General features: G+C 40.9%; 11 protein-coding genes and 1 long non-coding RNA gene across 15 annotated transcripts; 6 read left to right on the top strand and 6 right to left on the bottom strand.

Annotated features, from left to right (window-relative positions):
• Positions 1-457: 457 nt before the first annotated feature.
• Positions 458-4,987, bottom strand: si:ch1073-224n8.1 (zinc finger protein 16-like). The gene is given in 3 exon segments (XM_063895978.1): positions 458-3,469; positions 3,835-4,300; positions 4,302-4,987. Coding segments are annotated over 3 exon segments (1,608 nt in total). The 5' UTR covers positions 4,524-4,987; the 3' UTR covers positions 458-2,549.
• A 4,760-nt stretch (positions 4,988-9,747) lies between these two features.
• On the top strand, positions 9,748-12,782 carry LOC134872787 (leucine-rich repeat neuronal protein 4). Its single transcript, XM_063896220.1, has 2 exons — positions 9,748-9,887; positions 10,668-12,782. The coding sequence occupies exon 2, from the start codon at positions 10,672-10,674 to the stop codon at positions 11,395-11,397; it is 726 nt and encodes a 241-aa protein (XP_063752290.1). The 5' UTR covers positions 9,748-9,887; positions 10,668-10,671; the 3' UTR covers positions 11,398-12,782.
• Positions 12,783-20,871: 8,089 nt separating this feature from the next.
• klhl13 (kelch-like family member 13) lies at positions 20,872-55,729 on the bottom strand. 3 transcript variants are annotated; one of them, XM_063896034.1, is made up of 9 exons: positions 55,642-55,729; positions 53,997-54,068; positions 39,175-39,246; positions 34,857-34,998; positions 33,774-33,906; positions 32,272-32,468; positions 30,895-31,690; positions 28,102-28,215; positions 20,872-21,947 (listed from the first exon to the last, which is right to left on the bottom strand). In XM_063896034.1, exons 2-9 carry the CDS (start codon positions 54,047-54,049, stop codon positions 21,460-21,462), a joined length of 1,995 nt encoding a protein of 664 aa, XP_063752104.1. In that variant the 5' UTR covers positions 54,050-54,068; positions 55,642-55,729; the 3' UTR covers positions 20,872-21,459. The 3 variants fall into 3 exon arrangements, with proteins under 3 accessions (XP_063752104.1, XP_063752106.1, XP_063752105.1); XM_063896036.1 differs by lacking the exons at positions 53,997-54,068; positions 55,642-55,729 and adding an exon at positions 49,452-49,753; XM_063896035.1 differs by lacking the exons at positions 39,175-39,246; positions 53,997-54,068; positions 55,642-55,729 and adding an exon at positions 49,452-49,758.
• A 641-nt stretch (positions 55,730-56,370) lies between these two features.
• On the bottom strand, positions 56,371-60,822 carry LOC134871825 (uncharacterized). The gene is made up of 3 exons (XR_010166738.1): positions 60,753-60,822; positions 58,154-58,252; positions 56,371-57,931 (listed from the first exon to the last, which is right to left on the bottom strand). It is a non-coding gene; the product is annotated as an uncharacterized LOC134871825 (long non-coding RNA).
• Positions 58,854-71,297, top strand: wdr44 (WD repeat domain 44). Of its 2 annotated transcripts, none has more exons than XM_063894752.1 (20): positions 58,854-59,364; positions 60,236-60,269; positions 61,227-61,301; positions 61,463-62,069; positions 62,602-62,741; positions 62,826-62,921; positions 63,029-63,165; positions 63,464-63,547; positions 63,669-63,775; positions 64,433-64,584; positions 64,666-64,804; positions 64,892-64,953; positions 65,329-65,445; positions 65,544-65,666; positions 65,763-65,954; positions 67,548-67,649; positions 67,755-67,870; positions 68,211-68,338; positions 68,424-68,558; positions 68,632-71,297. In XM_063894752.1, the coding sequence occupies exons 1-20, from the start codon at positions 59,288-59,290 to the stop codon at positions 68,718-68,720; spliced, it is 2,712 nt and encodes a 903-aa protein (XP_063750822.1). In that variant the 5' UTR covers positions 58,854-59,287; the 3' UTR covers positions 68,721-71,297. The 2 variants fall into 2 exon arrangements, with proteins under 2 accessions (XP_063750822.1, XP_063750821.1); XM_063894751.1 differs by having other exon boundaries at positions 63,669-63,793.
• Positions 69,552-79,635, bottom strand: zgc:163098 (uncharacterized protein LOC100037380 homolog). The gene is made up of 24 exons (XM_063894753.1): positions 79,510-79,635; positions 78,442-78,526; positions 77,802-77,913; positions 77,229-77,338; positions 77,028-77,095; positions 76,836-76,951; positions 76,690-76,754; positions 76,446-76,611; positions 76,159-76,358; positions 75,568-75,611; positions 74,241-74,345; positions 74,093-74,159; positions 73,710-73,879; positions 73,456-73,618; positions 73,283-73,362; positions 73,103-73,190; positions 72,886-73,017; positions 72,564-72,750; positions 72,234-72,314; positions 72,088-72,151; positions 71,834-71,984; positions 71,407-71,517; positions 70,094-70,272; positions 69,552-70,013 (listed from the first exon to the last, which is right to left on the bottom strand). Exons 2-24 carry the CDS (start codon positions 78,517-78,519, stop codon positions 69,893-69,895), a joined length of 2,658 nt encoding a protein of 885 aa, XP_063750823.1. The 5' UTR covers positions 78,520-78,526; positions 79,510-79,635; the 3' UTR covers positions 69,552-69,892.
• A 2,770-nt stretch (positions 79,636-82,405) lies between these two features.
• Positions 82,406-116,714, top strand: lrch2 (leucine-rich repeats and calponin homology (CH) domain containing 2). The gene is made up of 21 exons (XM_063894909.1): positions 82,406-82,709; positions 91,971-92,115; positions 92,358-92,484; positions 92,578-92,683; positions 95,739-95,875; positions 96,062-96,192; positions 96,672-96,759; positions 97,479-97,572; positions 97,702-97,799; positions 97,932-97,999; positions 98,904-99,008; positions 99,344-99,412; positions 99,761-99,820; positions 100,941-100,989; positions 101,138-101,278; positions 101,532-101,582; positions 101,681-101,744; positions 103,533-103,645; positions 110,882-111,019; positions 111,685-111,762; positions 112,106-116,714. The coding sequence occupies exons 1-21, from the start codon at positions 82,406-82,408 to the stop codon at positions 112,223-112,225; spliced, it is 2,286 nt and encodes a 761-aa protein (XP_063750979.1). The 3' UTR covers positions 112,226-116,714.
• Positions 116,715-120,133: 3,419 nt separating this feature from the next.
• il13ra2 (interleukin 13 receptor, alpha 2) lies at positions 120,134-128,368 on the top strand. Its single transcript, XM_063894911.1, has 10 exons — positions 120,134-120,406; positions 120,579-120,684; positions 120,964-121,115; positions 121,872-122,028; positions 122,124-122,241; positions 122,670-122,854; positions 123,033-123,187; positions 124,054-124,201; positions 127,165-127,288; positions 127,484-128,368. Exons 2-10 carry the CDS (start codon positions 120,606-120,608, stop codon positions 127,569-127,571), a joined length of 1,206 nt encoding a protein of 401 aa, XP_063750981.1. The 5' UTR covers positions 120,134-120,406; positions 120,579-120,605; the 3' UTR covers positions 127,572-128,368.
• Positions 128,369-132,200: 3,832 nt separating this feature from the next.
• LOC134871685 (transmembrane protein 47-like) lies at positions 132,201-139,428 on the bottom strand. The gene is made up of 3 exons (XM_063894499.1): positions 139,106-139,428; positions 136,217-136,357; positions 132,201-133,086 (listed from the first exon to the last, which is right to left on the bottom strand). The coding sequence occupies exons 1-3, from the start codon at positions 139,320-139,322 to the stop codon at positions 132,905-132,907; spliced, it is 540 nt and encodes a 179-aa protein (XP_063750569.1). The 5' UTR covers positions 139,323-139,428; the 3' UTR covers positions 132,201-132,904.
• Positions 139,429-148,859: 9,431 nt separating this feature from the next.
• On the top strand, positions 148,860-173,699 carry LOC134872635 (neuronal migration protein doublecortin-like). Its single transcript, XM_063896015.1, has 7 exons — positions 148,860-148,997; positions 152,777-153,202; positions 155,205-155,539; positions 164,256-164,358; positions 167,050-167,139; positions 170,104-170,204; positions 170,888-173,699. Exons 2-7 carry the CDS (start codon positions 152,839-152,841, stop codon positions 170,942-170,944), a joined length of 1,050 nt encoding a protein of 349 aa, XP_063752085.1. The 5' UTR covers positions 148,860-148,997; positions 152,777-152,838; the 3' UTR covers positions 170,945-173,699.
• A 4,475-nt stretch (positions 173,700-178,174) lies between these two features.
• On the top strand, positions 178,175-187,592 carry LOC134872465 (calpain-5-like). Its single transcript, XM_063895784.1, is given in 14 exon segments — positions 178,175-178,425; positions 179,891-180,079; positions 180,200-180,331; positions 181,529-181,737; positions 182,220-182,412; positions 182,492-182,682; positions 183,073-183,150; positions 183,235-183,430; positions 183,540-183,662; positions 185,187-185,389; positions 185,897-185,931; positions 185,934-186,017; positions 186,119-186,255; positions 186,762-187,592. Coding segments are annotated over 13 exon segments (1,929 nt in total). The 5' UTR covers positions 178,175-178,425; positions 179,891-179,914; the 3' UTR covers positions 186,945-187,592.
• Positions 187,593-187,620: 28 nt separating this feature from the next.
• Positions 187,621-215,606, bottom strand: LOC134872466 (serine/threonine-protein kinase PAK 3-like). Its single transcript, XM_063895785.1, is given in 17 exon segments — positions 187,621-191,012; positions 191,305-191,442; positions 191,593-191,693; positions 191,696-191,788; positions 192,376-192,475; positions 192,643-192,760; positions 193,778-193,890; positions 194,012-194,060; positions 195,149-195,212; positions 195,791-195,962; positions 196,053-196,208; positions 197,437-197,499; positions 200,114-200,151; positions 200,250-200,403; positions 202,379-202,479; positions 202,599-202,789; positions 215,421-215,606. Coding segments are annotated over 16 exon segments (1,719 nt in total). The 5' UTR covers positions 202,768-202,789; positions 215,421-215,606; the 3' UTR covers positions 187,621-190,922.
• Between the last annotated feature and the right edge of the window lie 5,114 nt (positions 215,607-220,720).

Genomic DNA, 220,720 nt, shown 5'->3' with positions numbered 1-220,720 from the left:
AATAGTTGTGTCTCATATTACATTACTTGATTACACAAGCATTATTACAATCACATGAGCTGTTTTAAAACAACACTGGGAAGACTGCATTAGCAAAAAGATTTAACTACAGTTTCCTGTGAGCATACCAAAAGTCACCTTAAATAGCATAATAGTATAAACACAGCTGCCATTACTCAGCATCTGGAGAAGGCAAGGGTATTATTTGAGACTGGCCTTTGGGCGTGTCAACAGCACCTACACAATCTGTTTGGCAAAGCTTCAGTCTGTGTGAAAACTCTCCTCCGGGGTAAATGTGGTTTTCCTGTCTCGATACAAAGTGAGTGAGATTGAAGTCATAACGCTAGGATAAACACAAATTAGAAAGTACTCCGGGCTTTATCGTTCAGCAAGTTGCTGCATCGTCAATGACATCGATAACTTAACTTTGAATAAACAGCCACAGAAAGAGAAGAGGTAGAAACAAGGCCCTTTAATATAATAACATTTACAGCAGGTAACGGGATGAATGTGACGAGGGGGAATACATGTTCAACACAGATGCATTAAAAAATGTTTTTCACATTTAATACTGACTTAAGGAAGAATGTCATTTCAGTTTAAACCTACATGCAAAAGGCCCCGTCTTGTTTGCAATACAAAAAACAATAAATATGATTATCTGGGGTCAAGACTACCTTGGCAAATCCTTTTCTGGCTATGCAGTAATATATTTAACATTTTGAGTGCCTTCAAAAATCCCCTACACTTGTAAATGTACATAGAATAGTTACATGGAGATTGTTATAGTAGTATACAAGGGAAAAGACACCAGACGTCGAAAGGCTGAGAAGATTAATGCTCTGCTGTAAACCCTGATGCATCGGTCGTGTCACAACAGGAAGAACATCAGGAAGAATTTGAATAAGATTATAAGTTATTAAACAGCGTGTCAGCATCCTTTAACGCACATACACACCGCTTCCTTTTTTTCCTCTTGCACATAAACTTTTCAACAAATGCTAACCCTCATTAATCCAGATAAAATGGCTAAAACTACATTCTTATGTACAGAAACAGCCGGAAGGCATTAGACGCTAGCGGAAGAACAGATATGCACATGCAAGCACCTAAATCTGTCCGCTAGTAATCGCTAGTGACTGGCCGGTTACAGTAATACAAGTCCAGAAAAGGTTAAGGCTTTCAGGACAAACAGTAGCAGCTTGAAAAAACAAAGGGGGAATGCTAACGTATGGTCCATAAAAGAGAAACGAGTCAAAACTGGAGAAATTAGATAAAGTCTAAGCTGTTTATCTGACTGCATAAATGTCAGATGGTGTTGAAACACAGTTGCACTTACCACATGATGAGTGTGTTACCGATAGAAGCTCTGCAGAGGTAAGAACAGTTCAGATTAGGACTGGTTCAGGCTTCATCATGACACAAGAGAGAAAAGGAAGCGGAATTTATATTATAGCTTTTTAGCTAACGGGTGGTTTCATTTAGGTAGAGCGAGAGAAGAAACGCAACGTTTTGAATTGAAAGAATCCACTACTAATGCTATTTTTGTAGCCATTAAATATTTTTCTCATCACAATAAATTCACAAATGTGCTGTGTTCTCTCAGCCATATTATGCACTTTTATAAAAGACAGTGTTGGAATACCTACACACAGGAAAAGCAGGGGGAAAAAGACCAGCAGTGCAACAAAGATAAAGACAGAGGTAGTAAAACATTGCTGTTTGGGTTAAAATTGCCACCATTTAAAGTATTTCTCCTGCTCTTTAAGGATGCAAAGTGAAAAATATTGACTTTTTTTTTTGTACGGCTCTTCTGTTGTGTAATAGCACAAGCAACCCTATTTAAATATGATACAGGCTTAAATAGTTGACCAAAAAAAACTGTAAAGGTTGGTTTAATCAACGATGAACAGCGACATGATGCAAACAGCCTGAACTCCTGCATGCTTGTCCACACATGAAACATGAACCAGTCCAATGGATCCATTTCAACCTTTGTGGGGAGCTCAGTGTGCCTGATCACTAACTGAGGGACAATTCAACAGATACCCAATCTCTAATGTTTGAAACTATAAAAAAACTCATGACCAGAGTCGTAACTTAGCTCTTGCCCTGACTCAAATCTTGAACAGCAGTTGATGGTTGACTGAGTGTTCAAGGCACTTTTATTTTAATGAGAAAAACAGCTCTTGTACACATCTGCTATCAATTACCACAGGAGAAGTTAGACAACCTGCAACTCCCTGTGCCAAGAACAACCTGTGCTGCTGCTTGATGTATGTGCGGACAAATATAGTAGTTGTTGTTGTTGAAGAATGTACCGCGGATATTTTTAAACGTTATATATTTACATCTAAGAGCATGGAAACACCAGATATAAACGAGGCTCCAAAGCTTGGGTTATATGTAGCCTCACACTTTGACAGCATGTAACAGAGATACCTTATAGTGTTTACAAACCACACGAACACCTTGTTCCGTGTTTTCCACCCGGAGAAGGATTCATAGGTAAAATGCCAGCAGACAGTTATTCCTATATTTAAAAGCTCCTACACACAATCCACCACTGAGCTGTCATCCTCGTCAGCTCCCCAGTCCCCGAATCTCATCTGGGGGGACGGCGCTGCTGGGTGGAGGTTGTTAATGTCGTCCATGGCGTCTGGGTCCGTGTCCTCACCGGGAACAATCCCCATGTGACCGCCTTCCTCCCGGTGCGTGCGGATGTGTTTCCGCAGCGCTGCGGGCTCCTTGAAGCTGCGGTTGCAGAAGGGGCAGCAGCATGGCCGCTCCCCGGTGTGGATGAGCTGGTGGTGTTTGAGGTGCTGCAGGCGGCTCAGGCGCTTCCCACAGATGGCACAAACGTAGGGTTTCTCTCCGGTGTGTGTGCGCCTGTGTTTGCGCAAACCGTCCAAGTGGCGGAAGCAGTTCCCACACTCTGAACAAGAGTATGGTTTCTCACCCGTGTGAATACGCAGGTGGGTTTTGAGCGCCCCTGACTCACGAAAGCGACGGCCACACACTCCACACGGGTAAGGCTTCTCGCCAGTGTGGATGCGGATGTGCTTCTTCAGGCTGGAGATCAGACGGAAAGTCTTTCCACACTCCAGACAGTGGTGAGGTCTATCTAAAGAGGGCTCCCCTGTGGTGTCAGAGGCCGAAGGTCCAGCAGAGTCATCTGCTCTGCCCGGTGAGACCCCGTCTACTCTTCCGGCTCCAGAAGTTCTAGGCAACTGTTTCTGTCCATCAAGTCCGCCCTGCTGCAAGTCACTGCCAGGTCGTTGGTGACGCAGTGGATGAGTAAAGGAACGCTGGGAACCCTCGTCGCCAACTTGAACGTAGCCAAGATCACTGTTGTCATTACGCATCCCGGGCTCCTTCCTGCCGGGCTGACCAGAGCCTGAAACGGGCAACTGCTCCTCTTTAATCTCAAAACTGGAAGCTCCACCTTGTCCCTGAGTCTGCCTCTCATCTAAACACAAATTCAAAAATGCGGAGATGGTTAATGAGAAGGGACTACAATATTAAAATACAAAAACGAATCCATATGTACATTTCAAATAACTCCTTGCTTTACTTCCTCTGACTCATATAGTCAAAGGACACCGTGAAAAGTAAAACGGAATGGAGTTTAAGTGATTATTTGATTAATCAATGAGTCAAACAGAAAAAATGTACCTTCATTATTGATTATTGTTATTTTCAATGCAAAATACCAAACCTGCTGACTCTGCCTTTCAAATGTGGAGATTTACAGCTCTGGTTTATTTCATATTAAACTTATATAATAGCTAGTTTTAGCCCTTTCATACCCTACAGTTCAAATAGCATATTTACCTGGTCTATCGGAGCACATGTGCGATGTGTTGGAAGTAAAGGTGTCGAGCGCATGGTTAGTCACAGAGCCGTCGGGCTGGATGGAGAGCTGGCACATCTTGTAGTCATCTCTTGTCTCAAACCCGTGAAGGGAGTCATCCACTGACCCACCGAGACCTAAGTCAACCCCGGCTCCGTTCACATTTCGGCCGCCCTGGTGGTCTCGATCCAAGCCTGAGGCCATTGAAGCCATGGAAGACAGCGACGGGGAGAACACGGACTGACCGATGGACGGAGAGCCGGTGTAGGAGATCTGCAGCTGGTCTATGAGCTTCTGTGCGCTGCAAAGACACTCCTGTAGGGTCTTCAGCTCCCTCTCAGACACCTCCAGACGCACTTTGAGTCTCTCATTCTCCTGTTCCTTGTGCAGTAGCTCTTGTTGGGTCTCGTTGAGCACCACCACCACTTCGCCCAGCAGAGTGTCCACCTGCAGCGGACATGGCGGTCTGGATGGTCGGGGCGAGCCGGGACTTCAGCGACGTTACGGTCACGCTACCCTGCGCTGCCCCCCCTCCTTTCCGATCATAACAGGACTCTACCCCTGTCCTGTCGGTGACGTTTATTATGCTCTGTTTACGATTTCCACTTCCGCTATTAGAAGGAGTGGAGTCCATGCCAGCAGCGGAATAGCCTGTCCTCCGGGCAGTCATGGCTTTAAAGTTAGCTTAAATGCAGTTTGCTAGCGTTTAGAGGATATGCTAATGTCTCAAGTGCCAATAAAACAGTCTAAAATACGACAACCTGGAATAAACCTGCAAGTGGTGTCAACGAGCAAACAAACAAACAAACAACGAGCCGCTAGTACATCTGCTCAAATTGTGTTTATCTGGTGTCGCTGACAAAAACAATGAACTCTTTGCAGGCCCTGGCACCGCTACCTCACATTAGCCTGCTAGCTTCAAAGCTAAAAACGCCAGTCGGTAAAAACGTCCTCTTGCAAACACCGTGACTCTGCAGGAGGAAAGCGCTGACGGATCTTTACCGGCGTTATTCAAGTCCGTAAATGATGGTTCAGTGATATCATGGTCCGCAGCAGCAACTCACCCATCTCCTGCTTTGAGCCAGCGGAACTGCACGGTGCATCAGGCCCGTCGCACAGGGATGGCGTCAGCGCAGCCTGTGTTCACTGTGCCCTGAGTGTGAACTTGAAGGGAGTTTTTAATCCTTTCAGCAGAGCATTGCAAATAAACTAGAGTGGTCCTTTCTTAATTTAATTTAATTTGTGTTTCTATAAAATCTTGCAAAAATATGTATATATAATTGTTGCATTGAAAATGTCTTTATAAACAATAACATTTGTAAACCTAAAATCACACACTACTTTTCTGTCTTTCATCTAAAAGGTCAAATATGCTTCTGTTTACACATTGGTAAACATACTCTACATTATACAATAATACCATAGCTTAAGCTACCCTGCAGTAAAGTGATGAAAATACCTTCCACCCTCAACAGTTGCATAATTAAAGTGAGGTACAGATGCATCAATAATTATTACCCATTAATATATTTCCAAACTACACAAATAGCCAAATGAGTTCTTATTTTTTTGGATGGATGGATGGATGGATGGATGGATGGATGGATGGATGGATGGAGTTTTCCAAGTTTATCAAAGGGGTGACAAAATGACATCTAGATAAAGATCAATTGAAACATTGAATGACCTCAGAATAAGAAACAAACTTTGTTTCGCTTTCCCCTTAATTATCGTCCACATTGTTCACATCCTACGAAAGACAATATGTGTCAATAAATGCTTTGCAGAATAGGCTTTTCCGTATAATTGTTGTTATTGTTTAATTTGCAGCTCATTGGCATTTGCAATCACACAACTTAATATTGCACCTCTAAATAACGTGCTAATTAGCACATGGCTTGGCAATTTTTTGAGCAGTCATGATAATCCGTATTTGTTTTTATTCATGCCATATTCATGTCCCCGTGGCTTCTGGCTGTATTTTTTAATTTTTTTAGGAGAAAGCTTCTCTAAGCCGCCCTCATGTCCCGTGTACAAGTCGTATTCGGTTCTATTTACACGCCTGCGAGTTAGAACTCGGGGTAAAATGCTGTCCAATCTTCGCGGCGGTGCAGCAGCCATTTGCGGAGAAAAACTCAAGTTTTCCTCTTTTCAATCTTAAATGAGACTTCTAGGGTTCAACATCCAAAGCACACGCAGGTCATTGACGCTCAGGTGATTATATATACTGAGAAACCGGCTAAAGACATAGCACTTCATCCCATATCAAAAGTGTGCTGCAGGATGCTGTCAAAGTGGCCAAACGTATCATGAACTTCTTGATGCTTCGCAGATGAACCGGCTCAATGTAAAAATGCAATCCATCATAACAAAATTAATTAATGCAACCACCAAGTTGAGTAACTGAGAAACCACAGACCTCGGCTTGCCTGGCTCCGAATTAAATTCACCCTTTTTCCCCCAGGGCTGCCTCTTATTATTTTAGGCTGTAGGGGGCACTGTAGACGCTTTAATAATACTGAAGTCAGGTATAAAACCCTACATTAATCATCTATGTAATTGAAATGACTCTTCCAAACAGGAAGGAATGAACACTTAAACCTTTGCTTATTTATCAGCACTTGGATCCTTTAAAGAGGACGGAATTTACCAAGGAAGAGTCATATCTATTCTAGTTTTATTGATATAATTATAAATAAATATATATTCACATGTAACCATTTGTAATGAGGAAAGCAGACTCCTACCAGCCACAGTGGTTGGGGAAAAAGTGACGTGTTGCATTGCAAAGAGGGGCAGTGCATGGTGGGTCATGTTACAACACTTCTAACCCTTACCATCTGCCTGGCGTTTTTTTGTCACAACAGAAATATGTATTGCTCATATTGCCAGTAACACCATCTATTTAATAAGACTGACACTATTTCTCCCAATCTGATAAACAATGTACAGACATACAACTGACTCATTTCACCCCTGGACGTATGTCTCTGTGATACAGACTAAACTTTACCATAACTTGGAATACTCTTTTATTATTCTTGTAGCTGGATAAGGGCAACTGAACAACAACCTTATTTCCCCCCTGGGATAAAAAAAGTCTTCAAAATAAGAACATAAATTATTGTGAAATAAAGCAAAAAAAGATGCATGTTTTTCAGTATTGAAATCAGATACACGTGTTACACAATGCACACCCATATCCCTGCATACAAATATACGTACACACCCACACTTTCCAGTAAGACCCAAACACATTGACTCCCCCACTGACAAAGGCTCACACAAGATGGATAGAAAATATACAATACAAATATAAGAAACATAATAAGAAGGTATGGTGTTATAAAGAAGCAACTGAAAACACACATAGATAAGAATTCACACAAGGATAATAACAATGATAAAAGATAACAAATAAACAGTATACATAAAAATAACATAAGATAAAACAGTGATCAGTTGAATATAAATATACAAACATGTCTATATGCAGGTGTTAGATCTAGTATATTGGGGTAAAATAGTAATTCATGTTGTTAAATGAGTAAGTAAATGAGTAATTTGATATACAGTGGGGCAAAAAAGTATTTAGTCAGCCACCAATTGTGCAAGTTCTCCCATTTAAAAAGATGAGAGAGGCCTGTAATTTTTATCATAGGTATACCTCAACTATGAGAGACAGAATGAGAAAAAGAAATCCAGGAAATCACATTGTAGGACTTTTAAAGAATTTTTTTCAAATGATTGTGGAAAATAAGTATTTGGTCAATAACAAAAGTTCATCTCAGTACTTTGATATATACCCTTTGTTGGCAATGACAGAGGTCAAACGTTTTCTGTAAGTCTTCACAAGGTTTTCACACACTGTTGCTGGTATTCTGGCCCATTCCTCCATGCAGACCTCCTCTAAAGCACTGATGTTTTGGGGCTGTCGCTGGGAAACACGGACTTTCAACTCCCTCCAAAGATTTTCTATGGGGTTGAGATCTGGAGACTGGCTAGGCCACTCCAGGACCTTGAAATGCTTCTTACGAAGCCACTCCTTCGTTGCCCTGGCAGGTGTGTTTGGGATCATTGTCATACTGAAAGACCCAGCCACGCTTCATCTTCAGTGCCCTTGCTGATGGAAGGAGGTTTTCACTCAAAATCTCACGATACATGGCCCCATTCATTCTTTCCTTTACACGGATCAGTCGTCCTGGTCCCTTTGCAGAAAAACAGCCCCAAAGCATGATGTTTCCACCCCCATGCTTCACAGTAGGTATGGTGTTCTTTGGATGCAACTCTGCATTCTTTCTCCTCCAAACACGATGAGTTGAGTTTTTACCCAAAAGTTCTATTTTGGTTTCATCTGACCATATGACATTCTCCCAATCCTCTTCTGGATCATCCAAATGCCCTCTAGCAAACTTCAGACGGGCCTGGACATGTACTGGCTTAAGCAGGGGGACACGTCTGGAACTGCAGGATTTAAGTCCCTGGCGGCGTAGTGTGTTACTGATGGTAGCCTCTGTTACTTTGGTCCCAGCTCTCTGCAGGTCATTCACTAGGTCCCCCCGTGTGGTTCTGGGATTTTTGCTCACCGTTCTTGTGATCATTTTGACCCCACGGGGTGAGATCTTGCGTGGAGCCCCAGATCGAGGGAGATTAGCAGTGGTCTTGTATGTCTTCCATTTTCTAATAATTGCTCCCACAGTTGATTTCTTCACACCAAGCTGCTTACCTATTGCAGATTCAGTTTTCCCAGCCTGGTGCAGGTCTACAATTTTGTCTCTGGTCTCCTTTGACAGCTTGGCCATAGTGGAGTTTGGAGTATGACTGTTTGAGGTTGTGGACAGGTGTCTTTTATACTGATAACGAGTTCAAAAAGGTGCCATTAATACAGGTAACGAGTGGAGGACAGAGGAGCCTCTTAAAGAAGAAGTTACAGGTCTGTGAGAGCCAGAAATCTTGCTTGTTTGTAGGTGACCAAATACTTATTTTACAGAGGAATTTACCAATGAATTCATTAAAAATCCTACAATGTGATTTCCTGGATTTTTCTCATTCTGTCTCTCATAGTTGAGGTATACCTATGATAAAAATTACAGGCCTCTCTCATCTTTTTAAATGGGAGAACTTGCACAATTGGTGGCTGACTAAATACTTTTTTGCCCCACTGTAATTGTTTTCTCAGTCAGAGCTGACTGAACACTTCTGGCACAGGACAATGCGAGCTAATAATGCTCATATTTTCTGCAGACTAAGCTGAGAGGTGAGGCCGGCCACAGCTGGTAAAGTTGCTTACCCACATGTCACATAAACATAATGTTCAGTTATTCTCTTTCCTGGAAGCGCTGGCTGGAGTTGTGATCTAAAACAAGACAACACAAGTTTTATTTCTTATTCTGACGTTTTTTAGTCTTCTTAGGAATAGTACCAGCATAGTTATTAAAGACATGTTTTCCAGAGCAAGTTCAATCAGGTTGATTTCCGGCCTTTTTGGTAAACAGCTGCACACCAGACTCACTCCTTTCCGTTTATTTGGAATAAAGTCATACATTTCTTTTAGGTGAGAGGTTATGTGGTTGAGATGATGGGATAGGCTGCCTGAAATGAATGGCATACGTCAGGGATGATGAAGCCTAATGAATAAAAGCCCTGACGCGGACATTACCCAATCCTACTCAATTTCCCTCAACCCTAAAAGGAAAACAAGAGATCATTAGCAAGAAGGACATGCTCTAGAAAAATCTGCACTCCACAAAGGAATGGTACAGGAATCCACATGGTTCACCTCATCAGAAAAGGATGTATTGTTGTAGATTAAGCCATTACAAGCAAGCACATAGCACTCAGCAAAGAGGGAGGTGGAGCCGGTGCAGCAGAGTATAAGGGGGGATTGTGGGAGGAGGGCAGAAAGAAGGAGGTGATTGTTTGGGAGAAGGGAAGATATAAAGGAGGTGAAAGCAACAGAAGGAACAAGTGGACGGGAAGAAGTGGAGAAAGGAGCTCATTCTCACTCAGATTTGAAAAGCTTTGCAATCAACAGGTAGGTTTATAACTTTTGAATATGTTTTCACTCTTAACACGAGAGATTGAAGCTACGCTGTGGCTCAACCAAAAGCACAGAGTAGTGTTCAATAGTAGCTCCGGTTCTGTGAAGTTAACCAGACTTATATTTTCAAGGACATTTGTAAATGGGATCCATTGTTGATACTCTATGTATGTCCAGCACAGCGCATATTTCAGGTATGTTTGTGTGGATTCTTGTGGAAATGGCATGTACAGCTGTCCTGTAATTGGATCCAGCTTAGAGGGCTGCGCTAAGTCTTGGGTGTGTAGGCATTTGGACCTGTTGTGCAAGACGCCTGGAATGCTGAATTAGTATGAAATACCGACAAATCTTAACAAATGAGGATCAATCATAGCAGCTATGTTAACAAGGCTATAAATCATTAACAAACATGCCACAGAACAAAAGCTGAAACTAATGTAGTGCCCCCAGTTTGGTCATTTGCTTACTTCAGAGTTATAGCAGCGTGTGCTGCTTTTCAGACAGTTAATGCTATGAAGTTAGAGGGTTTTTTGTTCAATTTCCCAGCAGGCACTAGGCTCAGATTTAAGCTATATGTTTCATTCCCTGTGCAGTTATATACCCTCTAAAAGACAGAGCATCAGTGAAGAAATGACTGCATGTCCTCATTCAGCGCCTCTCATGTGGGGAAAAGAAGAGACTCAGGATGTACACATGGCTGGAAGCCCAAGAGGCTGTTGCTTTTGATCCCTATGCAAAAACAGATTTTCCAATTTTACTTTCTTTCATCTCCAGAAATATGATGGCTGCCATCAGGGACCTTCCTTTCCCCCTGGCTATCATTTGCCTGGTTCTCATCAGAGGTTACCGTCCCCTTCCTACAACATCACAAGTGCCAGGCACGTATCCCATGAGTCCTGAAACACCACATATGATTTCAACCTTTCCGTCACATGATTACCCCGACGAGGAAGTCACAGACACCCCTTTAACAGACAGCAGAGGGACTCCACATGGAAAGATTGCTGAGCAATGCAACTACAAACCCTGCCTGGAGGATCAGACCCCCTGCGCTGAACTGGCAGCCTCCACCGGCTGCTTGTGTCCAGGGTTACCTTTATATAATGAGGCTCCGGAGTCCCCCACCCTGATATCGGTCACCTGGAATGGGTCAGAGGTGGTAGTTCAGTGGTGTGCACCACATTCACACATCACAGCTTTTAATGTGACAGTCGGTGGGGAACAGAGGCAGACGTTTGGGAAGAATCGAAGGAAAGGTGGAGTGGGCGACATCGAGCACATGTCAGAGGTTTGTGTGGTTGCGGTGAACGATGCTGGAACCAGTCAGGGGTCCTGTTTGATGTACCAACCCAGGGACAGAAGTCTGACTCTGTTGGTGGGCCTCATCGGGGGGGCTCTGGGCTTCCTGCTGCTCCTCTTGCTGGCCGTGCTGCTCTGGAGGCACAGGAGGCAAAGGAAACAGGAGGCCAACATCTCTATGCACAACACAACTGAGACACAGTGAACACAAAACCGAGCTAAGAGAAGACTCTGTCCCATGAGACTCCTCAGCGTCACTGCAGTTAATTAACTGTGTGGACTTCAGAATATCTGCACCAAACAGGATATCTTACATTTAAAGAAAAGAGCATCTTGTCACCTCACATGGATAAACGTGACATTTGGAAAACCCTCTCATTGGTGTGATTTGAAAACCAGATTAAAAGAGTATTTATTAAATATACGTTTTCTGAAAGATGAATCCAGAAAAAACCCTTTGGGGACAGGTTTAAAATATCCCTTTTTGTTTGACAGTTTGTGTTAATGCATTTAAGTGAATATTTGAGTAATGTTTGTTAGCAGTTGCCGACATGGTTAAACATACTGTATACAGTAAAGAGAAAATGTGTTACGCTTTCTATGTAACCCTCTGTGAGAGTTCTTTAAAGAGTGACTGAACGCTTTATGTTTTATGAGTTGAAATTGAATGATGTGTTGTATTATGTGCTTTGTAGACCTTAAATATGTAAAGAGTTTGATTTGATAGATTTCCTAAAACTAATACAAGTTTTGAGAAACATCACATTTAAACTGAAACTACTGTATGTGTATGTTAAATGTCTGGCTTTTCAGTTCAGTTAAACATGTCCTGAGTTGCTAAAATGGGTAGTTATTTAACAGCTTTTGGATGGGTGTTTTCTCCATCTGTGTGTCATTGTCGGAAGTGGTGTTGGCATTCTGGATGAGCTCAAGTGTTGCTGCTGTTTTTCCAGCTGTCACACAATGGCCTTTTCATCGGATATGGATTTGTGAGGCTCGTATCACTCCAGCTAAGACTTCCAGTCATCCAGCACTGAACTGGAGGGTGGTGAAAAAGAGAAGAAAGTCCAACATTTAAACCCCCTCGAGTTTATCTCATGTTTAAGCCTCCATCTGCATGTCTCGCAGCCATGTTATAATTCCTTTTTGCTCTGGCTGCTGCCATGGAGTTGTTCCACTGCTCCTGGCATCTCTCTTTTTCTAACTGCACTGCACAATTTACATCCCGCAGAGCTGCACGGAAGTCAGCTAACAGTTGTACTTTGGAGACACGACAGATTGTTCATTTCAGCCGCTGAAATGGGCTCAAGATGCTGCTTTTATGACACATATTCGGCCTAAGAGTGCAGTCGCTGTCATACTGGGAGGGAAATCTGGACACAAACGGGCCAATTTCAGAGGAAATGCAGACACATGGGTGGAGAATTTCACGTGGTAGCAGCCTGTTTTGAACAAAATGTAATGAACTTAAACCTCAGCAGAATAGGTGTTTCTGCTGGTACGAGAACAGCACAACATGTACTTGTGTATTTAGTTTGAAAGTGGTTTGTCTTTTTCTTTTTTAAATAAATTATTTTTTAAGAAACTTAAGATGTTTTTGAATATTTACAGACCAATGAAAGTCTACCTTACCCAGAGACATCAAGTTCTCAATAAGCAGATCTGCTCATTTGTTGCCCTAAATCGCATTGATTATAAGAACCTAAAGCTTAACTTAAAGACTAAACTCATATCACTAAATACATATGTTATATCTTATTTGAATACAACTGATATGTTTAGTGTAAGATTATGTTTATTCTGTGAAGATTGGGACCTAAAATGTTCTATTTCAATTCATGAAGACTACAACAAACAAATCCATCAAGGTTTTGAGTTTGCACAACCTGAAGTCATCTTTTTCCAAGGCAATAAATTCAGTGTGATTTCAAAGTGTTTAAAGGTGATTTAGTGTCACACTCTGCCTTCCTACTTAATTATCACTTTAATGAAAGACTATATATATGACGTCAATTCAATAAAAAGAACAATATTGGATATATGGCACATAATAACCATATTGCATGATCTGCCAGTCGTTTGCTGATTGTTGTCTGCATGCGTTTCTAATGAATGATCCTCCTGAGGTTTTCAATGCAAAAATCTGGCAACCATCGGTGCAGGCAAGGGCTTGCGCAGACAGCTTTCCATTTCCGTTGGAATAAAGTTGATCTGTGCGGAATATGCGTAGGAGAAACGTCTCTGAAACGCCCCGGCTCCTCTGAACTGCTGATCATTTTCCCCCATCTCCAGCAAAAGACGGAGCAGAGACACAGCAATGATGAATCTCAGAGATGACACAGCTTTTTTGTAACTGCAGGCCGCTTTTGAAACAAGGTCAGCAGCAGTAAGGATTGTGTACTGGGCAGAGTCATGTTGAATCACTCCTATCTCATTCAGTAAACCCTGACGCATGTTGAGGTCACATTAAACAGTAAATCAGTTGAATTTCTGAATGTGGGGTTTCACAACTAAATACTTTGTGACAGCCTCTCCCTGTCATTCTGTTACTGCGTGGTTACCAGGGACCATGGAGTGAGGAAATTTTGAATTAAACAGACAGAATGGAGAAATGACTCACCTCGATGTCACGTAGGCAGACTAAATATTTTAGGGCTATTTAGTAACCCAGGACTTTTATCAGTGTCTTTCAGCATTCAAGATTATTTTCACAACCGATACAAAGGTACCTTTCAGAGGCCTCTGCCCCTTAGGCTTGGAGAAGTAATGTCACATTGATGCCCTCTGCTGGTCCTTTTCAATCCTGAGAGAAGACTGCTCTGCACTAAAGGCAGTAAAGGAGATCAACACACATCATTAAAGCTGCAAGGGATGAACATGTCCTTTGCATTTGAGAGCACAGTGTAGATGGATGGACAATCAATGGATAGAAAAACAGACAGAAGACTTTTTACCGACCGTCTACACTAGTGTAAAGGAGGTTGAAACATAATTACCAACCTAACCTCTTTTGTAGTTTGCTAAATGCTATTATGTTTAATTGATTTGCATAACCTGTTAATGTTTGAAATTAAATTAAATACGGAGTAATTGTTTTATTTCTGGATAAAAACAAACCCTGAATGTGTTTTCATGGCGTTGGCTTTTAGCTGAGGCTTTAAGCAATGACAGTAATTGCAGGTTGTAACATAATACCCATCCCATAACATTACAAGGGCACATATTCCAAACAGTTATTTAATTTCATGCAATTATTAATTATTCATGAAAAATGAATTAACATTTAACTGCCGGGAATATAAGTTCTTATTATTAGTTATCCACCAGCATGGGCACTAATGGCTGCTTTCTCTGCCCGCCGGGGTCAGCTGTTACAGGGCATAACATCCTCAAAGTGGGTCAGGCATCCATCAGGCCCATTATTGGATCTAGGCAGCCATGAATGCATGCTGGTTTTGTATTCAAATGCAGAGCGGTTTCATCTTATCTGGCCTTTTCCGAAGACAGTATAATGAATAAAAGGACAGGAAATGAAAGGATATCAATTAAAGAAGTCTTTGATAACACGTGTAATTTAGAGTTAAAAACAGGGGACTATAGGGGACATAATGTGGCCTTCATCAGAGGAAACTCTGGGTCTACGTGGGAGGTTGTTCAAACTGATCCCCCTGCAGGCGACTCCTGTTTATGTCTTAAGACTGTCTGTCTGTCTTGGCTCACACCGAGACTCTGTAAATAAAAAGATTAACTTCTGTCTCAAAGTGTCACACGAAGGATGATGGGGAATTTATGCAAAAGCAACAAGGCATGTACAAGATTAAGTTACATTTTTTTGGCACCGTCGACGACGTCTACAGAAATGAAAAAAACAAAACAAGTGTGGCATCTTTCATCATTTAGTCATCTTTCAGGAACGGCTTCAGTGTGAGACACTTTCATTTGTTTCCACAGGAACCACTAGAGGTCATTATCGCAAAGAGCAGAGCAGAAATCAAAGCCGCTGGCATCCACTCAGTGATAATGTAGTGAGAATGGAAATTAGTTGCTTTAATGAAAGGATGAAAATGTGTTTGCAGCGGCAATCAGCTCAGCCACTTCTCAACATCGCAGAGGAGAGTAGCTTTGGGTTTGGTGTGTTTGAGGAAGCGGCGGAATGTTTGCTCCGTGTCCCAAAATTTAAAAAAAATAAATCATCATCCTCTGCTCGACAGGCGCTCTCCTCTTAAACCCCCAGGATGGCTCAGCGAGAGCCTTCATATAGAGGAGAAGAGGAGAAAATCTTTCCTGTTTTTCCCATCCACATTTCCTTGTATGAAGAGCAAGGGTAACCATGGCAACCTGGCATTATACAGGATAGAGTTGAGGAGGTTGAAAACGAGCTCCGGCTCCGAGAGGAGAGTTATCAATCACTCTGGCATCAGGACTGTCACACACACACAAACAAATACACACACACACACACACACGCGTTTTCAACCGTCACATACCATCACAGGCCAGGAATCATGATGACATTTTGCTTTTCATCAGAGAACAACGGCCAGCGTCCAGAGGACAGATCTGGACGTGTAAAACACTCGTGCTGAAAGATGCCAGATTATAGTACAGCATGTTTTTTGGTCAAACTATAAAACTCCTCTTCAACCATAAAAAAACAATTCAATACTTTTAGGTACATTTAAATGTTACTTACATTATTTGAGTTTGTTTTGTAAGTATTAGGGTCAGGCGTAAGTCAGAGTCAAAGTCAACTGTATTGTCGATCTTCTGTGTGTGAGATACAGACTGGGAGATGGAAATGCTGTTTTTCTCACAATCCTGTGAACCAAAACGAAAAGAAGAGGTCAAAGGTCAAAGTCACAGTCACCTGGTGTCTGTGTCTTTCTGATGGATTTGATACCACAGAAACATATTAAGGGAATTTCCTTAAAAATGGCACCATTCCACACAAAGTGGTGACATATGGACAGACAATCTTGCTCCTCCGAGGCCTTCTTATTACTCTTCCACAGTTTTGTAAAAGATATTTACACGGTCATTACTAATATAAAATAAAATCATTTGTTACTCCAAACTTTTCAAACCAATAACTTTAGCGGGTTGAGAAGTGTCGTTAGAGGAGAGCATCATATAACTGGTACATTTGGAAAGATGTATCACATGTAACGGACAGACACTCTTCCCCACTTCTCTGGGCTTATTTTGCGCAGTGTCATATCTGTGAGCTGTCTGCACATGAGTGAAAGGTATTAAATCACTTTCAGAAACGACACGACTGCTTTTTATTCTTTAAATAGCCGGGTGTTGATTTGTTCTCACAAGGTATTATAAAAGGCATTCAGTTTCTGCTCAGGAGCCGGCAGCTGAATCTTTAGGTGTTGGAAACCTGGAGGGACATGAGCCCAGCGCTGTATTTAAACCTGTGAGGTTAAGTAGTTTCCCCAGAGAGGACGCACTGTTCCAGCTGGAGGAACTTTCGGTGCACTTTGTAAAATAACATGTTTTTTGTTGCCTCTAAGGACAACCTCACACTTAAAAGCTCTCAGTGTGCGAACTGCATTGTTCTGTCTGAACCTCCTCCTTCCATTTATATTCTTTACCTGCTTTTCCCTTTTCATTGTCAAGAGGGCAACAGAGCATATCCCAGCATGCATCTGGGTGAAGGTAAGGAGACACTTTGGACAAGGCTGCCAGTCAATCACAGAGTCTCCAATATGATTTGATCGACGGGAGAAAAGTGGGAGAACATGCACAATGAAACACAGTTAAGTCCAAGAACTCGACAGCAGTGTTTGTTCTTCGACAATTGAGCTTGGAGTTGAAAAAACTAAATTTAAATATGTATTTTTGCACATCCTGTCGTGTATTTAGGCCATAACAGAATTCAACTAAGGGTGGAAAATTTGTTTTACGCACACAGAGATACGACTGAGGCATAAACTAGAATCTGAGGCAGCCAGATGTTGAACAAAACAAATCCCAATTACCCCTCCCATCTCTGGTATGAAAAAAAAAAAACCCCACTACAGCTGGGGCGGAACGAGAGATGAATCAAGGGCAGATTATTCAGGACACCGCCACGGGAGGATACAGAGCTCCATAGGAGAGCAATGACTTGACCTTTTCTAAATATTCATTAACGGAGACAGAGAGAGAATGGAGATGTAAACTTTTTCTCAGACCTGAAACCTTTAGGGAGTCTAATAATGGAAGACAGCTTGTGATTCAGTGCAAAAATAAACATATCTAGTCAGAGTGATATCAGGGTATCTTGGCGGTCTGCCAGCCAGAGGATCAATAGCCATTAACACCATCATGCATGCAGTCAAGAGGACAGCAGGGATCTGTAGCTCCGCAGAGTATTTACATCATGATAGGAGGCAGATTGGTGCTTTAGTTAATGTAAGCATATCGCTCTCCTCACTGCCGCCTGACTGACAATCTCATCAATGTGCTGTGTATGTAAACACACCCAGCAGCCTGCAGAATCTAGGTCATTTTCTGGCTAGGATTGGATGAGAGGAGGAGCAGTCTGGAGACATAAACGTGCTGTGCTGCATTCATGTCAGGAGCCAGGCCGTAGTCCACACACACACACACACACACACACACACACACACACACACACACACACACACACACACACACACACACACACACACACACACACACACACACACACACACACACACACACACACACACACACACACACACACACACACACACACACACACACACACACACACACACACACACACACACACACACACACACACACCTTTTATCTGCTTCATGAATCCAGAGAGCGTGCCTCCTGCGGTGCTGAAATCTGCTGAGAAACACAGGTAGTGAAGCAGAGGGGAGGAGAAAGGGGGAGGGGGGAAGTGGTGAACGGGTGTAATTTCTTGCTCCAGTTCACTTTGCTTCAGCACCGAGGACACACTGTTCATTAAAAATCCAAGCCTTCAGTCTTCAGGACGCACAAAGCTCTGCGTCATGTAATGTTGACATTGGCTCACATGAAACACCAAGCAACAATGCAATGCTGAGGCAGGGATTACACACCGGCTCTGGAACATCATGTGCTGCATTGCAACAGAGATTGTGGATATGATGATGTACGTTTTTTGAGCCATTTAAAGTGCTCTGCACAGTAAAGGAATGCTCTCTCTTAATTACATTTAAAAATCAATTCATGTTTCAAAAATATGTAGGAGAACAGGTTGGTGCTTTTTTTTATTAAATCACTCAAATCGGTCTGGTTTGATCACTGGAACAAAGCCTACACTGAAGCTGATGGTAGCATCTATTTAAAAAATCCTCCATCCTGGTATGAGCTAATATATTAGTTTTATTATTGATTTGTTTAAGGAAGTCAGTTGAGAGAGTGAGTTAAAACCTGGCAAATCAAGGTTATTTAACACATTGACAAGGGTTTACAGCTAGGCTAAAATATTAGCACTTTGAGCTAAATGCTAATATCAGCAGGCTCAAGTGTAGCCTATAGTGATCACGCTAGCATGTTGATGTTTGGTATTTTCCATGTGTACTATCCCCAGCTCAGCATTTTAGCATGCTAACGTGTGTTATCGCTAAGCACAAAGTGGAGTTGAGGCTGATGGGAATGTTATAAATCAGAAGACATTTAGCCATATATCAAATCACAGACACATTTGACAGCACTAAATCTTGCAAGTCATCCTCTGGGGACCAGGAATGCCTTTACCGGAATGTATGACCATCCAGTAGCCAGTACCAATATGTTCTTTTTTTTAAAGTCAGTCTCACAGTGTTTCTTTAGAGGGCGAAGTCAGGGGATCACCAAATTCAGAGTCATCCTCCTGAGACGATGAATGTTTTGTACAAAATGTCAGAACGTTTTCATCCATATTTCAGACTTCATTAAAGATGTGACCCAGTGTGAAGAGAGACTGGAAGCCTACATGCACAACTATAAACAGCATGGAAAAACCTCTGACAGCTGGTCAATTTGCATAATCTCACGGTTTATATCATCATACTGTATCTCTGAGCTTTAATGAGGCGTTTCATTGAGCAATGCATTTTGGAAACAAAGGCCGTTTGAAACCATTTATTTTGTCATGTGAAATCTGTACATTACCGAACATCTTAATAAAATAATTGATGCAGTCATAGTGAAGATGTATTTGTAGTCCTTTGCTAGCCTAGGGAGCTGTTCTATATTTCATCCTCATGTTCCAGGAAGCATTGCTGTGCTCTTTTGACTTTTTTACTGCATCCCTACATCTTCCCTTCAGGTCCAGGTGATACAGAAGCTACATGGTTAACCGCGCATGATTTGATTTTCAGGGAAATGTCCATGGTTAGATGGCACTAAATTCAACCGCTTAAGTTCCACCACCTTTTGTCATGTGTAGCTTTTGCCAGCAGCTGAGCTCTTCTGTTCCATCAGTGACCTTCCATTAAAGGATTACAAAATGGCCTATTTTTTAAAAATGGTGCAAAACTGTTTCATCAAAGAGACTTAACAATAATCCGCCTCGAAAAAATTGAGTTTTTGAAATCTCACAAAAGGTTTTCATATAGTCCTTTTCAAAACAAAGGGACAAAGCTTCGCAAAGATTATGACAACTGTGCATAAAACAACATGCAAAGAAAAAAACTGAACTCTAACAGGAGATTCAAAAGCTGAAAGTGAGTCGTTAAAAGACACAAAAGCAAGAAGTCCGTCACTGAAGACGTGTAAAAATAACCTGTTATGAGTGGAGACTTAGTTGCTGGACAACACAGGAACAGTGGCTAAAATGTGAAATCAGAGGGACCGCTGCAGCGCCTCATTAATGGGATATAATGAGAGTATAATGAGGATTTCAGACTCCAGAGCAAACTCACCTGGTGATTACACAAATCCTTGTTCCTGGTCACAGCGTGAAGCAGACGTCTCCGACACCATATGCTGCCATTAAGGCTTTAATCGGGCAGGAGCATGTGGGCAGATTGTGGGCGACACCACCGTCTGTCTGCATGCCAGGAGGAGAGGCGACAGCGGTGGTCGTGCCAGTTTCCAGTTAACACTGGTCAGCGGCATAATTCATCACTGGCAGGCAGCTCAGTGGTTATACAGCTTCCTAAAGTTCACTCCAGCGTATGGACCAAGCTACAGTTAGGGCTGCATGATCGCTGGGCAGATTTTTTCTAACTTGTAAACCAATTGAGGCCTATGTACGCAGATTGCAGAGAACATCATGTCTGTGCTGTAGTGAAGGAAACGTATCATTATGACTTCTGTTATTGTGAGGGCCCACTGGCAGATGCAGGCACAATAAAAACTACTCCATCAACTTCGGTCACATGTTAAAAATGACATTTATTTTTCTGTAAGATAAACCGATTGTTCCTGATTCCAATTCCTTCTAGGCTTAGGGGAAGTCCGGAGGAAAACACAAATACATTTCACAAGTTTCAAAACAATGTGGTTTTCCCTTTCCTGTAGCGCGTTATGTAGGTTTTTGTGCATATAATGGTCTGCAAAGGCTAAAATGCCAAAGTTCCCTCCAGACGGAGTTCCTCTCCCACACACTGTATAAGGTTAGCGTTATGCAGCATGTGTTTATGTGCACGGTGGGAATGTTGCGTCACCACATACAAACAACCTCTCAGCCTGACTGCTGTAGTCAGTAATGACAACATTTAAATTACTTTCAAAATCATGTTTATTAAATTTAGAAAACACCATTTTGTTAACAGTTTCATAGCAATAGCAGGAAAGAAGTGAAACTGTACTGGAGCATCGTAGATGGGGCCTGGGCCAACCCCTGAGTTAAAAACCGGCTGTGTTTGGGAGCTCGTCCGTCCCTATGCTTCTGCCTTCAGGAGTCACCTGCTGCACCTAACCTGGCATAGACTAGAAGAGAGTGTCAGTGCGGTAGTCAACATCTCAAGGTAGAACGCCTAAGGAAACGAGACATAAGAAAACTGCAGACATCAGGTAGAAAAGTTGATTTGCAAAGTCACTTTTCAAGTCAAGGTACTTCCTGCCAAAAATATACTGAGTATGCAACTTTAACATGTAATTAGGTTGCCAAACTGTCGGTACGTGGGTTTAATCACTCAGGGAGGGGTTTCTGCACAGCTTCTGGGGGGTGGACTGGGGGATACTTAGGGATGCAGTACAGATGTAGTCCGAAGAGGAAGTGCAAACAATGTCTATAAGGAGTGTTTGTTGAGGGGGTCGGGTGGGCAAGGGGTTACGAGCGAAACACAGCTCCGCCCCCCTTTACTCATCAAGGTGCTGAGAGGGGTGACTCTCTGGAGGGCGAGCCCGAGAGATCCTCGGGGGGGAAAACTGTGAGTGTGCAGGCTCGGATCCCGCCCAGCGACTCGGGTAAGTCAAACACTTTGTGCCATTCGTCTTTCTCGGGGTCGTACTTCTGTACTATTTCCACCATGCAGCGATTGTTCCACGAGTATCCGCCCACCACATAGATTTTATTCTCAAACACGGCCACGCCCACATCGCTCTGGCCTCGCAACATGGCAGCGATAGGAGTCCACAGGTCGAGAGCGGGGGAGTAATATTCGCAGCTCAGCACGTCGTCGTAGTCGCTGGTGCCCCGGAAGTGATTGCCCCCGATGACGTAGAGCCGGTCGCCCACTGTGCACATGCAGTGGAGGCCGCGCACCGTTGTCATGGGCGCTTTCTGAGTCCATTTATCCGCATCTGGGTCAAAGCACATCAGCTCCTTCTGAAAAGTGTCATGAGTGATTCCCCCTGCAGCAAAGAGGAGAAAAAGAGGTGAAATTAGCCTCTGATCTGATCACTTGGAGGAGTAAGAGCAGTTTTGTCGACCCGTCAATCAGGCCGACCTGTGACTCATTCCCACATGTCAACCCACATTTATTTATGCAGGCCATGTGGAGCAACAGACATCACATGGGAACATTTGCTTCCGTGGAATTATGAAGAACAAGAATCAGGACAAAGCGTACATTTTTAGATGTCACCTCTCCTCGAGCCGTAGTTCTCAAACAACAAATTAGGAATAACACCGGAGTGACATCTTTCTACAGTATGATATAATGCTGATGATGAGTACAAAGGGGAACGCAGTTACAAAACGCTCAAGCACATCCGCACCAACAGACGGTATACGGCGGGACACAAAAAGCTGAGGGAAAGTGGGGAGGAAAGAAAAAAAACAGGACATGTCTACAGGGAAGGCTTAAAATAAAGAGGAACACAATCCCAGCATGCATTTGGGTGGAAGCCAGCCCACCCCTCCCCCTTAGGCAGAGTGACTAGGACCGAATGCAGAGAAGATTTGCAGAGCGTGCCGGATGGAGGCAGAATCCCTCTTCTGCTGCGGCCCAGTGACGGTGCACAGTTTATTGTCGAGGCCTAAGCCGTCTATTCAGCTGCCATGACTCAGATCTGTGACGCTGCTCCTCCTTCACCGATCAAACCCAAAGATACAATCCATTTTCTTTATCAAAGTACTCGACGGGGCATGTCTGCTATAAAAATCCTGACAAGTGGAACAGTGCTGGAGCAGACGTAAGGTCCTTATGACTCCTCTCAAGAGGCCCTGCTGCTCTTCTCATTCAGTTAAAGGGCTTCAGCCTTTTCCCGGATACAGTGCCGTGTGATCAGCGTCCCGGTATCCTAATGTGTCATCAGTGCCATTAGTGAGACACTGGACACGTTTCTATCTCAGAGAGACCCTACAAAGACAGCGCACTGGGGTATTGTTTGTGTCGTCTCTTACTTTGCCCGAAATAAAAACATTTCACTGTTCAGCCACCAAAACATACATTAGCCTTTGGGACCTTCTGTAAAAAGCGGTGACATGCTTGGACGGTCGAATCACTGTCGGCACACACACAGCGTAGAGTAGACAGAGGTGAAGCCGGAAACGAGGGCTCAGCGTTTTCCAAAAATACCCCGTGATGATAAAGAGCGTCTAGACTTTGAGCGTCAGTATAAATCTCAACTATCACTATCTGTGCCTGACTCTGGAATAAAGTACAGTTAAATAAAGAACTGCACTGATAAATCGACTCATCGATGGACAAAAACATAAATAAAACATCAGCAATTATTTTGATAACGGACTCATTGTTAAAGTTTTTTGAACAACTGTCAGCACGTGTTTTTTAGCTTCTCAAATATCCAGTCCTGCTTTTCTATGTTTTATGCGTCAAATCTGAATAAAACATCTCCATGGACTTTTGAGACTAGGTTTCTTAGGTTTTATAGACGTAACAATTAATTGAGATAATAATCGTTATGCATAATGAGAATATCCGTTAGTAGCAACCCTAATCAATTCTCTAGAGGATGCACGTTGCTTTAGAAAATCAGACTAGAGCGTTTCAGTAATGGTTGCCCGTTATGGTAAGTTATCTTAAGTAACCTCAGAGTACCATTACCACGTTGTACAAGTCCAACCGTCCTGTTTTCCTTTTGACATTTCAGCCGTGTTATAACTCCCGGTAGAAATATGAGATCTCACTATCAAACAGATCTCAGCAGTGTCTAAAGTCACTCATTTACTTCCCCCTTTTGTAACATCAGTATGCTCGCTACAGCGCGCAGCCAATTGAAATTTCAGACATACAGCCATGAATCATCGTTATTTTTGAGTCATCCCTGACAGTTCGGTCTCATAACAATCATTTTCCACTTTTCAAAAACACATTGCATTGTGGCATTGTTGAGGAGAGCGTGCATGTCACAGACACTTCAACAATAGAGGGAAGACAGACTACACATTAAATAAGGTCTTCACCAATCCCTACAACATTTGCAGAACTGCCTTTATGTCAGTGCTGGCAATATTTCAAAAAGTGAGCGAAAGGCATTCAGATATTACAGATCACTGCCCTTATGCATAAATAAAACTAATTAAGAACCAGTTTTATTCAGAGAAATGCAGAGAACAGCCATAAATAAACCAGCTTTCATACAAATACATTAAAATGACTAATGAGCTTCGTTTCCTTACCAAGACACAGAGTCCCCATCGGAGACAGTCCTTACTCACGAGTGCTGATTAAAAACCTCTTTCAAATCATTTGTAACTTTAACTGAACAATCTTTTACAGTGCTGGAGAACATTTCTACAAAAAAAAATAGACACATTATTAACTATACTTCTGTCTTCTGCACCGAAAAGCTAGTCACATACATGATGATTATAATGGAAACTTAAAAATACAAAGAAGAACTTATTACTAATTATTAGTGAAGAGGCTGGAACTTACCGTCTGTCCATTTGTTTCTCTATTATTATCTCTTTAAAAAAAGCCAATCAGCATTCCCCACAGCCCTCAATGACGTCCTCTTGTTTTGTCCGCGCCCCGAGATATTCAGTTTATTGTAAATTAGGAGTAAACAAACGTATCTGTATTTAAGTAGTTGGAATGAGAGACTTTTTTTGTCTTACTCAAACGTATTAATCAAGTACGAAAAAGGTTGGCGATTCATTTAATGCTTGACAACTAATGGATTATTCTTCGCTGCTCTAATGACTATTCTATCAATAAATCAGCCAGGCCAGCGTCCGGGGGACAGGTTGACAATAGATGGCAGCTAGGTTTGAGTTATCCAGAAGCAGAGTGGCTATTATTTCTATATTGTCCATGGAAAGAAGTCAAAGAAACTTCTAAATATTGAAGTATCAGCCTCTGAAATCCAGCAGAGGGGTTATAATTACACATCATTGTAATTATTACACATCCAAAAATCACATTGCAGCAACTCAAGTCTATGAGACTGTCTGTTGTCATGACAGCTTAGCTAAAATGACTGATGAGTTCAGTATCCTCATGGAAGATGACTCCCTTAATAACTGAAATTGGTCTGAACTTGAAGACCTTCACAGAGGTCTTCATTTTTCAGGTAAACCCTTGAACCAAAAAGGGAAGAGTGGCTGAGCCTTGGTTCAGCACTCGTGTCTGAACTGTGCCTCAGCACTGGAGCTGTGATTGTGCGTGCGCTGAGTGCATGTGTCAGGTTCCTGCAGCTGACAGGATGACTTCAGACAGCAAAGCAGCACGGCCACGGGATGTGAGCTGATCTGCTCTGACAGACAGACACAGAACTGCACTTCAGCTGGGTCACCTTGCACAGCAAGACCAAGCCCCGGGACTACAGAGCAGCAAAATGCCTCTAATGGGTAATGCTCTGTACCTTTTTTGCATTTAAGCACTACAGTCCATTACAGACACGTTTCCCTACCAGCTGTTGTGCATGTTTCTTGTGTTAAACCAGCAGCAATTCACAAGACTACATCACAAGCTTCATCCACAAATATTCATTTCCCCCCACATGAGGAAAGCACTGCTGCAGGTGCAAAGCAAGACATCGGCTCAATGTGAAATTTACCACGCTATTGACCACATCAGTCAAACATGAAACAACACAAAAGGGATCCATTCAAATATCAAAAAGCGAGAGCAATACATACTATGTAGTGCGGAGTGCAGCCTGAGGCGGGAGATTGAGAAACAGCTGGGTGCCAGCTGATTAGCTCAGACCATGAGTATTATGTTATTCATTACTTTACTTTATTTATTTTCAAAAGTGTGCCTTTCATCCACGCTCCACGGTAATATTAGACTTGCCAAATTGCACGGTCTGGGTGGTAACCAAATATGCCCCAGTTCTCCTGCATCCCATGTGAGACTAACTAATTAAAATGGAATTAAAGTTTCTGTCTTTTCGTTTTAACATGGTAATCATGCCGGCAAGTCAGATTTAGTAACATTATAAATCAAATTTAAAAAAGGGGCTGCACTCTAATGTATTATTGCAAACAGAAAATAAATAGAGAGATATGTGGAACTGATATGGTAGGCAGTGTGTTCTGTCCACAACTACAACATGATGAATACGACGAGCAGGAGTGGGGAGATCTGTGGATTATGAAATTAAATTCACTGCTTGCATGCACAGTAATCTAAATCAGGGAGTGTATCTAATAAAGCAGCGTGTGAGCTGGTCAGCACCTCACATGGTTCATGAGCTGAAGAATACTGCTAACAAGATTTCAATTGTTTATTTTCATGTGCCAAAGCTCTGCAGCTTGCAAGCACAGCATGTGTGCAACCCGGAGCAAAGACGCTAATGTTGTTCATGTTGATTCACCGAGGACTTACAGTTAGTCCAGAACACCGATACACCAGCTCTCTATTCTTGCACATTAATTGTACATAATATGCCACTTTTATATTGTGTTTATATATATTTGATCTTATAAAGTAATGTTTGTTGCTTTGGCGGTGTGTATTCACATGCTGTGATTGAACAAACCTTCATACTGTACCTGTGTTAACAGATAAGGGTCATGTTATTAGTGGGGGGAAATAAATCAATACATCACAGAATAGCATTACTTTATCATTACACAAAGTGTCTCAATATAATGATATAAATGATATGTTTTGTTCAGATGAGCTCAGAGGGATTGGCAGGAAGTTGGTCAAAAAAATACGAAGACATTGGCAAAAAATCTATAATCTTTGTCTCTGTGTTTTTTGTTGCAATAGAAGAAATTGATGTCGACAAAGTGCATATTTTGCAATGAAAAAGCAATATATCTTATCCACATCTTTTAAAAGTGCAATAATATCCTACTGTGACTCCAGAATCTGGATAGTATTGAGTTGTTGGGCCTCTGCTTTGAAACTCAGGGTGTTGAGGACACACGTCTGAATGATGAAACTCCATATTTCCCTCTTCTCTTCCTCTCAAAGAACACATCAGCAGTAAATCTGCAGTGATGTTTATGAACACCGTTCATGTTCTGTACAAAGAGGAGGGTACCCAGAGCCAGGAGGAATTAACACAGCTCTTGTGTTTTACACCTCCTATACATGCTTCAGTCCTCTACTTTGCTCCATCTTTCCCAATTCCTCTCCCACCCCTCCCATCCCCTTTCTTTGTGGCACTGCTCTGGATTAGTCACACTCAGAAAGTAGGGCTCATCTCCATAACGCAGGATTTGTTTTCAATCCTATGAAGTAACCAAGTATTGAGGTGACACCTACAGAGCCGTCTCTGCGTCCGGCCTCTGCTCCGAGCACTGAACCCGAGCAGACGTTACCCAACTTCCCGCTCTTTGTTGTACGGTCTAACAATCTTTTTTAAATACTGATCAAAATGCTATTATTGAATGACTGAAAAACATCAAGAACTAAGTTCTCTTTCATGTACTGTTTGAAAATGTAAACACCAATTTCCTAATAGATCTTAGACTTTAAAAAAGCCCATAAAATGCCCTTTGGGGGTTTCCCGTTTCCTGTAGTGTGTTCTATAGGTTTTTGTGCATGTAAATGGTCTGCAAAGGATAAAATCCATGCCTGAATTACCTCCTTTGGACCCCTTTTTTCCCCTTCTGTAACATAGCGACATCACTTTCTAACACCTACGCTTCTCTTGGCTAGCGCTCTAACACAAAGTCAGTGTTAGGCTATGGGGCGGGGCATCTTTAGGCTGTTTACAATCACAACAGAGCCGGCCAGCTAACCAATCAGAGCAGACTGGGCTCTGGTTTCAGACAGAGGGTGAAAAGAGGTGCTGCAGCAAAGGGAGTATGAAAAAACCAAGGAGCTTTTTGAACAATAATGCATGTAAAAATGTCACAGTAAAGGAGAAAACAAATAATATCAACCTGAAAATGTACATAATACAGCTCTCTCTCTGACCCATGAAGCATGCACGAAAGGTATCAGCCACAGCTTAGATTGTCTTCCGTTGCATGATATAAGAAGCAATCAGTCGTTTCAGCTTTGGAATGAAACAAATCTAATTTAAAATTGCTCTGAAAATGCCTTCTAATTATGACTTGAAGAAAGCTATTTTTAAACTGATTACACTTTCACACAACAATGCCTCTTTCTCTGCTGATTACAAATGAGCTTACCTGAAATATACATATAACCACCATACACCGTCCCAGCGTGGCCATAATGTGGTTCATTCATTTTGGCAACATATGTCCATTCATTTGTCCTTGGGTTGTAGCACTCCACAGTAGCTTGAGGAAAAAGACAAAACAAAAAAGAACGTATTAGTAAAAAGTAGGTCAAGTCAAAAGTAAGGAGGACAAACCGCAGCAAATAAGGCCTTGGAGGGTCTCAGCGTGGGGGCTAAAACACGGATTTAAATACAGAGTACACATCGCTACAACCCCCCCAGCAATAGATGCACTGACTGCACAGGAAATGGGGAGATTGTGAGATCCTTTATCTTTGCGCCTCAGAGGATTTTTCCGTAAAATCTGTGAGAAACCGGAACAGGGCCACTCATAGGTGAACAAACCCACCACAAGCAGCCAGGGTCCAACTAAACAAGGTTGTGAGGAAGTACAGGAGGTTTTGAAGAACTACACATTCAGGGATCTTCACCTCGATGATGCAATGAACTGTTAGGGTTTTAGAAGAGCGTGTGCTTTGCGTTTCTAGCCTCAAACATCATCATCTAATGTAGCACAACTGTACGTTTTAGCACAGCCCCACGGCCACAGATGAGTGATGTCCTTATCTTCCCAGCTCAGGGAACTCTACGCTGCATGTAACGGGATAAGAGTAACTGTATTTGTTTTTCTGGGATGTCATATACATTTAGAGATATTGTGCAAAAAAAGCTTGCTAATACAAAAAGTAGCGAGTGAACGGATTACCAAAGAATAATAAAAAAACACCCTTTGAAGATCTTACCAATACGTTTAATACTTGTTTTAAAGTACATCAATAAGCTCAGGATGATCCACCTGGGGAAATGTAGAAGATTAAAATGAGTGTATACCTTAACCCCGCTTGAACAGATAGAATAGAACTTGTATTGAGTTGACCCACGAGTACAAACCTCATTGAATATTGCGTCATTACCAACAGCGACCAGGGGTTCACTTTAATTGGAATTGGCTTATTTACTCTATCAGATTTTCCTATAAGCAGCTGAAAAGGTCACATGCCTCATTAGCATGATTTTCTATTAGTGCTGTTCAAAAAACTAGGACACGTCAATCTGTGTCCGCGGTTAATAATCCCTGTGGAGCAAACTTCTCTTAGATAGAGCAGGGGGTCCTAACATGTGGAGCAACGATCGAAAGCTACTGTAACTGATCTGTGAGGCGATGGAAACTATTTTGAAACTCAAATTTTCAATGGTTTTTATCCTCATTAATATGAAGGGGGACCTTTTGCTTTATAAAAACCTCATTGAAGATATGTTTCTAGTTTTTCAGTCAAAGGATATTCACTGAAATCAACCGTGTGGTCTCTCTGATGCCCTTACCATAATTCATTTTTAACTCAATATAAGGAAAGGTTATTCCAGTAGGCTTTTAGTTACATTATAAGCATAGTTCGATGATCATAGGGGTGAAAGAGAAATTAGAAATAATTTGGGCCAGAATTATTGTGACATAAAAATGCCACAATGTTCCATGCCTACAATTATTATCCACAATTATTCAATAGGGTTTTTGTCAAATGATCACGTGACACTTGAGTGTGACTGAGGTAAACAATTTGATGTAAAGTTCAAATAAAACATGTTCTAAAAGAGTTGTGCTAAAAAGGACATACCACCTACCTCACCACAGAATGTAAAATAAACCATAGTGAGGAACAACATAAAAAATGAGACACCTCGTATCTCCCAATGAAATCAGTCCGTTCCAAGATATACATTTAGTCATTTCAAAAAGACAGAATAAGCACATAGAGCATAATGGGAATGGGGTCGGGCCACTAAGGGAACAAGCCAACATTAAAAGCTTCCTCCTGTAAATATCCAGCTTTCTGTTGTTGAGCTTTGTTGTTATTTTCTGGCATTTCAGACGTTAGAACATAAAACCACACCCGTATAACCTACGCAGAGTAAACACATGTAATGCAGGGGCTGGGCACGTCCAGGAAAACATCAAGGCTCAACCACATGCAGTGAGAGTGGGACGTAAAGCGGAGAGGGCAGTTGTGTAGACGGGCAGTGAAGCGGGGCTCTGCTCTAATTATAACCCGAAGAAAAGCCTGCTCACGCCGCTCCCTCTGCAGTCAAAGAGCTCCGTTTAAGTACTGGGTGGCACCTCGCTGTGGTCCAGCTAACGGCTGCAGAGATTCCTGATCTGTTACTCAGCAACCAGACGACAATGAACAGATATATACACACATCACTTTACTGAAATGGTTCTACTGAAAGGGGGGAAATGTTGTTCAACAATAAAAACCTGACTCAAGATTATCTGACAGAAGATATGAGTAACTTAATTTTAAGTGTTGAACCTGTATAAGTAAAGGGTTCAAATCTGCTGGAAAACCTAAGGGTCTAGGCTCAAACTTTGATGTGTTTGAATGGATAAAGCTTAACGATTAAAAGGATATAATAACTAGAGAATAATGAAACCCAAGAACACCAGATCATACTACAGGCTCAAATGTAACCTATTATTATTATAGGATTTTGCACGTGCTTCTGTGTTTGATTACAGAAGATTGCAAAGGAGTTGATAATGTGCACGTCCTCTAAAGTGTACTAAATTACACAGAGATTATGCACACGACATGTTCAAACAGCAAATGATGTGCGGGCCCTTGATCACCAGCGCTGGTACGCCTGCAGTGTGTTTAACTCCTTTCACTCGGAGCTCCTTGATATACAAGTGTTTAATCTCACAAAGTAAAGGAAATATAAAGCAGTGCAATAAACTCACCGAGCTCCCCGGCAGCGTTCCGTCCACCGACGGCGTAGAGGTGTCCCTTGAGTGCGCTGAGGTGGAAGAAGGTTCGCTTCTCATTAAGGCAAGCCACCTGCATCCACTTGTTGTAGCGGGGGTCGTACCGGAACACGGTGTCCACTGCCGTCTTGCCTTTGGTGTCGTAGTTGCTTTGGCCGCCCACCACGTAGAGAAAGTTGCCGATGACTGCAATGCCGTGTTGGTAGCGGGGTGCGTCCATGGGTGCCAGCGCCTTCCACTCGTGAGCCTTCTCGTCAAAGAGCCGCAGCTCCTTACTCACAACTAGCTGCTGGCGCAGGACACCGCCCAGGGTGACCAGGTGGGCGCTGTCCGAGCGGATAGCTGTCCGTTCTGACTGCATCACCGGCTGCATGTAGGGCATCATTTGGTAGTTGCTAGCCTCCAGGAGAAGGTTGACACATGTATTGTCCGTGCGCATAAAGTCCACTGTCTGCACGTGATTGATGAGTTCTTGTGGGTTCATGAGAGGAAAGCGGATGTTCTTCATGAGCTTAGCGGCAAAGTCCATACGAACGTCTTCGTAGCGTAGCCAGCGGCACGCGGCTTTGAACAAGTCCAACTCTGTGCAGTGTTTCAAGCTGTTGCTGGACAGTACAAAAGCCAACCGTTCAAATGGCAGCTTAACAAACTCTCCCGTGCCCAGCAGTGAGGGGAAGTTCTTCAGGATGAAGTTGTTGACATATTTGTCCACCTCGGTGAGGTTATACGTGTTGGCGATGCGCCCCACCTCCACACAGTTGTCAAGAGAAACCTGCAGGGAGGAAGAAATACAGATCTTGGAGAGCTGGAACTAATGACTGCATCTTCTAGAGAAACTCAGGCCCTTAAACAGGATGATTTCTAAATTACAAAATATCAGTGATTTAGCATTTAGGGATGCTGCAATCAGAGCCAAATTGAAATAAGGTTTGCACTTATAAAGATAGATTACATAAATAGCCCACAAGAGAATTTGCTGCTTTACTATGTTAATAGCTTTTAGTCCCCCCCCCCCCCCCCCAACTGTTGGCAAGAGACATAAGCAATATGAAGATGTCAATATGGGCTCCAGGAATTCAATCAATGCATTCTTCAGTTGTAACCCTTATTTGCATTCAAACGAATTACGTCCCAGGATCATTTTTAGAGTATTTAAAATAAGACAAACCCATTTTAAATTAGAACAGTTTTATAGTTCTACCTGGTGACTTTCTCATGAAGAAGAATGATCAAGTTAGTTCAATAGGCGCACTGAAAAGACACTCTTGCAGCAATTATAATACACTAATTAAAAACAACTTGTTTAACAGCCCGGGGAACAGCAGAGGAAAGATGTGGAGTCTGCTTCCTTACCCCAGATATAAGAAAAACCTTGCAGAAGTCCAGCACAGGGAGGATTTGTAAGAAACTCGCCGCCTCGAGTGTGTCTTGCAGATTCTCCATGTTGAGCGCCAACTTGGCCGTGTAGATGAAGTCGATGATCTTCTTCAGGCCTATTCGGTTAACGCCGTGCAGCTTTATGCACATTAAATCCTGCTCTTTCATTCCACCTGCATCAGGAAAGAGTGGATAATAAGCTTACAAAAAAGCTTCTGAACACATTCAATTAAAAACAATCCTCATTTCGTTTCAGATGCATTTGTCCTTGTGTGTCAAGTGTCAAAGGACTCGTGTTCAGAGAGAGTACTGAAGGTCTCGGGGAGAATCCCATTGCTCAGCATCTGTGCTCACACAGCTCCCTCATCACTAATGAGATATCCCAAAGTCAGTTTCCTCTGACTCGTAACAAGCTCTTCTTCTGTTCTCATTGCAGAACTTTCTTCAACTTTAATAGATACTTGCCAAACTCTGATCTTACTTCCAATATGGACAAAGAAACTCTGCTGACTATAAACATATTAAATTCCTTTTCATAGCTCATTATATACACCGTGTAATGCAAATGACGAAGGGGTTAAATTACAAATCAAAGATTGAGTCATGACAAATAAAAACCTTAATTTAAATAGGCTACGGGTTGATAGAAGCTCCAATTAAAGCAGTGAGGTTACTTTCCTCTAAGAAGATCCGTCGTTAGGTTTACTTAGCTCATACGATTCGGTTAAATTGTCTTTTTAATCCAAAAGTCTCCTTTCTATACACGACAGTTTATCTGCCTCTATCCTGCACTCCAGGCTCTTCAACCTCTGCATCCAGTGTGCCGAGATAATTGTCATTTAAGGTCCTTACACAACTAAGAATGACCATGAACACGAATGCATCACAATGGGAGGTTGGTTTTATAACATGGAGCTGTAGGGATGTGTGCACAAGGTCAATTTCAGAGATGTCTCAGGGGGGGAAATGACAGTGAGTGTGTTATAGCACGGATGTGTTTATGAATAAAAAATGCTTTATTGTATAATACAAAAAAATATCTATAAAACAATCACATGTATGCTCCATAGCAACAAGGAGCAGATCCAATGCAACATAAATGGCGTCAGTAAAGTGCCCTGTTGTTTTCAGGAACTTATTTATATTTATTTTTAATTAATTCCTTCTTAACTTTATTTGATATCAGTATATCAATGTCTCTTTATTGCATTTTTTCTATTTCTGTTACTTCTAAGTTTTTTAGTTGTTATTATTATTATTAGTCTTTTTTACACTAATATTTGTTAGTACCACCACTAGATCTCCCTGTATGTAAATATATATACATATGTAAATATATTTACATATGTTTATATACTTGGCTTGAAATAGACATTGAAGCAGAACAGTGTTTTTGTTGTTAGCCGGAAAATTCGAGTAAACAAAACTATAAAAAAGAGAAAGGAGAAGCCGGAGTGGAACAGGCCCTGCAGACCCACCTGTGAACATGGCTTTGAAATAGTCGGAGGAGGAGGCCATCATGGCGCGGTGTACAGGGAAAGCTTCATCGCCGTCCCCAGCCACCAGCGTGACGTCACATAGTAAACCCTCTATCCTCAGCTGGTCGAATCCCTAAGAGAAGAGGAGGAAGGAGAATGTGATGCATCAGGGTAACCGAGACAAGCTGAGGGACCTGAACTAAGCAGAGGGCCACAGCAGGTCGAGCAGGAGACCGTGGAACTGAAATGGTTTGTGACGCCACTCTGGTCTACTTCAGCTGTCTGACTGAATGTGGCCTGCTTGTTTTATTGACTGTCTTGCACGTAACTGGATCAGAATTATACGTTTGGAGCTACAGTATATTGTCCTTGTAGGCAAAGCAGCAAGCTAGGGACTTCATCAAACTTAAGCTATACAGATTACTGCACTGCTTTCTTCAGTCTCTTTAGGGAAATTGTTGGTAGTGAAGGGATTCCAGAAGATAGCGGCACGGATCGATATTGGCAGACATTACATTTAAATATTGGCATGGAACACAAAAAAATGTTTCCAAAGCATGTTTGTATATTGCCATTTGGCCAAAATATGTTGGAAAATATAGGCATATTGGAAATCTATCGGCCAAAAATCCATTATTGCGCATTGCTAATTTAAAACAACAACCCCCATCCGGAAATCGATCAGGATAATATCGACCTAAATGGCTGCACTGTTCATTTACATGCTGCAGTGGTTCTTTGGAGAATCACATTTTGTATCCACTGCTTAATTGTTTTGCTGCTGCGTACCTGAGGCTGTAAACCGAAGAGGTTTCTTCTCTAAACACAAGCACTTACCTGAACACCGGGTTTTTATTGACTTCCTGATCTTGTGCTTTTTTATTCAAATGGAAAACATTAAATCCCAGAAAAACTTCTAACGGCTGCTATAGTAATTTCTACAAGAACCTTAAAAACGCCTGATATAATTCATCACTGCTCACAGGATCTCTGAAGGAACAATGGGACAAACTGGAACATCATGATTAAACTGTGAAGATATTTGAGGTTAACGTTCTTGTCGCTACATGTCTGAACTCTCACCTGAAGAACCACTGAGCTGTGTGTGTTGCTTGTGAAAAATCGCGTGTTTCCAGTCTTTGATGCCTGAAGGTGAGCAGAGATGCCCATATCACCATAGCCCAGAGCAACTTTCATGTGAGCGTCGTCGTCCTCCACGAGGGATCTGTTAGGGGGAAAAAATGACACGTTTATACTTCAAAAAAGGGCAGCACAAGCACGTGGATGCATCTTATTTTAGCTTGTGGTAAGTAGGACATGAACGTTTCTAAAGGGACACTACTTTAGGACATATAGGGTGGTGGAAGTCTAATTATTAGTAAGACAAATGGTCACTAAAAGATGCAGATCTGCAAGCCTGGACCAGCAAGAAATATCACAGCAGGGTGAGAAAACGTCCTTCCCTCATCTCCGGCTCCACCAAGTTCTCTTCACAGAAGAATAAGACATGTTCATAGCATCTAAGCGATTCCCTGCGGTAATGTAACGTCTTGAAAACAGGAGCTCAGGAGGAAATGGATCGCTGTGAATCGTTTTTCTCCATAGATTCAGCAATGAATGTGACTCTTGTCGAAGATGAAGATTCAACTTTATTGTCATTGCACAGAGTACAAGTACTAGGACAACGAAATGCGGTCTCTGCATTTGACCCATCCTAGTGTTAGGAGCAGTGGGCTGCCATTATGTACGGCGCCCGGGGAGCAGTGTAGGTAACCAGTGTCTTGCTCAGGGACACCACTTGGTCTTTCGGGGACTTGAACTGGTGACCTTCCAGTTCCCAGGCCAAGCCCCTATGGACTTCGCCACCACCGCCACAGCGGTGTCATCTTCATGATCATTTATAACTCACAAGAGTAGGTTGTGAGATGTGCAATACCCACGGCACCCAATAAAACTACGGTAACCGCCACATATCAGCGGTTAAGTTGCACCAATATGCATGTGAATAAATCACTTCTAAGCCGAAGGAGTAAAAAAACATACAAACTCATTTATTTCTGTACAATAAAAATGTCTTTTCAAATCCTGGGTGTAATGTTTTATTTGGAGCGACTACAATCCAGCTACAGCATACGTGCCGGGTATAACAGGGGCTGGGGGTGGAGAATGTCGGTCGTTCCATTAAAGAATTTGGTCCAAAGATAGATACGGCAACAACTGGCCAGAGCATCTTGAGATTAAAGATGCCCCGGTCGAAGGTGATTGGCTAATTTCTTGATTAAGAGAAGTTAGTGTGTGTCAGTGTTTTATTCTGAGCACACAGTTCAATTAACAATTTTCCATTGAAGATTATTACGGATTAATAGTTGCTAAAAAAATATAAATAGCAAATATAGTCTGAAGAGCCTGAACTGGCAAAAGATAAGCTTGTTTGAATGTTCACCTCTCTGTTTGCACCACAGCTTTACATTTTCTCATGCTGGGTATTTTGGTAGTGCTTTAAAGCTTGAATATTGTAGAGGCTTATTGATAAATAGACCATAATATGTCTCTCAGTGTTTTGACTCAGGCAGGACACTTATGGGTCTTCAATAAAGCACACAGCTAAGTGATGCATCTTCTGTAGGAGTTAAATGAGGACAAGAAATCAAATGAAACTATTTTGAAATAGGCTGCAGAGCATTGGAAGGATCGTTAATTTTCAGGAAAGCTGTGACTAAAATTAAAAAGCACAAGACATTATTCTCAAGAGACAAAACTCCGCTAATGATGATTGAAGGGAATGAAAGTTAGGTTGATTTTAAATGCAGCGACTCTACACTACTAATAATGAAGGTGCTCAGTGAGAATTTGATTTATCAGCGTTTATATCATCCGTACGGTATGTTTCTTAGGATACTTCTGTGCTCTGAGGCACTCTTAACTAAAATGTAATGTAAAGACCTTAACTGGTCCACAGAGAGTTGATGTGGAAAGCTAGTGTGACTCACGGGAAATTCTCCCGGGATATGAAAACATTTCGCGCTGACAAAACTGACATTAGAGAATGAAGCTCACTTGGGGTAAAAAAAAAAGGGAAATGAAAAGTCTACACGCCACGACTCTTACATCATAAGCAAACAGTGTTGATTGCAATGCTTTGACCTGGATGCTCCTGTTTCGATCTTTTGAAAGGGACATTGCTTCATCTATAACAGGGGTGTCCCAACTTTTTTCACAGAGGGTCAAATACAGAAAAATAAACGAAGGTCTGGACCCCTTACTAGAGGTGAAGTAAATTGCCTCATAAGTTAGGTTATACGTTAGCAAAATCAACCAAGTGTAGGTAAGTTATGTTTGATACTTGAATATGCTTTAGGAAAAAAACAGCCTACACCACAGCTCTCCGTAGGGCTCGCTCAGAGTGCTTATAATAAGGGGAAATATGAAGGGTATATATCAAGCTTGTTATGTAAATCAGTTATTGGTTTTTTTTATCAACTTAGAAATGTGTTAGAAAATGTTTTCAACGTTAATTGACTGAATTTATTTGAAAAGTGGGCTCATGAACTCATGAAAACGGTGTTATAGACGTTTACATATCGTCTTGTGCTTGACTTAATTTAAGTACAATATAAGACAAGCACAAGTTTCAGTTGTGGGCCATATGACATTATCCTTTTGAATTAGCTGAGGGCCAATTTGAAATGGCCCCCGGGCCGTAGTTTGGACACCCCTGATCTATAACAATAAAAATAAATAAACGGCTGGCCATGAAATAACAAATCTTATTTGATTTAAAATAGAAAAAGGACTATACCACAGCCTCTGACCAGCATTTCTATAAAAGGAGACAGTACTTGAGTCAAAGCAGGTTGGTATTTTTTTGCCGGATGATAAAAGGTAGTGTAACAACAAAAGGAACTTAAAAAAAGTGCCTTAATGTGCTCTGCTTTAGAAAGAAAAACTTTGACCAACAAAATCTGTATATCAAAACACTTGAAGGTCTTCTATTTACATCAGAATAAAATACAGAAAGTATTCTCACTGCAATATATAGATGACAGAATAGTCATTGAATGTGGCACTTTGAAAAAAGACCTCGTTTCCAGATGTATTTCGGCCTGGTTTTGTTAAAATATTCCTTTACAAAAGCGTCTGGATCACAACAGAGAGTTCCCGTCTACAAACAGGCCCATGAGCAGACCGTGCTCGTCAGATGTATAAGTGTAATGTTTTTCTGGAAGGACTATTTATATAATGAAGCAATTGTGAAGTCTCTGTGTGGATGTACACTTGAGTTTTTTGTAGTTGGCAGAGCGGTTTTATCATTTGTAAGTAATATCCTCTGGGCTTTAAGGGAACTTTATTAAACATCTCTAAATAAAACATAGCTTTCAGATGCTCAAAGATGGGATTTTTCTGAAGTGAATTTGTTCCTTTGTGTGGCAGTTTTAGGCTGAGATGCAAAACGTATTTAAATCGACTGAAAACAATAATCTAAAATGCATTGCAAAAGCTTCTTCAACGGTCACTGTCGTTTTGCATAAATACAGACAAGTCTTTATGCAACAGCATGTTTAATGCAGGTCCATTATCACCAGTAGTCTTGTATCAAGGTTAGTACTTCTGAGACAGCTCTGCCTGTCTTGTATTTTATTGTTGTTGAAACAATGTTGGTAATGTTCATTTGAAGATTTTGACATGAATCATGATCAAAATGCGACTAATAATATGAATCTGCGATAGAAGTCTGCACGATCCTTTTCCCTCACGATTTACCACTCTGATGAGATTTTATGTTAAATAAAGTCATTATATCCAGAAAGACTCGAGAAATACTTTCAGAATTATGTGTGTCTGTGCAAAAGTTCTGTCAGACTGATAGTTTTTCTACCTAAATGCTTCACTTCAGGGCTCAGATTCTCCAAAGCCGACAGAGGCTGACTGATCAAACGTTTTGTGTCACCTCACATTTTGCATTTGAACACATCAGAAAGACTTCAGCGGCGGCTAAGTCAACTTTGGTCTCTTTTGAAGAGTTATAGAGACTTTATGGCCAACGGGTATGTGATAAACATTAAGAGAAAGAAACTGTGTCATTCCCTTCACATGCTGCACAACAACTGAAGCAGGAAGGAAGACCACTACATCAACCACAGAGGCGGCATAAGCACAAAGACATGAAGCTAGCTCTACGAGAGGCAAGGAAACAGCTAGGATCTAGGCCACACATGCTTAATAAGGTCAACTACATTTTAAAATGACGACGAGAGGATGGGATTGGTAATCAGCTAGGTTTTACAAGGAGTAGGAGATGATCATGGACCATGTCAAGCAGGAATCATTGAACATCACCGGCTTACACAGTGGTCACAATCACACGGACACACAGCACAGGCAATGTACTGGCACAATTTACCCCGTCAGGTGGTAAGTCGGACAGGCACCGAGGAGAGAGTGGGATGTCCAAACCACAAAGGAGTGTTGGTGGCTGCCGGAACGAAACACAGAAGACAACAGCTACAGCATCCCACATAAAAGTCCTGCTCTTCCCAAAGACCGTGTTAAGCTGCATTTGTAGGTGTTTTAAAATGGTAAGGAGTTAAAGCATTAATGCAGCTCAGCACTAACCAATGCAGAAATAATTTATTGAACATAACAGAATATTTCACAGTCTATTAGCCTGTCGAATACCTATTACTGGGGCCAATTATGGGTTTCCTTTCAGGTATTTTAACCTGAAAGTTATTTAGAAAATCAAGGTCAACCCTTCATATAAAAAAACAGTGACATCAAAACTCATGAGGACTTAAAACGTTTAAAAGAGTTTGTTCTGTTGAGCTGACCTCCCGGTATAATCCGGTACACTGTTCACTTTCTACAAAATGAGGATAAAATGAGCATAAAACCCCACATCAAAGATACATAATGCTTATCGCTAAGAAGCTATACGGTTGTATCAGAACAAAGCTTTAAAGAAGGGGGGATTAAAATGATGGAGGGTAAAGATAAAAGCCTTTGATTCTTGGGTTTAATAAAAAAGTAACTTGATCTTATGCTTCTACACATCATATTTTAGATAGTTGGCACATTCATAGTACCAGTTAAATCAGAGAAGAATCCTCACTTTGGCTTTGGTTTAGAGAGGACATATGATGCTCATTTTCAGGTTCATGTTTGTATTTTGTGTCTACTGGGAAATGTTTACCTGCTTTGATGTCCAGAAAGCACTTTACTTTTCTCATACAGCCTGTGCTGCAGCCCCTCTTTTCACCCTCTGTCTGAAACCAGAGCCCAATCTGCTCTGTTGTGATTGGTCAACATCTAAGAGATGTCCCGCCCCTTAGCCTGTTATGAACAACGCTTTGGAGCGCTAGCCAATAGAAGTGCTACTGTGGTACAGAGTGACGTCACTATGTTACAGAAGTAAACAAAGGAGTCTAATGGAGGCGTTTCAGGAAGGGAGGTGGGGGGGGGGGAAACTCCCTCTAGAGGGAATGTTAGGATTTTTTTAAAGAATTTTTGGGGCAACCTGTGCCTTTAGTATAGTGCAGTTCAGAAACAGGGAGACAGAAGGGACTCAGGCCGGATTCGAACCTGGGTCGACCGCATGGGAATCAAGCCCCAGTATATGGCCGCCTGCTCTACCCACTGAGCTATATACGACGGCTGGAATATTAGGATTTTCACCTTTGCAGACCATTAATATGTGCAAAAACCTATAGAAAAACACACTACAGTAAAGGGCAAACCCCAAGAAGCATTATACGGCCCCTTTAGGTTCCATCTTGAACATATCATGGCAGATTCTTTAGATACGGGAACAAGCAAAACCTGTGATTACTTTAAAAGGTGCCATAGAATTCATCTATCATCTATCTATTTTAAATTGTTCTCTGATGTCTACAAAGAAGGTGTATAATTTTGGTTGATCCAAATAATGTCCAGATGCGGTTTTACAGGCCCACTTATAACCCTATGATTTGGTCCTAGAAGGGAACAAGCTGAATGGCTTTATTTGGGGCTCATTTAAATAATTATGACGAGCTCTGCTCTGATTGGCTGGTTTACAAGGAGCAATCCGTGGCTGCCTCAGAGCCCACAGAAGTAAGTGAAGTTCGGGAAACTGTGAGAGATGAACCATGGAGGCTATTGGCATCCAACCTTACATGTTTGAGCCTTTATCGGAGGAGGAAACCGAGGAATTTGAAGAACAGCCAGTTGGTTGGAGATTGGAGAGCAACGTTACGGAGTGGTGAGTGTTAGCGTTAGTGTTTCCAGCAGCTGGTGTATGCCAATGTTGGGGCTGGACTACCGTGTGTGACGTAACACACAGGGATTGTTGTAATTCGCCCGTTTTACCGCTGTGATATGCATATTCATGATTTGCACCTTAAGGAGGAGACAATGGTGTTTGAGGTTCACGGTATGTCAGTTCAATTCAACTATGCCAAGGTAAATACAGTTTTCCATTCTATGGCACCTTTAAAGTGCAGCAATCTCCCATCCGTGCCCCATAGACCAGTTCTTCTCAATGTTATTGATTTTTCTTTCAGCCATTAAAAACACATTTGTAATTTCAACGGAAAGGACGAATAAAATGAATGCCATGGTGGATCTGCAGGAGCAGCACAGCTTCTTTATTTTCACCTATTAAGATTTAGGGCCGAGCTGGGAGAAAGACAATAATTATTAATAAGCAGAGGAGGACGTTGATGGATTGAAGAAGAAATAATGAAGAAGCGAGGGCGGCAGTCTAACCAGTCCTTTCATGTCAGCAAAACGCTTTAAAAAAAACATCCTTCCACCATCGAGAGATCAGGAAGCTGAAGTCAACTTGATTTCCCCTCCGGGTGACAGCTGAGGGTCTTAAAAGATTAATGTTTATATAGCTTGGCTGCCTCGTCATGCTTGGCCATGCATTGACAGAAACGTTGTTAATCTAATCTTTTTCAGGTGCTAAACATCTCAAATATGTCATGGTTCTTGGAGCAACATACTTAAGAACTGAATTTGCCTTAGAAGTGTGTTTGGTTGTTCTCTGTTTTTCTAACACATGCCTCAGCGAGAGGAGAAAGAGAGCACGGTGTAAATGTATTTACAGTACTGTGATACCAGAGAAGGTGTATCCCAGGTCATTTAAAAGTAACAAGATGTGCAGGAATACTGAGTCTTCATTGTGTCAGTTCCTGGGCCCCGTTTCAAAATGACTGCTTACTCTCAGGAGACGGGAAGAACAATCCAAAACACACACAGTCAGAAATCACATAATATGCACGTACGTCTTGTGAAAATGTATTGCAGCCCGTTACTCTTGGAATATGTTGTGTACAAACTGCAATACAAAGACTTTTAAAGAAACATTCAGTCCATTTTGAAGTTGCTTTCAGCTACCGTGAACTCGTATGACATATTGTTTTAACAGGAACACAGGAAGAGCCTGAGAGCAAGGAAAGACAATGAGGCAGCAGTAAAATTGGCAGAGTGGCAAGACACACACACACACACACACACACACACACACACACACACACACACACACACACACACACACACACACACACACACACACACACACACACACACACACACACACACACACACACACACACACACACACACACACACACACACACACACACACACACACACACACACACACACACACACACACACACACACACACACACACACACACACACACACACACACACACACACACACACACACACACACACACACACACACACTCACTTTTATTTACTTAGTACTCACCTAATTCTATAACGTGTTTGTTTAGCGTCTGTGTCTCATTGTTTGTGTGTTGTGTAAAGCTCACCTGATGTTGTTTGGTAGCATAGGAATTATTGCCTTGCCTTATGCAATCTTCAGTATGGTTTCACCTATTTCTAATGCTGCTGAGGTTGTCCATGGATGTTATTTCAAAAAAGACATTACATCAAACTAAAAGACATCCAGGTACAGCATGGGACTGGCCTCATGATTATCCGATGAGTTGTTGGCTTTTCTTATACGCACGGTTGAATTCAGCGCCACACTTTCTCTCTTCAACTACACTGAAGACTTATGTAAGAGGAAAAACATTTCACAGTTTAGGGTGAAGCTCATCTTTCCTTTTCCCCAGCACCACACAGAGAAGCATCTGGGCAGAGAAAAGGAGGTAGACTTCTATTCCATCAAACAGACTTTGGTGCATCTATAACGGGTCAGACGGATGGATTACAATATCAAAATGAGAATAATATTCGTCATTATAATGAATTAAATCAGTATTTTTTTGTATCCATTAATAGATTCTGTGTGCTGGGCGACATGTGGCTGCCAAATGTTTGCCATGCCCCCAACCATTGCTCTGGCTTAACCAGATGAAAGGACAGTTGTAATGTACGATTCTCTCTTTTAAATGCTGGTAATCTCACATGGAAGTCGGATTTAAAAATAGATTATCATTGAAATGCAGATTTAAATAAAGGGACAAATAATGTTTTAAACAAGAGTTCAATAGAGTACAGTATTTAAGAGAGAATGCTTCATCAATACGGCAATTTAAAACTGCTTAATGCTAAACAAAACTCTCCTCTCATATGTTAGGCATTAAATCAACTGTTGTTCCAAAAGTTATTGGAGGTTAATTCTGTCCAGGACAAACTATCCATACACCATCTCCAGATAATTGCTCCAATCACGCTAATCATCCCAGCAGCCTGTGCGCTGTAATGACTTTGTAATTACACTTTATAATCAAAAGGCACTTTAAGGTCAACGCCGGGGAATTTTTGAGTACCTAAAATGAAGTTTAAAAAACAATTTCAAAAGCTGCAGCACCATAAGAGGTTAAGCCGAAGGAGCTTCACAACGAGTGGGTGGAGCGGACAATCTGTCAACATGTAGCGAATGCTTAATCATCCTGAAAGATGCTGTACGGAGGAACACGACCCAGCTGAGCGTGTGCTAATGGAAAAGGACAACTACAGTCAGAATAATATTAATTTTTGAAGAAAGTTTGCCTTTCTTTATTTGGAAACATCATCAAGATCCACTGGAGTGAAAAGTCACTTCAGATATGTGAAATTATTCAGCAAGGGACAACTGCAGGGGGATGTGAACCCAAGCACTGAAACCAGTGACTAAACAAAAAGGCCAGAGACGTGTCAACGGGGAATAAGACGTGTCAGCATATTTTCGCCTCGACTCAAATGAAAAAAAGAGGCCCCGCTTTGCATACAAATGGGCTTAAACTGTCACCATCCAAACAGGGATGGGCGATAAATTGCCAACCCTTTCACAATCATACACAGCAGGTCAGCAGTATCGATATTTTGACGATGGGGACGAGCAGAAGAAACAATGTATATACAGCCGTGGGAAAAATTAAGAGACCATTTCAGCATTATCATTTTCTCTGGTTTTATTATTTATAGGTATGACTTTGAGTTACTTTTTTTATATATATATATCTATATATCTAATGTATTCTATAAACTACTGACAATGTTTCTCTCTGTTGGAATTCCACAGACACTGAAATGGCTGCCACACATGTAGAGATAAAGATTAGAGAAAAATGTGGGGTGGTTTGGACTTGAACTGGCAAAGAGTAAGGTTGTTTTTGAACTGACCCGCTGATAGGGTCCAGTGTGGCTTTAGTAATTTAGTATTATCTACTTAGATAGGTATCCAATGCTGCAGACTGAATGCAGATTCTTACAAACTAGTCTTTAAACCTGCAATTAAAACGGTATTTTGGCCAAGGTAAGATTATTAATTCAGTTGGGTTAAGCCTCTCAGAAGCATCTTTTCTGAGTGAGTGAGTGAGTGAGTGAGTGAGTGAGTGAGTGAGTGAGTGAGTGAGTGAGTGAGTGAGTGAGTGAGTGAGTGAGTGAGTGAGTGAGTGAGTGAGTGAGTGAGTGAGTGAGTGAGTGAGTGAGTGAGTGAGTGAGATGAGCACAGGCATGACAGTCTAGCCCGACTGAACTCACTTGATGCTCTGCCAGCCAGACCTCCTGAGCCTCCCCTCTGGCCTTTCAATGAAAATAAATGATCCCTGTCCGTCCCTGTGTGGATCTGGCTTTTTGTACAAAATGGCTTCAAGTCAGCAAGAACTTTATGTGCGTTTCAAATAAAAGGCAGGAAAATTAAAAAGGTCCACCACAATGCTCAATTGTGGATCATTTTCCAGCAAGATGACACGGATTGGGACACACAACCATGACTAAAACACAATTGGAGATGTTTCACTTCAGAAGCAAGTTCATTTAAAATGTTTTAGAAACAATGATCATATAATCAAGTGTCTGTCTAGCCTGGCATTTGTAAAGCCGACACTTAGACCGTCTTCATTTCAGAGCAGAGGCGCCGGTGTAGCTGATGTGGCACACCGAATGATTGTCTACCTCACATCAAGGTAAACACATTTAAGGAATAGTAAGCCGCGCTCAGGAGAACAGGGACCTGTCTGTACGCAGGAACACTGTTGGAATGTTTGATTGAATTCAAGCCACAATTTGGCATGAGTTGTGTAACGTGAGGTCAACATTCATGCAACACTGACGTCTTTACCAGTTCTATCTTGTCCACAATGCGTCGTTCAGCAATGGAGCAGCTAGACTTTCCGTGCCTAGAGCATTTTGGATATTTGAGTGTATACCTGATTCATTTTACCCTAGACAATGAGGGATGACTGTACATCATTTTACAGTAAATCTGACGCCGCAAAGAAGTAAGAAAATAAAGATATTTCTAATACATAAAAGACAAAAGTATGCAGCAAGACAAGATACAATAGAATAGAAGTGTATTATTTAGCATCAACAGAGCATTTGCACACATATTGTGAACAAATTAGACTAGTCGGTCATTACACCTGTGACGCAGCTTCATAATTGATAAGTTGTGTGTGAGGTGTACGCATCAAAAAAGTAGTAACTAGAAATCCCTTTTTGAACATTTACGGCCAGTAATGAGAAGCCAAGGCATTCACGGTCAATAAAATGGGTTTTTCTAAAATGTTGAACGTTTGAAACCAAGAGAGGTCCTTGAGAGCCAAGTCAGAAATGTGGACAAATAATACAAAGGCTGATGAGTCCAGCAGTATTCAAGGTTAGCTGCGGATACATGCACGCACACACACTTGACACACACGCCAACACATAATCCCCGACCAGGATTACGCCTTCCGGAGATAACAAGACAAACGCAACCAACAAAACATCAATCGGATCTGACAACAGCCCTTAAAGAAACACATCCTGTACATTCAGACAGCGTATGTGTGCCTCTCCGTTAAGAATGAGCTGTTATCTAAAATTAATGAGTGAAAATGTGAATTACTGCAGTACAATCATTCCGTATGTTGGCTAAGAGAAGCTTTGTAGTTTTAACATCTCTGCCGGCATACCCTCCCAATTAACACATAAATCACATTGTGATATATCCGGTGACACCCATGAGTATAACGCCACAGTTTTATGTATTTTTAAACATAAAACATGTCTTTCTTGTCAGAGGAAGTCAGTGAGGAAAGGAAAGAACACACCAGCACAAACCCAGCTCTTATTCAGTTTGATGTCAGCTGTCAAATCAACTATTCTCCCATTATCAGATGATCCTTTTAGCTGATCGAATTAATGCAGGTTGGTAAGGACGTTTCAAAGAATGTAAACTAATGGGCACTGTACCTTGGAGACTAAAAACATATATAAGAACAGTGCAGGGGATTCAGCAGAAGGATTTAACAGCCGCATGAGACATGTGAAGACTCTACATTCGCAAATAGCTGTTAAACTTTCAAAGCGTCCCTTTATATTTCTGTACACTCTGTATTGAATTTGATTTAGTCACACTGGCTTTAACTTAAGTCTTAACACTAGAAATATTCCTAAAGACAGGGTGACTTTGACTTAGTTCCTTTTGGGATTGGACACATGTTAGGAGAAGGTTCTTTCAGCAGCTGAAAGGTCACTTTAGGATCTAGTGCTGAAGCTAAAATATGAAGGGCAAGGGGATTCAATTTTCCTATTTTCATGTGTATCCCATTTTTCCTTAATGGCATTGTTGACAAGGACTGACAAAGACCATGTGGGGAGAAAAAGGGAGAATATTAAGTGCTGGACAGGCTGCAGTTGAGTTAGCTGGCTCACCAGGACGTCTCAGAGGTGATTACTAGCAGTCACACATGTTAAGTGCTTGGTACCGAATCGCTGTGTGATGAGGGACGGCATTCATTTCAAGGACTTTTTTTAGGGATAAAAGATAAACCCAGTGATGCTTTACTGAACGGAAGATCGTTCTATTGGCCGTGGAGGCAGTGAACCTTAACCATTCCCTGTTGCTAGCCTGAAAGCTGCACCAGGGGCAGTTTAACAGTCTATATATAGATTAGGGTGCTTTTAAAAACAGGCAAGCACATTGTGAAAATAAATCCTTATTATTTTACACATCATGTAGGTCAGGTATTCCAAAAACTCTCTCTCATGTGTCTTCCATCATCCTGCTGCTCTGGATACATATAGAAAGATTTCCCCAGCAGCACAGCAAGTTAAAACCGTCTCTTAAGCCAAACTGACAGAGGCACCACTCAAAGGGCCTATAAAGAGCGACTTCTCCCTGACCACAGGGCAACCTATAATTGGGGGCCCAATATCCGCCCGCCTCAAAACACAGCTTACAATATACACGTTTCAAAATAGTAAGTGGTGTGGTGGGGCAGTTCCACACTGGGCAGAGGGGGGGTGGAGCCTCGAGGCTTGTATACGCTTCACTAGCTAGCGTGCGCACACCATCTCCCGTGAAGACACGCAAGCACCATCCGCAGCCGCTGAAGGACACTTGATGCCCTCTTGTTTGTGCTTTTTCCCTTGGGAGAAATATCCAAGTCCTTAAAAAAGACATACTGGTGGAAAATGCTCCTTTCTTGCTTTTGTACAATGTCAAGTGTTGGAAATAAATACTGATCCTACACGAAGTATCTGAATGTGCTTTGAGGGGCTGCCATTTCTTTTCAAAGGTATTTTTAAACACTCTGCCAATAACTCATATTATGAAGATTTAAGTATCACAATATTTCAATTAACTAAGTATACCACACAGATGAGCAGCACAGGGCATGTTGATCACTATTTATATATTTATTACAATTAATGAAGCAGGTATGAACATTTGCTGTGATGAATAGAAGTGATAAAACGCTAAAGGAGCAGAGAAGAATATGTGCTTTAAAGAGGTCTGTAATAATCACAATTCTTTACCAGTTTAAATATATGTTTGCGTCTGTGGTCCCACTTTGGTGTAACCTTGTTTCACTTTATTTCAAGGGAGCTCAATTATAGCGAGCATATCTGCTAACCGGAATTTTTCATGGACAAGATTTAGATTTCAATTAATTTAGTTTTAATTTAAAAAATCAGCTCAATTTATTCCACTGAATGATTGACTGAAATGTTTGGCAAATCACCCTAAGATCATATTCTACAGAGTCAACAGATCAGTAAGACAGCTGAAAGATTGCCTGTGATCTACAAACTGCCTGGATACAGATGGGTGGGGAAATTTGCCCCTGAACTGCCCTTAAGCAAGACACATAACCCCCAAACTGCTCCAGTGGAGATGCTGAGAGGCCAAAACATAATACTTTGAGTGTATGTGTGTGAAACTATAGTCTGGTTAAATAAAGATTAAAACATAATTGCCAAGTCGTTCATGCCAATGGAGAGGCATCCATCATGTCATTTTGTTAATTGCTTAATACAACGTGACGGGAATTTAGTGCTTCAAGTTTAGGACCATATATGGTACATGTACATATTTGGTGGTTATGGCTATGAACGGTAAATGAACATATTGTGCACATTTAGAGTTAGCCCTGCCGCAGATATCACCTGCTACATTGAGGATTATTTCTCTTGCTGTGATGCAGCAATGTTTAAAATACTTATTTCTGTAAAACTGCCAAAATTAAGCTGCTAAGCTTTCAAGTAAAGCTGCGTGATAACTGCACACTGCATGAATCCAATTGCGTACAAATCCATCCAAGTAAGCCTGGTTAGCCAATGGAATTGCCTTCAGGATATCAGCTAGCCTAGCTTGCCATGAAAACTGTTTTCCTCTTTTTGCTATTCCAAGGTTTTGGATGTTACTCTCTATAGGCCCTAGCCCGGTCACAAAAAGTCAAACAAGACACTTGTCCATTCCAGCAGAGCTCAGGAAAAAGGGTAAAGAGCGAGGATGGTGAGAGGCTGCGAGAGGCACTTCCATTCTACCCTTCCCCCCCTCCTGAACAGTAGCAGATGACAATAGCTTCTAAACCAGGGCACGCCAGACATCCTGACAAAGGCAGGCTCCTCCCAAGCTGCTGAGTCCCCGTTCCCAAATAAACATAGCCACAGGGACAGAGCAGGAGTCAGGGATGTGGCGCTTGCCATGCCATGTCCAGACTAGCGGCAAAATGATTCCTGCTGCCCAAGAGCAAAGCATTCTGCCAGCGAACCATAAAATGCATGCTGGAAGGAGAACCTCCTGTCACACAACACGGCTTAATTACATTCTGCCTAATTACAACCACAACCAATCACACATTTTGTTACGATTATATCTTTGAAGTAAAATAAATCTAAAATCTATCCCTATATAAACGACATCAAAAAGGTACAATGAGTATCCCACTTGTCTCTTACTCACATGTATGCAGGCGAAAGGGGTGAGGACCTGGATGTCTTAAGAACTGGCACTGGGAATTTCCAGCTGACAGGAGAACCGCTTTTCCATTTTAACGGCATGTTGTTGTCACCAGAATGGTGCTAGAGCAATACCAACAGCAAAGACCATTTCGGTGAAAAGGTTTCCAATGCAGTCTTCCATCCCACTCTGCCCACACCATTGAAGGGGGAGGGAGAGCAGCAGCAGGGGCAGCAGCAGCAGCAGCTACAGAAGTACACTGGAACAGGCAGTGCAGGCTACAGTCAGGGTTGTGACTTTAGCGGCAGCACAGAGAAGCCAATAGATTGCATCCACCACGACTGCTTGCCCTGCTGCATTTACGGTTGCCTCATGGTAGGAGGGGGGTGAAGCCCAGCCTTCCCATCAGCCTTTCAGGGCTTGTAAGCAGCCCAGCAGCTGAGCAACAGTGCCACCTTGTTAAGGGAGTTGTGATTACAGTTCTGGACATGCTTTGAAAAGATGATATGGAGTACAAGGAAGAAAACTATTATATTCATACAATAATACTAAAAGTCTTAAACTATCCAATGATGCTTTTTATCCTAAAACAAACAATGTGGGAACATATTATTCTAGGGTTAGGCTTATGCATAAAATGAAAGGCAAAATACTTCTATAATTTTTTACTACATACACACTAGAATTTAAAAGACTTGAAGTGCCACAAATGCAAATTATCTGATATTGCCGAAAACATGATCGGAACTTCCTTGAGAAATGAGTTCTATTCTGAAGCATTCACGGGTGAAGCCAGTAATAGTCAGGCCTGGTGGATCAATGTATAGTAAAACTGTGGACCAACACAGTATGGCAAATACCTAAAAAGTTATTGACTATTGCAAAGTGCTAAAAAGTGCCAATACCAATTTCACAGACTTCAGTTTGAAGCTGTGAAGTGTGTGGGCGATCCTATGGAAGCCTGGTATTTTTATTAAATCATGTTTTGTGCGATCACAGGCATTAGGTATGACGCTGTGCTCCCATAAATGAAATGGGCTATCCGACAGGCTACGCTATTAGCTAGTAATGACCTCACTTAACTTTAGGATGCCTTCTCCCACTTACTGTATGCAAACAGCAGATACTCAGTGGCTTATATCCATATTAAGCGGCCCCAGTTGTCAGAACTTATACCGTACAGCTGGTCCCACTGGACTAACCAGTAGGCCAACTGATCAGCCCTTCTGGTATGAAATGTTGTTCCTGAACTATGCAACAAAGCTCCACTTTCAGACATGAACAGGGGATGTTGCAGCTTATGGTTCACACAAGTATACTGAAGCGTTGAGCCCCTAAGCCACCGGGATGACCTGTCACCTATCCATTTAACGCAAATAATGTACCTACCTAATATGACAACCAGAAAAGTAGGGAAAAAAGTAATATCTCAATGAAAACAGATGTTTTCATGCCTGCCTCCCACTTTTAAGAGATACATTGGATTATTTTACACGAAATTCAGGAACAGCTTTGTTGATGTAATTCATAATTTTATAAATAATTCAAGTTCATATGATGCCAAATTAAAGCTTTAACCATATAAATTCCCCCCTTGCAACCACCATTTAAAAAGAACCACTTTACATTTTAAAGCAAAGCAAATACACTCCTTCTGCTAAGTAACACGAAGAAAGAAATTCATGAGATTCACTGACTACAGAAGAAATGGCCGCAATCATTATCAGGATTATTAAGTGCCAAAAAAGCTGAAGAAATTAGCATTGAATCGTAACAGCGGCCTTCATCTGAATTGGGACAGTAAAAGATGTTCTATGAAACATTCCCAACAAAGCATACGTGTTGAAATTTAATTATCCAAATAATCGTCAATATCCTCGCATTAGAAAAGCTGTCAAACTAGCTCTCAAAGTAGAATGAAAAATAGAGTCTGATTAAAGAAATAGAGGAATTATCATGCAAGAACAGAGCCCAACAATGTCCCTATTATTATTCTGTCTGCTCCTTATTCATGCAGCGACACCTTATGATTTATGATCACCTCATTTAAGACTGTGTGATAATTTGTCACAAAAAAAGGGAAGATGTGTCATATTTGAGATGCAATAGAGAAATGTGTTTCTAGCTGAATGTTAGGTAAAGAGATTACAGAATGTTTTAAGCCTATTTTGATGAATGTCAGGATTACATCGTAATTATTTTGGTCAGGATAATCCTGACGTGAAATGTACAGATTTCCATATGCCAAGTCCTTGGTAGTTAGAGTAATATTTTTCATGTTATTAGATCTATTTCAAAGTCTGAATCACTGTTAGATTGTTGAAACTGCAATTGTGCAAGATGGCACAGTCCAGTTATCATGGAAAAAAAGACTTCATGGGAGGTTTTGTGGGGAAGCACAAGTTGCATCCACCTGCACCTCTATCCTCATAACAACCGTGTCATTACACCTTTAGGCTTTCCACTATTGTCCCTCCCAGCTTACACTATAAATGGCAGAATGACCTCGCCTTCACTGCAAGGGCAGCCGTAATTTGGTCTCTTCTGTCAAAGCCTGAGAGCTCAGAGCTACACCTGTCATCCTCAGCGATACTATTATTACTCTCCTCACAAAATCGCAACTCCTTTAGAAAGATACTACACTATCACTGCAATAACCCCACACCTTATCAGTGTTATGATGTTCATTCCTAAGTAATGTAGGCATCCCTGCATCTAGAAAACTTTAAAAGTTTGATACATCTCAACCAATAATGAAAACAGAGGGAGAACTCATGCCATGGTTGTTGCTTCTTTCAAAAAACATAACAGTTATTGATCATTTCTGTTATTTCCATAACTGCTCACCCAGTTGGTGTAGTTTCTCATCCACCTGCACACAATTATGTTCACAAATACACAAAAACTCTTATCAAAGAGGGCCAGATTTCATGCCAGATGCCAATAGTCCATTTTTTACAGATAAAAGTAACATACAAATACACTGTTATTTAACAGATTTTATTTTCACAATTATCTTTGTTTTTTCAAATGGCAATGTACCCAAATATACGCCTCTGCTGTGTGAACAACTCTAAACACACAATTCTGACTTTCATTCAGATCCGGAGAGTCGGATAACATTGAACAAACTATATGGAATACCTTCAATTCCAACCTTTTGCAGTGGGTTCAGAATCAGGTCTGACAAATACTAATGTACAGTTCAGTCCAGTTACAACCCCAACATAAATTCAATCCAGTTCATAGGCCCACAAACAAAAGGCAACTTGAAAAATGTCCACTACGGGTTTTACCAGCGGTCCACCCCAAATAAAAGAAAGCAGGAAATACCCCCAAAAAAATACAGCAACTTTAACAGGAAAGGCAAATGCAAATACTACAGGCTTATATTGCCGTTGTTATGCTTGTCAATTCCCCGTACTTTCTGTGCGTCAACCAGCTAGCGGGCCATAAATAACAAATAATAATACAGAAGCTGCGGGCCGAATTAAAAATATGACATGACCTATAGCATGTTTTGAAATAGATTAAAAGACATATAATCCATAAAAGCAGATTAATAATGTCACCTGCTCTGCTCTTTTATCTACACTCACTGTTTTCAAGCAGAATATGCTTCACTCGACTAGCACCTTGCTTGTGTTTGCCTGCTAGTAGATTATTAGTGCAAAGTAATTACCACAAAAACACACGAGCCACAGTTTACTGGAGAAAACCAAGTCTAAAATAAAAAATGATGTAGTAATAGCACAGAGTGCATGTCTTCCAGGCAGCCATTTGTTTGGTTATGCTTTAATCGTTGCTGAAATGAAGTCTAATATGTTTCTGGTGATTTTAATGTAAAATACCTCTACTAATTAAAGAACAAAGGTTGCATGATCGAACTAAGTTTCTGTATCTTCCCTGTTTGTCTTACTCTCAACTCTCCTACAGCTTACTCACGGCCAATATGATATTCCTCTCTAGGCAACTCATGAGAAGCTCGGCCAAATGTGTCGGCTCATGTCATTTTATCTCATTTTGGAAGTCATCTTAACTTTGCATTATTTGCTGATCATATACTGTTGAAAGCTGAAGAATAAAGTGATCAACCACAGTTTCTGTTATTCAAATTAAACTCCCGTATCTGGTCCGTGACTGTTGGCAAATTGTGATAAATTTGCCAACACTATGTCCAGGGCATTCAGGCTTTGAAACGGTGAACTAATGTAGCATAAACAATGTAATGTCTTTCAAATCATGCGTGACACTTCAGTAAGACTCTCAGCAGTACATCTCAGCCCTTGCCCCTGGTAATTGAGGGTAGGCCTACTTATTTTCTTTCTTACAATCTAATCATGGATTACCCGATTAACACCTCCAATTACAGACAGAAGCCATTTTGCAAACCCGACCGACAACAGGACTGATAACTCAGGGTTAGGGTTAGGTAAATAATGAACGGTCAACCATAAATCCATCTAAGGATTTTTAAGTCATTTTGCGCAGTTAAAGTTAATTAATACACATACTCACAATTGTAAGAAAAAAAAACATTAGGCCTACCTGTCATGTAGTCCGATGGGCATCGTCTCCCCTCTGTGCACAGGGTGCTCCATACCCTTGCCAAAACCACACCTTAAAAAATACACAACATGGTACTATCAACAAATATTCAATTTTACAAACGAAAAACAAGCCAAAGATGTTACTGGTAGTAATGGTTTTATTCAGCAATACCAACAGTCTTACAACTGCACTATAATTTTGTCTGCACACTATTTTTTTAATCATACGATGTGTTGCCTAATAGGAAAATTATATACATTTTCATAACGAAAGACACCTTTTGAATGCAGTAAGTCATGCATGCAACTTTTCTAAATTGTGTTCTCACATCTCCAAAAGAAGAGAACAAATCTATCATCGTACTACAGAACAGTTATACTGTCTTACAATTTCACACAGATATAAATATGTAATTACATCTATAAGCTGTTCTTTTCCCAACTGAGATGAATAAGTTAATAGAAAAGCCCAGCATGATTTAAACTTAGACAGTGCTCAAGTGTCTGAATAGGTTTAATGACAGCGCAAGGGATCAGTAAATACCAAAACTTTCCAGCAAGTTAATCCTGAAAGCAAACATTTGTGTTTGACAGAGTTTAGCTCCGATCAGACTGTGTTCATATGACTTTCTCAGTCAGATAACGACAATATATTTGCATTAAAGTTCATTTTGGTGTAAAATGTCCTACATACATTGATAAAAGGGGGCATGGGTGATTCTTGATCTCCAACCCCAGCTGAAATGTGACAGTTGCATCATATTCCTAACTTGTTGCTTCACAGAGATCTAGGCTAATTGAACCTAAAAATATCTGCCTTGTGTGTGTGTTACTTGGCAGAACAATGTCCCTGGTAATTCAGCTGGCATGATGTACTAAATAAAAGGGAGTACTAAGATGTTTGAAATTAAATGGCACTGGTAAACTCTATTACAATTTGGTAAAAAGTTTCCGTAACAGTCTGGCTCCTGTTGATATGAACACGTTTAGGTGGCATGTTTATAGTGACACTGAACAGATGGAGTTGATAGTTTGCCTCTGCTATTTGCTGTACGCTGAGCACAGGCATGAAGACGGTGAGGTTAGTCCTTTTAAAAGCTAAGCGTGTAACATGTACAGAGAAACTATGAGGTAGCCGACTTGCTTGCTAGCAAATACTTTAAGCTATTCAAAATGCTATTGTTTGTTTAGCCACACTAAACGTATATATTGTCACAAGAGGCAAAAATGTCAGACTGAAGCTGTGCTAGTTTCCTGGCCATGTTTCTTTAGCCAAGTCCTCGCATCTCCAGTTGGAACAGGCTAATGCTAACTAGCCAAGCTAACCCTTAAACATGACCATTGGCTAGCTTGAAACAACGTTAGACCAAGACAAGCGACTATATAGCTGTTAAGTAAGAAGCTCTTCGTCCGATATCTTTTTTAGCTTAACCACTGACAGGAAAAACGTCAAACACCGGGGTCTTTACACGAGTTAGTTTGGTTAGTTATTAGTTAGTGTGGTTGGTTGGTTTGCCATCATATGCCTGTGACTACCTGTCAAACTGGTATTTGTTAAGCTTAAAATACTACATATGATTTTTTTAACCACCCTATGTATTTTTAAATTCAGTGTGTAAACTTTTAAATAACATATTCCATACCTTCAACGCCGAGACAACGTTAACTAGCGTCCTTGTTTTCCTCCAAGCCCCCAAATCCACTTATACCCCTGTAGCCTCCTTCCTTGTTTTATCCAATGAAGTCTTCGCTTACTAGGCGAGCCGGAGCATCCTAACTTCCCATTGGTGGAAGAGTATGGCAATCTTTTCTCATTGGCTCAAAACTTCCGTTACTAAATAAAGTATTTCCAAAGAGTCGTCGTCTTTCTGTGAAGCATTTGTACCCTGTAACAAATGTGTGTTGCTTTGTTCGAATAATTATGGTACTATAAATAGTGTTTTCTTCAAAACACCCATCAGTATACACAACTAAAATGATAGGCATCCTGTTACAAGTATTAAGTTACCGCCCGGAATATCTTTATTTACTCTGTTAGAAATGAATGTAACAAGCACACACACAGTGACTCTTACAAGAGCCCCAAGTGCAATGCATACATTTCACAAAAGAAGTGGGACTTTTTGAGGTTGTTATCATGGAGACTGAAATACAAATTCCAATTTAACTGCACTGTGTGTGTATATATATATATATATATATACACACGTAAGGTCTTTTTGTCTTTCTCTTAAAATATATTTCACATTTTCATTATGGGCATTACCTTAATTGAGTAAAGAATAAATCTATAATGCTGTATTAGAAAACTTCCTATGTAGTGAATTTTTCATCGGTCAATGACAAAGCCCACTGCTCAAAAATCAATGTTATGATGCAAAACACATTTAGAGTTTGGGATTTCTTTCGTTTTTGCCATGCATATTTATTCCACGCTTAATTATAAAAATTCTCACAGTCTACAATATTACCAAAAGAAAAGAATGCAATTCATTAAAATGCAATGAGGCTTTTTCAATAATGACACGACGACAACCACTTTACATCCCCAATCATTAATCAGGAACAAATCATTATTAATCAACTGATTGATTTGGAACAAAGAGCTCTTTGGAACGAACGTCAAGTACAATTGCAATTGTAATTTAGCTGTATGCCTACTGTTGGCTGCTCTGCAGTTTTTAGTGCTTGCCTAAATTATGTATGAATCAATAGGACCCACAGCTGCTAATTTATGTGCATGTTTTACAAAACAATTCACACTTTCGTGGATCCTAAACTTAATGAATAACAACTTGGTTACTTCACGGCGAACAACATACTATATGACAGATATACAGTATATAACAACACCTTATGAGTGGGCTCATAAGGACTGTTAAAGGCTGTTAAAGAAGCTGATAAACAGTTCCATGTGATAACATTTTCTAGTATCATCAACATAAACAAATATAAATACATTTCCCACACATATTGCAGAATCAATTTATTCTGCATCATTTTCAAATAAATGCAATGTTTTGATTCTCACTGTGAATAGCCCTGGGTTACCAGGAGCATAACTAATCAGTATAAAGCTTTGCAGTGTTCATGTTTTAAGCTTTTGAACAGAGCAGAGGGTGGAATGGTACCCAGCAATATGCTACTCTGCCTCCCCATAGCTACTGCTCCCTGACCCTGCAGGCAGTGTATAGTAGCTGCCTGCATCCTCATACTAAGATTAGTTAAATGCAAATGTTCAATTTCAATGTGGTTTGTACAAATGTGACGATAACAAATGATTCAATATACAAGACAGACAGACAGACAGACAGACAGACAGACAGACAGACAGACAGACAGACAGACAGACAGACAGACAGACAGACAGACAGACAGACAGACAGACAGACAGACAGACAGACAGACAGATAGATAGATAGATAGATAGATACAAAGGTAAATACATAGAAAGGTAAATACATAGACACAAAGGTTCAGACAGATAGATACAAATATACCGATAAACACATAGATGGATCAATACTTTTTCCTGTTTGTGTGACCTTTGTATTACTCAAAAGACACATTTGTGTTCATTTACAAACAGGAAAGAACTAGTTTGTCCACAGGGCAGCACCGACCCAACTTAAAACCATCTAAAAACAGATGGACGATAGCTCATGCATGTTATAATGTGGTAGTAAATTATTATTGATTTCATTATTTAATTCATATTTCCTATTTATTGAAATTTAAACTCCAGTACATATTAATATGTTAAGAATGTTTTTACTTTTAGGTATGTTTAATGTATATTTGTTATTGACAACTAACAGTTTTTACAGGCCTCTGCCGTAATGCAAAGGATGTATGTGCACCGCAGGTGTGGGCTGACTTGAAAGTGTTTTCCAAATTGGAGGCTGGCTTGAAAGCAGTCGTTGTTTAGGTCACCTTTAAAAAAACATAGAACAAATATTTTCGTTAATACTCATGATCCAAAATTAAATCTACGATCCTAAAAACAGAATGTAACATGAGCGAATTTACTTCCATAATCACCAATTATAAAAAGCAGCTGAACCGAGAGATGATCAGGTGTGCAAATAGGAAGAACAGTAATAATTCATAGCCAAGAGGATCTCGAGCGCCCAGCTGTGCTCTCACGTCACTCACAGCTTTAGCGTCCTCGGGGGTGTGAAGCGGATGTGACCCTCAGAATCTCCATCCAGCGTGTCGGATGTACACCACAGGGGACACTTTGGACAGAGCGTCCTGCACAGAATAACACAGAAACAAAGCTTTGGTTCAGATATACGATTATCTTCGAACAGCTAACTAACATTTTATTTCACATTACATACAAACTGTTTTTTTAATGTATATGTATAGTTTTTTAAATGTCTGATTTGCCACATTCCCTTATAATAAATATAATACTCTCTACCACAACATATTTATATTACTTTATTTAATATTGTATTTATGTCTCTACTTTAACCTCATGTTTTAGATTTTCATTTTTTCATTTACTTGAGTGATTTTCTGTTTTTTCATATTTATATAACACAAAAATTGTAAGAGGGTGCCTGTAGCCTCCACATCATCGGGTCATTATTGTCTAACATGTTTGTTCATGTGTTGCATTTGTTATATTGACAAATATAGTGATTAGCTGATTTTGCTCCTTTGTCTTGTGCAGTCTTGTACACCGAGCATCCCGTGTCACATGACAGCCCATCCCAGTTTTTTTTTCCATTTTCCTGCTTGCTTTTCCTCAAAGAGTCCAGTAGTGGGCAGTGATATTACATAATCATACAAAACATGTCATAACAGTGAGGTAGAAGAAGAGAGCCCCTCAGCCCCGCCCTTTGACTCACCTCGCTCAGATGTTTTTTTTTGTGTTTCTGGTTTGTTTATGACGCGGTTCACTGTCTCCGTTAGCTTGACAGCTGACCAAGACTATGCTGTTGTAAAAACGCGCTTTATTGGTGCCTTTATAGAAACCACTGTGCTGTGAAGGACACAGATTTACAAGAGGGTAGAAAGCTACTAGCAATAGGCGTTGGTCCGCCGTGCGACTAGATTACATTTGTTAGCCTTAGCATTTTGACTAGCATTCTGTAACGTTATGCCGTGACGTTGGATTAGAAAAAGTGGTTGACGACGCCCGGGCAAAGTATTTTAAATTATAATACACACACAGAGAGGACACGTGCATGTGTGTGACACTTTGATTCACAGGTCAGGCTTTTAAACAGCTGCCTGGAGACTATATTTGAGTAGCTTGTAAGCTAAATTCATGTTAGCATGGCGTCAGATACAAGTGACACCGAGGAATTCCATGATGCTCCCGAGGACTTTCACTTTACTCCATCTCCAAAAGTGTAAGGAAACACCTTTTCATAACACGACTTCACGTAAAAGTGAACAATGCATCTGCTAAATGTATCCTGCTAGGTTGTAAGAATCAAGCCACCATTAGTAATGACAGCTAAAGATAACTTGGCAAAATGATGATGTTGTATATACTGAGCTGGATCAGAGCCTCTAGTCGCTGCAAAATACTGTCCTGTAATTCCTGTATAGAAACTATAACAATGTATTGGATACATCACTAGCTGCTTGATGTGCAGAGAGAATCAACCCTAAAAAGTCACATGATGTTATTCCACAGATTGAATTGTCAATTTACTAAAATGCTTATTGTAAGACCAAAAAGATACTTCTAGATGTCATTGTGTTAGCTGGGTGTTTTGGCTGGTGGGTGTATTGACTGAAATCCAAATAAACCAGGCTGTTCTTTAAAATAATGATAGGAGTCATACTCATTTATGACCCATTCAATCAGTTACAGCAAAGTTAAACTGTTAACCTGCCACCTGGACTTTTTGTCATTTGTAAATTAAAGCAAGTGGCTGTTTTCTCTGAGTCATTGTACATAATAGTAATTGTAAATTGTAAAGGCAATCCATGCAATGAATGTTCAGTTGATAACACAAGCATGACATGAATTATTTTGGTAAATCTAGCTGCTATTATTATTAGTACTTGTTACTTATTATCAAGTTTAGAAAACCCCCAGTTTATTGACCTTTGAGCAGCATCAGGGTGCATTTACCTACTAAATAACGTCCCTAACACCAGTGAATGGAATAGCATTCTTGTCTGTGAATTGCTTTCAGAATTTCCAGAATAATTCAACAATAACGTTCCAATCTTTTTTTTTTGTTTCACTCTACCCACGTGTTTTTCTAGGTCACCTGCAAAGTTTTTCATTCCTTCTCCCGAGGTATGTTTATCTAAGCCCAGTCAATGTTGAAACAAGGCACTGTTTGCTGAGTTGCTATTGGATTGATGTTTCTAACTTGTTTTCAAGGTTACCAAGGCTTGAAAATGATGTGAAAAATGTTAATACATACTAATAAATTCATTTAAATTACATTAATTTACACAAAACAATGAATATTTGTTAGATCTATTTTTTTTTACCAGATATATATCATATTATTGTTAGTAGTACTTATCAAAATGACTATTGGAAGTGAACCCTAAACAGTGTGTGACTATGTGTTTGTGTTTATAGTAGTTCTCCCGAATGCTGCTCCCACCTTAAGTGACGTCATAGTAAAATATTGGTAACCTGTTTGAAAAAAAAGCCTTGTTTTATCAATGACTGATCAACTGTAAGTTCTCATCCTTTGGCCAAATATCAGCTACTGTGGTTGGCCTCTTTTCAGACAGTTATTATGTAAATTAAATATAAACAAATCACCTGGCCTCTTTGCTCTGCATGTCGTTCCCACACTGACAGTCAAATTAGACATGGCTCCTTACGAGACATCACAAAGAAGTACTGCTTTATCTGCAACAAAATACTGAACTGATATCAGAATGAAACCAGGAGTGAAACCTGCTCACGGACCAGCATTAGCCCGGTGTTTAATGGAACTGGAAACATTGATTTCACAGCAAAGGGAATTTGTATTTAAGTAAAGTAGAGCCTGGAATTTGATCAAAATCAGCCGGAGTTTAAACTCAATGTCTGCATCATATGAAAAAAAGGTCAAATGAAAAGCTAGTTGGAACTGAGAACTTCTGTAAATGTAAAGACCTGTGCTCAATAAAATAAACACTTAAATAGTAAAATATCATTTTCTCAAAGTCTGTTTTTTTGGATGTGCCTTGATGTTATTTATTTCATTTCTTCTATGTTTTGTAGTTCAATGTTTTAAAATTGCTTTCTCAGATACCGGTAAACGCTGCACAAGATGGGAGATGTGGAGTGGCTGCGTCCGACAATCAGCAGGATGATCCGCTACTGGTATGGTTTTTCTAATGGCCATGGTCTGTGTGATGTATGATAACATGGAGGTTTCGTTATATTTTTATACTTAGTGTGGATTTCATAGAAAGGTCTGTAACATATCTGTTGCAGTGGGAACTTGCATCATAGCAGCTGTTTTGTTTTTCTCTTCCTCAAAGATCATTGATAGCATCATTGAGGAGAGTCAAAAGGGAAGTGTTGGTGAAGTCGGCGAGGTGGCTGAGCTGTTGGATCAGCTTCATGTTGATGTGAGAGAGGAACCGGAGGAAGAGGATAATGCTCAGGAAGTTCCTGCGGAGCTAGCAGCGCCGGCTGTCGAACCTCAACCTGCCGAGAGACTGGAGGAACAACAGGAAAGCGCTGCAACAAACGGAGCCTGCTGGATACCTGAAGCCGCAGCTCTCCCAGGGCCATCAGTCGGCTCACAAGAAGGCGTTCAGCCCCCAGACATCACCAGCACCGTTAGACTGAGTCACCCTGGGGGGGCTGGGCCGGGTGCAGAAGGGGAGCCGGAGCAGAGACCTGCAGATATCTTAGACCAGGTCCCATTCACAGACGGGTCGGCCGACTCGGATTCCTCTGGACCTCTGAAACCCCCGCGTCAATTCACAGTGGAACCTGACATTGTAGCAAGCACCAAGAAGCCTCCTCCCTCACGCCCACCCCCTCCGAGCGGAGGACCTCCACCCAGGCCGCCCCCCCCAGCTTGGCAGACTTTACCTTCCAGGAAGTCTCAGGAGTGTCTCAGACCGAGTGGACTGGAAGGTAGAGAGAACACTTCTCAGTCCCCATGATTAAAGTAGATAACATTGACTGAAAATGTTATTTAAACGTTGAACTTTATTTGTATTTTTTGTTAAGAACTTGCTGTTGCTGATAAATAAAATACTTTAAAGCAGGCAGGTGTGGAAACATTGAGGAACAACTATGATCTTTTACTAGAAAGTCACATTTTTAGGGTTATGCTGTTCTCTCACATCCCATTTTAATAGAAAACCTTTATTTGTAGCTGTTCCAACCATGCAATACCATATTTAGAAACCTTATATTTTACAAAAAAGGAACATTTGCTCACTGCTACTAGTACACAGAGTTTACCCATGTGTTTCAGATAATGGACGAACAGCTCATAGGATCCTCTCCTCTATATTCGAGTACAAGCACCCTGGCAAATTGATTTATATTATTTTGTTATTGTTTAATCAACTACCAAGTCATACTGCTTATTCAGAAACGAAAAGCAGACAGGATGGAGTTCTAATTCTAAGATCAAGTGTTGTGTTGTTTGTGTGTCCAGTGTCTACAGTCAGCTGTGAGGTCCTGGAGCCCTCTGGCCTGGTGTCCCCCAGCAGCACGGTGAGGAGCCTCACCAAAGAGCTGCAGCATTCCTTGGATCTGGCCAGCGCCACCAGTGGAGACAAAGTGGTCACAGCGCAGGTCAGTGAGGCTGTAAAACTGACCTCATATTCCAGAAATTCTCAAAAGGACATTTTATTTCACCACTGCCTTGTTTTTTTCCAGGAAAATGAGGATGGACATGCCTCGTCTGACAATGGAGGACAAACTCCAGGCTCTCAGCGGCCACGTTCTAACTCTGGTAGAGAACTGACAGATGAAGTAAGACTCCCTCTCTGTTTGTTTTTACTGTCACTTTTTTATTATTTTTTTATAAAAGCCATAATCCCAAATCTTGCACAATCCTGATGCGGTATCTTGAAAAACAGGAAATCCTCGCCAGTGTGATGATCAAGAATTTGGACACTGGAGAAGAGATTCCTTTAATCCAGGCAGAGGAGAAACTTCCTGCGGCGATCAACCCCCTCACTCTGCACATCATGAGGAGGACCAAGGAATACATTTCGTAAGCAGAAAATAATAACTCCGTTGCAGTAATATCATATTTGTGTTGGCAAGAACGGAAAATATCACATCTGAAACTTTCTCAGCACTGTTCCATGTAATGGGATATATTCTGTGGGAAAGAGAATGAAGAATAAACAGCATAACAACATTTGTGCTTTCTAAAACTGGAATGATTATGCTGATTTAACAACATCACATTTTAAATAGGTGATATGCATCCCCATTAGAGCACTGCCTCTTCCCACCACTAAAAGCCTTTTTGTTTTTAAGCTGATGGTCGTTTTCCCCCCTCTCAGGAATGATGCAGCGCAGTCAGATGACGATGACAAGGCTCAGGCTCCGCTGGCAGACACAGACGGAGGAAAACTGAAACAGAAAACGTAAGGAACAGTGACTTATCATAGCTTGTTCCTGCCTGGAATTTATTTTTCTTCCCCTTCTCACCACATGATCAAATATAGACTGTCATTTTTCTTTTTGTCCCTTTTTATTTTTAACCAGGACCCAGTTTAAAAAGTTCCTGGGCAAGTCTGTGAAGAAGGCCAAGCATCTGGCTGAGGAATACGGAGAGAAGGCAGTCAACAAAGTGAAAAGTGTGCGAGATGAAGGTAGAAGAACAAGCAGAAGTAATTGAGCTTCAGTTGTTGTTACTTCTCCAAACTGCATGTTCAAATAATGTGATTTAAGACTTTGTATATAAAAATGTTTTTTTAACTGTTAAAATGTAAGTGGAAGGAGAACAGAATGCAGGGCAAAGATAAGTGCAGGCAGGGGAAGAGACTTTTGTCGAGATGGCCATTAATAAACGGATGTGGGCTTTGGGAATATTAATGGCATAATTCACTTTGCCGCTGTCATTAATGGCAACAGCAAAATATGTGCACTACTGAATCATCAAAAACCACATATAAATAACTCTCCCACACCAAGCACATGGAGCAGGTCATTTATTTTCCTTTGCTTAGTGATCTCTGCACATCTACATGTCCTCACTGTTTGGGTATTTATCAGAGCATTTTCCAGTACGTTAGCAAGACTTGATATGCATCCCTGAGAAATGTTCCACTGTTAAATGTGAGGCTACTGAATCCGGAACAAGCTCTACTTCATCATGAAAATGGAAAAGGTTAACACCGAACATTTGTTAAACATCTCAGAATAAATGTTGCTTCATTCATTGTAAAGGATGTGCCTATGAAACATTAGCGCTCCTGCTGCTGCGAAGGGTCTGCTAACCTGAGTTATGTTTTGTGTTTGGGGCTCAGTGTTCCACACAGATCAGGACGATCCGTCATCGAGTGACGATGAGGGCATGCCTTACACCAGGCCGGCAAAGTTCAAGGCAGCACACAGCTTCAAGGGCCCCTTTGACTTCGATCAGATTAAGGTTGTGCAGGACCTGAGTGGAGAGCACACGGTAAGACGCAGAAATTAATGTTCAATGTCAGACATGTTTGCCAGTGAAGGCTAGTGCTACAGCCTCCTTGTCTTCCCTCAGGGGGCCGTTTGGACGATGAAGTTCTCTCACTGCGGGAGGCTGCTGGCCACGGCAGGCCAGGATAATGTGGTTCGCATCTGGGTCTTGAAGACTGCTTTCGACTACTTCAATAACATGAGATTAAAGTACAACACTGAAGGTAAGGCTTTTCCTCGTTGTGGTATGAAGATTCATTTACATGCACAGCTTTGGCTGCAGTAAGATCCTTTCTAATTGGTTCCCCCAGGTCGAGTTTCACCGTCTCCTTCTCAGGAAAGTTTATGCTCCTCTAAATCTGACGATCACCTGGTGAGTGAAATGAATCATATCTTTTACTTGTAGGTTATCTAGTGTTCCAAGAACATCTTCAAACTCAGATTAAATCAGCAAACAAATTTTGGATTTATTGCCAAGTGGTGTCACAAACATGGCACTCTGGTAGAAGAATTTAAAATGAAAATAGGAATATAAAAAAATGAAATAATAAAAAGAATCTGTCAGAACTTTTATTAAAAACGGTTTTTATACAAGATAAAAAAACACAATAAGTAAATGATAAATTACGAAGAAGCTGTTCAGTTCTATTTTCAGAATTGGATATGCCTACAGTAAGCTTTTTTGAAAAAGTGCAAATATTGCAAGGTGTATTTTTTACAGTTACGTTGTTGTTTGCTGTTGTTTTAGGCAAGTTGTGCTCCAGAGGACCCAGACACAGAAGATAGAAATACCCCTTTCCGTCAGGTTCCCTTCTGCAAGTATAAAGGACATACGGCGGATCTTTTGGACTTGTCCTGGTCAAAGGTAAATAAATAAATGAAGACATAATATGATGTCTTCCTTCCCTATCTTCCTCCTTTCATCCCTCGTCTTACTCTTTTTTTGTTGTTGTGTCAATCTAGAACTTCTTCCTGCTCTCCTCTTCCATGGATAAAACGGTACGATTGTGGCACATATCGAGGAGAGAGTGTCTCTGCTGCTTCCAGCACATTGATTTCGTCACAGCCATTGCTTTCCACCCCAGAGTGAGTCAGGTCACCTTCCCTCATCATAAATCACACCTGTATTTATTCTTAGCTCCCAGACATTATTTACAGCACCGCTTGCTTCTTGTTTCCCAGGATGACAGATACTTTTTAAGTGGCTCTCTGGATGGGAAGCTACGACTCTGGAACATTCCTGACAAGAAGGTGGCTTTGTGGAACGAGGTGGACGGCCAAACACGCCTCATCACCGCAGCTAACTTTTGCCAAAATGGGAAGTACGCCGTCATCGGCACGTACGATGGCCGATGCATCTTCTATGACACTGAGGTACCCAGACAAGCTACTCTTTTCTGCAAATGCTAATGGTTTAAAAATGTTATTATTTTTAGGGCTGTCAGTCGATCAAAATATTTAATTGCGGGCCATCCCCATGCGGTTAGGATTGGGCACCGAAACGCGGTGCCAATAGGGTACCAGTTCCGACATAAACGGTAGTAACGAGACCGAATACGAACGAACATTTCGGTGCCAGACTTTTTTTTTTACACTGCCCCCTGGTGTTCCGGCGTCAACTTGAGGTTGTTGAACCTGACGTCAGTGCCGCTACTTAGCACACTTGTTGATCAGAACTGAGTGAGAGGATCAATAAAGATGTGGAAAGTAAAACGCTCCAAGGTTTGGCTTAATTTCACATCTAAGGATGCAGATTCTGCGACTTGCAACACATGTCTTAAAGCAATAGCCTGCAAGTGAGGTATCACTTCTAATTTAATCAAACATCTGACGGTGCATGGAGTTTATTTAAAAGCCGACCAATGCACCGTGTTTGATAAATTACGTGACGAAAGGCCAGGCACTTCAACGGCAGCAGCCAGTGTCGGACAAATAGAAGAGAGTCTCAGGCTGGGACTCTATATTGGTTTATTTATTACTCTATGCTACTGGTATTTATATTGTTTAAAGATTTAAGTTAATACTGTGTTCAATTTGGCCCTGGAAATAATAGGGTATTGTTTTTTGACAACGTGTGTGCGTTTTAGTTTTTTTAACTACCGGTTTCGAGAACCGTTTCGGCACCGGAACCGTTTCAAAAATACCGAGTAGGCACCGGTATCGGATAAAACCCAACCGATACCCAACCCTACATGCGGTGGCCCCAAGTTCGAATGCAGCCTGAAACCCTTTGCCGCGCGTCATCCCCTCTGTCTCCACATTTCTCATCCGTCTCTATAATAAAGGCAAAAAAAATAAATATCTATTTATGTTTAATCGCACGTTTTCTATCTGTTCTAAATGTACCTTAAAAAGGATATTTTTCAAGTTTTTGTGGATGGACAAATATGATAGCAAGACATCAAACATCATTGTTATTGCAGCAATCCGCGATAAAGTTATGAAACTTGTTGACAGTGGCGGCTCTCTAAGGCACTTAATATGTGCGGTCGCTTTGAATCAGCAGAGCCTCATCCTCCACACTGTTTACTGACTTACAGTCTGTAGCCACCATTTAGCTATTATGTTGTCCTCTCCTCTCTGCTGAAAGAGTGCTCTGCTTGCGAGGTGGGGGGGGGGTCTCTGTGAATCAGCGCTATGCTTGGACAGCGAGTGATATTTTAAACTCTGCGTACTCCGGAGGAAACTTATTTCACTTTGCAGGACGTACATATTACCTCGGTCTTGTTGAGAAAAACCATCCGGCAGGTCTTTATAGCTCAACCTTCAATTCAAAAGGGACTTTTCCTTCTCCATTTGTAGTGTGTTTCTGCTGTGATCCACAACATTACCATGGATTCCTGATATTTTTTAACTACGGAGCGGGCTGAGAAAATTAGTGCCGTTAAAAGGAAGTTAACTTTGACAGCCCTAATTATTTTGTATTAATTCCCAGTTAAATGTATTCTCTGTTTTCTCCTTCCTTAGCGTCTGAAATACCACACTCAAATTCATGTGAGGTCCACCAGAGGCAGAAACAAAGTAGGACGCAAAATCACCGGCATTGAGCCTCTGCCTGGAGAGAACAAGGTCTGATCTGCACTACAAATACATACTGTGTTGTTTGATGCCCCTATGGTAAGGCATTTGAAACAGACCTATGTAATCACAAGCTCTCTCTCCCCCCTTTCACAGATTTTGGTGACCTCAAACGATTCCCGCATTCGTCTTTATGACCTGAGGGACTTGTCTTTATCCATGAAATACAAAGGTTATGTAAACAGCAGCAGCCAGATCAAAGCCAGCTTCAGGTGAGGACAGTTCTCTTTCCACAATAAAAGAGGACAAATAAAGTTCATTTCCAGGGTCATATTTGTATTTTGTGACATGTCTCCATGCCTTGTTGTCAGATAGCTCTTTATTTTTCTCATACTGCCTGTGCTGCAGCACCTCTTTTCACCCTCTGTCTGAAACCATAGCCCGGTCTGATCTGATTGGTTAGTTGGCCAGCTCTGTTCTGTCATTTTCAACTGTTATACATGAACACTGACCTTTCACAGTAAAGAAAGTCTGCTCTGCCACCTTAACGCACACCATGTTAGTTTATAGTTTCTCTGCTCCTTCATTAACTGTGGGATTATCTTCCTGCAGTCATGACTACTCCTTTATAGTCAGTGGTTCAGAGGATAAGTACGTGTACATCTGGAGCACTTACCACGACTTGAGCAAATTCACATCTGTACGACGGGACCGCAATGACTTCTGGGAAGGAATTAAAGGTAACTGTGTTGAATGACAAACTTGATTTGAATGCCTGTCTAATTAATTGTTGGCGCTGACACGAAACCTTTACTTATCTTTCAGCACACAATGCAGTGGTCACCTCAGCAGTTTTTGCACCGCACCCAGGCCTTATTGTTCCGCAAGAACCTGGAGCAGACAAACCAGAAGCCGAGTGTAAGAGCCTGGACTCCACTGACTCTGAAACCATACCCTCAGGTGCGTTTGCCTTTACAGATTTCACAACATTTAGAGATTTCCGTACTGTTAAGTAAGTGTTGTCCTTTTTCAGGAGCCCTAAAGACGGATCACACAGAGGTTCTACTCTCTGCTGACTTCACTGGAGCCATCAAGGTTTTCATCAATGTAAAAAAGTACTGAGCACTGCAGAGGCGGTCCGCTCCTCACACTCAGGCCCGTCTGCAGGGGATCAGTCCTGAAGACGAAGGAGAGTCTGTCAGGGGACTTCTGATGCCGCCCAACAACCTAGGGGTTATCGATCTGACACTAAAGAGCCGTCTGTAGCCTTCTTTCAGGGAAACGGGGACCCTAAAATAGAAGAGGGAATAGATGGACTGTACAATATAGAGGTGTGAAGCCCGGTTTCTATTTTTTATCTTGAATACCAAGCAACTGTGAACGGTTCTGCGCTAAGGAAAAAAAGAATCGGAAATGCCCAGCGGGTGTGGTCTGTTCAGATACATGCGTGTTCATTTACAGCTGTGTGGTCCGGACGGAGTATGGCAAGATAAGGTTATTCTGTAACAGTATGGGCACCTTACTTATTTCTTTCACTCCAACATTTTAGAAAAGCAAAGTCCTAATGTCAGTCACAAATGTACGTGTGTCTTAAAGAGACATTTGTCTTGGAAGCAAGGTGGTTTGAAATGATTTGTGCCTAAATCTAGATCACTTTTCTAAATTCTACTTTAATTTATCGAACATTTTAGTAGGCGACACAAAATCTACGGTACATGAAATCAGTAAATGGTTGTTAATGATTAGGGCTGGGTATCTTTACATTTTTTCAAGAACAACACTGGCTCTTAAGACCTTTTGATATTGTTTTTTTTTCAATGAAAGCACATGTCATTGTTAATGTGACTGTAAATTCAGTGTGTAACATTGCATACTTGCTGCTTTTGTAAACAGAACCAAATAAAGCCCTATTCATTTACTCAATAAAAGTCCACACAAACGAGAAGAAAAGCGTGTTGACAACATTTTTTTAAATGACCAGTAAAAATAGTTCTGATACCTGGCCCTACAAATCATATCCTCCACACACACACATCTTTTATCACCGTCCGTGATTTATTTAGTGTCAGAACTCTGCAGCACGATTCAGCTTATCATTTTAAAAACAAACGTTAAAACAAAAATATATATAATTAGTTACAGTGTTCAAACTTTGTCATACAAAAAAAAAGACTGCCGAGTCTTGCATGGAGAGTGTGAGTTTAGGACCAAAACAGCGGACATGTTGGTCTGTTTTTTAGAGGGTTGTGTATCCCACGGATACCAGCAGGGTTGTGGATGTCCAGAGCTGAGAGTCAGTGTTTGCTCTTCTTCGCTTTCTTATGGGAGCGATGTGGCGACCGTGACCTGGACTTCCCGGTTTTCCGATCTGGAGATGGTGATCGGGAACGCTTGGACCATTTGGGAGACCTTGTCCTGTTTGAAAAGGATTGAGAGTTATCAGACTGACAGAATAACGATCGGAATGATCCACAAAAACACCTCATGGCACTTGCTTTAAAGGAGAGATGCTCCTCGACTTCCGGGCGTGGTCGTCGGGATCTCTGCTCCATCCTCGTCTCCTGACGCCGTCTTCACTTCTTTTGCTCCGATCTCTGTCCCTCCTGTCATCCTTTGACCTGTCTTTGGACTTTGATGTCAGTCTCTCGTTTTTGTCGTCATCTTTTTCAAACTCCTATAGTACACGGGGTGAAACATCCCAATGAAGTCAGATAAAGGCTTTTATTGTTTCAGTCTGTTAAGATGCAAAATACAACTCATAACTGGCTTGTAATTCACAAATCTAGCAATTCATCCACGACATCCTGCAGGTTCTCCACAAGGGGGAGCTGTTTCGTTTGTAGGATCCCTTTAACACTTGCTTACCTAAACCTATAGAAATGAATGATATCAGCATTGACACCTTCAGGCAGGGAAGGCAACAGATTTGTTTGGGGAAGAAAACTCTTGAGTCAAAAACAATAATTGGAGCAGTGTGACTGTAAACTGAAACACTACAAACACAAAAATATTTGTATACCAAGAACTCACCCTGTGTTCGTAACAAACTAATCTCAAAAAATGTAGAAAAGTCTTTTGAATTGAGGGAAATGGTGGCCTTGTTTAACAGAGTTTTAAATGGAAATGTGTGAGTGAAAATGCCCTGTTTTGTAAGAAGCGAGCATTCTTCTGGGAAATGAAACTTGAATTACGTGGCGAGAGTTTAGTGAACGTGGCAGATGGATGTTTTGATTAAGTTTTGCTGTTGATCAAAGCCCCAATTTACCTTTTTTTCCATCAATCATTTTCTGTATTTTTTGGTATTTCCTTCCACTTGGAGGCATGCAATGATATACAAGTTTTATTCAAAAACTCAAGGTACCACAGTAATTGATCATCAGTATCGTGTGGCTAAAATATTCAGAAAATACACAAAATAAACAGTTCTAGTAAAATAACTTGGAAAACACAACAGGACACAGACAGCAGCTGAAGCACCCTTAGTGGACCGGACTCCATCTGCAGATCTGACACGGCTTTCTAACTAGCTTTGCAGTTTCACATCGGGCGAGTCTGTTTTTAAATGATTTGCATCAGTAACACTGGTTTTTTTTACCATGCCAACTGACTAATTTCACAGTCTAATTTTAATGTACTAATAGCAAGCACTTTTGTAAATTTTGCCCCATGCTGTTCTTGATTAAACAAATGTTTCTATTACACATCAGTCGTGTTTTTATTTTTACTTAAGAGACTATTAACTGAAGTATAAACACTGGGCTCAATAGACTCATGCAATATATTAAATAAAAAGTAAAGAGGAGCCCACCTTCTGAAGCAGCTTGTTCCTGTAGTGCTCCACCTGCTGCTGTAGGCTCATCCCAGACTTCCTCGGCCTCTTTCCATACTCCAGCTCATCTTGGATCTTCATTACCTTCACCTGTGGCAAGACGCATCGAATCAGTTCTGCGTATTTATTTACTCTCATTTGACCTCTCCTCACACGGTTGAAGATGCTACTGTAGGGAGGCACCCTGCTATGGAGTACAACTGTGGTTCTACATTTTCTATTTAATAAGAAATGATAAATGTGTCCATTTTCAGAAATATATATATATATTTGTATTGTTCTTCCCCTCAAAATTAAAAGGATATTTTGGTAAACAAAGCATAAAGTGTGACCTAGAGGAAGTGGGGGAGGAATGGGTCTAACCTAAACACATTTTTTTATATAAACACAATTAATGTAGACTTGCCTCCAGCTCCCGCAACCTTTTCCTTTTGCTCTCAGACATTTGAAAACTTCTGAGCGAGCTCTGGAAATCTGCACTGTCATATTTGGACGAACCGCTGCAGTCATCACTGCTGTCGCTCTCAGAGTCTTCACCACCATCCTGCGGGTTGACACTGTCACCAGGAGGGGACGGAGATACATTAATGTAATGTAATGTGTAATATGCCGTTCAGATGTAGCCAGCTGCTGCAAGGATGCCAACCACAGAGGCCTTACCTTAAATTCACTTCACCCGCACTGGTTTTCTCCACCACCATGTCCCACTTGGACCCTAGCATGACTTTGAGAGAAAGGAGTAAAATGAGCAGGATCATAGAGGGAGGGATTGGTATGATACTTAAGCATATCTTGACCTGTGTTACCTTGGGAAAACGCCCCAGTGTCAACCGTCTTCTCCCATTTAGACAAAGGCACGCCAGAGAGAGGAACACTGCCCTCCTCCACTGAAAGAAAAAAAGAGACTGGTGGGTCAGGACAAGGACAGCTATTTAATCAAGTTGATGACTTTATAATTCCCAGTTGGAAAATCCTGTGCTTGCTTCCCGTGTCTTCACCGCAGCTATGGACAACAAGCCATGGATTGATTGTGTATTGATCTTAAGACACTTGAGTCGGGCAGATAATTGCCAACGGGACCAGGAAACGGTGGACTTCTGGTTAAGAGACACGCTTTTGATTTGTGGGGGACTCACAGGGCATGCCGTCAATGTCGTCAATGGCAACTCCTAAAGGGACACCGTCAATGTCGTCAACAGGGACCCCATCGAGAGGGTCCCAGCCTAAAGGGCAGCCGTCGAGGTCGTCCACTGGCGCTTTGAGAGGTAACCCGTCTATGAGCGCGCTGTCCAATGGCGCGCCGTCGAGATAAGAGGATTCCTCCTGCGGAGAGACAGATAAGTGCAAATCAGGGCTGCACCTAACGATTACTTTCAGTATAGATCTGCAGATTATTGTGTTGATTAATCACTGAGTGTAGAAAAAGGGGATCAATGAGCAGACAAATATTCAGCTCACCTCCTCCACTGTCTCCGTCGGCTCCTCTACGGCTTTAGTGAAGCCCAGGAAGAGGTTTTGAAGGTGGATTAGAAACGGCTCCGGGTATATGGCCCAGTCCTCCCATGCTCTAAAACAACACGAGACCTTTTGCTGCGGGGAAAGGGCAAATGTTTTATTTTTTTCACTCTATTTTGGTCTAAAGTCTTTATGTGAGGCAAACGAAACACGTCATTACCTTAAACTGCTCCGCCTGCAGCCTGGCTTGTATGTTTTTATGCGCTGCGTTAAGGTCTCCAAATATTTGTGTAAGCTTTGTTTCAAAACTGGAAAAAAAAACAGAGGCAGAGACCCGTTCAGACTGTCACATGAAGAAGAAATACATTATGAAATTGATTTAGGGAAAAGCATCTCTTACTATTTACGATAATATGATGCACCGGGTACTTTGGCACACGAGTTGTGCAAGATGTCTGACACTAGATATAGTCTGGCAATCTGTGGGAATGAGGATAAAGAAAACTGATGTGAGTGAAAAACTTTACAGAGACAGTCATTGAAATGTTGTTTACACAAAGAAGGCAAACTAGCCTTCTTCTGAGGGGGCGTCTGAAGCACGGAAAAGGACTGAGTGATGTGTCCCACTACTTCCTCTGCTGCATCTGCCCTCTGCAGACAGAACTGCATCGTATTGGCGATATCTTCTCTGCTGGGAGTGAGCTCTTTTAGCAAAGTCTCCAACCTCTGCCTGTGCCTGAATCATAAGGAATGACAAAGGTCTACATTTAATTCAACTTAAGTCATCTACGTACAGAGTTGTTATTATGCCTGCTTAACACACTTACTCTGTCCTGAGCTGCCCTTTCTTCACCTCTTCCTCGGGGGGAGCTTCCTCCTCTGCCTCGGCACTATCTTCCCCGGTCTGAGAGTAGTTGTTCAGGATAGGGGGTCTCCACATGGAGCCTCCGCGAAACATACGGAAATCTGCGGTCCTCCATTCTGTCGGGGTCTGTCCCTGAGGTAAGGATGAAGGTCAGAAACATAGAAACTCACACACAAATGCATCCACAATCCAACTGAAGGTTAGGTCAAAGCTCGAACGACTGGTGTGTTTTATTCAGAATAGCTACTTCCCATAAAATGAGATTACCATTTAAATTATTGAAACGTTTTTTTAATTCCTCCAAATAAATCTTTAAGAAACAAGGCTATGGAGTAAAAAACAAACCTGGAGTATGGAGAATAGTTTCCAGCGATAGTACACATGATTCTGGCTTTTGTTTTCAAAAAGGAACCTGAGAAAATAGAAAAAAACAAGCTTAAAATAATTTAGTTTATACACTTTAAGATTACATTTGAGACAGCAAAACACTCACCTGTAGTCTGGATTGTTTTTCTCCTTGTTCATAATTACAGCTTCAAACACGGGGCCTTCACGCACCACAAACTCTACCATCCTGTGAATGAGGAATAATAGATTCCTGTGGGGGAAATAAGAGTGCATCAGACCGGGGTGTGCACTCAGTCCAGCAGTTACATCATGAGATCTCTGAAACCTCCCTGCACTGAAACTGTGGGTCATGCAAACTGCAGGCTGACCTCTAACAGTGTCGTTTCATGTCATGGCACGCATTATTTTAAAGAACACCGCTTGTGGGACATTCAGCTGTGGATTGTGAGTCAATTCGTTAGCATATTGTTATATTACGGGGTCACTGTGTCCTTGGAAGGGGGAAAAGAAATAAGTCTGTTAGGAAAATGGCATCCCATCTAAACCCATTGATATTCTCCAACGTTTTTGTATCCTTAAGGTGTCTAGTAACCAAGTTTAAATAATATTAATCCTGACAAATCGATGGTGTATACTGTACTGTATATATTTTGTGTAAAAAGCAGGTTGTAAGTAACTTATCACCTAATAACCTGTCCAATAAATATTTTATGCCACATTGACAAAGAAAAATCGGGTCATACGTCTCTATGATGTCTGGTTTAAGGATCAGAATTCTAATATTAGCCATTTTACATTGGTTTTAATTCCTACAAAATCACATTGCAATTTTGAAATATACTTTTAGACTAAGCTTATGTACCCATGACAATCAAGAATCAGAGTGAAAACATTTCTGGCTGCAGTTATAATTATTATAATTATGTGTTGGTGCTTTAAACCTGTAACCTGTTCATGCGGTTTTACCTGATGATGTGTATCATCTACCACACTATCCTAAAACAGAACTTGGTTTGATTTATGGCATGAATCTGCATTGTGAGTTAATATTAAATCCATCTGCCTTCTAGCTGTATCCGTCTGCAGTGTCTCAGCCTACCCATGGGAGAGCCAGGGATCAGAGTTGTTCGTAAACTAAAAGACATCAACACTATGACTGGAACAACATCAATAAACTGAGGTATTTGAGCACTAGATTGAAAGAGAAGATGAAGTGTCCATAAAAACATACTAAGTGTATTTACTGTAGGTCAATCTGAGGCCATGGGGACAACAAAAGCCCTCCATCTTTAGTTGCGCATTTCAAAATGTCCACTGATGTTTTGCAATGATACAACACTTGGGGTTGTCCTATACTTAAGATTTTTGTACAGCTCTTAGGACGTGAACTTCCTTCCTGACACAATCTGTAAGGGTCCTGTAACACTTGTGTTATGACAGCTGATCGGTCGTAGTAAGAAGAGTGTCTGTACCTTTCTGTCGGGATAACCACTTTGACTACGGCTTCGGACAGAGTCTGTTTGTGAAGTCAAACAGTGAAAATATTAAAAAAGTGAGTACGTGTACAGATGAAACACTGCAGGGTACATACAGCATAGAAAACGACGATAGCATTCACAGTCGGTGAAATGGGGGGGGGGGGGGGGGAGACATTATTCTAAAATGTTAAAACATCTATACTAGTGAAGCTGATTTAACTTAAAAGTCAAAGTGATAAAATAATTTGAATTAGGGCTTTTTAATGCGCCTGCATCATGTGACACGGACAGTGTGATTAACTAGATGAATAAACAAACATGCGACACAAAAATAGTTCCCAACTTTTAATAATTAATGATGACAAATAACACATGAGTATTGAAGAGTGATTCAGAATCATAAAGTACTGCGATGTGAAATGCTTGTATTTTAATTTAGTATTAAAGATGGAGTCTAATCAATAAGCTTAGTGAAATTTACAAGAAACATTACTTAAATATGAGCGCCTGTACTGCTTAGTGAAACACACACTACACAAATACAACAAGTCATGCAGACATCCAGGAGGACAGAGACAATTTTACCTTGTCGAGCTCTCCTTTGGACATGCCCAGCGGCTTGGTGAAGTCGTTGCGGAAGCGGTCCCTCGGCTGAGCGTTGAAAGGCAAACCAGATGGAGGGGGTGGCGTGGCCCTCACCCCAACCGGTGTGTAGAGAGGCTGAGGTGGAATACGAGCGGGTTTACCCCATCCCAGCTTCATTTCAAACCCCATAATCACTTTACCTACAAATCAAAACATAATCAGTCAGAGTGGAACAGGACGACAGCAAAGGTTATCATCTGCCTGTAAATCAAACCTATTTTTTTTACCGTCGAGTGAAGCCAAGGCTCGTTCTGCATCTTTGCGGGTCATGTAAGCCACAAAGGCTCTGTTGGAGGTCCTGCAGCGCTCCTCGTCCGTTCGGGGCCACATTATCTTCACACTGGCCAGGGGACCATACTTACCAAACTCTTTGCAGAGAATTTCCTCGTTCATCTGAAAGAGGAGAAAAATGTAATGGTGAGAAAATAAATGTGTCAAAGCTGAGCCAATCAAATTAGTGCGCTGCTTTACCTTTGGGCTAATGCAGCCGATGTAGAGGTTAGTGGTGGTTGGCACTGTGAGGTCATCATATAGTACTGTCGGGAAAAGGCTATGGTTAGCATGTTTTGAGGTCATTTCCACTTATAAGACTCTCATATCTTAAAGAGGGCTCTTACCCGATCGTCCTGATAATGGTATATCCAGATTTCCTCCACCTCCTCCTCCTCCTCCTCCTCCCCCATCAGGGTCATTTTTCTTCTTTTTATATCTCTCCTCACGCTCTTCTTGTATTCTGCAATTTTAAATGTAAAAACAAGTTTAAGAACGCAAATCATAACTTATCTGAAAAACATTAGAAAAATCCTTACAGTTTCAGCTCTTCTTTGAAGAGTTCAAGATTGCTCTTCTTCTTCTCTTCTGACTTTCTTTTTTGTGTCTGTTAATCAAAAAAAGGGAGTCACTGTGGTTTTATATCACAACTGACTGCGTGTACGATTAAAAGGTAAGTTTGCATTCATACTTAATTCAGTAAATGATGGCATTACATGTACATCAGTGCAACAACTTACAGCTTTTTTGCTCTCAGCAGATGATACTGGAGAGACATTTTGGGAAAAGGGGACAAAATTCGAAGCAGGTCGATAAAGCTCACTTTTCTTGACCTCGGTTGTCTTCTCCTCTGCAAAAAAAACAACAAAGCAAACTCTGAAAATGTTGTGTTGTTGGTCAGCAGGATATCAGCAGCTTCCTGTATCTATAGGTGGACAGACTGGACTTGAATAATTGAAACTAGCGATTGAGACCATAAAATCACAAGGATCGTTTTTACTGAGCTAATCAACTGAGAAGTCGGGTCCATTTTTTGTACATTTCTACACAAATAAGACGTGTTTTTTCAACCAGTTTGCCGTTGCTGGATATTATGAATATTATGAACTGGTAAGTTGATCAACTATATAGCTTCAATGTAAACTAAAGTGATAAGTGGACTACTGACTGCAGGTCCCCGAAGTAGATTCATGTATTTAATATGGGCCCTGGAAAATTAAAAGAGTGAACTCAGCCTGATATTCTTTAATTGCTACTTTCAGTTCTCTTAATGCTGGATTCAATAGTCGGGAAGTCCTAATGTATCTGCTAACCTTTAGTTGCATTCACGATTCCTCCATGGACAAAAGTTTTCCCGCCGCCTTTCTTGTTGCTCTCAAATGAAGCCAAGAATTCTTCAAAAACCTCTGCTGCTTTTTCTTCCTCCTGGAAATGTTACACAGAAACACAAACGAAACATCAATTACGTTCAATAGTTGATCACATTTTTGATTATATATTTGGTGGATACAATGCCTTTCCACAGGCAAAATGTGTATCCTTATATTTATCGAAATAGGGCCAAATTTGATTAATATCCAACATAATATGGACAAGAGCAATATATCAGAAACAGGAGGCGCATTATTTGTTAAAAGGCTAAAAACATTTCAAAATATCATTCTAATGTAATGTCCTGGCTGACAGTTTGTATTGTACGGATGACATTATTCCTTCTTTGGTAAAATCTTCAGCAGAAAAATCAAACCATGATCATTTTGATTTATTTTTCAATGAAAAATATGTAGATATTCAGGCAAAGGATGATTCCCTATGTCATCACATTTATGACGTCAAAATAATCATAATTTTGTACCCGGATTTCTCAGCCCTATTACAAAATGCTGTTCTCTAAATCCACAAAGCTGTAGGCCTGAATCAGATCCAATATCACAACATCCCCATCCTCTTTACCTTTTTCTTGAGCTCCTTTTGTTCTTTCTTTGAGAGTGTTTTGATCGGAGTGACAGGTTTTCCCTTTCTATCAGCCATGCTTGAACTGCAAAAGTAACAACATGAAGAACAAATTAATACCATAAAAACATTAAATGGGCACCGCTAAGATTCATTTAGTAGTGTACTGTTAAAAAAAAAAGAAGACTGACAACTCTATTAAATCTCTCACACAATCCCCTTACCTATTTTTTTAACAGCCTGGCTATTGGTAGTTAAAAGTAAGCCTATAATTCAAATGACTGTAATCCAGTTATCTGTATCCATGTCTCAAAGAAGATCCTTTATGGTGTGTGCACAAACTGTACCTCACTTTCAGGGTCAGTGGAGAACAATACAAAGATAAACAGCACAAAGTGGGTTGTGTTTACTAATGTGTATCTTTGATGTATGGTCAGATAATAGACACAGGTTAAGTGTAAGGGAAAGACTGAAACTTTACACATTTGAACACAAAGCTATATCTAGCATATGCAAACCCCACGCACACTGCAAACTGCAACACATATCATTACACTTTCACAACAAATGAGCAAGCAAGCAGATTGACTTCAATATATGATATACAGCTACCTGGTTCAGCGTGATATCACCATTCAACACATGCTCTAGATGTCCTCTCATGCAGAGGCAAATCACTGTTTGTTTTTTTAGCACAAACGGTGTTTAAAAGGCCTGGACTGACTATGAGCTATCACTTTGCTAACGTTAGCTACACTAATGTTTAGCTTAGCTCACTGTCTCTGGACTTAAGTGACATGGTAAACTAACCCACCGTTCATCTTTGCATTCTGAATACAGGTGAAATATCTTCGTCGACCATTATTCTGATAGTATCACGACCCAAACAGATGCAGCAGTCTTAATCTAAACATATGCTAAGTGTGGATATCATGCAGCTCCTCCTTTGAGCTAACGCTTGCTAACACAACAGTCTAATATTGTCTTCTGTTACGCCGAAAAGCCCAGACACTCCGCACACATTTCATGCACGTAGCTTCACATAGCTTAGCTAAAACAGTCACTTACAATGTGTGTCATGCTATTGGTTCTCCATTTTTGGCTACGACGACTATTTCTATCACAACATGAAGCAGCAATGGGGAGATATCCGGCTGGAGCTGAGTGAGGAGGACGCACGGTCCTTCCTGCACGGTAATAATAAATGAGTCTGTACTGCTGCATATTCATGACGAGGACTGTCCCTCATTATCATACACGTTTGACTTTCCCAGGTGATGTACTGTAGTCAAATCACCAGATGTGGAAGAATTACAAGTATCAAAGCTAAACGTGCAGCTAATTTTGACTTTGTATGCTGCAGGGTAGCGTGTGGTTTTTACTCTAGTTCTAACTTAAGCCTAATTTAATGGTTCAATCGAATTCAAATCATTAATCCAAATTAGAAAAGTAACTAATTTAGTGGAGTACAAGTCCACCATTTACTATTGTAGTGGGGTAGTACTCAAACCAAAGTACATTTCTCTTTAGTACAGTACTTGAGTAAATGTGTTTAATTGCTTTACACCACTGTTCATGATGAAAACGTTCTCTCATGATCATAGACATGTGTCTTTCTTAAGTGACGCCTTGTAGTCAAATCATTCCTGTGCCCATAAGTGCTGCTCCTTTAAAATCCCATCCAATAGTGTGTTGTGGTTACCTTTGACAGGAGGATAATAGCCTCTTATGAGCAAATCACATTTGCCTGAGTGCAATTTTGATGTACTTGACTGTTTCCATGATATGCTACTTCATACTTATATTTCACTACATTTCAAAATGGAAATATTGCCCTTCTTTCTCCACTTTTACTTATTTTATAATTTAAGTTACTTTCAAAAAATGAATTATTGATTCAAATCATAAATAAAGTAATAGACTGCTAGGTATTATTATATAGGACATTACCTGTTAGTAAGTTTCTGAAATAAGCTACTCTTGTAATAACTGCAACAATACAGGGATGAACACATTATTGCATCAACATTATAATCCATAACTGCATTATGACGCTAGTATGATACTTTAACTTAAGAGTGATATTGAATGGACTCTTGACTCTTGAGGAATTGTGAAGCGCATACGAGTGAAAAAATAAACATGGATAAATGGTTATCCCTGAATGAGGAATAGTGGGGGGTATTTGTGGTGTGTATGGAACATATTATATAATAATTATAAGCATATGTGCTCAGAAACAAAATGGAATACTTGAGTCCAAAGACAGACACTGAGAAATAATGGTGTAAAACTAAGGAATGGAGATTATGAGAGATGGAGTTGGCAGCTAAGGATAAGCATGGTCGAGACATCATTAAAAATGACCCAGGCCGAAATGTTAAAATGACCTAGGCCGAAATGTTAAAATGACCTAGGCCCAGTGGCGGCTGGCCAATAGAGGGCGCTAGGGCGCCGCCCCACCACTCAACTCTCACCACATTTCCTTGAATAAGACATAAAAAAAATTAAATAAAAATGAAATAATAAAATAAAAATATTTCGAAATATATGTATATATTTTTTTAGATGTGCAAGATAAATATTTCATAGTTAATGATGAGTAAAGTTGTTTCGTTCGTTGACATTGTCTGATTGGTGACGTATTTCCGCCCTGGGGCGCAGGAATCTTTGCCCATAGACTCTCGTTAAAAGTTGTACATGCGCAGTAGCTCCTCTTCAATACAAGAGATAGGACGATGTTGGGGCGCACCTCTCCTGCGCCCCGAGCTGAATGCAGCCTTCTGTCATAAAGTATGTGTATTGTCCATGTTATATATGATATATATTATTTAAATATATAGATATAGAGATATATCTAGAGATAGATATAGAGATAGATAGAGAGATAGATATAGATAGATAGATAGATAGATAGATAGACAGATATTTATTATATATGTATATTGGCCATCTGTATAGTAATATAGCACATCTAACTTAGTGTTGTGAAGATCTCGAAGACATACGGCCCAACTCCAGAGGTTTCTCCACAACAATAGCAGTTGCAAAACATCTGTTAAATTGTCTTTTATGCATATTTTGTTTAAATGTATATAGGAACAGTTTTAATAAATGATTGCAGTGCTAACCAGTCAACCATGGGTCACTTACATGATATTTGGTGTTGGCCATAGGGACCCAGGAATCATTTGAGCCAAACAGCAGATGGATTGACATAGTGTGTGTTGGCCAACAAGAGGACTGTCTGACAAATTAAAACCTTCAGGGTACCTTAACGCTCCTAGCCTGACATTAGGGAGGAAAAGTAAATACCTCATTAGGGTTAGGGCTATTTTTGCTCAAAGCTTCCTCTCTTCAGTCTGACAGCAGCTGTTCCCGAACCATAGTGGCAGCAGATGATGAACCATAATTGCTAGACACAAACAAAAGTATGCCAGTAATAACCCTATCGGTGCTGTACTTGGCTGTACGTCTTCTATATCATACAGACTATTGAATGCTTTACATTAGAGTATAAGATTACATTACCATTAGGTTTATGTGATATTGCTGTTAACATCGTTCATGGTCTCAAGAGAAAGGGTGTTGTATGCTGTGCAGATTTTTAACCCCCTCTTACAGCAAAAATGTGTTGTTTTTTAGGATATTGGGTGATATAAAAAAACTTGATTGATTGATTTTTTAATTGTAATTTGTCAAATGCCATCCACTGCCCTCCAGGTGTTGGTAGCCTCATTTAAAGACTTCTGAATGTTAGATTGCATGAGGGGCCCCTGTCCCCTGTGTGCTGTACTGGGTCCCCTGATGGGGGTTTGATATTAGCAGGTGGAGGAAGGGTAAAAGCCTAAAATGGCCACCACCACCATACCATGCTCACCATCACCAGCTCCATCATCAGCAGCAGCACCTCCTCAGAAGCCCATCCCCTAGCGTCCGTCCAGGGAATGTACCCCGTATGCGCATGGGCGGAGAGACTGCCGCTGTGCGCTGTTATTATTGTAAGAGTGATTTCTTTTTTACGAAAATGGCGTCTAGTCAGGGAGGTGTGGGAGCTGTCACGGCTCTACAAAGCCATCACTACTCTAGTGGACCCCCATGGACCCCGGGAATCAGCCAGTACCAGCACCAGCAGCAGCACCACACGGCCCGCAGCCTGGACCGGGCTCTGGAGGATGCGGTGTGCTCCGGGATACTGAACCTGAGCGGCAGGAAGCTGAGGGAGTACCCGGGGATGAGCTACGATCTGTCCGACACAACACAAGCAGGTGGGTTGCTGTGCAGGCATGGACTATAAGAACTCACGAGTCAATGCGCTTCATGATATAAACATGTGCTCAATGTTTTACGCCTTTGTGTGTGAAGCATGCCCGCATTGTGCATGGATGTTGGTGGTTTTATGGATAGAGACGCAGTAACGTGGAGGTGACAATATTTAAAGGGATATACTGTCCGCTGGAAATGCACTATACATCCTGGTTGTAATTACTGTCAATTTAGGGTCATGTATGACACCAGTTTAATGCACAAGGGGCTCGGCTGCTGATGTGTGGTTGTTTTGGTCGATGCTTAGGGCTTTTAGTACCCCCCCACCTCATGGGACACATGAATGAGACGGCAGGCGCACCCAAGTCAGGCGCTGTGCAGTGGTTTGTACACCGAGCTGCATTGGATTTGGCACCGGGCTACTGGAGCAGAATATGAATGAACCTATAGGGCAGTTGTAAATTGGTGCGCACTGATAATCATTTGTAGTGAGCATGTGATAAACGTAGGGGGGCCTTCATGCTTCTTCTCTTTCTTTCTTTCGTTTTTTTTTTTTTCATTTTCGCTACTACCAGACAAAAGATGCATGCAGTGTACTTGCAGCCTCGCCCCCCTGCCTGCCAGGGTGTATATGCCCATAGCTATAGCACAAGATCTGGCAGTGAGGAAGCCCTTGTCTGCTTTTGGTTTCACATGTACATAGATATTTACTTTCTGTGGTTTAGTATTTTATGTCCACAAGAAGGAAGTCTATTAATGTGTCATATAATCAGGTCAGTCAGCAGGTCAGTATTAGTCTCACGTTTTCTGCCGGCTGTGCTATCAGCACCATGTCTAATGCATACTACATTAGACATGGTGATTTAATTAAAGGGATTATCCAATTTACACATGATGGATGACACAATAGACTACTGATAAGATTTTGTAAGAAGAAACCCATGTGAAGGAGGTTATTTCATTTTTCTGCTATTATATGATATACTTCTTTCAAAGGCTGATTAAATGAATGCTATTATATTTAAATCTTTCTAAGTCATGATCATGGTTATATACATTATGCTGCCTCCTCTCAGAGGTACCATATGGTGTCACTCTGTCATGGGCAGCTCAGGCAAGCTGCGGTTTGTTGGAGAGCCCTTTACCCCCCAGGGATTTACATTTTCTGCTATAAGATTTAAATATCTCTTCATACACGTACAGTTTGTTTCTAACCATTTAGACTGACATGTTTAAACACATGCATGGAATCAAAGTTTAATGGAAAATTCAATTTATAGTAAATATATATTCATCATAAGATTTATAGCTCCAGTGAGACGAATCATGGATGGACTGGATGCATGTTTTTTTTAGGCAAGGCAGCTTTATTGTTATTATTTAATTACTAAGAATCTAAAAATGCTTTAGATTTAAAAGAAGAAAAAAAGAAAGAAGAAAGAGGCATGCAAATAATAAATATATCAAGCATACAGTATTCAGCACAGTGGTAAAAATTAACAAGAAATAAAGACAACATCTATTTATAAATGCACACAATAACTGCACAAAAACGTACACACAGTATGCTTATAGACACAGGGTTTACACACAAACACTGACACTTTTCAGAGGCCTGAGAAAACAGGGTGGTTAAATATACCTCATCAAGCTGAACATTAAGCAGATCAATTGGACATGAATGCAGGCTGTTGCTTTTCTATGTCAGTCCTCTATTATTTTAAAAGACCTGCGCCCTAAAAAGTGTGAAATCCTGAAGAGATGCCATAGATATTATGCACTGACTTCCTTAACGAGGAGACCGACAAAACAGGAAGTTCAGTTAGTCAGCACTATTTCTGGACCGCTGGGCTGGCTGTACGCACTTGTCACAATGTCCTTTAATAACGATCAGCTTGTCTGGATTTAAATCAAGGCTGTCCAAATGTATCAAGAGTACAACATAACACTGATAGCGATATGAAGAGATATGAGGGTACATGTCTGTCACACCTTTGTTGTCTTGCTTTCAACCCGTCACTGTGAATGCTGCAGCCTTTTCCCTTTTTTTTCACTTCTTCATTTCGATGCCTTGACTGTAAGGTGTGCCAGAGGGAAGTCTCACTTTGAAATGTGCAAAGAGAGATAAACACCTCACTGCAGCAACATCCTTTACATAAACTCCAATCTGTGCTGTTAATAGAACAGCATGAAGATGCTGCTCACAGCCTTTACACTTTCCTTGATAGATCAGCTTTTAAATGGAATGAAAAACAAGCTCATTTAAATACACTTTTGAGGAGTGACATGTACTGTTTCCTCTGATAATTCTAAAGGTAGTATGTCTTTGGACCTTGGTAATATAAAGGCGTCCTTCGAATATTAAAATCCGAACTCTCCCTTGCATCTCACCGTTAATGTGGTGTTATTATAATTTCAAACCCATCCCTTTGCTGTTTTAGACGGATTTGTTTAGGGTCTGACTAATGAACAGCAGAAGGCCCCAGTGTGTGTGTGTGTGTAGACAGAGGAAGAGAGAGGCCTGCTCACACAAGGGTGTCTGTTTGCAGTGAACTCCTGGCAGTTTGTCTACACTGAGTTTGTTTTCCCATGGGAGAGTGCACCAGCTCCGAGCTGCTGCCCTGACCTTGGAGAAGGGCTGGGGAGCAGTGCACCAACCTGGGCAGATGCTCAGGTTCATTTCCCAGCAAGCCCCTGCCTGTCATTAATCTGCCCCCAAGGGTACACACACGTCAGATAGTGAGGGGCTTCGGCTGCAGCACCATGCCGTGTTTTTTAAGGCTGCATTTAACAACTTTTTCTATTGTCGATTCCTTTATCTGTCCAATATTTGTTTGGTCTAAAATGGTTGAAAATAAAGATAGAACAATAACAATTCAAATATTTTACTTTGACTTTGAAATAGGAGTAAAGAAAATAGATACAGATCATAATGAAGTAGCAGATGTTTTACCTTTTTCTCCTAAAAATGACTAGGAGTTGACAACTAATCGATCATTCTTTGCAGCTCTAGTGTGTTTACATGTGCACTTTTCTCAAACATACAACAAAAGCGTATATGAGTGGAAGCTCAGGGGAATTCTTATAAACAAATACGTGTTCTAACAACTTTGTTTGGTTTAAGAGAACATAATGAATTAAGTTTACTTAAAGATATGGGTCATGCAGGGGATTGTGGCTAGGTTTATATTCCCTTTCTTTATTCTGCGTCATAATTGAAGACAGCATCTCTCTATACTACAAATCCCTCGCCTTCCTCTATGAAGAGTTTGTTTAAAGCTCAGAATGAGAAGTATGCGAGGTCAAAGAAAAGACAACCAGGGTTTTTGTAGCCAACTGAGAGTGAATGCAAAGGCGATTTGACAGCCATGATCAAACGGAAACGGAAAAATGAATATCACACATTTTTATTTGATTGTGTGTGACTCGAAGCACACATTATGTCTACACGAATGCGTCTCTGTGTTTACATTCCTGAGAAGTTTAGTTGTGAAGGTCAGTCTCCATGAGGACACAAAAGGATGGTGCTGTTACTCTTGGTTTTAATAATCAACCAGTGTAACTGCTGAGTGTCACGGCTCGTTAAAGTAAGAGCACATGACAGAGACTCACTCAAAATGCTTTCAGACCCAAGGCAATAAAAAGCACAACAGGGTACTACACTGTGCTACATATTGTTTGTGCTCTGTGTAATATTTCTGGGCGTCTTATTAAAGCTTGTCCTTCCTCTTATCAAGGCTGTTTATTTATCGACAAAGGCTGCTTTAAAGAGCTGTCCCCAAAGCGTGCTGCTGTTCTTTACTTCCCGTTTTTGCTTGATCATAGTAATATAAGAACACATTCTGAACTGGTGCCTTTTCTGTCAGGGCTTCGTGTAGTTGTGCCTTTGCATGTCTACACAAAAAAGGTGCATACCTGTCTGCAGTAACACAATTTCTTATCACCTAAATAACTCCACTGTTAAATATTTCAATAGTCAAGCTAAATGACCAAAATTGAAGTAACGGTTGTGAATTTTTTGATTATGCACGCACTGGCGTCTGTCTTGTCTTCACCAATTACATAGTTGAGAAAGGCTTATCAAGAAATGCTTTCTGGAGATTATTAAATATTAACTTCTGTAGAAATGTATGATTATCCCACTGTACCTTACATAACTGTAGCTTCTTAAGACATCAAGAAAAGATCTGGATACAAAAAGTGAACTGTGCCTCAGTCTTAGAATTTAAAGAACATTTTGAGTAAATGTGGCCAATATGTAATGCTAAAGAAACAGTGCAGTTAAAATATGTTTGTGTGCTACTTAGGTTTGATTCTTTAAGTTATTGATTTATCTTTGAATTAACTACTATTTTAATTAATACCATGTTTTTTTTGTATATATTTTGCCCAAAAATAAGCACCATTCATTACATACACATCTCAAAATGTCTCAAAACAGATTCACCCTGCACATTAGAGAAGTATTAACCACCAAACACCCTATTATAATATTTATAAGAAGCCTGCAAATAAATTAAGAAACTATTGTGTCATTAAATGCAGACTGCACTTTTGTTTGTTTGAATAATATCTTAGATCATGCTTTGGTTTGATCAGAAGTCAGCAGTGACACCTCCTCCGTGAGAATCAGACTGGGGTCAAGTGTACACTCATGACTACTGTTTCCTCATTAATAATGCAGAATATGGGTCAATTTTTTGATTTAATTCCACTCAGTATATACGTTATTCATGACCGTTTGTAGTTTCACTTCTGAAGATATATAAACACTGAGACTGTGACACATCAATTATGGATTATGTGTGTATCGCCTCCTTCGACCAGAGCATCAAAAAGAAATCAAGCATTATGTGAGCATTCATATTTTATATCTTAAGTGCTTATAATAATGCGTCTGGGTATGTTTATTGTGTATGTGTTGTCAGTATGGGGTTGCAGAACATCAATGGTTTAAGCGTGTAGAAGAACATACCTGGTAGGGGAACTGCAGACTGTGTGACTGCAATGCAAGTTAGTGCCTGCCTGTAATAATGTACAGACAAACCCCCTACAAAGAAACCGTGCAAATACAGCTGATCCAGATCCCGCCTCCCCCCCTCCAAAGCTCACACACACACAACAGTTTAACCACTCCATTACCATCTGACTGTCAGTGATTCAGCAAAACCCACAAGACCTGAGCCATCCTGTACACCAGCTTCAGTTGTTAGCTCATAGAAGGCCTCCTCTTATCTCTTTTGCCATGGCTCATTATCGACATTATGGGAAATCCCACTGGTGTATCTCCTGGGGGTGTATCTGTACCAGTTTGCAGCTTGATAAGGTTTAAACTTTAATGCGTCTGAATACTAGGCAGCCTTTTTTCTTTTTTTAGCATGAATATTCACTCTGTTCATACCCAATATGTCGTCACAGTTAAACAACAGGCTACACTTATACTAAAGTGTAGCCTACACTCATGAGTACATCTATTTGTATTATTATATTTCTGTTGTTTCTCGTAAATGTTTTTTGAATTGTGTGACCATCCATCCATGGATCAATTGTGTGACCAAACCATGAATAATAATAATAATAATGCATTTTATTGATAAAGTGATTTATTAAGTGCTCAAAGATGCTTCACAGAGGTAAAACAAATAAGATAAGATAACAAACTAATTAAAATAATAAAACCACATTTATCACAAGGACATTTCATCAATCACACATTAAAAGCTAGTCTGAAAAGGGTGGGGAGTTCAGTACAGTCTTGCATTTGTTGTGGGAGTGAGTTCCAGAGGGTGGGGGGCGGGGGCAGCGAAATCTAAATACATGCAATCATTTAGAAAAGTCAGAACATGTTTAATGTATACAATTATTGAATATATGTTTTGCGTTTTAACTTTCAAAAACAACATTTTTACTGCTAAATGATTAAAACATTTGGTCTGATTAATAATTTTACTCAAATTGTGGATTTAGTTCTTAGATTTGATTCCTTTTACAGAATTACAAAGCTTCATTAAATATCCTCAGTAAAAACTTCAGTCGTAAATAAAGACACTGGTACGGCCCCAGTATCTCCAGGAGCAGATTGATGAGCAGAAGCACATAAAATAACTGACCACCAGAAGGCTCCTGGAAACTCAGCAAGGCTCCAGACCACTCCCCAAACACTGGCAGCCAGACACGCTTTTCCCCCTGCTGCAGAGTGCAAATAATTAACCCCAATTAATCATGTTTCTGACATGTTCATTAAACTGAGCGCTGTAGAGAAGTCACTGAGGTGTTAAAATAAATGATTGGGTGGTAGGATTTCTCAGTGTATTTTTGACTTGATGTATGGATTTCTGCTCGACCAAAAGTAATATTCTTGCACCGTTGTGTGTAAAGATGGTCACAGGTTGAACATTAAATATTGCAATCTGCTTTTTTTCCGCTCAGGATCCCTCTGCAGCAGTAGAGTGAGAGAGACTGTGGTCTGTTATTTCCCCCAGCCCTCAGCAGGATGTCTGCTGGTATAGAGCTTGCTGTGTCATAGGAAAACATAGCCAGACATCGTCTGCACTAGCAACATAAATGAATAGATTAGTGATTTGGCGTGAGGATGCAGCGTAGTGGAGCCTGTGTGGAGGGCTCGTCTGCTTGGCGGGCAAAGTCCTGCGGGAGCAGTGGGCGACCAGCAGGTGGATAAAAGCCCCACTGTGGGCTGCAGATGGTGCACGGCCTGGGATGGAGGAGGGAATAGAGGATGGAGACGGACAGGCTCACAAAGACTGCCTCCACCCACCCCCATCGCCCATCGACCTATATGATTCCTCCGCTAAAGAAGGATCCCCAGTTTGTTTGGCTGGAGGGAGGGAGGTCTCTGTACAGCTGCGTTACAGCATCAAGGTCCAAGCCTCAGGGAGAATTTACTCTTAATGGAAAACAAGTATACCCTGTGACCCCCGCTTTGGTCTTTCCCTGTGTGGTAATTTCTGTCTCCCTTAACCTCTTGGCTTATTTTCCCCTTTATGCTGCTGACTGTCTCATGGTCTGCGTCTCACTTATGCTTACTGGCTGCTGTCAGAGCTCAGACCACAGCTACTATCTATTTCTGAACATTTAATACTTGTTACAAATGAGAGCATCTAAAAGCACTGGCACAACAGTTTTGCTCGCCTTATGACGTTGTGATATCTGCAGGCATTTGTTGAATTTTAGCTATGGATGACTTTAGTAATCCATCCTCAGAAAACAGAAACTTCTTAAAAAGGACATTTTTAGGTTCATAATGATGATTTGTTCTTCTACTGTATCATTTAAAAAAGCTTAAATGTAAAAGGATGGAGGGAGGGATGCTCCCTCCGGTGTGAACATTATGATTGTAGCCTTTGTAGACCATTTACATGCACAAAAACCTATATAACACGCTAGAAATAAAGAGAAAACCCCCAAAAAGCATAGTATGTCCTCTTCAACAGTCAGACAGTGAGTGCAAAGTGGAGCCCATATAGCTTAATTGTTTAATACTGGTAGCTATACTGTATGTAATTGCATGCATTAAGGGGATGGAGTGTCTTTGCTTTCAGCAGTATGGCTGTGGCACATCAGTGAGGCGGGGGACAGAATAATTGAAAGCTCTTTTTATCTGTGACTGGCTGTGCAGCTCCTCACATAGGCCCCTAATTATCATGTCACCCACAGATAATTCTGGAGACACGATCGTTCACACACACACACACACACACACACACACACACACACACACACACACACACACACACACACACACACACACACACACACACACACACACACACACACACACACACTCACTCATTTGCAGCCGCTGAATAGATATCTGAAGGTGAAGTCTTATCAATTACGTAGTCTTTACATGTATTGTTCTCACCTTCCCCATGTAGCCTCACGTTTCCGTTTTAAATTGATGCTGTTTGTGTTATTTAATTGACCACGGAGAGAAGTAGAAAGATAGTGTGGATTTGTGTGCGTGTGTGTGTGCAGGGAAACGTCTCTGTGAGTGATTCAGCAACCTTGATGTGACTTGATCCAGGCGTTATTCAAAAGGCATGCATAAAATGTAGGCCTCCAAAAGGGAACACAAGTCTACCTAATGATGATGACTATGTTTTAGTACATTATGTGTATGGGAAAGGGCAGAGAGCCGGTATCTAAATATTTTATCATAAGAGGAAGATGCAAATGAGACGCTACGCTAACATCGATTGACTGGAGCAACGATCACATTCAGACTGCATTCTTGGCTGGTTAATGAAGGGCTGTGATTTTGCAGCTAATCGTCTTTAGTTGTAAAGCGGTGCACCTGAGTCACAGTACATACTAGCCGTGCGACACAATCAATTGAATTACCTGCAAAACCAAATACATTACCATAAGCCTGTACTCTGTGTTTAGTGTTAATCAGCCAATAGTACTAAGACGCGATACTAAGAAAGGGAAGATATCAAACATTATCCCTACAAAACATTAGCATGTTGTCATTGTGCTTATGTTGCTAGCATTTAGCTTAAAATCTAAGATAAGAGAAGAATTACTTCATCTTATCTTATCTTTTAAGCCAAATGCTAAAAAGACAAGATACTGTAAAATACTACAGTGTCTAAATACATCCTGAGCTGCAGACTGATGCTACAATTTAGGATAAGTCGGATGCATTCTGTCACTTTACATATCGGTTAATCACATTTTATTGCATATATTTCACATTTATGGGTTAAAACACACATTTTAGTCACATAACTTCAGAAATACTAAGGAGTCAAACAACATAACTGAGAATCAAATGAGAAAGAAATCAAAATACGTTTTAATAGGTTGATCTAAACTTTCCAGTGGCCTATAAAACCTCACGCCTCTGAACAAAAGGGATCTCAAATCTCCCTTTTTATTTTATTGAATAAATCTTCCGTCTTTATCCCCTTGTCTCTCCGCTTGGACCTCATCTTTGACATCAAGAAAAAGATGTGAAGTGAGTTTGAACTCTTTGCAAGAATTCATACAAATGAAACCCATTACTGTGCCATTCCCAGTGAGATCGATATTGGAAATACTGAGGTATCAAACCATTCGAGGCCTGAGACTCTGGTGAAATCCTACACCAGTTTTCGATGAGCCCACCGCTCCGTCACACTGATGTATTGATTTCTCTTTCAAGCCTATGGCCTCATGCTTGATGCAAACATAATGGAGATCTTACAGACGTGTGTTCAAAGTGCACATATTTTACCAGCTCCTGTCCCTTTGCATCCCAGATTTGTCCAAGAATCGACTCACAGAACTCCCCCCTGATGTGTGTCTGTTCGCCCCCCTCGAGTCGCTCAACCTCTACCACAACTGCATCAAGTGCATCCCAGAAGCCATTATCAACCTGCAGATGCTGACTTACCTGGACATCAGGTGAGTCATTGCTATCACTGTGTTTCCAGTTTGGTTCCTGTGTCTTATTATTTACCAAAAGTGATGCTTGTGTGTTCAGTTTTAAATCTCTTGAAGAAGTGCTTGTTCCCTTTTAGGACACAAACATGTTTCATGAAAGACAAGCATTTCCTCTTTTGCTAACACTGTATTCCCAGTGACTACACACTCACTGTTACATGGATACTTCTTTTAAATAGGTCAATGTGTATCTCTCCCCACAGCCGAAACCTCCTGTCGGTTTTGCCAAAATATTTGTTCACCCTCCCCCTCAAAGTTCTGCTTGTGAGCAACAACAAGCTCGTGTCCATCCCCGAGGAGATCGGCAAGGCCAAAGAGTTGATGGAACTGGTGAGCAGATTGTATGTGTGACGGTGTGTGCCAACGTGTGTTTACTGTGCTGCCGGAACAATCTCAATTCTTACACTTTGTCTCCCCTTGCAGGACGTGAGTTGTAATGAGATCCAGGTGCTGCCAACTCAGGTTGGGAGGCTTCACGCTCTGCGAGAACTGAACGTCAGGAGGAATTGTCTTCACATGCTGCCTGAGGGTCAGTCCATCACTAAGGATTCATTCATCCATTCATCATTGTTGCAGCCAATAACAAGTATCAAGCATTGATCGACATTGAATAATCCCTGAGTTAAGTGTTGCTTACACAAGGTTTTGATGTGATTCAACAAACCATGCAGCGTTTGATTGTGTTTATTTGTTTACTAAGTCAGAAGCCTTAAGTACAAGGCAAGGCAAGTGTATTTATATAGCACCTTTCAACACAAGGCAATTCAAGGTGCTTTATAAAAATGAAAGACATTAAGAGTGTTAAGAAATAGTGCAGCAGAAACACGTTATAAAAAGGCATTTAAAAACAGTCATTTCAGAGCAAAGATAATGAAATAAACACAACAGGTATAAAATACATGAATACAAGTCACAGTGTAATGTTAGATCAGGACAGTTCAATTAAAAGCAGCGGCCAAAAGAAACGTTTTCAGCCTGGATTTAAAAGTAAGAGTAGCAGCGGCCCTGCAGGGTTCTGGGAGTTTGTTCCAGATGTTTGGAGCATAATAACTGAACGCTGCTTCTCCGTGTTTAGTTCTAATTCTGGGGACAGAAAGTTGACCCGTCCCAGAAGACCTGAGAGTTCTGGATGGTTCATAATGTAGCAGGAGATCACAAATGTATTTAGGGCCTAAACCGTTCAATGCTTTATAAACCAGCAGCAAGCCAGTGTAAAGACCTCAGAACTGGAGTGATGTGATCCACTCTCTTAGTGTTAGTAAGGACTCCAGCCGCAGCGTTCTGAATCAGCTGCAGCTTTCTAATGGGTCTCTTAGTGAGACCTGTAAAGACACCGTTACAGTAGTCCAGTCTACTGAAGATAAAAGCATGGACACGTTTTTCTAGAACCTGTTGTGACATTAGTCCTTTAATCCTAGATATGTTCTTCAGGTGATAGTAGGCGGACTTAGTGATTGTTTTAATGTGACCGTTGAAGTTCAGGTAAGAGTCCAGGACTACACCTAGGTTTCAGGCGTTAGCTGGTGTTTTGAACATTCCTGACTGAAGCTCAGCACTGACTTTTTGTCGTTGCTCCTTTGTTCCAAAGATAATTACCTCAGTTTTGTCTTTGTTTAATTGGAAAAAGTTCTGACTCATCCAGTCATTGATTTGTTCAATGTACTTACTCAGTGTTTTAATTGGAGCATAGTCTCCTAGTGAAATGGTAATGTAAATGTGCGTATCATCTGCATAGCTATGGTAACTTGTTTTGTTGCTTTTCATTATCTGAGCCAGTGGAAGCATGTAGATGTTAAAGAGAAGAAGCCCCAAGATGGAGCCTTGAGGAACCCCACATGTCATATTTGTCAACTCTGATGTGTAGCTGCCTATAGAAACAAAGTGTTTCCTGTCCTTTAATTAAGATTCAAACCAATTTAGAACTGTTGCCAAATGCCCCAACCAGTTTTCTAGTCGGTCTAGTAATATGTTGTGGTCAACAGTGTCAAATGCAGCGCTGAGATCCAATAATACTAACACTGAGATTCTGTTACTGTGTAAGTGGTTGCCATGATTCAGGGCACTTTGGTTGGTTAAGTGTGTTCAGGTCACATGAGAGTTTGAAGTCTGTGATGAAAGGCAGCCGCAGAAACCTTTCCATTCTCTGCATGCATTTGAATTATTGTGAGTGAATTTATTTAAAATATTTAACACTTTCACACCCGTTAATGTGGAGAGAAGAGCTGTGAGACTAGAATATTTTAAATGGAAATCTGCATTTCAAAGGGTTTGGTACATGGCAAAGAAAATGTACTGTGAACAACCGAACAAGTTTGATTATGGGAATTGTGGGATATTTCTTTTTTGGGGCTTGACTTATACTAGAGACAACAATTAAAAGTCAAGTGCTTCCATTTTGATTGAGTTCCCCATATTTATAGAACAATAAAAACTAAAATGCTGGAGTAATCCTTTAAGATGCCATATTCAGTAGCTCAGCCTGGAAGTCTGATCTATGTGGACGTGACTCAGGGTTATGCTGTACTCCTCTTCAGAGTTGGGTGTAACGCGTTACAAAAGTAACGGAGTTACAGTAATGTATTAGGCCTACTTTTTGCTGTAACGTAGTCATATAACGCATTACTTCTGAAATTTGGGTTATTTAATATCCGTTACAATTCTCAGTAACGCAGTTGCAACACATTTTAACCCGAAATGATGTGGTCGTTTGTTTCTAAGAATGCACAAACATCGCGAGACATTTCGACACCAGAGAAATAATTGTGGGGGTAGAATAGTAACTCAGTACGCCTGTTTATTATTGGTTAAGAGGGCTGCAGAAACAGATTCGCGATTTAGAGCTGCGGGCTCACAATGCAGAGCTGCGGGCTCACAATGCAGAGCTGCAGGCTCACAATGCGGAGCTGCGGGCTCACAATGCGGAGCTGCAGGCTCGGATAAAAGAAAAGAAATGCGCGCAGGTCAAAGCAACAGAAGATAACTTTCTCTCTCGGTCTGCATGCTGGTTGAACCCCGAGAAGTTAAGAGACCCTGTGTTGAAGATATGCAACCTCTGTCCTCTGTGGAATAGCCGACTTTCAGTTTGTCAGCAAAATCCCCGTTAACACACCAATGACAAGGTGAGCTAACATTTCCATAGAGACTCGATCATATACAGCAGGTTACAGGGCCGTGCAGAGGCTCCACTAACATGTTAATAACACACAGAGACGTAATGTTACCGGTATCAAATGTTATTCAGCCCAGTTGAATTTAATTTCAGCATACTGCCACAGATAGCTTTAATTATTGAGCTGCAATAAACTACATTTTAGTATTTAGAGCCAAACTTTAGTGGTTATTTTTGGTGAAAGTAACTCAAAGTAATGCAAAAGTACTGTAACGCATTACAGCTCAGAGACAGTAATAATGTAATGTAACTTATTACAGTAAAAGTAATATGTAGCCTACTGTATTACATTTCGGAAGTAACTTGCCCATCACGGCTCCTCTTATGTCTAACCCACCAGCATATCAAAGCATACAATGTGTGGTTAGCTGTGCATCCCAATCAACAAAAGCTTTCCTCTGGTCTGCGCTTACAGAGTTGTCCGACCTACCTCTCATCCGCCTTGACTTTTCCTGCAATAAGATCACAGAGATTCCTCCGGCTTACAGGAAACTCAGGCAACTGCAGCACATCATCCTCGATAACAATCCCATGCAGTCTCCACCCGCACAAGTAAGCGCATTTACACATGTAATTCACATTTGTGTTTAAATATGTTGTCAACATGATCACACAAAATATGTCTATGGTTTCCCCGCTACAAATCTGGTACAATCGCACCATCTAGTGGATGACTGAGGGATATTTACAACTCAGACTCCAGAAACACATTGTATTGTGTGCATTTGTACGTTTCAGATTTGCCTCAAGGGCAAAGTGCACATATTAAAGTACCTGAACATCCAGGCGTGCAGGATGGACAAGAAACCGGACACCCTGGACCTCCCCTCCCTCGGCAAACGATGCATTCCTCAGCCACTCACAGATAGGTACTGACTCATTTATGGAGCTGCATTTAAAAGTTATTTTAATTAATCATGGTTTTGACTTATCATTTGGTCTTTAAAATGTCCAGAAATAGTGAAGAAATAACTATCGCAGTTTTTCAAATATCTTGTTTTTCAGTCCAAAAGAATCTGTTTAATGTGATATTAAACATATCCATATTTCAGATGCAAAACAAACTAATTTTCTGCCATTTCTGCATGAAAAATGACTTTAATAATAAACAATTATCAAAATACTTCAATTAAACTATGACCAGATTATTTTAGGTGCCTAATTATCGATACTCTAACAGAAATCACTTACTTTTATAAATCTTCTTCCATTAAACATTGTTTGCATTTTAACCTGCCCCCCTTGACAATAGTTTATGTAATAATTTATAATTCTGTGTTTGCAAATTCAATGTTATAGTTACTTTTACACAAATATAGACCTAATGAGCGTTTGTTTTCTTTTCCAGCATGGAAGATTTTTATCCCAGTAAGAACCACGGGCCTGACTCTGGAATCGGTAGTGACAATGGCGACAAGAGGCTGTCTACGACTGAGGTCAGAGTTCAAGCCCTAAAGATGAACTAATAGCATGGCCAATTCATAATCAAGTTATTGTGTTCTGCTTACCTCAATGAAACATGTAAAGATACGTCAGGCCTTTTGATATTTCTGATACAACGCTGCTAGCCTGCGAGTTTCATTTTTATTTCATATTCATGTTAATCTACAAAATAAATAAGACATAAGACCGTATGTATAGGCCTTGCAGTGGACTATTCAAAAGTAGGCTTGCAGAAATCAAATCGAAAGAAGCTGAAGTAGCCAAGCAGTGATTTAAAAAAAACTGCCTTAGGATCAACAGAACAAAAGCAGACTCAACAGAAGAATGACCGATAAGCATTGCAATCGGGCAACAGACTATCTATCGAGTTGAAAGCTGATTTGGCCCTGGAAGGACTTGCTTAACGATGTATAGACTTAGTTTAACAATGTCTTTGAGTGACATTTGGACAAACAGGTGATTAAGCATTGACAAGAGAGGGTGTTGTGGAAAAATCCTCAAGTTGTAGCATGTGTGGGAGTCAACCTCTGTCCCAGACACAGCAACCTCCCTACTGCTGCTGTCTTGCAAAACATTGCATGATAAGAAGACGTGTATTTTATTCTTGTGGGAGCAGAACAACATTAGAGACTCTCCCAGCCAACGATGCATTCAGTTAAATCCATGAAATAGCAAAAAGAGTTCACTTCTGGTTCTTTCTCCCCTCCTGCAGCCTTCAGACGATGACACAGTCAGCCTCCACTCGGTTTCAGAGACAGCCCGTGCCGATGCCCTCTCTCTCCTCTCCAAAATGGACTCTTGCAAAGGTTACCGAAAATAAGTATCACATATTCCCTAAAGCAATAAAAACGGGAGAGACACGGGGTGGTTGAATGAAGTGCCTAAAACATTTGAACGTTTATTTGATGACCGCGGATGCTTCCTCCCTCTATCAGATCAGGATCTCTATGACTTTATAGACTCCAACCCGGACGAGGATCCTGCTCTGTCAGAGTGTGACGGGCAGCAGAGCAGTCATGTGTCTTGTATAAAGGTATGAATCGATACATCAAGACATCAAGAGGAAGATACAAGCATAAAGAAAAGTAAAGAAGGGACCAGAAGAGATCAGATCCAGTCCTGTCGATGCATTTGTGACCTGTGTTTGTGTGTGTGTTTGTTGCAGGAACTGGAAAAAGTTCTTAACATGTCTCACCAAAGCAAAGATAAAGAGAACTGGAAGGATGAGTCAGGGTGAGTTTTTTATTCACTACACTTGCATTCTGATGCTTGCACAAACACGCCTTCTCTTAATCTTTATACAATACATGCATCTCCTTTTTGGGAAGCAGCTTGCCTTGACTTCTGAAGAAGAAAGGAGTTAAAGATTAAACAGCAATGAGTCAACATTTAGCTGAATGAAATGAGCCCTTGCCTATGGAAAATTCTGAATTAAATTTGATGATTCACAGAGACACTCATTCTGTTAATCCCAAGGTGACCTTTGTCATTTATAAATGCTGACACTCAGTTACCTTAATGCAAGACCGTTATAGGGCAACCAATTGAAGAATGTGTTGGCCACTGCTCGAAAAACAGTGATAAATTCCACAGCCATAACAACCTTTTTTTGAAAAAGTTATTTAGCTATATGACAGGAAATATCAAACTTGGAAAAATGGGAAGGTTGTATCACAGTGTTTTTCTGTGTTATATATTCAAGAAAATGTAATATCAGATACGGCATAGACATAAAAACAACACATTAAGTGGACTCAGCAGATTCCCTTTGTGTACTTAGAGTAAACTGTCAGCTATCAGTAATGCGTATTGTTTTTAGTTCTGTTAAAATTAAGTTCTGATCATTAATAAAAGAGGACTTGGGTGCCACGATAAAATCAAATATGTATTTATAGCGAGTATTGGTATCCTGGTGCATATTGGTAGTCCGTATAAAATATCTGCAAATATAACACGATCATTGGCTGAAGTGACTAAAACGGTGCATGACATCAACAACAGCACCATAACGTGGTCAAAAAGATGTAGACAGATCTAGATTTCGTGTTTTGACAGCTGTTTCTTCCCTTTGAAGACCTTTTTATGAACCTGTGAGTTTTTCTGGTGTTAATATCTTTCATCCTGAACTCTTTCCCAGTTCTGATAAGGAGCAGCTAGTGGAGGAGGAGGATGACGAGCTGAAGGAAGTGCTGGATCTGAGGAAGATTGCTGTCCAGCTTCTGCAGCAGGAGCAGCAGAACAGGTGTGTGGTTCTCACTTTTGTACAAGTAGCGTAACAAAAGCCATCCCATACTAACGTTAACTTCTAAAATACAAATCTTTCTGCTTTTACATTCTCCTGAAATTGCCAAAGCTAGATCTGTTCGCATTGACAAAAATCTCCACTCTTTACTCTGTGGTTTTATTCTCTGTTTCTCCGTATCCACGCTGATATGGTGTCTTACATCCCCGAAAACATCTCCATCTGCCTATGAAGTCCTTATTACTTCTCTCTCACTGACTCTCTGCCTAATCCTGATCCTCTTGTGTTCCCTGCTTTCTTCCTCATCTCGACATGTACTTTGCGGACCGCTCTAGACGACGATCCTTGATTTGCAGAGCGGAGAGTCTTATTCACCGACGGAGGGTGACCGGCCGGGCCCACAGGTAAGTGGAGAGACTTCCTGTATCGTTATTTACGTGGTGTTTCTCACATCGGGTATGCAGTCATGTACGAGTGAGTATGTAGAAAAATGGAATTGGCAAACTTTTGTTGTGATTTGGTGCTAGCTTTAGTGTTGTGTTGTTCGGACAACCTTTTAAAAAGATGCTCATCATACAGAACAAAAGCCTTTTGTTAATCATGAGGCAACATTTCTCTTGAATTCTACCCACCCAAATAGTTTCCCTTTTATTTTGTACACAGGTTAGTGAGTAATATGACTCAGTGCTTTTGTCACAGATATTGTTATTGTGCAGGGTGTTGTCAACACACAGTTTTGTATATGTCTGCAGATTTCTTAGTCACTCCGGAAGCTCAGGCAACAAGCCACGGCCCCCCCCTCAGCCTCGCAGGTACGCCACAGGTTCACAGTGACCATAAACCTAGTAATCATTTTGCTTTAATTGGTGTATTGTTTTATCTCGGCTGTTTTGAGATTAGATTTGTATTGATCCCAGTTTGGGAGATTCTTTCAGCACAAACAAGGCATATATATATCAACAGTAGAATATAAACAAAACAGTGTATATGTACGCGTCAATAGTGAAAGAGGTATACCTGTATCTTCATTTGTTATGCAATATTAATATACAGATTGAAGTTAGTGTACTTTTGATAGGAAATTAAGCTGCATTACATCCTAACGTTAGGGCCAAATACAGCAACGTGTTACAGTGTTACACGAATATGTATCCGACCTAACCCAGAAATGGGCTACTTCGCCTACACATAACATTATGCTCTTCTAATAATCATACCACATGCATTAAGTTGGATTGTAAGCAGGTTATTTGAATAAAAACAATTCGGCTATAGGAAGTCCAATTAAAAGCGACAGAGAGGGGCTAAGTAAGGGAAGAGAAACACTTCGACACGCTCAAACAATTGCTCCACTCCTTTCGTTTCATTTGACCGTTTATTTACAGGAAAAACAAGACAAAATACAATATATCCAAATGCCAATAACCGCAAGTGCGATGATACCGGATAAGGATATTGTTGTGGAAAAAGGATGCAGGATTCCAGTATAAATAGAAAGATTCTCCTCCCTTCTCACCCCCTCTCTTTGCATACAAAACCTCCCTGAGCAGGTGAGTGCAGGCAGGTTCAACAACCACTAACTCCGCCCCTAGCTCCAGAACTCACCCACCATCAATAATACGTAAAAAAATAACAAAATAATGAATAGAAACACACACACTTTTAATAAAAATAGTGCAAACATCCTTAAAAAAAAGGAAGAAATGTCAGTAGTCAAACTTTTATATCTAATTAATTATTTAGCCTGATATTGTAATTCTAATGTAAAACACTGATTGAGTCATTTTAAGTTTTATATCATCACATGATGACAGGTAATCAGCAAGCACTTGTACAAACAAAGTAACCAGAAGGATTTATTTAGCCTGATATTGTAATTCTAATGTAAAACACTGATTGAGTCATTTTATACTTCACCTTTTTTTATTCTAGTGCCTCTCTGGATGAAGGAAGCAGTGGAGCCTCAGTGCTGAGTGGACAGGTACAAACTCTTCTCACTTTAAACTCAGCAAACAAGTTTTGTGACTTCTGTTATTTGTGTTTATTAGGTCTCCCATTTCTCACGTGATGTGTTCTTTCTGGAAGATGCAGCGGAAAATGATTCTAATTTAATCGCCATGCTTTTTCAGCCGTCTTCCTCCTGCTCCTTTGATGGCAGCCTGAAGACCGATTCGTCAGATTCGGAGCCAAAGTGGCCCGACGTCCCGCCGGTCCTCAATCAGAACGAGGAACGTAGGAGGAACAAGTACCTGAGGAAAGATTATCTGAAGGTGTGAGCATGAAGACACGTCTCTAAGTGATGGCAGCATTTTAATTGAATGGCTTTCTGCAGAACAAACCCTCCTTTGTTGTCTGAGGATACCTTCAAACTCCTTGGTGATTTATACGTTTGGTGTGAAGTCATGCGGAAAGGCATCGTTTGAAATGTTTTTTTTGGTTTGATGGTTCATTGGCTTTGATTCAGTCATTTATTAAAAGGTTGTCTTCATTTAAAATGATCATCATCTCACCCTTTCCGGACAGTACAAGTGTCAGAGTGCTCGTAAAAATTCCAACGGCAACGATGATTCAGAGGTAGGTGTGAGAAACACCTTGTAGAAAAATAGCTAAATGTCCATCTTATTTCACCACTCAGTAGCTTTATCTGATTTCCATAAATGCTTTATTTTCAGGAGGGCATACGCAACGCAGATTTCAGCACCACTCTCACAGTGTTTGGACTGAAGCCAAGATCAGGTAAAACACAAAATGCATGAACTGTTTGTCGCATTGTTTTCACTGCAGGGGTATTCATGGGACAAGTGTGCAAACATTGTTGACGTCTTTGGTATGTGCAGTGGAGATTTTTGCAATATTACCTCTTTAAAATAAAAACATACTAGGAAGGATTTAAACCCCTTATAACTTCATAAATCCAGAAGAAAAATTGGTAAATCATATGAAATTAAAAAAGAATGAGACTAAATAATCATTTTCTACCCTGTGTAGTTGCTATTCCAATAAGTAGAAACATGTCCCTTACGTAGATTACCTGGGATTAGCTTAATACATCTATATTAAGTGCAGTTAGCTTGCAAGGACTTGTATGAACACTGAAGCATTGCTCCACTTTAACCAAAGGTTCATATCTGAAGCCAAGATTAGTTCTGTTTGGGTGGATTCCCAGTGTTCTTTCTCTGGAAGTGTGGAAAGTTTCTGAAGAACTGTTGATCTGTTTTCTGTCTGCGCACTCTCGAGGAAAGGGCGCAGAGCAGTTGTCGCTTGACAGCACGCGTTTTATCTTGTGCCATTATTGATTTATACTGTAGCTATCTATCAACACCAGTGGTGACAGGACAGATTCTTTGCTTCTAGTAGCACAATGTAGAAATAGTCTACAGAGACTCTACGCAGCAATTCAAAAGTCCTGCATTGTTATTACAGTATGCAGAGGTGGAAGAAATACTCAGATCTGGTACTCAGTAGAACTACCAGAGTGTAGGAATACTCTGTTACAAGTTGCAATCAAAATGTTACTTGAGTAAAAGTATTAGCACCAAAAAATACTTAACGTACTCATTATGCAGATTGCCCCTTTCCAGAATCATATATATTATATTTTTTGATTATAGTAATTAATGTGTTTATCAAAGCTGGTAAATGTGCAGCTGATTGTATGACTTTGTATGCTGCAGGTGTAACTGAAGTCTCATTTCAGAGTTGATTATATTTCACTTCATTGAAATGATGGTTGCAACTAATGACTGGATTCAACAATCGATGGTTGGGTTTAAAAAACTTTAGCTCTGCCCTTCAGAAAATAGTGAGAAATGCTTTCACAATCACCGAAGACCAAATGTACACCTTATATAATTATTTCTGTCTGCACAGTCAAACCTCTAACTCATTCAGTTACTTTAATTTAGGATAAAGAGGTCAACGAGCCTCACATGGAGAAGCTCGAGCCGTGTCGTTGTTTTAAATGTACATTATTTCCCCCTAGATTTTGCCTCCATACAGCTGTACTATAGTCCCTCCGTTTGTACTTGTGCTTCTCTTTGGGACTGTAAGGAAGATGTCATTTTAACTAAACAACCAAAAGAACCACATGATCTAGGAACCCAGTATCTAATTGAAAAATAACTTGGCTTATAAGAAATTTAGAAGATGACGGTTATATGGGAGACTCTTGGAATAGTGTCACACATTCAAAAGAAGATTTTTGGAAAACAATCGTATTGCATGTTTTAAGAAGCTGAATTTCAACTTTAGTTTAGGAAATGTACTGGCCTTTTGTATTATGGAAACAAAAAAAGTCACACACAATCTTTTAGGAAGACCATGGGCGTTGAGATGCAATGACTGAAGTTTCCCAGACTAATTCATTTTATTATTTTTATGTGGCGTCTAAACACAGATATTATCGAGATTTCCTGCTTGAATATCTTTATACACAGGGCTTTGGCTGGTGCAAAGGAATTTAACGCATCAATGGTAGCTGATCTAGGATATAAGTGTCTTCTTTGTATCCATTCATTATTTCAGCATTCACCAAAGGAAGCCGCCAGGAGTACGCCTCCACGGACCCCAGCTTCACCATGAGGAGGAAGATGGAGCACTTGAGGGAGGAAATCGAGCAGATAGGAATCCTTCGACAGGTCAGAATCAGAAGCTCCACAGCTTCTTTATGTTTACGCACAAAGCTTTGAGTCACTCAAAGGTGAAAAAAGCCTGCCAGATCCTGCTATTGTTCCAGTGTATATAACTCATGTCCACTCAGATTCTAAGAAAACAAGTCACACTGCATTGTTTATCAGTCCAAGCAATGACTCTATTCTGGGAGTCACAATACCAGGTATAACTGCACGATTATTGGAATTCCCATTGATGATACATTCATTACAGGCACAGGAGTTTCCCTTTGGAAATTACCAACTTCCTATACCAGTAGAAGTAATACCGAATGCTACATTGCAGTACTTCATAGTAGTAAGACAAGCAGGATTCTTAATTGACTGTTCCATAAGATTTACTGACTGTAAGGACCAATTCCAAACCGAACACTACGCACTCCCACTCCGTAACGTGACTGTCTGTCGTCACACACACAGCTGAACGAGGCACCCTTCTTTCACTTGGACGGTGTAAATACAGCAGCAAGCTTTGGGACGATCTCCCCTCTCTCAGACAGAGATAGGACATTTTCGTCACAACAATTTCAAATCATCATCTCAGCACTTGATGTGGTGGACCCTGCACACGAAGGAAGCAGTCAGTTTGCGATTGGGCCTAAATTCGGATTGTAGAGAGTAGTAGAGGTGAAATACTGCCCCCTGTTTCTCTGGAGCATGTGGCTGTGCCCTGTTACAGATAACCAGGGTTGGGAGGGTTACTTACTCTGAGTAACAACATTTAAACGTTATGTAACCAGATTACTTTCCGTTACTTTTGGGTTGCCTTGATATCAAATGCAGTGCAACTGAAAACAAGACAAAATTAAGATCTTAAACATACTTATTCTATGTAAGACAACAGAACAATGTCACCTTAGAAAAGAAGAAAACCAAGATATTCTAATGTGTCCTCTGCTCAGATACTTTATTTATACTGTAGGAAAAACCTGTCTTTCATTGAGTATATTCAGGCAGTAAATTATACACCAGAAAATGACAGACAGAAGCAGAAATCAAATCTGAGCTGACAGAAAATGCTCAGTTTTTTAGTTTGATCCATACCATTAAGCTCACACACGCAATTTGAATATTTTTGAATAATTTTGAATAATATATGAATATATGGGTTCACCTAAAGAACTAAAAAGAAGAACTGAAGCAAAGCGAGGGAAAACTATAAAGCAGATTCAGGCAGTAGGCGTATAGATTCACACTTAAAGTATGAGCCTACAGAACAGAACAGCTAACAAAGAAGAAATAAAATCTGATCCTTTTACAACAAACACTATATGCTCCTCTGTTCTGTTTTTAGTAACACCGTCATCCTGCTAGTAATCCCCAATTCTTAGAAATGAATCATCAATTATTCCAAATCTCAAAGTGTTCTTGTCCACGTTGGCTTTCAAGTCTTGACTCTTGACCTCGACCATTAAGTCAAGTCAAGTCTCGACTCTTGACCAATTGAACTTTTTATCTCAATAAAACCATTGTTGTTGCTGTTGAGAGATGACACAGCTTTCTGTTCCCAGGAAAGAGGTCTGAATGGGAACTGCTTTCAGAAAAAGAAACAGCAGTCACGGACTAGTTTCACATTTGTAAAAAGTACAACAACTCTTTGTCTGTCAAAAATCCTCCCACAATCATTTACAACAAATCTTTCAACTGCTTTGAATTAATTGTAATAATCAATAATATATTTATCCCTATTGTCGATACGAAATGAGGTTTAACAGCACTCATTGGACTGTCTGCCAACTATCTGCTGGACCTGTACCTGTACTGTGATGACTAGTTTCCTCTACCCTCATGCACAAACACAAAAAGGATTCCTCATGTTGACTGTTCCAAATCAGTGCTCGAATTACGTGGGAGCCAGAGGGAGCCGAGCTCCCATAGAGTGATGACTGGCTCCCATGAAAGCAACAAAGTCAAATTTTTGAGGGGGTCTCTCATATCTGAAGGTGTCTGCCATATATTGCATTGTAATTTAATCGTAAACAACACTCATTATCCATCCCTTTGCGGTCTCCAACCATTAAAGACGTTACATTAAAATAGGCTAATACCGGACGTGCTTATACGCTCAAGAGCGCAGCATACTGCACTTCACCACCACACCACTAGGCTACGTGAGCAAACTGGATAAGATCGATTTGACAGCACTCGCAAGTCCGAAGAAGTCACATAAAAATGTGCTTTTGAGGTAAAGACCAACAACACATCTTAAATTTAAATGTAATTGCCAGTTATGCCGCCGAAAAAAAGGCCACCTGCACCGAATTCATATTCGGCCCTGACCAGTTTCGGTTTTACCACTAAAAAAACAAAAATAGTTGCAGATTTAGAATCAGAAAATGGCCTAGCAACAGCTAGTTCTAGCCAGGCGCCTAACTCTACTGAGCCAGAGGACGTTGTGGCTACAACCAGTCATCATGATGTTTTAGCTGGGACACTTACCAATGACGATGAGGACGTTGAGGAGGAATTGGACGGAGAAGAGGCTGCGGAGACGTGGTCGGGGTCCGGGACCAATATGGAACTGAAGCACCTGCGCCACCTGCCTCAGAACTGGGGGCTCACACAGTGGCGATCGTGGAAGGAGAGAAATCCATGGTTGTGTACAAGTGAGAGTGGCCTTGGGTGCGCTCCCTGCCAGGCAGCAAAAACTCTCTTGCTCCATGAAAAAAAGACTGGGGTGCACCTTTCGGATGCATGGGTTAATGGGACCGTCAGTAGCTCATTGCAAAAGCAATTACGTAAGAAGATTTACCTGCACCGGGACAGCCTTGCTCATAAAAGAGCAGTGGAGATAGCAGAATTAAAACAAAAAGATGTTCTGCCCACCAAAGTTGTAGAGCTGAGTTTGGCTGCCATCGACGTTACATCAAGCTCATTTAGGGCGGCGTACACTATAGCCAAAGAGAGATTGCCATACACCAAAATGACGCCGATCATGACAGTTAATGAGCTTAATGGTGCAACAGTGGGCCCTGCACACCGCTCCGATCACTCCTGTGCTGCTATTGTGAAACATATAGCAGATGAAATGAAAAGAAGACTTGTTTCCCATGTCTTGAAACTCGACTCACGTATCAGCATAACGTTGGATGAAAGCACTGTGCATGGACGCTCCTATATGATTATCTACATGAGGTGCGATGTAACAGGTAATGGAGACGTAGAGAACGTGTTTTTGGACATTGTTGAGTTGGAAAAAGGAGATGCAGGATCTCTTTACAATGCGTTAAAAGACAGTCTTCAAAATGTGGGGATAGAGGCAGAATTTCTTAAGAGGAACTTCATCAGCATAGCCACAGACGGAGCCGCTGTCCTTACCGGTAGGCATACAGGACTCATTGAAAGACTTAAACAAGACTTCCCTCGACTGCAGGATGTACATTGCCTGGCACACCGATTAGAACTAGCTGTTAATGATTCTTTGAAGGCTGTGGCTGGGTGCAACCATTTTGACATTTTTATTTCAAAGCTTCATAGTCTGTATCACCAATCCACCAAAAACGCACGGGAGCTTGAAAATGCTGCTAGGGAACTAAACATGCAGATTTAAAAATAGGCAAAGTCTTCACAATCAGGTGGGTGGCAAGCAGTTTCCGGACAGTTAAAGCTGTGGTGAAAGATTTTCCTGTTTTGGCACAGCACTTTACAATGGCCAGCAAAGATGCCTCGCGCAACGGTGTGGAGAGGGTGAAGTATGGTGGCCTACTCAAGCATCTGACATCTACTGGCTTCCTCTCCGATTTGGCAGTGATGAAAGATGTGCTTCGTGAACTGCAGGGGCTCTCATTGAGACTACAGAGAAGGGACACGTCTCTGGTGGATGGCAGCAGACAAATCCATCAAACCATCGAGATACTGTCTGCTATGAAAGAAGATGCCGGTAAAACGGAATCCAAGATTCGCGCAGGCATAGCAAGTGGTCGGTTCAAAGGCGTTGTGCTTAGGGAAACGCAGCCTAAGATTAATAAACCCCAGTTTTATCAGTCCATCCTTGATAATCTCAGATCACGTCTTCCTGACAGTGAACTTATTGCCATGCTCAAGCCTCTAGATCAGCACTTTTGGCCTGCAGAGAGGTCAGACCTAATGCTATTGAGACGTGCGAAGTAGCGGAAATTCGCAAACTCCTGCTTGAATCTTCTACCGAGGCTATCGGAGGAATTCCGAGATGGAAGCTTCAAGGTTCTCAGGAGATACTCTAAGAATATCTCCCAATGCGCACTATACTCCGACGTTGAGCGGAGTGCTGGAGGGTTCTGCGGGTTTGCAATGAGCTGCGATAAAACTAGGACCGATTTGCTGTGCACGAGCTCACTGCTGCAATTCATTGACTGAAATGACTCCGTATGGACGACAAATCCTGCCGTGTAGCACCATGGATTAAGAGTGGCCACGCTGGACATCAGCATCATGAGACTCATACCTGGCGCAGTGCCTAGCCACTGGATCTGCAGTGGTTCCTATGCTCCTAAATCCCAACGAACAGCAAGGCTCGACTGATTGTCCTACAATGGGATTGTCTATATTCGTTCATGGTTACACGTGTTTGACAACCTGAGAATGTCATGTTTGCGTTGACTTACGCGCGATTTCCTATTGTTTGACAAGACATGGCTACATACTGCATAACATGTGCGCAGTGGCTAGCCTGTCCCTAAACGAAATTCAAAGAATATGTACGATTTCCGTATAGCCCAAACCCGGTCCAAAAAAGCAGAGCATCGGACTGAATCTGTTTGGCTACATGATCCCCGCGGTGTTACTGCAATAATGCTGTCTTGGGTTAATAGTGACAGTGCTGAGAGTCTTTGAAGTTGTTCTTCTGTTGTTTGAAATACCATATGGATCTACTAGCAATGTCCAGCTACGCTCAACGGAAATTGAAATGAAAGTTAATACTTATTGTACTGAGATTGCGATATGCATGAATAGGACAATCAAAAGTGCAATTGACCGATGTAACAACAACCCTAGAAAAGTCATGTGTGTTGTGCTGTTTTACTGTGAATGCACCTCCAAAACCATTCGACTATGCTGCTATTAATGACCGTTATAAAAGGGCCGGGATTCCAGTATTTACAAAGATGTCAGCGCGAAGTGGGGAGATTCGCAAAACTCCTCTGTGAATCTTCTACCGAGGCTATCGAGGAATTCCGAGATTGGAAGCTTCAAGGTTCTCAGGGGAATACTCTTAAGAAACTTATCGTCGCATGCCGCACTATACTCCCGACCTCAGCGGAGTGTGAGAGGGGTTTCTCGGTTTGCAATGACACAGACGATAAAACTAGGAACGGACTGCGTGCAGCGAGCCTCACTGCCCTGCTATTCATTGACTTGAATGGACCTCCTATTGAGAAATTCAACCCCGTGCCGTTTGTCCACTCATGGATTAAGAGTGGCCACCGGACATCAGCATCATGGATTCCTGGGCGCAGGCCCCAGCCAGCTGAGAGCAGGGCAGTTTGGTCTCTTTTGTCTCCGTAAAGCCCAACAAACATGATCAGAGCATCGAACTGAATTGTTACATGATGGGTGAGTTTTGTCTATATATGCGTTCATTGGGTTACATTATTTGACAAGTCCTGAGAATGTCATGTTTGCTGTTGAACTTGTGCTTTCTTCTATGTTGTTTGACAAAGCCATAGGCTACATAATGCATAACAGTTCACAGTCTAGCCTGTCCCTAAACTGAAATTCAAAAGAATATGTTTAATCTATTTCCGTAAAGCCCAACACGGTCAAACATGATCAGAGCATCGAACTGAATTGTTAGGCCTACATGATGCGAGTGTTTTGTCTATATATGCGTTCATTGGGTTACATGATTTGACAAGTGCTGAGAATGTCTGTTGAAGTTGCGCTTTCTTCTATGTTGTTTGACAAAGTCAATATAGGCTACATAATGCATAAGTTCACAGTCTAGCTAAACTGAAATTCAAAAGAATATGTTTAATCTATGTATTTGTATGTATTGCGATATTGGAATGAAATATGGACAATCAATAATATGTTTAAATTAAATGGAACCGATTTCTGTAAAACAAACCCCAAAAAATCTGTCTGTTGTGTTGTGCGTGTGTTACGTGTGTAAGTTGTGTCTACCGTGCGCAAAAGCGCCATTCGCACCTATTCGCGGCTATTTAATTGACATGTTAGGTTATGGGGGGGGGGGGCGGGGAGTCCAACTTGTTTTTATAAAATAGAGAGACCCCCTTGAAGACAAAAACATAATTCGAGCACTGTTCCAAATGATACAACTTCTGTTTTATGTGAAACTCAATCACCAAGATCCTTTCATGCACAGAAGGTGTGGATAGACAGCTGTTTAGAAAAGGGCAGCAGCAAGGTCAGGGTAAAATAAAATACTGTAAAACACATCTTTATCTGGCATCATGCATTACGAGGGCATTCTTATTTAGATGTGAAGAACATAGAGGGAGGAAAGGGAAATATATATATATATATAGTATACAGCTCCGGAAAAAATTAGGAGACCACGCATTATCCGTTTCTCCGGTTTTATTATTTATAGACATGTCTTTAAATTAAATGTAATTACATTTTATTGTATTCTATAAACTACTGACAACATTTCTCTGTGTTGGAATTCAACACACACTGGAATGGCTGCGATACATACAAACAAGAGTGACCTCTTAATTTTTTCAGATGTATATAGGTATAGGGGTTGGACACACAGAAGGACAGATGCTATAGTTATGGTGAAGAGAAGGAGAGAAATAGTGGTGACTTCTTCAGTAGAAGTTCAAACAATGAAGACACCGTAGTGGTATGAGGATACTTTATAAGACCTCTCAATATACCAAACAACACTAGAACTGGACTGTTACTTTTCTATTTGTATATATACAGTATATACAAGACATGCGACAAAAGACCAAAGACCAGACTTAAAGCTGGGACATTGCAGATATCGGCATGTGCTGTGACCACTCATCTCCTAAGTCAACATAAACACATTTTTTCACATTGCTGAATGTATTTGTCAACGCACCAAAGTATGACTCACTCACATAGTGCAGGGCAGGCCTGGACACTCTCCTAAGCACATTGGCTGGCATATTCATTTTATAAAGCTAGTACATAAAGACCAGAGAGGTACCTTTTAAAGGAGACATGTGAATGAACCAGTCTATATAAATACTGTGATGCCATGAGGTCATTTTGTGGATATGTTTGCAGAACATTGAGTCCAGACTGAAGGTGTTGCTCCCAGAAGATGTCGGAGCCGCTCTGATGGACGGGGTAGTTCTCTGCCATTTAGCCAATCACATCTGTCCTCGGTCAGTCGCCAGCATCCATGTGCCGTCTCCCGCTGTGGTAAGCACACTGAAACTCCTTGAAGTATTTTTATTTTTTTGCTACAAATACAACTCTGTAATAACAAACGAGCTCTCTCACTTGGCGTAATTAAAAGGGCCCTATTATGCTTCTAGAGGATTTCCCTTTCCTGAAGTGTGTTATATAGGTTTTTGTGCATGTCAATGGTGTGCAAAGGCTAAAATCCCGAAGTTCCTCCCAGAGGGAGTTTCTCTCCAACACACCCCCCCTCCCCCTTCCTAAAACGCCTTGATTAGACTCCTTTGTTTACTTGTTACACTTGCGCTTCTATTGGCTAGCGCTCGCACACATTGTACGTGCTAGGCTAAGGGTCAGGACATCTCTAAGCAGTTGACCTATCACAACAGAGCCAGCCAGCTGACCAATCAGAGCAGACTGGGCTCTGGTTTCAGACAGAGGGTGAAAAGAGGTGCCGCAGCAAAGGCAGTATGAGAAAAATAAAGAGCTTTTTGAATATTAAAGCATGGAGACATGTCCCAGTAAAGGCTCAAAATACAAATATGAATTAGCATAATCGGGCCACATTTAAAAGCTGGTAGTACTTATATGCATTGTTGTTTACCTATAAAACCCCACAGCTTTATGAAACGTGTTGTGTGTCTCCTGCTTATGTCTTCTAACCTGATTGATATTCCGCCCTCCAGCCAAAGCTTAGCATGGCAAAATGCCGTAGGAACGTGGAGAACTTCTTGGATGCCTGTAAGAAGCTGGGCGTCACACAGGTAATACTTTATTTTGGGTGAACTGATCCTATACAAAGTTATAATAGAGATACAATCGTCTTTATTTATATTTGATCTAGACACAGCGACTGTTGCAAGGCTGCACTTGCTGTAGATAGAAACAAAAAAAATAACAAATAAGAACACACACCAAGTACGCCAAGTAATACAAGCCACAGGTTTAATTCCAGGTTCATTTAATTACAGATGTCACATTCAGAGAATTTACGAGGAAAATACAAATTAGAGTCAGAGAGGAAAATCTCAAAACCTCAGCAATGTAAATCATCTGCTGAGATAATACCTTTCTTCAAGTGTAACTGATGTCTATCTGCCGACTCAGGACAAGCTGTGTCTCCCCCATCACATCCTGGAGGAGCGCGGCCTGGTGAAGGTGGGCATGACGATCCAGGCTCTGCTGGATCTGCCTCCATTAAGACCCACCCCCCTGTCAGCTGTTTGACACAAGCCTGAATGCTGCGTACAATCCGCAGCCATCCAGCCAACCCCACTCCTCTGCGCGAACCCCCTCCCCATCACCAGGAACCAGAGAGCCCCCCGGGGCGAGGACCCAGTGGGAGTCTGCTTCTGCCTGACTGAACCAGGAGACAGGAGGGGGAAATTCCTCTGTCTTTTTATATGATGTCAGCCGCCACCCAATTCCTGTCCATCACATTTCCACTTGTATACTGTTCCTAGTGATCGGGGGTCAATGTGTGTTTTCTGCGCTGCGCTGCTTGGACTTTTCGAGGAGAGACAGAAAAGATCAAATGTTTTGAAGACCTGTATTTACCTCTTAACATGCTCTGTGCTTTTTGTTCCAGTACTGAGAACATTTCAATGCTGGTGTTAGAGACATTGGCGTTGAGGAGATGACAGACATGTGACTCACTCTTCCACTCAACAGATCTGTGTTTTTGTACTTTTTTTTCATTACTTAAGCTCACTTCTGTGTCTGCGTCTCATGAGTCAAGGTAGAGTTAATTACAGAAATCCTGACTCTATTGTTTTTTAAGGGAGAGGCAGGGTGTGCCTCTAAGAGCATGCCTTCCACAAACTACCATTTTTTCTTTCTCCGTAGGTCATTTTTAATTTCACTCTCCGGCGCGTTTCCTGTCAAACTGTAGTATTGAATTATTTTAACTATTGTACAAATACAATAACAAAAATACAAAGCTGCATGCTATGACATTTGACCACTGTGAGAACATGTGCTGGATGTAGCCAGAGGCACTATGATCCTGTTTTGTAGCATCTTTTTTTATTGTACGTCCAATGGGTTTCTGACAAATATTCTGGAGTCTGACTTTTCTAAAGCTTTTATACTTTTTTTCCAGTCATTGCCAAATATCATCGCCAGTTTTGTGCCATAGTAGACACAAAGCAGTCCATGCAAACCTTCCTCACACATCCCGCTTTGATCTTACTGCCATCCTGCTGTATTGCTTTCCTATACAACTCATTATTTCAGGGAAGCTCAATTATTTATGTATTTATTCATTTGTTTTATATTTATATGTTGTTGCTCTTTGCATCTTACCCCTCGTTTCCAGTTCAGGTGTAATGATAAAAAGGATATCAGTTTCAGGAGTCAACTTAACTTTCAATATGACTTCATTATATTGTTATGTCAATTATGCCAGGCAAAAAGTTTTTATTTAAGTGCTTTAATGATTTATTTTACACAAAGTGCGACTATTTGAGACTTTAAAGAGTCCATATCATGGACATGTATCAGTGGCACGTTGATATGGCATGTTCAATGACCTCTGGCTTTGATCAAAGGTTGTAAAAGCTAATGCAGCCCATGTTAACAACAGAAAAGGAAGAGCAGTTTTGATGCGTAGTGAAGACAAAGCTACCGTAATTTCCGGACTATAAGCCGCTACTTTTTGCACAAGCTTTGAACCCTGCGTCTTATAGTCCAGTGCGGCTTTTCTATGGATTTTTCATGATTTTTGTGATATCGTAAGAGGTTTTGTTTTTGTTTGTTCCGCTGTTGTACGGCACTACTTTGTCTGGCGGAAGGGCATGTGATCAGACACACAGTCACGGGGGAAAAGAGTGGTATGTTGGTCACATGTCCGTCCGCCAGGCAAAGTAGTGCCGTACGAATTAGCGCGAAAAAGAGACTAGATTAGCAAGAGCAAAACGAGTATTACAGGAGCAAAGGAAGCTTTCATCCACAAATCCTCATTATGGCAAACAAAAGAAATGCATATGATGCAGCTTTTAAATTAAAGGCAGTCGATTTGGCTCTCAACGAGGGAAATAGAGCTGCTGCACTTACCCTTGGTATAAACGAATCAATGGTGAGACGTTGGAGACGCCAGCGTGAAGAACTGGCTCAGTCCAAAAAGACGAAAAAAGCTTTCAGAGGTAATAAAAGCAGATGGCCCAAACTTGAAGACTTTATTGAAGACTGGGTGAACACACAGAGAGCAAACGGGCGAGGTGTTTCAACTGTGCAGATCCGACTGAAAGCCAAAACAGTCGCCACCGAAATGAAGATAGAACATGTCAGAGGTGGGCCATCCTGGTGACAAACTTCCGCAAATTCACACTAAGAAAGATATATGCATATTCCCTTACCTATGGTAATTAAACATTAAAACACCTGCGGCTTTTAGTCCGGTGCGGCTAATGTATGAACACAACAGGATTTCCCCCTAATTTTAGCTTGTGCGGCTAATATTCAGGTGCGCCTTGTAGTCCGGAAAATACGGTAATCATGATGCAACAAGTGCCATGAAGTACCTTGAGGTTATGGTTTGTCTTGCTGAAACAACTTAGTGGACAGCAATTTGAAAGTCCACAAAAATCATCATGGTAAACTAAATTGTAACACCTAAAAACATGACATATTGTGCCTTAAAGGAGGGGTGTTTTTGTGCTTCTGAGTCACATTTTTCTCTTACTGTATTTCTTTTTTTCACAAGATGTTTTAGAAGATATGTAACAGAAACAGATATTCTGCTGATGAGCTTACTGTTTAAAAACACAATGGTCCACTGTTCATAAAAAACCAAATCTGATAAAGATTCCTGATGTTCCCTTAAGGCGTCCTAAGTAAACATTTCCTTGGTATTGTGTTTCACATTTTACATGTTGAATACTGTTCCTGGAAACCTCTGCCTTCTACAGTACTTGTCATGACAGACATTAATATTTCCTTTTCCAAGGAAGAAATGCTAGAGAGATACAAAAGAATACAGGGCTCACAGTTCATTAAGCCAAGTATCGATTTTGGTTAAGGCCATAGGCAATCTTTCTAAAACAATCTGTCTCTGGAAATACCCTGCACTCCGTTTGGCTGCAGCAAGGAAAAGGTTGTCTTTAATGCTCACTTATCATCAAATGTTAAGCGTGCTGCATCTTCAAAACAGCGTCTACAGAACGTATTGAGCATGGTTATCACTTGTAACGCAACACAAGCATGATCTGCAATATCAACTAAGAAAGAGTAGCTTGCAGCGTTCTGTGAGCATCACACAAGCTGGCTGGTAATCCGAAAAGGACAACTGAAGCACCCACTTCATGTCTTGACTTCCAGGCAAATGAAGAAACAAAACTGGTGTGTCAAATATACTTTAGCCAACAATATCTGGCCATTATTTACTGTAGGTTTTCATTGCTGTATTATTTCTTACTATACATACTCAAATTCTTTTTTTAATGACTGACAGTTTCTTCGCATTTTGGCGAAAATAAATGACTTTGGGATTGAGTTTGCATTTTCAAGATACTGGTACCGAATGAATGACGCAGGGCAGAATAAGGGGCTCAAAGACAAACCACAGAGAGGTTCGTTTTTCTTGGGTTTAATCATGTGTGGTAAAGCGGTGTAGGATTAATACATATGCATATGTAAATATGTAAATTGCATGGAAAGGGAGAGCTGGCCAAATAACTTTGAAAGTCACTCGCCTTTGGAAAGAGACGTTTGTTTACTGCAGAAAAAACAAAAACACCATCCCTTTCCAAAAGAAGTGGCGACTTCACCACTTGGAAATATCAATGGGTTGCATTCAAACGTTCAGATTCCTTTTTCTTTTTATTGATGGTAGTTCAAAACTGTATAACTGTAGGATGCTGGTGAAAGGGCTCCACATGATTCACCACCTTGTGTTATATCCATAGTGTCATGCACTACATGCCTGGGCCTGGTACATCTCCCTACATGTATTCAAATGAATATGACACAACTTTGTTTGCTTCTCTTCTACAACAGGTTCCTTCAGGTTGTTGTTACCTTACAACCTTAAAGGTTACGTGATGTATTTAACTGTGAGTCAAACAAATGTGACGTTTTCAAATCTCCCACTGATGCCTTACCTGATCTTTTACACAGGAAATTCATCAAAAGGTATTTCCTCAGGCCCAGTATGGACCTCAGGAATGATTTTAGTGACAAGTATCTCACTTTACATACATATGGGCATGTGATTAAGTTCAAATTGACACCAAATTTTAAAATGTAGACCCTATTTGGAGGAACAATGCAGATGTGAAAACTGTACTGATGAAATGTACTAGCTGAGAATGGTTCTATCCTTTAAGCATGTTCGTGATAAAGGGCTTCCTTTGCACCACATCTGTAACAAAAACATAATAGACATTCAGAAATGTATGGTTTGATGTTTCTTATGTGTTGGTGATAAATCCCCTTAGGCGGGTTTCTTTCTGTATCAGATATACCCTCAGATTTATGATTTAATATGTCATCTCATCCAAAGAAAACAGTGAAAAAGTGAGTCATGTCTATACACACTGCCAAGAAAATTTGAGCGTATGTACTGTATAAAAGCTTTTTGTATTTATTTGTAACGGCTCAAATGCATGCAAGAATAACGAATGGCTGAAGCTGAACTTCTGTACATATCATCTGTAAAAATTCCAGGGATTTCTTAAAAAGTAACATGGTCATATAAAATAAAGTCAAATTCTTTGCAGCCCAGTTTGTCTTTACTCTACATGCATTGACCTCAGGATCTGCCACATACAGTAAGTTAAAGGGCCCTATTAAGCACATTTGCAGGTTAATAATGGTATTCTGTGCCTCTACTGTGACATGTGTCCATGCTTTAATGTTCAAAAAGCTCTTTATTTTCCTCATACTGCCTGTGCTGCTGCACCTCTTTTCACCCAGTCTGCTCTGATTAGTTAGCTGGACGGATCTGTTGTGAGTGATAAACCGTTAGAGATGACCCACCCCTTAACCTATTGCCTACAATGTGTTGAAGAAGCGGGAGTGTTACATAGTGATGTTGGTACGTTACTGAAGTAAGCAAGTATTTTATGGTGGAAATATACCAGCTCAGTGTACCGAGGACCAAAGTGTTCCCCTTGCGTGCATGTGAACATCTCCATGCTGCAAGATGAAACAAATAGTGGGGATGTTCAAGTTGTAATTATAAAGCTCAGCACAAGTTCTATCAGGATAAGTGTACTTGTTATCCATCCTCTTTCTCATTTCCAAAGCTGCTTCTTATATGCAAATCATGGGCGTCACTCTTTTATTCAACTAATTGCCTTTTCCCACATTCTCCACAGGCCAATTATCGTGCTGCACGCCAGTCAGACTTTAGATCTTTTTTACTAACTCTTGTCAAGGGTTCACTAGACAGGTTTCTCCTTATTGAAATACAGATTTATAAGCGCTGTAAGTCAAAACAAGAGTACCACGTAAATTAGTTATCCAACTGCTCAGGGCATGTCTTTATTGCTGACATTGAAAAATCCTTGTGTCATGCTGTTCTCCCTTGTTTCCCCTTAAAGCCCTTTTCTGTCTCTTCTTAAAAATCAGGCGGTAGCATTTTTCTTGTACATTTTAATGTAAGGTTAGCGCTTGGTTTTGCAGTCAATTCTTAGCTTTTTGCCACATTTCATTCTGATTTTGGGATACTGTATGATTAAACTGTATAGCTCTCGTTTAGTTTGCCACACATCTGAACTATAAGCTGTCATTGTAGCACAAAAGCAAATAGGAAAAGGAAATCATTGCAGCTATAAAGTTGATCCAGTAGAGTTTATCACGTCATTTCAAGGAAGGACCTCAGTATTTAGACGTTACCAGTTCCATGTTATTGAGATTTCAATAGCGTGTCTGCACTTTACGTGAACGAACAGGTACACACATGCTATCAATCATGCTTTCCTGCTGGTAGTGTTCTTGGAAAATTTCTTTTGTCCACCTCTTTGCCCAAGTCTCGGTTATCAGCTTCATAATAGTTGCTCCTTCAAACCCAGCCCTCGTGCAAGCCCCTCCTCTGAGTTTCATAAATTGTTTCCAGCTTGTGGGCTTCCCATCTGATTCATCCTTCATTCACCCTCTCTGCATCAGGTTCAGAGTCAGTATTGGCAAGACTGCAAGGGAAATTACGAACAGGGTCAGTACTTGGGAATTGGCAGCAAGTGCAGCACCACTAACTGTTAGCAGAGCCTACGGTTAAGTGTAGCTGGAGTAGCATACAAACACACACACGTACGCAGTTAGTGGGTGACACATCAACACAATTGAGGGAGGTGTGTCTAGGTCAAGTCAACCCTGAAATACCAAAACACCCTGTCATTTGTTCCAGGTTTTATCAGCATGCGAAAATGGAAAGCCTATTATTATTATTATTATTATTATTATTATACAGTATATGTCTATTATTTGTATTGTTTCGGTCCTAGGGAAACTTGGCAGCCAACATTCAGTATGAAAAATTGGATATTGTATTTTCCAAAAGCTATCAAATAATTCAATTTGAGTAAAGATTATCTTGGACCTAATTACAGTACTTAAGGAAATGCATTGGTCTACTTTATAACTGTGAAGCTTGATCAATATAATCAATCACATTTTATTTAAAGAGAAAAAGACCCTGTATTTATGAACTGAAATTCTGTTGTTCCCTCAGGTGTTATACACAGTACACACACAGGACTGAACCCATACACATAAGGTCTGAATACACATAAAACACTTGCAGTTACTTTCTCTGTTATAGAGAGGCGTCAGTGTACCAGGGAACCTCAGCAGTGCCCGGGAGATGAACTGGCAACCAGTCCCCATTACATATGTGTTTGTCTGATTGAGAGTTGAACAGGTTCCAAAGCAAAATCCCTGTGCTACTGCCAACCATCAGGATCATTTTGATTTTGTAAGCTCAGCAGTTAAAACAATACACAGGTTAACCTTACATGTCACAGCAAAGAATGAATGAATTAAAACAGGTTATATCACATATGATTACTGCATAGACGATAAATAGAGGTGTGCCGTCAAACTGAGAACATGCAATTTGAATAAATAGTGTGAACACAAAGGGTTTAATGTGTTTTCTTTTCTGATTTTTTTTTAAAGTTAATCTCATTTCTACATGGCCCTACAGTGTAATGTATTACAAGGATTTTAACCAGTGCTTTACATCTTGACTCTTGCAGGCCAGAGCTGGAGTAATTCAACAAACAATGTAAAGAAAAGGGGATATTGCTTATTTTTTTAGCACAAAAAGTCAGAGAACTGAAAAGAAGGACAAGAGAGAGGGAAAGGAAGAAGGAGAGGAGAGTACACCGGAGGGAGTAGGAGGGTCAGAACAGAAGAAGCCCACAGATGGAGATGAAGATATGCCTAGAGAAGAAGTGGGTGTGAGACATGAAGCAGAGGGTTCAGACTCAGAAAGAGGGATAGAAGCAGGAAGTCAGAGGGAGGCTGAGGAAGATGGCATGGAGGCAGTTGCCATTCTAGCTGGACCAATGGTGTGTTTTTGTTACCCATCCATTACAGTAGCATAGCATGGCATGTCACTCACATAAAACTTCTCGTAAAATAACATGTTAATTCCTGCTTTCTGTTTTAGGTGTTATACAGGAGTACTTGTGTAAAGATTTACAAATGCATCTTATATTATTAGTGATTATGATCAAACTAAGAATATAAAACAATGCTGTGCCCCCCTTCAAAAACCTCTTGCCACCCCAATGTCAAATGTTCTCGATCCACATTTGCCTCAGGGCTTCACAACCCTTACGAAATCGCTGTTTCTTTCGACTTTGGCGGATTTCAAAACAATGTGGTATGTGGTGCATGGCAGGATACGGTCTTGATCTTTAAAGGCAGGGGACAAAGTCTGTCTTTATTAAACATATAAATCAACGGGACTGTTGTGAGTGGATCATGTCCTTTTTTTTAATGATAGGGTATCGTGGTGAGGACACCTTAGCGGTGTAGGTATGAAGGAAACATGTTGGTACCTGGCTCGTGCCCGTTGTATGACATTTCAATTAAAATATATATATTCAGACCTACTGTTCCCATGGCAACAGTGTAACATACAAATGGTATTTGTTGGCAGACTACCCAGGAAAAGTGCTTGGTTTGTTTTATTCATTCACAAATCCTGGCACAAGGTAATGATTAGCATATACCCCCATGCCAGTCCCCATTTAGCTTCCTCCTCCTCAGCACATCGTATTCTCACCAAAACCAAAAATAGCGGATAAGGATCCATTACTCACCGATTCCCTTCAGCAGAGGGAGACACGACCGGAGAAAAGACAACTCCTTTTCTACTCCTTGGAGTATTCTGGCTAGCACACAGTGTCTGCCCACACACAGCTGAACCTGCTTTGGAAGGGAAACGCTCTCCAGCTTCACGTGAGTATATTGAGTTGTATTCTTATGTTTGATCTTTTTTTTTTAATGTTTTTAATTAGTTTTCTTTATTTTAATCCTGCCAAATAAAATAGATCGTAGGCTATAAAGTGAGCTCACTTTTCTAAGATTCTTATATTGTTTTAACAACTTCTTTAATATGTTTGTTTTCTAGTCGTCTTGGTTATACGCGCTTACACTGATGGCGAACACATCCTGGCTGATTGTGATGCTGCTCTCAATAACCTGCAGGGAGAGCATGCACTGCAATGGTTTTACAGGTGGGTCCAATTTTGTTTACATCGTATTTAACTTATCAATCACATGCACGAGAGGGAATCTGTCAAAAATAAAAACAGATGCATTCACTGCGGACCCGAACTAAGGGTATATTTCTGCAGGTGTTGCAAGTGTGGGGATGTATTAGTTTGTGCACACGTCTCCAATGAATCTGTCTGAGCACAGATTAAATACTAACGGTTGAATTTAAACACATTTTTTAAAATAAAATAATAAATGTCGTTAATAAATAATTGGTAAATATAATTTCTCACCTGCAGTGGATCCTCCTGTGGACGTTGTGATATCAGACGTTGGGCAACTCGGACGTCTCCAGATTTCATGGAGCCCCCCAGCCAGTCAGGTCAATGTGACAGAGTGCTCACAACTGTATCAGCTGGAGTACTTCGACACATACATTGACAGCTGGAGTGTGAGTGTTCATCATTTGATAAAGATCTTATATGGAGGCACTTAAAATTATTATTATAACACATAACCATCTATTCTAATGAGGCGATGTCTAGGACATTTATTCTGACAAACAAAAGAGTAAATCAATAAGGAACAATATAATCATAAGATATTTTTTATCATCTCATCAGATTTGTGTGTATAACTCTGGAGAAATTACTTAAAGATCATAAGATGCCGCAGACTGGTTAGGTTGGATGAGAGTGTGTTTGATGTGTCTGTTGGCCCTCTGCCAATTCATGCAACTTTGCTCAAATATATAAAACTATGTAAAACGAAGACCTGGTTTTTGGAATTAATGAGATACCGTTAAAATAATAAAAGTCTGAGTTCGGGAATCAGCAGCAAAGCCTCATTCTTTGAAACATCAATCAACCATAGAACCCCCGGGTGTTGTTTTTTTTTCCCGCCCACAGAGGGTTGATTGACAATAATTAAATAGATGTGGGTGTTTAAGTAAGGTTGGAAGGAAAACGACAGCTTATATCTCATCTGTGTCTGATGGATGAATATAAAAATGCAGGAATGAAGCTCACAAAGACCGATTGTAGGCTATGTGGATTTTAAAAGTATGAAATACAGCAGCTGGAAGGTGTCAGGTTTCCAGGAACTATATCTCTCATCCAAACATCAAAAGGCATCGCTGTTGAACGCTTGAGTGTGCACAAATATAAACTGCGATGTGAATAACAGGGATGTTTCACTGGATTTGCAGGCTATCAGGACGGCAAAGATGAATTACACTGCCCAGTTTGATCTGATGAAAGATGTTAGAGTGAGAGTGTACACTTTACTAAGAGGCCCCTGCACCAACGGCATTTTGATCAAGAGCTCGAGCTACACTGAACTGGTCCAGAATCCTCCCAGCACAGGTCAGTCCTCGAGGATTTCCATGTTGGTAAAACATCAACTTAAAAAAATGTATGGTTTGTCTTTGATTGGTGTTTTTCATCTTTTGTACCTCTAGGCGTTGGTACCCCTGTGCAGGATTTTGTCTGTGTTTACCATAACATGAAGTACGTGGAGTGCAATTGGGGAAGAAGCCCAAAGCTGTCGGCCAACTCACAGCAACATCTTTATTTCTGGTATGAGATGTGACCGCTAGAGAGACTTTATAGCCACTTGAGTAAGGTCAGCGGGTCCACCACCACTATCCATTGAAAAGAAATCTTTGAAAATGTTGAAAGATAATCATGACTCGAATCATACAGACTTTGATGATCTCTTGGCTTTTTCCACGGCTCGAAACTGTCTAATTTTTGCAAGGATAGTTTATTCTCCTTTAAAGAAGTGTACCGACTTTGGAGAATATTCTGAATATTTCTGACGTGCTTCTGAGTACCACAAAACAAATGCCTTTGTATCATGTGAGGTGATAATACATCTCTTCACATTTCACAATCACAATCAGAAATACTTTATTAATCCCAAACTGGTTTTAACTCACTCTCAATAAAACTGTTTGGATGAATAGATAGCTCCCTTGAAAGACGATTTGTTATCTGATCTGTAGGCACAGGGAGCTGGACCAGACAGAGGAATGCCCCAAGTATCTCAAAGCAAGTGGAACCAGGTTCGGCTGCAACTTCACAGAGAACTCCCTCCCTGAATTCACTGATATCAACTTCTGTGTGAATGGATCCTCCCCAGAAGGACCCCTGAAACCAGCATTCATCTCCCTTCAAATCCAAAATCAAGGTGCATGCATGGTTGGAGTAGTACAACCCCAACTCAGAGAGGGTAGAGTGATTACCGCCACATGTGTTTTGGATGTTTATTTAATCCTGGGGAAATCTGCTTTTTATGATCCTCTCAGCTATCTCTGCTCCCTGTCACAATCTGAAATATGTTCCTAATTGTTGTATCTGTTCTGCAGTAAAGCCTGGAACAACAGAGAAGCTTCATCTGCGAAAAGTTCCCGAGGCGCAGCTGGAGCTACGCTGGGACAATCCAGCTGGCAAGGTCCCTGCACACTGCTTAGAATGGGAGGTGGAACACAACCAAGAGGGACCTGATGGGAAAATTGCTCTGGTATGGTTGACTTATTAAGAACATTTCTTTCTGTTGACCAACACTAACTGCACTCACTTAAATCCTGTCCACAGCAGTTGTGTAGTGCAGAGAGCGTAAAAAAAAACACCCTGCAGAGCCACTTGCATATAACAGTTTACAACATTCTAAATTTCCCTTTACTGCACGTCCATTTGAACATTTGCATTCCCATTAATTCTTATATACAAGACCTTTCCCAGAATATCCATGTATTGATTAGTTTCCTTGCTCAGCCTTTTTGGATTGTCGTTTATCATTGATACGTTTGTTTACTTTCACAGTACTTAGTGCAATTGTTAGACATATTTTGCATAGACTCAATACGTGTCAGTGTGGACACATGTTGCTGGTAATAAGAACATCATGGCAAGTTAGACTGTTTAATTGCCTGTGAGTCAAACTGTGATCTCACACTTACAGTAAGGCAGACTCATTTACCAAATATTGCATTTCTGGAAATGTCAGTAGACTGCATCTCGATTTGGATATAATTTAAATGAACTGTACTTTTAGACTTTTTTATAGTCTTAATACCTTCAGTCCTAAGACCTTCACTGCCACAAGCGACATTTATCTGGGTCTTTGCCTGCTATACTGTATGTCAGCCTTTATTTCACCATGTGCCATCTCTTTGTGTGTGTGTAGTTGGTGCTGCGCTAGAAGCATATGGTAAATTTATCAAACCTTAAAAAGGCTGCCTAATGCTGTTAAAAATAGGAGATGTGCGTCACAACCTAATGAACCACACAATAGGCTACAGAAATGCTGAGTAATGCTGCATTTAATTGCTAACTCTAGCTTCTATTATTCTCAAATAATTCTTTACTTCTTTTTGTCATTCACAGCAACAGATTTTGACCGATCAAAAGAGTCTAACTCTGCCCTCCATCCACGACACTCAGATAAACTGCTTCAGGGTTCGGTCCAAGTTGAGCAAGTATTGTGCAAACAAGGGCTTCTGGAGTGGGTGGAGTCCTGCAACATGCCAACCAGGTAAAGATGTTTCAAACTTAAACAAGTAAAAGTAAACCAGTATTTTCTTGTCGTCATTACAAAAGAGAAAAACTTCCAGCATGAACTCAGGTCACCAGCTCATCATGGCAAACTTTAGATATTTGGAAATGCTGTCCAAGTCTTTCATGGAAGTTCCCATTAATTATATGTATTGATTGATGGTGAAATAATTGCTTAAAATCCCAGAGGGGTTTATTTTATAATCTGCATTCCTAAAGTGAATCCTTTTTCGCTCTACGTAATACAGGTGCATCTCAATAAATTAGAATAGATTCATTACACACAAAGTGAAATCTTTCAAGCCTTTATTTGTCTTAATCTTGATGACTACGGCTTACAGCTAATGAAAACCCCAAAATCTATATCTCAGAAAATTAGAATCTTGTGAAAAAGTTCATTGTTGTAGACTCACGGTGTAACTCTAATCAGCTGATTAACTCAAAACACCTGCAAAGGTGTCCTGGGCCTTTAAATGGTAGGCTTCACAATCATACTGAAGACTGCTGACTTGACAGTTGTCCAGAAGACAGTCATTGACACCCTCCACAAGGAGGGTAAGCCTCAAAAGGTCATTGATAAAGAAGCTGCCTGTTCACAGAGTGCTGTATCCAAGCATATTCATAGAAAGTTGAGAAGCAAAAAGTGTGGTAGGAAAAGGTGCACAAGCAACAGGGATAACCGCAGCCTTGGGAGGATTGTCAAGAAAAGACCATTCAACAATTTGGGGGAGCTTCACAAGGAATGGACTGAGGCTGGAGTCAGTGCATCAAGAGCCACTACGCACAGACGTATCCAGGACATGGGCTACAACTGTTGCATTCCTCGTGTCAAGCCACTCCTGAACCAGACACAACGTCAGAAGCGTCTTACCTGGGCTAAGGAGAAAAATAACAGGTCTATTGGTCAGTGGTCCAAAGTCCTCTTTTCAGATGAAAGTACATTTTGCATTTCATTTGGAAATCAAGGTCCCAGAGTCTGGAGGAAGAGTGGAGAGGCACATAATCCACGTTGCTTGAAGTCCAGTGTGAAGTTTCCACAGTCAGTGATGATTTGGGGAGCAATGTCCTCTGCTGGTGTTGTTCCACAGTGTTTTCTCAAGTCCAAAGTCAACGCAGCCATCTACCAGGAAGTTTTAGAGCACTTCATGCTTCCTTCTTCTGACAAGCTTTATGGAGATGCTGGTTTCATTTTCCAGCAGGATTTGGCAACTGCCCACACGGCCAAAACTACTAAGACCTGGTTTAATGACCACGGAATTACTGTGCTTGATTGGCCAGCAAACTCGCCTGACCTGAACCCTATAGAAAATCTATGGGGTATTGTCAAGAGGAAGATGAGAGACACTACATCCAAAAATGCAGACGAGCTGAAGGCCGCTATCAAAGCAACCTGGGCTTCCATAACACCTCAGCAGTGCCACAGGCTGATCGCCTCCATGCCACGTTGCATCGATGCAGTAATTCATGCAAAAAGAGGCCCAACCAAGTACTGAGTACATATGAATATTCTTTCAGAAGGCCGACATTTTTGTATTAAAAATCGCTGTTATGTAATATTCAAATTTTCTGAGATACTGATTTTTGGGTTTTCATTAGCTGTAAGCCATAGTCATCAAGATTAAGACAAATAAAGGCTTGAAATATTTCACTTGAGTTAAAAAAAAAAAATTGACTTAATGAAATAAATGAACCACGATATTCTAATTTATTGAAATGCACCGTAAGTGCCCTTTGTCCTCATTAGTCACACTTACTTTGAGGAATCCCAGCAGGAAGACCCTGATGTCAAAGTCAAAGTCCACTTTATTGTCAAAATTTCCACATGTGTTATACATACAGAAAATTGAAATACCGTTTCTTGCGGTCCCACAGTGCCAATATAAACATGAACATATAACATAAAAAGACAAGGGCCTAGAAAAAAAAAAGGGGGAGTAAGGGCCTAGATAAAGGGGTATACAAAAAACTAAGTAATATATATTTATCAGACACAATCAACACAGTTTGACAGTAGTGCACGTAGGCCTTTAGTGCAAATAATTCTTAGTGCAAAGTACATTGTCAGTAGCAGCGGAGAATAGAAAGTGACTGGTGCTGGATGAGGGAAGGGTGTGTGAGGCAGGGAGGGACGGAGAGAGGGGGAGAGAGGGAGGGAGAGAGGGAGGGACGGAGGAGAGAGAGGAGAGAGGGAGGGAGGGAGGGAGGGAAAGAGTTCAGCATCCTGACTGCCTGGTGGAAGAAGCTGTTCCTCAGCCTGATGGAGCTCGAGCGGAGGCTGCAGAACCTTCTCCCTGAAGGCAGGAGGCTGGGGAGGCTGTTGAACGGGTGGGTGGGGTCACCCGCAATGCCGAGTGCTTTGCGGGTGAGGCGGGTGCTGTAGATGTCCTGTAGTGTAGGGACATTGATGTCACCATCAAATAGTTAGTTTAAAAGGTCTTTGACTCAGCACTGAGTGCCCTCTTGTGGGAATCAGTCTGCTTCATGAGGTTTCTTTTCTGCACTGCCTTTAAATAATTGTATCATGTCCAATTACAGAACTGTGGTATCCAGCTTGCTGCTTTATGTTCAATGTGTTGCTGATGGTCACCACATTTACTTATTTAGTATAATTCCATCCTCTACTCTTTGTATTTGGTGACACTTGTGGATTAAGATTTAAGTCCAAATATCTATGTTAATCAATAGATGTTCTTTCTGTTGAAGAATTATTGAAGTAAACTGTAATTAAAACTGAGCTTTGTCAACCTTTGTCCACCTTTGTCAACCTTTGTCAACCAACCAACAAACCAAACAACCAAGATTCAATCCTTTATTAATCCCAGGGAAATATGAGAATGAAATAAATAACAATTTAAATAACATACGTTTAAGTAAACATGTGTAATAAAACTCATTTTAGTCACTGGGACACAGCGTCTTAAAAAACGTGTGTGTGTGTTTTAGAAAAAAGGGAGAAAGCACCTAAACCAGAACAAAGCCGGGACATAGTACATGTCTATGTATTCATCGCTTTTGCCATCATTGCCATTCTGGTGCTGTCGCTGTGTGTGGGGGCAGTGCTGAAAATGTGAGTAAACTTACATATAAAGCATTTTCACACACACACACACACATACACACACACACACACACACACACACACACACACACACACACACACACACACACACACACACACACACACACACACACATAGTACACACCCACAGATATGTGGGTTAATGAAATGAGAAACTCACTGCAAACGGTGTTTCCTTTGCAGGAGGAGCTTGAGAGATGTGAAGAAGCCGGATGCTCTGCTCGCCAACGTGTTTGCCAGAAATTCAGTTCTTACAGTGATGGATGCCTGAAACCTGCGCCACCTTCCTCAAGCAGCACCTGTTACATATATATACATATATATATATATATATATATATATATATATATATATATATATATATATAACTAAACACAAAAAGCCCTCAAAGTTGCCACAAAGTCATCCCCTGAGGAAATATTACTGAAGATCTCTGGGTTCAGTTACACACAGTATTATATTATTACAGCTTATTGCAACGTGCTTGATTTTTTTATTAACATTTTTATACAAATGGCTGAATTTACATCATCATTTTAACTGGAAATGCTATGTATTGGTGGTTGGTGTCGCTCTTAATGATTGTTTTTGAAGTTTCTTGTTAACTTTTTCTTGCAACCAATCCACATGTTGTGTTCGGGAGCAAGTGTTTGTTCTTTGGGAATTTTTTTATGAAGTTTTATTATTCGCCAGATCTCTTGCCACAGCTGATTAAGTCAGCAGGATTTCCACTTTTTATACTCATGTTTTTTTTAATTGCTGACTTTTTGCCTGATCTCTTGCCAGTTCAGACAACATGCATTTGTTCATGTTCGATCTAATTTTAAAAGAATCATTTTGAAAGTATTTGTTTGGTTTTGATGCGTGTTTGGTTTTATTGCTTTAAACAGCTTAAAAGAGAATACATGAGTTTCAGATGTTTGTAATGCCATGACTCCTTGCCATTTTCCTTCTGAAGTGTTTGAATTGTAAATCTACCTGACTGCCAAAATGTAACTGTTGCCAAAATCTGTCGATTACCTTTGGTGCTGTGTTTTTTGATTCTATTAAATAGTAGAATTGGTCAAATATGGTCACTGTGAATCAGCAGTTTTTAAGTGTGTGAATGTCTATAGATTTTAATGAGCAAGAAAAAAAACTGATGTGAATAACTCAGTGATGAATCAGTTCATTTCTGAGAATTTTGCCCATATTGTAAATTTGTTTCACATGTAAAATTACATTTTATTATGTTGTTTACTTGGTAAGTATTGAACAATGGACAGTTTGTCATCTGATTAGTTTTGTCATAGCTTAGGTTGCCTTCTAGTGTCTGGATAAGGTATAGCACCCAACATGATATGAGTGTTATTTCAAATTTCAGTTGATTCTCCTGTTAGTATTCACAGATTAGACAACCGTAAAATGCATTAAATAAGTGGTTATAATGCCACTTGGTTATAATGCCACTGGTCATCTTGCTACACACAAGATCTCTCCATAGGCTGTGCTAGAGGAAAACCAGATTTCGATTTGGAAACTTAAGCTAGTTCAGCCTGAGGGAGCTCTGAACCACTGCAGACACATTCTGTTGTCTGTTTCTTGTCCAAAATTAACACAGTTGTTACAGTTGTGTTGAGTTAGATCTCATATTGACTTCTTCTTTTATAAAACGTTTTCTTTTATATGCAAACTTCAATCAACCTGGGTCAGTAGGCCAATAATTGAACACTTATTTTATACAAAAAAATGTATACAGATTATCTCTCACGCACACACACACACACACACACACACACACACACACACACACACACACACACACACACACACACACACACACACACACATACACATACACACACACACACACACACACACACACACACACACACACACACACACACACACACACACACACACACACACACACAGAGAGAGAGAGCCCATTTTTATGTTTTTATGAATTTCACCTTGCTTCTCTTTTTTCTTAATATGACTTTGTCGCTCTGAAAAAAATATTGTTCTAGTAACATTCATTTCCAAAAAAGTGTATTGTCTGATCTGAGTTCAATTCAACATTTAGCTGGATGATGTTTTCTTTTATGTTGGGAAAGGAACCACCTGGCTGTGGGCTGATTCTGCCTCTCAGTGCTTGATCCAACACTTATTGACATCCACAAGGTCGGCCTGTCAGCTGACGGCTTCCCACACCAGCAGGTCGTCATGTTCACACCTGACCATGTGCATGTGTGTGTCTATGGGTAGTTGTATCCCTGTTGTTTAAATCATTTAGCTTATTGATAACAAGAGTCTGTTCTGATTTAATTAGGGAATCTCTAATAAAGCATTCACACAAACTCTGAAATGTCTTTTCCATGTTTCAAAGGAAACTGATCAGGATTTCCATGTAAATGAAGCACTGTCACTGCATGACAAATCAGAGGATATTGGACGATTCGAAGCCTAGCAAATGGCTGTAAATCAGTTACATTATTAAAGCTATTTGACTTTTTGTATTCATGCCAGCCTTTTTTCATGCACCGTGTTCAGAACAGAAACAGTATGTGGATTTAACGACATGGGGGAGTGCAAGTTATCACCAGGTTAATATATAATTTTGGTGGAGCCAGGCTTGATAGAGGATTGGTTGGAGGGTAATGTATAGCCAAGGTGTTACTTTTCAGTACATTTATCCGCCTCACTAGTCTTCAGAGGACGTCCACTTCTGAGGATCACAGGAAGAACTGGACTGCTTCAGGTTTGCATTGATAGTTTGATATCTAACATCTCTGCTGATCATATAACTAAACCCATGCTTTCCCTCCTCAGGCATCAAGACGTCAGGGCCCTTGACTGTCTCTGGCCCCCAGGCTCAGTAACTGGAATCTGTCCCTGCAGAGTGAAAGAGTGCAGGGCCTGGCTGGTTACTGCTCCCAGGGGCCAGGCTACTCTCCAAAGGGGCCACATTTTTTTCCATACAAATACAATTCACTTCTTGAGATTTATAATCGAATGAGACTAAATGTGTTGACGGACTAAACAGCTGCAGAGAGGGATTCTTTCCTGCTTTGGTTTTGTTTCCTCTGCAGGGAAAAGCTGTCATTCAGAGAGTATTTAGAGATGAGAGCATGTAGCAGCAGCTGCAGAGGCAAATAATTATCCTCAGCTGCTGGAGGAAACAATTATTGTATTAAGCCGTGTTAAATCAACCTATGTTAATAATTTATCTATAATATACGTTTTGGAGTTGGGGTTATAGGTCAATCTTATTGTCTTATTTGTATCAAAACAACATCTGTTCCACCATTTGATTTTCATAGCGCAAAGAGAAAGAACCGAGTTAAGAAACCAAACAGCATCAAAACTGATTATGGATGAATGTTTGTAGTTAATGATGAGTTAATATCACCCTTCATTTTAGGAGAGAATCTCCACTTCTGCCTTTGACTCTGAGGGATTTTTTTGGAGGGCTTCTGCACCACGCACACACCATGTTTCATCAAGTCTGACCAGTAGGTAGATGAAGACGTGGGTGAGCGGCATATGGTTGAGTCAGATGCAAGTACACTAATTAGATCATAGGGGAAATGGTCGACTAGTTTTACCGCTTTAAGACAAATCCTTTGGTGAGTCATTTTGTTTAAGTGCATATTCCTGTGGCATATAGCGGGAGCAGTAACAGTGTGGGTGGAGTGCTTAAAAATCATCTACTGGAATATTGGCTTTACAACCCCAAAACTACTGAGGGCATAATCTAAAACGCTATTCTGCCAAGTAAACGAAGAGGAAACAGGCTTTAGGGAAATTATTTGCGAGCTATGTGGATCAGCTGGTACATTGTGGCTGTTTGTGTATCTTTAAAGGTTTTTAATATTCTTCCACAGGAGAGAATAAAAAATGTTGTTCAACCGGCCTGAGTCAATGTTTTACTTTGCATTCTTCACCAATGTTCAACTAAACACAACATGGTTTACGTATGCATGGTATAAAAAGTAACTTAATCACTTCTGTGTCAGGTTGTAGAAACTCTACGCCTGCATGTCATGTAACAACGTCACCTTTGACACCGAGTCACATCTGAAGGATTCCCGAGAGGTCAATGCTATTATAAGACACACACTGATCCGGCACCTCACACTCTTACACATCACATTGCACCATTCACAGAAGACAAGTGTCAGGGTTAGGTATCAGGTACTTTCCCCTTGTGGCTGCTGTTGTTTTGGGGGTAAATATTGTTCACAGCTGGTGAGTTCTCACACTGCTGCAGCTGGGTAAATTGTTTATTTGTAGGCGTTCCCTTTCCCAGAGAATATTTAACCAGCTGCTGCAGTTTGAACACCGGGGTGTAAAGAAAGGGAAGTTTCACACCAGGCTGCTCAGGTGTGGCAGTGCCTTCTGTTTTACACAAAACAACCAGGGATCTTTTTAAACCTGCCTTTTTCACTGGCTTTCAATGGAAACATAACATACTATTCCCTTCAGATAGCCTAGGATCTGTAAACTAGAAGTGCCAGCACATTGATCCATGAGAGCACATGTGGCAGGGCTGTAAATATGTCTCAGACAATTCTATGAAATATATATCTCTTGAGCAGTCGTAAAGATTAACTGCAAAAATGTGTCTCGAGATTTGCAGTAAAATGTTTACGTTGCTCATTACGCTACATATTTTAACACAACTCTTTAAACAGCCATGGGGTGGCTTCCTCCGAGGAATGTGAGTGCTGGATAATGAAAGTGTTTTGCATTTTTTCCCTCACTGCTGTTTGGTCCCAAAAAAGGCAGCATCCCTGATGCACACCCTGTAAAAACTCTGTCAGAGGTCAGTTTGTAAACCGGGGATGTCAGAGTGACAGACAAGCTGCTGAATGCCACGTAGTAGCACTGAACACACACATTCACACTCACAATACTCTCAAAACTACAATTGTTTATTCTGGGTTCTCCTTCATGTAGAAATACTTTGTACACATTTACATTTTTTCATTTGAGACAAACTAGTTTGAAAACAAACTATAAACACTCAAGAGCTGTAGCATGTTTCGAGGCGTTTTAAATGACCTTTCTAACATCGGAAAGCTTAGCATTACTAGATATGTTTCAGCTAGGAAACACAGCGGGGGGAAGTTCATCACGTTTTTGATATTTATAAAGTGGATACCATAAATACAAGAAAGAGCTTGTCCTTGTGAAATGCTACAAAAGAATAAAAAAGGAAATGTGGAGATGAGTTTAAATGTTCAGTCACTGCACATTCAGGTAAGTGTCTACTGTTCCGCTTCTCTAACAAAAGAGATCCAGGTCAATATGCGGTGGAAACGTCCAGCATCTGTGGCTGTTTGTCCAGAAAGCTCTCTTTGCTTCAGCTCTGCCACTGTCCCTGATACCGGCAGGGCTGAGGTGCGTGGGAGGAGGGGTGCTGGGGCTCCTATTCATACAGCCATGGCCTAAATTAGGCCTTTACAACCTGTCTAAAAATAACAGAGAGAGAGAGGGGGACTGGGTCTGTGCACATTAGCTGTGTGCAGAGGGAAGTAAAAGTAGCACACCTCCTGTATGGGAATTCTGAGTGTGTGTGTGTATGTTTAGGTGTGCGCTTCCAGCAGTTTGAGAAAGCACTCAGTACATGCCATCCTCGTATACGTCCGTCCGAAGGCAGAAGAGAATCCCGCCACCCAACATGAAGATGGTGGCTCCCCAGCCGAGGCCGTAGCCCCAGTTGAACTCGTGATAGGTCTGAAGAACCGTGCCGTCGATGAACTTGATCGGGTAGAGCACCAGAGCGCAGGCCTGCAGGACCACTGGAGCCAAAGAGAGTCAAACATTAGAATTAACCAAAAAAAAATACACTTATAAAATCAAATTCTAATACAGTATTTGTATGAGGCCACCATCCTATAATACAAATCCACGTAAAATAATGTATTTTATATCGAACAAAGCAGGAACTTAATTTAATGATATTGTTTTACTCTTCATTCTGCTACTGTGTTGACTTATGCTCTTCCTTTTTCTCTTCATCATGACATTGAACCTTTTATATGTCAATCTGTCACAGTCTCATGTTCTGCTTTCCACTTTCCTCATTGCTTTTTTCCCCAACTCGTTTTTTTCAAGACAAATCCTTCAGATCTGACAGCTAACTCGCTGCTGTAAAGGCAGAAACGTGACTGTGGCTGCTTTTAAAAATAGACAGAAGAATAAAAGGACTGCTGAAGGTGTTTTAAGTGTCTGCAAAGAGAACCGAGAGTCACGTCAGTAACCACAGGATGGTTATTTAAAGTGATCGTCTTTCTCAAGGCGGTGTATCTGCTGCTTCAGATGATTTCATCAAATTGACACTCATAAAAAAAATTCACGACAGCAATAACAATTTATAACAACAACATTTGAATGTTTTAGCACCATGTGGATGAAAACAGGAATACGTTAAAACAGGCCTTTGTTATATGAGCCTTGAACTATTTACATTCAGTCCATTTCCTTGAGTACCTCTTGGAAGATGTTTATTATTTGGCGTATTAGTGTTTTTTCATATGACGGCTCATCCAGACACCAAAAAAACATGAAACTCCTCCTTGTGGGTTTCCTGTTTTCTTTAAGTGGCCTGTCTTTTCCCCTGGGATAGTGACTGCCTCACATTTTGGCACCCCAAAGCAAAGTCTGTGCTTTGGCTTTATGTCACATGGAACAATTATTTAACAATCCTCCTTTTTTCTTTTGAACCTTGAATGAAATAACTTTAATGCCTCACTCATTGTGACTCATTTTCCCTTTTAAAATCCTTCACCATGAACCACCGGTGCGTCATCGTGTGGGGACATGCATGTGTTAGATTAAAGCCATACTGCGGTATACACTCAGTTCCCTTCCACGCATGGTAGGTGACTCTTAAGGAAGGGACTTTGTGTGACTACGACTCCGCCTTTCCTTCCTACAGGACTGAGCAGAGGGGCAGGCAGGAGGGACGACGGCAGCTCAAGAATGCTGTGCTGTTGATGGAGCCCAGACTGAGCTCGCAGCCCACTGAGGTCATATTTCTGGACAGAAAATAAATACCACACAGCCACAGGCCTGCCAAGGGGCATTTACCAGAGTCCAACCCCTCTGCTGCTGCCGCTCGGCTGAGGACTGCGCCTGTATGGAGACCTTATTCTCGCAAGGCTCTTAAAGCAATTACACACAGGAAAGGATAACACTGCCTTCCCACGATTTTCAGTAAATGGCTAACAGTTGTCTCAGCCATTTAGTGCACTACACACACTGGTCCTTTGTGGCTGATGCTTCCAGAGGCAGAAGAAGACAGAAATCCCTTATTCTCCCCTTCAAAGTGATATGAAAAAAAATGTCTGCAATGTTTAAAACCATTACATGTTATTGCCTATTTGCTAATTCCAGCCTAATCCAAATTAAATGGGCCACAGCACCACTACATCAAATGTAAAACACTACATGCATTATGCATCTTTTGCAGCTTATGAAGTGATATATACTCTTTGTTTTCACATATTTGGAATCACAGAGAACTACATTTTTGGGTCTTATGTGGGTTTAAAAAAAACATAACCATATATTTCCACATATCCACATGTCTGTCTGTTTATTATGAAGTTACAGGCAGCAGCAGGTTAGCTTAACCTGAAAACAGAGGGAAACACTTAGCTGGGCTCCATCTAAACGTAGACTACCTCCTTCTTTACCTCTAAAGCTCACAAATAAACAAGTAAAACATGTTTTCACCCTTAAAAACATGAAACTAGCTCTTTCCATGTGCTTCTAGTCCTTATGTTAGTCTACAACAAAGTACTGCTAGCATTAGCATTTAACTGACGGATAGGAGAGTAGTATCCATCTTCTCTTCCACAGAAAGTCTCAACAAGAAAATAAATAAATGTATGGATGTCTTTACTCCACAGGCACGATGTTGAACTTCAGAAGGGGGAGCGTTATTTATGGTGCATGACAGGGTGTCTGTTTCTTATATAACTGAGCATGAGATAAGTAGCAATAAGTGGTAAGAATTTCATCACTGTCGTTAAAATAAAGCAAGCACAGGCTATAAGTAAGTTACGGCAGCGCCTGCATTGTACATGGAACAATGTGTCTTGAATACTTTGGTTTTAATTATATGTTTCATAAATAGATCCTCCCTCACCAGCGTCAAAATGTGGCTTTACCCAGAGCACAAAGCCTGCAGGAGAGGTGCAGTCTAAATAGTGAGAGAGAGGCGGCGCTGTGTGAGGAGTCTGTGGCAGCTTTTTCCCCTTCAGTGACTTCACTTTGTTGGTAAGTCCACAAATTCTGTGGCTGCTTTTTCTTGGCTCATGATACAGGAGCTCCCCAGACTCATACACCACAGAAAGAATGAGCTCAACCAAGGAGCCTCGTTGAGCTGCTTCTTTCCTTCTGCACCCTTCTATTTAATGTTAGCACTGGAACAAGAAACAAAAACATGTCTATGTTGAAATAGTTGGGGTCGCGGTGAACGTATATGTGCCGTCATTCTGTTTCTAAATGTGCATTAGTATCGGATAAACATTCATATGGGGCAAATTACTTACAGGGGAAATATTAAGCTTGTTTTCAGCTTCACATTTGTATTTTGTGTCTCTACTGTGACATGTTTACATGCTTAAATATTAACAAAGCTCTTTATTTTTGCCTGTGTGTTGCAGCACCTCTTTTCACCCTCTGTCTAAAACCAGTGTTCCACTATGTAACGGAACTTAAATACAAGTCCAATGGATGTGTTTCAGGCAGGAGAGAGGGTGGGAGAGAAAGTCCCTTTTGGATTTCTAGCCTTTCCAGACCATTTACATGCACGAAAACCTATATAAACACACTGAAGGGAAGGTGAAACCCCCGTAAAAGCATAAATGGGCCCCTTTAAGAACTTCTGGTTGGAAAGTCATAAAAAGGAAAAGGAAATACCTGCAGTGAAGAGGAGCACAGCCACAGTGCGATAGTGCCGCCTCTGTGTCCCCCGGCAGAGGGAGATCAGGGCGACCAGAAAGGCCAGCAGAGTAGCCACGGCCCCGGCTACCAGCAGCACCAAGGTGGCAATCTGCCAGTCTGCAGGACGAGACAAACCAAGGTTAGTGTGCCGCGACACAAACAAAATCAGAGGAAAGCACTGTGGAATTGAAGCGCTGTGTTGACAAACAAACAGGAGCTAATCCCACAGAGAGAAGCAAGCAAAGCAGGACGGACTCATGCCTGCACGAGCGACAGGAACCGAATCAGTAACTTGGTAAACAAAACTACAAGTCTTGTGAGTTTACCCTCATTAACAGCTGATAGTTTGTCTATGAAGATGTTGAAAACACAGCTGTATACCTTGAGATGCTACCTATATTTTCATAAATCATATACAGGATTTTGAAGGCCAAGTAAACCAAAGTCAATCTGTGTTTCAATGCATGTTGGCCTGTATAAATGGTTTTTTCCATCTATCTTGGTAAAAGGCTGTGGTACCAATGAAGCATTACTGTGGTGTCCATAACAGTTGTGAAATCTCCTAGGAGTGTCTGCTTGTGGCTGCCAGACTTTTCCATGTTGGAGCAACCATGGCGGTGTTTTAACAGCACATTGATTCTGTTTATTCCGAACAAACTTCAGTCGCTCCTGGTGGAAAAGTTCAACTCAATGATTCCTCGGAGTCTTCCGTAAATAACAAATAAACAACTCTAGGTCGTTCAACCAGCACATTTTAGAAGCTCTCCTGATCCGAGCCTCTTGAAATGTTCAGGAAATGTAGACGTTATTTGTAACATTCCTGTCTGCATTGTGTTTTTCCTCTTTGATGTCCCACTTGTCAGAGTAAGGCTCATCCTCAAAGGATTCAAAAGGAGAATTTGCATTTGAACAAGCTTCCCTTGATGTGTGTCTCTCGCACAACTCAGGAAGGTAAAAAATGAACGTTTCCCCAATGACAATTCCATTTGATTCAGCCTTCAGGAAATATTATGTGGTTATAAATTAGATTAAAAAAAACCCCTCCCTTGAAAGAATACTAAACACTGCACTCATATAACAAGGATATCTTTCATCGAACACCGAGGCTGTAAGTCACAACCCTGTCTTCATCTGTATTATCAAACCACTTGCAGTTCACTCTTCATTGAACTGTGTCCGCCTCATTGCGTCACTCCAAAGATAGACTGAAATTCAAGAGTCTTGGGATAGGTATGAGAATGTGTGCATAACAAATCTGCTCTGCCTTTTGGTGAACTGCCCCTTAAACCTCAACACGCCTCTCCTCTGTTGCTTTAATGAGCTCTGCAAACTGTCAAAGAAACAAACCCGCCTCCTATTCACCCCAACACATTCCTCAATATCAAGAGGGCGGGCAGTGACCCCAGCCAGGGCTGCGTTCCCCTCTTTGTAGCTGAGCATGTTTGTGACTGGATGGAGGCAAAACTGCCCCAAAATTAACCAAGGATAAAAAAATAACGGCTACAATATTCAACATACTTATGGCCCCATTTTGTATTTATATAGCTGGCTTTGAGTCTTTTTTGGTACTACTTAAACAGTAAGCTACTGTATATGTAATAGAGGTAAGCTCCATGTAATAACAAGCCCTACAGTACCAGCCACATTTAAGGATTTTCTTCTCTAGTGGGGAAAGGAAGGGGGATGGAGGCACAGAGGCTCTTGTCATGTGGGTTTTCTGTTTGACAAAAGACAACCTGGTGGGTCCAGTGGTGAGATGGATGATGGGGAAGACGCTGAATGAGCCTCTATAAACCCATTCAAAGCCTTCTGGTGGTTGGAGTGGGTTAACTCTTTGTGTGGCAAAGGGATTATTTTTGTTCCATTTTCTCTCATTTCTCATCCTTAACACGGATGTTGAATTGCAAAACAAATCACTTTAATATCAAATCTTTTGAATGTAATTAACCAGTCCTTTGTTAATTGATGTACCACTGAGAATAACAATGAAAACAGTGAGTAATCAATCAGCATTGTTTTCAAACCCTACTCATGTTTGCTCATGGATTAGTCCGACCTTGTTGAGCATTGAATGTGTTTTACACACGTCACTGCTCTGGTATGTAGAGGAAATGTATCAAAAAGCCCAAATTCCTCAGCTGCTACTGCTGCTGCTGCTGCTGCTGCTGCTGCTGCTGGGAGAGCAACAAGCCAACTCTTCATGGGAGACTGTTTGCCAGACTGTTCGTACAGTCCAACAAACATTCCTCTTGGTTTTGTCAAACATAGGATGTGCAGCCTTTGTGTAGCCCTAATAAGAGACTCTGAAAAAAGCCACTGATAACATGCTGCTATAAAACCATCCAGAGTTTCTACACAGGGACAAATACCCAGAGGTGGAAGAAGTCCTCAGATCTTGTACTTAAGTAAACTAAGTGTAAGAATACTCTAAATTGTATGTGAAAGTATAATACTATTAGCATCAAAATATACTTAAAGTACCAAAAGTAAAATCATTCATTATGCTGATTGGCACATTTCAGAATCATATATATTATATGTTTTAATTATAATTATTGATGCATTAATGTGTTATCAAAGATGGCAAAGGTGTCATTTTAATGACTTTGTATACTGCAGCGTAAATGAACTTGGTGACTTTATACCACTGCAAATACCAGGCAGTGCATTAGGCTTTGTGGATTAAACCATAGTCAAATCTAAGTTTTCCCTTAAAAAAGTACTTAACACTGCTACTAGAACGTTGACATGGCAGCTTGTTTTCACAATGTCTGGATATTCTCTCATCAACACAACAACAGCATCCTAACTCCAGGGCACAACGTTGTAAACAATCCAAATAAAGCACAGCACAGTGATTCCTACCAGATGTGAGCGTGGAGAAGCAGCTCCACTGAGCCTCCTCTGCGGGGTTGCGTGCCTCGGACAGTGAGCAGGACTCCCACAGAGACAGGGAGAAATGCTCCGCGGTGACCCAGGCTGGGCTCAGCAGGGCCACCACGTCCAGACAGAGGGCGAGGAAGATGCAGAGCAGCGCGATGAGCTTGAAGGGCCGGAACACAAACACCTCGTCCACAGACATCTTCTCTCACACAGAAACACCGCGGTCAGTCACAGGGGGAATGAGCTTGCTGCAGGTCCTCGTACGTCTGCACCCACCATAGCCCTCACTGCTTTGTGTTTGGGTCCCGTGTGCAGCTGGAGAGGTTTAATGTGGGACTTCCGGTTGGATCGGGTTTTCAAAATAATTGCTTTTTTAGTTGAGACCATGTGAGAAGTATATTTTTCTTATGGTTATTGTCTTCCATTATACCATTTTCAAAATCTGGACTTGTTGTCGTTTATTTCAATTATATTTTTTTTGGTCAGCCCAGCAGTATTTCTCCCTGGGGTCAACACAGTCATACCAAAAAGAAAACATAGCATCAACATAATGTGAACTAACAATTAACCACTTACCATTATACACATACATTTTTTACACCCATCCTTACATATTGCTTGGTCAAGATTTCATAAGGGGATATTGGCAGACCTTAGACGTCAGACAGACCTATGGAGATAAAGAAATATAATACTATATAAACTTTGATTGTATGTGAATTGTTATTTGATCAGCTCATAATATCATTCCTTCTCTGCTAATGCTCTGCTTTTATTTTGAAATGCAAATGAGGAAACGAGAGTTCTTCAGGCTCCTCGGAGACAGCGGCGTGTTTTCAGAGGGTCGACAAGTTGATGGCACGTCAAAAAAAAAGTGCTTTCAAGCGGTCTGAATGCAACACAGTTGTCCACACACACATTTTCAAGAATCTCAGCTGATTTAAATGCAGAGAAGAATAAACGTTGTCGAGGACGAGTGATGCTACCAAAATAGTACACATATATCATTTAAAAGAAACTGGATTTATTGTGATACAATATTAAAGTCTACGATTAGAGAGGTGGTACCAATTACTCACTGGTGGTGCTACTGTATAAAATGTAGCTCTGTTTTTTTATAAAACCGTTTGACAAAAATAAAGTTATACCGTATTGTCTTAAAAAATCTGAACCATCCCTTCAGTGTCATTCAAATCTGAGGTACAGATGTTGTACTGTGGTAATGGTCCAGCAGATGGCAGCAGATGTAACATTTTGGATATGGAATCCCTCATCGTTTCTGCTGTTTCTACTTTTACCACAGTGTGCACACTTATTCATAACAGACACCATGTTATGAGCAGTGGCAGTAGCAGCAGCATTTATATGGACATATTGACCACAACACATATAAATAATCCAGTGCTGGGGGAAAATAGTTGTGACACAATAAGAATGGAGCTCAGCTGTCTATTAGCTGGTCTTTTATTTTAATCCTGTTTTGGCTTCCCAACACAGCCTGTGTGTGGGCAGAGCTCCTGATATATTTTTTTACCACTTCTGGGAAATAACCCCTTCCTCAAACACATGTAGGGTGTAATATATTTTACAGACAGCCACAGAATTACAAAAGAAACACCTAATAAATGAAATGACAATGAATACATTTTCTAGATGATAACACTTCTTTATTTACCTCACCCGGATACATTCACCAACATTAAAGGTGCATGTATTAACACAAGTAAAACACCATATTTATGAAGATCTGTTTATGTGACCTTTTCACACACTTATGGTTGAATGATTTATTGACCAACTGTCATGCATCTGTCTCATGATAATAACGTGATGATGAGAGGCAACCAGATTACTGTGTGTGATCTGTTTTTTAAAGATGACTTGATTTGTATATAGGGATACCTTTGCAAGATCCCCATTTTTAAAAATGTAAGTTTAAGCATTATGTTTGCACCAATGGGTTCCTATACTTAACTTGAGTGTGACCTTTTCTGTGAGACGTTTGGATAAATGTTCTGTCAAATAGCTTTATTCAGTAGATACCTTTATTTTAATTAAGAAACACATACGACAAAAATAAATGTTCAGTTGTTGCCGATAACACACTAAAACCCTATCTCTGTGCACAAGTAAAACTTTTCTAGCATTTGTATTTAGCAGATGTGAACTGATTTAAATGAAACAAAATGGGTTCAAAGTAAATATTCAGAGCACAGCTTTTGCTATCTAAATAAAGTTGTCCAAAGTACAAACAAAAACTGATCTGAGCACTTTGAATTGCAAGTCTGCTGCCTTCTATCGCCCAGTTTGGTTTAATTCTACCCCTCTCGTTTGGTTGCTAGATTAGAGGTTTTCACTGTGTCTGACATAATGGGAGTTTCAGACTAATGCCACCCTTCTCAGTCCTAATAGTGCTGCCAAGCTGCCGGCAGGGCATCTGAGTAGGGGGAATCTAGTATTAGGCGTATCCGTGGATAGAGCATTGCTCATTTCCTTTAAAGTCCCCTCCTCCCCGGCAGAACGGGCAGAGCGCTCTGTCATCCTCCTCCAAAAGCCCCTCATTAGAAAATCTGCCGAGCAGACAAAGCTACTTGAGACGGACAATGGTGACTCCCCACATGGTGATTTGAAAGAGCATAAATGGAATCCAGGTCATGTTTTTTACTTCTACTTTTTGGATCCCCTGTCCTTAATTCTGACTTATCCACTGTGCCACCCACCTACAAACCGTCTGTCTAGTCTCATCCACCATGTTTTAAATATCCAGGTGATATTATTCAGACTCCAGCATGCCAATATAAGGACTCACAAAGATGGTGAACACATTTCCTCGATGATAAATAGCAAAAAAAGGAACAAAAAAACAATGAGGTGGAAAGTGTAAAAAGGTAGGAGCATTTCAAAAAGGACTCATACCTTATGTGATCGATGACACGCATCTGTGATTCAGCACACTCTATGATGATGGTGATGATGAAGGTTGTATTGTGTCTGAGAAAGGAGAAAGCTTCTTCACAAACTACTCATCACATGACGTCATCCTCTGCTGCTCATCGTGGTCTTCCTGCAGTGCCGGCAGCTGATTAGGCCCAGAATAAGCCTCTCGAGGTTTTCCAGCTATGAATAAGCTGCCATGGTAACCGATGAGGCCTCGTTTAATGATGCTAACATTACTACAGGCCGGTCCTGCTTATCTCCATCTCTCTTTACCGTAACAGAAACATCACACCATCACGAGTCATGCTGTGAGTCAGACTGTGATGTGTCTACAAGTATTTGTTCATTCACTTTGATTATTTTCTATCATTTTTATACATCACAGTTGTTATGTAAAGTAATACTGTATGTCATTTTTCATCACTAATTAGTAAGTTCAACTGGACCTATGTCATACAGTACATTTGGTTGAGTTGAGTATGTTATCCCAAATGTTTTTCAACACTTTTCAGACCCAGACCAATATGTCACGTATCTTACTGTTGAGGTTGTCCCCAGTGATGATGATGTTTCCCCTTTGCACATGGCCAGCATTGTGGTTATTTTCCAGAAGCTGTCATTGTTTGACTTATATTCCAGTTTTAATCCACATTTTAACAATAACTTTTTTTAGATATGGGTCATTTATAACAATATATCCAAACGTGTTGAAGGAATGTGATCACTGCTTTGAGGAGGACAATGACTTTGTGGCTAAAGCTCCTGAAGGATGAACAGCATAGGTGTCGTTTAGGACTGGGAACGCTGGGGAATCTGCTTTTTAATAATGGCCAATTTTGTCCCCACCACTTCTAAAAAAAACGTTTTAAGAATAGCACACACCAAAGAAGTGTAACCATTTGAGAACACTTTGAGAAAAATGTAACTGCACAAGAGAACAGGTACAATCTCAAGAACAGTTTGTCTGTTCACACTTGCACGTGGGTGTATTTCAGGGGACCCAAGAGGTGCAATTTGGATGCAACACACATTAAATACGAGTGAACTTTTAAAAGAAAATATAAATAGAATTTATAATAGCATATTCCCTGTGGTGCAATGCAATGGGATAATGTTTTTTTGTATCTGATAAATATGTCCCCTTCACTTTTAACAGAGGGACACCTGATGAACTGTAGATGACTCCCATCTGGGAAAAACTGACAGCAATAAAGACAGGGGTTTGCTCAAAGTCAATAACATGTTCACATCTTGTCATGAGAGTTGCATTTTCCCCCCTTCAGTGAGTATTTCAAGTTACCCCAACATACAGAGCAGCTGGGTTTAAAGTGCCTTGCTCAAGGTCATGTTGACAGTTAGTGTTGAGCGGGGCGACAGCATGTCTCCTGCATTTCCCTGCTCCGGTTTAGCAGCTTGCCAGGGGATTTAACCCATTTCCAGTCTATTCCTAACAATACTGCTGCTGCGGTGACTCTGCAAAATGCTGCGGTGGGATATAAGAAGCGATGGATTCATTTTGAGTGCTGGGATGAAGGCTTTCTCACTGCATCTTCATCACTGTCTCATCACTTTATGATCTCAACTTACCACTAATTGTAAGAGACAGCAATAGGGGTCATCAAAATGATTAAGCTGTTCAATTTGGCCCCTTACATTTTGGGAGTGTTCATCAGTTGGTAGACATTTTGTAAAGCAATCCGTGCAATTTTGCTCACTTGAACACTAATATGGGTCTAATTTACAAAAAGATATTTGGAAATATCTCAGAGAATGCTTTGTTTGAGAAGTGAGGAGTGGTAAAAAATAGAGCTATAAGAATAAGTGGATGGACAGAAAAAAAATGGTAGAGATAACTTTTCATAGAAAATGTTGATTTTAGCTTCTGAATATCATTTTTCACTGACAAACAAACACATTTAAAACCAAATGAATGACATTTTTCATCTTTGTTTTTTTTACATATTAGAGACCAGATGATTAATCAGGAAAATAAATGGCAGTCTAATCAATAATGACATTAATTGTTTGCTGCTGTGCTATAAAATACTATAAAATACCAGGAACCATTATTCGGATGCCCAGAGAAAATGTACTCATCATAAGTTGATATATAGATTTCACATTACTCCTTCTTAGCTCCATAGTTTGGGTTTGCTTACTAATGACTACAATAGAGTTGTCAGACAGAACATTTCTACATCCATTGCTATAATTGCTTAGTGGTGATAATGTTTGAATGTGTGCATTTATCACAGGTTTATGGATATCTAATATAATAATAATAATAAGTCACTGAAAGATTTATTTATGACTCCAGTGTTTCTTCTTTCTATAAGCAAAGCGCTGCTTGGCTTCACAGCCTCTCTGCAGTCCCACTGTGCTCCTGGATGTCCACCTGTCTCTCAGTGGCTCGTCCACTCTGTGCCTGTCTGCCAGCTTGTGGACATCTGTTTACTTCCACCTCCATCAGTCGTCATGGCTGCAACCGCCCCCACTATTGCCACCAGACCCCCCCCCCATCTCTCCCTCCCCCCTCCCCTCCCCTCGCCGGCCGGCCTTCCCCACCCTCTCTCATGTTTCCCCCAGACACCAGCTGTGAAGCACTTATGCTTATCCTGCAGTCCACCTCGTTCAGTCTTGTCATATCGACGGCCACGCAGCACTCTTTCTGTCCCTTGCTGCTTGTAGTGACACACTTATTTTACTATGCAAACTGAAACTGGGTTTATGTCCATTCAATGTAATAATAAAACAAATCAGCTATGGAAAACTGTGCAAATGGTTAGATGAATACATCCATTGTATCAAATTCAGATTCAGCTCAGGTTGAACATGCATTACACATATGACATGTTTCACAGACATACAAAAGATGGTGGTAGCAATTAAACATCCAAGCCTCTGGATCGAGAGCTTTGTTCAGCAAAATGATTTCAGTTCAGCATAAGGATAAACTGCATTTAAACAGAAGTACTCCAAATCTTTTACTAGGGTGCAGCATTGTGTGTTGTCTGTTCAAACATGTGGGGAGTCGGAGAGGTTACTGTTGGCACTATTTATCGTGTGCCTGTTGCCATGGAGATACTGGCTGACCTGACCATGACATAAGCTGCAGGCAACAAAATCTGTTGTTAAGTTCAAAGAATTGGCATTAAAAGCTCAAGAACAATTGAGACTTAGCCGGCTTTACCAAAGAGTCTTATTATTTGGGAAGCAGAAATGAAATTACTTCGAATTGTCTGTTACTATGTTTTTATTTTATTTATGATAGCATGTTTGAGGTCCTTTTGACTGAATCGTTTCAGCACTTCACATTTTCTATTTTATTCATTGGCATACTTCATAAAAGTGCCAAATCGTTTGTACAAAAGGTTTTAAAGAATTTGTGAAAACTTGATGTGTGCTTTGGAAACCTTGGTTATATAATATATACAGGAGGATATATTGTGTTATAACAATGATTCCACTTCTCAAGGCGAAGCGTCACTGTGTATGAAAAGAATGTAAAAAATTCCAAAAATGTTTTTTAAAGGGGTCCCATTGTGCTTCTCTGGGTTTTCTTTTTCCTGTAGTATGTTAAATAGGTTTTTGTGCATGTAAATGGTCTGCAAAGTCTCCCCCAGAGGGAGTTTCTAGATTTGGAAAGCGACAGAGTACATGTCCACTTTTGGCGTAAGGCGCAGTGTGACAGCACCCCACTGTGGGCCAAATATCCAAATCTGCTCCTCCTTTACCCCTAACCTGATTTAAAACCTCCTACATGGACACTTCCTTTCCTCTCCCCTCTTTCAAACTGCAGGCAGAGGGGAGCAGCACTCGAGTAGCTCATAGAGGGAGGTGCGGAGCAGCCACTGATCAGAGTGAATTAGAGTTATGCGTGACATGCAAAGGAGAGGCTCCAGAATGTGACAACAGCTGAGTTTTAAAGTTAAGCTTTTCCGCCTGAGGGGAGAGGAATAGACGACAAAGAAAGAGCGGCCTGCTGGGAAAAGAGTCAACTCCTTTTGTTGGCCCTACAAAAACCCAAACCTGTTATCCACTAGTGTTCTCATTTTAATGAACAGGGTTGTGACCAGTGGCGGCTGGTGAAAGAAAATCTTGGTGGGGCTAGTGTGCCAACAGATTTCCCTGCCTAATCTAGCATAAGCATTCAAATGAACAGTCGGAAAATGACTACAGTTCCACAATAATAATTTAATTTCACAGTTTCCAGCTTCACAGAAAAAGTAACAATTTACAGCTATATTAGACTTTATGCTATCAAATACTATACAATACAATCAAGGGATAAATTAACAACAAGGGTATGATTTCAGCTGAATCTATACAAATCAACAGTGAGTGAGTGAATGAGTGAGTGTGGGTTGAGAAGAGAGAATGAAACAGAACTTTCCTATTCAAATGTAACATATACAAAGAATTTAGAACCAAGTTATTTTCAAAAATTTTTACATAAACAGATTATTTTAATACCCTCTCTCAAGGAAAAATGCATTTACTTGGAGAAAACAGCATCAGTGCCATACAGTTGTCATTGCATGTCACAGCCTGAGAGAAACAACAAAGCATTCTCCACAACTATATTATAATTACATACTATAATATTATTACCTATTACATCGCCATCATCTCTCTTCGTCGTCGCACGTATTTTTTCCCCACGTAGCGTAGGACAGAGTCTGGGAGTCGCACTACGAAAAAAAACTATCGCTGGCTCCTTATGTAGCTACAGCAATCCTAAACCTTCACGCATTTTACGTAGCAGTTGGGGCTAAATTTCCAGCGCCCCACCGGCGTTAAATTTGGCGACATTGATAGGCCAATTATTCATAATTTCTCCCTAGCAACCATAACCGGATTGGCTGTTTAGCTGCCGGTCAGGGGCACTTTGCCGATCGCCCCATGAGAGAATGATACACTGTCTGTCAGTGGAAATTCACTGTTTAATGAGTGTTAGTTGGTGGAAATGTTGTTTAAATGATTTAAATTGCATGTAGGCACACACACTATTAAGTAAAACTGACATTGATTTAAAAAAAAATATGCAAAAAATATTTGTTCCCCTCAACAGCTGGTGGGGCAGAGCCCCAGCGCCCCCTATGGGCCAGCCGCCTCTGGTTGTGACAGTATAAATCATGATAGCTGTCCTCAATCACAGCATGAGTTAATATCCTCACACTTTCAGCAGTTAACATTTGATGTGCCAGCATTAAAATGATTTATATTTCCTACATTTATTTTTATCTTTGGTGTATTGTTGTAATGTGCCCAATCCAACAAGACGGATTGAAAGCATTTACTCTTGTCAATTTATTGTACATAAATGTTTTATATTCAATTCTGAAATCTACAAGATGTCTTTTTACTCACTGATTTAAATCTGCCAAATCATCTGCGAGTTGAAATTGTAGTAAAATGGTTACTGTCATTTTTACTACAGCTCTGGATCCACAAAATGTATCGTAATTTGATATCAAGCCCGGAAAACCAGTGCCTACTTAAACTATCCTTTTTTGCACTAATACTGAACACTTGCTTGTTGCCATCATCTGTATTTCTAAAATGTCTCTGTATATTGAAAACGTTTTCCTATCCCTATATGTGTATTACTAAACCAGTATCAGTAATGTTAATCATACCAAATATGAATTTAACAGAACCCTATACATGTTATACAAACTGTGGCCCAGTTTCGAGGCCCAGAAGTCATTACTGTTCACAACAATGGAGTTAATTTGTCATGTAGTGTTAGGTTTATGTTTTTCTTGCCCTACTTTGGCCTTTCGGGAGTTTCATGTGACACCTCTGAAGCTCTAAATCTCACCTTTCCCCGATGCCTTCGGAGTGTCCACTGTCCTGCCAGAGCTTTCAGTGAAATCAACACCGCACTACAATAACTAGCACAAAGCCTTTTTATCAAGTCTGTTTCAAAGCCTTGAGGGATGAGAAATATGTTCATCCTTAAGCTTGTATGAAACAATGACCATAAATAATGGCTTTATAGCGACAAGGGGTTTTGGTGACCTCAGTTGGACAGTTATATATTTTAAATGGACCTCACAGCCTTATCCGTATGGTAATACAGTGTACCTCTTCAAAAGTGCACTTCTGTCATTTCAACCTCTTAAATTTTATTATTACCGTCATAATTAAGTGGAAGCTGAACAGTGCATTTTTGAAAAGTAAAATGCAATAACTTTTCCTTGAGGCACTTTTCTTTTGAAGCTGTTGGACATATTTTTAGACTACAGTGTATGTGTATTATCAAAGGCAAGAAAAGTAAGAAAGTAGGCTGAATGTGTCACACATATGAACGTGAGTTAAGAGTTAAAACACTAAATACGTTGTTTCCTGACAGTGAAAGGCCCTTTAAAGGCAACCAGAAAGGAAAGTCAAACACAAGCACATGTGGCATTGAAGCTTTTATGTTCTACCAACAAAGAGCTCACAGAGCATCAAACTGAGTTGTTTTTGTTAAATGGACTCAACTCATTGCACGAACACCCACAAAAAGCCTTATAGGGAGATAAAGATTAAAAGAAACGAAGAGAAGGAGTAGGAAATTTACTTCCACCTCTTGACAGAAAGTGCCCACACATCATGAGCTCTCTAATGGGCTCTTTCACCCAATAACTGTAAATAATAGCTTCATTTGAATTCCCTGCATGTCCATGCACCTTTGGAGAGACTGATGTGAGCTCCACCCAGTCCACACTCTGGTACCCACAGCAGGTCCACAGTGGGCGGGTCCACGGCTCGTTGGCTTTAGGACCCAGTGGCTCCTCCAGCAGGCAGGCAGCGGCTCGGCTCTCAGACTGAAGCAGACAAAGGCAAGGGGAGAGACGGCGTGCCGCTATCCTGCTGCAGCATCGACGCACACATTCACACACACGCTCCCCCCACTCACACTCCCTTCTCTCCGCAAGCAGCAACGCAGGTGAGTCCGCTTACTGTGTGGAATTATCCTCAGACTTTTCCTGATTTAAGGACAAATTGAAAAGAGCATTCGTTTGCTTTTGAGTGCTCAATTTGAAATAACATTGCATGTATTTGGAAGAAATTTATTTAGGGTTTTAGATTGGAGCAGGTGGATTGTGAGTAGGTGTGAGCACACACCCAACCCCCCTTTTTGTATTTCCTGAATAAAAACTTGTATCTTGTGCGCTGCTCTCTGCCATGTGGCCACACTCATCCATCATAAATGGGAAGTGTGGCATCATGAAACTTTTTCATTCTTAAGCGACTGGGATTTAAAACTATCTGTGCATGGCGTGGTGTTCCCAGATGGATGACTGTATGGATGAAGATGAGCGGCTGCTGGTTTGAGTGTGTAGTCACCGGGGTGTTGTGTGGGTGGCTCAGCCTGGAGCACAGAAATAGCCACATATGAGTGATACCACACAATGATACTGCAGTGCTGCTGAAGCCTCTGCACATGCTTTCCTTTGGTGGAGAATGCATTGATTTAGCTGGGGTACTGAGTTTTTTTTTTCAGCTGGTGGTAAAAGCCCTCTGTGTGTCAATCAGCCATAAAGAGATGATCGTAATGTATAGCTAAATGTCATAGTTTAACCCTGAAAAGCTGTTTTAGTGTATCATATTTGCTTCCATTTACAAGAGGCACTTTCTGGAGCTGCAGCATTGATGGTGATGTCACTCTGAAGGCAAGCCACCCTGTTTGAGACAATGGACTGTCCTAGTTGATGCTCCACTGGGGAAGGGTCACTGTTGGCTCTGCCCATTAGTGCGGCAGATGGGATTGAAACCTGGCCTTTGTCAGCTGAGGAGCACCCAGAAGTCCCACCCCTGTCAGTGGGCTGTCATAAAACCCCAGTCAGCAGCACAGCCAGGGGTTAGCAGGGGATTGGAGGGCCACGCCACATGGATGGGTGGCGGCAGCGTGTTTCCTTTTTTCCATTTTAAGGCCTCTGTTTGTCATTGTGGTCCTTTTATACAGCACTCTATCTTTTTTTATGCACATACAACCATAGAGGACAATAAAATATATTTAAAATAGCATTAATAGACCTTGTTTCATTCATTGGTTTTCATACACCGGATGAAAAGGTTGAACGAGCCAAGAGGCTTCTTTTGTATATTAAATGCTCATTAGAAGAAGAACTGAGTGATATGTTTGAGATCAACATGTAAGAATGCTGGGATATTTAATGCTAGGGCTTTGAAGATTAGTTCAATTTGTCTATAAAATATAAGAAAATTGTGCACAATGCCCCTAAAAAATCATTGTAAATGTCTTTAGTATTCTCAGCAGTCTGAAGCAGTCCAGCTGCTATAGTCAGTTGTATTCAAATGAATGAACGGTGTTATGCGTCAGTCTGACCATACTCTTCAGACATGTAAAAGAACAGGTGAACAAGCTTCAGTTTGGGTTTCAGAATATTGTAAAGGACAACATTGTACTGTAAATTCATATTCTAATGATATAATTCCATTCAAAGCCAATACATGAGGAGAGAGGAACTTCTCACTGAGGATTTGCTTGGAAATTGCTACAAAATGGTGCAACATTGAACACATTTTGTCCGATGACAACAATCCAAACTGGGATGTCTGGCCTCAAACCTCATCATGAAGAAAAGAGTGACTTAAAGGAAGACTTACAGTGTGTGTGTTGTTTATAAGCCACTCAGAAATTAGATGAGGTCAAAGATCAATGACCTTTTTAGTCAATGTTGTCTAAGTAATGTAAACCAATTCAGATTTAAAAGGGGAAACACACCACTGACATGCATGACATCTTGCCTTTTTTTTAATAGTCTTTTTTGTTAAGATTAAGGCTTCCAAATGCTTGATCAGTCACCTGCACAGAGCAACACTTGGTCAAAGTGAGAAATAAAAATCTACAGCAAGATGAACATGCAATATTTAAAAGAAATAGTTGTGATCACTGTTGGGAAATATTATTTGTTTAAAGAACAGTATGAGGTCCATTATGTTATTTCAATGGAGCTGGGCATTTAACTCGGCACAGAAGACTTCCTCTTTTATGTGGGTGGGTGTGTGTTTTTGGGTGTGTTTCAGTGTTCACTTTAGAAAGGTATGGTTCAGTGAGTTTTGTGGCTGTTACTGACATGTGTCCATCAGGTGGTAGATTAAAAGAGCAGTCTCTTTAACAAAACAAACAGATGCTCCAGCCTTTGGCCAGTCCCCCCTATCACATAAATGGTTAATTGTTTATTGACTGAACAGATGCATCTTTTGCATAATTCCTAATAAACAGGAAGCTCTCTCTCTCATACAACTCAAATCCAGGCTATTATTGGGGGGGAAAAATGTCATTTTTAAATGAGGGAAAGATTCTAATTCAGTCTCAATGTGGTGAAACGTGATAAGAAACCTCTGTGGAAATGCACTCGTAACACTTAAACTCAGTTACTCTGCCACTTTATCCACTTAAATATTAAACACTGCTCTAAGAAACCATTACTTTTACTGAACAGTTTAGATGTACCATGTAATCTTGTATCTACTCGGTTAAAATATTTACAGTGGGATACCCAGATTGTACGTCTTGGGTGTCCTATTGCCATGCTTTTAAAGGGATATATATATATAACTTTTTGTATGGGTTGTCTTGTAATTTTGGATTGTTCAACACCTTCTTATTTTAAACATCATGCCATACTAAATGTACTTAATATTAACTGCTGGACTTTTTTAAGACATGTAAAGGAAAGTCAAATTTCCCCCAAAGTGATTAAAAACTCCTCCTGACATAATTGATCCGAGCAGATTAGTCTGTCAGTCGCTTATAGTGAGCTAGTTGATTTATCAAAGATAAGTTTTAGAGCTTTGCCCTTGAACATTAAGAATTGGCCAGAGACCGATTCATCTGGGCGAGGGAGACAAGGGTCCTCAGGTTAATGCTGGCGAGATGCAGAAGACATATGTGCTACTTGGCTTATGCAGCAGTTTAACAAGGGAAGATGTTGAATCTTTTCTAAGTAAAAAATATAATCTTATTTAGAGTCATACATTTGCTCCAATGCAGTGGTGTTGGTACAACCCATTCACAGATGTATTTCTTATGTACTGATTGATAAAGTATATCCTATAAATAGTCAGTCGACAGTCCGAATCCTTGCCTATAATCTGACGAAATATATTGGATTTATCGTATTTGACATCAACAGTTGCTCCTTGTTAAATCAATTCCCAAATGTTTTTAATAAGGAGAATGGCCCATTGGATTCATTTCAAAGAGTATTATTTAGTTTTAACACTAATAACTTAAAGACTAAGGCTTTATGCTTTTGAACACAGTAGTTCAAGGACTAGCCCGTTCTAAAAGTGATTTTTTTTCTTTGATAGTAGAGGTTTCACAAGCTAAACAATGAACCCACACATACACAATGTTCTTTGAAGTGGTCAGGTTTTGTCTCTGTTAAAAGCCAGCATATCAGTCACTCATCATCCCTGAGATCATTCTTTTAGTCTCGCTTAAAACGATGAATGGTTTCATTCATTGTCCACCTATATGCAGATGAAACCATTAACATCATTCGAGATTTAAAGCATTCAGTCAAGGTCTACAGTAAAAGAAAATACTACGTGTTTGTACTTTATTTATTTGTCACCTATATCCTGGTTCTGAAACTGGGTTATCTGGTCCATGTGAATGACAATTTTGTGCCAATTTCAATGCAGGATTTTACTTTGTGACACATAACCTTACATACCTTTTTTGTTTTCCAGACTCTCCGGAGCTGGTGACCACTGCCACACATCTGTCACAACCATCACAACTTACAGTCATCATGGAGCTAGACTTTGGACATTTTGACGAGCGTGACAAGGCAACCCGTGCTCCTCGAGGCGGGCGTCTGAATGGACTCCCCAGCCCCACCCACAGCGCCCACTGCAGCTTCTACCGCACGCGCACTCTGCAGGCCCTCACCAATGAGAAGAAAGCCAAAAAGGTGCGTTTCTACCGCAATGGAGACCGCTATTTCAAGGGCATCGTGTACGCCGTGGCTACCGACCGATTCCGCACCTTCGATGCGCTCCTGGCCGACCTCACGCGCTCGCTCTCTGACCACATCAACCTGCCACAAGGTGTCCGCTTCATCTTCACCGTTGATGGCACACGAAAGATCTGCTCAATGGATGAGCTGGAGGAAGGTAAGCATATCTAGTAGGATGGAGTAGGATTAAATGCATCATGAGATTACTGTATATTATATTTAATTTAGCTGACGTCTTAATCTAAAGCGATTTATAATAAGGACGATAAACCATAAAGATACAACCTTGCAGATGTATTCGCTTCATAAAACACAAACCACTTGAAGTCCTGTTTTTCTTCTATAACTTTTAATTTATTTTTTGTGTTGGGTTAAAAGTCCAAGATACAAGTGAAACTGGTGGGTTTACAGTTTGTTCCCCAGTGGAGTCTCTGTGGTGAGTTAATTGAGATGCTATAGGCTGCCACATTAAAGACAACCTTCAGTTTTAGGTCAGTTTCATCACTGAGAAGTTTTTCAAGCATAACATTGCCAACTCTGAGATTAGAAGTCTTATCTTTGCTGTCTAGACTTTTGTAAGCTCTTCATATGATGCATCGACTTCTAATCTGATTGTTTACTTTTAAAGTATCGAGTAACAATGTCCACTTCTCCCAACTGATTGTACATTTTGTTGGGCTATTAAGAAGAGAAGTTTATAAAAATGCCTTTAAACCCAGAGAAATCCAGCTTGAACTCGTCGTGAATTCGACACTTTGGTTTCAGATTTTGGGCGTTAAGCATTAGACTCTGGCAGCGGTTCATACCGAGCTGAAGAGTCAGCTCTCTATTGCTCAGCATGGGATGAATGGTTCATTAACAGATGACATTAGCATCTAATTCATTAAAGAAACCTCCAGCCAGAATTTGGGAGAATGTTATTACTGTCGAGCGTCTCTATCAGCATCCATTTAAACAGTGGGTGGAAATTCTAATTAAAACTGCACCTTTTCTTATTTTCATCTCTAGTGAAAAGAAAGAATTGTCATGCATTTACTCCAACACCAATCAATCGTCTGTTTCTCAAGGCTAATTAATAAGACCCAGTTAAATGATCCAACAAGTCCTGGTCCACTTTTTGAGATCGTTCTAAATAAGTCGGACAGAGGGAGTTGGGGGAGAAAGCTTGACGATAAACTGCAGCTAAATTTGTTCAAAATGAGACGACCGTGTCTGCTCCTTGAGCTGCTTAGGAAAGATGGGAGTGTGTGTGTGGCTCTGTACTTCCCTTCATGTGTGTGTGTGTGGGCAGTGCAGTAAGAAAGGGGCAGCACAGTAAGCACTGTGGGTGGTGGGGGGGGATTTCATTGTGCTTCCTCTTGTGGGATATAATTAATTGCTCAATCTCTGCGCTATGTAATCCTGTTCTCTTTCTTTTGTCTTTGCTGTAATTTCTCCACATTTGGCCTAATTGTTGCCTTCTGGGTTCCCCTTTTGTCTATCTCCCTGCTGCGTTGTGTCTTTACTTTAATTCCCCTTCCTGTATGCGCTAGAACTGCTGTAAAGATAGTATCTTGATGAATGGCGGTTTACAAACTGAAGATTATTTAGAGAATAATATAAAGTTGGGCCAAAGTTTGTAATCCTACAACCCCATCTTTTCATTATTTCAGATTCTTATTTATTTAAATGATCTTATTTTATATAATTTTATACTCAAAGTCTAAAAAGCACTGACATGAAATTTGTTCAGCCCATCTCAAAAGGATTTAGTTTAATTTAGATCACCAATCATTTTCAAAACACAAAAACAGTTTCCCTGCTGCAGTGCCTTTCAGAGCAAAAGGGATGACTGAATAACAAGGAAAAACTCTAGTTCAGTATCTCCCTCCAGAACGAACCGGGTAACTCATATCCCGCTTGTGTTTTTATTGACATCATGAGCATTTTCCTAAAGAAAACCAAATTATTTTTAGTTGCGACATCATTAGATCAATGTCAGATGATATCCAAACTGTGAAAGCCCACTGATTTCCTGCAGGTTCAAATGGTCGAGTGGACGCCCCTGGGAGTTTCAGGTGTCAATGTTTTATAGATATGTGTGTGTGTGTGTGTGTGTGTGTGTGTCTGTTACAACAAACAAACAAACAAACAAACCCGATTTCTCTTTGCCGTCACAGGGGAAAGCTATGTGTGTGCATCAGAGAACGTGTACAAGAAGGTCGACTACACAAAGAACGTCAACCCCAACTGGTCCGTGAACGTGAAGGCCTCAGCGAGCCAGAAGAGCATGCAGGCCTTTGCAGCCAGGGGCGGGAATGGAGAGGGAAAGGACTTTGTTCGACCCAAACTAGTGACGGTGATGCGCAGTGGCGTGAAGCCACGCAAGGCTGTGCGCGTCCTGCTCAACAAGAAAACCGCACACTCATTTGAGCAGGTGCTCACCGACATCACAGAGGCCATTAAACTGGAGAGCGGCGTGGTGAAGAGGATCTACACACTCGACGGCAAGCAGGTATGTCTCACCTCACCTTTAGCCATAGTCCAGCTTACATCATGCTCTAAATTCGAAGACCTTTGCATGTGTCCTGCAAACCAGTTGCATATGAAAAGCTATATCCAAATATACCAGACTTGTAATGTCTTGGTTGTCTGAATTTGTTTAATGTGGTTTATGACCATCTTTTATACCAATAACTAGAACAAAGGAGGTACAGTGTGTAAGCAAAGCTGCACAGTAGGAAAATCTGTGGTCAAGATTAAAGAAAGACCATCATTCATGCATCTGACCACACACGGACAGCTGTCAGTATCAAAGCAAAGCAGGAAACACAATTATTTTCTCTTAACCTCAATTAATCACAATGCATCATCCAAGATCAAAATGCTCACAGTAGAAAGAGAAGAGGTCGGATTGTCTGCTCCTACCCTCGGTCAACAGAGACCGGGCCGGTCCATGAGAACCTGAAGCATCCATGAGAACAACCTGTGTGTACTCTATGATCTTCATTGTCTGCAGTCTTTATTCTGAAATTCAGCCTGGGGCAACATATTGTCCTGTCTTGTGGTTCAGGTCATCAGTTGTCCGCTTCCCTTTTGTTGTAAAGTTGTTTGTTAGGCGACAAGACCATCGGCCATTCAAAAGTCCTGGGAACTTCTGTCTTCAATCCGCTGTAGTATTGTACAAACGACCAAACCCTGTTCTGTTGTGTTTGATCATTTTGTACCATTGTACCTCTACTATTTAGAGTGGTGCACACAGATCTGTGGTGAGAACATAGGTCTAGGAAACCTTTTTATATTAACATGTGAACCTAACTAGCACAGTGAAGCTAGGACAGGTACAGGACTCAACCTTTTAATCCCTAAAGCTAACTGAGAATCCTTAATGTTACTTTTCTTCAGTTTATGAGCGTTTTTAGACTAAATGATTTCATGCACATTGAATTTGAGTGTGTCGGGTAGAATAAAGCTCCTTCTTGTTGTTTCAGTCTTTCTTGCCAGACAGATCTTACAGTACGTTTCTGAAGAAAATGGCCAGATTCCATCAAACCGTCCCAGCGACAGTCAATCTAAAAAAGACAGAGCCTTCTCAGGTTGAATTCCCATTTTGAGAAGATGAGGATCAGAATACAGACAATACATGTTTCAAGTTTTTTTTTAAAGCCACAGGATAAAGGGCAAAGTGTCTTTAGCAACCTTGACTTTTCTCTGGGGTTTAGTTAACGGATCATTTGGTTTGTAGCCAAAGAGAATACATGGCACTGGAATCAACAGGAGAAGAAACCTCTGATTTCTACAGGCTCGCTGTGGGAATAACATTAGACCATGAATAAACCATTAAAAGAAATGCAGTGTCTCTTGAATTTAAAGCTCAAAGTGAAGGTTTTACTTTTATTACCACCAAATACCTTAATCTTAAAAGCACACTATTTTAAGAAGAGCAACAAAAAACCATTGGTTGCAAAAAGAGGTCGGATTGTGTAGACGTCTATGAGAAACTGACCCTACTTCTCACTTGACTTCACTTTCCTGCCATTATTAAAGTACATTTTATTGGATGCAATCTATAGTATAGTCTAGTACCTCCCAACAAAGGTTTACCATGTAGTTTAGCAGATCACATACTGTGCACTGAGCTTAAGCTAAAACAAAAGCAGCATAGTGGCAAAAGCCAATCTACTAATCCATAAGGCACACAATATGCTTTAACTTTGCCTCAAAGTCCCCCCCTTGGGGAGACTGTTGTTTCCTCTGGCTAAGCTTAAAGGACATAATGTTTTATTCATTGTTATGCTTTATGGGAGCAGTCGCCATGCAGGGTCAGCCACCTGGAGGACTGTGTAAAGGTCTGTGGATGGACCGTCTAATGTGTCCTTTAGATCAACATGTGTGCTGCTTTATAAAGTAATAAATAACTTGTGAGGTAGCTGTGTTTCGCCATACAATAAATGTAGTTTTTTGTGACCTTTTGACTAAAAGAATATTCAACAATCATGTAGGTAAGGCTCTATCTTTTCTCTGGATAATCTCCCACCTGTAACCAACTGCACAGATCAAATACCTGCTATCCTGACTATGGTGCATCCCAGTTAATTAACGGAGGCGGGGATGTGGAGCAGGCGTGGAAGCATGTGTGGATACGAACATGGACATCTGTTCCTCAGTCCGCTCTTTGATATGGCTAAATGTTCGCTAATTCTCCTGTGGGGACCTTTGTCTGCTGTATTATTCATTACATATGGACTGGGTTTTGTGCCCTGCTGAGCTCCTTTAGGTGTTATACTTCAGTTTGTTCTTCTGTATTAATAACACTGGAATCACTTGTGTCTTGGAGGAGGGGAGGGGCGCTGAAATGATAGATGAGGGAATTTTGATTGTAATGCTCTCTCCCTGAGGAGCAGTCTGTCTGCCTGAGGTCTTATACCGGCTTCCTCTGGGCAGGCTGGCTAAGATAACCTTTTCTTTCTTTTTGCACTCGCCTTTTTTGGCATACTTTTATTCTTATATTTCAGCGTAATAGTCTTTGTTGGACTGTGGTTAGGCTTGGTTCCTCTTTTGCCATTATCTTTTTTTTTCTCCATGCATTCTTAATGATGATGTGTTTCCACAAAATTAACAGCCACCACATGGCAGCTGCTTAAATCAAAGCATATTGATTAATTTGTCATCAGAGTGGATTTAGATTAATTATATCATGATGATTGTCCATCGCTGTTGGCCTCGTGCCAGTTTCACTGCATTGCACAGAAATGTGGGAAATGCAGCACACGTTATTGTGCAGCCTTTGTGTGCAGAGGCACACTGCAGCTGCTCTGTGGTGGAGGTGATATGGTAGAAAGCAATATTGATGCAGTGCCCGCCCCTCCCTGCCTGCACCGATTCTCCTCTTCCCATTCCGTAGCGATAGCTGCTGGGACCGGTTGCTAGGAGACCACATCCCAGGCACAAAGAGAGCCCAGCTGGTGTGGACCGGTCTGTCAGATACCACATCCTGTAGTGGGTGTGAGAGGGTACTATCAATGCAAGCCTCACATGTCATGTCTCTTTACCTGGATATGCATTCCATCATTGGGTGTGGGGCTGCAGTGTGTGTGTGTGTGTGTGTGTGTGTGTGTGTGTGTGTGTGTCTGTGGGATCTGTTTCAAAGGATCACTTTGTCGGCGAGATAAAAGATGATTCAGGTTTTTATAGCATTTTTAAAATGCCCTCTTTTTTTCTCTTGGTCTTCCTCTCTCCCTCAGTGCCTTGCTCTAAAGACAGCCTGCCTGCCCTCATCTCTTTGTGGGGCCGGTGAACATAATCACTCCCATTTTCCCCTCAAATGCTGCTGCTTTTCACTTCAAACAGGAAGGGTGGGGCCGCTGAATTCATTATACACTCTTAGAGCAAATTAGGATCATTTAAATTTCGATGATTAGTAATAATAATTGCCCGTGCCTAAAAAAACGAAGGAGCACATTTCTTGATTTGCCCTCGCTGCTTCTGAAGGCCACATTAAATCAGTCTGTTCAATTCCTGGCAGCCATTTTGTGTGAATATCTTTTTAACAGAGGTGTCTGCAGAGGAGAATAGTTCTGATTTGCATTCACGATCAAGTGCTCGTTCATTTGCACTTTAACATGTTTTTTCGTCTAATAGATGCCAAATGTCATTTGTGAAAGATGTTGAAGGAACAGTGTGCTGCAGTGAGAGGCGGCCGCACGGCAGAGGTCTCTCTAACGGATCTGAGTGCCCATTATTCTGACCGGTTTTAGGAATGAGGCTTGCATTTAAGTCCTTTAAAAAAAAAGGAATTGTCAACAAAGAAGTGGATGCTTCGAGCACAAGGTCACACTGCTATTGTCGGAGAACAAAAGACTCCAATTTGCTTTAAAAGTGAATAACTCACGGTAAGAATAATTTGGTGAATAGGATATGGATAGAGGCATGGATTTAAGGCTCCTTAACGACTAAAATACATCCAGTAATGGGGAAGAAAAGCCTGCTTTTCTCTGGTTATCAGTGCTCTCGCAGTCTGCCTGCTCTTTGCCATGCTGCAGAAGCAGTTGTCATGGCAATAAGCTCCGCGGTGATGGATTCAGCTTTTGACAATGGCTGTAATACGCTGAGTGTGCTCTTTACATCGGGTCTTACCTGCCTGCTCTCTGTTGCTCAGCTGTCACCACAGATCACTGCTGCCACATTTCATTCATCCCCCCCCCCAACACACACACATACACACACACACATACACACACACACACACACACACACACACACACACACTGTTGAACAGACGCAGACAATCAGGCTGACAGAGGGGCGTGGCACCCCTGGTGAAGCATCTCGAGCAGACATGGAAGCCTGTATGCGTCCTCTCCTCTGTGCCTGAATCTCCTCACAGCCTCCCCCCCTCTCCTGTACAAGGACCACATCAACAAGTGAGCATGACCTGGGGGGAGGAGGAGGGGGAGGAAGTACAATTTAATAATGCTAAGAAGACCACATCCGTCAGCCAAATGGAAAGCCTGTTTCCTCGGGGCTGGGGAGGGGTGGGGTTAAAACAACATCAGGCACCAGCTGCTCCCCATGACTGTGCAGTTATCGCTGCCTAACCAGCTCATCTGTGCTCCAAATGCATCCGGAGCACTTACAGTAGGACACAGACTCTGTGTCAGAGCACAAGGGTCACAGACGGGTCACAGATGCAAGAACAATCCTCATCAGAGAGGCGAATCACTGCTGGGGCTCAAAGAATGGCTTCCTTTCTCTTCTGATATACTGCATTTGACTTTTGTTGCCTAATATAAAGCTGTTGCTACAAGAGTCCATTATTTTAGGCTGGGATTGCCCTTTCTACATCTGTGAAACCCTCAGTTGAAATGGACAAAATGGAGACGCTGTGTATTTTGGAGGAATATTCCACTCGGTGTGGAGGTGCTGATATTGATCAGGTCTGTGTGCCTCCAGTGAAGGAAATGGTGTGGGAGTTTCCCCATGGGCCTGCAAAGCAAGGTCTTACTGGCTCTTTTTCAGCCTTTTATACTCCACTTTCCTCTCGCATAGCTCAATAATGATGAGACTACACAATGTAACATTCAAAGAAAGCTAACGGTGAGATTATGCACGTTTTTGTTTTGTTTTGAAAACGTCATCCCTAGAGTCTTATCCTCTTACAAAAAGAAAGCACAGTAACGTTTAAAAGTGCTGCAGTGTGTAATACAAAGCCCCTTTCATAAGCTAAATACTTCTGTTTCAGGTGATGAATCTAGGCAGAAGCATACCCCTCAAACTGACCTGAGATTACTCAGCAGATTATTATAATTAGTATCATTCGATTCTGTTGACTGGCCATTTGCTGACTCATTAACACCGCCGGTGAGCCTACAGTTGTTCAGATGATCACTGATTAGATGAGTCACGACAGAATCGGCATAATGCAGCATGGAATAGCAACACGGATCTATTAACGCGGCTGTGTGGAGTCAGAGATGAGACCGATAGCAGACCTGGAAAATCATTTATGTGTGCTCTGACTGTCCTGCTGGAAAGATGGAGCAAAGACAAGCAGGAGCTCTGTTTGAAGAGGTTTCCTGCAGCTTCACACAGAAGAAGTGGCAAGAATCTGCATTTCTATTGACCGGAGACCTTCTTTCATAGGTTGGCATTGATTTGTTTTAACAGTTTGAGTTGCACCTGGAATGGTAGCCTATTATATATAAATAATCACACAATATTCAGACAGTCTCAGCAATGTTTAATGATACTATTGGTACCATATTCTATGTAACATTTATTATATTAACTCTCTTATAGGTGATACTGCATGTGGGGAATTTCCCTTGTGGTTTAATAAATTATAAAGGATTAAACATCACACATCCAAGGTTGTTCCCAGACCTTTTTCTGCTTTGTAGAAAAACTTGTCAAAATGGAAAACTGTCCTGTCAGCACCACAGAGAGGAGCTACAGAACTTGGAAGTTAAGTATAACTAAGTGTTCAATCTCTACCACTCGACTACAATGCCCTGATGAAACGTCTGCGGCCTGTGGACAATCGGCCAAAAGAAACTCTGAATAATTCAGTCGTTGTAGTTGGGGGGGATCCCTGCATAGCTGCTGGTGGTGTTGGTGGTTTTTGGGGGGTCATGTGGTCCTGACAGCTGGTGGGATACAGATTAGGGATGGGCTTGTTGGGACAGAGGGTTGTGGGGTGCGGGGGGGGCACCTGGAGTGTGGAAGGAGCCAGATTTTCAGAAAACCCCTCCAGCCTTCCAAGAATAACACACACATCTCTGCCTATATGTATATCAGTGCAGTATGTTAATATGACCGGGCTTCTGATCATCTGATGGCATTATGTCTTCTTATACTGCCCTTCTGCAGTCCGTTGCCAGGTGGGTGTTATGACGCATTTGAATGACCTTTTCAAATTGAGAGCGGATGCTTCTCAACCTATATCCAAATGTTTCCAAGCAGACCTGCCCTTTTCTCACTGCAGCCATGTTTCAAAGGGACTCTGACATTTTACATTCGATCTGATCGCATGCAAAACAGAGCGCTTTCAACATTATTTCCATCAACTGGAGACAGACCGCGAAATAAATGTGTGTTCCTCTAGAAATTAAACCATGATGGGCAGCCCAAACAAATGTTGACGTTAGTTTAAGGGGCCTATTTAGACTGATTTGTGGTCTTAATGATGCACTGATCTGCTTTGTAACTGTACAGATAATATGGATCTAATGTGACCCCTGTAGGGAATAGGATTAAAAGGATTGCTTTAAAGGGTTCAATGTTTTTGAGAAATTGCCTATTCTGAATTCTGAAACAAGGGGTTAAACTCAGGTTGGCACTGTGTCATCCAGTCTCTTTGTTTTTAGGTATTCAAAATCTAATATAAGTTGAGTGGACAGATTAAACGTGATGAAATAAAGTAGCTGTGCCTGTCAGGAATCAACAGAAAGGACGGAGTCTTCGTTTCTGCTAAAGAGATTAAGGTAGCAGTCGGATGGATAAACACTTTATCCCTTTAATCAGCTCTGTTCTTAAAGCTATTAAAACATGGACAAGCTTCTACCCTCCCACCCCTTTCCATCTCCTCTCCTCCACCCGCTGGCCCTGTGGGGGGAAAGAGCGATTTGTTAATGCTTCCATCTTCTGATTAACTGTCAGGTGCCCTCGTTGCCCCACAACAGTTTAACCTAATGAAAGTAACATGTATCTAATCTCTTGATAATGAACACAGAAGGGAAAAGAAACGCATTTCCGGGCCTTTTTAAAACTAGGCTGAAAAACCAATTTGATTTAGCTCCCTGGAGTCAAAGCACCATCTCTGTGCCTCGGCAGGGATCTCTCAGGCCTGTATCCGGGGAATCTTGTGGCACACAGAGAGGGGTACAGCTGTTGGATGCCTCGCCTGCGAGTCACCACCGCACACATTTAGCTCCTCTAGCTGGACAGAGAATCAACATGGCAGCTGCTGGGGTGGGGTGTTCCCAATTTATCTGCAGCTCATAGTTTGGATGCGTATCACAAAGGAAACCGTGATGCATCTTGACTATTCTGGCAAGCATCCTGATGTGGGGGCCATGAACTCCTGCAGCGAGACCAGCAAAAGAGTCTTGAGTCAGTGTGTCTTGAGTTTTAAGAACATTAACCCCAAAAGGGAATAAAGACGGAGCGAAATCTCCAGTTCAATTAGTTCATCTGACACCATCCAATATTTCAAGTGAGGAATAACAAATGTCACGTGGTGTTGAAAGGCAAACTGGAAGTGAGGCTTTGAGATGCTTTGTAACAACAAAAAGAAGTGGAAACGCAGCTTTTAGCCTGAATGACTTTAATAGGCGTGCCTGAGCTGGTAATGGCGCCAGTATAATGGAGAGTGGAGGAGAAGGTGTGGCCCACAGACATCTGTCCACTAAAGCCATATTGTGTTAACAGCTGCTATTGAGTGAAGAAGACCCCGGGGAAGGAAGTTGAATCATTTAAACATTACAGAAAAGGTGTAACACTATCCTCTCTGTTTTGGCTTTTCTGTGCCTTTGTGTGTTTTTGTTAAATGCTCCTAAATAAAGCTGAAGGCATGTTAACACGGCTTCCAGACAAGACAGATTTTACACAGTGAATTCATCCACATAATGCTGTGTGTTTATAGAGTTCACTCCATTTTTGGTATTAAATGTACTAGGCTTTTATCTTGCTGTCTGTTTCCTGTCTGAGTGAGCACATCATCCATGGGGCCTCCTCTGCACTGGCAACACTTCTTCTCTTATTGATAGCACTTTAACCAGTCACAGCATCAATCAGCATAATGATCATTTGAGGCACTATTGTTAATTTGAGGCACTATTTTTAGCCATGATAGCAGCATATCTCAACAAATATCACATAGATTGCTCTGAAATGTTACAAATTCATTTTACGCTCGGGATGAATTGTCATAACTTTGGTGATGTGTTCACCATCCTCTAATGCCATCAGCAGGTGTACATTTAAATGTTCTTTACAACTTAAAAGCTGATGACCTTCCCATCAGTGTCAGCAACTTTAAGTTAATGTGCAAATGTTTTCAATCAAAGCTTTGCAAAGATCTGGTGGGTATGGTTAGCATATACTTGCCTAATATCGATATGTTAGTCATTGTAAGCCTTTAGAACGGCAGAAGCTAGCATTGCTTCAAACTCTTGTTTGCTTTGCTTTGAAAGATACCAGATTATTAAGGCTCTACATTTCTGTCTCTACAGGTTACTTGCCTTCAAGATTTCTTTGGTGAGGACGATGTCTTCATTGCATGTGGACCCGAGAAATTCCGTTACGCCCAGGACGACTTCTCTCTGGATGAGAACGGTGAGCATTAAAGCACATGATGGTGATAATCAGTCTTGTGCAATATTATTGTAAAACCATGTTGAGAAGGTTTGTGAAATGTGTAAAGGCAAATGACAGCAACAACTTCCCATTAAAGGACTGTTGATGTTGATTTTACATATCTGCTCAAAGTCCTGATGATTCAATGTTTAGAATAGGGATTTAAAAAACAACCCTAACCTGTAATGATCACTGTTTGTCTGCCCCCTCATTCCCACATTACACTGGGGCACCTCAATGTATCGTTCATATTGAATTCACAAAACTAAACATGACCACATAGACAGCTAAATAGTTCCTGGGTGTCATTCTATATCAGGATCCCTCTTCAGACTTATCATAATTATATTCACGTACGAAGCTGTGCTGTGTTTGTAGCGAGGAGCAAAATGATGTATGTGAGAGGAAGGCCAAGAAAGAGAGAAGGCTGTTATCTGCAGCTGGCAGCAGGGGGAGGAAAAAAAGGTAGAGAAGAAGAAGAGCCATTAATCTGTCTGGTGGCAGGTTCAGGCCAGCTGATCTGCTGCTGCTGATACTGCTGAGAAGTCGAGGAGAGAAAATGTAAAGCCAATCCTCCTCTCGCTGAGTCTGTCTGCTCCCTGCAGACCTGGAAACCCTATTTTTAACAACCCACTTCCACCCACACCTAATGTCCCCTCTTTGAATCTTTCAGTATCTTCTAATTTACTTTCAATCTTTAACACAGGGCAGGTGTGTCATTGTTCTCCCTTCATCCTGTCTCTTTCCCTCAGTTGCTTATCAGGATGAAAGGGTGGAGCAGGCAGTACATTTATAATGATCCTTCAGTATACTCCCCCAGTGGTACTGAAGCTAAATTGTTTCATTCAGTCTTCAATAACCTTGGGGCGATGCTACAGAAAATGGACGACAGTCTGAAGCATCCAGACATTACTGAGTTGGCCTCAGAGGAGTAGAGAAGAAGAGGGGTCCGTCTGAAATATAGATCACGTGGTGAAAATGATTAACATTTGCTCCTTTTCCTGTAGTATGTTGAATTGGTTTGTGTGCATGTTAATGGTTTGCAAAGGTTAAAATCCCTCCCAGAAATCTCCCACACACTCCTTCCCATTTTCTATTTTGACTCCTTCATTTAGTTCTGTAACCGTGACATCACTTTGTAACCCTTGCACTGCTATTAGCTAGTGATCCAACACATTGTGCTTTGTAAGGCTAAAGGGCGGGACATCTCTAATTGGTTGACCAATCACAACAGAGCCGGCCAGCTAACACATCAGAGCAGACTGGCCTCTGGTTTGAAAAGAGTGAAAAGAGGGGCTGCAGCACAGGCAGTATGAGAAAAACAAATAGCTTTTTGAACATTAAAGCATAGAGACATGTCCCAGTAGAGAGACAACATTTAAATATGAACCTGAAAATGAACATAAGATTTCCTTTATTAAAAGTTGATGGGTTTTGATCCCATACGAACTTTCAAGACACGCATCCCAAATGAATGACTCTTCATACTTGTTTTTTTCTGCTGACAATAATACCCAATGGAGTTAAATCCCTTTGGGTTATTTACACACTCCTTATGTTAAATAAAACACTGTGATGGACAGTGCTGGCAGAGAGGAGGACATGTGAACCTGCAGCTCTGGTTTAAGCAGCGATGACATCAGTTGGAGCTGAGAGGGAATCTGCGTGGATTGACTCGAGGCTAATAAAAAAAAAAACCCTGAGTAGACAAGACAAGCTGCCAGTCTGATGCATTGTCAACACCGTGGTGGCACACCTTGCAAACAATAGCGCCTGAATGTCGACTGAATCCAGTAGTGTGTGAAGGTTAAGAGAGAGAAAAGATCCCGGGAGACGGAGGGAGGACAGATAGTATAATTAGCATCAAAAGTGGAAGCGAGGAGGGAGGGGGGAGGAAAGAGGGAGTCTGACGGCACAAACACAGGGGGAGATGCAGAGGGAGGAGTAGCAATGTCTGGAGTCTGTCTACCATGATTAATACACTGACCCAGAATACATTTAATGTATATAAATGCTTTACATCTGATGAATGCACTAGCATCAGGTATCACTCTGTAACAATGGCCTGCTAACCCTGGGGTATAGAGAAGGCAAGACAACTATTTACACTATGGGCTCCTCGTTGTTCATTTTAACTCTTTTGGAGACACGGATTTTCAACCCTCTCCAAAATACCCTACTGTAAGGCTAATGAATAGATTTAAACAATCTTTTAACAGAGGAGGCAGCATTTCTCAACATTTTAAGGGGACATTTTGTGATAAATCAAACGTTTCACTGCTTGTGCCAATACATTTGGGTAACTGGAGTGTCTAGCAACTCACAAACTGTAATATGTGATCCATTTCTGTCTGTTTTGGACTGCCTTGTTCAAAATGCACGAGTTTTAGAGGCACAAGCCATTCAGGTTTCACCAATTATGCAAAAATAACATTCAGAAAATTCCCTTCTTAGGAAAATATATGCACCTATTTATCAGTAAAGTATACAAATGGAAAGGCTTGTTCATTTTGTATTACTTATTATTAAATGCACTTAGCCCTTTGGTATGCAGACAGAACCTTGCCTCTTTTGTTCTATTGTTTTTTCATAGTTTTTATACTTTCTTGTTTAACTTTAAACACATTTAAAGTGATATTTTCTAACTTTCTTTTGTGCCTCTGTCCACAGAATGCAGGGTGATGAAGGCACCCAAATCCCAGCGTGGCTCCATTAAGAGTCCTGGTCCGATCAGGCGCATGAAGTCTCCTGCCGAATCAAGTGAGCTCATCATTATTTCACCGACACTGCAACGCTTCCTGTTTGAAAATACAGAAACAACGGACCTCGCCTTGTTCTATGAATCAAAACAAAGAGAGCTGGTGGAAAATAAAAGTAGGCCAGTTCTGCTGCTGTAAAAATAAATCATACAAACAAACAGCAGAGTGATGTAGAGAGCAGCTCCTGGCGCTGGTCTGTAGCTGACCTTGACCTTTGACCTTACACTGTAGGGAGTTGTTAACATCAAGATAGTCTTTTTCCTCTGGGGTCAATACTGTGATAGAAGAGGGTTAGAAATTACAATCAAGCATGCTTCCTATCCAATGAGCACATTTCAAAGAAGGCAATCGGAAAAATATTCTTTCCTTTTTATATAGAGTCTTTATTTTATCAAAATGAAATTATCAAAATGCAGAGAAGGAGTTACAATCCTGGTTCCTCTCTTTGCTGTGTTGTTGTGCTTGGAGAGCTGGAGTCTGTGTGTTTTTCTGGGGGGTCCAAACAACATCAGCTCCTTTATCTCACTAAACACCCCATAAAACCCTCTAATACTTGAGAATGGGGACAGTCTTTGTTTATCGAGGGTAATCTGAGGAGATTTAGAATAATGTTGCTGTTGCTAATTCTGTTTAAAAAAACCCAACACATGAATAAAACATGAAAAGTAAACAAAGACTGTGTAAACAGCTTTTAGCTATTTGCTCGACGATCACGCATTTTTCAACATTTAATAGTATCCAGGAGCCACTAGAGCATAAGAGCCACTGGTGCCTGCTCGTGCTTGAGTCTTTTATTTATTTAACACCGGAAAACATTGCACACTCTTTGTTACAATGCCGCCTCAGATTGCAGAGCTGCACCGTGAGCTGGCTGCACAGTTGCTGCCATGAAATCTGATCGGTGCAGGCATGAGGGAGGAAAGCTGGTTTCTTTGACAGCTTAAACCATGAACACTGGAGAGGAGAAGTACTCCTGTGTCACATAAGCAGTTCAATTTATAACGTTATTAATTATCCATATTATTATTGCTGTTCACGATGGCAAACCAACCGAGAGATGTTGGATCTTAAAGCCTGTAAAAGTATGAGCAGTGTTTTCCAAACATTTGGAAGACAATCCCTAAATCCCCTGGAGGATAAATTCACAGTTTTTGTTTCATGCCATTTTACGTGATAAGTGAGGGGGAGCTATGGCATCTCGAGCACTGCGGGGTCCCTCAGTCCTTAAGCGATCTTGAATATTTTATTGATTACTGATGGCCTTTTAAAGCAGCAGATGGTTGGCCCTCACGCTGTGGAGGCAGTAAACTGTGGAGCATTAACCACCTCTGTACCACCTGAGAGGTCAGCAGGGTGAGAAGGAAGGGGTCGAGTATGTGACCTGCATATGTAAACCGGGATTACTACTTATAAATCAAGTTAATGGGATTCAATCAATCACCTGGTGATAGTGATGCAGGGGTCAGGGCTTTTTTAGTACCGACCCCCACCAAACCTGCTATGAAAGCCAGTCTGCACCTCTTGACTCACAAGTATATCTTTATTCAACCAAACGAGCCCAACCCGAACTGCACCTGACACCTTCATGCAAGCTCCTCCTGTACGTCATCAGCAGGCTGTACGGAAATGGCCAAGTGATGAGCGCATATTTAGGAGGGTGTCTCCAAAGCCAATCCACAAACGGAGAATTGAAATCCGCAAATGCACATCCGATGCACAAATACAAACTGGATTGAGTGTTATAAATTATTAGTTTGTATATTTCTGATCCATTTTATCTTGTCTTTTTTTGCATTTGTGAAAGGTGTTTTAGGTGAACCAATTATCTGTTCACACGGATGATATTGAGAGAAATCTACTTCCATATGAGACCAAAAGCGAGACAGAGAGAGCTGAACCTAACCCACACAACTCCAGATCCACCTGCTCTATTTCCTGCTATAGATTTAACGCCTCACATGCACACAAGCTGCACAAAAGCGACAGTGATTATGTTTGGTATTAATGATTGGAGAACTATTAAAAATACAGATTTTTAAGCGAAGATGAAGAACTTTTAAGTACTGCAGACTCACATTCTCCAGTTATGAGTCTAACTTTCATCAGCTGGTGACATAAATAACTACAAGTCTTAGGTTGCAATGCATTTAATGATGTGAATGCATCGCAAGTGTGTTTGGCATGGCCCTGCGATGAAAGCCCTCAATGAAACAAAGCAATCTTCAATCAGACCTCGCCACAGTGGAATGAGTTTTCTTCAGGGGATGAATACATCTCTGAAATGTAGGAATCTGAAGACAAAGTGGGCAACTTTTCAGTCTACAGAGAAAAGGTTACTCTGCCTACTCTGAGTGTTTCATCTCTGAATCAGACAGCTGCACTCTGTTCAGTGTGTGTGGGAGAGCTGCTCATGTTTAGATATACTGATTTTAAGTTTCAACATAATAGGACTTGTTATTTCAGGGTTTTAAACAGCTCGTAAAGTCTGCATTTGTAAATCTGGCTGAGTGGTTAAATGAAGCCTGTGGCATTAAGTTGGTTGACAAGGACGCGTTGTGTTTTGGCTCAAATGTACACTGGCCATCTGGCTCATAGTGTTCACAACTCTTTTCATCTCTTTACAGACAAAACACTCTTTTTAAAGCACTTACACACACAACTACATCGCATCGCTTCACTCTTAGATATAAACACAATGTCCCACACAGAGGGAATCCTAGCAACGTGGCAGGACGCGGAGTGAGTGAATTAAATGTCATCCAACAAACGGAGAGCTTGTCAGCCACCTTGAGACCTGGAGCAACAGCGTCCCGCTACACTGAAGCCAAATGAGGCCGCCGGTCAGGAGTGACTTTTTAGAGCAGAGCAAAAGAAAGAGGTCCATGCTTCTCTTTCCAATCCACACTTCTGTTTACCTCTTTTTTTCTTCCCTTCTCCCTCCCTCTTTCCCTCTTTTCTCCCTCAGCCAACGGGACGGGCTCCAGCAGCCAGATCTCCACCCCGGTTTCCCGCAAGCATTCCCCCACCTCCACCCCCACCAGCCCAGGCCTCAACAACAAGCAGAAGGTAACCATACTTCTCTCCCTCTCCTCACTTGCCATCTCTTGCCCTTTTCTTTTCCAAAATACATTTTCCACAATAACTTTTCTTACAATTTTTACTTCTAAGGTGAGACACTAAAAGCAAAATCATCTTTTCATGCAACGGTCAAATTTGATTTGGTTTTCCATTTCCTGTAGTGTGTTGTATACAGTATGTTTTGTGCCAGTAAATGGTCTTCAGGGGCTAAAATCCAAACATTTCTCTCCCACGAATCCACCCCCTGCCTGAAACACCTCCATTGGACTATGTTGTATAACTCTGTAACATAGTGAGGTCACTATGTAACATTTGCACTTCTCTCTGTCTCCAACACATTGTAAGTGAAAGGCTAAGGGGCCGGACATCACAGCAGAGCTAGGTAGCTAACCAATCAGAACAGACTGGGCTCTGGTTTCAGACAGAGGGGGAAAAGAGGTGCTGCAGCACAGGCAGTATGAGAAACATAAAGAGCTTTTTGAACATTTAAGCGTGGAGACATGTCAGAGTAGAGGAACAAAATACAAATATGAACCTGAAAATAAGAATAATATGTCCTCGTTAAGCTCATGCCCCATATGCATGTTTAAACAAATAATTTCAGAAAACTTGTTCTACAAAATATGTTGTCTTTTTGTAAATGATAAACATGATCCTCTGTGTGTTTGCAGGATCTCTACTTGCCCTTATCTCTGGATGATGACGACTCTCTGGGCGAGTCGATGTAGAGCGTCGTCCTGCAGCCTGTCTCCTCTTCGGCCTGAAACACAGAAGTTTTTGTACCTCTGATGCTTTCCACCTTCACTCACAGTGCCACCTGTTGTCTATGAGAACCAGTCTGTGTCTCTTTTAAGGCCTTAGTCCCCAGGGCTATGACTCCATTTGCTGCTTGAGAATATCACAACCCCCCCGTTTCTTTTTTTTCAATATGTTTCTACCACGTTGAAAGAAACAGCTCACTGATCAGACGTTCGTTTCTATTGGTCACTATTTCTCAAAGCGGGCACACAATCCACCGACCAGCAGAATTCACGGGTTTAAAATTTCACTTTGGTATCAAACGTTTTTTTAAAGGTTGCACTCGAACTTTTTTACATTTTGGTCACATTATTCCAAGCAGCAAATGGGTATTTTTAAGGGTGTTACTCAACTTTTTCACTTGTATTCGTGACGTTCCTCCATGTCCTCCTGTCCTACAGTCAATGGTGTGAAAGGTAATTTTAAGAGGAAATCTGCTAAACCAGATAAAGTCTTTCTAACCCGCTGTAAATACTGTGAATAGCTATCCATCATAACATCTCTGCCCAATTTCCATTGCTGTGCTTCCATAACGTCACTACAATGTCCGTCTAAAATTAGCTCAACACGGTACAGGGTATGGTCAAAGTAAAAGAAAAACAGCCGACAAAACGAAGCCCCACCACAGAGGGGGAGTGTGAGATGCAGCTCGTGACTGAAGAGCGTTATCTGAAGCCTCCTCTACTGAACATAGAAACCAGAGATTATGATATCTTTTTAAAATTACACTTCTAAAAGAATATAACAATGGAGGCCTCAAAATCCTATATTTGGCATTCATCTTGTCTTTTTACGGACGAGGACTAAACTAAGAAAAAGCATGCCACACAGCCCTCAGTGAAGTCTTTGTGTAGGTTTCCTTTATTTTGACCCTCTTTATAGACATTAGGAGAATATACCCTCTGTGTTTTAGATTTTCACAAACTGCAGTGCATGATATTAATGAATGATGAAACTTAGACCTAAAGGACCTAATGGTGCATAAAAACAACCAAAGGAAAAACATTAGGCCTTCTTTATTTTCTTTTTTTAAAAGCCAATACACATAAGTCTAAAAACATCCCCTCTTAAGGCCCGGTCATCAGTCGTGGTGACGTTTTATAAAACATGTGAAATTCAAAGATTAATAAATAAAGGTCTCAAAGCCAAAGTATGATGTTCGCAGTAGCTACGATGATAATTTTTAGACCAAGAGTTATAGAAAAGGTAACTTTATTAGTTGTACAATTCTTTAAATATCCTCGAGGAAGCACACCTGGAGATGTATGCATGAAGAAAAATAACGTCGAGATTAAATCATAAATCGTGCTCATCTGGGCGATTAGAGTTTTATCGGGGTGCTCAACGGTAGTGGGATCTCTCCTGTTTTGCATGGCTCAGCATAGTTCTCAGATACAGGAGGGATGAACATGCAACGGTTGTCTAAATCTATGTGTGGGTTTAAAATTTTTATAAAGTTTTATTAATTTATATCAAGGGTACTTTTCTAAGATTTCTTTCTAGTGTAACACTAGTACTTTTTCCAAGCCTCTGTGTGAAACTTTCTATGGCCATATTTCTTTTTCTATCATCACGACGTTGCATCGTGTGTCTTACGAATCTGTTCGAAAGAAAAGTTTCCTCAGAGTTTTGCAGGGAATCAAGCCTGAGAATCGCTAAATTGGACGAAGCTGAAGCACAAAGCAGGGAGCTTCTATTTTATCACAGCAACAGACACTTTACCGTCTACTTGCCAGCATTGATGCGTGACCACAATTAATTCATTAATGTATTGAAGACGAAATGCTGCACGTGTAGCATACTTTAAATTAACATCTATGCATTTGGATTCAAGAAGAATAGTAAACATGATTATTTTTTTCCTGTAGGAATGACCTTTTTTATACCCAAAAGCATTAAGAGAATGAACTAAAACTGAAATTTCCATTCAGGTAATCCATAGTGATAAAGTGACTGTCTAAAATGTGTATGTCTTAGAAGTGATCAGGAGCCCATTCTCTGAAGAAACAGCTGTTTATCAGCCTCTAATGCTCCGGTGCTGTGAACTACACCTTTCTCATGCAGGGAGTGCTTTCACGCCAGCACAATAAAAAACATCAGCTAATCCGACAGCAGGGACGCCTCACTCTGCCCTCCATTTTGTACAAATAACCCATTTGTTGTCAGTCAGTTCCATATATCCTTAACATGCTAATAATGTTCTTGTTTCCTTGATTTTTCTAAGCTTATTAAAGCGCTACAGCATAAAACATAACAGAAAATGTCGTCTTGTGTTAACCTGCCTCCGCCATGTAAGGTGGACGGTGTGAACTCATCACCTACAGTGGTGCCTTTTTCTTTTTTAGATGACTGTCTTTTGATAAAAAAAATAAATGAATAGAACAGGACATTTGGGATCTTCGTTAACTGCTGTTTGTAAAACATTTTTAACCGTCTTGAATGAGGACACCTCCCGACACACATTGTTTTGTAGAGCTGCAGGACACTTTATCGTGGTGTAAATACCCTCCTGTTCTCTTTCATGTTTGCCTTTCTGATGGAATGAATGACTCTTTTTTTTTTTATCTCTTGGGAATTTACAATGTCCTTTTTAGTGGTATTTTGCAATGTCACAGTGGCTTGTTTCAGTGCTTCATTCAATGTATTAACTGGTATCCTTTTGCAATTAAAAACAGTTGTATTTCACCCTCTGTGGTCTTGAGTTTATTACTGTGTGTGCGTGTGTGTCCAACTGTAATGGCCATTGCTCTCGAATCCATTGAGAGGATGTTTAAATAGATGAAAATGGTTTGCTGTTCCTGTGGACATCACTTAATAACTTTCATCACCATGGAAACAGGGAAACTGTCTCCCACATTCACAGCGCTGGCCCAACATGTCAGACACCGGCTGAACGGTTTACACTGTCAATATATCAACCATGATATTTCCTGCTCTTTTATCTATATTATCAACATTTTAATCAATTTGCAAGCTGTTTCAATCCTGAAAATCAAACGTGTTAGTTCCCAAAAGAGCAAAAATACCTATGGATATTGTCTGCTGGGTTAGGTTTTATTTAGTCTATGGATCAGTGGAAGTGTATACCCATTGCTCCATAATTCAATATAGATGTAAACTATCGTTACAAACACATTTGCAGAATTAAAATAAGCTGCATTATATCTTAATGTTGGCAGCTCATGCTTCTGTATTTAGTCAAAATCACAAACACTGAAACCTGTGCCACGTTGGAGTACAGACGATGCGTCTAAATAAAACATCCTCTTATATATGTTATTAAAGCCATTTAAGGAGCATGTTGTTGCATTGTGCTTTTCTGAATGCTATATTAAAACACTGGGTCTGACCAGAGGGAGTCTGGCGGCCTCTGCTGCAGGGCTTTGAGTACGCACACGATATTCAATTTAGAGACACACATTACATTAAAAGAAGTTCTGCCATCTGCTGGCTAGGATGTGTTTTTCTTCCTGATTGCTTCAAAAGCTCCAGCTTATTCAGAACACTGCTGCTCGAGTCCTCACTAACACCAAGAGAGTGGACCACACCAGTCCAGTTCTGAAGTCTCTACACTGGCTTCCTGTCTGTCAAAGAACTGATTTTAAAGCATCACATGGGTTAGGCCCAAAATACATTAACGATCTCCTGCCAAATTATCAACCGTCCCAAGAGTGAAAACTAAAAAAGGAGAAGCAGTGTTTAGCTTTTATGCACCCACTATCTGGAATAAACTCCCAGAATCCTGCAGGTCGGCTAAAACTCTTGCTATTTGCAAAATCAGACTCAAAACTTGTCTTTTCTGTTGTGGTTATCCCACTATCTTTGCTTCTTAATGGCTGTTTTTAAATGCCGTTTTTATGATGTGTTTCTGCTGCATTTGCTTTTCAATGTTGTCTATTTTGTTTTGTAAAGCACTTTGAATTGCCGTGTGCTGAAAGGTGCTCTATAAATAAACTTCCCTTGCCTTGTCTTGCCTTGCCTTGCCTTGCTTAATCTTAGGCAGGAGTTAAAGCTTCACAAAAAAAATTAAAATCCCATCAAAAATTGACTTCTGACTCAGTGAAATCCACTTTTGGATCAGCATCCTGCCAAACACAAGGGTAAACAGGAACTAGGATGTTGTCATCAGTCACTATCTCCTACTGTAAATGTGCAATTAAAACACTGTAAATGTTTAACAGAGGCAAAGAGAATCAAATGTCGGTCTTCCTTTACAACCCCTCGTGTCAAGTCACCCTTTCTTTACAGCTCTAGAACAGATTATGTAACTGTAACCTTTAAAGTCTGCATGATGTCACAGGGTCTGGCTTTTGTCTGGCTTTTTATCAGCTCTGATTAAACACACATTCTTCCTCTTAAGCAGCTCATTTGTTATTCTTTCATCATCTTGTTTCAAACTGGGATTTATTTTTCGGTGTGATGAAATATGTAATATCACTCAGAACAAACGGCATGCAATAAGACATTAGTTATCCAAAGTTATCATTTATGAGGCATGTCATTTGATCTTTGAATGGTAAACATGATGGGGAAAATGGTTAAACTCATGCCAATAGCAGAAGAACAGCTTTGTAGAAAGAGGATTTGATATTGGTATAATCATAGGTCTGGAAAAGTCTGATACATATTGGTGAATAGGCTTTAATCTGTGATGGCTAAGATTTGTTTAAATAGTTTACGTTGCTATTTATTTTATCCTAGATAATATCCCTTTGTTCCAAATACTTTTACGGTCAGTCCACTTTTGTCTGCATCACTTTCAGATCTGAAATTTGACAACAGTAAGGCTGAAAGATCACTGACCTCTCACTTCAAGAGAAATTGTTTCATGTTCACAAATATTGGACAAACAGATTTCCCTCTTCCTCCTTTCCTGTTCTAGTTGAAGTCAAACACAGTATCCATTATGTATCACACATGCGTGTCTTTTGGCTGGGAGGGATTTTTTAAAAAGAGGACAGGACTTGTGTAATTCTATGGGACAGATCTCAGCTGGAGTACAAGCAGAAAGCTGTTAACTTTTTGTAAAATCACAATTAAGAGTGTCCTTTCTTTGCTAATAGCCAAAATATGCTGTAATGTCCCATATATATGTAGCCTACAACATCTCAATAAAAAAGCAGCAATTTATGAAGCATTAGCAGTGGGTTAGAAGTGCACAGTTTGTCCTCAGGGCGGCACCAGAGGAAGACACATGAGGTTATAATATCTGCCTGGGAGAAACAAAAGGCATCTCTGGAAAGGTTTATTTGTGTCTCCTCATCAGTGTTACATATTTTGTGACATGCTCATGGCGTGTCCAAAAGTGAACCTCCTCAAGGGAGCATGGATGTACTTATGAAATGTCATGAAAAGCTGCAAAATACATGTATTTTTCATAAACATTGGCCAGTAGATGACGGGGTATTTTGCTGTGAACCACAAACGGTTGAACCAACTGACCAGAAAGACGAGATGAATAGAAAGTGTTCAATCTTAAATTAAATTAAGTCCATTGTTTTTATGTTAACAGTTTATAAACTGCATAATCCCATTATTCCCAACACTACTTACATTTAATGGATTTCTCTATAACATAACCTCCGTTCACATGACAGCAGTGTTGTCACCAGGCAGCACTCCTTCACCTTTCATCCAGTCACATTCTCCCTACCTGTCCAACAGAAACTGAAACCTGAATCATCCAACAACAGTAACAGCTTCTTAAAATCAAAACAGTGCGTGGACAAACCTTTGCTTTTATTGAGCTCAAGAGGGTCATTCTGTACATGCTCTCTAGCAAGCTAGTTGGGCTGAGTATTAAGGATTTACTTACTGACAAGGAAAAATAACAATATATTAAAAGTGATGCACAAGAGACCTCATTAAACAAAAATAGACACTTTGAAAGGTGTTTCGAAATAAAAACTATCATCTTTAATCCATCAGTGTCTGTAATAAAACTAATTTAAGCTGCCATTAAAATATAAAAGCAGCTTTAAGTGAGGCACATAGCGACACTGGGCTGTATGATAACATGGACTTGGGGGAAGATTTATGATAGATTGATTTGACCATTTAATTATTGCATATATGTTTTGAGATATTGAGAAGTAGTAGCAATAATGTACAGAATCGGTCAGAAAAAGTAGAGGAGATTTGCTGTGGTTGCTGACCACTGGTTTTGTGTTTGTTTGTGAGCATCATCTCATAAGGGATACCGTCTAAATTGCGTAAAGTTTTCTGTGAACATATACACTATACACACACATACTTTATTGACCCATATTTTGCAATTAACTCAATGTTAACTGTAATCGTGACAACTATTGTTAGCCTTCAATGTCCTTCACTGTTTGACTAGATATGGAAGCATGACTTTTCTCACAAACTTGTTATCATAACTGAAACTTCGCAGTGGTCCTCTCGCATATCATTGCTAATCCAGAAGATTTTAGGATTTTCTTCAATTTGTTCTTCTTCCCGTCTCTTAAGCTTCTGCTTGGATTTGTCATAATGTTGTTGACTCGCTGCTTACATTTTTTCAAGTTTCAAAGCCAGACTTTTCCAGATAAGATTTGTCTCTCTGAGGGAGACAAAGTGGCTTTTGTGCTCCTTCAACATAAAACCTGAAACACTGAGAGACAGTTTGTGTTATTGCCACAGTTCCCTTGCAGAATGAGGTTAGCACATGGCTTATAAATTATGTTGGTTAGATTTGACTTGCTTCTGGCTGGAAAAAACTGGAAGATTTTATTGTGGTTGGTATGTAAAAAAAGTACATTACTTCACTTCAACAACCATTTTGTAGCATAACTGTAATACTGTGCAAAGACCCATTCTGCATATTGAATGTTTGATACTTAAAGTACATTTGGATGATAAAACTTCCCTTAAGTAACATTTTTTAAAACCACACTAGTTTTGTAGCATATTAAGACAATAGTTTTCTACTTTAACTGATCTGTGTACTTCCTCCACCTCTGGAAACAAAACAAATCATTGTTACCGGAGACAAATGAGACCAAATAATCCCACACTTCCACGTTCAAAGGGAGTTTTCTCATGCAATTATACTAGACAATAAATAGGGCAGGTTTTAGCTTGTTTCACCTATTGGGTTGTGGGAGTGAAGGTGTTCAATTTCAGTCTCCCCTTCCCTCCCATACAGTATCAGCCTTAGCATCACACCTCCTGCTGCAGAAAGGAGCCCGTCAAACCGGTTTTCCAGGCAGTGTTTGTGCCGATGAACGTGTCAGGGAAAGCCCTCGAAGTCAGGAGTGCACACTCAAGAAACTGGATTTGGTTTGAGAAAGGTATAACAGCTCTTAGGACAGAATAGCGGGATTGATTTAAACACATCCAACAGGAACCTAATGAACATTGAATGAGTTTGAGCCTATCACTACAAGGACAAAAGAGCTCAACACAGGTGAGTGTTACCTTTAACTTAGTAAGTACTACAAGAAAGTTTCTCGAGTCAAGTTGTAACATCCTTGTGTAGGTTGATTCCCTGTGGTTTCATGGAATTAGCTATTTATAATTGATTATGCTTTTTAAATATTATTTACCCTCATTTCAATACTTTCTTATTAGAGCACTTCACTTCCTCTTGCCTCAAACCCTCACACTTCTAGATGTCTTCTCTGAGTCTTTCAATGTTTTCATAATACATTTTGGAAGGAGTCAGTACAATCTTCATTGTTACATGTTTAAACATGGCTGCAGCCTGATCAAATCTTCAGAAATCTTATCTGATCTGATGTGTAAAAGAATCTGATCTTTTAGCATCGTCCCAACAACATCACCACCACTGTGTACTGGCTAATGTGACGAAACCTCTGGAATGTGACCTGCTGTCACCTTTACACATACAACACAGATTAAACATAGCATTAAAGAAAACGAGTAGACCTGTAGAGCTAGAAAGAAACTTCCCCTGTGCTATGAGCAAATAAGCTACCAAAAATAACCTGCAGGTCCAGATTAGCCAGGAACTCTCAAGCAGATAACGCACAGTCACGGAGACCACGTGTAAACCCTAACCCAGAGCCACAATAACACCGGTAGTTAATATAATCCATTACTGAATTGAACAACACAGTCTAGGTGTGGCTCTAACAATGCATGTGAATAAGCCATAGGAGGGCGGTACAGGCAGGTACAGCACCTGTCAACTTCCTCATTGTGTAGCAGGAGGGAATAAGTGCCACACTGCTGTCTTTAAGGTACATTTTGTTGTTACTTCTTCTCTTATTTGTTTTCTTTACGAGGTACTTCTTGAAATGTATATCTAAATCTTCTGACCTAGAAATTGTTGCTGCTCCTCTTCAAAACATTTAATCTTTCTCTCCCGGTCACATCTGTTTAATGTGCTGTCCTTTCTCTTCACACTACCTAAAAAACGTCATGTCTGGCTTCTAGGAGATAGATGTTTTTTTGGCAGCGTGAACAGCAAACTTCCTCTCATTTTTTTTTTGCTTCCAGTAAAACAACTTCAGTGCTCTACAGTATGTTTTTTCTGGCAACTATATTATATAAAGATTTATTTTAAAAGGATTTAATTGGCAGATATTGTCCAAATACAGTCCTCAGAGGTCAGTGAGAAGGGAACAAAAAGATCAAGAGTTTAAATCATCTTTCTCCGGAGAATACAGCTGTGCTACATTTTTTATTTTTTATTGGGCAAGATCCAGAAAAATAAATATAGCTTTTCTTTGTGGACTCTTAATATATATTCCAAGCCTACTTTTAAAAAACATAATTGTGTCAGTTTTTGTTATAAATGACATATCTTAACCATAAAAGCCCTGTATAGAATCAACTCTGAGGAATTCTGGGTCACATAAAGGCCCAAAAATCTAATCATTTTGATATTGTCTGTCATCCCTCTGCAGCTGTGAGGCTTCAGCGTCGGGACCATGTTCTCCTCTGCTGTCCCGTACAAAAACCAGCATTATGCTGAACTGAAGAGGAACTGCATCACTGACAAGAAACTGTTTGAGGACCCAGAGTTCCCTGTCATCAACTCATCGCTGTATTTTAGGAAACCACCTCCTGGATCGGTGGAGTGGAAACGACCAGGGGTGAGTCAATAACATCATCAGGGGATCAAATATTATTTCTGAACACACATTGTAGAGCAGAATACTTAAATAATCACTACACTGCCACAATAGTGCCTCACATTTGCTTTTCTATTGCAGGAGATAAGCACTGCGCCCAGCCTGTTTGTGGAGGGCATTAGCTCCCATGACCTGAACCAGGGAGTTGTGGGAAATTGTTGGTTTGTTGCTGCCTGCTCCTGCCTTGCATTGAAGCCAAACCTCTGGAAGAAGGTGAATATGGTGCTTTTGTGTGCATATTTAGAGTTTGAAAGCAGGTCAAATCAGGACTACAGGAATTCACCTGAGGGGGTTTCATACATGACTAACAGCAAACCACATACCTTTGCCAAAAAGACATACCTGATGATACTTTTGTCTTTGCTGGTAGATGGTATCATTTCAACTGAGTTAAACAAAAACACAAGTTTATTACTTTTTCAAAAGTAGGGCAAATGATGCGAGACAAACTTAAATACATCACCACTGTTCAGAGAACTAACCATACAAAGAGTCAGAAGTAGTCTTGGAAGCAATCCACTGTTACATATGTTCACCATTATCAAGTCTGCTCTGGTTAATAAGATCATTTATGCTGCCAAATCAGGTCGATAGGCAGGAGTAGTAGCACACAACTTAAGAGTTATTTATTAACTAAAAGTTAACTGAAACCCGAAGATAACAATAAAACTAAAAGCAAGAGAGCACCAGATTAAATTAAACTGTAAAGTAAACTTCACCCCGTTTCTTCGGTGAAAAGCACTTTACAGTCTCAGCCTTACCTAACTGGAACATACCATCTACCCCGGTTAGTATAGGGGGAGGGCTTAACTGAGCAAGCATCCAAATCACACAGATATGTATCACACAGAAAAGATAATATTGTTAAGGTAATGCTAACATTTAAATATAACCAAGGGCAACTATTTACAACACGGAACACCCAAAATATGACAGCACGTAAGTTCCTGTAAAACTATATCTTACCTATTTTCCTAAAACTTCACATTGCCGCTAGACCCTCCTTGCTGAGAGAAATAATTTGTCGCACGTGTTTGTACTTTACTTGGTTAAGCTACCGCAAAAAAAGTGCAGGCTACCATACTTGATTACAGTATCACTATATTGAAGCAAGGACTACATAAATCCAAACGTTATTAAAGCCATTTACGCTCAGCTGCTTACTGGATAAACTTATATATTTTGATTCTGAAAAGAGCTGTACACGTCATACGAGAGTTTGCGAGATTTCATCACATAGCGAATGGTTCAACAAGACTCATCACAGGAGCATTTAAAGTTGCACCCATAGGTTTTGATATTACTCCATAGCTTTTTGCAGGTGTGTCCTTTCAATAGGGTGCAAAATGTGCCGGTCCAACTGAACATGACTGTTTAGCCTCACCTGTATTTGCAACATTTGCTTTTCAGGTAATTCCTGATTACAAGGAGCAGGAGTGGGACCCCAATCATCCGGACAACTATGCTGGCATTTTCCACTTCCAGTTCTGGATTTTTGGAGAGTGGGTGGATGTTGTGGTGGATGACCGACTGCCTACCATCAACAAGGAGCTGATCTACTGCCACTCAAAGGACAACAACGAGTTCTGGAGCGCCCTGCTGGAGAAAGCCTACGCCAAGTCAGTACACTTTACGTTGTCCCGGTTGCAGAAATATATTAATATTATCTAGGTATTTTGTTTATATGTAGTTGATATCACTTATTAAAGACGATCACAAAGTTAAAATATAATAAAATGCAACTACATTAAAAAATAAATCCTATTACTACCACAAGTTACACTTACAGCCTATAATAAAAATGTAGTTGCCATGCAAAAATAGCTATTACTTCTTTCTATACTTTATACATCATGAAAAACTGTGTTTGTATGTAGTTTTAAATAGTATTTGTGTTGTATTTCTCCTATTCTATATATTTATGTCAATGTCTAATTTTATTCCTTGTATGTGAAACCTACTTGGCAAAAAATCATTAGGAAATATAGAATATATGTGCAGCATGTTGGTATAACCACATATAGGTAATATAGAGCCCATTGTAAACATCTTGTGTTGAGCTGTATATATAGCTTTTTTTTCCCTGCACCTCTGTGTCCAGGCTCTCTGGCTGCTATGAGTCTCTGGAGGGAGGAAACACCGGAGATGCTGTGGTGGATTTCAGTGGAGCTGTGGCTGAAGCCATCGACCTGGAAGCAGAAGCTTACTATAAGGACCAGACAAAACAAGAGCAGCTGTTTGAGGATCTGCTAAAGGTCTACGACCGTGGAGGAGTCATAAGCTGCTCCATCAAGGTGTGTGTGCTCCTTGTGAACATGGTGCCTTTTTGTCTCCTTCCTTCAGAGAATCTAACCTGTTTGTTTTCATCACCAGGCGGAGCCTCATGAGATTGAACTCAAGATGGCGAACGGGCTGGTGAAAGGCCACGCATACGCAATAACTGCAGTGAAGAAAGTGCGTTTGGGTCATGGGCTGCTGGCGTACTTCAAGAATGAAACCATTTCTCTGATCCGCATGAGGAACCCCTGGGGTCAGATGGAGTGGAAAGGACCCTGGAGTGACACGTAAGAAGTGATAAAAGTTAATTTCCTAAATGTTTTCTCCAATTTACAACTAGAAGAAGAGCAGGAATGTCCAAGATGTTCAAACCAACATACACTACTGAGTTTACCATGGGCGTACATAAGGATTAAGACTGTTATTTGCCATATCTTTGGGGAAATATTGACTGTGTGGAGTGTTTGAAGGGACAGCAGAGAGCCGATAATACCGTTCAATCTTCTTTCTTTGTGAAATCAAATCATATTTGAAATCTAAATTTGACCTGTGATTCTTTTTCTGTAGAAAAGCAATCTTTTTATAGTCACATTTTAGAAGTCAAAACTTTGGTCACGTGTGGAGTATAACACTAAAAATGTGTGCATTCATTTGCTTTGTTTCTTTTGGTTTGTCAGCTCTGAGGAATGGTCAAAGGTTGGTGATATGGAAAGGGGTAACCTCGGCATCACGGTAGCGGACGATGGGGAGTTCTGGTGAGCGGTTAAGTTCTTCTAAACCTTAACAGTGTACCTCCCCTTTCAGATTTGAATTTATGCATTCTGTGCTCTCGTCCACAGGATGTCATTTGCAGACTGGTGCAAGTTCTTCACAGATGCAGATGTTTGCCGTGTTATCAATACTTCGCTGATCAGTGTCCATAAGACGTGGAATGAGGTTGTGCACTTTGGGAGTTGGACCAAAAACGCAGATCCGCTTTTGAACCGCTGCGGGGGCTGTGCTAACCACAAGCCCACCTTCCTGCAGAACCCACAGGTACACTGGAAGGACTGTCTTCCTACATCATCTGTGTTCAGGCACATGTATACACATATGAACACACATTTATGGATCTAATTTCACTAATCTTCGAATTCTTTTACAGTTCTTGTTTGATGTTACGAAGGAGTCCGATGAGGTCCTGATCTCCTTGCAACAGAAAGACATGAAGATCCACAGACGATTTGGTCAAGGAGAAAACATTACCATTGGCTTTAGTGTCATCAAGGTAAAATATAGTGCTCACCATATGGAATTGATCTAATGAACTGTCGGTAACTGCGTATTACACGATAACGCTGGGGGAAACAACAGTATATGTTCATAGCAAGACTCACTAGAGTTAATTACAGAGGAAATGGTGTTCATGTTGGATCAAACTTTAGTCAAGGGTTACTTTATTTGTGGGAAAACAGGATCATTTAATCACATTTTGGCTTTCCTTTTTGGTCAAAGAATTTTGGCTGCGTTTGACTCTTCCACTTATTTGTTGAGCAAACAGTGAACAGTTGTTTGGGTGATTTTAATGACAGGCAGACATTACTCCCTATCAGAACCAAAATAAACCATTTCAACAGCAGGCTAAATCATACAGGATCAAACATGATGAATGCACATACTTTCTATGATTGTTTCAAGCTGAACGGCAGAGTGGAAACACATGAGTGACAATTTCTTCCTAAGCTGTAAAGAGTTCAGTAGAGTTCTCTTCTCTTGTATAGGAAACGATAGAAGTCTCATGCATTATTAGAGTATACAAGATAAGATATACATTATTTAGAACTGCAGCGTTTTTAAAGACCTCCACATTGTGATTCAGTATAGGTCATAATTAACTGCAATGTCAAAGCAGCCCAGCAGCTGTAAACCTGACATCACGTTTCCTGTAATGTGATAATCATGTCAGAGATCTGGCTAAGTTTAAACACACTCTGATCAAACTGACAGAAGTACTGCCAAAGGGGCAGGTTCTGGACGGCAGTAAATGCTGTAGGAGCATCCAATTTAACCCTAGTCAACTGCTGTCATTAAGCTAGCAAGATCTATCTTTATCTGACGGACTCCAGACACTTTACACACTCTGTGTTTTTGTTTCACCAACTACGTTTAATTAATTTATATTCCTGTTGACAAGTTTAAGGACTTATAGACATACAGTAGCTGGTACTTGGATCAAATTGGCAGATGTGAACCCAAATACTGTTGTGGTGTTGATCAAATGATGTTTGCTGTCACTACCTTTCAAGTGAGCCAGCATGCACACCACCCTGTTCCATCTCAAAGGTACAGGGCCAATATTATTGTTATTAATTACACCTGTGCTTGCCCTGCAATGACAAGCCTTCAGTGAAAAGGGCCTATTGGTGGAAATTTAAGGGCATTCAGTGAAAGCCTGGAGGAGGACTATGGTTATTATATTAACCTATGACGGGTTAAAGAATGAGTAATGATTATTGCTCTTAATAAACAGTGCAATACATTGTAAATTTATATAAATGTGGAGTTTAGTTCATTATTCTACCACCAGGAGGCAGAATAATCTACGACTGCAGTAAAGAATAAACTATTTAAACAGTTGAAACCCTTCAAATTTAATTCTACATCTATATCAGAGGGAAGCTGATACAGATGTAGAATTAAAGGTAGCCTAAATACAATGACAGACTTTATACCTGATGATTAAAGTTAGTCAGTTGTTCAGTATTTTTTTTAAATAAACACTAAATCAGCCATAATTATATTCCTTTTCCAGGTGGAACTAAACAGGAAGTATAGGATGCACGACATCCTGACCCAGCACTGTGTGCAGACGTCGACCTTCATCAACGCTCGGACGGTGTTCATGAGATGCACGCTGGAGCAGGGCCGCTACATCATCATCCCCTCCACCTTCAAACCGTACACCCTGGGGGACTACATGATCCGAGTTTTCACCGATGTGGACTCAGGCTGCAGGTACGACTGTGGTGGAGGTGTGACGTCGGACCAGGGACTGCTTTTCATTTTGGTTCAGCAGCATAGCTGGGTTTATGCTGTCAACATTCACTTATCTTACAATAGTCAGGTCTTAAGAGACTCTACAAGAACACAGCTGTTCCTTGATTGTTTAATTCAGACACTAATGTCTGAGGGATTATATCCAAGGAAAACACCCATAATTATTGGATACTTTACAATTATTTTCACTTTAAATCACTTGGAAGGCTATATCCCCTCTCATTCTGCTTATCTTGGACGAAGAGTTTATGGTGATTTGGTTTCCGAACATTCTTGTTGGCAGACCTAAACACAGAACACAATCATGTTTGCTTACATCCAGGTCATCCAGGCTGGGTAATCCAACTTGTTGTGTGTATTAAACATGTCTTACGATTTGATTATACAGTAGCTAGACCTAGGGCAGAGATTCAAGATACAAGTACCTTTCTTTTCTCATTGTGTCTGACTTCTCATCTCTCTCAGGGAGCTGACAGAAGATAAGCCAAAGGTTAAATGCTGGAGTCCATTCTTGGATATCCTCAAGCTGTGACTCACATCTTCGTGCATGGAGCTGAGCAGCTGCAGAACCAGGACAGTACTGGAGGTAAGAAACAAATGACTCTTACCCCAAACATGAAGATATCAATCAGTGTGATCCGCCTGTATATGGTTTTCTGATTTGGTACTTTACATGTGTTCCTGCAGGTGCAGACCCGTATGTGATCATACACTGTGAGGGCCGGTCTGTACGATCCACCCTCAAGAAGGACACCCTGAATCCAGAGTTTACAACTAGCGCCATTTTCTACAGGAAGAAGCCCAGAAATCCCATAACAGTGGAGGTAAGATGGCATCCCTCTGCTCCTTGTGCCTGTAATTAATCTCAGTCTCATTCAAACAGTGATTTCTCTATGGTGAAACCCTCTCATTGCCCACAGTTTGTGAAACTATCAAGAAACCGATGGAGTTGAATGTTTGTTGAATATCTTGGCTTAGCTAAAACCAACTTCACCAGGGTTGTGTGCTTGGATTTGACTATGAACAGGATTAGTTCAAAAATGCCTTTTTTCCTACAAAAAACCCCCCACATTTTTCATTGCATTTCTCCCAAAAATAAAGAAATTCAGTGTTCACAAAAACAAAGGATAATGGTAAAATGAAAAGACTGGATCAATAAACTACAAAAGCTCACACATTTAGATGTCAGCTGACAATGTAATGGCTCGTGATCTGCTGTAATTGAGAGCACAGAACGTCATCCTTGCCTGTTATCACTCAACATAATCTAATCAGAGTCGCCGAGATGATCTGTGGTTATTTTTAAACACATGACTGCTGGTTTGCTCAGGTGTGGAACAGCAACGCGGTGAAGGACGAGTTCATGGGCCAGGTGGTTTTGTCCGGCGCGGTGAAGGACACCTCCAGCCCTCAGAGGCTGCAGCTGAGGAAGAGAGGACGGCAGATGGCTGACGAGATGCCTGGGAGCATCACTCTGAGGATCATCACTTCTACTCAGCTGACCGCCATGTGATCTAGTCACTGAGGGATGAATCTTTTCCACTGATGAAGGTATTACTTAGCATCTGCCATCAAAGCACCATAAACAGTCTCTTTGTCCTGCTGGATGTCCATGCTCTTATTTTACATTTATTATTTGCACGCTGGGGAATTGTTTGCAAAGTTGGGCAAACTGAATGTCAATTCCTGTCACTGTTATCTACATTTCTAACCTTGAGTTATCTGCATCTCTTCTCAAATCCTTTTTGTGTAACTTATAGAATATTTTTATATTGACGTTGTGCAACTTGTTTGTAAAGATTTTGTTCACTTTTTATTACTGTGACTACAGATACTGTGAGTTTTATGTCATTAAAGTCTTCACATACAGCTCCGGAAAGCCATTCCAGTGTCTGTTGAATTCGAACACACAGAACAGTTGCCAGTAGTTTATAGAATACAAAAACAACAAAAAATCCATTAAACTCAAAGACAAACCTAAGAGACAATGATAATGCTGAAGTGGACCTTAATTTTTTCCACGGATGTATATTAGTTATACTTTTGTCCTTAATTCTCCTTTATGCAGCACAATGTACTGTGTGCACAACATGTCTAACATATCATCTATTTCTTTGATGCATTTTCTAATGGCATAATTAATAAAGAAATCCAAGAATCACATGAGACAACCAGCATCAACACAGCTCTGGTTTTTCTTCCTCTTTTTATTTCAGTCCAGTTCCCAAACTGCAATATTTAGTTTGTTTTTTTTACACTCAAGACACAGCCATGCACAATTCAAAGTTCAAAAAGTCTATTGCTTCAACCACGATTAAAAATAGTTTATCCAAAACCTCATTTCCCCGTCACTTGTTTATCCTTTTTCAAAGATGGGGAACGGCCTGCTGAGGTATGCCAGATGGATCAGCAGTTTTTACAAAGCTAGACAATAATAAGAGTAATAATAATAATGATGATAATAATTTAAAAAGTAACATTTTTTGTCTTTGTTCCATTCTCTTGATACACATTAATAGAGGAATTTTCACACCACGTGTACAGGTTTACACATTCAGAAGATAGGAATGTACAGGAGCAACCACAGAAGAGGGGCATGTCGGCGGTGTCTCTTGTCCCGAAATTCACCTTGTGCTCATAGTTCAGACCTGTACATGGGGGGCAGGGGGCCAAATGTCCCGGGGACCGGCGAAGCTTCCTGTCAGTCCAGCCATAACTACCGGACACACACACACACACACACACACACACACACACACACACACACACACACACACACACACACACACACACACACACACACACACACACACACACACACACACACACACACACACACACACATGTACTAACACTCAGCAGTGGTACCGACAGACTGTGTGGGCCTGTCCCATAGAGCCGGATCCAGGGCTGCGGAGTGTGTGTTCATTTTTCTCTTTTCTGATTTTCAGGGTGCAAAACATTTATCGATACATACCATAGAGCAACCTGAATATTGTCATTTAAAGTTACATAATTCTGAAAAAAGGGGGGTTTTCCCATCATATTTACATACATACATACATATCCTAACAATCTTAACCTATTTGAAGATGAGATACAGTGTATAGTTTGTTTTACATGCATGGATTCTGTTGCATCCTCCTGGCTAACATCACTCCACCTTCTGTTCACTTGTTGTATAATGGAGGTACAATATGACTAAGCAGCTACCCTGCACCTCAAGGTGGACAACACGAGTGAGGCATCTTCTAGTGCAGATTGAGGTAGCCCCTCTTACACACACACTCACACACACAGAGGGATGCTACACGGGAAACGCCTGACGAAAGCTACCAAATACCGACACAATGTAGACAACCTCTGTACAGGAATGAGATTAAACGCTAACCAAGTATGGAAGGAATGTTAGCAACAAAATGAACCTCTACTTAGGTTTCTGTTTTTCAGCGCTCATTAGGATAAGGTACAATCATAAAATGGCATCCACTCCACTCCCTCCTTTGCTCAGTGGATAACATTCCCCTTCTTTGATCCGCCAAAAGCCCACGTACAGATCATATGACAGACACACACATAAGACACCATTAAAAGACAGAAGGACACTGAATGAGCAGCCTGAATACCAGGATGAGAGGACAGGGAGGGGGCAGGTGGGCAAGGAGGACAGTGGTTTCCTGTTTCCTCATTAGACATTAATGTTTAACCAGAACAGATAGGCATCGACCTCATCATGTACGGTCACAGTTGCGTATTGTATTCTGTAATGTTGGATAGTAAGACGACTAAAAAGTAATTTTCCAAATGGGAGAACAAGTTACGGAATCAGTGTTTTTCTACCTTCACGTCTTGTTACTCCGACTAACATTTTGGATTGAATATTCCATATATTCAGAGTATTATCTTTGCATTATTTAGTTGTCAAGCGGCATCTTTCCTGTTTAAGGTTTAAGGTCACAGGGATGCGTGGGGCACTGTGGGAAACTGTGAGAAGAGGCGGCATAAGACCTTCAACTCACTGTAGGTAAATAATTACACGGCCTTCTGTTTGCCACTGTTGTAAAAAAACATGTAATTATAAAGGCTGGTTCACTGTATGCAAGCACCTTTAGTATAGATATTTAAATAAAAACGTGTCTCATTTATGTTGAGTCTTTGATTCCTATTATATAGCTTATTGTCAAATGTAATACACAGATTGGCTCAATTAACATAGATCTTGAAATATCTCCCCAAAGCCTGTCACAGTAAGCCACTGAATAGCTATATGGATAATCCTATTTGTGATGTGTGCACACTATGAATGCTACAGTTTATGTACACTATGCGCTTATGAAACTACTGCATTAGTAATGACATTATTTTATATTAATTCTGATCATTTCTGCATGTTCAGTACCTAATGTTGATTCAAACTGTGTCTCTAACTACATCACAACACTTGAAATTGATAATAAAGCACATATGTATAAATATTTGTACCTGTGATATCTACAGTTCAGTCACAAATGTGTTAATTTGGATGTTTTAAGCAGGCAAACCATTATGTAGAGAGAAATAAGCAAATTAACTGCAGATAACCTGCACTCTTTAAGACAGATTGACTGACATAATTTGGCTTAAATAAAATACGGGACCCGTATCTGTTCACTGATATGAAGCGGATTAATGAAGGATGTTTAAAGCTGGCATAGGTCATGTGAAATTATACCTGACTTATTCCCCTGTAGCTGCACCCCTACACACACTCACACACACAAACACACACATAAGTACGCCACCTCGAGATGTTACAATCTGCAGAGGAGGAGCAGTGTTTCAGAGCCGTAGTCATGCAGGCAAAGGTCGGGTCCGGAGTCACTTTCTCACATCAGATGGCCACTGCAGGTGCGAGTGTGGCCTGATTGTGCTCCATGGAAGGAAGGAAAACCAAGCCTACAGCCGGGCAGGGAAGATATATCACAGGCTCTTCAGTTTTGTCAGTTTCCCAGTCTCCGTTCTTTGTGATTTTTTCACCGCATTATCTTGGATTTGAGGAGCAAGTGCTGCCAAACAAGTCATATGACACAAACAGATGTGCACACACACACAGAAAACACACACACACGCACTCTCGCACTCACACACACACACACACACACACACACACACACACACACACACACACACACACACACACACACACACACACACACACACACACACACACACTCTTGTGATGGACTGCTCTACATGTACAGAGTGCTGGAGAAGTAAACAAGGAGGCAAGGTCTTTTCAGCAGCATTGGGCTGAGTGGCTGCAAGGCCATATGTCCGTCCTACGTCTGAGGCCTGGGGGTCTTTTGTCCTTGTGCTGTCACGGTAAGTCACACAAAACCCCCTCCTTGTGCTCTCACGTCACCCACCGCCCATACACACCAAGCCCCTGCCCCCATGAAACGCACACATCACAGGCAGGGCTCCAGCCTCGGGTGGGGACTGAGGGCACGCACTAGCGACTGCTGTTCTTTATGGCTTCCTTCGCAGCTACAATCAGAGGCGTCAGGCTGGACAGAGGCTTCGCCAGCTTGAGGAAGGAATGCTGCAGAGGACAAAGAAAAAAAGATTTATATATTGATCAAAAGAGAGATGTTTAGGAATTATAAACACTTGATTTTTACTGATCATTCGACATCCTCGCAACATAAGAGAGTTGAAAAACAGAGCTCTAAATCTGCATCAGCTAGCTGCTTTGTTATTCACTAGAACAGAGGCGACCCGTAGCTCCCATGAACTTCGTTACATTTCTTAAATTAAAAATGTTTTCCCTTTATCTCTGGAGGTGACTGTGTTTACATCAACAATGCTTGGTGCTCAAACGGTCCAAGTTGTACCTGGAGCAGCTCCTTGGCAGAGCCTCTGCGGTCCACATCCATCTCCAAACAGCGGTTGAGGAAGTCTCTGAACACGGAGGAGAGCCTCTCCGGGTTCTGCAGCTCTGGAGTCCCGTTGGTAGCTATCAGGTACAGCGCCTGGGAAGAAGGAAGAGGTCAGGCAGACCATCAAATGAGACCCATAGGAAGTAAAGAAGAAATCTAAATATTTGATATCCATGCATACTGTATGACCCTCGGGGAGCGAACATCCTGCGTCCCGTGTTGTGGCTGCACTTTATGTCTTACCCTGAGTGGATTCTCATTCAGGTAGGGCGGCTCCCCCTCCACCATCTCTATCGCCATGATTCCCAGAGACCAGATATCCACTTTCGGGCCATAAGCCTTCGAGTCACCACCTCCGGTGCCATCCAGTAGGGCGTTCCCACCATCGTGCTGCGCTTGTTCTGCTCTGGAGTGATCTGAGCACAGAAGCCGAAGTCGGCTGCAGAGGAATAGAGAGGTGCCGTGATGTTTCATGTTCTTTGTTTGCTTTATCAAATAAATAACAGATTTACTTTGCAGAGGACATATTGTGCTTCATTTCAGGTTCAAATTTGCATTTAGTGCCTACTGGGACATGTCTCCATGCTTTAATGTTCAAAAAGTTCTTCCTGTTTCTCATACTGCCTGTGCTGCAGCACCTCTTTTCACCCTCTGTCTGAAACCAGAGCCCAGTCTGCTCTGATTGGCTCTGTTGTGATTGGTCAACAGCTTAGAGATGTCCCGCCCCTTAGCCTATCACTCATGCACAATGCGTCGGAGCACTAGCCAATAGAATCCTGAATACATAGTGATGTAATTATGTTACGGAACTCCCTCTGTAGGGAACTTTGGGATTTCAGCCTTTGCAGACCCTTAACATGCACACAAACCTAAATAACAAACTACAGGGAATGGAAAAACCCCAAAAGCTAAAAATAGGGCTTCTTTGAATTGTATTTAATTGAACACACTAATCTTCAACATGCTGCTTTTATCTACCACACTAAAAAATACAAATACAATATATGTTTGGAATAAAAGACTTACTGAGCTTGACGGATCCGTCCATTCCCAAGAGGATGTTGTCACTCTTTATATCTCTGTGGATCACCTGGTTGGAGTGTAGGAAATCCAGAGCTTGCAGACACTGAAGAGGGAGGCAACATTTGTTTAAATCAGATATTCCAATTCCAATGAAGCCTGTGCTACACACACATTTTGTGTGTATCTCCGGGCTGGGGTTTAAATGTACATTAAATGTAAGGGTCGGCAGCGTAGCCACAGTATTGCTGATGCCTAAACTTGGCTCCTTACCTCTCTGCAGACTGCAGCTATCTGGCCCTCGTCCATGCAGGTCTCAGTCACTACATCTGTCAGCGAGCCACCGGCCAAATACTCCATCACCACCCATAGCTCATCTCCTACCAGGTAACTGAAAAAAAAGCCAGAAAGAAAATTGCAGTTTTAGAGTCACACACATTTCATGTTGGGGGTTTCAGTTCAGTTGTTGCTTTAATCATCTGTTGTAATACTCAGTGACATAGGCAGAAAACCTCCCAAGAAGAGGAGCGCAGAGCAGCTGTTGCATATTTAAAATGAAAGGTGTACAGTGAGCTTCATGATGCAGAGTCAATTACAACACACAGTAGGTGATCAAGCATGGTACTGCCAGCTGTGACCAGCAGCAGAAACACCAACATAATGAAATCAGAGCCGAGAGGAGCAGATGCTTAAAACAACGATATAAACTTCAGCGGTTATTCAGTCAAATTGTTCTCTGTGTTTTAAAACAGCAGGTGGCAGTCATGTGCAAAATGATCAATGCTGACCACCATTAAAGGACGGGGAAGAAGGATGTGAAGAGGAGGAAAACTGATCATGAAAAACAGGCTTAGAGGATCCTTTAGTGTCTACTTTTTTTAATTACTACTGCTACATTTCTAATTATGTGCAATGCCTTGTTTTTGTTTGGTTTTATGCTGCTGCACTGTAAAAATCTACCAGTTCAATAAAGTACATCTTATCTCATAAATGACCACAAACCAGTTGCTTTTGCCAAATCAGACTCGTGTCACTGCACTAGATTAGTTATTGTAACCTTAGACTATTTTTAAAATAACAATAAATATTACATTTGACATATTCTGCAAAAGCAATACTAACCTGTGCATGTCATGTGAGAGAAAAGTCATTCACAGCAACAATTAATGGTGAATTAATTTCCCTCTGTCAAGCAAAAAAGCCAAACATTTTCTGGTTCCAGCTCCTCAAATATGAGGACTTGCTGCTTTTCCCTCAGAAAATAAAAGAATATTCGGGTTTTGGACTGCAGTTTAAGGAAAAAGCAACTTGGCAAATGTGATGGCCTTCAGATTCTATATTTGAGGTGAAAAATAACCATAAATGGGCCTTGAGCTCAGACTTATAATCACTGCATGTGAAAACTGACCTGTCCAGGTAGTTCACTATATTGGAGTTTTTGTTTTCCCTCATCACCAGGATCTCATTGATGATCAGCTCTTTCTTGGGCTGCTGCTGCAGGTTCATCTGCTTGATGGCCACCTGAGAAAACAGACAAGGAATTTGTGGCTCAGAACAAGATAAAGCCTGATGGATTAGTGAGGAAAAAGAAATAATATACAGCGAGCGAGCGTTTCTAAAATCAACAGGGGAGCTGCCTTACCTCTTGGCCAGTTGCTATGTCGATGGCAGTGTACACGGTGCCGGACGCTCTGGTGATGAACAAGAGCAGAATCGCGTTAAAGATGTCAGACTGTTTCAAAACTGCTATGAGAATAATAATCACAACATATAACACCGTTCTAAATAAAACTCAATAGTGTTGTAACATATTTACAATTTAGAATTCAAGAGACCATATGCTGAATATGTTCCCCGTCATTGTGCATTGTCCCTTAATGTCTATACTAACCTGATGAAGACCAATTGAAGTTAACACACCTCTTTTCAAAAGTCAGACCACGCATGTAAAGCTTAAATTAAATATGTTATAAATATTATATTAAGGAGAAAAGTTATCACGTTGGTACGACTACAGCTTTGTGCCTTTACAATTCATATCATTTATAAACTTGAAGTTGTGATTATGGCCTAAAATTCGTAATAAGTAGAAAAGGCCGTTTGAGAAACTAAGGGCAAATGCTGAGATGAATGAGGACTTATATTTCCGTTCTGTGATCCAGAAATCCAAAATGAAATGGGTTTGCTATACCCTTGCACTAAGGAAATCAGGCCAAGTATTTAATAGTTGTTTTGGCTCTTCATCAATATACTGCATGTTCTCATTTTACCATAAAAACAGAGGCACTCTGGAGTTACCTAAGCAGTGATGAGCATAATGCACAGCTTCCAATAGCTGGTCAACTGAAAGGTATGCAGCCGCTCTGTCCTTATTAGGAAGTTTAACTCATGATACTAAAAACTTTCAGCTGTGGATTCAGGCTTCTGGTTTTTCTTCTTTCTTTTGCTGCCAGCTAAACCTGTGCACTGTCAGAAGCTATGAATAATGGTCCACACTTCCTGACCGCCTAATAATTAGTTAAAGATGACCCGGCAGAGAACAAATGGACAGTAATCTCTTTGTTTCAGATAGGAGCTTCCTGATCAAGTATGGAAATAGATAACAACCACACAGTTTGTATCTGTCCCATGGCCTTGTCAGGACACAGCTCTTATTCGTCCTCTACATATTTGTCCCCCTCTGCCTCACTGGAGTGGCCAATAGCTCTTCTAGAGAGACTGACTGCTCCTGAAATTTCAATAACTGTGACGACTGGTTTATTAATGCAGATTGACTTACCCCTGTCCTATTTTCTCGAAGCGTGTGTACTTCTTTTTGGGATCCCCCACGCTCACAATACTCCCTGAGTCAGAGAGAGGGCAGATTTAGGAGGATTGAGCTTGTGGAGGCGCATGCAGTCATGTGAGGAACACACATATACACACAGAAAACATAACCACAGAACTTCTCTGCCTTTCTGATTCAGAAATACGCTGTCTTGTAAGTACATGCATTTGTACTTAGCGGTGCTTGTCGGTAACTAGGGCTGAAGTGTCAGTAAAGAGGGGGTAGCGCTTTGAAGGAAGGCCATTATCAATGCCCAAATTGGGTGTTGACAGTTCTCTGACGCTATTTTCTTAATAGAAAATATTAATACACAAAATAATAGCAGCTACTGAGAGTCAAAGAACATCATATTCTTACATTTTGGAAGATCTCTATATTTTTATGACTCTGTGATATCCATTAGTTTAAAAAAATCTGAGGGTTTAGGACTTCTACTGGGGCTGTGCGACAAGGAAAAAGTGTACCAAATACCTCAATATCAAATATTGTGGGGTTGACTATTTGTGCTTTTACAAACATATTTACTATAGTCATCATCAGTAAAGAGGGTATAATGATTAGAACCAGGAAAGGTCCACATAAAGAAACACATACTGAGTCTCTCCAGAATCTCCTCATCTGTCATTTTGGACTTCTTCCTCTGGCGGTCGGTGTGGCGGTACATTGTGTTGGACGTGTTATCTGGCTGGACCTGGGACTCAGGTGGAGTCACCACCTCCTTCACAGGGGTCGGGGGCTTGGGCTCCAGGACGGAGCGCGTGTAGATCTGCGAGGAGAGGAGAGTCACAGAAATCAAGAGGGGAGATTTTGGATTTGCAGCAGAAGGATTCCGCCTCAGCACGCCGTACGAACTCACAGATTTGGTGTGCTCGGGCCGAGGTGCGATGACCGGGGGTAGTTCGTCGTCATCGTCCTCCTCTTCCTCCTCCTCCTCCTCTTCCTCTTCTTCCTCATCGTCTTCTTCTGACACAGGTGGAGCGATTGGGGGCTCTGACGATGATGTTTTGGCACCCTGGAGGGTAGAGATGTAAGTCAGTCGGGATGCATGCGCCCTCAAAGCATTCAGAGCACTCGCTGATCCGGATATTCAAACAGTTTATCGGGGTGAAAAGTCTGCAAACTCCACACCGGCGGTAAACCGAGTTCCTGGCCATGTGAGTTTCAAGATAAATATTGTCTCACACACAAGCTGTAGTGAAGGTGACTTTATTTTACAGGTTCAGATGGAATCAACAAGTAAATCAAAGAGGATGATGCTACTTAGTTCATGGGATCAACGTAAACAGATACAACAGACTTTTTGTGGAATAAAGAAAATGAATGGGGTTAAATTCACAGGATTAGTTGTGTTTATAATAAAGGTAGTATAAGGATTATAATGAGAGCTACAGGGGTAAGCATTTAAAGTGTGAGATGAATCCAGTGCGGTTATTAGGTCAGGTGTGCCACCAACGAAACCCAGCAGAAACATGCCGCCACATCGCAGTACAGGTGCAATGTGGTGATGAGCTGTGGACGTCCTCTTCATACGGTAGATACCTTTTAACAAGTCTGATTAAAAAGCTTCAGGCATATTTATTATGGCTAATGCGCAGCTTTTAGTCCCCCCTTCCCCCCCCAGCCAAAGCCTGCTAGCACTGGATCATCATCCTCTTATGGAGTGGAAACATTTCATCCATTTCCAGTCTCGTCATGCATAAATGAAGCAGTGCAGCTTAGTTCTGGTGATTAAAGGGAGAGGGTCGGTCTGAAGGAAAGTCCCAGTCCTCCATTCAACATTCAAACACACTGGGCCTCTGAACCGCTCTGAGGAAGGCCGAGACTGCAGTGCAGGAAAGAGTGTCTTTCTAAATGTAAGCAGAGCCTTTTTTTTTTTGCAGAGCCATGCGGTAATGTCTACGATGGTGATGGAGGTACATTATTGGAAACTTTAAGGAATATGAGCTCATACATGCAGTTTGAAAGTCATCACAACCCTCTGTGGCATGCGCCCCTGCCCTGCCATTTCAGAGATGGTCCGTTAGGAAAGAAAAAGATAAGAGGTGCTCTTGTGGAAGATAATAAATACATCAGTAACATCAAAACTAATCCAATCACACCCCCCGAAGAATTTCAATACAGTCTAAAATCAAATATTTGTATGTGTTTTTTCAGTTGGAATAATCAAAATTAGAAGATCAAATTTAGCTTGAAGGCCAATGCAGAGATACATTATGTGGAAAGTAATATGGAGGAGTTACCTTGTCAAATAATGCGCTGCAGGTTCTAAGGCTGACAGGAGGCCCAGATGACAGCAGCCGGTTCTGAATGTGAGGGTTGAAAATGGGAGGGTTTACTCAAAACAAACCCACACACTGTTTGAGAGTAAGGGGACTTCAGGGGAGGGTGGGGGAGGGCAGGGGTTTTTCCGCTACTGAGGGATGGACTACGCTTCTAAATTGTCCTCCTGAAACCCAGCGTGAGAAGAGGACAGGAGGGAGACACAATGTGCCACCGGGCAATGCAATGTTTCTCATTGATCGAGACTAATCTCCATTTCTGTTTGTGCACCTGTCCCGTTCTGTTACCTGAATTAAAAGCTCCTGTTGACATCTTAAAAGGGGAAACTGATTAGAAACCACAATTATTGTCTGCTACACATGAAACACATAACTCCGCAATATGCAGTTAATTAAGGAACAGCTCTTTTTTCAACTTTGTCCAATTTGCTTCGTTGGAAAACCATCACTTAGCTTGACTTGAACAACTCTAAGTTCATTTCACACTAAATCACAGGGATGCTTTTTTATTAAACACAATGTTGTGGTATTTATTTCGTATACATTTGCTTTTTTTAGGACCAACAATGACAGAGCTTTGGGGCTGTTAGACCTGACTGAACTAACAACAACTGGATCTGACAAATGGCAAACATCATAGTGACTTGATACTCCAACATAATTAAGTGACCAACACCTATCATTCTCCAACGGCTCCTTTGTTTACTATAGCAGGCAGGTTTGGCACTTAAACTGCATGAAGTGTTTCAATTAAGATCCATCACAAACATTTATATATCTTGAATGAGCAGCCATGCTGGATTCTGAGGTCTTTGTGAACTCTCTGATAATCAAACTGTCACTTGTCTGTGTTGTTGACAGATAAGTCTGGTGGTCTGACTCTCGGGGCTTCCTGGGTGATAGTAGGACTCGTATGAAATGAAAGATGTCTGAACTGATGGCTAAACAGAAGACACTCCTCACATGTTAGGCACAAACACCAAGACCAATTTCATCCTAATTTCTGTGTATGATAAAAGGAAATGTTTGTGTCCTGCTAAAAGTCTAATGTCTTATGGCTAGAGGTGGACACTGAGGACACTGTTTAGCATGTCAGAATGGAAATGAGGCTCAGGATGTAGAGTCATAATGAGATCCTGGAATCTAAAATGTAATTACAACTTGACCGGGCGCTTGTATTAGGATGCAGCTCAGCGTTCCCTGCGCCATTATGCACAATTAAAGATTGTAGGCCGCGCTAAGGTCAAGGTGAGGCTTCTGATCGGCCTACAAAATGAGCGACTGGCTTAAAATGATGCTCAAAGAAGTTAAAGAAGAGATCTTAATATAGTGGATAGTAGTCTCTTTTCCATCTGACTCAATGATGTTCTATGTCTTATATAATATTTAATGACAAGATGAGAAAACTGCAGGGTTGACTGTAGCAGACGACCAGAACACATACATTAGCTCTCAAATATTTACCTGGAGTTCAAATCATCTGACAGAGAGCATCAGGTAGCTCCTGCTGGGTTACTGTTTCTCTCGGAAAAATGACAGTTTGCCTGTACAAATATAGGCAGCTCTCCTGTTTTTTCAGACAGTGCGGAACAAAGAAATCTGTGGCACTGATGCCAAGAGCTGAGTCACCTCTGCAGGCTGAGGAGCGCAGTGACAGTCCAAGGCTGAGATGCTCTCAAATGCCCTCAGTGGGCTCGACCAACCTTTCAGAATCACTGCCACACCCACTCGGCCTTCACTGTGGAAAAGCTCTTTTCAGCAATAGGCCTGCATTAAGTGATCCCATTGTAGTTTGCCTGGGGGCAGCGAGTCCCACTGAACAGACTTGGATCCCACTTCTTTTACCGGGTGAGTGTGTACAGGCCGAGGCATTCAAAGCATAGATTACTCTGGTCCGAGCCAGGAATGAGGTCAGCACAGCAGGAGGCCTTCTACATGCAGCTGAGCCTCCAGTGGAGCTTGTGTATGGGTATTTCAAAGTAGAGTCGAGTAGATTGGAAAAATCAACAATGGGCCGCTGTGGCTGTCGCAGCAGTCGCTGTTTTCTGCAGAATCATGGGCTTGCATGAAAATAAAATTCAGGGAATTATGCCGCATAGTGAGGGCAGTAAGCCTCTAGAGAGGAGTGCACACATTTTCCCCATTAGAGGCAGGAATAAGCGTTCTGGAGAGTAACACGGTATATCCCAGAACATCCCAGAGAGCAGTAAAGACAGAATTACTGCGTGGTATATTTGGAGATCACAAAGAGGCGCTGAATTAAAGCCACATAATAACGCAACTTACCTGTTAAATTATTAAACAGTAGATGAATGAGAATCATAAAGAAGTATATCTTTGAGTTTTCCAATAAAATGTGGCAGAGATTGTGCACCGATTGCGATGATTTGTACTCCCAGAAAGTCTAGGGAGAGAGAGATATGCAGTGCAGCAATAAAACAGAGAGAGTAACCTCCCTTCTCTAAAGGGAACTCTTTAATTAACACGTTTAGATTCCTTTAAAACTGAGCGTTAAATTGTGGTTTGATTGTTATTTACTGACATGCAAATTGTCAGATTTCAAGCTACAGGAATCAAATGCATTATTTAGGGTTAAAACCAACACTTACCAACTAAGCTTATATATGAAAAAACTCACCAGAGTGTTTGCTGCGATGTACCCGTGTGCCGACTTGTCTGAAACAAGAGAAATGATTTGAATATTTTGTATTAGACATTTATAATTTAAACTGGTGTTGTTTTTTTATTTTATCGGGTTTTTTTAAGCTGCTTACCTCCCGATGTGAAGCTCATGTACTTCTGGTTGTTGACGGTCTCTTTGGAGTCGTAGAACTTCAGGACGTCCAGCACAGCCTGCGGGTTTTTCTTCTGCTCCAGTTTGGTGATGTTCGAGGTCTGCAGCAGCCGGGCCCATTGCTCCGGGATACCCTGCACCATTAGACAGAGGTCAGATGTTAGTTCTAACATTTTAACAACTATATACAGATAGATGTGGGATGTTAAAAGGCCTTCAATCATAGCAAGAAACTGTTGACATTTCAACAGTTTCCAACAACTCAGTCCCCTTTTATAGGATCTCAAGATTTACTTGATGTATCTCTATATGCTATATGTCTGAGTTTTCTTGGAGCTACTATCTGAAGCCATAAGTAGAACCATCAATTAAAGGAATTATATGTCATTTCTGGAAAATGAGCTTATTCTTAAACTCTTTTAGTTTAGCAAAAGACTTGAAGCCGTGGTAAACCATGGTTAAACTGTGCTTTTTAATGCTAAGCTAACTGGCTGTAGCTTCATTCGTAATTAAAATGTAGTCTTTATCTTTTCATTTAACCCTCAATACGAAAGTGTATTCCCCATCGAGTCGCAATTATCTTTGAAAGCTTTTCCTCTCTCTTTTTATAGCCCGTCTGTTTTAATGCCCACTGGCTGAAAACGAACAATGGGTTTCATTCATGTTATCTTTGTAAACTTGTGGATGTTTTACACACATCTGTGGAAACAGAAGGGAAGCAGCTTATCAACATTGATTTAGTGTATCCTCCCACAAAGTGGAATCAAAGAGCTGTGGTTTAAACTGTCTTAATAGGGTGCTGTGTGTCATAAGCAAACAGCGTATCAAATGAACACGGAACTTTTTGGGACTGATGTCACGGATGAGTCGGAGTCAAATGGAGCAGAACACAGAACGCTGCTCCTGAATGTAAAAGTTGTTTTAAGTTTTGCATTTTTTCTCAGTTCTTTTACTAAAAATTATTATTCCTGTCAGTCCGACAACAAACACAACCTTTGTGTTTTAGAATAGTCTTGGTGTTGAATTACGGTTCCTTAATAATGCTATTATTTCCATAACCAAAATAAATGACTTAACTAAACATGGTTATCATTTCTAAAGTCAGCAAAAATGTACCACTAAGAATTATACATACAAAACAATATTTATATAAGAAGAAAACTATTAAATCAAAGCTACAATATGCATGGTATAATATATGTGATACAATATAATTCAAGCACTATACAGACTGTTGAGATTGTGCAATAAATATGCGACATAGACACTTTTCTTTAATAGTTAATCAGCATACTCACCTTTATGTGAAAGACATATTGTTTTTAATTTCTTTTATAAAGTTACACTAAGTTCCAAAGTTGCTGATCATCAGTTTTAGCCATGGATGTGCACTTACCTACTTTGTTGTCTTATTATACCTTACTATTTTTATTCTACTATAACTATTGTGTGCTTTTCTTCTATACATAAATGTTAGCTTATTCTGTGTCCTTTTTTTTTAACCTGCTATGCCACTTTTGCTCTAACACTAACCCCTAACGCCTAATAAAGGATTTGTAAACTGATTCTGAAACGCTGAATAAACATCTCTGTGGAATCAAAAAGTAAACACTAAAAGCTGTGGGAGATTTGTTTTAGGGTTGTTGCATTGAAGATTTGTTTAAAACAGATCCCTCTGAGTACAATAGTCCTTACATATTACTTATAGAGATAGGTAGTTGTTGGTGTTTAGTATGAAGAAGAAAAATACTTTAAATAAAACCGGATGAAACGTCAACAAATTCAGCGTAAAGAATAATAAACAGATCATTAAGGACGAAGGTACCACTGTGTCATTACATATCCAGGTAATAATAAATCATCTACAGCTAACAGAAACTGCAGCTAAAATGTAATTTACCAATAAACTCTGAATTATTCCGGAGCAGCTTTCCCCTGATGGGGCAGAGGGAGCAATTGTTATTCAAGTCACTAGTTTTAACAAATGTATGTGGAGGAAAATAAATCATTATTTGACTTTATCACTTCAGGGAGTTGTGTTTTTAGAAATGCTTGCCTGCGACTCTCAGACGGGAGGATTTTATAGTCAGGTGAAAGAGAGACACTCACTGTGAATTCTCCGGTTATAGCATCAAAGCCGACATGAATGGTGTGTTCAAAGTCTGAGGGCAGGGAAATCTCAGGACGTTCCTTCTCCTTCTTCTTGTTCGCTACAGGAAGTAAGCAAAGATTGATTACAGGCTGATTTCTAGTATGTTAATATGCTTGCACATTTTGTGCATCACTGCCAGGCAGGGCATGAGGGTGACTTGCGGGGGAGGATACTCACTCTTGTCTCCCCCGGGGAAGATGGAGCGCAGGCGGACTTTCTTGTTTTTCTCTTCAGGAGCCATTGGAAGCGGTTTAGTGGCGTGATTCAGTGAAGAGTCTCGGGAACTACTGTTCATTCTCAAGGGGGGGGCTGGTGGTTTCTCTTCAATATCAACACTATCAGACATCTTTAGAAGCACTCACAATGTCCTGTGAAAGAAAGAGGTCAGAAAAATAAAGAATCCTGATTGATAGTGACGACTGTGGAGGTTACAAAATCTCTCCGGATGCTCTGAACACAACCTTGAATTTAAGTAAACAAATATATCAAGGGAGAAAGTGCTTTTGTAAATATCAAGGTGGACTGAAGCAACCGGGGCATGTTGGGTGATGTTTAGCACACAAAATAAAATTGTTTTTCCTCTTTTGAAATCATATTCTTAAAACGTGGCAGAAAACCTCGACCTTGTCCAAAAACCTTGAGATATTAAATAGTAGTAGTTTTTGTTGGTTTGTCTGAGTGACCCTGGCTAACATGTCTTACACTTTGAACAGATTACGATATCATTTAGATTTAGAAAACTCTAGATGTCCACTGGGTCTGTTCAGAAGTGAAAACCAGGAGATGATTCTAAGAGAAACTGGCAAGAGTAAACGTCCCCATCACTCATCCTCTCATCTTCCATCTATCCATCTTAAAACTCCTTCACTGACTCACCCCGAGGCCAAGCCCATCATGTGATGTGCAGCACAACTGTCCCAGAAAGCGGGCCATGCAGCCGCCCCCTCAGTGGAGACCTACATTAGCAAACAAAGACCATCCTCGGCTCGTACACGGCGCTCGCTGCCTCTGACAAATTACACATGGCTTTTATAGCTTTATATAACTATCTCCCTGTGCGAGACAAAATCTGCTCGTTAAATTCACAAAATATCTGTTTTTGAATCAAGGTATTAGAGTTGAAATATAATGTATTATTGATAATAAGGACTTGTGATTAAATCAGCCTCTAGTAACAGCATATTTCTTCTTCTGAGTCTTATTTGTCAGTAGTGTGTCCTGTCTTGCTTTGATAGGACAAACAGAAATGTACGACTTATTATTACCTGAATTTCTATCTAATTTGAGACTTCTGACTTGACACCAGTTTATAAACCAACAATATGTCAGAGAATTTCCTTAATTCCTACTCGATAAAGCCAGGTTTATGTTCCAAAACTTGATCTAATCAGTGAAATTCAACCCTAACTCCATAAGAGCTGCGGTGATATATCATAAGTTTCATCACTAATTATATTTTGTAAACTCTTTCAACAACACTACAATGTTTTACTGTTTTCACAAAGACACCACGATCTGATATCGATGTCATAAATACACAGACCAGTGTTTGATACCCATTCAACCCTTGTGTTTTTTGTGAGTTGGCAATTTCAAAATAAGGGCGTACCAGTTTCTCATCTACAGATATTATCCCCCTGGATGACATTAACTATTAATGTGTGATTATGTAATTATGCTAATGATTTTTCACATAAACAAGACTACAAAATAGCTGCCAATACTTATGATGTGAACTAAGTCAGAACCTGGTTTGAGATAAAAGACTTGCAACACAATCTGGATGTTTCTTAATGAACTGAACGCTGATTTCTGTTCCCCTGATGGTCTGATGAGAATAATGATGTCGCCTCACCGCAAGGCAAGTGTGTTGAAGGAACGGCAGTGTATTTATTTAAATAGGAAGAAACTTCTATGGTCAGTGCAGAGAATAATTTGATATTTAGTCAGTACTTTGCAGGACTTTTAATATCAGAGGTTGCTGTGGATGGATTTTAATTCAACACGTGGTGGACACAAGCTGCACACTGAACAAGTGAAAGTGTGAACTTCCAAAGACAGATGCATGACAAGGTGACATACTGAGGAACAATTAAAGGTGACACATTGATCCTCAGTTGGAGGGCATAAACTCATTTCAAATAACAAACGGCGACACATGTTATGATCTGAAGGTACGAGATGTGATTATGTTCCTGCTGTATTTACAATGGTGGTGAGTGGGGGTGACTCTACTGGCAGTTTCTTTTCGTGTTGGACCAGTTCCAGGTGAGAGTCCAGACAACGGCAGCAAACAGGTTTCTTAGACTGGAGGTTAGGTGTGTCACTAACAACAAAACCCAGTGAAACGGCTGTTTACAAAGTAACGTCGCAATGTTTGCAGGGACCTGGCAACATCATGAGAACAGAGCTGCAGGGAGGAAGACATCATGGAAGTCACATGACATTAAAACATGGAGGGCTGTCGGGACTATTGCCTACCAGTGAAATGTCTGTATGCTTTTTTTAGTATAATTATAAATGTACTAAACTTTATTTAAATAGCATATTTTTTTAACAAAGAAATGCAGAGCAACGTTCATTAAAAGAAAAATGTAATTAAAGAAAAGATCATAAAAAAAGAGTTTCGCAATTTGAGGAAATACTGACTACAATTATCACATACATTATTTCCCTTGTCTCCCGTTTGTTTTACACACACACACACACACACACACACACACACACACACACACACACACACACACACACACACACACACACACACACACACACACACACACACACACACACACACACACACACACACACACACACACACACACACACACACACACACACACACAGCTGTGAATCATGCCTCTTCTAAGCCTATAAAATAATGCTTTCAACACTTTTATACAGTCACGCACAGAAGTGAAAGCACACTGTACGCACGTGTCAAAGCAAGACCTGACAACAGCAACTGGGATCTAATCAATCAGGTCAGCAAACACAGAGGAGGAAAATCAATTGCTGCTGCTGCGACAACAAATGATGACGAGGTAACAGGACGTGGTGTTTCAAAATAACATTTGATTTTCTAGGGTGAATAATATATGCTCTCTTTGCAACACAGACTTACCTAAAACAGTAAAGGTGAAGCCTCATAAACATGATGATTCCAGTCTGCCTTCGGAGAGCCGTGTGGATGAATTATGTAGCTGAAAAACTAAATATTCAGTGTCTGACTGGTCATTTCTATATCAGGAAGTGAGAAGCGAGAATTTGTGTCGGATGAAGAAATGATTTGACTATTTTATATATTACAAGCTGTGGTGGTCACTGCTGTGATCAGGCTGGATCACCTGCAGCAGCAGCTCTGCAGAGCAGCAGGCAGTTCGAGACGGCAGATTCATAGAGGCCCAGACATTACTTGGTTCTTCACTCCCATAAAAAACTGACCTATTTACTGTGCAGACTTACTGACGGACAGACAGGCATTCAGTGAGTGCCCTGTCCCTGAAACAAGAAGCTCTTATTTCTCAAGCAGACATAGGCCCGTCTCTAAACATCATAAATCAACTCTAAAGCTGGAGTATTTCAGAAGCGCGGGATCACCAGAATCACTAAGAGACCTATTTGGGTCCAAAATACGCGTTAGCACAGATTCACAACATGGTCACACATTGTAACCCCAAACCTCATACTGCTTGCTTTTTGACAGAGATACCTATAAACGTCAACACACAGAGCCACCACAGACACACCGGCTCACTCACGTATTACTGCCGATGTCTTCACATTCCTCTGCCATCAAATATTAATCTATCCATGAAGAGCAAGCATTTTCTTTTGCTCTTTCAAAAATTAATGCAGATTTTGAATGGCTAACGCAGGAAGAGGCTCTAATCTTGAGCCCATGGCTGCCCAGTAATGGCCCCCGCAGTGGGGGGAGGGCTCCGTAAGCCCGGCTCTTCATGCCCGTGATTAGGACACACTCTCGGTTTGACTTGGCTTTAGCTTTTGCCGTGCTTCTTTGAAGGATGCTGATTACTTGGATGGGATGGACAGCTAGAGGACGTTCAAAGGATAAGGAGGAAGGAGGGGCACTCGGCAGAAGACATTATTATTTCCTTTATTTTTGGTGCTGTCCACACACACACAGGAGAAACCTGACACCCGTCATATAACACAGACACTTCACCCAGACATTATAGCACCGGTAGCTGACGACACACAGATGTCAACATTTTACTGCACAATCACTCCTCCCTCACATGGTCGGGCGTTCAAGGTCAGAACAAAACACACATGGTGCAGATGACATCCCCCCTTTAATTTTAAATGAGGTTGGGGGAGGAAGACTGGTGTTATTGTTCAATTATGTTTAAGAGGACACCATTTCAAAAGGGGTCAGAATTTATGGTCACAAGATCAAAACCTCATGCCCCGGCATCAGCAAGGAAATCTGATTATCTAATCCCATTTTTTCTTCATCGAAATGTTAAGTCTGAGGAACACCATTTTACATAACACCTCATGTTATTAAATGGATACTTTCATGAGGATTCATTACCTCTTCAGGGGTTTGACTCCAGTCAATCTGGGGCTTGTGTTATATTGGATGCGTATCAGAGGTCCAGGAAGTCACAGACCTGGAACAGATTAATGTTATCCAGGCTTTTGCAGAACTCCCCAATATTAAAGATGTTGCCCGGGGTTTGGATTTTAAGTCTAAAAGGAGTATTCTGACATTTTGGAGGATATGCTTATTCGCTGTCTTGTAGAGTGATGGTAAATATCCTAAACTTTATATAAGAAGTGGAGGTAGACACTTTGACCTGTTGGTTTATGAACTATAGTCAAACCAGAAATAACACAAGAGCTGAGCAAGACTTTTTTAAACAACTACAATTACTTTAATGAACTGGAAACAACAAAGCATACCCTGCTTCACGGTGTATTTAGCTCTAAATGGGATCATTATGCAAAAATAAATATCATGATGTATTGAAGAAGACTTGAAAGTAGTGATTAAGACAATAAACTAAAGTTTTCAATGTTCACGGAGGTACAAATTCGAGCAAAATTAGGGTCATTTTCTCAGACTTCCCTTTAGCCACTAAACAGAGTTCAAGTTGAGCGCATTTCTGCATTGGCTTTACTTTTCAGACCCTGGAGGATTGTCGCTTTATGAATAAGATTAGCTAAAGACAATGGCTTGAGACAAGGAGAAACAGTTAGCCGAGTGCAGGATGAGAGGGAGAAGCAGTGATATTAGTGAGGATGTTAGGACACTGATAAATAAAAGCTCTTGTATCAGAATTGCAAAGTATTTGTGATTTTGCATCATCGTCTCTCCTGCATCCACACTATTGTCAGATGGCTGACCTTCTTTTTTATTTGCTCCTTGGTGTTCACACTTCAGTTCGCTCTTATCTTGTGACAATTTCCTGCTTATACCACGCAGAGTAGTACGGTAGACCTAGTGCAAAGAAACTCAGTGGCATGCATGCAGATTCCGACCAATCAGACAAGGCCCGACAGCAAGGGCTCTTTTTGATTAGCCAGAGTTAGGGTTAGGGTTAGGGGTTAGCATATCATACCAAATACAGACAGAATAATAGGTTACTATATTTAAAGTGCAACATAAATGCGATGTATTTATCGGGCAAGGTATATCTTTTTGTTTAATTCCCAATATGTCGAGTGGACATCTTAAATGAGTAAATGACCAAAACCTCAAAGAACAGATGGCTGCTGCTTCATGCAATGGATGTCTGTGTCTTGGTTACTGTGAAATAAAAATGTTTGACACATCAGCTTTTGTCTGAAGGGGCTCCACCTCCCCGGTTTGGTCCTCCTCTGACACTTTGCATACAGCTGTCGACAGTTCATGAAAGGGACACGACACAGCCGTCCCATCAGTCTGCTTACAACAGGTGGCAGGTGAGACAGGGGTGAGTTTATCCTCAGCCCAACAGCTCGGCGTCAATCTTGTATTGTTCACTATAAGGAGAAATGTTCCTTTCGCATCCATTGATACTGATTCAGTGTCATTTGTCAAGAGTGTGACATTGCTTTCTTCAATGTTTCTCAATTTGCATCACAGCAGAAGATTTGTGTTTTATTTCTGGAATAAATAAAAAAAAGCACCAATTTCTATTTTTAGCTGCTACACATCCCGTGGGGGAAAGCCATGGAAATGTTGAACAGGAACATCTTTTAATCGTGTGGGTTTAAAAGGCTCCTACCCGCTCATAATATGCTAACTAGAGCATGATTACACAATATCAAAAGCAAACCTAAAGGGAAGCGATGGTTCCTCTTCGTCCATTCACACTGACCTCCCACATTACATCCCTCAGAGATCCGGAAAACTGTCAAATATATATACCGGAATCAGGATTGTTTTCATGAAGGCAGAACATGACAACAAACACTACACACAGCACAGTGCATACACATCTCTAATCAGTAAACAAAGATCTATTATTATCCATTAGCTCGGGCTGCTCTTGTTTCACTTCATTGTTTTTATTAATGGGTTGTATGATACACTCCAGATAATCCAGTCTTATTATAGCTTATGCACACTTTTTCAACCTATATATATATTATATTACTGTGCTGTTTCCATGCAACTCAAACTGAACAGCAATGAAACTGGTTCAGACAGCCATGAATGAACTTAATTAGTTTTATTGCAAATCCTATTCTTTACTACTAAATCCACAACATATTAAAGTTGTTGGATGTTGTTTTACCCGTATTCAAAGTGACACAGTATTAAAATGCTGCAATGCAAATGTGTTTGGGTGTTAAAATTCAACACTTAGTTGCTAATCAGCAGCTGTCATTCATAGCATGTCATTCATCTCAATACGAAGTTGAAAAAAAGCATGGTGATATAACTCATATATCGCACCCTAAATATTCAGTGGTCCCTCCACACCATAACTGGTCACAGGCTATGGGAAAACATTAGATATATTCGACAGCAAGCAGAAAGAAATATGGAAGTATAAACTCAATTCCCATTTATTCACGACAGCCGACAATCCATCATGACCCTTATTTTAATACACACCAGCTAGGGAGGATCTTTTAATATTCAGTTTGTGTGAACCTGCCCCTTTACTGCTCTCTGATACACACACACATGCATTTGTTTGCACACACACTTAAACTCAATGTCTTATAGCTGTCTTGCAGTTTTCAACAGATTTTTATGTCAACATCTCAAAATAATCGTTTCTGCAGCTTCTTTCCGAGGTAATTTAATTGGCTTTTTACTGAAATGTTGGCGGCAGAGGTAAACAACGTTACATTTAGATCATGAAAAACCCCTGAAGAATCACAGCTGACAAATCTGCAGCGCATCGTGCTCTGACAGTTTGAGCTGCTCTCTCTATGGATGCGTTACATAAAAAAATAAAGTGGTGCCGTTCATTCAGTCCGAAGGAGAACTATGAAAATGGACAACCAGCATCTGTTTAAAAATATGACCACTCGTCTTGTCGAGTAGACAAAAGCTATTAAAAAAGTCGATCAAATTAGACTTCTTACTGGTTGTACGTTTTGAGACATTATTCCTTCCTGAAAGAAAAGCATTTTTCTCTACCTCTTACTTTATTCTGATGAGAACTTCCTGCCTGACAGAGCCAATTAATCACACTAGTACACTATGATAGCTTTAGAGTTTAAGGGCACGGCACATGCTTTATTTGAATCACATTTGAGGGTCTTATTGTTATTCTACTTTAAACCTTGTGTTCAAAATGTTTTGCTGCTGTTGGCTCCTGGTTGTTTATGTCACCACGATGTATTTGTATTAGAAAGTTGCCGTTGTGAAGACTTAAGACAGGAAACAGACACTGCTGTTCATGCCTCTTGAACAACAAGGCCACAGAGATGCCCAAAACTGAAATATGTCAGCAATTGAGACAGGCATTTGGGTGATTTTGGTTCCATTTAAACTGAAACAGCCCTGGCTACTTCGATCCTTATAGAAGATTTAAGTTGGATTAAGTTTGTGCCTGACAATAATATAAGCACCTTGCCCAGGTAAGGCTGCACATCCCCTATTGTCCGCTTTAAGGAACCAAAGTGTGTGTGCTCTTTATTTGCATTAGTGTGGCATGGGTGGGCATGTTGGAGTGCCAGCTGGAGGCAGAGATGGGAGTGGATGCCCTCCTGCAATGCCAGCTGGTGCACCTGCTCTGAGTCACAGCACCCGTTGTAAGGGAACATGGGAAGAGAAAACTGTGGATATCTACATGCTGTCTCTGCTGCGCTCATTGCTATGGTCTGTATTCATGCAAGGTCAGTTAATATATTGTTTGGATACATAAAGTTTAATGTTCTTCAATGTGTCTCTACAGTATATCTAACAACTAATGCACATTATATAGACTAGCTGTTGTTTCATTACTAAACAGGCATTTCATTTTGTTAACGTCTCCCCTGTCAAATAGCCGGGTTATGACTTTGCATAGACAAACTCTGCCACAGGATTAATATTTGTGTGGACAAGTGAATACAGTGAAAGGCATTGTGCTGCCACACACACAGTAGTTGCACCTCCATGCAGCTGGGAGAGATATGTACATCCTCATCGAGAGGCGAAGACACAGTGTGACTGCAAGGCTCTAGATGCTCCTCACTTCAGAGGTGTTATTTGATGTGTGACAGACAAATGATTCCCTTTCCTTCTAGAGTTACACAGCCAGGAACATGGTCGTCATCATAACAACGTTGCCATATTGCATCACTAAAACTGTGCTTGGACTTTTGGTGAATATTATGAGCACAGCTGGTCATTGACAAATCTAGACTTGCTGGGTTTGAACTCCAGTTGAGAGTTCAAACCCAGCAAGTCTCTCCAGATATTATAGCATGTGAAGATATCTGGCTGCTCTGGTTGTCATTCTTATGTCCAACAAAATCAATATTTGCATAATTGTGAACCAGGAACTATAAAGAAAGTCAGCGGAACGAGGAAGACAGGTGGCAGGGTGGATACAAAACCAAAACACTTTCACCCAGGGGAATGCTGTTCATGATCTGTGTGAAACCAGAATATATGTATTTGTTCTGAGGTAACGACACTAACATAGTGATGATATTGCACAACCGCAATATTTGCCTTTACCTAACCAAGTCAGGACACAAGTTTGTTTAAAAACTGCAGAAATTGATATATATTGCATTTTTACATAGCGCCCAAATAAGAGTTAATATCAGTCGCAGTCCCAAATTGTTTTTCTTCGTTTGAGGGAATCTCTTCAAATCCTTCCTACTTGATGTCCTCCAACATGTTGCATTATCTAGCCCGTTCATCAACGGTTACCCCTATGCAACTCCCTGCAGACTCTTGACCCAGTGAAACTAGCTAATCTCTTAAACCTCCTCCACCTGTTTCCTCCTCTGCAACATTTCATCCTTTTCTTCTCCAAGTCTCTCTCCATCTGGAACGTCTACCCTCATTGCCTCATCTTACTGTAAAGTCTTCAACACCAACACCTTACTTTCCAGGATCTCCAATCCTCACGCGACATAATTTCTCTGACTCTGAAGCCCTATTTGCCATTTGAGTTTGATACGTCAGGGAAAGTCACGAGAGGACTATCTTTGAACTGAACTGAGGGACACACACACATGGGCACACACACACAGACTACTAACACACTATTCTAAGTAGCAACAGACATCAAGTAGGGAGATTACGGAGGGAGCTGTGTCAATGTGTCAGTGTGTGAGTGTTTCCTCTGTCTCTTTCTCTCGCCCTGTCTCTCTCCATCTATCTCTCTAACTTACCCCCCTCCCTTTCTGAGACAAAATGGCCAGATGGCTTCCAATCCTACATGCTAATCCACAACACACAGACTGTAGCTCTGACACACCTACCATAAGACGACTGCTCTGCTTTAGACAGCTCTGCCCTTAAACACACGCAAACACCCCCACATGAGGCCACATGTATAAACTGTCAACAAAAGTCCTAAACGGTAACTCAGTGCCCCGAACAATAGCAGCGTAACTCATGAGTCCTCAGCAGATGGAGGCCGACTTGTACTGGCTGTGGGTCCGACACTATCATATTTCAGGCAGCCCAGTGAGCAAGCCGAGATGAGGTTCTGTGTCGACTGCTTTTGTTAGCGGAGGTGAGGTAAGAGAAGCTGAGTGTGTTGGGTTACACCGGCCAGTGGAAAACTAGGGGAAGCCCAGAACTGCACACTAATAGTCATGGAGCCGTGCTGGAACATATGGTGGAAAATTAGAGGATGAAATACTTTTTAATAAAGTTTTAAATCGTACCATTTGGTTTTAATGTTGAATAAAGTTGTGGGACCATTTATTTTAATATTTGGAAGCAGATTATATGCATGATTAAAAGGAATTTATGCAATTAATACAAATATTGATCAGCTATGTCTTTCTGCTTTTTAGTGCTAAAATACAATCAATTGCTTGTTGAATACAGATAGGAAAAAAGGCCTATTTAGCCAACAATCTTTATTAAACTAATTAAATATTTACCTGAACATAAAACAATAAAAAAAACAGTTACATTGAAGTTTTTCACTAGTATTGTCTTTATACTAACCAATCGGCTTTTGAAAAGTGCTTATTGCGCAAGTTTTCATTGCATTGTTGATAACAAGACAGCATTAATATATTAACCAATTTATTATCGGTCACAATGCGCGGACGATCATATTAAAAACAAAAACCAATGAAGGTAATAATGAAACATAATGTATCCAAGTGGCTAAGAGATGAAAAGGCCCTGGTTGGAAGTAAAGCACAAAACATCTGGCTGATAAACTAAGCTTCAATAAATAAACCATTAAATGAAGTCAAATGTTTAAGCCAATGTTTCCTTAGTGAGACCAAAAGAATATTTCTTTACTGCATACTTAAAAAGCAAGGTGGATTTTGAATCTGTTTTCAATCATTTCTATAAAATGTATAAAACCTTCTCCACGTTTACCTTCTTCAAATTGGGAAATATAAGTACTGTATGTTCAATAGGAATATTATTCATAGAAGAACAACATTAGTTTAGTGCAAATGGATCAGCATGGTCAGCAGTGAAAGCGTTTGCACAAAAACCAAGCCACAATAAGCTTCCATTTTGCCTGCATACCATCTGTTTACACTATATACAGTAAGCTTTAGGGTGTTTATTTTTTATTTTTAGTACAACAGCGCGCACGCACGCACGTTAGATCAGACCTGACACATCAGCAACTCCTCACGAGCAACAGCTTATGTCCGTGGGCTTTTCTTTGCAAATATAAAATGTTCATGAGGTGCCAGTAAGCCACACAGAGACAAAAGCCCGGGTGAATAATCCCACCTGATGGTAAGCAGGTCTACCCGCAGCAATGTCGACCAAAAAATACAGGGCTATTAGCCGTCCATCTGCGTGGAACAGACATGTGTAGATGAAGGTGTGATGAATATATAATGCTTGTGGCAAGTGAAGCATAGCGTCTAAGACCTAGAGCGGCGGCGAATTACCCAGCAGCGGTTTCACAGATCAGTCTACCAGCAGGATGTATAAACACCTCGTATATCATGGCATGAGTGTCTGTGTTATATTGCTACTGTAGGCCTGGTGTCTTCTGCAAAGCCCAGTGCAATGTGCGGTACTGGGACAAACCATTGACACATTTCCCAAATATTTTCCCAAGTAGATTATTAAATAAATGTCAGTCAACTTAAAAAAAACACATAAAAGAGGACACAGTGAATCGAGTGCAGTCATGGACACATTAGTGATGAATGGGAGGGCATGCCATTCATCTATATCAATATACCAAGCCAATGTTCAAAGGGAGTAGTACCTTCAGCATCCCATCCCCCAATTCCCCCTACCTCCATCACTGACAGGACTCCCTAACATCCCTCTTTCACACGACAGTCACACAACAGGTCTCCCATCAGGCCCTGTTCCTCCCGGAGGATGACTGCACTCCCTCGGAGATCTGAGCTGTGACGCGTCTAAAGAGGAGAGGTGACGAGGAGACACACATTCACACCACTGTAGCCAATCCTTCCCTCCATCCTCCTCCACCAGCGGCGACGGCTGTGGAAGAATCCGAGGAAGAATAGCTCAGCTTTCACAGGACCGGCCCCCGCCCCCACTCCCCGCTCCCCAATGAAGTCAGGTGACCAGATGTTGTATATCTCCCTGTCACTACAGCCGCCATGAAACTGCTACACATCCATGTCTAGGCCGAGAGACAGAGGCACGTCTCTGCGCTCTCGCATTGAAAGACATACATGGAAATAAAAGCCGTCTTTGGATGAAACACTCCCTAGAAAGGCCATAAGTGAGGCAGTGCAGAGATAACAAAAGAGCATCCATCAGCATATTAAACACCCCCCACCCCTTTTTTTTCCTCGGCATATACAGCTCTGATCCATCCGTCAGCCTCGGGTCTACAGACCCAAAATAGCATTGGTTCTTGTTTGTTCCAGTGTTGCTACTGCAGCTGCTGCATTTCTCCAGGAGTGACACACACACACACACACACACACACACACACACACACACACACACACACACACACACACACACACACACACACACACACACACACACACACACACACACACAGGGCCTGCACAAACACCACCATTGATTCTCACACCTCCCCATCAATAAAGATGCTATTTGTGAGACACAAGGGAGTGCATACAGAGATGCTGTGATGCAGAGGGGGTGGGGGGGGGGGGGGTGGGTATGATCATACAGATACATGCTCAGCCCATCTGATGCAGGCATCCATTTCCATCTCGCCCTCACGGACAGACTGCTGATGAACCCGCTGCCTTCTTAGCAGGATAGAATGCAGAGTGGAAGAAGCAGAGGTAGAGAAAGAAGGCTACAAAGCCCCCCTACATACACAGCTCTCCCCTCCCCTCCTCCTTTCTCTCCTCTCCTCCCTCCTCTGCCTCCCCCCAAACCTCATCCCCTATTGCCATACACAGAGAGGGAATTACCTGAAATATGTCTTCACATTCTCTTGCTCAGTGTTCAGCCTTTGAGCCCGGAGCTCTGGTAGGTTCATCATCAGCCGTACAGTCCTAGTGACGGTTTAAAGGCAGGATTGCCATTCTCTTGTCAGACCAGTTCCTGACCCTAAATGCAAGCTTGTTCGGCAGGCTGGATGCTTCACTGGCTGCTCACTGTTCCCTAGCCCATGATGTCATCCGCCCTGCGTCGTTCATTGGCTGAGAGGCTGAATATTAATGCAGGAAGCGAGTCTGGGGGAGGAGGCAGCCAACGGACAGACAGAGTTGGTTTTCTGTTTAACGGATCCAACCTGCTGAGTGAGAGAGGAGGGAGGGCGAATGAGTCCTGCTCCAGAGCTGCTCTGTTGCAAGGCAGGGCTTTATGTTGGTAACCTCTCAATAATACAGTGCAAAGGCTTTGGTGTTACTCTTACTCATGGAAGAATACAGCATAAATGTAAGTAAATTGTATGTATGTATTTAAAGAGGTGGTAAAAAAGAGGATTTGATTTTTGGTGTTGGAAGGGAAATCCTTTCATTTACAGCTATCATAGTCCTCAAAATAAATACAAATATACAATTAGAGAGATTCCATTGGTAAATATAAGAAACTCCTCCCAGTTCTTATTATTTATTCCTTAAGATGTTAAGGTGTTAAAGTATGCCTGTTCACTACTGCACATTGCTGGCAAAACCACTATTTTTAATTGCAAGTTGATCACAAGGGTAGTTTTATATATTTAATTTACTGTAATGCTACATTTTCTCCCCTATTTTGAGACATTTTGATATTGGCTCCTGAATTTATTTCTGAATATTAAAATCTCTCTGCCAAACACCAACAGTTTTCTGTTTTCCAGAGTATAAAAGTGACTCTGGGTTTCTAAGCAGGCGGAGACGACAACCAAAATCCTCGCTGCGTTTGCCCTAATTTGCCTATGATGTCATCTTTTTCCTCTGTCTCACCTGTGATTGGCTGACAGGCACAGCATCTGCTCAGTCTCATGGCTAGTGCTTCAAGCCCAAGGTGGAGGCCTATCTGAGGCTCTGTGAATCATGGCTGGTTGTCCTGACAACCCCTGTAATGTCGATTTCATGTCGGAGAGAAATATGGCTGTTCAGTGACAGCGCTCACTCAAATGGAGACCATGACGATAACAAGAGCACAGTGACCTTTAAAATCATTTTTCTCAAATCAGAAGGTGGTTTAGGTGATTTTATTTTATATAAATTGCAATCGTATTTTTAAGAAACCCTGGATGAAATGGAGCTGTAAATATTTCAAATGATAGAAAACCTGAATGCACGTACACATGGTTTGAAACACTCTTTGCTAATAATCACGTGAGACTTTCCTAGTGTTTGGGAATTTTGAATATGTGACAGAATGAAGAATTATCCAATGCACAATTTTCTTTGACAAGTACAAGTTTTTTTCCAGCTTTGCAGGCACACTGATTAAACCCTGCCAACATAGAGACGAGAAAAATGCAAATGTATATTCAGTAGAGCCGTGCCACGCAAACATTTTAAAGCATGGGGGGGGGGGGTTTGCTCAGAGTCCTGTCGAAAGACTCACACAGAGGCACAGTTTATACAGAACAATGGCAAATTGCTCTTTAATCTGAGGTAATATTGCCCTCATTTAATAATTTCAGGACTTTTTCTTACATTTTTCCCATAAGTTAAAGACAGCATCAGTCAGTTCATTTTCCATGCTGATGACTTTTTTGCATGTGATGGTAATTATGAATAGTCGGACTCACAGTGTGGCTAAGAACAGCAGTCACCCTCAACCATGTGATCAACTTAATCAGCAGGCCTTGGATTCAAGATACACTCTAACAAATACAGGAACATCCAAACATCTAGCAAGAAGAACCCCTGTGAGCTGAAGGTGCTAACCCCTGAGCCACCATGCTGCCACGGCAGGAACCAGGATATGAAGGTCATGGTATAATGAGTAATAAAAGGCTGTTATTGTACTCACTGCAACCCATCCGTTGCTGTGGCGCTTGCAGGGTACATGTGCCCAAAAATCAGTCAAGGGGTTTGTTATGACCTCTTGGACCCCCCACTTCGGGGGCCCTTTAGACCTAATCAACACATCCAGTGGAGCTGGCCTCAAAAACACTTAGCTGCTCCTTAATTTGGATTTAAAATCATTTAGATAATGTGTAAAGGAATAACAAAGGATGTAACACCTAAAGTACATTTTAGGAGTACCAACCCGTGCAAATAAGTTAGGCATACCACCACAAATGTCAGTCTGGAGTCCTGGGCCGTGGCAAGATTCTGGATCACCACCCAACAAAGACATGACACACAAACACTGATACATACACACACATATCCACTCCCTTCAATGACTACACTGCTGCCTAAAAAGATGCTTCTTTAAGCTTTCTTTCCGCCTTTGTTTTGTAGATTCAAGTTGGTGAAATTAACCAAGGATTACGTTTTTCACCTGGATTAACGGGTTTAGTGTTCTCCAAGGTGTTTTGTAATCAAACTGGGCAACAAATGATTAGAAAGGTCACATATTTTCAGCCAGCATGTCCTCTCACAGCCGTGTGTGTTGGTGTCCTTTAGAAGCACTGAACCCCATACCTGCTACCTCATTGTAAGTCACCATAGATAAGAATGCTTGAAATGTTTTAATTAAATCAGCACAATAGACATGGTAAAGGAATATAAATGTCTCTCACACAAATGATCCCCCTCTGCTTCTGTCTGGTCTTTAGTCTCCCCCCACTATCAGTTCCAGCATATTGACAGATTTTCTCTATTCCACATGCTGCTAAATATGTGACATTTAATCATAAACTTAGCCGAGTACCACTGAAGGCAGATCATTTCCTAAAGCTCAGGAGCTGACAGAGCAACCTGCAGCTGCAGTGAGTAGGAGCATGATTTACTAGTTGCTACCCATAGGCTGCTGTCACTGATCAGGTTTATGTAATGAATCCTATAAATATCCTCGGAGGCAAAGCACATCTCTGTGGTGACATTTTGTAATAAGCCCTGTCTGGAAATTACTGGTGTTGTGGGAAGAGCGGTGAAAATCTCATTCAAAATGAAATAACCTACATATATATCCCACATATATCCAGACTAATAATCGAATCAGTAGACCATAATCAGGTTCCTCAAAATCAGTTTTATAACCTCAGTATCAGAGCTTTCTCTGCCTGTAAGTTTAAGCGTGTTTAAGCCTTGTTTTTTTTACTGCAACCCAAAGTTTATTCCCCCCCCCCTCCTGAAATGCCTCGCTGGGATTCCTTTGTTTACTTCTGTAAAACAGTGAGATCACTTTGTATTTGTATAATCATACGATTGTGGAGCTTTGCAATCCACTTCAATCTATTTCATGTCTAATCAAACTTTGGTTCACCAAGTGCAATGACCTCATCCTGCGGGTGAACCTGTGTTTCCTGATTATCCTTCCTTATCATCCGAAACAGAATGTATCGTTGTGCAAAAATGTATTTGAGATGATACGTTCTCTGGTCTGGAGTCACAGCGCTGGTCAATCACGACTGTATAAACCATATCAAATTATGGTTTGGATTATCATATTATGGCAGAGCTCACCGTGCCTTGGGAGCAGAGGTAGAGAGGAGCTTCAGAGAGAAACACAAGCCCTGCAGGAAACGCTGATGTATGAGAGGAGATGAGTGCGTGGGTGAATCCCACTGAACTAAACTTCGCTTTCAGCTCTGGCAATCAATAAAATCGCTCACTTTTCACCTGTGCCTGAAAATATATCTTGTAAAAACGACTGTCGAATTTCCTTTCAGTCAACACCGACATCAGGTAGTGAAATTTAGGACGCCGTTGTTTGCTCTGTGCTGTTTTCATTCGTCCAATCAGCATCAACCACTGTGTCTTTGGCCGAATTCAAGATTAGAAAACAGTTTTTATCACATTCAAACACTGGTTTACTATGATAACGCAGGACTTATAATAATGCTTAGACTAGATAGAAACAATAGCAGCAAAATAGTTACAGAACAATGTCTGGTTCGAGCTAAACAAGAACATAAATAAAATCAACATGTTCATCCACATTCCTTTTGACAATGTGTTCAAAGACAATATATTGCATGTATACTCCACTACTACAAAGCACATGAACAGCATTATAACATATTGCTTGAAGTGTTCTGATGGTAGTGGATAAATCAGAAGATAGATGGCTGCCTGCTGTGGACGGTGTATTAAATGCTCTCCATTTTACCACATCAGATTAACTTCTAAGCCCTGCAGTGTCAACTTGGCATGTAAAAGATAATGGGTCACGCTCAGGCATTCTGCAGCTACACACAAACAGGAAAACTACTTTTTTTGTGTGTGTATGCCGGCACAGCAGAGATTACCCCCAAAGGAAAATAATTGAGGTTAGTAGGCCTCTATCCTGCTGATTATGGGTAACCTATTGATAGGTTAGCTTCTCTACAAGCGCTCATTAAGTCTATTCAACATTTTAAGAGTGAAATACAGTAATGTAAGCAGCGGAGCGCGGCTATTACGGATTACAGTGCGGTTTAATGTTGTGCACTGAACACCTTGGCTCATTTGTCATGATTTAAATGTAGGATGTGTTTCAACCCGTTTACTCAAAGAGGATACAAAGTCAGAGCATTACATTTAGCCCAAACTACAGTAAACATCGAATAAAATTCCTCTCCCACAATGTTAATCTACATTTGGAGTGATATTGGAGTGTTGATATCAAAAGTGTTTTATTGGGAATACAATTATTTGAATCCTAAACCTGGAAATGATTTAGCAAATTTAGCATTTTTGGGCTCCTGTGGCTCAAAGCTGAAATCTTTTTCTGGTTAGATGCCTGGTCTGTGGTAAGACAACCTCACCGGTGAATGTTTGAAGCACTTAAGCGTTACACAACTAAACATCATTACGCTGAACATGAGCCGCATTTATCTCAGCGGCGTTGACATGCGACTGTCATGTTTGTTTATAGCGTTACATTAGCAATTACATTTATGCTTTAACTTCTGTAAAAGCGGTGTTAATATTTGGAAATGATCCTGCTGAACAGAACATTCAAGTATCATAAACATGTATTTTCTGCAGCATTCCAAAATCCAAAGGAAAAATCCCATTGCTTTTGGTCGAGGGCCATGCAATGCATCTTTCACAACGGCCTAGAAAAACACATCATCACTGCACGACTCCATTGCTATTGAAAGACAGTATTTAGTCTAAACAAACCTGGACGATCCTGCTACACCACTACTCCTTTGTTTTCTTTTTTAAAGTGA

This window comes from Eleginops maclovinus, chromosome 11 (assembly GCF_036324505.1).
Source record: "Eleginops maclovinus isolate JMC-PN-2008 ecotype Puerto Natales chromosome 11, JC_Emac_rtc_rv5, whole genome shotgun sequence".
NCBI lineage: Eukaryota > Metazoa > Chordata > Actinopteri > Perciformes > Eleginopidae > Eleginops > Eleginops maclovinus.
This window is presented reverse-complemented; position numbering and strand designations above follow the sequence as displayed.

What these genes read in the sequence shown, in the direction of transcription:
- klhl13 (XM_063896036.1), bottom strand. Translation starts at nt 49,549, where the DNA reads ATGCCGTTAAAATGGAAAAGCGGTTCTCCTGTCAGCTGGAAATTCCCA. An exon ending in CCGACTTACCACCTGACGGG is followed by an intron (nt 34,999 to 39,174) that starts GTAAATTGTGCC and finishes TCCCCCTAACAG; the next exon opens with ATCCCTCGTGGAGGACGACG. An exon ending in TTTCAAAGCCATGTTCACAG is followed by an intron (nt 32,469 to 33,773) that starts GTGGGTCTGCAG and finishes TTCCTGATGCAG; the next exon opens with GTGGAATGAAAGAGCAGGAT.
- LOC134872635 (XM_063896015.1), top strand. Translation starts at nt 152,839, where the DNA reads ATGGAGCTAGACTTTGGACATTTTGACGAGCGTGACAAGGCAACCCGT. An exon ending in AATGGATGAGCTGGAGGAAG is followed by an intron (nt 153,203 to 155,204) that starts GTAAGCATATCT and finishes TTGCCGTCACAG; the next exon opens with GGGAAAGCTATGTGTGTGCA. An exon ending in ACACACTCGACGGCAAGCAG is followed by an intron (nt 155,540 to 164,255) that starts GTATGTCTCACC and finishes CTGTCTCTACAG; the next exon opens with GTTACTTGCCTTCAAGATTT.
- il13ra2 (XM_063894911.1), top strand. Translation starts at nt 120,606, where the DNA reads ATGGCGAACACATCCTGGCTGATTGTGATGCTGCTCTCAATAACCTGC. An exon ending in GCACTGCAATGGTTTTACAG is followed by an intron (nt 120,685 to 120,963) that starts GTGGGTCCAATT and finishes TCTCACCTGCAG; the next exon opens with TGGATCCTCCTGTGGACGTT. An exon ending in CTGATGGGAAAATTGCTCTG is followed by an intron (nt 123,188 to 124,053) that starts GTATGGTTGACT and finishes TGTCATTCACAG; the next exon opens with CAACAGATTTTGACCGATCA.
- zgc:163098 (XM_063894753.1), bottom strand. Translation starts at nt 78,519, where the DNA reads ATGGCTGATAGAAAGGGAAAACCTGTCACTCCGATCAAAACACTCTCA. An exon ending in AGACGCCCCCTCAGAAGAAG is followed by an intron (nt 73,363 to 73,455) that starts GCTAGTTTGCCT and finishes TCATTCCCACAG; the next exon opens with ATTGCCAGACTATATCTAGT. An exon ending in CGACGGAGACAGTGGAGGAG is followed by an intron (nt 72,751 to 72,885) that starts GTGAGCTGAATA and finishes GTCTCTCCGCAG; the next exon opens with GAGGAATCCTCTTATCTCGA.
- lrch2 (XM_063894909.1), top strand. Translation starts at nt 82,406, where the DNA reads ATGGGCGGAGAGACTGCCGCTGTGCGCTGTTATTATTGTAAGAGTGAT. An exon ending in AACTGGAAGGATGAGTCAGG is followed by an intron (nt 98,000 to 98,903) that starts GTGAGTTTTTTA and finishes ACTCTTTCCCAG; the next exon opens with TTCTGATAAGGAGCAGCTAG. An exon ending in CCCCCCCCTCAGCCTCGCAG is followed by an intron (nt 99,821 to 100,940) that starts GTACGCCACAGG and finishes TTTTTATTCTAG; the next exon opens with TGCCTCTCTGGATGAAGGAA.
- LOC134872787 (XM_063896220.1), top strand. Translation starts at nt 10,672, where the DNA reads ATGATGGCTGCCATCAGGGACCTTCCTTTCCCCCTGGCTATCATTTGC.
- wdr44 (XM_063894751.1), top strand. Translation starts at nt 59,288, where the DNA reads ATGGCGTCAGATACAAGTGACACCGAGGAATTCCATGATGCTCCCGAG. An exon ending in ACCTGAGTGGAGAGCACACG is followed by an intron (nt 64,585 to 64,665) that starts GTAAGACGCAGA and finishes GTCTTCCCTCAG; the next exon opens with GGGGCCGTTTGGACGATGAA. An exon ending in TGGACTTGTCCTGGTCAAAG is followed by an intron (nt 65,446 to 65,543) that starts GTAAATAAATAA and finishes GTGTCAATCTAG; the next exon opens with AACTTCTTCCTGCTCTCCTC.
- LOC134871685 (XM_063894499.1), bottom strand. Translation starts at nt 139,322, where the DNA reads ATGTCTGTGGACGAGGTGTTTGTGTTCCGGCCCTTCAAGCTCATCGCG. An exon ending in CTTCTCCACGCTCACATCTG is followed by an intron (nt 136,358 to 139,105) that starts GTAGGAATCACT and finishes CTCGTCCTGCAG; the next exon opens with ACTGGCAGATTGCCACCTTG. An exon ending in TGTGCTCCTCTTCACTGCAG is followed by an intron (nt 133,087 to 136,216) that starts GTATTTCCTTTT and finishes CTTTGGCTCCAG; the next exon opens with TGGTCCTGCAGGCCTGCGCT.